This window comes from Lagenorhynchus albirostris, chromosome 18 (assembly GCF_949774975.1).
Source record: "Lagenorhynchus albirostris chromosome 18, mLagAlb1.1, whole genome shotgun sequence".
Classification (NCBI taxonomy): domain Eukaryota; kingdom Metazoa; phylum Chordata; class Mammalia; order Artiodactyla; family Delphinidae; genus Lagenorhynchus; species Lagenorhynchus albirostris.
In genome coordinates, this window is record NC_083112.1 from 18,273,058 (window position 1) to 18,561,415 (window position 288,358).

The 288,358-nt window shown below is 38.7% G+C and overlaps 2 protein-coding genes, 1 long non-coding RNA gene and 1 pseudogene across 6 annotated transcripts; 1 reads left to right on the plus strand and 3 right to left on the minus strand.

The window, feature by feature from the left end:
• Positions 1 to 9,807: 9,807 nt before the first annotated feature.
• Positions 9,808 to 12,152, minus strand: MLNR (motilin receptor). Its single transcript, XM_060129104.1, is given in 5 exon segments — positions 9,808 to 10,357; positions 10,359 to 10,470; positions 11,263 to 11,574; positions 11,577 to 11,957; positions 11,960 to 12,152. Coding segments are annotated over 5 exon segments (1,254 nt in total). The 3' UTR covers positions 9,808 to 10,101.
• A 7,419-nt stretch (positions 12,153 to 19,571) lies between these two features.
• On the plus strand, positions 19,572 to 81,675 carry LOC132508666 (uncharacterized). Its single transcript, XR_009536733.1, has 5 exons — positions 19,572 to 19,828; positions 68,303 to 68,335; positions 72,344 to 72,432; positions 75,089 to 75,137; positions 81,561 to 81,675. It is a non-coding gene; the product is annotated as an uncharacterized LOC132508666 (long non-coding RNA).
• Positions 29,180 to 192,052, minus strand: FNDC3A (fibronectin type III domain containing 3A). Of its 4 annotated transcripts, XM_060129008.1 has the most exons (26): positions 191,805 to 192,052; positions 168,106 to 168,243; positions 130,480 to 130,555; positions 93,396 to 93,472; positions 82,101 to 82,338; positions 78,216 to 78,485; positions 76,997 to 77,055; positions 72,310 to 72,467; positions 70,299 to 70,358; positions 69,062 to 69,200; positions 67,290 to 67,343; positions 65,104 to 65,228; positions 64,559 to 64,733; positions 62,652 to 62,738; positions 54,791 to 54,929; positions 54,188 to 54,256; positions 53,254 to 53,372; positions 51,546 to 51,651; positions 51,283 to 51,458; positions 49,699 to 49,812; positions 48,827 to 48,976; positions 48,440 to 48,723; positions 48,123 to 48,335; positions 45,593 to 45,759; positions 44,063 to 44,190; positions 29,180 to 31,678 (listed from the first exon to the last, which is right to left on the minus strand). In XM_060129008.1, exons 2-26 carry the CDS (start codon positions 168,202 to 168,204, stop codon positions 31,364 to 31,366), a joined length of 3,597 nt encoding a protein of 1,198 aa, XP_059984991.1. In that variant the 5' UTR covers positions 168,205 to 168,243; positions 191,805 to 192,052; the 3' UTR covers positions 29,180 to 31,363. The 4 variants fall into 4 exon arrangements, 3 of the variants coding, with proteins under 3 accessions (XP_059984991.1, XP_059984992.1, XP_059984993.1); XM_060129009.1 differs by lacking the exon at positions 168,106 to 168,243; XR_009536732.1 differs by lacking the exon at positions 45,593 to 45,759 and having other exon boundaries at positions 31,542 to 31,678.
• Positions 192,053 to 287,812: 95,760 nt separating this feature from the next.
• Positions 287,813 to 288,358, minus strand: part of LOC132508971 (calcium-responsive transactivator-like) — a 952-nt pseudogene continuing 406 nt past the window's right edge.

Below are 288,358 nucleotides of genomic sequence, written 5' to 3' on the forward strand. Positions count from 1 at the left end.
GGAAGAATCCACAGGACCTTAAGCAATACGGAAGCATTAGGAAAAATACATAAATATCAGGCAGCTGTAGAGCATCATAAATTGTGGACAGAAGCACTTTATCTTTTCCTCTTTTTCCACTTGAGCTTCTGGGAATGAATCTCCACAGAGTGTCAGGATTGGTAAGTCACTCTATACGTGTTGGCACAGTGCTTCTCTGACATGTTGAGCTGGAGATGATCCGTGTCTTAATGTGAGGGCTTTGAGGTGCTGATCTGGGAATCTTTCTCCAACTTGCTGAATAATGTCCTCCACTGTTGGAACATTGTTTATAATAACCTCAAAGGTTAGTTGAGATTCTAGGTTACCTTGGCAAGCCCTGCAGCACTTCCCACAAAGTTTCATTTGAATATCGTGTTTAGTGACCAAATCTGTGGCTTCCTCAAACCAGAAATCATAATAAAACTCCCTGTTTTCCATCACTTCATTTTTGAATGTGACACAGTAGTCGAGCAGCTGGCTGCCAAGAAGATGCCAGAAGTTTGTCGCTGGATTTTTTTTCCCCAACAGCTCTTGTTAAGATGGGACATTTTTAAGAAGGACAAATGAAACCAATGAAATAGAAATCTGTTAACATACTACAGAGCACAAATGCTTGACCAGCTATAAAGCTATTCCCTCCAGCCTGTGTCATTCTTTATACTGTCTTTATATAAAACAAAGGCTTACAAGAGCTCCACTTACATTTCAAAAGCACAATATCCTCCTGCCTATTGAAGAAGGCCCATTTCCTTCAGTTAGTATACCTTTTTCCACGCTCTAAAAATGGCAGCTATTACATTGTCAAATCCTATAAGCAGCTGCAGCGACTGTTGAAAAAGAGAACGGTCTTCCTCAGGTGTTCTCAATGCAATAACAATAACAAGCCCTGACTTTCCATGAAGAGCAGAGTGTATAGATACCCTGGGAATATTTCTGTAAAAGCTGAGTGGGCAGGACTTTCATTTTGGAAAGCAGTTCACTGGACACAATATATACCTGACCACATCACTACTCCACGATCAGGCTCCACTGTGTGTATGGAGGACATTCTGGACAGGGAGAAAGAGTGATTCTTTCTAACGAGGGAAAGTTAGTAGCATATGAACTGAGGACAATAATGCTAGCTCACACTGAGGATTACCACATGCTGAACGGTGTGCCAAGTACATTTTATTATTATAAATACATTGCAATAATTATGTAATTAAACATTCAATTATAATATTGCAATGCACTAACTTTTTAAGAAATCAGTCTTTCTCCCTGCTCAAAATGTGTAGTATCCTCTATACACATACAAGTACTTTTATTAAGTCCTTACTACGTGCTGGGCATGGTGCCAGATTCTATCTATACATACAGTTAAATATTACTTCATTATCTGTGGTCTCAATTGTCACACAGAGATACATTTTTCCAGAATGAGAATCCCCCCCTTCAACCTTGTGAATTAATCGGTCACTTAACAAAATTTTATTTTACTCCACACCTTTGCAGAAAGAAAAATAAATAAGGCCTTTCAAAGTTGCCAGGAATGGATTATATATAAATTAAATGCGTTCAGTTCAACACATTTTGATTACATACTCTGTTTCAGGTGGTTCTGAATCAGACACATTTCTTCAGTTTTGTGACTTAAGAACATCAGTGCGAGTTGCAAATACTCAGCACACAAGTGCCCCGTGCTCCCAGGAGCTTGGGCACAAGCCACAGCAAGAGAGACTGGCTCTTGGCCTGGGGTACAGTTAGGGCAGAACCAGCAGCAAAGCCCTTTACTCAGCTGCTGGGATCCCTTTTCATGGAAGCCCCAAGGCAGGACCACCTCAGCCCTGTTCCACAGCCATTTCCTCTGTAACTTAGCAGCTTCTGGCTCCTGCCCTCAACACTCCATTGAAAGGTTCTCCAAGTTCCTTCCTTTTGCCAAATCCTGGGGCCTTTCCATTACCCTTCCTTTAGGGATACCAGATTTAACAAATAAAAATACAATGTCCAGTTAAATTTGAATTTCAGATAAATAACGAATGATATTTTTAGTACAGATCTTCCCTGACTTGTGATGGGGTTACGTCCTGATAAACCCATCATAAATTTAAAACATCATAAGTCAAAAATGCATTTAACACACCTAACCTACTGAACATCATGGCCCGGCCTAGCCTACCTTAAATGTGCTCAGAACACTTATATTAGCCTATAGTTGGGCAAAATCATCTAACACAAAGCCAATCTTATAATAAGTTATTGAATATCTCGCGTAATTTATTGAATACTGTACTGAAAGGGAAAAACAATAGCTGTCTGGGTACAGAATTGTTGTAAGTGTACAGGTTGTTTACTGTCGTGATCATGGTCTGACTGAGAGCTATGGCTTGCTGTCCAGCATCACGAGAGAGGATCATACTGCACATAGGTAGCCCGGGAAAAGATCAAATTCAAAATTCAAAGTATGGTTTCTATACAACACGTACCACTTTCACACCATCATTAAGTCGAAAAATCATAAGTCGAGTCATGTAAATTGGGATTAAGTACATCATTTGTATACTTATTAAACTTATACTAAAAAAATCATTTGTTGTTCATCCAAATTGAACTAGTAATCTTGTATTTTATCTAATAACCCTACTTCATTCTCTTTGTATCCTCTGGGTACTTGATCCCTGAAACTCTCTTCCTTTGGGTAGTATCAGTTCATCACTTTCCCTTTTTCTGCTCCTCCTGCCTGGTTCAGTTGAGTTCTCCAGCCTGTGCTGTAACATCAGCATGTAACCCTAAGCCTCTTCTTTTCTCTCTCTCAGCTTTCTCCTTGGAGAGGTCATCTATTCCTGTCACTTACATCAGTGGCTCTCCAAGTGTGGTCCTGGGCTAGCAGCTGCAGTATCACCTGGAAACCAGACAGAAATGCACATTCTCAGGCCCGGACCCAGGCATACAGAATCAGGTCTTCTGGGGTGGGGCCCAGCAATCTGTGTTTTAAGAAGCCCCTCAGTTGTTCTGATGCACGCTAAAGTTTGAGAACCAATTGTTTAAATGATCACTTCTAAGCTGTTGACTCCCCAATCTTTATCATTAGCCCTGATTTTATACCCACACTTCCCTCTGGTATTTCAAACTGGAGTGTTTTGTGGAATGTTACAAAATGGGAGGAAAAAAAAACATAGCTCTATGGTCAAAAAGAATTTCCATGGGGGAATTCCCTGCCCTCCCCCCACCCCCCCCAAAAAAAAACCAGTTTCCATGGTATTGCAGCATTTCTTAAGATTTGACTATTGGGACCTATTTCCCAGTGGTTGTGGGAGGATGCAACAACAGGACGGCGTCACTGGAAAAGAGATGCATTGAAATGGAATTCAAACTAACAATATTGTAAATCAACTATACTTCAATTTAAAAAAAAAAAAGGAATTCATTATTGTCCCCTGCTAAACCACCTCTACAGCCTATTTCTTTTTAATTTTTTTAAGTTGAATATTTTATTATTAAACTTTCTTATTTTCCTGCAAGGCTGTAGCTTCACCGTATAAAAATAGCACCAGCAAACACAGTATGTTGCAAAATTAAGATAGTATTGTTCTTCATCTGACACTGTACAACTAACAAAAACTTTTCTCCACCTCCAGTTATTTCCAATGGGAAGATCAGTAAGTTTTGGGGGGTTTCTTTGGTTTTTTTTTTTGCAGTACGTGGGCCTCTCACCGCTGCGGCCTCTCCCGTTACGGAGCACAGGCTCCGGACGTGCAGGCTCAGCGGCCATGGCTCACGGGCCCAGCTGCTCCGCGGCATGTGGGATCTTCCGGAACCGGGTCACGAACCCGTGTGCCCTGCATCGGCAGGCGGACTTTCAACAACTGCGCCACCAGGGAAGCCCTCATCAAGAATTTTGACCCAATCCAGGGATGACTGTAAACTGTTATAAGGCTTAATATAACAATGTTATCTTTGAATTACATAATTTTTATAACCAGTTTTACTACAGATAATTTCAGGAATTCTGAGTATTGTAAACTGGAGCCTAGCCTAAAAATCATAGGGTGCTGTGGAAAAGATGCATAGTGTTTATCTGCAGTCATTAGGAAGTTAGGGGGTATTCTGGTAACATGTTGCAAGTAGTTTCCTTTGCTACAAGTTGCTTTTTAAAAAATCTATCCACAACTAATTTAAGACAACTATGCTAGATTGTTTCATACTAGTTTATTTAGGGATTCCATTTTCACTCAATAGATTTTATGTGTTTCTCATACGCTTCTTCACTCATTAGTTCATCTAGTTCTGAAGGGTTACTGAGTGTCACATTGATCCGCCAATCATCTTCATAACAAGATTTTTTGGACACGTCCTGGATTTTCTGCCAGAGCTTCATTAATTTCAGTTACTTCTGATGGAGGAAGAAGAGCAGACAAGCAGCTTTCAAACTTTCTAAAGCACCAAACTCCTCTTGTTTGTTCAATTTTGTCCCAACTTCAGGCAGATTACAGTATGCAACATCTCTCAAAGCTCCCTGTGCAAAATTGCTGATTCCCGCTGCTGCAACACCGTTTTCTGTTGTGATCTGTCCACGTCCGCCTGTGAATTGACGCGCGGAGAGCGGAGCTGGGACTAGGCGCGGCTCCCCGCAGGGCCAGCGCCCCCAAGGCCCGGGCCGCCGCAGAGATTGCGCGCGCAGGCGCAGACGGCAGACCTCGGCGCGCAGGCCCCGCGCCGCTAGTTGCGCCAAGCACCCGGGCTTCTGGCCTCCCTTTCCTTTCAAACAGACCTCAAATGTTGGAGTTCTGACTTCCTCTTCTCCCTATGCAGTCAGCCTCTGAGTTTTAGGGACTCAGTTACGATAACGTTGAAAGGTTGGAGACCTGACGTGACTTTGGAGCGTGAAGCAAAGCTCTTGTTGAGACTTCGCAGAGTCAAGGCCCGCTCCCTGGGACCCGCAGCCCGGCCCGTCCGCCCGGCTGACCTCAGTAACCAGCACCAGGCACAAGTCCTGGGGCTGCCCCCCAGGGCCACAGGTGACATGGGGTCTCACCTCCGAGAAGGCCCCAGGAAGAGCTGAGAAGGCCTTTTCTGGAGGAATGGAGGAAGAGCGCAAGGAGCCAGTCAGGACTTGAGGGAAAGGAAGAATAGAAGATGTCTAGAAGAGCAGGAAACGGGGTGGAGGCCTGGTGACAGAAGGGAGCAGTCGAGGAGGCGTGGGCGCAGCCTGGCCCGTGCGTGGAAGGACCTCGGCGTGGGCGGGAGACGTTAAGGGGACCGGGGGGGCTGAGGAGTCAGGGACCCATCGCCGGGCCACAGTCATTCCACAGTTTCTGCTGGAATATAAATGACTTTCCCATGGATCCACCGCCCAAAGCCACCTGCAGTATCTTTGTTTACTGGCTTCGTATCTTTTCCTTTATCCTGAGGTAAATACGGGGAAAGGGAGGAAAGGGGTGGGGCGGGGGAAGAGGGTGGAGCGAGAATGGAAGAGATTTCGATGAGGGAGAGCCTACTGATGGTTCGCAGTCTTGTCTGCACATTGGAATCGCCTGAGGAGCTGTAAAAACCACGTCTGGGTTCAACCCCCAGAGATTCTGATGCCGTCGGTCTAGCCTCTCGACTGGTGCTTCTCAAACTTTAATGTGCGTCGGAGGCGCCTGGGGCTCTTGTTAAAATTCAGGTTCTGACTCAGAAGGCTCCGGGGTGGGGCCTGAAAGTCTGCATGTTAACAAGACGCCAGGTAATGCGCATGCCACTGCTCTGTGGCTCACATTTTCTGTAGCAACCATCTACGTAGAGGCTCCCAGAAGGTGGTCCTCAGACCATCAGAATCAGCATCACCCGGGAACTTGAGAGAAAGGCACGTTCTCGGGTCCCAGCCCAGACCCGCGGAATCTGGAATTCTGGGGATGAGGCCCAGCAAGCTGTGTTTTAACTCTCCCTCCAGGTGATTCTCACGCGTGCCAAAGTTTGGGAGCCACTGCTGTAGAGAATTACAGAGGGGAATAAAAAGCCTGAGGGAAGGGCGCTAATAATCACTGTAATGACAAAGTAATGAATTATTGTGGAAGTAAGACAGAAAGAGAGATCACGTGGAGCCCTATGTATGTTCCAGTTATGAACAGATATAACCATTACAGTAAAATTAAGACACCACGACTTTGAAAACTGCAGGTTTTCAAAAAAAATTTTTTTTAAGTTTTTTTTAATCTCTGTATCATCATAAGTCATAGGAATTATTGGAACATTTTCGAGACTTGCACACTCACTGCAAAGATGAGGGAAAGGAGATGTCATTACTGGACCCGTCATGCTGTGGGCCTGCCTGAGCTGGGGTGGGGCGCAAAGGCACAGATGCAGGAAAATAAGGTGGGGATGCCTGGCACTGGGGATTGAGGATGGGGAAAGGGATGCTCCCTGTTCTGAGGCCACGAGGTTGCCGGCGTCTTGGTGATGGGAGGTGCTGAACCTGGTTGTGTTACTGATCCAGTGTCACCACTCTACCCCACGAGTGCCCTGTGCCTGGATTACAGTACCTAACTGGTCCCAGCTGGCCTCCCAGGCTCAGCCTTCCCAGACCCTGCTTCATTTGCTTTGGAGGCTCCAACTCCTGATTACACCAGTGCCCTTGCCTCTCTCCTCTCTTCCTCAGAGCCCTGTCCTCTCCTCCCTTCAGCACCCACGCCCCCTGTGTGCCATTTTCGCCCCTGTCCTGTGCTTTCCCTCTGGCTGACCGATGGCTCAGAATGGAGGTCCCAGTCATCTGCTTACTCAGCCTCCATCTCTGTCCACCCACTGGGGTGAAGATCCCTGTCCACTTGAGTTCAACACATATCTACCTGTGGGCAAGAGATGCCAAGGGGGATAAAGCACAGTCTGTCCTTAGGGAGCAAGTTACAAACTCTGGGAACCAGTCCCCAAGACGTGACGGACCAAGTGCCGTGAAAAAGATTCACGTAGAGCATTGCCTGACTGTCTGCCCACACTCAGCTCTCCTGGTCCGGATGGCACTTTTTGGCCCCTTATGACACAAGCGTCTGCTAATCTTTCGAAAGTGCGTGTGTTGTTTTCCTAAGAAGGTGGCCAGTAGAGTCTACCTCTGTCACCTCCTTGTGGCCAGTAGAGTCTACCTCTGTCACCTCCTTGTAGCTTACACAGAGTGAGGGACATGCTGAGTGACTGCCACAAAGCATGCCACCCACAGAGCACACGCCTCTCAATGACAAAGGTTCCTGTGCTCCTAGGAGCAGGGATGCTGATTTTGGATGGCTGCTCAGAGCTGACTAGGTTCTTTGTAATATTTAGAGTTCTGAATCTTTAGAAAGTTGGCTCACAATAGAAAATGGCCCCACAGTTTATGAAAAGCCTTTTATTAAAGCTCCACTTAAAACACTTGTACAATCACTAATACTTATATGTGAATGGTTCCACATATTAGCAAATGTTACTGTTACTTGGGTAGAAATTGTAGGAGAGGCCATGTTCAGACTTTCATACATCATCAACACATTGCTCTCATGTCCCCTGGACTCCTGGGTCCTCGGAGGTGCTGTGCAATTGCTTCAGAAGTGGGAAAGTCTCCTATAGAAAGGTGGAGGGAAGTCGTGTAGATGACACTAACCTGAAATTCTGCAGGTCCGTCCGATGTGAGTGCTTTTATTGGCCTGTGAGCTGAATCTGAGGTTAGTCTAGATGAACAATCACACATTTCAAGGCAAAAAAGACCATTAAAAATTTGATTGATTTCAACACCATGACATGTACTAATGTTTCTAGAGTATTTTGACATACACGTCTAGCACTTAGCAGTTGCTTGGTGAATATTTGTGGAGTGAATGAATGAAACACAAACCCTTCCCCAAGGTTGGTGCCTCACCTAAAAAAAGCGACTTGGCCTACAGAAAGAGCCCTGCAGGGACCCAGCACACATCTTCGTCCGAGGGCAGAGAGGTCCCAGACACAGCATCCAGGATACCATCCCCAGGGTGGAGGGAGGCCCACAGCCCAGCCATCCCTCTCCAGTGCTCCCTGACTTGGCCACCCCGAGTCTTCCCAGGATGCCCCTCCCCTTTATAGCCAGTTGTCAACACCAGAGGACACTTTCTTCTGTGGTAGAGAACAATTTTAGACCTTAGAACAGCTTTTCAAATATTTTTGACCATGACCCACAATGAGAATATATTTTATTTTACGAACCATGAAAGATACCAACCAATATATAATTGAAACAAAAGTTTCACAACACAACAGTTAGCCTTACTACACATGATGCACTGATTCTCTATTCTATTTGCAATCCAATAAAGAAACATGTGACACACTCCACTCATCTCACAATCCACTAATGGGTAAGGTCGGCATTTTGAAAACAGGTGCACAGCAATCCACAGGAGGAATGGAATTCAGATACTCCATCTCAGGGACCCAGTGGCAAGAAAGGATGATCCTTCTCTGCCCACACCTGGGAACACACCTAGGTCACAGGAAAGGGTGATGCAAATCCCTCTTTTCTAGAATTTGAACAAGAAAACTCAAAGGAGAGGTCTTTGCTTCTATATCTAAAATATTATACTACATATAACATATCAGTAAGTTTCTTAGCCATGATTTTCTACAGGGAAGAAGCCGCTTCTGACTGTCCCAGAGAGGAACTCCCGAGAGAAGAAAGACTGTGTGGTTGCATCTCCAGGACGTCCCCACTTAGTGCCACCAAGCAGGGGAGTGGCTGTGGCACAAGGCTGGCACCTGCACCGTGAGACCCTCCATCAGTGTCCCCAGCAACAACTTCTCAGAGCCTCTGATGGGATATTTTGTGTTGTGACTCTTGGGAAGGTGGGTACAGCATGCACTGTTCTTCTGCCATATTTGACCACAGAATCCTTTTTTCAAATACTCCCTGAAAATCTGCAGAACACAGTTTAGGGACCACTGCCCCAAGTTGGAAGAAACAGTGTAGACGGGGGACTTCTTCACTGCCACACCAGTTGAGGGCAGGGCCAGGGTGTTAGGACACTTCAAGGGGACTTGAAGGCATCACTGTACATAGTCAATCACATGAAAAAGCAAAGGACCTTGTCAGGTATGGAGCGGACCCTTGTTTATGGAGTCACCATTTGTAGTTTACAGCTGACCTAGTTGTATCCTGCCTACCTCCAGGGGGCGCCATTCATAAGACCCTGGGTTGACTGAGGCCCTTTGGAGTCCAGCGAGGCAGTAGGAGCCCTCCAAAAACAGGTTTATGTTTTAAACTGTAAAAACTAAAACAGAGTTACAGAGTTGTTGGCCAGAATGTCCAGCACAGTCTCTCTCACCCTTGAGTACATCCATTGACTCTCGTTTTTTCTGTTAGTGCAGCTTCTCGGGGTGGGAGTGGGTAAGGCTCTTAAGTTTTCAGACTCAGACCCCAGACTTGGTTCCATCATTGCTTATCCCACCAAGCTGAGGCGAATAAGGCGTATTAAAGCTCTTATCAATGTGATCAACAGTCGCTTTGTGGAAGCTACATCCTGCTGCAGCTCCCTGCCCTCAGACTTCGGTACCCAGGTTCTGAAAGAGGGTACTGTGCCTAAACTTAACGATTTGCTCTGAGCCTGAGAGAGGCGGGACACTGCACTCTACCCAGAATTCCTTTCACTTGTTTCTAAACATTTTTTGCTGTCATATATAAGCATTAAGTAATTTCTTGGAATAAAACTCTCATCATCCTGGATTCCTTGTAGATGCACCATCACATTTATATCCAAAACATAAAACAAAATACACCTCTGACCTCACAGGTGACAATTTTTACGGGAGCATCTCTCTGGATCACTTGTTAACTGGAAAATGAGTGGTCATATTTCCCCAGAGTAGAAGAATGAGGACTTACAAAACCTCCCCAGAGAACATTTTGTGATGTGGGATATCAGGAGGATAAAATGAACGTCCCCAGGGGGGTACATGAAAGGAAAACCAGAGAGACTGATACAGTTACATTTCATACCTTTGTTTAAAAAAAAAAAATCATGCTAAGTTGCTGACCAACTTGCAAAATGTCAACCACTCTTTCTAATTCTCCCTAACAGCTTCGGTTCCCCCCTCGCAGTTCTTTTCTTCCTGCAGACCTGTTTTCCCTTAAGTCCCAGAGCTGTGGGATGAGGCGCTGTGTTTGGCCATGCTGGTTGCTGGTGTCTGTACATTAGCGCTGGTCTCGGTGCAGCCAGCCATGTCTCCTCCAGGATCCCCTCCAGCCTCCCTGCTTCTGCAGAAACCTCTCTGTCTGGACCGCCTGGCTAGCAGCAGTTTCCAGGCCGCTGCTCTATACTTCTTTGAAATGAGGTTGTAGAGGATGGGGTTGATGGATGCGCTCAGATAGAAAAGTTGCAGGGCACAGTGTTAACGTACTATAGAAGTACATCATCCCGGAATCTTTGGTATTTATGTAAATGATTCTGCCAACGGGGAAAGGCTGCCAGCAAACTATAAACGCCAGAACCACCACCACTGCAAAAGAAGACATAGGCGCCAGAATTAGCCAAAGCATCCGAAAACAAATAAGCATCCCCAGGAAACCATCTGAAATAATAAGTAAAAGCAAAATAAATAAAACTCTTGCCTAGCCAAATCCCCACCCCAGAAAAACTACCAGGTTGCAGACAGCATCGATATTAGCTTTAAAGCTGAGTATTCGGCTCATACATTTACTATCAAGGCCTGACATAAACCAGAAGGAGTGATTTCTACTAACAAGCTGTTCTGGCAGGCTTTCTTCCACAAACCCACTTCGTTGACATGTTCTCTGTTTTCGGTTGAAAAGAACTCTGCAACAAGTCTGCACAATCTTTATTTTTTTGATATGGGCATGATTCACTTTAGTCTTCAGGATAACATAACATTAAGTAAAGAAACTTTATCTTAACGTGAGCTATCCCGTCTTCTCCAGGGTTCTGTAATTCCATAACTGCAGCATCAAACAGAGACAGGCAGTTGGCTTAAGAGCCTGCAATTATCCATCTTGGATCAGCCCAGCTCGCTGATCACAGAGGCTTTGGGAAATAACTGCTGTTTACAGGACCCGGATATCCCACTCTCAAGGGACGCCTGGGGTGACCCAGAGCCCTTGGAGGACGGGAGATAGTTTTCTCTGGAGACTAGAAGGAGAAGCAGGTGGAGGCTGGGGTAGAACGACAGAATGAAACGTGGCCAGAAGAGGCGCCGAGGGCTGGGAGACCAGGGGAAGGCGACACAGCCTGGACCGTGGGTTGGGGTGTTTGGAACAGAGGCGGCGCCACTTACGCAGGACGCGGACCGTCTGCTGGTGTCCCTTCTCCCGAGCGGAGGTGGCCGGGCCTCGCAGCGGCCCGCGACTCCTCCACAGCTCCCGCCCGATGAGCCCGTAGAGGACGCTGAGGCACAGGAAGGGCAGGAAGTAGGCGGTGGTGACCCACAGCATGACGCACAGCGCGCCCCGCTGCGCCGGGCTCGGCCGGCACTCCTGGCTGAACAGCGCCGCGGCCGCCGCCGCCTCGGGCCCCGACGGCTGGGACAGCGGTGGCGCCCGCGAGGACCCGAGGAGTGGCGGTGGCGGCTGGGCGAGGGGGTTAGCTAAGCGGTGCCGTTAAGGTCCTGGACCGCGTAGCGGCCGGGGTCCTGCTCGACGCCTACCAGAAAGAAGAAGGGCCCGGCGGAGAGCAGCGCCACGGCCCAGAGCGCGGGGATGACCGCGCGGACGCGGCGGCGGGTGACGAGGACGCGGGCCCGGAGCGGGCGACAGATGGCGAGGTAGCGCTCGAGGCTGAGCGCCGTCATGTGCAGCAGCGTGGCGTAGGTGCAGCCCTCGCCCACGTACAGCGAGAGGCGGCAGAGCAGCGTACCGAACACCCAGGGCCGGGAGCGCCAGAGGCGGTACAGGTCGAAGGGGAGCCCGAGCAGGATGAGCAGGTCAGACACGGCCATGCTGCCCAGGTACAAGCTGGTGGTGGTCCGCATTAGCGCCCGATCAGCAGCACCGTCATCACGTTGCCGCTCACCCCGACGGCGAACAGGCCCAGGCACACGGCGGTCACTGGCACCAGCGCCCCCAGGGGTAAGGGCGAGCAACGGCGCTCGTTGCAGGGCAGCACCTCTGCCCACGGCGGCTCCCTCGCGCCCTCCGAGCCGTCGCTGCGGTTCTCGGCGCTGCCCATGGGCGCGCCGCGCCCCCGGGCCGGGCCAGGAGCCTAGCGCCTGGTCCCAAGGCAAAAGCGTTTCCTTTGGCGGCCGGTGCGCGCTGGGCGCGCCAAACCCCTGCCGCTTGCACAGCCCGAGCCCAGCGGCACCGCGCGCGAGAACATGGCTCTGCAGGGTCCGCCTGGAGGGCTGCCAACCGGGCGAAGCGCAGTCCCCACCCCCAGTCATCGCCCGGCCTGCCTCGGCCCCGCTTCCGCTCCCAGGCCCGTGGTATTCCACGTATTCCAGGCGCTTCCCTCTCCACCAACTGAACGCGGGAGGCGGCCGTCGCGGACGAGCCCCGCCCAGACGCGGGAAGCGATTCCTGAACCCCAGCGAGGTTGGTTACTGGACCCAGCGAAGCGTGGGCTCTTTTGTAGGTTGGGTTCAGAGGGGAACCTTCTGAGGGACCTCGGCTGGTGGCTCCGTCTTGACGGTTCGGGAAGGTGCCGCAATACCAAAAATAGGAGAGGAGCCTAGACCAGAATCTAGAGCCCCTCCCGGGTTCTGGTCGCGGCTCAACAACCGAATCATCTCGGATCAGTCCCAGCCTTGCTTGCCCAGCCAGTTCTCCTCTTCTGTAAATTTTCAAGCGGTGATGGAGTTGACCGAGTAATTTCAACGATGTCTATGACTCTGAAATCGATGGATATGACCACGTCTATTCATTTTAAAGAACAAGGCTTAAGTATTTACGTTTACCTCTGCGTACTTAAACGTGTGCTATTATGTTCCTGTGTACAAAATATGCTATAAATGTAATAAAGCAGAGTATTGGCCAACACCAGAAAGAACTAAAATTCTGGGGAAAAGACTAAAAACTGGTTTATGAGTCAATTCATTGTGGTCCTAATGACAATAGCTGACACTGAGAGCTCAGGATGTATTTGGTGCTGTGCTTTCCATTTAATCTTCAAGTCCTTAGAACAGAGTTTTTTTTTTATCTCTTCATGGATAGACGCTCCTCTAGTGGTTTTTCCATCCATCCGACTGTGGTTTAAATCCTCAACTTCTTTTCCCAAGGTTCCCTTCCTCTTTCTGGAACTGAAACCAGGCTTTGCTCTAGTGCCTCGCATCCCTGCCCCGTTCCCCGTGGTCCTCTTTCACAAGCAGAGCCATGGGCTGCGAGGAGGGGTACCTGTCACCTTCCTCATCATTGCTCTTCCCAGCCATCCTAAAACCTACCTTTGAATCTAACTTCCTCACACTCTGCCCTCTGCAGCCCCCTCCCCCACCGCTCACCCTCATTCTTGAGAATTTGGGTGCCTTACCTTCACTCTCTCAAGCACTCCTCCTAAAATTCACACCCCTGCACAATTCCTCTGCCTCTCCTTTCTATCAATGGTCTTGTTCTCCCCCCCATCTCAGGCAGCGGTTCCTGTGTACATCCCTTACACCTTATCATTACCAGTACCTGGGAGCTCGCCTTCATCTCGATTTCAGCCCTCCCAGATTCTGACCTTCACCCTCTGTCTTTCTAGCTCACTTTCTCTAATACCTCAACTCCTACAATCCTTCAACCGCGCTGGGACCTCCATTCGGCTTCTCCTCCTACCTTTTCCTTGTCCCTCACCTGCCTCAAGTCCACGCTTCCCCACTTTAATGGATTTAAACTCTGAGAGCAATACTAATCGCCCCAAGGAAAACACCCTCAATTCCCGTGCTCTTTTCTCTGTTGTCATACTTGTCTCCTTACGAGAGCACAACCATAACCCTGGTTAAGTGGAACCCTCTGCTTACTCTGTGCAGTCTCCCAAGCACCTAGAGTTGTTTCACTTGAAATTCACAACCTCTAGCTGGATGCTTAGTTTTCTCCCACCATCCTCATACTTATTCTATTTAATTCGCTCTCTCGCCCTCCAAACCACTCTTTTGTACCTCCTCCTCTCTCCTTAATCCCCAAGACCTCGTCCCCATCCTCGCTCTCAGGTGATGATCTTGCATTCCAATTCCTGGAAAGAATAGAAACAGCTGGAAGAGGACTACATGCTCCCATCACCACCACCCCCCTCGTCCACCCCCTGGACAGATGAATGAGTGGATGGTACTTGTGCCTGAAGTGAACTCTGCCCCTCAGCACTTCATTCGCCTCCTCGAAATTCTAGAAATCACTTTAGAAAGTCTCTCTCTCTCTTGCATCATCAAGTTTTCTCCCTCTTCTGGATCATTTCCATGTTTTCAGCAAAACTCAAAAGAGTTTCTGCATTCACTCTCTCCACTTTATCTCCCTCCCTCCTTCCCTCCTCCTCCTAAGCAGCGGAAATGTAATTTCTCCATCTCTAGTTGATCTCAACTTGCCTTGGACTCTCACCTACTGGGTAGCAAGAAGCAATTATCCAGCCTGAGTAAAGCACTGTCCAGTTGGATGAATTAAACAGCTCCTCTGGGTAGTGTTCAGTCCTCTTGGATAATAACATCCTCTCCTCTCCAGTGGCTTCCTCCCCCTGCCCTGTCTTTCCCTAAGGGGGCCCAGGTGGATGGGGAGGGAAGGTCAGGTGGCTTAAAGGCCCTTAGGAAACTAGGAGGGAGAGGGGTACCTAGCTTTGTACCAGTTCCTGGGGGGACCAGGCTGGCATTTGCTAGACTCCAGTTCAGTGTCCCCTTCCCGCTTGGCCACCAGGTGCTTTGCTAACCCAAAGGCAGAGGTCTGTGGCCAATGAATTTGTGGTCTCTTTCTTTGACTCAAGTGATGCTCCTGGGAGCACCTGGTACCTTCCCATTGGGTCTCACAGGCTGCAGCCCCCTGAGTCTCTTTCCTTTTATCCATTCTGCTCCATGGCCTGGTGGCCTGCCCACCTCTGCTGAAGACTCCCTCACCCCTCTCCACCACCACAGCAGCTCTGAGAAAGGCTAACTGGGGCTCAGACAGTGTCTGCACCATCAGGCTCACGAATGCCAACTCTACCCTCTCTGACTGTTCTGTACTACACACCCTCCATTCAGACACTCCCCTGTTCTGCTGTTTTTTCTCTGTATAGCTTATTACCTACTATTGAATTTACGTAGCTCTTTGTTTGTTATCTGCCCCGCTCCATCTCCCGACATCACATGCTCCAGGAGGCAGGCTTTAATCTTTCCCTAGTGCCTGGTACTAAGTGAGAATTTAACAAATATTTGTTAACTCCGGGAATGAATAAGCTTCTGCAGAACCAGGTACCATTATTTTCTTTACAATTCCCAGCAGCTGAGAACAGTACTCTGATTATAGCGGGTGCTCAGCAAGTGTTCCTTGATAATCTGGTTGGAAATAGAATACTGATATGGAGAATTAGATTCATGGCTGGCTTTTTGTTATGTTTTGGCTCAAGCATGACTTGCCCCCTAGAGCAGATCTGAACCCTATTATAACGGCTTGGCCTTCCATGTTTTAGGAAAAAACGGGATCAGACATCTGAAGAATGACTAAAGCCTTTTGTACTTTGTATTTCTAAGTCATCCACCAGCTCATGACTTCATACTTCGTCTGAGGAAAGGAAGAGGAAGTTCTCAGTAGTCCAAGGTGTGTGGATACATTTCTCCTCTACCTCCACACTTGGTGATCGTGCGGGGCAAAACTGAGTCTAGGTCTGGCCTTGCTGTCCCCCTGTTAACCTGGAAGCAAAGGGTTGGTGTCCTCAATAGGCACTTGGCCCCTGGCTGGAGACCTCACAGGTTGGAATGTTCTGGAGAAAAATAAATCTAACACATGCTGTGCGCAAGGCACTGTTTCAAGTACCTGCATATGGTAACTTGTTGAGTCTTTAACAACAGCCTTTTGAGTGGGTGCTTGTAGTACGTCCATTTTATAGATGAGAAGACCAAGGCACAGAGAAGCTGCCTTAGGTCATGCAGCCAATAAATGGGAGTACTGTCTGCTTCATGAGGCCATGGGCACAGGACCTCTTGCTATGTAGACCATAGCACAACTAACCTCAGGAGTGGTTGGTGTGATCGGCTTCTGCTAGAAAAGTGTTTTTCAGCTCGGATTCCAGAAACCAGATTTTGTGGACAAATGGAAGAAAACGGAAGTTTGGTTTCTTTTTTTTAATTTGAAATATAGTTGATTTACCATGTTGTGTTAGTTTCAGGTGTATAGCAAAATGATTCAGTTATATATATATATATATATATATATATATATATATATTCTTTTTCAGATTCTTTTCCCTTATAGGTTATTAAAAAATATTCAGTATAGTTTCCTGTGCTATACAGTAGGTCCTTGTTGGTTATCTATTTTATATATAGTAGTGTGTATATGTTAATCCCAAACTCCTAATTTTTCCCTCCCCCTGCTTTCCCTCTGGTAACCATAAGTTTGTTTTCTATCTCTGCGGGTCTATTTCTGTTTTGTATATAAGTTCATCTGTATCATTATTTTTTAGATTCCACATATAAGCATATCATTTGTCTTTGTCTGGCTTACTTAATTTAGTATGATAATCTCTAGGTCCATCCATGTTGCTGCAAATGGCAACATTTCATTCTTTGTTTATGGCTGAGTAGTATTCCATTGTATATATGTACCACATCTTCTTTATCCATTCCTCTGTCGATGGACATTTAGGTTGCTTCCATGTCTTGGCTATTGTACATAGTGCTGCCATGAATACTGGGGTGCATGTATCTTTTTGAAGTATGGTTTTCTTCAGATATATGCCCAGGAGTGGAATGTGGAGAAAAAAAGGAACCCTCCTACACTGTTAGTGGGAATGTAAATTTGTGCAGCCACTATGGAAAACCGTATGGAGGTTCCTTAAAAAACTAAAAATACAGCTATCATATGATCCTGCAATCCCACTCCTGGGTATATATCCAGAGAAAACCATAATTTGAAATGATATGGAAGGTTTGAAGGGGCGTTAGGAATTGCATTACATCCATAAATTTCAGTGTACCTGTTGAAACTTGCAAAAACTCCATAGGTTTTATACTCTTTTCTCCATAGAAGAGCAGGATATGAGGCAGAGGTTGAAAAGTGAGTTTGTACAGTGGTTGACCCACATCTCATAACACTCTGAGCCAACCTCCTAGAGTCGGGAAACTTCATGTGGAGTTCCAGATTTCCAGCTTGTCTTGCAAAAGGGGAAGATCTGCTCTGGTCCCACACTGCCGACAGGCCATGGAATCCAGGCTGAGTAGCAGCTGCCCCCGTGGACAGGCCACCTTGTGCCTGCCCCCTGCAGCCCTCCTCGCTTGCACAGAGGTGGTGTGGGCTTCACGCCCAGCCCCTGCTTCCTTGGCATGACCTGCTGACACCCCTAGACTCCAGGTGCTAGCAAGCGGCATCTTATTTAATCCAGTGCTGAGATGGCAAAGCTGGCCTTGGTGGGGGAGCCTCTGACAGAGAAGACCAGGGGCCAGCTGTGGCCAGACCTCACCTCCAGGACCTGACGGATGCATGGAGCTGGGGCCTCAGGCTTTCCCAGGTTTCTCTTTGCACAGCAGGGACATGGCAGGGCAAATTCAAGGCAAGACTTTGGGGGCCTATTGCTCTGCAGCTGTTGCTTTAGCAGTTTCCTCTTGGTCTCCATTTCTCCTAAGAGGGAGACAGGCTCACCACGGCCACGATGATCAAGGTGGGTGGGAGAGAGGGAGCAAGTCCCTGTGAGGGGTGGATGGGAAGAGGGTATAGGACGTGCAAAGACCCAGTCTGTGGTCAAGAATGACCATCCTCCTCCCACAATACAGCAGCTCACCTGAGCCCAGCTTAGGCTCCCCTCACATGCCCTCTCTGCTGTGATGGAGTCAGTGGCATCTTCCACTGACTTCCACAGCCATCAGCCACGGGACACAGCTGTCTCACAGCTGTGGAGCCGCCACTGCTAGAAGTGTGGTGCTGCCCTCCAAATTAAGGAGACGGGGAGATGGAAGCCACAAGTCTCACTGCTCTGTAGTAGCAGAGATCCCAACATGTTCAGAAAGATGAAAATAAAAATAAGGAACACTCAAACCATTGTTTATGATGCAACTGACTTGAAGTGCACATCTGGAAACACCTCCAAGTACTCCCCCTGAGTCATCTGCTCCCACCTCCCTCCTTTCGAGTTTAAAAAAACACCATCTGCCCTTCAGACCTCAGTAGAGCCCCATCGGAGCACCACAGTGGCCGTGGACATACAGTAAGGAAGAGTTGCGTAAAGTAACAAGGAGAGTTTTCTGGGCAACCCTCACCCCAATATTCATCTCCTGGGTGGACAGAGTTTTTATCGTTGATTATTGTTTTACCTCCTAAGGGGGCCCCATAGGTGTAACTTTCTGTCTCAGGAACTAGGAATATGAGTGTTCTCACTGCATTTCTGGGGAATGGAATGGAGATTGAAGGAAGTTTGTCCTTGGGAAATCCCTGAATCTTCCGTGCAGGGGTCAATGTGGGGATTTTCCTCAGGGAACTCTGAACGGAGAGATGAAGAGTGTGGATGCCGAAGTGCTCCCAGGGGGCACGGTCTACCGCTTAGTATGTGAACTTGGGCAAGTTACTTAATGTCTCTACTCCTCATCTATAAATAGAGGTGCTAATACCAGGACCCACCTCACTGGATTGTACCAGCAAGAAAACATAAAGTCCTTAGCTCGGTGACCGGCACATAGTGAGCTCTCTATAACTATTAGTTCTTAGTAATCATAATAATAACAAAAGAATGAGGCTGTCCTTGGGTCCAAACTAGCCCCCATCTAGTTCTTTCTCTGGCCAAATCTTGTGCTTTCTGGTCCCTACGTCTTCACTCCCGCCTTTGCGCCATCTCTCTCTCTCAAGAGCCCATCCCGATTGCCCTTTAAGGGCACCGAAAATGTCACCCTTTCCAGGTCAAGTTTCCCCACCTCCTCATCTGGATGCAAGTGTCTTCTCTGATGCTCCTGGAGCCCTTGTTACCTCCTGACACCCCTGACATGTAGGGTTGAGGCATCACTGAGCAGACCCTTGCCGCTCACCTTCACCTCCCTAGGGAGTTGCCCCTAGGCTGCAGCCTCTTGCACCTGCACAGGTGCCTGGGGGCGGGCCACAGTACCACCTGGTCCTCAGGTGGAGTGCAGGATCAGCCTGGAGGAGAGGAGAGCTTCTTCGGCACAACTGTAATAGGGAAGAACCTTTGTATTCTATTACAAGGTAATCACTAAAGAGACCTTGCCTATAAGCTTATATTATACATAATGGCCCATCTCTGGGAGCCCTGCCTCCTAGGTAATGAGCATTGAGCTAAAACACCTTTGTTGAGCTCCCGGGAAACATCCTAACCAGGCCCACCTGTGAATGACTGCAGGGAGGAAGAAATGAACATGACCCCTCAGGAGGCTGACTCGGGACCCGGAAGTGTTTGACTTTACTCCCGCCCCTTTTAGTAAAAACGAAGCTTGAATTCTAACTCAGGCAAGACGGTTCACCATCTTGCTCTGCTGGGTTTCTGAGTAAGGTTGCTCAATCTATTGGCCTTTTGTGTGGCGAGCAGTACCAGCTTGGACTTGGTGACGAATTGTGGTGCAGCCGGCCGGGGGCCTTGCTGCTCGTGGCTCCCGGTCCGCTTTGGGGAATTTCCGGGTAAGGCCCTGGCAGCTGCCGGGACCACTTGTCCGGAGGGTCTTCCCTTCAGAATTCCGCAAAACGGCCGTGGCTGCCCCCCGTGCTTGGCAGCTGGAGCAAGGAATCGACGTTTGGGAGCTGATGGGCTACAGTAGGGTAAGTCGCTCCGGTGTGTAAAGCCGGGAACTTTATTTCCGCTCTGTTTGGGGCATTTTCTCCAGAATTAGCCAATTTGTTTTGTATTTGAGTGGGGTAACTGTAAGGAACGGCACCAAAGATGGAGGAGAGCTTAAACAAGCTTTATTTGGGAACGCTCCCGGGCGAGGTTCACTGGTCCGAGAGAAAGGGGCCAGAGAAGTCGCGCCCGGGTGTGGACGCGAACAAAATTTATAGGGGTGGACGCAGGGGAGGTGCTTGCTGTGTGAAGCAGTACTTTTTTGGTAATCTCTCGGGTGTTGTGTCAATGTCAGGTGTCGGTTGCATCAGCCCTCAGAGCCGTTGGTTCGGCCCCTCGGGGAGCGGGAAGACCAGGGCCGAGTGGTGTGGCAATGTCAGGTGTCGGTTGCATCAGCCTCAGAGCCGTTGGTTCCGCCCCTCGGGGAGCGGGAAGCCGGGGCCGAGTGGTGTGGCAATGTCAGGTGTCGGTTGCATCAGCCACTTTGGCGGGGGTTCCGTCTGGCTCCCTGGGCCCTTCCCCGGACCTGCTGGCCTTACAGTAACGTGCTGGAGAGAGGAAAGAGTTGTTGGACCTTTACCTGATTTGTGAACCGGTTCATTTGTTTCTTTGGATGCCATCATTTGTGTGTGCAGTTTGTTTTGTTTGTCTTGAATTTCTGTCTTCAAAAATGGGAAATGTTTCAACTATCGCAAAAGAAAGTCCTCTGAGGTGCATTTTGGATAAGGGATCTGATTACAGCTGTGAGCCCCTTGGTGAAAGGTAGATGATATTTTATTGAAACAATGTGTAGCCACAGTACCTGTTAGGATCTCCACAAGGGGTTTAGGTAGGGTTATCTTGGGGCCCTGTGCACCATGTACTGCGATCCTTGTTGTGTTAATTATGTAATTTAGGGTCTCCTGTGTCATTGGTATATGTAAAACCCCAAGACCAAACATGAGGGTTTGTTTAGGATTTTCTGTTTGTCCTTTGGGTTTTTTGTTTCATTTTGTTTGATACTCTTTCTCCATTTACAGGCAAATCAGTTTTGTGATATTTAAAACTTTTTTACTAATGTCAAATAGAGGAAAGGAACAGAAACAAAACAAAACCTGTCTGTTCTTGTCCAAGAGGGGGACGTTCCCAGGAAGAAGAGAAATATTCTACTTGGTTCCTGAAGTCACCAAAAGCTACGAATAGAAATAGAAGTGTCTTTTCCATAAATATTAGTAAAAAAGGGTTTAGCCATCTAGACAGATGACCTTGATTGGTCCCATCGGCCAGAAACCCAATTTGAATCGAACCTCTTTTGTAACTGAGGGGTTTTACCCGATCAGATCATTGTACCTGATTCATGGCTGAAATTTTGGAATGGGAACTCTGAGGTCCCTGTGTTTGTGTGTTTGTACATGTTAGAGATGTACGGCATTGTCAAAATGAATTTGTAAAAGAGGTGTATTTAATTGGCTTAAAGGAGATGAAGCATTTAAATAAATACTCAGATGTAAAAAACTGGCCAGAATGAATTTTGCGTTCACATGACCTGGGAAATATTCAGTATTGAATTAATATCTGGTATTAAAGTTGGCTTAAGCTTGTTGGTTTGATTAATATAGGCATGTTTTTAGAGTCATCAACATTAAGTATAATACTTTTATTGTACCTAGGTTTACTAGAAATCAAATGACGTTATTTCTATTACAAAGTTTGTCAGCAAGAAAAATAACCATATGACAGAGCTTTTAAGTAAATAAGATAGAGATAAATGAGGTAAGAGTTTTAGGTAAACTCGATAGGAATAATTGTATTTGGGGAATGTCTATCTAAAATAGTCTCTCCAGAGTTCTGTAACTTGAAACTAAACTAAGTTAAACGAAGAGAATTCATTGAATATCTGGGTCATTTCAAATAGGATAAAATATTAGAGCATTAATTGCTGAGCAGGTCTAAGTTTACCTACCTTTGCCTTCTTAGGAAAGGAAGACTAGAGTGTAAGTTTGTCAGTCAGGAAATGCTGTTATGACACACAGTTTACAATTCTTGTTTTTTTACTAGAGGTGAAGGTTTTAAGGTTAAGAATTATAAGGTAAAATTTCAATATACAAAGATGTAGGATGTGTGTTTTCAGCAAAGAAGGTATGAGGGATGAAAATGCATTTTATTAAAGGAAGAAGGTGGTTTTGTCCTAGAGCTGGTTGTTTATGAATGGAAAAGTGAGGGACAGATTAATATGGGTACAGAAAAATTGTGGAAGGATTGTGGAGGAGGAACAGCGAAAGAGTTTTGTGCATGGTCAGGATTGGCTAAGATACGATTGAACTTAATTAAGAAAATGAATTTTAAAGGTAAAGTGGTACTAAACCTGAATTTGGCTCTCTAAGAGGACAAAGGTTTCTTAAAATACCAGACTACTTTGGGTAATTGTGAGTTTCTTTAAGTGATCTGTACTTACCATTGAGATCTTTTATTACTGGTTAAAATTTTTTGATATTTTTGACAAAATTCCCAAAGATCAAATTCTAAATGAAGTTCATTTGACCTCTAGCTAGCTAACTTTGAGGTTTTCCAAAGGGTCCCTGGAACATCTCAAATTATTTTTTCCATCTCAGAGAGAGGAATATCAAACTAATTAGGCTTATTTAGTATGTTGAACTACATGGGAAGCACGGTCAAATAAGTGGTGATAAAACTTCTTAGATTGTATCATATGGGTAAACGTTATTAATATACACATTTTAGAAATTACATGAAATTCCTAAAATTCTGGTATATCCTGGTAAATGGTAATCAGTCATAATTTTAGTAATTACCTTAAATCGTTGTGTATCACAGCAGTAACCAAGTTTCTTTTCAACTGCATTGTGATCCCTGTTGGTTGATGCTGAAGTAAAAAGGCATCCTTTTAATGGTTAGAAATGATCAATTGCTATTTATTTTACGGTGGCTTTTGAATGACTTTATAGCTATTTTGTGAAGAAGCGGGGTTTCATCAGCTTCAAAGAGTTGTACATAAAAAAAGGATTGACTAGAGATTCTAAGGAATATTTGTTGCCTCTGTTCAGCAAGAAGTAGCCAGAGCCGTTTATATCCCTTTTCCCACAAGATTCTGGAATGGACATTGATAGTGGGGAATTGTAATAGGGAAGAAACTTTGTATTCAATTACAAGTTAATCACTAAAGGGATGTTGCCTGTAAGCTTAAATTATTCATAATGGCCCATCTCTGGGAGCCCTGACTCCCAGGTAGTGAGCATTAAACGTAAAGGCCTTTGTTTAGCTCACAGGAAACATCCAGACCTGGCCCACCTGTGAAGACTACCGGAAGGAAGAAATGAACACATCCTCTCCGGAGGCTGACTGGAACCAGGAAATGTTTCACTTTACTCCCCTTTTAGTATAAGATAAACCTTAATCCTAACACAGGCAAGATGGTTCTTTGGGGCCCAAGTCCACCATCTTTGTGGCCTGCTGGCTTTCCAGCTAAAGTCGCTCTTCCTTGTCCCAACAACTCTTGATTTATTGGCCTGTCGTGCAGCGAGCACTACAAGCTTGGACTCTGTAACAGAGCCAACAGCCTAACACGCCATGCATCTGTTTCTTGCTTCCCAAGAGTCTGCCTCGCATCTGGGGGACGGTCCAGAGCAGTCTTCTCTCTTTGATGGCTCACTGTTCCACCAGTTCAAAGGCTGCTTTGATCACACGGCCTCTCTGTAAAGAGCAGATGCTCCCATAATCTCTGAGGCAGGGGAAGAGATAAAATGGAAAGTAGAAGCTTTAAACTGCTGTCTCTGGGCTCCAAACTCTCCCTTCTTGGATTCTGCGAACCGCTTTTGCCCATCGTTGGGCTTGTCAGTGGGGCTGCTAGCGGGTAGGGGAGGGGAAAAGGCACTGGCTCCTTCCTGTCTGCTCATCCCACGACGGCCCCGTGCCCTCCCGGCAGCATGGGCTCCAGTCTGCAGCTTCTCTGGGCACAAACAGAAGCCCTACCATCAGCAGCAGGCAGCCGCCACTTTCAGGAGTCTCAGTCCTGGTGCCCGGGGCTCCTCCTCCAACTTGTTAAGCGTGAAACCCTTAACATCTTTCCTTTGCTCCCAACCCCCAAAGTGGCAGATTTTAAATACGGCTATTACCTCAGTGCCACCTGCTTGCTTTTTCAGTCTTCTAACACTTGTTAACCAAATGCCCAATGTTAAATGATCCGTGTTAAATACCTAGTGTGACATCTGTTTTCCTGATTGAACCCTAACAAGTACAGGGGTGAATGTCTTTTCTGCTCACACTTCACTGGCTGAAAGTCACCTGGCCAGTCCCAACTTCAGTGTTATGGGGGCGGGTGTGTGGGGAGTGCCCTGAAGGAGAATCAATATTTGGTCAAGAACCATGTGTTTTAGAATTTGAATTATGTGTTCCAGTAACTATTGCTGTGTAAAAAATTTTCCGACTCTTTGTGGCTTCAGACAACCATTTTATTGTGCCAGTTCTGCAGATCAGGAATTGAGGGATGGCTTGTCTCTACCCCATGATGACTGGGGCCTCAGCCGTAAAGCCCCAAAGGCTGGGAGACAGTTGGGGGCTGGCGTCATCTGAAAGCTCGTTCACTCGCTGGCCTGGGCCCAGGAGATGTGAGGACTAGGGCACCTGCCCCGGGAGGCTGCAGCCTTCTGCACTTTGTCATTTAATGATACATCTTGGCTTTCTTTCCAGATTGGTAAATAGAAGGCTACTGTAATCTTTTTGCTATAGCTGCATAGTATTCAGTTGTATTGGATGTACAGTTTATTTAACCAGTCTCCCATTTTTGCTCATTTAGGTCATTTCCAGTCTTTTGCTGTTACAAACACGTCTGCAATGAATAGTGGTGTCTAATGTGTCACATGTGGGTGTAGATGAATATTTGTCAGTGAATTCGCCTCCTCAGAGTATAAACAATATGTAATTTCCCTTCATAGGGACTGTACAGCTTAAGCTACACCGGCGATGTCTTGTTTTTCTATACTTACCAATATAGTGTGTAATTCAAGTTTTGCATTTTTGCCAATGAGAGTGAAAATGGTTTTTCTGTGTTTTTAGTTTGTGTTCCTTTTGTGTGTGAGATTGAGTTCTTTGTATTTCCTTTTATGTGAACTACCTGTTTTTATATTGGGTTATTAATCCTTTCATCTCCATATTTCAGAACTTACTACATTTTCCTATGTTAGAGAGACTAGATTAGCCCTTTTCTGGGATATGTGCGCAAGTATTTTTTCCTGGTTTGCTATTTGCTTTAACTTTTTTTTTTCATATGCAGAAGTCTTTATTTTTATGGCATTTAAATGATCAGCCTTTTTGTGACTTTTGTATCTTGAGGCACAAAAGGTCACCACCACTCCGGGATTATAAAGGAGTATTCCCACATCTTCTCATTTATTTGGTTTCATTGTTTACATTTAAATTCATTTGGCATTCATCCTGGTGTAAGGTGTGAGATACGGATCCAACTTTAATTTTTAGGTTGCTACCCAGTTGTACCAATATCATTTATTGACTTGATCATTTTTACTCCATTGACTTGAGGTGTCAGCTTTATCAAGTATTAAATTCTTCTATGTACTTGGGACTACGGGCTTTCTATTCTGTCCTTTAATTTTTTTGTACTGGTATTATCAGTTATGAAATCTTTATAATTTAGTGCAGCTAATCCCCTCTCATTGCTCTTTTTCAGGGTCTTTATATTTTTATTTTCCCCAATGAATGGCAGTATTATACTCATTTATTTACAGTGGATTTATAGTATCTTTTAAAATTTGGTGTCCTGTTAAAAAAAAAGTTAATGATATTGTTATAAACTGCGTGTGCTCTTTCTAGAATAATGTGTACTCTCTGGACCCTTTGTAGTTTTACACTCCTCACCCCTCTGAGGTCATTTTGAGCCAGATTTACAGTGAATAGATTCCAAGTTTTTCCTGGATACTAGACTTCATGCTGGTTTTAATGGTCTGAATCAAAATTTAGAGAATCACAAATTAATTCTGTTAGTATTACTACTTGAGCATTAATACATGAATTTTCCTCAAATGTTTTTTAGGTTGCTTTTCAGAATATAGGCTGTGAGGAAAAAGGTCTTATATTACTGTATATGAACATTTCTTACTACACAGCTGCTGTCGTTGGTAAACTGAAACTGTAAAACGTAATTTCCTCTCCAAGACCACCGGGTCATCCTAGAAACATTAAGAGTCAGAGAGGGGCTTCCCTGGTGGCGCAGTGGTTAGGAATCCACCTGCCAATGCAGGGGACACGGGTTCGATCCCTGGTCCAGGAAGATCCCACATGCCGCAGAGCAACTAAGCCCGTGCGCCCCAACTACTGAGCCTGTGCTCTAGAGCCCGTGAGCCACAACTGCTGAGCCCGCGTGTCGCAACTAATGAAGCCCACGCACCTAGAGCCCGTGCTCCGCAACAAGAGAAGCCACCACAATGAGAAGCCCGCGCACTGCAACCCCCGACTCACTGCAAGTAGAGAAACCCCATGCGCAGCAACAAAGACCCAGCGCAGCGGAAGATAATAAATAAATAAATAAATAAAATTAAAAAAAAAAAGTCAGAGAGAGCTGATAACTTAGGCTTGGGCAGGCCAAATCATTTAATAGCTATCAATGACATCCATAAAGATTCAGTTGTACCATGCACAACGCACCGACTCAAAGGAGTAGGAACGCCCAAGGAGGTCTGGGAAGTCTGAAAAGGAAGTGAGAAGTTGGTCTGTGTCCTTAGAAACATGGACTTAAGTGAATTTATTTTATTGACTCAATGTCCAGGAGTCTCTAGTCGTGTGCTTTCTGTATATCAGTCTTTAGGAATGTCTTATAATCCCTTCTAGAAACTGAGGTGAAAAATTCACAGAAAACCAGCCATCTTAAAGTGAGCATTTCAGTGGCTTTTAGTACATTCACAACGTTGTGCAACACCCACCTACGTCTGTCAAGTTCCAAAACATTTCCCAAATACAACTCCATACCCATTACGCAGTTTTTCCCCATTTCTCCCTCCTTCCAGCTCTTGGCAACTACTAACCTATCTTTATGGATTTACTTAGTCTTGATATTGCCTATGAATGCAGTCACACAATATGTGACTGGCTGTGTCTAGTTTTGTTCACTTAGCATGTTTTTGAACTTCATCCACATTGTAGCTATATTCCCTTTTTGGACAAGTTAGCTTCTCTCATTTGTGGATGAATGAGTATTTAAGAGAATGGGTTATTCCTACGGCAGGGTGGAGGCTCAAAATGGGAATCAGTGTAGCAAAGGATGAAATTCTAGAGAAAAGAAATTAGAGCTTCGTGTTTAATCTGTCTGATACGCCTGTACCAGTCTCCTAGTCTGTTTTCTTTCTGTTCAATACTTAGTGGGCTGTGGGCTGTTTTGGATGTGGGGAAGTGTTCAGCACAATGCCTGGCATACAGGAAGCTCTCAGTAAATGCTATCATAAATGCAATATTAAAGTCAACTATTATTTTGATTTCCTTCTTAGAATTCTGGGAGACAGTAGAGGGTAGTGGTCAAGTGTGGGAGCACTAGACCAATCACATGGATTCAAACCTCAATCTCAGCTCTGTCACCTATTAGCCATGTGATCTTTGGCAGATGCTTGTTGCTCCGTGTTTCAGTTTATACTTAATGGAGCAATTAAGAGGATTATGAAATAACTAAGGTAAAGCCCTGAACACAACACCTAGCACACACTGAGTGGCCAATAGACGCTATTAGGATTTGAATGGTCATGCGGCTTTAAAATCTATCCAGTTTTGAAACTTTTCTCTTGGCAAATTTCCCATAGCATCCTGTCACATAAGATGAAAAATAGTCCTTATAGCATCTAAACATTTGAAGGCACCACTCCATACACTGTAGGTTTGCTGACCCCAACTATTAAAATCTTAGTTGTTCTCTCAACTTCCCCTTTAAGAGTGTAAGGGAGAAAATAACAAATGAATAAAGGGATACTCTTGAGGGCATATAGATTATCCTAAAACTGTATATTTAAAAAGCGTTTAAAAAATACAAGGCACTATCATCACCTATGTTGATGGTAGGTGATTAGATTGTAGGAAGACTGGTGTTAGATTTTGGGGCCCATTTCCTCTTGCAGTCTGTTTGCCTAATTGAGCCACCATACACAAGGGATCCTCCTGCAGAGAATCTGTTCATGATGATGATGGTAAGGTACTTGCGTTGGAAACCAACCCACCAAATGCTCAAGTACAACGTGTAATACTCCTATTTCCAATCTACAGAAAAGAGGTGATAGGTAAGTCAGTATCATATTGTTCTCAAGGCTGGATTCCAACTCAGTTGCTTCCATGGAGTGATGCTCCTACATCCAAAGTTTATCTCCTCTTCCCCAGCCTAACACTGTAAACTTTACTGTGGTACCTGCAATTGTGGCAATTAGAGATCCACTTGGATTTTTTTTTGTTTAATTAATTTTATTTTCATTTTTGGCTGCTTTGGGTCTTCGTTGCTGCGTGTGGGCTTTCCCTAGTTGCGGCGAGTGGGGGCGACTCTTCGTTGTGGTGCATGGGCTTCTCTTGTTGCAGAGCATGGGCTCTAGAGCACAGGCTCAGTAGTTGTGGCTCATGGGCTCTAGAGCGCAGGCTCAGTAGTTGTGGTGCACGGGCTCAGTTGCTCCGTGGCATGTGGGATCTTCCCGGACCAGGGCTCGAACCTGTGTCCCCTGCATTGGCAGGCAGATTCTTAACCACTGTGCCACCAGGGAAGCCCCACTTGGATTTTAAAAAGCAGTGTATCCCTGGATGAGGTCTGTGGGATGGAAATTTTAAAGAGATTGAGGAGGAATGTTGAATGTCTTGGTGCATGTGAGAACTTTCTGGTGTGGTATTAAGTAGATGGGAACGTTGAACTTTCTGGTGGAGAGCAGACCTGGGGGCAGATTGCAGTGCCAGTAATAGGAAGGTTCTGGGCCCCTGTAGGTGGGAAAGAGAAGGTACTAAGAAGTAGGTAAAGAATGCAGGATAGGTGAGGCATGGTCCGATTTTCTTTCCAATGGGAACTTTACCTCAGACCCATCCTTATTCATTAGATATATTGTTTCCTTTATATATATATATATATATATATATATACACACACACACACACACACACATATATAAAAGAATACATATAATGTGCAACAGAATCAGGTCACTAGGATAAAACTTGACCTTCTTGAATATGGATCCTCTCATGTTGACGATTTAAATATTTTGAGAAAACTGTTGTAAGCCAACTGCAAGAGGGGAGACCTTAACATTTCATTTTCCAAAAGAGGCAGCAAATAATGTTTATGAATACAATAAACACATCTCAAAAAAGAATGATACAACTTTTATTTTCCATGGATTTAAAGATACTTTTGCTACATAGTTTATGTATTTTTATGAGATTATATTTTTTCATTTGTATGAAGTTCAACCTTATACAATTTCAAGGTGATACGTTTGGTAGTGTATCTATAATCTTTAAAAAGTTTTTAGAGTTTTTGGAATGTACAGTATATGAGGTAAAATCAAGATTACATTAAAAATTGTTTCTCCTCTGCACTAATTTTGCAGTGAGGCTCAAATGGCAAGTACACTATTAAATGACATTTACTATCAAAAATAGGAGTTCATTTGAGTTACTATGAAAAACATAAGCCACTGCAACTGCCACAGTGGCACATTTTACAATTTTAGACATTCAACTATATAGAAATCTCTGGGCTATTACACTCAAACTCATTTGTACTGCCAAATGTGGCACTTTTAAGAAGTTTCTAGAAAACAATCTCAATCACTGTTTTGGGGGAAGTTAGCCTACACGTAAGAGATTAAATTTAAATAAAATGTAAACATACAGTATTTTATAGTGACAGATCATTCTTACCACTTGGGAAGGCCAAGTTTATCCATTTCTTTTTTGAACAAAGGTTAATGTTTTTTCTACAGCACAGATCATTTGACATAAAACAATTACAATACATGCTCATTCTAATATAAGAAATTCTTCAGAGATCTTCAAAGCACAAAACATACGTCCTTTTTTTCAAAGACTGACAGAAGTGCTTAGTAATCACTAAACTGCTAACCTCAGCAACTAAAAATTAGTGACTCGCTATCCTAAAATTCAAATAATAAATTAAAAAGTCTAGTTACAAGTGTTTCACAGATAACAGATGTGATAAAACAAGAATTTTAGATAGTTTCATTACAAACTATTATTACTGGCAGTCATGGACATCTATGCAAGATGTACAATGTGATACTTGACAAAATTCAATCTGATCACCCAATAACTCACAAATGCAAGCTCACAAAACATTAACGAATTATGTAATTGCAAAGTGCTCTAATGCAACATTAACCACATGCAATCAACAACTGGAACAGTATCCAAACAGACATTACATTAAACATTAGTTTTTCAAGAAAGAAAGCAGCTTGAAGTTTACTGGTGCAAATTAATTTTGTCTTCGGATTTGGTGCCCCAAACAAAAGGTTAGGTTTGATTATGAATTCTGATGGTGATGGCAGTAGTTATGGGAGAAGCAGCAAAACTTATGGGAGTTCTTCAAAATTAGCCTGTACCAGATAGATGGAGTGAGAGTGAGTGAGTGTGTGTGTGTGTGTGTGTATATTTCTACACTTGGTATATATAAAGCCATATATGTACGTGCATGTCCTTATACACACACATATAGTTCAAAGGCTCACAAAACCAAATTAAATAGGTTTGAAGTTCAGAATTATGATTACTTTTAAAAAGTATGTAAAAGCCCTCTGTTCTTTTCCATGTTCTCAAGACCTGAAGATGGGTTTTTGAGTAAACATTAAAATACTTTTAGGCCAAGTAAACTGTATGTGCTTTCAAGTGACTTACCTGTGAATTCATGAATATATACTTATAATGAAGAACTCCACATTTATCAAACAAGAAGCTTCTTTTTCCCATGCATATTCTTTCATCCAGTTTTTGTCTGCTAAGCCCCTCCAGTTATTCATCATAATCCCACTTACCAAATTAAGACAAATGAGGAGGTAGAAATATAGCACTAGATTGCTTTCACAGCATCATACTTTAACATTTTTATGTAGCATGTTAGTGTAAATTTTAATCATTCTGAATTTTTCACTAGGTAATAATTAAAACAAACAGATCAGGTTGTCACTGTTACACTCATGCTGACTGGTCAAAGTATCAATTATATATTGTTGCCTCTCAGAAAGTTTGTTTCACAAGAAGGCATGTCAAAAAAAGAAAAAAAGAAAAAAAGAAAAGAAAAAGAAAAAGAGCCCCAACCGAACAAAAAACCGAAACGTGCTATTTCTGTGGCTTGCGTTCTAATAAGGTGCCAGCCTCTACCTAACAATATAAGCATTAAAAATGGCAAAAATGATGTACTATAGTCTCAATGCCAGTGCTAAATGTCACTGATTTTGTAAAAGCAATACAGAAATAATTTTAGTACATGACAAAATAAAATGTAATACAATATTAAAAATAAAGTTATATTTTCACTTGATTACAAAGTACTGAATGATAAAGGCAATCAAAATGGAAAAGAAAGCAAACAGCACAAGGATGACGGCTGCACACTGCTCGTCACTGAGTGCCCGCCGGGTCCTCGTGCTTTCCACAGTGTCTCTGTTGGTGCTGGCTGGTGGTTCAGTCCTCTGAGAGATGAAGAGCACTGTTGTGCTGTAGGGGCCTACGAGGTCCTGATGCCCCACAGGGTCTTGGCACTGGCGAATGGCACACACACGGAAACGATATTCACAGTTCAGCTGAAGGCTTGAATACCGGAATGAAGAGTCAGGCCCTTTGTAAATCTGATAGTAAGACATTAGAAAAAGAATTATATGGGAAGGCTGGGTAGAAAATCTATGTTAAAACTGGCTAGTTTTAGAATTATTTTTGACATGGAAGCTAGTGAGTGCCACTGCTTGTATCTTTTAAATGACATTTTAAAAATACCTATCCATTAAAGAACTCAACTGTTTGCTGTATAATGGCTGGAGAAATCTGATAAGTAAGGATGTGATATCTACCCTCACAGAGCTTACAGACCAGCTGAAGAGTGAAGATGTGTCCCCAGAACAGCTAGAGAACAAGCAAAATCAGCCCACGGGCATTTCTCTGGTTTCAGCAAATGTAAGAAGTCAGACTTCTGTGAAATCCTTCCATGAAAGGAGGAACAGTGTCTAACCTTGCTCTCCCATGATATCTTTGTATAACTGGTTTCTGTAAAGTTTCAAACAGATCTGCTAAATGAAACAATAAGTGAAAAAGGAGAGCTCTCTGTAGGTGTCTATGGCAAATCATTTTATAAACTTTAAACGGAGAGATCCCTTAGAATCAAAGAATGGGATTTTAAAACCCAGCTCCTCTGGCTCATCCCTTAGAAGGGAAATAACAAGAATGGAATTCCATAGATTTTTCAGGAGAGTGTGCTAGTGATTGAGAGGATATGTACTGGAACTGGGGTCCAAGCTCTGCTCTACCACTGCACACTCCTCCAGGGCATAATAGTAGTTATCTTGTACGGTAATTATGAGAATGAAACAGACTAATACTTGTTAAAGCACTTCTTAGCACAGTGCCCAGCATATAGTGAGTGCTCAATATATGGAAGCTATCACTTCCACTACTGCACCCCTTCACTCATTCTCTAAATGAAAAGACCAAGACTCAGTGATTTCCCAGTTGAGTTTCCCCAGCTAGTTGGTGGGTTATATTAAGAGATCAACCAAAACCTGTGGGCTAGCATTCCCTCAAGCAATTTTAGTAGCCTCAGTTGTATCTGTGTTGTAAATCTACATTTTTACATACTGGTTTGCTTCCAAAGGAGAAAGGTAAGATCTTTCCCTCATTTTTGTGTCGCCAGAATATAGCATATAATAGGTACTTAATGAAAGGCCACTAAATTAGTACTGTGTATACATCAAAATGTATATCAGAAGATACTGAGAAGATATATAAATGAACCTTTACTGAAAAACTAAGCTTTAAGACAAATCTTAAAAAAATGCGGAATATGAGTTAGTTCTGAAGATGCATATGAGCATTTCAGGAAGTGAGAATGTAGAAATGATTTATGTCTCAGCGACAGTAAAAGGATGAACTTAAGTATATCAGAAGACTGTATTAGAAAGCAGTGTGAAACAGTATACATACAATGAAGTCAATTTAGTAAAAATAAAAAATATGTATTTGTCTTATGGGTATAATGGGTGATACTTATTTTTGTCTTTAAAATTTTCTTTACTTTCCATTTGTCTCCAAATGAGTGTGGTAATGTGATCAGGAAAAAAAACTCAACAAATGGCATGAGGGTGATAGGTGAAGAGATTTGACATTGAAAGGAAGAATATGTTAATACACTAGTTGGAAATTTAAGTTTAATTCTACAGGGGCCACTGTAGTGTGTGATATTTAAACTGTTTAAGGAATCCTGATCATAAGGCTGAGAGGGATTGAGGGAGTTGGGCAGGACAAGGGCCCTTGCTGAATTATGAGGCCCTGGTATAATTTTCATGGATCACTTAAAAAGTGATTTTTTATTTTAATAAAAGTTGGCAGGCAAAAAAAAAAAAATCTTCCAAGAGTTTAAAGCTTGGGGACCAAAATGATGTTAGTGTTTATGATCCTGACGAATGAGGAAGAAGTTGGAGAGGAGAGACTGGGAAGGAAGACGATGAGATCAAATTTTCAATTTTGTTTTAGATGTTGGGAAGATATCTAAACAGGGAGACATCCTATAGGTAACTGTAGACTCAGGACTGAAGAAAACAGATACATCTGCTAGAGCTGATTTTAAAAGTTTTATAGATCTAAGTGAAGCTATTCAAAAAGAGTCTCAAGCTCAAGATAGCTGGGTTAGGCCTTAGAATGAGAAATAAGAATTAAAATGAGTAACACCATTTCCACCACCCCCTTTCATATTGACAAGATAAATTCTGTGACCCTAATAAACAAGAGGGCAAGTAAAAACTCTAATAAATTCATAATGTTTTGGTCCATAGCTATTGCTCACAGATAGTATTACATACAATTAAAACAGAAGAAAAACTAAAATATCCCCTTTATATTTGCTATCAATAACTATCCATTTACTTAGGCAGAATGTGGCAAATATAAATTAATGCAGATTTGTAGTTAAGAGGATGGCAGGTAAGACATTAATGTTTTCACTTTCTTTGCATTTTAACTGAGAAATGCAGACTAAAACTTAAGCTTGGAAAGTCTGTGCATATCTAGCTGGCCAAGAACTTTGAAACAGTACACCACCTGCAACAGAATTTACAGGAAACCTTTATAGAAAGCTTATCGAGTTTCAGAATTTACAGGAAACCTTTATAGAAAGCTTATCGAGTTTCATAAATTGGTATTTATCCTTACTTTAGCTTTGTGAATATATTTACAGCATGGAGAAAATAACAACTGTGGAATTGGGGCCAATAAGACTGAAATCACTATTTTACCTATTTATATCTACCTCTATATCTACATTCTAAAAATCTATTTGGTTGGTGAGATTAATTTACCAAGTACCCATACTAAAATTCAAGACAGTCCTTGTTGTTTACCTTTTAAGGACAAGTATACATGTTTACTACCAAAGACAACCACTTTTGAAGCGTCATTATAGAGGAACAAATTCTGTTTATTTCTACTTTCTGTGTACATTACATATCCACAGTCTTATCTTATAATGAGTCATAATACAGTCTGTATTATTTATAGAAATTAGTGTTAAGACAATGATTTCAGCAATACATTACTATTAGACTGAATGCAGACTTACTCAAAACTTCCCTAAGATTTATTATAGATTTGACTGCATTTAAAAGTAATTACAGTTGACCCTTGGACAACACGGGTTTGAACTGTAAGCGTCCACTTATACACAGATTTTTTTTCAATAAGTACAATCTACAGTACTACACAACCAGAGGCTGGCCAAATCCATGAATGTGGAACAGCGAACACGGAGGGCTGACCGTAAAGTTCTATGTGGTTTTTCCACTGCACTGGGGAAAAACCAGTGCTCCTAACCCTTGTGGTGTTCAAGGGTCAACTGTATTCATTAAGACAAATAATAAGGCATATGTTGTCATATAATTTGGCACATATGGTCACATAATGTGATCCTTCTGTAACTTATGAATGTATTATTGCAAATAATTATTTCCTAGTGATCAATAAATGAAGGGAACAGTAAAAACCCTCAAAAACAACTGAATATGGACAAATAACCACGTAATTCGTCTCTACCATTCTTCCCCTCTATTATTGTCCAGGGAGTTTGTAAGTGAACTTGGAGCTTTTAGAGCAATCTTTTTTTTGAATTTAATTTTTTTTATACAGTAGGTTCTTATTAGTCATCAATTTTATACACATCAGTGTATACATATCAATCCCAATCGCCCAATTCAGCACACCACCATCCCCACCCGCCACTGCTTTCCCCCCTTGGTGTCCATACGTTTGTTCTCTACATCTATGTCTCAACTTCTGCCCTGCAAACCGGTTCACCTGTACCATTTTTCTAGGTTCCACATATATGCGTTAATATACGATATTTGTTTTTCTCTTTCTGACTTACTTCATTCTGTATGACAGTCTCTAGATTCATCCACATCTCTACAAATGACCCAGTTTCGTTCCTTTTTATGGCTGAGTAATATTCCATTGCATATATGTACCAAATCTTTATCCATTCGTCTGTCGATGGGCATTTAGGTTGCTCCCATGACCTGGCTATTGTAAATAGTGCTGCAATGAACATTGGGGTGCATGTGTCTTTTTGAACTATGGTTTTCTCTGGGTATACGCCCAGTAGTGGGATTGCTGGGTCATATGGTAGTTCTGTTTTTAGTTTTTTAAGGAACCTCCATACTGTTCTCCATAGTGGCTGTATCAGTTTACATTCCCACCAACAGTGCAAGAGGGTTCCCTTTTCTCCACACCCTCTCCAGCATTTCTTGCTTTGTAGGTTTTCTGATGATGCCCATTCTAATCAGTGTGAGGTGATACCTCATTGTAGTTTTGATTTGCATTTCTCTAATAATTAGTGATGTTGAGCACCTTTTCATGTGCTTCTTGGCCATCTGTATGCCTTCTTTGGAGAGGCGTCCATTTAGGTCTTCTGCCCATATTAGGATTGGGTTGTTTTTTTAATATTGAGCTGCATGAGCTGTTTATATATTTTGGAGATTAATCCTTGGTCCTAAGATTCGTTTGCAAACATTTTCTCCCATTCTGAGGGTTGTCTTTTCGTCTTGTTTATGGTTTTCTTTGCTGTGCAAAAGCTTTGAAGTTTCATTAGGTCCCATTTGTTTATTTTTAAATTTCCATTACTCTAGGAGGTGTATCAAAAAATATCTTGCTATGATTTATGTCAAAGAGTGTTCTTCCTATGTTTTCCTCTAAGAGTTTTATAGTGTCCATTCTTACATTCAGGTCTCGAATCCATTTTGAGTTTACGTCTGTGTATGGTGTGAGGGAGTGCTCTAATTTCATTCTTTTACATGTAGCTGTCCAGTTTTCCCAGCACCACTTATTGAAGAGACTGTCTTTTCTCCATTGTATATCCTTGCCTCCATTGTATATCCTTGCCTCCTTAGTCATAGATTAGTTGACCATAGGTGTGTGGGGGGGTATCTCTGGGCTTTCTATCCTGTTCCATTGATCTATATTTCTGTTTTTGTGCCAGTACCAATACTGTCTTGATTACTGTAGCTTTGTAGTATAGTCTGAAGTCAGGGAGTCTGATTCCTCCAGCTCCATTTTTTTCCCTCAAGACTGCTTTGGCTATTCGGGGTCTTTTGTGTCTCCATACAAATTTTAAGATTTTTTGTTCTAGTTCTGTAAAAAGTGCCATTGGTAATTTGATAGGGATTGCATTGAATCTGTACATTGCTTTGGGTAATATAGTCTTTTTCACAATATTGATTCTTCCAATCCAAGAACATGGTATATCTCTCCATCTGTTGGTATCATCTTTAATTTCTTTCAACAGTGTCTTATAGTTTTCTGAATACAGGTCTTTTGTCTCCCTAGGTAGGTTTATTCCTAGGTATTTTATTCTTTTTGTTGCAGTGGTAAATGGGAGTGCTTCCTTAATTTCTCTTTCAGATTTTTCATCATTAGTGTATAGGAATGCAAGAGATTTCTTTGCATTAATTTTGTATCCTGCAACTTTACCAAATTCATTGATTAGCTCTAGTAGTTTTCTGGTGGCATTTTTAGAATTCTCTATGTATAATATCGTGTCATCTGCAAACAGTGACAGTTTTACTTTTTCTATTCCAATTTCTATTCCTTTTATTTCTTTTTCTTCTCTGGTTGCCGTGGCTAGGACTTCCAAAACTATGTTGAATAATAGTGGTGAGAATGGACATCCATGTCTCGTTCCTGATCTTAGGGGAAATGCTTTCAGTTTTTCACCATTGAGAATGATGTTTGCTGTGGGTTTGTCATATATGGCCTTTACTATGTTGAGATAGGTTCCCTCTTTGCCCACCTTCTGGAGAGTTTTTATCATGAATGGGTATTGAATTCTGTCAAAAGCTTTTTCTGCATCTATTGAGATGATCATATGGTTTTTATTCTTCAAATTAATATGGTGTATCACATTGATTGATTTGTGTATATTGAAGAATCCTTGCATCCCTGGGATAAATCCCACTTGATCATGCTGTATGATCCTTTTAATGTGTTGTTGGATTCTGTTTGCTAGCAGTTTGTTGAGGACTTTGCGTGTATATTCATGAGCGATATTGGTCTGTAATTTTCTTTTTTTGTAGTATCTTTGTCTGCTTTTGGTATCAGGGTGACGGTGGCCTCACAGAATGCATCTGGGAGTGTTCCCTCCTCTGCAATTTTTTGGAAGAGTTTGAGAAGGATGGGTGTTAGCCCTTCTCTGAATGTTTGATAGAATTCACCTGTGAAGCCATCTGGGCCTGGATTTTTGTTTGTTGGAAGATTTTAATCACAGTTTCAATTCATTACTTGTGACTGGTCTGTTCATTTTCTATTTCTTCCTGGTTCAGTCTTGGAAGGTTATACCTTTCTAAGAATTTGTCCATTTCTTCCAGGTTGTCCACTTTGTTGGCATAGAGTTGTTTGTAGTAGTCTCTCAGGATGCTTTGTATTTCTGCGGTGTTTGTTGTAACTTCTCATTTTCCATTTCTAACTTTATTGATTTGAGTCCTCTCCCTCTTTTTCTTGATGAGTCTGGCTAATGGTTTATCAATTCTGTTTATCTTCTCAAAGAAACAGCTTTTAATTTTATTGATCTTTGCTATTGTTTTCTTTGTTTCTATTTCATTTATTTTCTGCTCTGATGATTTCCTTCCTTCTGCTAACTTTGGGTTTTGTTTGTTTTTCTTTCTCTAGTTCCTTTAGATGTAAGGTTAGGTTGTTTATTTGAGATGTTTCTTGTTTCTTGAGGTAGGCTTGTATAGCTATAAATTTCCCTCTTCGAACTTCTTTTGCTGCATCCCATAGGTTTTGGATCATGTGTTTTGTCATTTGTCTCTAGGTATTTTTTGATTTTCTCTGTGATTTCTTCAGTGATCTCTTGGTCATTTAGTAACGTACTGTTTAGCCTCCATATGTGTGTGTGTGTTTTACGTTTTTTCCCCCTGTAATTGATTTCTAATCTCATAGTGTTGTGGTCAGAAAAGATGCTTGACATGATTTCAATTTTCTTAAATTTACTGAGGCTTGACCTGTGACCCAAGATGTGACCTATCCTGGAGAATGTTCCGTGCACACTTGAGAAGAAAGTGTAATCTGTTTTTGGATGGAATGTCCTATAAATATCAATTAAATCTATCTGGTCTGTTGTGTCATTTACAGCTTGTGTTTCCTTATTTATTTTCTGTTTGGATGATCTGTCCATTGGTATAAGTGAGGTGTTAAAGTCCCCCACTATTATTGTGTTACTGTCGATTTCCTCTTTTACGGCTGTTAGCAGTTGCCTTATGTATTCAGGTGATCCTATGTTGGGCGCATATATATTTATAATTGTTATATCTTCTCCTTGGATTGATCCCTTGATCATTATGTAGTGTCATTCTTTATTTTAAGGTCGATTTTGTCTGATATGAGTATTGCTACTCCAGCTTTCTTTTGATTTCCATTTGCATGGAATATCTTTTTCCATCCCCTCACTTTCAGTGTGAATATGTCCCTAGGTCTGAAGTGGGTCTCTTGTAGACAGCATATATATGGGTCTTGTTTTTATATCCATTCAGCAAGCCTGTGTCCTCTGGTTGGAGCATTTAATCCATTCACGTTTAAGGTGATTACTGATATGTATGTTCCTATTACCATTTTCTTAATTGTTTTGGGTTTGTTTTTGTAGGTCCTTTTCTTCTTTTGTGTTTCCCACTTAGAGAAGTTCCTTTAGCATTCGTTGTAGAGCTGGTTTGGTGGTGCTGAATTCTCTTAGCTTTTGCTTGTCTGTAAAGCTTTTGATTTCTCCATCGAATCTGAATGAGATCCTTGCCCGCTAGAGTAATCTTGGTTGTAGGTTCTTCCCTTTCTTTCATCACTTTAAGTATATCATGCCACTCCCTTCTGGCTTGTAGAGTTTCTGCTGAGAAATCAGCTGTTAACCTTATGGGAGTTCCCTTGTATGTTATTTGTCATTTTTCCCTTGCTGCTGCTTATCCTGTATGGGACTTGCTGCGCTTCCTGGACTTGGGTGGCTATTTCCTTTCCCATGTTAGGGAAGTTTTCGACTATAATGTCTTCAAATATTTTCTCTGGTCCTTTATCTCTCTCTTCTTCTTCTGGGACCCCTATAATGCGAATGTTGTTGTGTTTAATGTTGTCCCAGAGGTCTCTCAGGCTGTCTTTATTTCTTTTCATTCTTTTTTCTTTATTCTGTTCCATGGCAGTGAATCCACCATTTGGTCTTCCAGGTCACTTATCCGTTCTTCTGCCTCAGTTATTCTGCTATTGATTCCTTCTAGTGTAGTTTTCATTTCAGTTATTGTGTTGTTCACCTACCTCTTTGTTTGTTCTTTAATTCTTCTAGATCTGTGTTAAACATTTCTTGCATCTTCTCGACCTTTGCCTCCATTCTTTTTCTGAGGTCCTGGATCATCTTCACTATCATTATTCTGAATTCTTTTTCTGGAAGGTTGCCTCTCTCCACTTCATTTAGTTGTTTTACTGGGGTTTTATCATGTTCCTTCATGTGGTATGTACCACTCTGCCTTTTCATCTCATCTGTCTTTCTGTGAATGTGGTTTTTGTTCCATAGGCTCTTCAGTACTGTAGTTCTTCTTGTTTCTGCTGTCTGTCCTCTGGTGGATGAGGCTATCTCTAGAGCAATTCTGAAATTTACGGTGCTTAAGCACCACTTGGAACTTAAGAACAAAGAAACAAAACCAGCAAAAGAAAAACAGAATTGTGGGTTCCACTCCTAGACATTCAGATTTATTTGGTCTACAGGCCACTCTGAGGAACAACTGTTTTTGAGAATCTCAAGTTCAGAAGTTTAAGAATGGAAGAAATTGTATAGAATCCAACAGGCCACTGTCCCAGCAACCGTTCTCCTACATTGCCAACAATACCCTAATTTTGGATGGGGTATCCAAAGTACAGCCCCTGTACTAGGAGAAGCTGGCGAGGCTTAAGTCCAGAGGTGGGCCCTGGCTGGCTTAAGCCCTGGCACAGTCACTGCTTCAGGGATGACTTTGTAACCCAAGTGCTATCTTTTCCCTGAATGTGAATAAGGAAGTGTAAGTTCCCCATGGCAGGCACTGAACACTGAGAGAAACTATGTCCCTGATGACTTCATTAAGCTCCTCAATCAACCTACCTACCTACAGGCTTCTCCCTAAGAGGATTTATACTTTATAAGCCAATTTGAAATTTTTTTAAATTAATTTATTTTTTAAGTTATTTTTGGCTGCATTGGGTCTTTGTTGCTGCATGCAGGCTTTCTTTTTTCTAGTTGTGGCGAGTGGGGGCTACTCTTCCTTGCAGTGCGCAGGCCTCTCATTGTGGTGGCTTCTCTTGTTGCGGAGCATGGGCTCTAGGCGCATGGGCTTCATTAGTTGTGGCACGTGGGCTCAGTAGTTGTGGCTCACGGACTCTAGAGCACAGGCTCAGTAGTTGTGGCGCACAGGCTTAGTTGCTCTGCAGCATGTGGGATCTTCCCGGACCAGGGCTCGAACCTGTGTCCCGTGCATTGGCAGGCGGATTCTTAACTAGTGGCCACCAGGGAAGCCCCTATAAGCCAATTTGTATTAATTTTTCTGGTATTTGTAACATTAATGAGCTTGGACACAAGAACTCTCTTAGGTACAGACTCCCAGATGGTGCTTATCTGCTTTGACAGTGGTTCTACTGTCCCCCAATATTTTCACTTCACCCTGTTATACCACTTGAAATGCTGCTTTTGGTTTAAAAGCACTTGCTTTAAAAAATGTATACACTTCTGGGAAGATTAAAGAGCCAGCAGACACTCGACTTTTGACATGAATTTTCCCAAGGAAAGAGTCTTTTTCCTAATGGCAATAAGGTCAGTTATACTGTGTATATGAGAATTATGATGTATGTGAGAGAGGGAGGCAAGAGTCAGAGGAAGAGTGTAATTTTAGAGAACGGGGCCAAGCCTCGGGGAGGTGCTACAGAGCAGGGCACAGAGCAGCAAGAAGGCAGCAAGAGTTTGGTGAAAGCCACTGACTGATCAAAGAGGGATGAAGCAAGGGAAGAATGTAAAGAAATCAATATGTTTCTAAGTTTGGCCCAGGGTCATAAGTACTGGCTGCTGCTAGGCTAATTTGCTTCCAGGTCCCCAAACCCAGCAACACTGCAGGTTAAACAGTTTTTAAATAGGCTAGCCTAGAAACTCAACCACCAACTTATAAATAATAATCCTCTTCTTAAAAACATCAACAGTTCCTACTGCTGTAGAATGAAGACCCACTAAGACTTGGCCTCCTCCACTACACACTCCAATCTTTTTTTTTTTAGTTTTATTTTTTATTAGTAATCTATTTTATATATATTAGTGTATATATGTCAATCCCAATCTCCCAGTTCATCCCACAAGCATACCCCCTGCTTTCCCCCACTGTACACACTCCATTCTTGAGCCTTACTCAAGTCATACTTGAGAGTTCATGGTTCCTCCTAAGCTCATCAACTCCCCAAATAGACTCCCTTTAATGATAATCCTTTTGGAAAACATTCCAAAGTCCAGCTGGAAAAAAAAATCATTCCTTTTAACAAAGTATGTTTTATCTTTATCATGATCTTTTATTTGCTTACACAGAATGTCATGATTATAAAATTTCTGCTTGCTTGCTAACGTCTAATAAACAACTTTCTTGAAATCAGAACAGTAACTTATTAATAATGTAGCCCCCTCAAATTCTTCATATGTAGTATTTAATACATGTGTGTTGAATAGCAAGTCAATTTTAAGTAAAATATTAAAATCCCATGAATGAGATTGAACTCTTAAAAAATGACCTTTTAAACTTCTGGAATACAACTTGCCAATAAATCATAAAATTTTATAAACATTTAAGAGATTTAGATGAGCATATATATGATGAAGTTCTAAGGAAATCAGTATTTTAAGTTTTACAGTATGCTTACAATCTAAAGTAAAATTGATGATAGGGTTAATTTAGCTTTTAAGTTAAATTAGAATTAGCACTGCTGTTTCATGTAGTGATATGTTTATTAAAATTCATATACTACTCAAATGTGGGGTCCCTATTTCCTTTAAATATGTAATGAAATTACATTTTCTTTAATATTAATTTTGTTTCCTCCTTGGAAGGAAACCTACTTATCTATAAATCATATTCAAGTCTAATTATCATGTCAATTTGCAGATGGCTTAATAAAGAAAAACAATCACATGCCAAATTTAATCCAGCTCTTTGGGGCCTTTTGTAATTTTGGTTAAGAAATTATGCTTCCATATTTAGCAAAATTGAAAGGAAAAAATTATACCTTATTGAAAGGTAGTCTATTATTAATAGTTATAATAGCAGAAGAGTGAAATAAAACAGATGAATGATTTTTTAATAGTGAGAAAAGAAAATACAAAATAAGAAACTAAAATGAAAACAACCCAGCTTAAAAGCTCTCAAAATCAAGAAGAGTAACAGCAAAAAGGAAGAAGCAGATGAAATGCTTACAGAAATAAGGCTTTTGAGTTGCATAAAAACTTCTTTATAAAAGTCATAATGACACTGACAGCTGCCCACTTCATCGGCTATTCACTGTTTACCAGGAACCTATCTTTGAAATTTTACCAGGAAGGTGATACTTCCTCTAGGCTTCCATAATAACTGTGTCAATTGTCATATTTACAACACTGCATTATAACTATGACTATTACTAACATTGTAAAAGCCTCTTCAATGTTGTCTCTGCATCTGTCCTCATCCTACTCTGGTCACAATAATCTTGTGTCTGATCATGTGCCTACTCTGGTCAAAATCCTCCACTGGCTTCTCATTTTACATGGAGTAAAAGTCAGAGTATGACCTATAATGCCCTACACGATCTCCATGCCCGCTCACAGACCCCCTACCATTAAAGCCCTGACTTCATTTATTATTCCTCCCTTTGCTCATGCCGCCCCAGCCATAGTGGCCTTCGTCTTGTACAGTAAATTTAACAAGCATACTCCTGCCTCAGGGCCTTTGCACCTACTGTTTCTGCTTCTTGAAACACTCTTCTCCCCATATTCACTTCCTTGGGGTCTCTGTTCAAATGTCACCTGACGGCCCTATATAAAATAGCACTAGCTGTCCCTCGCCCTAGTACTCCCTAATCCTTTTATCCAGTTTTATTTTTTCTCTATTGTGCTTATTACTATCTAACATATGATATACTGATGTGTTTATCTGCTTTTAGAATCTCTTTTTCTACTAGAATGTAAGCTGCACGGAGGCAAGGACTTTTTGTTCACTTGTATCCTGAGTGCCTGGCACAGAGTTCAATAAATACCTGTCAAATGAACGAATACTCTGTTTAAGTGCAGTTCACACCCCAAAGATTTTGAATCCTGATATACTGTGTAGTTACTATTTTTTGGCACATAGTAAGCACTGAACAAATGTTTTTGAATTAGGAAGATAAAGGTAGTCAAATCCTGCATTGAAAATACATAAAAATGAAAAAGGTGAAAGTGTGTATCTATAGAATTATATTTTGGCACATACCTGTTTGAATTCTGAATCTTTTCCCACCATAACTTGAAGACTGTAAATAACTGGATCACCTTTCATTGGCTGTAAACACTCCCATGTAATTTCACAAACGTGATCATTTACCTTCTCTATTTTGGGGGCTGTAGAGAACAAATATAAATAAAATCTGCTCTACTTGATTTTTAACGTGGCACATCACACAGACACTTGTTTCAATCAAAATCAACAGACTTTAAAACATAGTTACAAACTTGAAATAAGTATTAGTGAATTTTTGAAATTTTCAGAGAAACGGTCAATGGCTAACTCTTATCATCTCCAGGCCATACAATCTACAAGCACTCCAATGGCCAGACTGATTAAAAGATCTGTAAAGATAAGTACTATTTTCCCTGAGCTAAAAAAAGCCAATGGCAGTTCTACAACATCTTTTATGGTACTTCAAAGAGCATAACTAGAACATGAAATTTTATAATTTAAGAAATCTTCTAAGAGAATGAGTTGAAAAATACACCTAGCTGCCTGACCACATATATGACTGCCTCACTCAATAGTGGGGTACAAAGGTGTTAAAATCAGCAATCTTCTTAAGGTAAAGAGACACTAAACCAGATGAGGGAACAGAAAAATAACTCAGTGAAATCCATCAGCATTATTAGAAAGACTATTCAAAGAACAGTCTTGCTAACTATGGATCTGCTTAACAAATGATACATTCAAGTATATGATCCAGGACACTGTACCAGAAATCTTTGTAATTTGTCCTCAGAGGGTGAGGAATTTTAGTATTTTTTACTTTCCAGGGTCATTTTAAAGTAAGAACCCTGCTGAAATTAATTTTAAATATATAATATATACACAAATGTGTGTATGTATGTAAATTTGATTTAAAAATTCAAGTTAACTAAGTATTTATTTATGTTTTGCTAAACAGATGACCTGGCTCTCTCCCTGAAATCCGAATGAAAACAGCAATGACTCAAAACAACCAGAATTGTGATTTTTTTTCTTTAAGTAACAATAGTGGAAACAGCAAACAACCCTATTAGAAAACGAGCCTACCTATTCAGTTTAGTACTTTTATGTTTATTAAAAAGATCAGTGACAAAAACCAGCACTTGTCTGATTATCAATATGCCAGATAAAATAGCTTTTATTATTAAGTGAAAGTCCCAGTAGGTAGGCTTGTCTAATTTCCTTTTTATAATTTAAATGTTGGACACATCCTGGATGATAATTTTCTTTTTTTTTTTTTTTTGCGGTACATAGGCCTCTCACTGTTGTGGCCTCTCCTGTTGTGGAGCACAGGCTCCACACACGCAGGCTCAGCAGCCATGGCTCACAGGCCCAGCCGCTCCGCGGCATGTGGGACCTTCCTGGACCGGGGCACGAACCTGTGTCCCCTGCATCAGCAGGTGGACTCTCAACCACTGCGCCACCAGGGAAGCCCCCTGGATGATAATTTTAATAGTACAAAAGTACTTTATGAAAAGTGCATTTAATTTATTATTAAAGAAAATAACTTGAGGATGTATAACTTACCTTTCAGGGCAGCTGGGACAGATTTTGGAGTAGTGAAAATATATTCTTGGGAAAGAGGACCTTCCCCTGCTTCATTACAAGCTTGAATACAGAATTTATAAGATGTTGACTCATTAAGTCTTTGTACTTTGTATGTATGGCATGGACCTCTGTACAGGGATATAAACCTAAAATGGAAATGACTCCTATGAAAAATAAACCTTGACTACCTTATGAAAAACGTTTAAAAACCACTAAAAAAAAAAATACAGTTCAGACATTATTTAGGAGTAATAAGTTACTCCTAGGAGTAATAAGTTACTCCTAGAATTTAATGCCAGGAATGGTTTGTCACACAATAAATCTGTGTTTTTTCGGCAGATGATGAAAATCACAGAATTAGTAAATTTCCCAATTTGACATGGTTTCCTGAAAATTTATTGCTAAATTTTTCTCTTCAGGCTTCTGGTATAAGCTTTGTTTCTGACTGCTGTTTTTTAATGTTTACATTTTAAAGGATACTCAGTACATCACAATTTTCAATATAAATTATTTCTAACTAGAGTCATAGGCATACAATTTGTCACATAAAAAAGAGAATTCCCTTTCCCAGGCATAATTTTAATTGATTTGGTGAGGTTTTCTTAAGATTTACATAACAGTATGAGATAATATATCCACTTGAACTGTTCAATGGAAAGTTTAACATCATATATGTTATCCGTATGCTGAATGTTCCCCAAATTTTTGATTGGCTATTTAAAAAATTTTTGGAAACTGAGGAATGAATAATGAATACTCATATAGTTCTAACAGTCTGAAAACTGTAGTTAGATTAAAAATGAAGAAATATTTAATAATCTTTAGTAAGAGTATTTCCAAGAAGCAGTAATTAGATAAGCCTTGCCTTTTGAATGTCCAATTTTTTTTTTTTTTTTTTTTTTAATGATAGGAAAACAACCAGTGGCAAAACCACTGTCGAAAAAAGGTGAACGATGATAAAACCTGTGGTCAGGGAACAGCTGAGGTAGCATTCTGACATGATCCCACAGCAAGTGTAAAGAGTTGTGAAAAGTCAAAAGAAAGTAACTAAAGAAAGATATTAAATTGATTTAGTGCATTAAGTTTATATGGTAAATTTACAGTATCATAAAACGTTTTAATTTATTTATTTTCCACAGCCAAAGACCATACCCCATACCCTACAACAATTCTCTAGATGCTAGCTAAATATTAATTACAGCTAAAATTCTAAAATAAGAATATAAACTAATATAATCTATACTTAATAGAATCTTTGTTCTATTATCTTTCAACCAAACACCAATTAAACCTGTTTCCAGTAAACCTTCTTGCACTACCCCAAATGTAAATGCTAGAAAGGGGATAAAAATAAAGAATTAACCTAACAGTAACAACATATATTAAAGATAAATGGCTATACCAAAAACCTGTGGCAAGGCAAAGAATTTCCTTCCAGAGATAAGGCTACAAACAGTACATAAAATTCTGCCAAGAACAAAGGCGAACATTCATAGAGGCACAGATTTCAGGAAATGATCAATACTATTTGCTCTGTGTAATGCTCTTACTGTTGATACAGTATGTTTAATTCTGTATGCTATTTTAAATGTGTAAGTACTTCTGATAGAGAGTACTTATATACAAGTACCTTGAATATTCCATTATTGAATACTTGGCTAAGATACAAACCCAACACAAAAAACAAAGTAATCTTGGGAAATACTGTCCCTGGTACTCTGAATCTATCAGACATACAAATTATTTCTAATAAACGGAGTGAAAAAGCAAACAAATAAAAAAGAAAAACCAACAAAAAAACCCACCAAATTCTTAAAAGATTAGAGTAACGGCTGTGAAAGATATATGGCATTGTTTATTTTGGATATAATATCAATAAATTACCCAGACTGGAATTTGAATAATTTACACCACACTTATTTTGAGTAACACTATAATTCAAATGCATGATTTAGTGGGGTAAAATATGGCATGGATGTAACGAGACTGTAAAGGATGGTAGCACAGAGAAGAACCTGAGTAGCCAGGGGACTGGACTATTTATTCAGAGAGTCTAAGATCTGATGGTGAGGAAGTAAACTACTGCATTCACTTAGTGTGCAGGCCCTGTGAGGGTGTGGAGGAGGGTGAGATATAATCCCTGCCTTCAAGGATCTCAAAGGCCTTAAGCCAATCAATGATTTACTGTAAAAACTGCCTCTTGCTGGAAATAAGCACTGAAGAGATTATTTTCCAGCACAGATTACGTTTCTTTTACTAGCTTGAAGAGAGGAAATGGGTTAGAGATGAGAGCCAACTAATAGTTCCCCTAATTTTTTCTCTCTTGCATCACCCTCCCAATTATAAACAGAAAATCTTCATTATGTCTTCTGATGTTTCAAAAATGGCATACTTAAAAATTATTTATGAGACTTCTAACTCTGTTTTTTAAAACTTATTTCTATTGTTAAAAAAATTTATGTACTTAAGACCTGAGAAACTATATAAAGAAGCAATTAGAAACACCTACCTTCCATTCTTATCCTCCATCTGAAGGTGGTACTGAACAGAATCTGTCGACAATGTCTTTGGGGTTCCTTCTCCCCACTTCAGTTTAAGGTTCTGGTGGCTGAAGGCAACACATTCCAGACGAGGTGGATCAGGAGGGAGGGGTTTAGTTTTTAATTTTATCATGTGGCTGAAAGGACCAGCTCCAAGGCTATTCAAGGCTTGAATTCGTATTCTAAGTGCCATATTAAAAAAAAAAGAAAAAGTTTAGTTTATGATTATTCTATTTAAAGTGTCCCTCTGGTCTAGGCAAAAATTAACATAGTTTTTACTGTGTACCTGTATGTTGTATCTGGTTGCAAATTGTCTAGAATGTAGCTTGTAACCTTTCCCACAGTCAAGGGCTGTTTATCTCCAAAGTCTATGCTGTAGGCAAGGATTTCTGAACCATGATCACAAGGCTTTTCCCAGCTTACTGCAAGGCATGTAGACGGTGAATAATTGGGATTTTCTATATCATCATCACTTACTTCTTGAAGACAAGTCACAATACCAGGAACTGATGGTGGAGTCACACAGGCTACTACTTCACTGAAAGGGCCTGCACCCACAATACTCAGAGCCTACAAATTAACAGAGCCCAAAAGGTAAAGACGCGATCATGAAAATGCTCACAAGACGCAAAACTCTGGATAGAGTAAGTGACAAGGCCCTGACCGCCTTTACCTGGACTCTGCAATAATAGGTAGTTGCTGGTGAAAGTCCTTTTAATTCATAACTGAGACCGGGCCCACAGTAACATATCTGCATACTTCCTTCAACTCCTCCCCACTCCAATCGATATTCAGTGACATCAGTTCCATTACTCAAAGGGACCTTTAAATTAAGAAGAGGATAAAGGTCTTAAGTCCTGACATGATTAAATAGCTTTTGGGCAAAAATGTTCTTTACCTGAGCATATAAAAAACTGAATTGTTTTTGGATTTTTAAAAAATGTTTAACAGAATTTAAACTGTTCAATATTACATTTTTATTCATTAAGGCCACCTGAATTTAAGATTTGTCAAAAGTATAACTTTGTTTTCAATTAGAAGTAGAAATATCACTGCAACACTTTAGAAATAGAACTTTAATGTAAATATACTTCAAAACAACTCTATTAAGTAATATAAATGTTAAATCGTACAAGGACATTTTCTTTGTTAAATTTCAAAGGAAAATGAAAATGTAATTATCATTATTGATTATTACTATATGCAATAAATATACTAGAGATAATAAACGTAAGAGAAATAGTATTATAGTAATTCCTATGAATGTTTGCTCTGAACATTAAGCTCACCGTGGCTAAATATCTCAGTACCGAGACAAAGCCTTTGATAAAATACAAAGCACATCACAAACAAGAATCTAAATACTTGTAATGTAAATATACCTTATTTAAATGCTTCAAAGAGAAAAAAGAATTCACTTTTTACCAAGTGAATTTAACTAGGACTTACTCTTTGTATAATTTATGGAGATGAATGCACAGTGTCTTTATTCTTTTATATAAACTGTTTCAATCACTTAAATATAAGTCAAGGAAATTACAATACCTCCCAATTCACTTGTGCACAAGTTGCAGATCTCCATGTAACTTGAGGGGGCTTGCACTGATCTGGTGGTCCAGGGGCTGTAGTAATATCACATTTTTCTGAAAATGGTCCAAACTAGAAAAACAAATATTGACTAGTGTTTTCATTTTTCACCTACCAACTGCACAGCTCTCCATAAATATTCACAAAAAATCAAATTCATCATCCCTTTCCTTTAAGACTAATTGGACATAAAATTCTAAAAGAAATCACAGAAAGTAAAGATTTAATTATGATCATGGAAGTAAATATGTGGGGTGTTTTAAAGTTTCATTTACTATAGTTTCTTCACTTGCCCCTATTACTTCATGAATTGGTTTTTGTAAAAAGGGCGGGGCATTCAGCAATTGGGTTGGTCAAATAAATAAGAAAAAATTCTGTGAAGGGTGAAGAAATGGATACCAATTAAAGGCATGAGAGGTGATGGGCATAAATTATATCTTAAAATTTAGAATAGCTTTAGTAGGGTGTAAAAATTAAATTCTCTGGAAATACAGAGAACAAATATTTACTTAAGATGATTTTGACAGGTTATCACAAACCTGAAAATATAGGTTAAAGACACTAGCACTAAAGATGTTAATCCCAGTGTACTGCAGCCTTGAGGGGCTGACAAGATCATGACTTCAGAAAGGAAGGAATGACGTACGTAAGGAATACCAACCAAGTGTATAAAACTGGCATGTAAGAAATTTAAAAGTAACTAAGTTTACAGATATAATGAACTCAGTTGGAGAATGAGACATAAAACAGCACAGTTTACTAAAATCTGAAATAATGGGGAGAGACTTGTCAGTTTAACTTTATGAAATTTTATACTGTAGTTTAAAGAAACACAGTGCTAACTCAGTTAAAGTAAGAAATCACTGCTTTGTCCTTAGAGAAGTTTTAATTCAGAGGGACGGTAGGTGTCACAGTTGGGTGGAAAGGGCGCTGGCTCTGGGGTCTGAGGAAGTGGCTGGCCTCCACCACTTCTTCGTCTGTGTGACTGCTGGGGCAGCTATTAGCTTTTCTGAGCCCCAGCTTCCTCAGCAGTAAAATGGAGACATCACCTGTTTTGTCCATTTTATGGAGTTGTACATACATAATATTTTTTTTAAAAAACCCACACATAACCAGAATGCTTAGAATGTAAGTTTTCTCCTTTAGGCAAAAAATGAATCACAACTAGTTGCAAACAAAGTAAATGCTGCATTTAACCAGCCTCAAAACACTTAATAACTCTAAGTATTTCATCTTATGATCATGTTTCTACTCTTTTCACAAAGTAAACCCTATTAGCACTGCCTGAAAGGCAAGCTTTAGCTTAGCTAAAGTCCAAAGTGTCACATAGTGTAAGTGGGGTTTGAAAATACTGAGTGAGATTCTATAACAATTAAGTTATGGTATACACTGACTTCTCTCTTATTTATCAACAGAGGCTTATTAAAAATTGTAAAATTTGGAGTTGCATGTTGAAAGCAAAATGGTCAAATAATGGGTACAATGACGTATGTTATATGAAATACCACTGTGATTATAATTCAGTCAGCTCCGTCTTCGTACCCCCATTTTGTTAGCTGCACGCAGTCTGAAGCTGTAAGTCTTTCCAGGAAGAAGGCTGCTCACTGTACATTCCACTTCAGAACCTTGGTAAACTTCTCTGGGTTCATCTCTTTCTACAGGAGACATTTCCACACCATAGCAAGAAATGGGTGATCCACCATTGACCAAAGGGGGTCCTAAAGGTGGAAAGATTCATGCAATTTAGCAAGAGGAATATATTTAATACTAACTTAATTATAATTTATTACCAAAGTGAAAATTACCCCATCGTAACTGTATTTCTTTTGCTTTGGGTCTACCCTGTAATCTGGGAGGGAGGCATGGGCCAGGAGGCACAGCTGGAGTCTGCACAAGTAAAGATTCAGATACCTGCCAAAACAAAAGCAAAAACAAAACGAAAATGCCCCAAGCCAAATAATCAGACTGCTTTTGTTAGAGGAAAATAAGACAAACACAAAGATTGCACCAATAATTTGAAACTGTACTTGACTATCAACAGAAAAGGAATAAAGTTCTGAATAAAATCAAACCCAATTAAATCATTAAAACTCAAATTTTATACAGGCAAATAAAATAGACATGTATTATGTGACTACTAGATACAAAGAAAGTTACCAGAACCCCCCTGCCCCAAAAAAACCCTCTCTTTTCTTCTTTCCATAATTAAAAAAACAACAAAAAAAACCCTCCATATAACCTAATGGACATTATTTTTGATCATGTCCAAATGGCTCTACAAATCTCTTCTAAAAAAGGATGTTTTAACATTCTGTAAATGCTGTCTGCTCTGTTTTCAGGAGGTTTAGACTATTTTGTCCACCTGACTGTATTTTTAACCTAAACATTAATTTATTTATTATTAAAAAAAAATCTTTCCTTCTTTCTTTCACCCTAAAAATAATTTAAAAATCAGGTAAGTTTTCCCAAGTATTTGGCATCTTTCCAGGTATTTGGTATTACTTTTAATTTCTATGCTATTAAAAAAATCTTTTAGTTTTATTTTAAAAAACTTTCTCTTAAAAACACTGACACAAACTCAGTGCCATATTCATTATCTGCACTGTATTAAGGTTTACACTTAAACTTATTCCAAACATAAATAAAATATTTGGTCATCACCTTATTCAGAAAGGCATTCATATAAGAATACTATAGATGCTATATTAGAAAGATAGGTGTTTTTTTGTTGGGGGGGAGGGGAGTGGGGGTTTGCATTTATTTTAAACCTAGGAAGATTTTCTTATTAAAGAAAATGAAGCAATTGGATCCAAAGCCTGCTGGGCAGGACTTGCAACTCAGTTTCACAGTACTCTCATTTTCAACAAAATGCTTATAATTCATTAAAAAACCCTACTTTCATTGCATTAAATCCCATTTGAAAAATAATAACAATTATGAATGCTCCAAGAAACATTCTTGGTTGAATTCATTAAAAAATCACTTCTATTAAAAAACATACTTCTCCAGAACATTACAAATGTCTCATATATAATCAATGGCACATATAAGTCCATTTTGGTTTTGGGGTCTCTAATAAGTGAAATAATGGTGAAACTTTTCTGAAATAAGTGGATATTTAGAATTTGTATTTAAACAGTAAATGGTATTTTATGGTTTGTCCTGATACACATAATTTACGGTACACTAAATAAGCCTACGATTATTTTGTTTCTATTTTTGTTAGGTAGGGTTATTATTGAGCATCATCTTAAAATTTATCTTTATAAAATTGTCTGCAATGTTTTCATATATTTATTCTCCCAAAGCTAAACAGCAACCAGACAATAGATATTCACTGAATTTTGACCTTGACCATAAGCTAAGTACTATATGTATTAGAATAGTGTGGTCACTATAAATTTAACCACCTACGTTATACATTTATGATTTATTTCAATAATTGAGGTGGCATCTGATGATCTCATCTCATTTGACCAAACTTGGAAAAAAAAATCTGCATGTAAGTATTACCGCACTCTGTCCTCCATCACTGATGCAGTAAACTCGAAAACGATAGAAACAGCCTGGATTCAGTCGATCGCAAAGATGTTCCCTAGTAGCTCCACTGTATATCATATCCCACTTGTTTCCTGTAAGGTGAAGAATTATGTTCAATCAGGTACCAGGTAATGTTTAACATTTTGGTATCATAGACACAGCAGGTATCCTAGCTTCATTCACTAGGTAAGTGTTTATGTAATTTGTCAGAAACAATTTAAGCCTGTTTTGAGTTTCCTGGAAATGATCTAATTTTCTTTATGTGTGCAGCTTCCTAGACAAATTTGTATGGCTTTGCTGAAGTGAAATATCTCTGTAACTCTGTACAGACTTTGGCTTAGATTGATAATTTACTTTTAATTAAACATTTTAAATGTGTTTACTGGGCCGGTAATAACATTATAACACACAAAGAATAGAAAGAACCAATACCATAGGAAGTTTAGTCTTAATTAAAAGACATCCTTATTTTTTGCAAGGAAATAGGCCATTTGATAGAAATAAAGATTGTTAAATGTGTGATTCAAGAATAAATTTTACTAGGCAAAGACTTTATTACTAAAACTAGTATAATGTAAGTTAAGTTTTAGAAGATGGTTTTTCTGATACATCTGGGTATAAATCTAACTGAGTAAGCTAACCTTCAGAAGACTTTAGGTATACTGGAACTGAGCAGTGCAAACAAAGGAGGGAAAAAAATAAAATAATATAGCTATACAGCAGCCTTGCATTTCAGTCACTGTATTTCTGGAGATTACAACTTAAAGTGGGTCATAATAGACAAAATCTTAAATGCTACAAACAAAGGAAAAAATCAAGAGGAAAAAAAAGAGATTATACAAAATTTAAAATCATGAAGAGTAAAGGTAGACTGGTATAAATATCAATTTTTAATAGATATTCTTACCATTAGAACCTTCTGCCATCTCTACTACATATTTATTGATGGCTGCGCCTCCATTGTCTTTTGGTGGGTCTATCCAAAGAAGCAAAAGTGTTATTAGGCAGAGTATACACAATTAAAAAAATCACATAAACTCATAATAGACAGAATACCAAACTCAGGATTGCTCTAAAAGAAAGAAGAATCACCTGCAATGATTTTTTAAAAAGTTAACTCCAGCATCTCATTTACTCTCATTTTTGCATAAGGTAGTACATAAGCAGGTGCTCAATTAATTTTTGTTTTAAATGAATAAGTGATTTTTTAATTTCTCGTGAAAACCAGGATGACAAGAAACTGTAGCTACAAGTTCAGTAATCTTTCATTTCACACATTGCTGCCCCTGCTCAAAGTTCTACAGTGGACCCCAAGTTCTTCCTCCATCAAATCTGAACTTAGTATGTGTGACTACAAAGCCATCCTCAAAACAGTAAATGAGTCTCACATTTCTTACTGAACTTACTTGAGCTAACAAATTTATTCAAGTATCTTAAAAATGATCTAAATATTCAAATCATTTTAATCAAATATAAAGGTAATGATATACAAGTATGCATAATATCTTACCCCAAGTTATTTTAAAACTATGTGAATGTATCTTTCCTTTAACTGAGGGCTTTACAGGTACTCCCGGTTTATCAGGGCATGTAGTAAATTCAACTACTTCACTTGGATTACTTTTACCTTCTGAGTTATAAGCAATAACCTATGATGAGAACACAAAGACATAAAATAATTAATGTTTGATACCTAATGATATTGGCTTAACGACCAAAAGTGATGAGAGACAACTAGGCTCAGTCAAATGATTTATGTGAGAATTGCTTGTCTTCAAAAGGGACTCAGCATTAAAAACAAAAAGGGATCCATCTACGTCTCTATATACACTAATATGTATAAAATAGATAACTAATGAGAACCTGCTGTATAGCACAGGGAACACCAATTTGCTGTACAGTAGAAACTAACACAATATTGTAAAACAACTATACCCCAATTTAAAAAATAAATAAAAACAAAAACAAAAAAAAGGGACTTAGCATATATGAAGAAAATTCAGGTATAAAATAATCCCCTTTTAGAATCAGTCTTGAAAATACAAGTATAAGTCTAACATTTTGATACTAAACAAGAGTCATCACTGGAACAAGCTATAATCTGGTGATACTTGATGGGCTTTAGGCTTGCTTTAACTTATTCTTTTATTATTCTTCAGGGGTTTAAAAAAATGCCCACAAATTCTCTGAATTTCCTCTCTTTAAAGATAAAGGTTAATTCCTCTTCCCTTGAACTGTACTTAATGACTTGCTTCTGACAAACAATGTAGAAGAAATGATGGTATGTGTAGCTTCCCTATGGAGAAGCCCATGTGGTGAGGAACTAAAACCTCTGACCAAGAGACAGCAAGGAGCTGAGGACTCCTGGCAAAAAGTTCACTTGAGTGAACTTGAAAGCACATCCTCCAGCCATAGTCAAGCCTTCAGAGGACTGTAGCCCCACATGACATCTTGACTGCAACCTCATACAAACCCTGCATCAGAACCATCCAGCCAGGCTTGTCCTGAATTCCTGACCCACAGAAACTGTGAGCTAAATAAATGTTCATTTTTTCAAGCTAAGTTGTGCAACAATAGATAAATATAATTCATATTTATAATAATTTATACTTATTCAATATAATTATATTTTTCACTTCAGAAATTTAATTACATATATATTTTAAAATTCTTATTTATTTTACTTATTTTTGATCGCATTGGGTCTTGGTTGCTGCGCATGGGCTTTCTCTAGTTGCGGCAAGCGGGGGCTACACTTCGTTGAGGTGTGCAGGCTTCTCATTGCGGTGTCTTCTCTAGTTGAAGAGCACGGGCTCAGAGCACACGGGGCTCAGTAGCTGTGGCTCACGGGCTCTAGAGCGCAAGCTCAGTAGTTGTGGCACATGGACTTAGCTTCTCCGCGGCATGTGGGATCTTCCCAGAGCAGGGCTCGAACCCATGTCCCCTGCATTGGCAGGCGGATTCTTAACCACTGAGCCACCAGGAAAGCCCTATGTTTATATTTTTACCTATCTCTTCTACTGAACTTAAAGTTCCTCAAGTCAGTATCAAACTTGATATGATTTTTTCTCCAAACCTGCTCCATCTCTGTTCTTCCCCATCAGTAATAAGCACTACTACCATTTACCTAGTTACTCAAGCCAAAAATCTAGAAGGATCTTTGATCCTTTCTCTAAACTTATTTGTCAAATCTATTAGTAAATCCTGTACTCTACCTCCACTTCTCTGTTTTCTATACCTACCACAACCTTAGTTAAAGCCTCCTTTATTTGATGTTTGCTGAATGACTGTAACATACTACTAATTAGTTTCTCAGCTTCCATTCCTTTCCTTAACCTCATCTATTCTCTACATGGCAGCCAGAGGGACTTTATCACTTCTCAGCTTCATGGCTTCTCATTTTACCAGAATAAAATCTAAATTCTTATCTACAAAGCCCTATGTGATTCCACCCCTGACTACCTCCACTCGAAAGGTTCGAGTCTTTTACGTTAGCAGTTATTTCCTTTGCCTGGAATGTTCTTTTTAATCTTGACATGCCACCTCCTTCTTGTTATTCAGATCTGTTTAAATGTCATTTCCAGAACTTCCTCGACTACCCAGTCATTCTGTCAACTCACCCTATTTTAGTTAACTTGCATAGCACTTATCACTATCTAATGTTTGTTTGCTTGTTTGTCGTCTATTCCTTCCACTAGGATATTAGCTGTTTTGATCACTGTTGAATTCTTACTGTTTAGAAGAGTGCTTATCATAGAGCAGATGCTCAATAATTACTGGCAGAATGAATGAGCCATAGGTGAGGACCACTATGACGTGACACTACAGACGAGGATCTAAATAAAATCTATTACCCCAAATAACTCATGCAACCCATGAGAACTCAGTAAAATTTAGTGCAGTTGTTCAGTTTTGCTCAGGCTTCCTCATCAGTCCTCCCACATATTCAGATAGAATTTCAGGATGTTTTCTCACTCTGCTGCTTTACAAATTAGACTTCAAAGGGGGTCAAAACACTTTCAACATAGTACAGTGTTTACTTAAACCTCACAACTAGAGGAAGATTTTTTTAAAAAACTGAAGTATAGTTGATGTATAAGTTACAGGGTGTACAGTATAGTGATACACAATTTTTTAAGGTTATACTCCATTTATAGTTATTATAAAATATTTTCTATATTCCCTGTATTGTACAATGTCTTTTTAAAAAAAGAAATTTATTTATTTATTTATGGCTGTGTTGGGTCCTTGTTGCTGCGCACGGGCTTTCTCTAGTTGTGGCGAATGGGGGCTACTCTTTCTTGCGGTGCACGGGCTTCTCATTGTGGTGGCTTTTCTTTGTTGCGGAGCACAGGCTCTAGGTGTGCAGGCTTCAGTAGTTGTGGCTCACGGCCTATAGAGCACAGGCTCAGTAGTTACGGCGCACGGGCTTAGTTGCTCTGCGGCATGTGGGATCTTCCTGGACCAGGGCTCGAATCCGTGTCCTCTGCATTGGCAGGTGGATTCTTAACCGCTGCACCACCAGGTAAGTCCCAATGTCTTTTTTTTAAAAACTTTTAATTTTATATTGGAGTTTAGCCAATTAACAATGTTATGATAGTTTCAGGTGCACAGCAAAGCGACTCAGCCATATATATATACATCCATGTATCCATTCTCCCCCAAACTCCCCTCCTATCCAGTCTGCCACATAACATTGAGCAGAGTTCCCTGTGCTATACAGTAGGTCCTTGTTGGTTATCCATTTTAAATATGGCAGCGTTGTACAGTATGTCTTTATACTTATTTTTTTATACCTAGTAGTTTGTACCTCTTAGTCCCCTACCCCTACAGTGCCCCCTCCAGAGGAAGCTCTTATTTTTAAATTATATACTTAATAAAATCTTTGGCTGCACCGTGCCGCATGCGGGCTCTTAGTTCCCCGACCAGGGATCAAACCCGCGCCCCCCAGCCGCCAGGGAAGTCTGAGGAAGCTTTTAAAGTAAAAGCAGACTCCATAAAAACCATAAGGTCCATTAATTATGTTTTTAAAGCTATATATGTCAGCACTGCCTTTTACTTCAGTTAGCCAGTAAGGTATAAAACCGTATTTTCCCCCAAATTTTACGAATAATCAAAGCATTCATTTATTGTCCACCACAGAGGGAGCACTGTAACTCTAGGTGTGGTGCACTTTTTACCTTCAGAGTTTAGAATCTTTGTGCAGATTCTATGCAGACAGGCAATATGCATATCAAAAGAATTAGGCAACAGAAGAAAGATTACTATGGCCTAAAATGGTCCAGAAAGGCTCTGAAAAAGCAAATGGAAGTGATAACTGGGTTTTCATAGACAACAGCAGTGAAAAGGGGAAGATTGGGTAAGAGAGAATAGAAAGATGTGAGTACAGGAGCAGAAGGGAATAATAAATAGTGAGCTCTGCTCAGGGAAGGATGAGTATTCAGTGTGGTGAGGGAGCCAGTTCAAGTAAGAAGTGAAAGGCAGTGCAGTTAAAAAACTGAATGGGTTGGAATATAAAGAACCTTATAGCAAATTAAGGAAATTATATTTTGGAGGCAAAGCTGTGTTTCAGACAGATTAGGTATAAAATATAACTTGGATTAGAAGGTGAGCAATTAGCTTGAAAGTGATACAGAACAGGTTTGGAGATTTAGTACTCTTTAGGACAGAAATGACAGCTCGCATAAGGCAAAGAGATGATATATCCAAGGCAGAAAGGGATATTCCAGGTAGAACTAAGGACTAAACTTGGGCCACACTTAGATAGGGCAGAGGAGAAAGGGAGACATCATAAAATGACAACAGACAAGATGAGAAAGAAGAGGGAACGTGACTCTGTACTGTCATAGATGCTGATGTATGAGCAAATTTCAAGGATGGAAGATAAGTGAAATTGATGGACCCAGATACTGTTTTGATTTCTCTTCACCTGTGAGAAGGCCTCAAAAACAAGTAACAAGCTGAAGTAAAGGTATCTAAGGGTTCTCAGCTCAAGGTACTCAGACCCTGACTTTTAGAAACCTTGCTACTTGAAAACATATTTTTTCAGGAACTTCAGGAAATAAGGCATTAGTTTTCTAGTGGCCCAGAGTCATAGGGACTGGCCACTAGTCTCTGATGGTTTTAACTCTTTCTTGAAAATCTGGACACTAGGTCCTAGCCCAGCTTCCAAGTGAACCACTGGATGGAATTAGCATTGTTCAGTTGTTTATCACTCTGAATTTGAAATGATTTTAAGAATTCTCATTGCTCTCTTATGCTTTAAAGTTTTATTTTCATTTTTCTTTTGTCCTTTAAATTTTTTTGTTCTAATTTTGTTATAGTATTTTGAGTGTCCTAGGATTGTCCTTACTGTACAACCTAGAACTCTGGCATTTGGTAAACTTGCTCAAATTAGAATTTTATGTTAATCGTATCCTATTGTTTCTTTACAAACAATAATATACTATTTAGTCACTACTTCCTGCATTATAATATTTTTATTGCTTTTGCTTAGTATTCTATGATTTCTTTTAGAGTGTTAAGATTTTATTTTGATATGTTTGCTTGAAAGAGGAGACTGCAAATGTCAAGCTAGAAAGGAAGAGTCAAACAATAGAAGTAGGATTTAATGATTCAACCCCACCTCAGCTGGCACCCAGTGCATGGCAGATTCAAAATAAATGTTTGAGCTTCTAGAAAACTTCATACAGTCACCATTTTCTATTTCCTAATATTTTTTTCCCTCCTCTAGATCAGTGGTTCTCAAATTTTCACAAGCATCAGAATCACTTGAAGAGCCTACTAAAATACAGATTGCTAGGCCTTACCCCCAGAATTTTTAAATAAATTTAGCAGATTATAAAGACATTAACAACTTCTCTTTTGAAGATCTGCTGGTATGATAATCATTACCTAAAGCAAAAATGCAATCCAACACCATAAGAGGAAAACTAGAATAAATGTACATAATACTAATTAGGTATTTTATAAATCTTGTCAATAATAAAAACTGTATTTGAAAATTAAAATGACCCAGTGTTATCAGAAGTTTTAAAAATGAAGCTAATATACAAAATAAACCATGACAAATATAATCATTATGCACTGCATAATCAAATTTCCCATTATCATTAAAATTTTCTTTCATAGGTTCTCAAGGAGTAATAAAAGTTATCTTTTGCTTTTTAATAGTGAAAACAATTTACGATGGCTTTTATCATTTATTTGAAATAAGTTGTTTAAACAAGCAATGGTAGGAAAATTCAAATGTTGAATTTATCAACTAATAAGCATCCTGTTACAGTCTGGGGAAAACCTCTGCATAAAAATGTAGGCTGGCTTATATTAACTGGTATATTAGCAATTCAAGCACTGTCTACCAAGAAATAGCAATGCATATCACCAACCAAGTCAGAGCTAAAATATATCCTAGAATGGATGAAATACTAGGAAAGATACAGAATTTTCAGGAGTCTCCATAGGAGAAGAATTTTCAAAGCTTGCTACTGCTTCAAGTGAGCAAGACGTAGAGTCTCCAGGCCTCAAGCAAGCAAGAATGACATGAGGTAGGTTGGGTGGAAGCAGCAGTGTCTGCCTAGTAGAAACTTGAGCACCCTGAATAGGACTCTAGGGAAGGATATAAAGGAAAGAGGAGGAGTTTCATCCAATAAGTAAATATTGTGAACATATGTGGGGCAAAGTTTCTCACTGATGATGACGGGAGTTAGAAATAAGGAAAGGGAGAAAATTAGAATTAACCCATGGCACTAGATTAAATGGAGGTTTTTGGTGCAAACTCATGATTTTTAAAAATAGATATTCTAGAAATAAGAATATAAATGTGTTTGTGCATGTAAATTGTGTGTGTGTGTGTGTGTGTATACACACACACACAAGACAAACACACATACATCTAGTTCTTAGCCTTGTCCACTGAGAGGATGCCCAGGAGTACCAATACCCTTATAGCATTAAGTATACTTACTACCCAGATCCTGACTTCTAAATACCATTGTCCACTTAAAGGACCCAGGTGCTTTGAGAAATGGCCAATATCAAGGTTGACGAAGAGAAAGTACAAGATGAGAATGAAATACCATGTTCCAGAAAGGGTGGGCTCAAAGAATGATGGGGTGGGGACATGTCAAAAAAATTCAGAAGTCAGCCTGACAAGGGCTCCCAAATCTAAGACAATTTGAACCTCATAACTTATAGCCATAGCAACAAAATATAACCCACTCAGTAAACAGGAATCCATGAGTTCATACTGATATAAATGAGAAAAGAAAGCTTTTCCTTATAGTATAATGCAAATTAATAAATGTAGAAGGAATGATAAAATTTAAAAAATCACCACTTGGCAACCATTAATCATGATTACTGAATAACTGATTCAGGCAAGAATTATCAATGGGTGTTAAAACTAGTGGGTGAAACTTTGATGAGGAACAAGATGTCTACAGAGTATTCACAAAATACTTATTACAAAGAGAAAAAGAACAACTTTACAATGAAGAAACATGGTAGATATCAACTTCATCAAGTAACTACTAGTGACTGGACAATTGAAACTGTGCACCACTAGATAGAGCATTAAAATATCATTACTTTTTTTCTGATATACCTGCCAAAAAAGCATATTCTGACTATGTTCAATGATATCCACATTTTTTTTTTGACATCCACATTTTAAAAGATGTTTTGTTCACGTTTTGCAAATAAGACTCCTGTAAAACATTGAGACTGTTTTGAATTTAAATAAAGTTTGAGAAGCATTATTATATAGTAAGAAAGTAAAACTTATTAAAGCTCATTTGAAAAGGCCAAAATATTTAAGATTTAAAACCACAGGGGGCTTCCCTGGTGGCGCAGTGGTTGGGAGTTCGCCTGCCGATGCAAGGGACGCAGGTTTGTGCCCCAGTCCAGGAGGATCCCACATGCCGCGGAGCGGCTGGGCCCGTGAGCCATGGCCGCTGAGCCTGCACGTCCGGAGCCTGTGCTCCATGGTGGGAGAGGCCACAACGGTGAGAGGCCCGCGTACCGCAATAAATAAATAAATAAATAAATAAATAAATAAATTAAAAAAACCACAGGAATGGGCTTCCCTGGTGGCGCAGTGGTTGAGAGTCCGCCTGCCAATGCAGGGGACACGGGTTCGTGCCCTGGTCCGGGAAGATCCCACATGCCGCGGAGCGGCTGGGCCTGTGAGCCATGGCCGCTGAGCCTGCGCGTCCGGGGCCTGTGCACCGCAACGGGAGAGGCCACGACAGTGAGAGGCCCACGTACCGCAAAAAAACCCAAAAAATCCCACAGGAGTGAGGCATGTACCTGCCTTTAAAACAGGAACAATAGAACAACAAGCAAATCTTTCAAGGGCTTTCAAAGCTTACCTTAAATTTATACTTTGTACTACGTCTGAGATTTTTCACTGTGTAAGCAAGGTCTTCTCCATCATATTTAGGCTTAAAACCATATCCCTGGAAAGGGAAAATAAGTCTTCATTAGAGGTCTAACAGCAGAAATATGGGGAATAAGGAATATGTGAAAAGACTCAGGTCCTCTTCATCTTCTGTTACGTGCAATGTGATTAATGCTTGGGTGAGGGTAATCTTCACCTTGATGCTTCTATCTTGAGTAGACAGATCCAGAAATGCTACTGAACATTTGTAGGAGGATGGGGAAGACCACTTATTCTCAGTAAATACAGTAGCCAAGAGAAGATCTTTGTGTTGAGGGAAAATGAGAGACAATGGTAACATCACCATCAGTAAGCTTATCCCTAGAACTAACAGGAATTTCCCAGACAGATGTTGCAAGAGCTAAACAAAACCATAACTATTTAACATATTTAACTTTCCCTGAACACATAACTGTGTTTAGGTGAATAGATGAATAGTTGGTTGTGCTGGCAGGTTGTGATGTCACTTATGTTTGGCATTATTTAGTTTGGCATTATTTATAGCCCCAGGGACAATGCTTATACTTTCCCAATGTTATTTTTAAAATTTAAAAAGACTGAGATATAATTCCCAAACCATAAAATTCCCATTTTTAAAGTATAAAGTTCAATGGTTTATAGTATAGTCACAAGCTTGTGAAACCATTGTTTAATTCCTAGTTCCAGAATAAAGCCTGTACTTTACTTTCTGGTTAGCAGTCACTTTCTCTCTTTTCTTATACACCAATATACTTTCTATCTCTATGGATTTGCCTATACCCATAGAAATGGAATCACACGATATGCAGTTTTCTGTGACTGGGTTCTTTATTTAGCATAATGTTTTCAAGGCTCATTCATGTTGTGGCATATGTCAGTACTCCATTCCCTTATGTGGCTGAATGGTATTCTACTGCACGGATATATTACACTTTGTTTATCCATTCATCAGTTGATGGGGACATTTCGGTTATTCCCACGTTTTGGCTATTATGATTAATGCTGCTGTGAACATTGGTGTACAAAGTTTTGTACAAACATGTATTTTCAATTCTTCTGGGTATACACCTAGAATGGACCAAGCTATTTTTTAAATTAATTTTTATTGGAGTATAGTTGCTGTACAACGTTGTGTTAGTTTCTGCTGTACAGCAAAATGAATCAGCTATACATATACATATATCCCCTTTTTTGGATTTCCTTCCCATTTAGGTCACCACAGTGCATTAAATGGAGTTCCCTGTGCTATACAGTATGTTCTCATTAGTTGTCTATGGACCAAGCCAGTTTTGACTCATATTGCTTCAAAGTAACTCTGAAAAGCTATGGAACTATATATAACTAGGAGAAGACAGCCTAACTCTTGTTTAGCTCAGGTCTAGCTTACAGGAGATGAGACACTGGTAACTAGATTCAGGCTGCACTATATAGTCTGTGAGGCTCTTCAAAGTTTCTGTGGCACTTGGAGAAGCAATGCATGAACACAGTTGGAGAAGGGAGACATTCTCTTTTCTTATCTTTTAGAGTTGCTTAGTCTAAGGCTGTGGTGATCCTTCCCTCTCTTTATTTTCCCCAAAACACATATACTTAAAGTCCCCAAAACACATATACTTAAAGTGTAGTCTGTGTTGTTCCCAGGCATAAAATGTATCCAAACACACATAAAAACCAAAACCCCCTCCAACACATCAAGAAAACAAAAGGCTGAGTTGTCCCTCACTTCCAGTCCCTCCCAAACAGTAACCAACCAAGGTTTCAAAGCATCTGGGAAACGATCTAACTATTGTGGCAATATCTACTGTATCAGGATTAATGTCACACTGAAATGTTTTAAATACCATATTTAAAATACATACTTACTGAAGTTTCTTCCTCCATCTCTAAAATATAAGAAATTCCTTCATCTGATGGTGTTCCTGAGGGTTTACTCCATTGTAAGGATAACCAAGTAACCCCAGCTTTAATTAATATAGGACTTGCTGGCATAGAAGGGGCACAGCCTGAGGTGTAATATAAGACTTCTTCACTAAAACCACTGTTGAAGCAAATGGTTTTTAAGAAGGAATGAAAAATAGTTATTTTTTATAGCCAAAGAACTCATTTTGATAAGTGACATTTTTGGGGCAAATGATAATTTTGATAACTAATTGTAATCCAGTAATATATCTTGGATTTGGTAATATCTTTATGGTAACCAGGTCAGATACCTAAAAGTGAATTAGTATTGTTTTAAAACTGCAGTTTATGTAATTAACAAATTCTCTCATAGCTTTGCTAGGTTAGTAACACATCTTAACTATAGCAACGAAGTGATAACTAAGGCAGAATTTTTAGTGGATAATTTGGACTGTGAATAATTTATACAAATGAATAGTCTAAAATATCTACATTAAAATGTATCTTACCTTGGACCATAGTCATTTTTGGCTGATAGTCTAAATTTACAACCCATTGCTGGTGACAGTTTAGTAATTTTAAATTGCTTCTGTAAGCCCGTGTAACACTGACAAAATTCTCCATTTCCTTTTCCCTAAAAGAAACAGTTATTATATATCATTGTACATTACTGTAAGAAGAAATCCACATTAATTCCTAATTGATAGTAACATATTAGCTAGTGTACATTAAAAATCATCTTTGTTACATGCATGTCATGAATCTCAAGAGAAGTCTAAGATAACACATCTTTTATATGATACTCACTGTTCATTAACGCAGAATTCAAAAACTGAAGAGCAGGCATCTCTGTATAGCTTCTTGAACTAAGCACCCTGTTTCATAGCTGATGCTTAACCTCTGGCTTTTAGTAAAAGAAACTCTTTCCAGGTATGGATCCCACAATCTCTATGGGGGGACTGGCGGCGGTGGAAATAGGTTGATCTTTGATATGCATAACTGGCAGCTTTCCTCAGCCTATGAAAAGTTCTATGCAAACAGTTTCAAGAAAAGGTCCCTACCCATCCCCAAACCACCTAGATAGCTGCTAAACTTCCTTTAAGATTTTGGCACTACTACTGCTTAGATTTAATACTGAAAGAGTATAAACAGAGAGAAAAATCCCATTACAGACATTAAGATGGGAGAGAGAAAAGTCTGCAGTTCAGGACAACTGAAGAGTTTTAGAAATTTAAGATGCTACATAAAATCAACACATTTTTTATTTTCTACCCATTTCTCGTTATTGTGTGGTAGAGGTAAAGGGCGGTTAGGGTGACCTCTGCTTCAAAGAATACCTTTAGTCTGAATCTGGTTGCTTTATTGAACTCTAATTTTAGTTTTAATCGTGTTTATAGTTGATTCTATCAAGTTATCTAAATAGAAAATCATGTCATCTCTAAAAAATGATAATCTTGCTCCCCCAGCCCAGCCACCATAGCTCTACCTCTTGTTTTGATTCCAAATCATACTGTATTAGCTGTAACTTCCTGAATAATGTCAAATAAAGGTGGGGAAAACTGGCAACTTTGACTTGTATTTGCTTTGACTAGAAGCGCTTTTATTGTTTAGTGATAGTACTGCACTTAATACAAAACTGTCAAATAAGGAATTACCTTTCTATTCCTAATTTGTTTTGAGTTTTAAATGAGATGGGTGATAAATTTTATCAAATATCTGTCATAATTTATTAAGATGATATGGTTTTTCTTCTCAGTTACTATGATACAGCAATAGACTTCCTAATTCTGAATTCTCTTAGACCTTCTGGAATAAAACTTACTTGGGTTGTGCCTCAATTTGAATTCCCAAATTATCAGTGGAATTTCTTCTACTCCCTCTGGCCCCTCCTCTTAGCTGCAGTGAAGCAGCAGCGCAAAAGAGAACATGATATATATAAATGACAGTAAAACAAAGTACTAAACAATAAAGCCCAGTATGTTTGCTGTGGTAGGCTGAATAACAGCCCCCGAAGTTACCCAGATCCTAATCCCAGGAACCTGTGAATGTTACCTCACATGGTAGCAGGAACTGTACAAATGTGGTTAAGGTAAGGCTCTTGAGATGTGGAGAGATTATCCTGGATTATCTGGGTGGGTCCTAAATGGAATTACAAGTGTCCTTTTTAAGAGGGAAGCAGAGAAGGACTTGAAGACAGAAGAGGAAGGCCATGTGATAATGGCAGCAGGGGGAGAAAAGGCAATCTGATGTGGCCATGAACCAAGTAATGAGCACAGCCTCCAGAGCTGGAAAAGGCAAGGAAATGCGTTCTGCTCTAGAGTCCCTGGAGTAAGCACAGCTGTGGTGACACCTTGATTTTGGCCCAGTGAAAGCTATTTTGGATTTCTGGTTTCGAGAATTATTAAGAGAATAAAAGTGTTGTTTTAAGCCACTCAGTTTGTGGTAATTTGTTAAAGCAGTCACAGTAAATGAACATGCTTGCCTTTAAGGCTGATGTGAAAGAAAATATTCCATCAAGTTAATTAACCAAGTGATAGCTTTGATGGTGGTTTAGTTGAAAACAATTAGAACACTGGGAAGTCTGGTCAGTAATGGTTTCTAAGAACACCATCAGCTGACTCATAAACAAAAAGGTATTTCTGCCTGAGGATATGCATACATTTTAGCCTAATTTAAAAAGTTTAAATGTACTTACCTCATCCCATTCTAAAATAAAACTTTGGATTTTAGAACCATTGTCACTAGGTGCCTAAAACAAACACCAAAAAACAAACAAAATGAGTACAAATTAGTACTTTTATAAAAGATATTGTGACGATCCAATCTAAGGCATCTATTGTGTGTTGCAGATGTTCTCTGGGATTTAGCCCTGGAAAAATGTGCACAGAGAATACAGAAATACATGCGTATCCTATAATCCTTTTAACTTCAAGAAAATAAAACAAATCAAGATGCTACTCAAATTTTTATGAACACTGAACAATCTCTTTTCTCAAGACCTCTTAACTTTTATAATTTTTAAAAAAAAATTTATCATTTTTGGCTGTGTTGGGTCTTTGTTGCTGTGTGGGCTTTCTCTAGCTGCGGCGAGCGGGGTCTACTCTTTGTTGCAGTGCACGGACTTCTCACTGCGGTGGCTTCTCTTGTTGCAGAGCACAGGCTCTAGGCGTGCAGGCTTCAGTAGTTGCGGCTTGTGAGCTCTAGAGCACAGGCTCAGTACTTGCGGCGCACGGGCTTAGTTGCTCCGCGGCATGTGGGATCTTCCCAGACCAGGGCTCGAACCCATGTCCCCTGCATTGGCAGGCAGATCCTTAACCACTGAGTCAGCAGGGAAGCCCTATAATCCTTTAAAAAAATAAATAAATAAACTGCCTTTTATCAGAAAGTTTTATCAGCTTTAAGCTCCTGGGATAGATCCTGTCATTTTCATTAAAACTCAACTTACAATCTGAAAGTGATATTGTGTAATACACTAAAAAGTGAAAGAACTAGTGTTCTGAAAGGAACTCCAAGAGGGCATACTGTCTGGATCTCTGCTTCTAGGCTCCACGTGTCAACCGCCTAAGACTGCTAATTCACCAATCTGTTAATTTTCAGTGGTGAAAATTTCAGCTTTTTTGGTCATTTTTTCCCCAGTATTTAATCACTCTAAAACTAAAGAATTTCACCTTCATTTCAGTACAAGGAAGAATTGTTCTTTTCCTCTAGGACTTCTGAATGTGCTTCTGGACATCCATACAGGTGAAATATCTGTTTATAATTATTACTGCCTAGACCCTAATTCCATTTTACAAGGTATTTGTGGTATAGTTTTAACAGTTACTGTATTCCCCCAAATGCAACTACTATGCAAGTTGGGAAAGCTTGTACTTAATTTTATTCAAAAATTTACCAAGACCTAGGTATCATTTCAGAAAATCATGTCACCAATGACAATGATGTCTGTGGTGTGTGAATAACCAATTCTATCTAGTGTCTTTCCATTTCATTACATCTTCTTGTGTAGCTGGGCACAAATATTTATATATCAAAAATATATTATTCTATTAAAAATAATTTTATTCCTCCTTTAAGACATATTAATATTTTAAAAACTATGAGTCTAGTTATTATGAATCTCATTTTAGGATAAAATTCAGGATATAAAGGTGTCATTACAGAGTATTATAGAAAGTAGTAATGAGCCTGAGAATTACACATTGCAGTGTCATCACAAATTCAGTATAAGGGCTGCTAATTATAAATCAATCTTTTCTGCTATACATCAGTAAGAAAAACTGATGAGTGTTAATAACACTAATAAGAGTGTTATTTTATAAGGAACAAATGCCTATTTAATACATGTGAAGAGCAAGAGCAATTTAGCTTAAACCTTTTTGTCTCCAAAAACAAATGAAGTTTAATACTACAGAAGAAAAAAAAGGAAAACAAATGTCCAGTTGGAAATACTCTAGAGAATATTCTTACCTTCCATTGCAAAGTGAGTGAATTTTTGGTCCGATTGGCTATCCTTGGTGGATTAGGTATGTCAGGTTCACAGCTCAAGGTGGTAAAGGTTTCAGCTTCGGAAGGAGTTCCCTTTATAGAATTGTATTCTGCCTGGACTCTAAGGTGATAGAATAAATTGTTTTAACCTGCAGATAGAATCACTGTATCCTCCCATTCTATAGCATCACCTTTAAGTACGGGCAAGTCAGTAAGATGCCCTCTAAATGTTCTATTGAGAAAATATGCATATCAGAAATAAAGGGTGACCCTTAAAAGAAAGAAAAATAGAATAGGCCAGGGGCTTTCATATTTTTCTGACTGCCGAAAGTAAGAATACATTTTAAACTGTGACTGTGTCTCTGAGATATGCATTTATACACACACACACACACACACAAACACGCATGCATGCACAAGTACCCTGAAACAATATCCTTAACTAGGGTAATATACTGATACTTTCTATTCCATTTGATATTTAACTTTAAAAATTCTGAATATAACCCACAAAATTAATTTTATGATTCAATAATGGTTGCAATCCACAGTTTGAAAAATATTAGGTTGGATGATACTTTGGGTTTATCCATAGGATGTATAATTGAAGACTTAATTTAATAGTTTAATAGGAATAATCCCAACTACAAGTGTTATTTTTAAAAAGAGGTGACTGACTAAATCGTTATACTGAGTCCCAGCTGGGGAGACCCTAGAGTCTATAAAATAATTTCGGTAAATTATAAAAGAAGAACGGTGCAGAACAAAACAGTAGTATCTAAGTTATCCTAATTAAATGTTATGAAATTCTCAGAGTTTTAATATCCCAAACTTGTACAAAATAGGACGGAGTAAAAATACGTAAGTAGCAAATATTATTTATGATTCTGTTTTGTAAAAGTTTCAAAAGCTGGGACAATTTTCCAGTGCTGAATTAGATATTACAGCTATATTATACATATTATCTGTATATTCATTCTAATCCCTAGGTCCTACAAACAGGGTGATTTACCACTTCATTATAACATTTGAGTTAAATGTTTTTGTTTTTTTTGGAAAGTGTTGATGATTATACCACAAGAAAAATCAAAGTCCACAAAACCCATGTTTTTAATCCAAAATTAATATTTAAATTATATTCTAGACTTTTAAGGAAATCATTAAAAACAAACAAACCCTATGCTATATCATATAAAAGCAACATATAGGAATTCCTTACTTTGCATGGTAATCTGTAGCTGGTTTGAGATCATTTAAAGTGACACTGGTTTCTTCTCCTCTGGGGAAAAAAAAGGCAACATTTCGTTGTATGATAAAGCATTCCAGAGGATATGTATTATGTACACTACAGTTTGTGGTACTTTATGAAATTATACTGCTTCTTACTTTTCCAACTGTAACCACATTCAGATTGCACTAATATGCAATTTGTGTAATTAAGATATATGCCGAACTTAAGCATGTACCTGAATACCACTTTAAAACAAAAAGGTATGCTAAGCAAATCAATTGTGTAAGCCAGACTTTTTTTTTCCCCCCCTGTGGAGTTAGGGAAGATACTTAGCTTACTGAAGAAACAGAACCATTTTCAATTATTTAAAAATCCACTGGTATATAATTAGAATGCTAAATAACACATGTACTACTGAAATCAAACCTACCAAATTTCTACAAGGAGTCTGCCACTACTGGATTTTATTTAAAATATAACATGGAACTTTATTTAAAATGTTACAGTTTAATGAGTAGATAAAAAAAAACAATCATAATTTAAGGTAAAGCATTTTTTATGGCCACTATTAAATTTTCAAATATAATGGCACATATTTTCTTAAATAATCATTTGATACAACTATTATTTGGGTATGTAGCCAACAAACTAGCCTGTTTTCTCTTCCTTTTCTTTTAAATCACTGTTCTCTGTTTCATTTCCTTCAGTTAAGTTTCTCTCCTTTCCACTTCATGGACTTCTTCCTCCAACCTCCCACCTCCCTCCCACTTTCCTTCCACAGCTATCCTGTTTCTCAAATCAAAGCCAGTGAATCGTATGAGAAAGGAAACATGTCTCACTGATAGAAGTACACCTTAATGAATCAAGCAGTTGTAGTAGCAGCCTCAGAAAGAGACCTTAATTGGTGCAGGGTAAAAAAGGTGACTAAGGTTGACTAATGTCCCTCTTGTGCTCTCTGGTCAGGCTGCAAATGGAGATAAATCCTTCCTCTTAGAAAGCAGCCATATCAAACTAGAACAGCCATTAACACAAAAAGAAACCTTTACGTTGATGCTCCTTTACCCTCTGTTTACCTCTTAGGTAGGTTTTGTCTCTTTTAAGAAAAAGAAATAGAATAAACACAAGGAAGTCTCAAAAGAGAGAAGGAGATAGGACATTTTTATAACCTTATGTTGCTAGATGACAGTCACTGGAGCAGTTTCTCTTTCCTTTCTTCCCCACACTAGCTATTTTTTTGAAAAAAGATACCAAGAAGGCTGATGTATCCAGTGTTGTGTGTTAATAATGATCATTCAAATGGCTAACCACATCCTTTACAATCTTCCTGGTGGTGAAATTTTAACTAGTAATCGACTTTACTCTTTTTCATCAGAATAAGCAATTTCTATATGAATAAGAAGAGAAAAATAATTTATTTTACAACCATCAATCATTAACGTCACAATTTTAGCCACTGATACTTCCTAAGGCTTCTTGGTATATAATATGCTTTAGAACCAAGAAAAGAGAACTATGATTTTTTCAAAGTATGATTATTAACATACCAACACACAAATGAGGAACAATGGCACTAAATTCATTTTACAATGGGATATGAGCTTGTACATATAAGAATTAAATCCAACTCCCTAGAGGAGCAATATCACATTGCATGAGTTCACAGTGTAAGAGTTCTCCATTTCAGGTCCTGGCTTCTACATACTACAATTTATATTTATGTCTCAGGAATACGTGAATAGTGAAATATCTATTAGTGAGCCTACTGAAAAATAAAAAAGCTGAATGTGGGCAATGAAAGTGATTATTCCAAGGGAGTGTAGACAGAAATGTGAACCAGCCAGCATTTGGACTATTTACATTGAAATTACTATTACTGGTCAACTTATAGAGTCAAAATAAAAGCATGAAGAGGGAAAATAGCACAGAATTAGTTTTAAGCTGTTTTTGATAAACCATTAACTTATATAATGGCAGGGAGTAAAACGTAACAAATACCTACGCATATACACTTTTATATTTCCCATCTTTTCCAGTACTTGAGACCAGAATTTCATAACCATAGAGCTCTGGTACAGTAGTCTCATCTGTTTCGCCATTAATGAGGCTGGAAGGAGGTGACCAGGTAAGTACTACTGTCCTTGCCTGGATGTCTGAGGCCTGCAAAAACATAATATTTGAAAGCTCTCTGAAACAACTGTAATGTGTACAACAAACAGTAAAAAAAATCTAATGGGGTTTCAAGCTTAAATAAAATATATCTACTTACATAAAATGGCTCACAAATAGAAACCTCTCCTTTTGTAGATGAGATACAATTTGCTGTGCAAGGGCAGATAGGTTCAACAAAGGTTTAAAGACCATTTGGGGCTGTCTAAAACTATTAGTGTAAACATCATATACAGTCAAAAGAAGGGCAGAAAAAACCCACTTGTAACATGCTTGAAAGGGTTCCATTTCCTCACTTTAGAAAGTGTCTAACAATAAGAAAAAGGCCAAAGCCTCAACAGAAAAATGAGCAAAGGACATGGACTGTCCAAAGAAATATAACTGAATAATATTTAAAATAAAAAGATATAAAATATATCTAACTACATTCATAATTAAATAAATGTAAATTAAAACAAGATACTACTTTTCATCCACTGGGTTAGGGAAGATTAAAATTAATTAATGGATGAAATACTGGATTAATATCTAGTGTGGTGAGGGTCTGGAGAAATGGGTGGTCTCTTAAATGAGGATAGGAGTATAGATTGGTACAATCCCTATGTAGAGCTACTTGGGAACCATTATAAAAATTTAAAGTGTGTTTACTTTTTGATTCAGGAATTCTACTTCCAGGAATTTTTTTTCATGATAATATTCCGTAAACTTACGTAAGTACATAAATATACACCCTTAAGAATACTCGTCGCAGCACTCTTAATAGTGGCAAGAAACTGGAAATTGGTATAGCTTCTTAACATATTACTATGCAGGTGTTCAAATAATGAGGTAGACATGTATGTGCTGACATTTAAAGAGATCCTCAATATACTGGTGCTATGTAATAGAGGAAAAACGGAAGCTGCAAAGCAATATATATGCTATGATTTCAGCTGTGTTAAAGAAATTAAAAAATGCATACAAATATCTGAAAATGTACTGTAAAAATGTACTAATCCTTACCTTTGGGGATTTTGTGAGTATGTGTGGTGGGATGAAGAGAGATATGAGAGAAAAACAGGAGGTCTTAATAGCATTTTTACATTTTGGATTACTTTTATAAAAAAAGTCTAATAAAGAGGAAAAAAAAGTCTAGGGATTTGATTTAAACTAAAGATTGGTAAGAAAGGTATCAGATTATATCAATACCCAGACATTAATGTAAAAGCTTGCTTTAAAATTATCTACATTTAATGACTATCTTAGTCAAAGACAATAAAACAAACAGAAACAAAACAAAACCACTAACTACTAGGATGAAGCCCCTATCTTGAATTAGGCAGAATAAACAGTCTATACACAAGCATAACTTTCTCTCCTTGTCAAAGTTCTCAAAGCTTGAATAAGTTTAGAAGACTGTTACTGTATTTATTTTGCTTCTGCTGAGTCACAGGAAATGTAATATTTACTGTCATGCTGTCTTTAAAAAGTCTCAGTACAGTACTATGTTGCATTTACAATGGGCTTAAAAGTTATTCCTTGTTTTAACCAGTGTCCATCTGGCTATTAATCTGTAACTGTGTAAGGTTTTCTTTCCTTTTTAAACAAACATACTGTTAACATACATATATCTGTACCCTTTAGAGTTTCTTGATTTTATGGGATGATCATAACTGTGTTAAAACTGTGAGAACAGGGAAGTGAACAGTATTCTGAAGGTAGGTAAGTTAATAGCATTAACTGGCATCTACATTATAAAGCTTATTAGGCTTTGTGGATACTGATTACATCATCAAAAGTATAGGCAATAGAGAAAAGACTAAGCAGGGAGACAGAAGACTTGTCACTAATTTGCTTGGTGATACTAAACTCTCAACCTTTTAGGTTCCAGGTGTCATCTATACAAATGAGTGAAATGATCTGTTTACCTTAATTAATCAAATACAGTATATTTAAAATGGCTTTTTTTGGGGAATAAATCTAGATTTACAGAAAAGTTGGGAAGATAGTATAGATACAGAGTTCTGTATACTTTCTACCCAGCTTCCTCTAATGTTAACATTTTATATAATGATGTATTTCTGTCAAAACTAAGAAATTAACACTGGTAGAATACTATCAATTAAAATTTAAACTAAATAGACTTTTCCAGGATACTATGTTGAATTTACCAAGTATAGCTTAAAAAAAAAAATTAGACACACTGCTAGACAATCTATTTTTACAGAATAACTCTTGGTCCCAACTCATTCTTTAAAAAAGGTATTTTATTACTTACATATAAATGTTAAGGCACAAAATATTACACTAGGGTTGCTGCGGAAAACTTCATGAGAAGTGAATTTTGAATAGAATTTTAAAGGATTTGGGATGGGATATAATTTCGGTAGAAAAGAAATGGGTAAGCTGCTGGAACATGTGTGAGTGTGTATTTTTAAAGGTTACCTAGTAATTTCATGTTCATGAAAACCATAGACTAAGGGGGAGAGAGAGAGAGAGAGATAGTGGGCCATTAAAAGGATGATAGGAGAACAAGGAAATGATCAGCAATGTCAGACACTGGAGAGAGATCAAGGAGAATGAATGTAGTCTGAAAAATGCCTAAAAATGCTGTTTTCTGGTGCTGGTTTCAGAAGGATGTAACCAGTTGTAAAGAACAAAGAGAAGTGGACTGCCATTAAGGTACTGTGAAATTCCTGTGTAAAGATGAGAGTGTGTGTGTGTGTGTCCAGGAAAAAGTAGATCCTAGAAATTTATAGCAAAAAAAAGGATAAAGCTTGCAATTCAGTTTGGCATGGGGAAAATTAAAGGTAAAGAAGAAATCTAAGATAATACTGATACTGTGAGCCAGAGAAATCTGGATGAGTAAGTGTTCATTGATGGAAATACTGAAATTAGAAAACTAAAGGGATCTAATCCAATTTTATTTTAGAGGAACAATGGAGAAGAGAAAATAGTTTAGGAAAAATGATGAAGAATTTGGTTTTCTAGATGAAGTTCTAGTTGTTGGCAAAACATACAAACTTGGGTATTCTTTAGGATGCTTCAGGAAATGTGGTTCTAGAGAAAGAGGTGAATAATGAGGGTTAAAAATACAGATACAGAAATCATCTGAAATATGTCTTCTATTTGTATGCTACTTTAGAAGTAAAATTTCCTTTTATATCCACCTCACTTGATCCTTATAATTATGCTCTAAAGCAGGCAAAACAGACATAACTATCTTCATTTCATAGATGAAACACATTCAGAAAGGTTAAGTGACTTGTCTGAGGTCACTCAACTAGTGACTAGGGCCTGAATAATTCAGTTCTTTTTTTGCTACACAATGCTTCCATTTTTTATTTTAAAAAATTTAAAAAAATTGTTTTATCTTTTGGCCATGCCACATGGCATGCAGGATTTTAGTTCCCCAACCAGGGATCGAACGCACACTCCCTGCAGTGCAAGTGTGGAGTCTTAACCACTGGACTGCCAGGGAAGTCCCCACAATCCTTCCATTCTGAATCCACTTCTAGACAGTAGCTGAAAATAGACATGACCGTGTAAAAATACGTGTGAGTACTGACAAAGACTAAATGGTAGTAGGCAAACATGAAAATAGAAGTGGTTGAATTATGTACAGTATATTTTAACTTTTGAGGAAGCTTGTGGTCTTTGTTGGGTAGTGATCAAAACCATTCTTGAAAAAAAGCTGTTCGAGCCCTGGTCCAGGAAGATCCCACATGCTGTGGAGCAACTAAGCCCTGTGCGCCACAACTACTGAGCCTGCACTCTAGAGCTCGTGCGCCATGACTACTGAGCCCACGAGCCACAACTACTGAAGCCCGCGCACCTAGAGCCTGTGCTCTGCAACAAGAGAAGCCACTGCAACGAGAAGCCTGCACGCCACAACAAAGAGTAGCCCCCACTCGCTGCACCTAGAGAAAGCCCTCGTGCAGCAACGAAGACCCAACGCCGCCAAAAATAAATAAATACATTAAAAAAAATTCCGCTTGTACAAGCACTTTAATCTTTTTTCTTATCTGATGGAAATATTTTTTCTATTAGAATGATAGCCTTTATTTAGGCTATTCTAAAAATATGCAGATGTAGCCAGTTTTGCTGTCATACCTTTTTCTGATTTTCTGATTTCTTCTATTACATCTACACAAAAAAAGGACTGGGGAATATTAACTTTCTTCTGTGGTTTGATTTTAACTCTTTTTGTATATGGAGTTAATTGGATATATTTAATTTGGAAATAATATAAATGGGTTTTTAAAAAAATGATAATCAGTTGTACCTACACTCCTTATTAGATCTTTGCTTGGTCCAGTCATTTCCATTGTCATTGAGCGTATATTAAAACCTTGTTTAAAAATTCTTGGTTGAGTATTCTGCTGCACTGATTAACCTATCTCACCTTATGTCAGATCTGTACTGATCCACTACTGACGCATTCCTTACATATAGTTAAGTTTTAAACAAGGCCTGAATATACCAAAATCCTATATGAATATACTAAATATAAATGTCAAGAAAATACGTAAGATACTTACCACTGGTTTGACAATGTTGGAAAGAAGTGCTTCAAAAGCTTTAGTTTCTTCATCTTTTTCTTAAAAACAAAACAAAACAAAACAAAAAATGAACCTAAATGCAATCATCCTACTCCCTTCCCAATATGTCTTCTAAAACATATACCAAGTGGTTGGTATTTGAGTTTTATTGTCTGGTTTTTACCTCTTAGTTCATATTCAGCAGCTTGTGGCTCTTTAGAGTTCTTCTGCCTCAGTTTCTATGTCTGCTTTAACCATGATTACTAATTATAATACCACTATATACATCTGAACTAGTCAATAAGTTTTACGGAAAGTATATTTTTATACTTTACTTAAAAAAAAAAAGTAAAGAATATTCTCTCTCTGGAAAGTCCTTATTTGCCAATCTCATACCTCTTAATGACAAGTTAACTAAGTATTTGTTTCATGACATGCCTTAACTGTGGTTCCCAAAATAGGACTATAATTGACTTGACCATAACTTATAGCCACCACTGATGTATCTGAAACTTTAGCTTAACTCTTCTGAAACATCAGTGCTGAAAAGAATGATCAGAAGGTCTCAAAAATATGGGAGAACATTTTGATAAACGTTAATAGGCAAGCCAAGAGGCTGTTAAAGCATTAAATTTGTTGATGGGGAATGGAAATTTTAAAGAAAAGGAAGTAATGCTCAGAGTTCATATGGTGAAAGTCACAGGTTGAAGGAAGGATCCAAGGGAAACATGGGGATTTTGAAACAAAAGAACTTTTGAAGAAAGAAACGGACAATACTCTATCCTAACTACAGAGTATATAAATAGATTGGTGAATGACAGAACTAGTTGCTATCAAGGACTTGTGTATAAAGAAGCTGGGAGGATTAAAGAGTTTTGATAAAAATCAGCATAGCCTTATCTAGGTCCAGAAAGAAAGAAAGAAGAAGGAAAGGAATCTGGATGAACTTTGAGTTTTCCTATCAAAGAGAAATTTCTCTTGGTTAGTAAAGTTTAGATATAGGTGAAATTATTAATTGAGCTTTCCCAAAATGTAAAAAGAAATACCCTAGTAACAATTTAGGTTCTAAAACTTTCCCGTCACATTTAAGAAGTGTTAGGCTATTAATCGACAGTTTATGTGAAGCATGATGAAATGACTGAAAGGTTAGAATATACTTTTAGTAGGTTAAATGATGATAAAAAGTACAATTAGAATATATTGTATTTTAAATAGTTACCTTCTATTTCTGTATCAATTTGTGCACCACCTTTCCCCCTTCCTGACTTGTTCTTTGCTGATCCTATGTTTACACCACTAGCATTCTGCCCTTTCATAAGCCCATTATGTTCATTTATGGGAGAAGGGCATTTCTGGGGTGATGATGGTGGACTGTTCATTTTATCCTTCTGTGTTCCTTGGCGATCCTTTAATTTCTTCTGCAAACGTTCATATGTCTTACTAGATCTTTCATCTCTAAAGTTGGACCTTCCATGTGTAGAGTGGGCATCTGAGAAGAAATAAAAAATAAGACATTTAAAAAGGTCACTGTCTCCAAACCCATTTATGGCATGAGAAAAGAACAGGAAATAAATCTATCTATATTATATAAAACTTATGTATTATAAAATATTTCAAAGAATAATCTTGCATAAGAAAGCTATTTCTGTATCTCCACCAACTGAGAGAACCAAGCTTTGTGACTTGATTATAACTGTAATCTTATAGACACTTCTTTCCTTCCTCCTTTCTCAACTATTAATCTCCATAGAAACAGCTTGCTGGTATGCTGTGACTATTACAGGTGAGGAATAAGAGCTGAACTGAGCTGTGTACAGTTCTTCTTTTACTCTTTTGTAGCCATTACTTTTAGCATCTCTTTCAACTTCAAACATATCAACTAGGAAACAGAAAATCTCCACCTACCTAAATTCCCTTATGACTCAAAAAAAGCAAATCATCACTAAAAAAATAAGGTTTTAAGAGTCAGCAAAAAGAAGTGAGTGGGACTGTTAACTAATAACAGAATCTAGGTACAGAGTATTACATTTTCAGATTCTGTAAACTCAGGGCTGAGACTTAGAATGTATTCATTCTAATAAGTCATAGAGCAACATAATATAAATCAATACCCTCATGAATATTGTTAAATCAGTTGTCCTCAGAGTTCATTTTCGTTGTAAATTTAAAATCTGTAGTGAGGAAAATATTTTTCAAAGGAAAAGTCTCAAAAATCTCAGTAAAGTTTTAATTTATCAGTGATTTAAGAAAATTAGTATAATATTCTTGAATACTGTAAGGATATGCACAATATTACAATAAAACCCCAGGAATTTGGATATATACAAGTAAAAGAGTAAGTTTAGAGCCTTACTTCATATTATACACAAAAATTAACTCAAAATGAATCAAAGACCTAAATGTAGGAGCTAAAACTATAAAACTTATGGAAGGAAACAAGCACATATCTGCACAACTTTGGATTTGATAATAATTTCTTAGATATGACACCAAAAATACAAAGCAATCAAAGAGAAAATAAGGTGGACTTCATTAAAAACTTTTCTGCATCAAAGGATACCATCAAAAAAGTAAAGAGACAACATGGGAGAAAATATCTGCAAATCATATATCTGATAAGAGACTTGTATCCAAAATACATAAAAACATTTACAACTCAACAAAAAGATAAATAACCCAATTAAAAAGAGGTGAAGGGGCTTCCCTGGTGGCGCAGTGGTTGAAAGTCCGCCTGCCAATGCGGGGGACACGGGTTCGTGCCCCGGTCCGGGAAGATCAGACGTGCCGCGGAGCGGCTGGGCCCGTGAGCCTTGGCCGCTGAGCCTGTGCATCCGGAGCCTGTGCTCCGCAATGGGAGAGGCCACAACAGTGAGAGGCCCGCGTACCGCAAAAAAAAAATAAATAAATAAAATAAAATTAAGTTCATTGGACCACTGCATGAGCCTCACCTGGAAATTTGTTAGAAGTGCAGAAAACCAAACCACACTCAGACCTATGGAATTAATATGCATTACTTGGGCAACAGAAATAAGTTTGAAAAAAATGTAATATATTACATAATATATATAATACATCTACTACTTACAGGTTGTGCTACACAATTTAAATTTTGTATTTAGAGTTATTTCTTCTACAGATTTACTAAGCATAAATGACAGGTACTGATTAAATGCAAGGAAAACAGTGATGAATAAAACAGATTCAGTTCTTAGGTGGTTTACAGTTAAATAAGGGAGAAAGACATCCAAGAAAAGAACAAAAAAATCAAATTGTGTTAAGTTCTGTGAAAGAAACAAAAGGTTTCAGTGCTGGAGACTGATAAGGATAGGTTAGGGAAGATCTCTCTGAAAGCTGAAATCTAAAGAAAAAAAAAAAAGAAGCCTTGCATGGAAAAGGGGGAAGAGCACTTCTGGTAGAGAGAACACCATTTGCAGAAGCATTGAGGCAAGACAGAGCTTGGTTCTGAAAAACTGGAGGTGGGGCACATGCATGGGAAAAAGTGGGACAAGGCAGGATCTTGTCCAGGGCAGCCATTTGCAACCAGCGTCAATCCTGGCCCCCAGGAGTCATCTGGAAAGTCTGGAGATATTTTTAGTTGTCACAATCGAGTCAGGGTGAGGGCTGGAGGTGTGTGCTACTGGCATCTAGTGGGTAGAGGGCAGGGATTCTTCTAAATATCCTATAATGCACAGTTCTGTCCTCCACAATAAAGACATCCTTCCTCAAAGGTCTAGAGTGCCGAGGTTGAGAAATCCTGGTCCAGGAGAAGGGTTTAGGATTTTACTCTAAGTGCAATGGAAAGTCACTGAAATCCATTAAACAGAAGAATGGTCTGATTTATATTTTAAAATGATTACTCTGGCTGAGCCTGGATGGTTGGGGGCGGCAAGAATGACAGCAGAAAACCAACTGGAAGGCTGTTGTTGCAGCTGTCCTGACAAGAGCTGATGGTGGACTAGAACTGAGGAGCAGTGGAGAAAAAGTAGATTCATTTGGGAAACTTCTGAAAGTAGATGCCAGTTGAAGTGGGGGTTGAAAGAGGAGGAATCAAATGTGGCCACATCTTGTTTTCCCTTGAGCAAACTGAGTGGACAGTGGTACCATCTATCGGGATGAAGATGGCAGAGAAAAGCAGGTTCCATCATTGAGATTTATGTTTTAAAATGCTATAACTGAGATGTATGAGACAATTTAAGTGGAGTTATCAAGAAGGCATTTACGGGAGTTCCCTAGTGGCCTAGTGGTTAGGATTCCAGGCTTTCGCTGCTGTGGCCCAGGGTTCAATCCCTGGTTGGGGAACTGAGATCTCATAAGCCACATAGCATGGTCAAAAAAAAAAAAAAAAAAAAAAAAAAAAGGCAGTTAGAAATAAAAGTCTGTGACTCAGAGGAGAGGTTTTGACTGAAGATACAAATTTAAGAACTGTCAGTATATAGACGGTATTTAAAGCCATAGGAAAGAATAAGATTATTATTTTGTGTGTGTGTGGTTGTCTGTCCTTCCCAAAATTTAAACTCCCTGAGGGCAGATGTTATGTCTTACTGTTTTTTTCAGTATCTTACAGAACCTAGCAACTTTGGTTAGTGGCATCAGAGGCTTCAGGTTTTAACAGCAGCATGATTATTCCTGGCTAAAAAATTTCCTCAGAGCCTAGAGAGCAGCAGGACAAAGAAGACCTCGTTTGAATGTGTCCCCAAATAAATACTGCTGCATGACAGAAGTTACTTCCCCTCTTTGATTTTCTGTTTACTCATCTGCCTTGAAAGGTGATTATGAGGATGAAACATTAACATAGTGTTTTTTTGTTTTGTTTTTAAATTAATTTTTACTGGAGTAGAGCTGATTTACAATGTTGTGTTAGTTTCAGGTGTACAGCAAAGTGAATCAGTTATACATATACATGTATCCACTCTTTTTTAGAATCTTTTCCCATATAGGTCATTACAGAGTATTGAATAGAGTTCCCGTAACATAGTGTTTGAATAACAGAAAATGATTGTGATATTGTTACCATTTTTTGTTTCTTTTATATAGTAATAGTACCTATTATATCCAAGCAAAAAATAGCCAACTCCATAAAACAGGAATATTTTTAGATCCTTACCTACATCTCCATATACTTGTGAAGACTGATACTGTGTCATATACTGTGTTGCCATGTCTCCAGCTCCAGTTACTGGTGAGTACATGTGGCGTGGTGGAGGGGGCATCATGGTTGGTACAGGAATGAAACCAGGCAGAGGAGGATGTGGAGAACGATGGATGACTGTGTGACCACCAGGATGAAACTCTGGTGCCTGAGGAACCACAACAACTCTTCGAACGCCATTGTCTTCAATAACCTACAAAATGAACAACAGATTAAAAGTTTCTTCCATAGGATGTTAAGCAATCTTTTTCAAATATGTTAGAGTAAGAATTTTTACACCATTAGGAGTTAATTAAGAAATTTTACAGAACCAACATGAAAAGATTACATTACATACATATGAATTAGCACTGAACAACATGAAGTAGTTTTTGTTATACAATGCAGTATAAATCTTAAAACACTGAGAAGACAAGCTAAATAATAATTTAAACAATGAGTTATGACATCTGGTATTTATCTTACGTGATACATGCATTTAGTGATACAGTAAAAATGAAGGGAGTCTCAAGGGACCTTTTGGTTTGAACATAATATGGGAAAAAAGCTGGATCCAGACTCCTAAGATCAACCATATATTGAATTTAGGTATAAAACTCTTAGGACCATGACCAGAACACTTTTAATAACTGAAGATCATTTCAAGGGAGGCAAACACCTAATATATTAACTCCCAGTTAAGAAAAATATCTGTGGCTCTGAGTTGTAGAAATTACATGTTTTTAAATAGGGGTCACACTGTAGCAAAGGATTTTTTAAAACGCCAGATTTATTCCTTTTGAACCTCACTGGGCAACAAGGACATACAGGAAGGCCTAAAAAGATACAAGATTTAACCTCAAAATTAGAAATCCTTCTACTAAAACAGGGTCCTTAATCTTTTAGACTTAAATGATTACTACTGTAGTACAACAGATGGCTAACAACAGAAAATGATTAAAATGTAAAGTGCTAACTTAAAGGCAAATCCTGATATTTTCAGGAAGTACACGTTTTACTATGCTTAAACAAATTGCAACTTTTGTTTATAAACATATGTGCTTGGGAGGAATATTAGAAAACACACTTATTTGGGTAAAGGTAAGCCTAGATTACAAATAAATTACTGCTTTAGAAAGAATATAGTTGCTACTAAATAGCCTATTAAACTAACCTTACCTGTTGGAGTGTGAGATGACTTGTCTGTAATATGGGACCAGAAGAGCAAATGAATCAGTTTTTATACACTAGCTGTAGAACTACAATGCCTGGCTTCTAGCACAATGGATGCTTCATATCCCACCTCTCTCCCTATTTAACTCAGTTCTGGATTCAAGCCTCAGACAAGTGCCTATGACTGACTGGTGGAAACTAAATCATACCTGGAAGCCTTGCTGAAGATAATCTGTAAACTGTTGTTTTTTCAGCCTCTAACCTATAGGAACGGACATTAGACGAAGTCTGAAATGGATTCTGAGTGACCCAAACCATGGTGTCTGTCATTAACATACTACTTTCATCTTTCTCACCTCTCTGACTCACAAATCTTAAGTGATCCCGCCATTTCTGATAGGATTGTACTGTACATACTCTTAAACCTACCATCCCATCTGGTTCCCACCTATCTTTATTGCTGTATCTTCTTCCACACCAAATCCTGAACCCTTAATTCCAGCCAGGCTGGTATACTAAAAAAAACTATCTTCATACCTAACCTACATATTTCTTTATCTTGTACTTTGGTTTATGCCATCTACCCTCTTCACTTTGCTTCCCCTTAATCCATAACCATGCAAATCCCATCTCTCCTTCCAAATCTAGCAATACCCTCCTCCATTCATTAAAAAAACAAAAGATTTGTTTTTGAACAAAAAGAAATTGTTAATTTAGGAGAGAAAATACAGAGTGATGTGTTTATGCGGGCACATACACTAACAGGGGCAGACAAACATGACATCAAAAGTAAATTACTGAGCATGCTGCATGGTGATAAATACTACGGAAAAAAAAAAAACCCCAAACAGAACAGGTAAGGAGGATTAGAAGGATTGTGGGAGGGGAGCAGGTTGTAGTATAAAAGAGTGATCAGGACACGCCTTATTGGCAAAATGAAATTTGAGCAGAGACTTGAAGGAACTGAAGGAATTAGCCACACAAAAATCTGAAAGAGTGTTCTGGGTAGAGGGAACAGTTAGAACAGAGCCTCTAAGGTAGAAGTGGCTAGAAGGAAGCCAGTGTGACTGGATCAGCATAAAGGAGGAGAAAGACAGAAACAGATGAGATCAAAGAGATACACGGGCTTCCCTGGTGGCGCAGTGGTTGAGAGTCCGCCTGCCGATGCAGGGGACACGGGTTCGTGCCCCGGTCCGGGAGGATCCCACATGCCGCGGAGCGGCTGGACCCGTGAGCCATGGCCGCTGAGCATGTGTGTCCGGAGCCTGTGCTCTGCAACGGGAGAGGCCACAGCAGTGAGAGGCCCACGTACCGCGAAAAAACAACAACAAAAAGAGATACAAAATGGTAGGGGATGGACTTCCCTGGCATCCCAGTGGTTAAGACTCTGTGCTTCCAATGCAGGGGGTGTGGGTTCCATCCCTGGTGGGGGAACTAAGATCCCACATGCCGTGCGTGGCCAAAAAAAAAAAAAAGGGGGGGGAGGTGGCCAAGTCACGTAGGGCTGTATAGGCTTATTAACGACTTGTATTTACTCAGTGAAACAGGGAAGCATCACAGAGTTCTGGGCAGAAGAGGGATACAAACAAGTGATTCTCATCCAGGGGTGATTCTGTGGTAACACGTGGAGTCACTTCTGATTGTCACACCTGGAGCTGGCAGCACTACTTCGCATCCAGCGAGCTGAGGTCAGGGATGCTGCCTCAATGCCCTGCAACACACAGGGCAACCCCACAACAAAAGATCACCACGCCTAAATGTCTACAGTGCTGAGGGTGAGAAGCTCCTGACATACTCTTTACAGAATTATTCTGGCTCCTGAGTTGAGAACAGATTGTAGGGCAAGGGCAAAAAAGGTGAAATCATTCAGGAAGCTACTGCAGAAATCTAGGCAAGAGATGGTGGAGGCTTGGACCACGGTGGTAGCAGTGGAGGTGGTAAGAAGTGGTCCACATTCTGCGTATCTTTAAAGGTAGAACAACAAGATTAGCTGATAATTCCAACGGAGAAGTGTGAAAAAGAAGTTTTGGAAGGATGGTATTTCACCAACAGTGAAAGGGAAGGCTGCAGTTAGAACAAGTCATTTGGGGGGTGGGGGCCAGGGAAGATTTGGAGTTTCAGGTTTTGCGCATGTCAGTTTGGTAAGTCTGTAAGACATTTAAGTGTAAATGTTGAGTAGGCAGTTAGATAATAGTAGTCTGCAGCTGCAGAAAGATTGGGAAAGGACAACCAGGTAAGGCAGGAAGAAAACTTAAGAATGTGGAGTCTGGAAGTTTCATTAAGTGTGTCAGAGAGGAAAGATCAGTTCTGTCAAATGCTGCTGACAGGTTCAATAAGATGAAGACTAAGGACTGACCACTGGATATAGCAATATGTAAGTCATAGTGACCTCGATGAGAGCAGTTTTAGTATGATCATAGGGGCAAAGCCTGACTGGAGTGGGTTTAAGAGAGAAAGTGGGGAGGAGAACTAGAGAGGTAACAGCACAATTCTGGAAAGTTTTCCTGCAGAGAGGAATATGGGAATAGGGTGGTGACTGACAGTAGTAGAGTCAAGCAGCTTAAAAAATTTGTTGTTTTTAGTGAGAGCAATTACAACATACTGATATACTAATCAGCACAATCCATCAGAGAGTAAGAAACTGATGACGTAGGAGAGAGAATGCTAGAGTAATGTCCTTGAGCAGGCAAAAGGAGATGAGATTCAGGGCTCCAGCTGGGGCACAGGATCTAGACAGGAGCAGAAAAGTGCATCTTTGTTCTAGATGAAAAAGAAGTATGGACTGATGAGATGAGAAGGTAGAGCATATAACTCCAGATATTGGTAAAGATGTGGGGTTAGGAGCCGGTAGATAGTTTCTTTTGATTATTCTCTGTGACCCTTTCCTAGACACCACAATCTCAGTGATCTCTGCTTCCTAACAATTCCATTGCATTTATTCTCTATCACTTGTTTGGTATCCGTAACACTGTAGTATTTGTTAATTTTCCAAATCCATATGTCTTACTCTATAATTTAACTGTAAGTTTCTCAAGGGACATGTATTAACTATTTAATCCTCAACACAATGCTACAAATAGGTAGTATTATTATCTCCATTTTTTAGATGGGGAAACTGAGGCACAGAGATGTCAAATAACTTGCAAGGTCACACAGGTAGTAAGTGGAGGAGCTAGTAACTGAACTCAGGTAATCTGGCTTCAATTCTATGTTCTTATTCATTTTGTGGGCATAGAATCCACAAACACCTGCCTTCTACTGCCTTTAAAAATTTCACAAACACAAGTGAGATCTCATCGGTTAAAAAAGAAATGGCTAAATTACTTTTGAAATTAAAACTTTTCTTTTGAAAAGAAACATTTCAAAAGAAATGTTTTTATTTTCTTCTGAAAAAGAACATTTCAAATATAAAGATAAACTGAGGGAGGAGAGATTGGGGAGTTATTAACAGGTTGTGAAAATGAATAAAAGAAAACCTCATTTAAAAAAAGAGTTGGGAAGCCCTGAAGGCTTCTCACTTACTACTGCTTGCTGCCCCTTGGAGACACTAGCAAGAAGCATACCTTGCATTCCCCATCCAGAAGAAGCTTACTTTACATACCCCAGCTGGAGGAAGGAAGATTTTTCTCCTCGCCCAGCAACAGCCCAGCCAATGAGAAGCCACCACAACTAGCCTAATGAGAAGCAGCCATAACCCTGAACTCTCTTTCCTCCAATGGATTTTGCTCAAAAAACCACCCCTTCCCAACCCCCCTCTTTTCTTTATAAAAGAATAGGCCTCTTCTTTGTTTTGGGGACTTGCTTGTGGTTTGCTATAGTTTGCATGCCCTGAACTGCAATTCCTCTGCTATTCCTGAATAACCTCATTTCGCTGCTATAACAACTATGTGTTTTATTTTTAAGATTGATAAGGTACAGAGTTCAGCTTTGCAAGGTGAAGAGTTCTTGTGGATGTATGGTAGTACAACAGTGTGAATGTACTTAATACCACTGAACTGTACATTTAAAATAGTTATGATGGTAAGTTTTTAGTGTGTATTTTACCACAATTTAAAAAAAAAAAAAAGCTAAGATGCAGAGATTAAAAAAAAAAAAGAGCCAGAGCAGGACCAAGAGTGTGTGGAGAACTCCACCACTTCCAATAACCACCTGAGCAGCCAGTAACTTCAGGGTAAGGCCAGAGACCTCAAAACTATCTGCTAAGTCTCCAGCTGCCAAGAAATAGCCAGGACATTGAATTTTATATCAACAGGGTACACTGACGGTGATGATTAAAATAAAATCAAGTCATGAAAAGGAAAAAAAAGGTAAAATATCCAAATTAGTCTATGTTAAAAAAAATTAAAGGCAATGAGATAAAATTAAATGGAACTATCAGCATAGTCTGACCACCTAACCACATATGCCATGCAATTTCTAATTAGACAAAGCCCTGTTTTCTTTTCTTTATTGAACACAGACGTAATTGAGAGGGACTGCAGAGGAAGGAGGTTGTGTTTACTGTCTGACATTTTATATTGTGCACCAGAATATACATTCCATGACAGATCTGTTCTGTATACTGTTTTCTTCCCAATATCTGGTATAATACACCTAGCATGTGACAGATGCTCAAAAATTTTTTTGTTTAATGAATGATATGACCAGAAATAAATTCTATTAGTTCTACTCGAATGCTCCCCTGCTCCCCCCTTAACAACACCAAACTACTAGGGTTTTGTGACTTCTTCGATGCCTACAGTCTCTGCTTCCTCACTACTTTTAGCAACCTACTTCTGTTGCCTCACCCTGAACCCTGAACTACTCCAACTTTAAGCTATTAAACAATAATAAAGATATTTCTGGCCATTCATCCAACAGATATTTATTTTATATATCTAATCAATGTCACTAAGTGACTACAGCCTTTCTCTTCAGCTCTTACTGTGACTCTTCGTCCTCATCTAATCCTCCATCTAATCCTCTAAGTCCCCTTCCAGTCTCTTACACTGCTGCCCATCTTTTTTTGGCTGTTCTCTCCACGAGAGACAGGGAAGACCGAGATCAGACTGGTTTGTAGAATCTTTGAAAAATTTACTGACCTCATTGCGTGCTGACATAAAGGCACAGTGAAATACCAAGTCCAGCTCAAAGGAGTAATCTGAAACTTTTCATGAAGCTGACATAGGCCCTTTCCCCACATTATGAGATCTACAATCCCCTCCCTGTTAGGTGCCCTCTCATCACCATAACAACCCACATTCTATAAAAAACAGGGGAGCCATTCATTACAAGAAAGGCAGAAGGAGAGAACTTTTGCTATTACCTTTCAGGAGTTCCATTCAGGTAAATCTATAATATTTTCTTGATAATTCATTAACTTCCTTAAAATACCAAGTGTTCTGAGCTGCAATGCCCTTAGCGACTATAAGTTATTATTATTTGCCAGGAAATTAAGTTCCTTCTACACTTGTCACCTTTTGCTTTCCGTGTCATCATTTGCTTTGTTTTTTGAGTTTTACTGTTGCTGTTTGTTTCTCCATTTGATGTCTCAGTTCAGTTGGCACATATTTCTGCCTCTATGCAGTGTGTCAAGTCTCTCGTAAACCTCCCTTTCTTACTTGTTAAACTATAATAAGAGAGTTCGGGAAGGTTATGTCTCCAGGTTATAATAACACTCGATGCAATTTTTTTCCCTACCCTTTTACATGTTTTCTAAGTTTTCTACGTAATAATGATCAGAAAAATATACAACTATATTTGTTCTTTATCACTAAATATATTTCCCATTGGCTTGTTTGCAAAATTAATATTCCTTTATACTTAAGCTTCCGGTGAACTACATTTTGAACTATATTTAAGCTTCCGGTGAATTACATTTTGCTTTATGCATATCATTTTAATTAACTTTAGGTTTCCCTATCATATTGGATGGTATCTTACACAGTGTCATGGTTAATAAAAATTTTTTGTAAAAAAGATCCATTTTTTCTGATCCAACAGTAAAAGTTATGTAACTGAAAAATTAAGTCTGACTATTCCCACTACTGCTGAGTAGAATGCTAAAGTATCAGAGCAATAAGGTACAAATATTATAAAATAAACAATATTGTGGAGCTCTTGAATAGATATGCAAAGGAACTATAACACAACTGGCAATTTTAATGGCGAGTTTGGGTTTTGCAAATTACAAATGAGAAAAACAGAGCCAGTTAATCCCCAAATTACCCAGTGTATAATACCCTGTCTGTTATTCTCAAAAATTAAGTTAACATATATGAGTTAATGATGAGTTCACACCTGAAGTGCTTCTAAACTTAATGGGGACATGCCACTGGTAAAACATCAAAAATTTGAAGGTTGATTTATCCTGGCTAAATCATGATTTCTTCTTGTTTCTACTAATAAGTATTTTTGTTAAATCTCAATCTTCATCTTAAATTAAGATCTATCTTTTGAACGTTTCATTATTCAGCCTCAATATGCTCCTAGATATGTAGCATCATTACTTCCTCAGTGGTAGAGCTAAACGGTCCCAACACTGGATTTTAATTTTTGCAGTCCTTGCTTGCCTGACCAAACGTTTTAGGATACATACATTTGCTGAATCCTATTAGTATGTATTGAATTACATGATGATATAGCAAAAACATTACTTGACCCTCCTTGGATCACTGGCCTTCAATAAGAGATACACCTAAGGCCGGGAAGGAGGTGATTAAACCTGCTGCCCTGAGGGGAGAACAGTGTACGAAAGTCTAAAAGGAGACTATAGATGATAGCTATTCATGGATTTAGTGTGTGTGCTACTTGGCTTCTGCTGAGCCAAATATAGCTTGTACTTAACAACAGCCATCTCTGTGTCTTAACATTTGGTTCAACTCCCAGCTTGTATATTTGCTAATATAATTGTTTGCTTATGTGCCAAGTTTTGGACAATTATCAAGCTCTTAGTTGTGCCTAAAACTTGGCTCTTTATAAGTATTTTCTAACATCAGAAATTGCGTATGTCAAGCAATGGGGGATGTACTTCAACAGTGATGTTAAAATGTTAGAATCCATAGTGGGTACTTAAATTATTTCAATGATGAAACTAGATTTTTGTCCTTGGATTACCACTGTGTGCTTAAAATGATACATTTCCTAGAGATAATCTTAAACTAAGGTTGATTAATTGTTAATTAATAATTAGCCTCACATAATCCTTCCAGTAAGGTTATTGTTAAAGTTCATTCACTTATTTGACAAATATTTATGAAACACCTACTATATTTGAGTTACCACAGAACAAAAATAATAATTAAAAGGTACCTCCCTATGCTCAAGAAACTTAAAATCCCATATAAGAAGAATATATATATATACACAGTTATAATACCAGGTGGTATATAACATATAACCAAAGAATGGTACAAATAACTCGATCTAGGTTCTCAAGGATGGGTAGAATTTCAAAAGGCAGAAATGAGGGAATGAATAACATTCCCCAAATAACAGCATTAACAAAAGCATGGAGAAAGAAAAACATCAAGTGAGCATGTGAATAGTCATGTTTGGCTGCAAAAACAGATTATGTGATTAGATGTATCAAGAGAAGGGTACGAAGACAAACTAGAAGAGAACTGTGTTAAGGCCTTATATATCAAGAAATCCAGACTTCATTGCGTGGGCAAACCAAATAATAAGCACAGAAGTGAAAAAAATCAAATAAGTAATATAGGAAGATTATTTCAGTCGCTCTTGGCCTAAAGATATAGAACCTCGGGACTTCCCTGGCAGTCCAGTGGTTAAGACTTCACCTTTCAATGCAGGGGGTGCAGGTTCGATCCCTGGTTGGGGAGCTAAGTTCCCACATGCCTCGGGGCCAAAAAACCAAAGCATAAAATAGAAGCAATATTGTAACAAATTCAATAAAGACTTTGAAAACGGTCCATATCAAAAAAAAATCTTTAAAAAAAAAAGATATAGAACCTCAACTTGGATGATTATTTGATTGATTTACTAATATTTATTGAGCCCTTAATATAGGACAGGCATTGTACTCAGCATCGAGGAAATAACAATGAATATGAATCCTATATGATCTAGTCCCATTATCTCTCTGACCTCATTGCTTACTATTATTCTGCCTTAAGGGACTCAGTCCAGCCACGATGGCCTCCTTGTTCAGGCATGTTCTCATCTTAGGCCATTTGCATTGGCTGTTTCTGTTCCCAGAATCCTCTTTCCACGAACAGATGCATTGCTAACTCCCAACTGTCCTTCAAGACCTGGTTCAAAGTCACCTTTCCAATGATACCTAGTCTGATCACCCTATTTTAAAATGTAACTAGCTCTATTTTCTTTCTAGTACTCACCACCTAATATATAATTTATCCATTTATTATGCTTATTGTTTCCTTTTCCCCACAAGAATGTAAACTACAGAAGTATGGAGGTCCTTGCCTCTTTTTATTCAAGCACCTAAAAGAGCACCTGACATATATGAGCACTCAATACATATCTGTTGAACACTGTTGAATACAGGAACTGTACAAATTCATAATCTTCTCAGGAAAGAGAATTTATTAACTCAACAGTGTGAAAAATTCATTAAAAGAAGGATATACATAATGTGCCATGAGAACCCCAAAGGAGAGGCACCTGAAAAGGTTCAAGGAAAGCTAATTCTAGAAGGTTATGATTGAGTGAAAGGAGAGGGGTAGAAATTTGCCGTAAAAATAAAAGGTACTGTTAGCTGAGAGAAGAGGATGTGCTATAATTGCCTTCAAAGAATGTCTTAATCATCTTTATGTCACTGGCACCCAATGTAGAGCTTGACACGTGGTACCATTCAACACATTTGTTAAAGTGAACTGTGCTAGAGAGAAAAGACCGGGTATCCTCTTTAGGTGGAGAAAGGTCTGAGAAGGAACAACCAGAGAAGTAGGAAGAATCAGGATAGCATTACTTCAAGGAAATCGGGGATAATCTGGGATAAATCATATGAATAGGGTCAAATGTTTAGAGGTCAAAGAGGATCAGGCTGGAAAAAGGCCTTTGGTTTGGTATATACCAGGGAATAGATTTAGTAGGGTAATAAAGGCAGAATGCAGGCTAAGGAGTCAGTGTGCTAAACAAAAGTAGAAAGTGAGCAGATTACTCAAGCTTACGAAGCATTTTCTAATATGTTATCATCTCATCTTACAGTGAGGACACTGAGGCTCAAGTAAATTGATTTGTCCCAGGCCACGCAGCTAGTGAGGGTTTTAAGAATGACATGGATCCAGCTTTTTGACTCTAATTCTCATACTGCTTCCATTCTCCCCAGCATCGTGGTCCTCTTTTGCTCTCATTCATATAGCGGTAGGCTTCACAGAGAGGGCAGTGAGTCCACCACAATATCCCACCAATATTCTGGCATAATCAGAGAGGAAGTAAGAGAGGGTCTGAAGAAAATTTCAAGTATAAATTCAGTGCCAGGTAAGAAACTGGCTATTTCCAAAAAGGTTTTGAAGCAATGAGTGCCGACTACATAGAATCTCAGTAGCAGATATTGAACACCTACAGATACTACAGTTTAATTAAGTTTGCCTGTGCAAATAAGTTAGCTATCATTTTTTTCTTTAAGTCAGAGCTTTCCAACTGGTATGTAGGAAAGGGCTACAGGTGTGTGGTGATATTGATCCCCTTAGCCCTTATGGCTGCAGGTCTATAGGTCTAAATTCTCGTCTATTGACCACAGTGTGCCATACAATTATTATGGGTGTCTGTGAATGACTGTAAGAATAAAATTGAAAGTACCGTCTTGGATTACTTTTAAGCAAATGATTAATTTTAAAAAGTTAGTTTAGGTACCTTTAAATCTTAAGATATTACTTACATACCCAAGGAGATAAAACTCTAAAATTAATTCTGTATTATAATTCAACACCCAAAGACAAATGATGAGTGCTGCTAACTTAATTTTTCCTCCTTTACAAGTATACTAAATGTACTAAAATATTTGAAATAGATTTACCAAAGATATACTGTACTGGGTAAGCTTCAGCACTTAAATGGTACTTTTTGTCTGAATTAAACAGTAACATTACGATCACTATTATATAGGTATAAAAAGGAAAATTACATAAAACATACCTGTGGGGCATATCCAGGAGGCACATAAATAGGAGGCACAGAACCATTTGGGGACATCATTGGAACCTGAGCAGGACCTGCATGGGTCACAGAAATGATGTATTAATCCAGGATTACTTAGCAAGCTAAAACTGAAAACAATCTGAATTACGTTTTGAATTCTTCATCTAAACACTCAAACTAATAGTGACTGTATTACTATGAAAAGAAATTTAGATGTTAAAAAACAGAAAAGTTTAACTTATAAAGTGCACTGATTGCTCTTTACCTATAGTTGTTTCTCAGACTTGCCTAGTGATCATAACAGTCACCTGGGGGGCTTTTTAAAACACACAGGGACTTCCCTGGCAGTCCAGTGGTTAGGACTCACGCTTCCACTGCAGGGGCGTGGGTCTGATCCCTGATCAGGGAGCTAGGTTCCCACTTGTGTGCGGCATGGCCAAAAACCCCCGAAAAAACAAAAAACAAAAAAACCCCCCACAGATTTCCAGGTTCTCCTACAGATCGCTGTTTAGTATGCTTACAGTAAATGGGGGTCTTGAATCAGCATATTTACTTTACAAATATCCAAGGTGATTCTTATAATTGTGCAAGTTAAGAAACACTGACCTAGAGGAAACTCAAACTAAACTTTGCATATAAAATCAATGAAAAATACAAAAGGCAAAAATCAAAAGTCAAGAGGGAAAAGCAGTAAGAGGAAGAATAGTTAGAAATTTGGGATTTGCTTTGTTAGGGTTAAAAACCTCTTGTGAACGTTTAAGTCATGTCTGTGGGGGCTTGAGAACAAAGTTAGAGAAATGCTATACATGCATATTTACCCAAAGAAAATTTTTTCGTTTCTTACACTGAAAAGTTCTTTAAAAAAAAACTCAGCTTGTCTTATTCTTCATTTCCTTTCGTTTTTATAGTGATATCCTTTCCAAACAACTTTCAAAAATATTATCTCATTTCCCTTCTCTAACCAGGCACTCTTGGAAGGTGTGTTTTATTCTTTCTAGGAACTAAAATCTTACTTGCTTTACATGACTTTAAAAAAGAATATCTTACCCTCAGATCCTTTTTTTCCCCTGTAACTTTAGACTGCACTGTCCCCTCACCCACTAGTTTTTAATAAGTTGAAATGAAACCTTCTCAGAGAGCTTTACTCATTTCTAGGGAAATAAAGGTACCCAAGAGTCTGATGAAGAATGTAATGAAGGAAGAGTTCCTTTTATATGTAGATTTCAACCTGCAGAGTACATATAATGGATCCCACTCATAAAAGAAACCAAGGAGGAAAAGCTAAATCACAGGACAGAAAAGAAACAAATTTCACTGGTAGCATTATACATATTTCAGAAAAACAGAATGAAGAGCATGGAGGTTACAGCAAATCAGATTACAGCCACTCTCCTCTTTCTACGGAAGGGGGAGGGGTGAGGACCAAACAACAAAGTAGTGGTGAAGGCTGGTGAAGGTAGAGGAAGGAAGGTGAGAGGTGGGGGAAGGAAAGAAAAAAGAGAATGTAGGAAAAAGGAGGATGCAGGTGGGTAAGTACTAAATAGTGGTAAGGAAAGGGTGAAGAGAGAAGAGGGAGAAGGGAGGGAGGAGGGGGAGAGGATAAAGGCAGGAGGGGAGGGAGGACGAGGCAAAGGAGGAGAGGTAATAGGAAGATAAGAGAGAAGACAGGAGGAAAGTGAAAAGGGCTGGAAGGGAGGGAGTGAAGGGGAGGGGAAGGAAAGGGGTGGAAGAATGTGGGAGGAGGAAAGGAAAGAAAGAAGAGGCAGGTAGTAGAAGGAAGAAAGTAGGGAAAAGACTCAAGTCGTTAAGAGGAAGTAAGGAGTGATGTGTATTGTGAGCAGACTACCAAGTTATACTATATATGACTATAAAATAACTTTTCAACAATACTTTTCCGATCTAAAACAAGCCCACCAAATACATGAAGTTGTTCAGAATATCATCTTAAAATACCTAATACTAACTTACTATGTGCCAGGCCTTTTATGTATTTTTTTCTCCTCATAATCATTCTATTAGGTAAATATTATTACTCCCATTTCCAGATGCAGAAATTGAAGCAGAAAGGTTAATACAGCCCTAGTGGTAGAACTAGGATTCAAAACCAAGGAGTTTCATTTCTGAGGATATCTCTCTACTATGTATTTAGTAAACACTAAAATATGCAATTTGGCAACTGATACAATTTGAGCCTTAAGAACTATGCTCTGATGCTTCTAAGGAAAATTAAGGCCTTCTTTATCATCATATCCTTGAAAAACAGGACAGAAGGAAGAACAAAATTTTTCTACATATAAGCAACATTACCTATAAATTCACTAAATAAAACTTGTGAGGTGCTCTATATCTCTAGGCAAGAAAGGCTTCATCCGAAACTCACCTTTTAATTTCTATACACTGGACTCAAGAGAAAATGACAGCAGTTTTAAAGTAACGCTCGTTTACTTCTATTAGCTAATTTATATAAAACTAGCTTTCTGAGAGCTGGCTTAGATATTATTCAGAACATGTGAAATTTAGCTGAGGACCAGAAAGAGAATTCACTGAAAATCACATCTATAATCTTAATAAAGGAAATTATTCTGTTGAGCTTCTACTATATATGCCAGAGACTGTGGTTCCTTGCGTATGTGGTCAAATTTAATCCCTACTTCAAGTCACCAGAACAAGCTTTTGTTTGATTTTTAGCCTTCAGGGTAAAAAATAAGTTATTACTGATTACATTTAAAGTTGTAAGACTACAGAACTGCTTTGGGTTGCTCTTCTTTTACTAAAAATATGAATACATAAATACTAAGTAGTTATAATTCAAACCATTTTATACTTTGAAAGCTGCTAAAATCTTTTATAACTTAGTAGTATAAAATTCTACTTTATTCTTTAATTATATTTAAGTGTGATACTGAAAAGAGAACAAAACAAACCCAATCTAAAATAGACCAGCAGTAAATCCATTACTAGTTGCAGTCCAGGAATAATGATTAACTCATATCCCTATGAAGTAATCATTTCACTTTAGCAAGTGAATTTTCTTACCCTGAGACAGAAATGGTACAAGGTTAGATTAAAAAAAAAAAAGACAATTCATGTATATCATTATTTAATATCTAAAATACTGGTGTGAAGTAACATGCAACACTGAACACATAAAACTCCCATTGTATAAACATAATAAATATAAGTATTCATGTTTAGAACTACAATATTTACAGCACCACTTCTGTTGCTCTTCCTGTATATAGTAGCAAAACTCTAAAATCTTGCTTACTTAATGATGCAAAAGTTTGATTACCTCCTTAGTTCCAACAATACTTTTTAATTTAGTAACTCCTAAACCCCGATTAAGGTCAGTGAGGGAGATTTTGTCCCAATGAAGAAGCTACATCTGTTACTGATTGTACCATTAAATGCACATCTGGCAGGAGAGTGGCTATATCTGTATAACTGTAGATACACCTAGTAACTCCTTAATTATATAATTGGAGCAAAATCTACCCCAAATCACACAGCTATTGATTTTTAAGGGCATATTTCCTTTTCCAAAATCGTGCATAAGAGTAAACAACTCTATTCACCAATTATCAAGAAATTTGAGAAGCCTCAATTTCTTAAAAAGTGGCATCAATGATTTAATAAGGACGATATTTCACCTAGTATAATTTAAACTTTTTTATTTTTTCTTTATTAGTATACATTAACATTTAAAAAAAACGAAACTAGAAATTTGTCTGGGTTTAAATTCTTAAAATGCAACGGGCTGCTGACGTGCCACACATTCCCTTTTTAAGCAAGCTTTCACAATGGCTTCCAAATAATCTGATGCCAATTTACAGATTTTAGTTGTAAAAAGAAAAGCCTAGTAAAGAAAAGCCTCTGGAATATAAAATATATTCTGTGGAATATAAAATCAGCTCAACTCTAAGTAAAGTCTAATCTTTTTATAACTACATGGCCACAATTTAAAATATTTTTACAGCGGTAGATCTGGCATCTATTGAAAAAACACATGGCATGACTTCAGATTAATACAATACTTTCTACATTTTAAAATAAAAGCAGAATGTTTAAAATCAGTCAGCAAATCTTACCACTCATTTTGTTTTTACAGTAGCAGCAGAGAAGAAAATCCAACAAGGAAACAGCGTAGTACACGTTAACAGCTTTAATTGGAGAACGACCGCGGCTTCTTTCTGTTTTTTTTTTTTTTTTTTTTGCGAAGCTGTGAGAGGAAAAGATCCTTTGACCGAGTCACGTGATGCGTATCACGTGACCCGCAGTGACCCGCGGAAAGGGGGAAAAAAACAACCAAGCGTTCCTGCGGCAGTGTTTGGGATACAGTAAATGATTAAATGATTTCTACTGATTCTGCCTTCGATTTGACCATTTTAGGACTCCCTTATGAACCAACTCAAAAGCTCATCAAAATATACATGGAGAAATAGATATCTGATGTAAAACAAGTCTCTTTGTTCTTACCTTCCTCTGATAACATAATGAGCACTATCTACTAATTCGTTTTATTACCCAGGTGGCTGCTTTTCATTTATAAATTTTAGAATACATATAACACTTAACTAATTTACAAGATTCGCTCTGAAATGTCCTTGTGTAAATTGACCCACTCTCCATACTCAACCCATAAGGAATGCCCACCGTATACAAAAGAATTGTCTGTAAAACACAGGCTTGATCAACGTGTTCCTCAAACATGGGGTTTTTATTTCAGGCTGGCATTTAACCTCTCAAGCTAATAAAGGCTACCACTTTTATTGCTGGTTTTACTTCCTTTTTTTCTGATTTTTTGTTGTTATTAAAGATTAACCCAGACATTAATACAGATACTTGGTGGATGGCATTCTCACTCATATCCATGAAATCTGAAAAGACAGGTCATGACTGGGGCTTAGAGCACTGTATTCAAGCATGTGTGGAGACCAGGAAAGAGACTACAGATGTTCAGTTACAAAAGAGGGGAATAAGACTGTGAGAACTTTTGGGGGTCTTTTCATTACTTTATGGTGCTATGCAGTTAAGGAAATTTATTAACAGCTAATACGCATATACAGGTAATGATAATGATTGTGATTTGTAACAAGTTGCACAGTGGAAAGAAAATGGATTTTGGTATCAAAAGATGTAAGTTTTAATAACAGCTTCAATATTTATTAGCAAGGCAATTTACTGCTCTTCTGTGAGTCTGTTTCCTTCTGTAAAAAGGTTAAAATAATCAACCTCATAGCACTGTTGAGAGAATCAAATTAGACAAATTTAAAGTACCAAATATGATTGGCAGCACTCAATAGTTATTATTATAAGTATGATCACTATATGTTTTAAAAAATAATAATGATATAGTGCAGAGTATATACAGGGCACTATCCAGTGTTTTACAAGTGTTAACTCACTTAATCCTCACAATAATTGAAGTAGGCATCATTTATAGGTTAAGGAAATTGAAGCAGAATGCAACTGAGTAACTTGACGAGGGCACACAATGAGGCAAAGCCAGGATACTCTAACAATAAGGCAATATTTTAAAAATATGTAAACGATGTTGAAAGACTCAGTCTTCCAAAAAGGTAGAAAAGAACTGGCAAGGGATAACCTGGAGCAATAGATTTCAATAAATACTGGGTTGGCCAAAATGTGCCTTCGGTTTTTAAGTAAAAATAAAAGATACATTTTTCATTTTCACCACGAACTTTATTGAACAACATATTCACCCTTTTGTTCCACTACCTTCTGCCACTTTCAGGCAACTTCATAATTCCATCTTCCCAAAACTTTTTATCTTTTTGAGCAAAGAACTGTTCCAGGTGCCTTTCACAGTCTTCCAGGGAATTGAAATTTTTTCCATTAAGAGAATTTTGTAAAGACCGAAATAAATGGAAATCCGAAGGTGCAATGTCTGGTGAATACGGTGGACGAATCAGAACTTCCCAGCCAAGCTGTAACGGTTTTTGCCTGGTTGTCAAAGAAACATGCAGCCTTGGTTATCCTGATGGAAGATGATGTGTTTTCTGTTGGCTAATTCTGGAGGCTTTTCGTCAAGTGTCGCTTTCAGTTGGTCTAACTGGGAGCAGTACTTCTTGGAATTAATCGTTTGATTTTCTGGAAGAAACTCAGAGGACTCCCTTCCAATACCGCCACGTACACATAACCTTCTCTGGATGAAGACCAGCCTCTGGTGTGGTTGGAGGTAGTTCATTTCACTTGCCCCACGATCTCTTCCATTCCACATTATTGTACAGTATCCACTTTTCATCACCCGTTACAATTTGTTTTAAAAACAGAACGTTTTCATTATGTTTAAATAGAGAATTGCATGCGGAAATATCATCAAGAAGGTTTTTTTCCGCTTAACTTACATGGAACCTAAACATCAAGGCGATTAACATAACCAAGTTGGTGCAAATGATTTTCAACGCTTGATTTGGATATTTTGAATATGACTGCTATCTCCTGCGTGGTATAATGCTGACTGTTCTCAATGAATGTCTCGATTTGATCGCTATCAACTTCAACTGGTCTACCCGACCATGGAGCATCATCCAGCGAGAAATCTCCAGCACGAAACTTCTCAGACTACTTTTGACACGTTTGATCAGTTACAGCACCTTCTCCATACACCGCACAAATCTTTTTCTTGCGTTGCAGTTGCGTTTTTACCCCTCTTGAAATAATAAAGCATAATATACCAAAAATGTTGCTTTTTTTCTTCCATCTTCAATATTGAAATGGGTACACAAAAATTCACCAGTTTTGACAGGCTTTTTTTTTTTTTTTTGTGGCTGCGTTGGGTCTTCGTTGCTGCATGCTGGCTTTCTCTAGTTGTGGCGAGTGGGGGCTACTCTTCGTTGTGGTGCGCGGGCTTCTCACTGCGGTGGCTTCTCTTGTTGCGGAACATAGGCTCTAGGCACGTGGGCGTCAGTAGTTGTGGCACGTGGGCTCAGTAGTTGTGGCTCGTGGGCTCTAGAGCACAGGCTCAGCAGTTGTGGCACACGGGCTTAGTTGCTTCAAGACATGTGGGATCTTCCCGGACCAGGGCTCGAACCCGTGTCCCCTGCATTGGCAGGTGGATTCTTAACCACTGCTCCACCAGGGAAGTCCCTTGATAAGCCTTTTTTAAAATGCATGCCGATATAACAGCTGTCACATACAATCTAACAAACTTGTTTTGAATGAAATTAAAGACAACTAAGTGCTACTACAGTCATCCTAACGGAAAAAAACTGAATGAACTTTTGGCCAACCCAATACATGCCAGACACTCCAGAGGAGATAAGACACTAAGGCAGCGGTCCCCAACCTTTTTGGCACCAGGGACTGGTTTCGTGGAAGACAGTTCTTCCTCGGACAGGGCGGAGGGTGGGGAGGGGATGGTTCAGGCGGTAATGTGAGCAATGGGGAGTGATGGGGAGCGGCAGATGAAGCTTTGCTCTTGCCAGCCACTCGCCTCCTGCTGTGCAGCCCAGCGGGGGGTGGGGCTGGGGCTGGGGTCCCCTGCACTAAAGGATCATTCTCACCAGTGGGGAAGGGAAATTGTTACCTTCTAAGTTCCTACTAAAAGGCAAGGCTACCCTGAAGAGCATGACTTAATAGCGAAGAGTCTCCTGGTCTCAACAGTATCTCCTCATAAATGATGGATTCAGGGCTCCCAGTAAATCCAATCATGCCTGATCTTCAGGCCCTAAACAAAAACCAAGCCCCGGCAGCCCACTTCCTCATTTTGGCTCATGTTCTCACACAGCTGTGTTTCCATTTCTTGACTCTTTCTTTAACTGATGATCTCCGTTCCGTCTCAATTCTTTCCACTGTGCTCACTAGAACCTTTTCTCTAGTATAAATTCCCCTATATCCTCAACCTTTTCACAGCACACCTGTTCATGTGCTTTCTTTAAATGAAACCTGGTCTTCCTCAGGACAGTTTTTCTAGCAGCCACTGGGAGCAGAGGCTTCCCATTCTCCCCTGCGGCAGTCTCCAGACCCCACAAGGCTGCTTCCATTACCACTGTCCTTCCTGTTTCTTCTTTCTTGAGATCATGCCATAGGAACATACCACCCTCTACCCCTTCTCACTGCTGTCATGCTCAGTCCTCATTTCTTGAGAACTTCGGCATCATGTTCACAGTGTTTTTCCCAGCTCTTGCCCATCAGCACAATGACTTTCATGTTCAAGAAAACCTAACTTCAACTTTTCCTGAACTCTCCTCTTCCATTCTGTTTTTAGTAACCCATGTTCAAAGACATATCTTGGAACTTATCACTTAGAATTCCACTATTTCATCTTTGAAATCTTAAACTTTCATGTTTCCGTCTCTGGCCACTATATCTATCTTTCATCTCTCCAGTTCTCTTTCTTCTACAACATCTGGTCTTCCTCATAATGATTTCCCGTTTCTCCTGATCCACCACTGTCTTCATGGCCTGATCTTTTTTCCCATTCATATCTTCCTTTTACTTCCCCTGCACTAAAATTCCCCAATTTTAATCAATCAAATAAGTATCTTCTCATAGACCTGAACTATAGAAATCAAATGGTACTCAGACTGGCATGTTTATAAATTTAGTTATATCCAACCTTAACTCAGCCATCAGCATTGCTCAGGAATCCTTTCAGGAAGTTATCCCTGGTTAAGAACCTATATCCTGTTTTCTACAGTGATTATCAGAGATCTTCACCACTTTCTAAGGACCTTCCCCAACCCGACCTCAACTATGTATCTCAGCACGAAACTGAACTCTTTCAATGTTATTTACAAACTTTTCTCACCTCTTCTATTTTCAGAAGAATCACTGTCCCTTCACATTAGGTCAAAGCTATCTCTCCACTTCTACTCTTGATCTGATCTCCATTTCTTACTGGGGTCTTTACTTTATTGGTCTGTCGTCAGTACCCTCTTAACAAGACTTAGCTCTATACCCTTACTATCCTCAACTATCCCCACAGTTGCCACAGAGTTCTATTGCCCAGGATTAGCAACAGGGTCCATACTTTCAAGGACCTTTCAGTTATATAGCAAAAATATAAGTTAAATGTATTTTATATTTCCTAAAGACCTTGTTAATTCAAGAATGTGCATCAAACACTTTTCCCATAGAAATAAAGTGAGAGGATGCACTGAGAATATCACAATTACAGGAAAACATTATGCAGTGATGAGCATTCATTTTCCCTTTCTACCTGATTATATGACAATTTTAACAAACTTAAAATGCTCCTGCTTTTTATTTCCTCAACACTGTCTCAAATATTTTGCAGAAGGCTCTCTTAAATTAAGAGCATGACATGTCAGCAATTGTATGGACTTCTTGATAATATTTTAATGCATTAACTATTACCATTCCTGAAATAATGATTTTCAGGTAGGCTTGTCAGTGTAGCACTATACTTGGGTGACGCTGTTTATAAGCACTTACTGGGTACCAGGCACTGGTCTAAGTGCTTTACAGACATTAACTCATCTAATCTGCATAATATCCCTGTGAAGTAGTATGACTATTATTTCCATATTATAGGTGAGGAAACTAAGATACAAAGAGGTTAAGTAACTTGCAAAGTCTCACAGCTAGTAAGCCAGCAATAGAATTAGGTGGTCTAGTTCTGTAACCCATGCTTTTCAACATGACATTACTCTGCTTCGGTTGTTTAGGATATAACAAATATTAAAAATTATAAAATGAATGAGAAAAATTGCAGAATACCAAAATTCACTTAAAGATAAACCACAAACAGAAAAGCAATGAACATTTGGATAGAAGATCCCACACGATACACCCCAAATATCTGTTAGTTACATATAATGGTAACAAAGCAAAATGTACCTAAATGTATCTCACTGAAATTGAGAAGAAATTGAGAAGAAAGATCCTAAATATTTCTACTAAGTGAGGGATATCATATGGAAAATAGTCAGTGAATTACTTAATAACGAAACCTGTTCCAAAAGATAATTTAAGGGAATTTAAGAGACAAACACAGCATCAAAAACAAAAGCTAAAAAACCCCCTAAAAAACCAACTGACCAAACAAACAAACAAAAAGACCTCAAAACAAAACAGATGACAAACTGAAGAAAAGGGAAAATTAACATAGGGAAAATTAAGATAGAAAAAATAATATAAATAAGGAGTGAGGCTGGTATTACGTATGCCCTTTCTAGAGTTGGGCCATAAAACCTTTCTGGTTTGTATTAGCTGAAATGTGATTGAGATATCAAGGACCACACTGTCAAGCTCGTCCTCATTTTCTGCAGATCAAGTACATCTCAAACTGCATGGCCCCAGTGATTTGGCTTGAAAAAAACGAGAGCAGGTATAAAGTAATGCTGACTTTGGTCATAAATGAAATTTAGTAAAGCATCAATAAATGTAAAACTTTTAAGCAATGTATCCTCAAAAATAACTACTAGTTGCAAAATGAATAGCTAAATAGCAAGCCAGCTATATCAGCTGACTTGTAGAAAGGGATTATTATCTGTGAAGCAAATGAGAAGCTGGAAGAGTTGACTATGATTTTATAAAATTCCTTCTGGCAATAAATAAGATTAGTTGTTTATTAAGGCTGCTCTTAGACTAATAGTAAGTCTGGGTCATTTGCATGTCAGAAAATTTAAGAGGCAGACTCATTCACCTTAGCAAAAAGTGGTTTCAAATCATATAAAATGTAAATTTAAAAGAGTGGGGGGACTTCCCTGGTGGCACAGTGGTTAAGAATCCGACTGCCAATGCAGGGGACACGGGTTCGAGCCCTGGTCCAGGAAGATCCCACATGCCATGGAGCAACTAAGCCCATGTGCCACAACTACTGAGCCTGCGTTCTAGAGCCTGTGAGCCACAACTACTGAGCCCGCATACCTCGAGCTGGTGCTCCACAACAAGAGAAGCCACCGCAATGAGAAGCCTGCGCACCGCAAAGAAGAGTAGCCCCTGCTCACCGCGACTAGAGAGAGCCCGTGCACAGCAACAAAGACCCAACGCAGCAAAAAATAAATAAATAAATTTATTAAAAAAAAAAAAGTGGGGATGTGAAGTATGTCCCTCTTCTACTCCTCTACAAATACATATCTAATCCTCCAAAAGACTGACTCTGACGATGACAGTGGCGCTGATTCTTGTGGCAGTATTAAGGTACAGGTTCTGAAAAAGCATCTAAACAACATGTGTTAAGCTTATGCAGCTTAGACCATAACTGATGCATGTCCATAGTGTCAAGGGACCAAGAAAAGGTTAATGAAGTCTGCAACTAATCAAGTGGTCTATGGGAGGGAGTATATTACAGGGGAGTGGCTGACAGCGGTATAGGCAAATAACCTCAGGAAGATAAGGGGAGCAAAGGATTGGAATCTATAACGTTATCTTGGACACAGATCAAACCTTGTTTATATTAAGTCTATTTGCTTGCCCCGTGTTTTTCCTCTTTCGCCTTTCAGGAGCCTTAGTCACCTTGCAGATTGAGCCACACAACAGCATTTTCTTTCTCTAAAATTTCCCTCTTTACTTGTATTAAACTAAAGTATCAATCAACTTGACAAAAGTTTTATTCTATATTATGCATGCCAATAGGAAGCAGATGTGAGGATCATCCTAAGACCAGATATGGTTTGAAATGACTGGGGTGTGAAGGTGGCCGGAGGTTAGAAACCTAGATACTAGCCAGGGTATGGTCAATTCAGACGTCTGTGTTCTAATGTAGTATTTCCCAAGTATTTGTATTTATATGCCAATAAAATTTCAGAACAAATTCTGGGGACTCATTAAGGTAACCAACTTTTTATGAGACCAAGTAATGACATTAAAAGGAAAAAAGGTGGAAAGGAAGGACAGAAGGAAGGAAGTCTATCCTATATTATCACATAATTTCATTAAGATGCTCAAAACAGTAGAAGGGATTTAACTTCAGAATTTAAAAAAGTCTTTAAGTTAAATAAATTCAGCTTAATGACTACTACATTATCCTTATTTCTGCATTTCCTAGACTGATGAAACTTCCCCAGATCTATGAACAAGAATATGGGAATAACTCTCAGTAGTAAGAAAGGTAAGAACTTGTCCTCAAGGCTGACTAGCTTTGGTGATGGAAGAGGGAGGAAACAGAGCAGAGGTAGGGTAATCATATTATCATCATCCAATCTAGGACACTTCTGAAAGTGAAAGAGGTAGCTTAAAAAAATCATTAAAATTATATAATTTGGAATTATTCTTTATTGATTGACAAATTGCTTTTATTATATTGAGGAACATGAAAAAGAGTTCTATAAAAAATATTAAAAAATAAAATGCTTTATTAAAACACATATGCAAGTACACTAAAGAGCATTTTACAGGTTTCTTTAAATTGAACATCTGAATATTAAAGAGCAGTATAAGAAGAACAATTATTCTTAGTACATATCTAAATATTTTAATCAATTTGTTAGCTATATCTGTCTCTAATTCCATATCACTGGTATTTAACTGAAAATTTTCCTTTTTTCAATGTAGTTTTAATTTTTTCATAAAACTGCCTGCAACTGTTGTATTTTATGGTTAATAAATTTGAAGCTATTGATACCTTCAATTGACTCTTTTCTATAATATTTAAGACTATAATGTTTATATTAAGAAAATACTATGATTCTGAGGGTGATGTTTGGTAAGCTGGGAACAAATTCTGCTAAATGGAGGTTATTCTCAGTTCTGTTTTTTTTTCTTATTGAACTCTGTAAATATTTCAGTCCAAATATTTTCACTGGTACTACAATACCTTCAAATATTTTTACAAACAAAATTCACTGAGTTCTCTTTATTTATGATTCTTTTGAATGTTTCACCAAATTTAGGGGGTTTTTTTTAGCTTATTTTTGCTGAAAGGGTTTATTGCAAAATAAAAAAGCACTGCCAATAATAAATAGTCACAGGTTTATATAATAAATGACAAAACTATTCAGACTATGTTTTATATATTCTGAGGCAGGGATATTTAGATTTTATTTCCTACATATTATTTGTCATTCATCTAACCTATATGCATCCCACTGATCCCTCCAAGTGGTGGCCTGGTGACACCAAGTGGCCATCAGGGGCATTAGCATTACATACTTCTGCAGCCGCCACCACCGAGACTGCAAGGAGTTAGCTGTCCCTAGCTCTCCTTTATCTACAAGTACTTTGCTCTACTGCTAAGTACCTTAACTGTTATCCTTGACTTGCTTCTGCCAGGGGTCAGGGAAAGAGAAATCGTTTATTCCAGTTGTCTTTAAGTTTAATCACAGGTTAAAGTAAAAACAAGAGATGGACAAACTGCTTGTTTAGATGAGATCATGGCAGAAGCTGGAAATACAAAATGATGGCTGATCATATACATTAGAGCTTATTTTAATGGAACTACTAATTATACTGTTAAAAAATGAAACGTCTGAAACAAATGTTAAACCGGTTAGATACCAAGATGACAGGCATAAACTGGGACTGTCCTAGACAAAATGGGACATAAGGTCACCCTGTTAATAGGGGATGCTTATTTGTTAAGGCTACAAAACACCTGGCAACATTTATTCACATGAGGCTGGCAATTAGCACAGGCCTTGAGTCTAGGTATTTAACGAGCTGGTGATCATAATTTGGGAATAGAATGAGGCAGGAAGTTACAGAAGAAAGAGAAAAGATCAAGGTAATTATTATTCACTGCTTTAGGGGCCTATCTTTTCCCTGAAAACTTATTATTCATTTTTAAGGCTGGATAAAGTAGACTTTAAATCAGGGGCCTAAGTATGATTCAGAATTATGGGTAACTTCATTTATCTGTGTACAGGTAATTGAAAATTTTTATAATTAGATTTGTAAGCATTTAGATATATCAGTGATAAGCACACTAAGTAGAAAAAGGGTGAAGAATGACTATCACATTATGGTTAGAATCTACCTCTAGCACTAAATCAAACTGTATATTGATAGAAAACTTAAAGTAGGAGATGTGTTTACCAAGCACCTGCTTGTAAACAAGAGTTATTTTTAGTGTACTTGTTTAGAAAGCTACAAAGGCTATGATATTAATGTGCATGGATGCAGCAGGTTGTGAACATTACTATTTTTAGTATCAGTCTAATGTGAACAATGATGAATCATTCTTTGTTATTCTAGTAGGAAACAGTGCTTAGGATTTACTGCAGCACATTAACTATGTCTCAGTAACTGTACACTCACACACTGACATCACACAGGCAGTGATATGGATCAATGATGCAAATCCTGTCAGGATCAAACATTCAGGCCACAGCAGTTGAAAAAAAGACTGCCTGCATGACAGGGCAGACCAGTCATCCAACATGTACAGACTGCATTAAATCAGTAGTGCTGATGTTGAAAAGGGTTGTGTTAGGTCCTTTTTATGTAATAGCTAAACTTTTAAATTACAGATTTCCCACATACAGACTCTATCTTTAAGCTTCCTCACAGCTTCTGTGGTTTAAGGTCTGGACCTTTTAAAACATGTCTTAAGGCTCCACCAGCCACATAAGTTATCTTGGAAAACAGCCTCTGTAGCCAGGCTATCTATCTATCTAATCTATCTAATCTATCTATCTATCTATCTACCTGTCTATCTATCTACCTACCTATGTGTCTACCTACCTATGTATCTATGTATCTATCTATGTATCTATCGATCTATCTATCTATCTATTTAGGCTGCATTGGGCCTTCGTTGCTGCACGCCGGCTTTCTCTAGTGGCGGCGAGCGGGAGCTACTCTTTGTTGCGGTGCGCGGGCTTCTCATTGCGGTGGCTTCTCTTGTTGCAGAGCATGGGCTCTAGGCATGCGGGCTTCAGTAGTTGTGGCACGCGGGCTCAGCAGTTGTGGCCCGTGGGCTCTAGAGCGCAGGCTCAGTAGTTGTGGCGCATGGGATTAGTTGCTCTACGGCATGTGGGATCTTCCTGGACCAGGGCACAAACCCGTGTCCCCTGCACTGGCAGGCAGATTTTTAACCACTGCGCCACCAGGGAATTCCCTGTAGCCAGGTTCTTATAGACAAATCTTTTGAAGAACATGCCTTCAAAATCTTTTGAAGCATTTTATATAACATGTTGTGCTTGACAAATAACATTCAGATTTAGATATGGAGCACTACACTGTGGCCTCACAATTAATTCACTGCTACCTCAGAGTCTTCTTCCCACTGTCACCTTCTTCTTTGAGCTTTCACTGTTTTTAGTTTTACTGGCATCAAAATATTAATTTTTTATCATTACAGATATATTGGAAAAGATGGCTTATTATGAGTAACCATGTATAATGTTTCAAAATATCTTCTCCTAGAATTACATGTACCCACTGGAATTAGAGATTTCCTTTCCCGTAACAGGAGGCTTGCCACAGAACATTCACATCCTGTTGCAGTTTCTTCTGAAAAGAAACTGGGTCTCTACACTTAAAGCATCACCCTTCCTTCTAGTTTCTTATGTTCTCCTCAACGACTATCACTTCCCAGGAGAAATGGAAAGCTGAAAGGAGATGAGAGCTGGAGGTGTTTCATTCTATCACTGATGTTCTGACATAATCAGGCTAACATGAAAACATGCCTTTCCCATCCTCTCAGGCACCTGCTTTCATGTTGTTTCCTCAACTAGTGGTGTTTCTTATGAGAGCTTGAAAAAAAAAGAAGGAAAGGTAAGGGTTCTCCCTCATCCTAAGGTTGGTTAGTTTTTTTTAACTGTTAATCATCTGAAAGAAATACTTTGAAAACATAAAAATTACTGAGACAGTTGTCTTCATAGTTCTTTTTGAGGGGTAATCTTTAAATCTAGATTTTCCATAGTAGAAACCAAATGCTATTTCACAGTTGAAAATATTTCTGTACTTCCCACTGCACATCAACTGTCTTCATGAGAAGACTGAACTGTAAGGTCTTATTTTTCTCTATCATGATTTATATATTTTGATCATCTGCTATTAGCTTCTATTTTACTCTAATCATTTCATTTCAGTCTTCTCAGGGCAAGTCTGTATCAGCTAACACAGTCTTAAATGGAAAAGAGAAGATTAAAAACTCACTGTGCTGATCGCATGCTAAAGACTTCAAAGAGTTAGGAAAAAACTCCACAAAAGACAGGAACAGAGACCCTGTCTCCCTTTCTCTTCAAAGGTTCAAACATTACCAGACTGGGAAGAAGAATCTTATTTTTTTAAATTTATTTATTTTTATTTTTGGCTGCATTGGGTCTTTGTTGCTGTGCGCAGCCTTTCTCTAGTTGCGGCGAGCAGGGGCTACTCTTCGTTGCAGTGCGTGGGCTTCTCATTGCGGTGGCTTCTCTGCCACTGGCCTTTGGATTTTAACGCAATTACACCAACTTTCTGAGTTCTCCAGCTTGTAGTCAACAAATTGTGGGACTTCCTGGAGAACCCTAATACACATTCCAAGCCTTTCTTATGAGAAAGAGCTATAAAACCAAAAAGCATTTTGAACCTAATGTGCTCAGAAATAAATTAATCATTTCCATCCTTCTACCCAAACCAATTCTTTTTTTTCTTCTTCTATATTTTGAGGAAAAGAGAAAGAAACTGTCATTTATCTTTATGTTCAACTGACTTGTGAAATCTGTAAATCATTCTTAGTCTCCTCTTACCCACTGAATTGAGCCCCCAGGTCTTATCCTTACTACTTTTCTGGGGGGTTTATTTTCCTGTTTAAAATCAATACTTCAGTGGCTCCCTGTTCCTTTCAGGATAACACCTGAACTCTTTAGCATGCAATATAAAGTATTTGTAACACAGCCTATGTTTCCATTTTTAGTCTCATTTTCTGATACTCCTCAATGTATTCTGTTCTCCAGTCTATTTCTTTAATCATACCTTTTCAGTCTCCTCTAACTTCTCTGTGTACATGCTATTCCTTCTGCTTCTAAGATATTTTCTCAATTATTTTTCCTCTTAGTTAACTTCTATTTCTTTAAGCATCACCTTTTCCTGCACAGTTCAACAACTATTCCAAGCTGGGTAAGGTATGTCTCCTCTGGCCTCCCACATATATCTGGGCATACCTAATTCCATCATAGCACCTATTACCCTCTTCTTTTTTAACTGTGGTTTACTTGCCTGTCTCCCTGACTGTGCTGTGAGGCAGGGTCTAAGTCTTTTAAATGGCTGTCAAGAATGAGCTGTCCTTCAGAATAGAAGAGATTTGGGCAAATTCTCTTTCCAGGAAAAGAGCATGCATGCACTTAGTTACTGTGTTTTCTGTGCTCTGGCAAGCCCCTGAGCATGGGAGATTGAGTACAAGAAGGTGAGAAATTCCACCATATTAAGGCTAAAAATAATGTTAAAATATTGAAATATGATCTTTCATTGTAATGATAAAGGGATTTTCCAAAAACGTTGAGGGATTATATAATAAAATGAAGCAGAAGAGTATATCAAAGACAAGAGAACTTTGCTGATCCATACAAAATGGAAACAGGATTCGATTAAAGTTTACCCTCTAAAAGTGAATCAACATCCTCAAATAATGTTATTGCACAGATTTTGAGATCAGAATCCTATGTTAAAATTGACTCTGGCAGAGAGTAACTTAACTTTTGGAGCCTTAGAGAAATTAGTATATACTTGCAAGGAAATCTTCTACCACCACCCTTATTATGTTGTTGCCTGACTCTTAAGGTTAACGGCAGCATGTTTGGATGTGCCTTAATATAATACCATAACCACCGTCAGGGGCAAAGTCATACTTTTATAAATATAAGGAGGGTCTTTATTAGATATGAAATTATGCCTAGTGTTAGTTGCTGTGACACAGGAAAATGAGAATTGTGAAAGAATGATTTTTCCATCCCTTTATATCTAGATAGGTACTAAAAATCACATTTAACATGTTGCCATATAAAGAAAGGAACCAGAAAAGATCTTTTCTTTTCCTGGGACAATCTCTGCAGATAGGTACAAGCGTATGTAAATCAGATTATGTAATTAATTCATGGTAGTCTCTTTATGACTTTATATAAATGCTCACTGAAGAGCCTAGCCTTGCCTTATCCCAGCTATGCTTCTGTGAAAAAACCAGAAAGGTTAATGCCTAGGTTAGACTGCTTAATTAGCACTTCCCTGAGTCTAAAATTGTGGCTGCAGTTATTACAAGGCTAAAATAAGGTAAATCTCTGTATCAGTAATTCAGATGCTCTTCTCACTAGGAGATCCTTCTAGTGAAGCTAACTTTAGAGAGTGTGGTTTTTGTTTTTAATAAGGAAAGTGATGTTTCTATATACTCTTACATACAGTTAAGAAAATGAATGCAAAGCACAAAACAGGTTTGTAGTAAATACTGGTTCCTTTCCTAGCATCCCTTCACAGAATGATTCGGTTAAATAGAGAGGATCCAAACAAACACATCTTCTTTCAAAAATACAGCCTCGCTTATACTGGTACTTTTTTGGGGTCGACAAAATCCTCAACATCTAAGGTTTATTGCCCTGGGTTCTACCTGTCCTCTTGAATGTCAGAATTCTTTAAGCCATTTCTAAATTATGGTATCAAATTTACAAATTTCTTTTTTTCCACCCCCTTGATTTAAAAAATTGTCAGACTATTATAAGCTTGGTATGTCCCTTTTTTTTAAAAAGTTTTTACTAGTTAAAAAATCCACTTATCTGCACTAAAATACATCGTATGGTCCACCATTTTCCTTAATAAGCTCAGGGTCTCAGCTTTTAAAAAACAAAACTATAAATTTTATAAAATAAAATTGGGACTAAATTTAGAAGGAATTAAAACATTTATATGGTTATTTAAGCAATTAATATTTGTCAAAATTATCAAATTATACAGAAAATATAAAGAAGAAAAAAGACTACTGTAATCCTACCAAATAGGGGCAGGCACTTGAAGGAAATGTGCTCAAATTATTTTTGATGCATATATATTCATTAATAATATTTTTCCTTATTACAAAAGAACTAATTCTGTTGATATCCTTAGTAATGTATAATCACATAAACAGCCTTCAAGATTCAAGTCCTGATTAAATAAAACTACTAATTAATAATCTTTTTAATCTTCCATTTTGGGGAGGTAAAAAGTAAAAAATAGAGCTTATCCTTTGAGTATCCTCTAGGAAGTATCTCCTAGTCCCTGGACTGGTTTGGATGTTCGTGCTAGAGCTTCTATAGCACCCTTCCTGTTCTCTTCAATCACAGCCCTTTTCTCACTTTACTAAATACTTTTGACTGTCTTCCCTATGAGATTGTAAACTTCGTGGAGGGCAGGGATAGGGTCTACCTTACTCATCACTAAATCTCCACAGAGTTTTGGAATAGCGACTGCACACATCAAGTTCATAATAATTTGCTAAATAAAAGAATGGGTTTTAAAAGAAACCTAATATTCTAATCTAGACTCAGCAATTTATTCAACTCAATCTTCTAAATAATCTACACTCTAGTACCATACAATCAGTATTAATGCTTATAATGATTTAGGGCACTGGCAGATTCTGAATTATTTTCAGTACATTCTGTTTACTAAGGCTAAATATAAGTGTTTATTTTGTAAACATTTTCAGTAATATGATTTGGAAAAAGCTTTTCTGGTTTTCAGTTAATCAGAAAGGTATTTTAACAAAAACACACTGCCCCAGGTCAATGTTTAAAGCATACACCTTATGCCATAGTTATTAACTCTAATAATATCATCTTTGGCAAAAATATCTTAAAGCCAACTGATGAAGGTTTCTTCCCCAAAAGATGAGAAGGCAGAATCAAAAGATACTAACCCTCCCCCATCTTTTTAGGGTAATAAAAATTAAGATCTTTCTCAAGTATAAATGGGGAAAGAACCTTTTCAAATTCTAATACTTAGTGTTTTTAATATAAAATCTGGTATTGTTTACTCCTTAAAATTCTTATGGTGGACTCTCTCTTCAAAGAAGAGGATTAGTAAATTAAACATGCTTTGAGATGTGCTCTGAGGAAAAATGACGTTTTGCGATTAAAAGCAAAAGAGACTTTTTTTTTTTTGCCCTAGCATCATGTAGTACAACGTATATATGGCTAAGTGGTACTTTTTTTGGGTATATTTCTTTTTTATTTATTTATTTTTAATTGGCGTATAATTGTTTTACAATGGTGTGTTAGTTTCTGCTTTATAACAAAGTGAATCAGTTATACATATACATATGTTCCTATTAAGTGGTACTTTTTGATAGCGTTGGTCTTAGGGTTCAGAGATGAATTTATGAGTAAAGTTCTTGGTCTACAGTAATTTGGTTTCAGATCTTTAGAAATAAGACACTCCCATTTCTAGAATACAATTTTGAATGACTTGCAGTAAGTATATGAAAATATTTCAGAAAAAAGTATGTGGTTGAGAGGAACGAACTATTGTTAAGCTATGAGTAGCGTGCCATCTTAGGTACTTTATGTTTGAGAAGTAGCTATGAAGTGTGGACTCTGCAACCAGACTACCAGAGCTCAGATCCCAGCTCAGCCACTCAGTAACTGGTAACTCCAGGCAAGTTATTAACCTATGTCTCAGTTTCCTTGTCCATAAAATGAAGATAGTAATAGCTATCTCACAGCATTGATGGGAGAATCAAATAGATTAATTACATGTAGAATGTTTACAGAAGTTAACTGGTGCAGTAATTATTCAATAACCATTAGACAGTATCATACATGCCAATTAAATTAGAGTCACTTTCTACCCCTTTTCCCATTACCTGAGGATCTATAACGCATTGGTATTGCAATTAGAAATGAGTAAGTGCTGAAATAAAGACAATTCGATTGCTTATTCCTAAAATAAGTCAATAAACATTTAGAGTTTCTATAAATGCAAGGGGAAGGTCCAGGTGCTATAGGGAGGGAAAGGAGATCTAGCACAGAAGAATATAATATGGTTTTGTATTATCATCACTTGAGAAAGGTTGATGTGGGTCCAGACACCTGCATGTTTCAACTTCCCAGTTGATTCTGAAATCCCTTGGTGTAGTGATAAAAATTATCTTTACAGTCAGAAAGACCTTCATTTGAGTCCCAGATCTTCCAATAGCTAGCTTTGAGACTTTTATGAAACTTAGGTTTCTCACTCTTTTAAGGTTTAAATAAGATTAACTGCACACAGCATGATCCTGGCAGATAATGAACACTCAATTACATTATTAGTGGTGGACTCTAAAACAGAAAAAAAAGACAAAAACCAAAAAATAACATATGCCAAGTTAGAGATATAGGCCAGACGAGTGCAAAAGGAAATTGAGGAACACTTTTTAACCCTGGGGTGGTCAGAAAGAGAATCTCAAGAGGTGGAACTAATTAGTACTGGGTTTTGAAGAACTGCAAAAATTTAGAAAGCTCTCTCAGGTGTGTGCACGTGTGCATGCACATGTGTGTGCACACTCTTGTGTGATTCTTCAGTGAAGGAGCAATGTGAACAAAGATATGAGAGGGGTCTCTGTAAGAAATATTTAGAGACTAGAGTATCTACTAATCCTGGAATATTTGGAGTGGAAGTTTCCTGAAATTAAAACTAGAAAGAAAGATTAGAATGAGGTGATGGAGTGCCTAGAAAATTAGGCTAAGAGTTATATGCTATATGAAATGAAAGAAGGCAAGGCTTTTCGGTTAGTTTTTAGCATGACTTCCTAAAAAGTCATGTTTTAGGAAGGCCAATCTTGTAGTTACAGAAATAAATATGGAAAAGTGACAGACTTCTGTAAAGAAATTTGAATCCCAGTCAATGTGGGACTAATGTGCTTAAAAGGCCATAAAACTACTCAATTAGGTGTAATACATGCTCACACGGACTTCTGTGACAAGTTTTAATCAAATCTAGTTAGAAAGTATAGCTCTCTAATGTGGAAACCTCCCCAATTTATATAGCTAGTTAGAGTGATTTGATAAATTACAGTATCGTTAGCTTTGATTTCCTCACTTAAGAAGAAGTTGCTTCATATAGACAGTTCTCAATATCCTAGAAAGTGAATTGGCAAGATGGATATTTAGAACCCAGAATGTATTACCTGACTCTCAACTTTATAAATGATAGTAAGGCTCTGCTATAAATAAAAACTCACAAAATAAATACTGACATGGTCTAAAACAGCGGTCCCCAACCTTTTTGGCACCAGGGACCGGTTTCGTGAAGGACAATTTTTCCACAGATGGGGGGTGGGGGGATGGTGCAGGCGGTAATGCGAGCGATGCGGAGTGGCAGATGAAGCTTCACTCGCTCGCTCGCCTGCTGCTCACCTCCTGCTGTGCGGCCCAGCTCCTAACAGGCTGCGGACCGGTACCAGTCTGCAGCCCGGGGGTTGGGGACCCCTGGTCTAAAAAGTAGTTAAAATATTGTGCATATGCAATGACAACAAAAGTGGAAGGACCTTTTTCTATTAATTACTGTGAAATACCAGAATGTATCAAACACTTAAGGATACCTAATATACTTATAATCCATTATATATATATATATGTATGGATATATGTATACATATTTGACATGGCCTCTTTTGGGCTGAGCTCACTGACTAAACTCCAAATGACAAAAATCTCAAGAGGGACAAAGAGGAGGAATGAAGAAATACTAATCCCAAAGGAACAGGTGAATGTGTCTGAGGGAAGGCAGACAAGTATCTTTTGGGTAAAAAGAAAGGGGGGAGGTGGAAGTTTCTTATATACAGCCCTTATTTATTTAAAATGGTTTTTTTTTTTTTTTTTTTTTGACTGCACAGCGTGGCTTGTGGGATCTTAGTTTCCAGACCAGGGTTCAAACCCGTGCCCCCTGCAGTGGAGCACGGAGTCCTAACCACTGGACCGGCAGGGAATTCCCTAAAACGTTATTTTTAATAGGAAGTACATTTACAAGATTCAAAAATGAAAAAAATATAAAAAGGTAGAGAGGAAAAAGTTTCAATCCATCCCTGTTCCCCATGTGATGTACCACCACCCCATAAGTAAACACTATAATTACTTTTGGAGGGTCTTTCAAGATTTTCAGTTATTATTATTGTTTTTAAAAATAGTCTGTGGCATCTATTAGTTAGCTTCTAGTATTTGTTCTTCCCTTTTTCCACAGTAACAATCCCCTGAATGTTAGCTGGAATCCATGGTCAGCCCAACCAAAGGCAATTTTTAGTTCTCTTATCTAGCTAGAAGTGGTCAACTAAGCTATGGTCAATGAGAATGTGAGAAGTGATCTTTACAATCTCCAGAGTTTGTCCTAAAAGAAACAAGGCATGTCTTATATCTTTGTCTCTTCCTCTTTTCCATTCTGTCTGGGACACGGACATGGTGGTGAGCCATCTTGGATCATGCACATGAGTATGATGTGCAGATCCTAGGGATGGCAGATCAAGACAGAAGTAACCTGGGTCCCTTTACTGCCTATGGGGCAAAGAACTCCACACAAGTACTAATTGACCTTTAAACATAATGCATGAGAGAAAAAAAGTTCATATTATAATTGTCTTAGTTTTCTACTGCTGTGTAACATTAGCACAAACTTAGTGGTTTTAAAAAAACACCCATTTATTAGCTCACAGTTCTGTAGTTCATAAGTCCAGTCATAGTATGGACTGCGTTCTCTACTCAGTCTCACAAAGTGAAAATCAAAATATTGGCTAGGATGTGTTCTCATTTGGAGGCTGGAGTCCTCTTCCATCCAACCTCATGTGGTTTTGGCGGAATCAGCTTCTTGTGGCTGTAGGACTAAGATCCTCATTTCCTTGCTGGCTATTTTACACAATTATATTTCTGGGTCTCACTTTCCCTTTGCCATCACCACTCACTAAAATTTTTTTAAATTGAGATTTTTATCACTTATTTTAACAGAACTCACTAAACTGGTTTAGATTTCCTATTTCCAAGAGAACTTTAACAGTGATATTTTATTCATTAGGAACATAAAGAATTGAAGATAATTTGCCTATATTTTCCTTTTTAGCATAAACATTGCAATTTTCTCTTAACTAAGTCATATATAAAATAGTTTCTCTTGAAAAGTAACATTTAATAGCATTTAGGGACAACCTGGGACTATTACACAATGTACTCAGGATGAGTCATAGTCATTCACTTAACCTAAAATGGGCTGAATTTATGAATGGATGATTATATTATGGTTCATTTTCACAAACAAGACTCATTAATGTTTCAAAACAAGTATTTTGAGTCTCTCTACTGGAACTGATGTTTTCATCTTAGAAGGAGAAAATGTAAAGGGCAAACTTTTTAATATAATAATGTGATTTCCACCAGCATGAAAAATTGTTACCTATGCTTTTAGAGCATTTTCTAAGGGTAGTTAAGATTTTCTAAGTAATGTATAAAGGATATAACTTCTCCATGGTTTAGTTTGTTAAATTATGAAAAAAATAAATAATGGCTAATCATATGGGAATGAGAATCTACTACATATGATTTGGACTTGAGTTACTTATAATTTCCGTAGACTGAAAAGAACTTCATTAAGTTCAGTCAGGTCTGTAGTAAAGAAGTCATTAATCCAAAGATAATCAATGGTCTTATAAAAAATTCTTGGAATACTGATATACTTATTATTAAAATAAATTTAAGATATGGCATAAGATATTAGCATAGTTATGAATACCTAAAAACTTGAGAGCTCGTAGAAAATTGTTGAATCTAATTCACACTAGCCCATCCTCATTTATGTGCAAAATAATGGCCAGAATTTAAGTAATATACCTAAGGATATAGAATCATAACATTTTAGACTCGTGAAGAACCTTATTAAAAGGCATCAACTCCAACCATCCATGATCTATTTTGAAATTAAACCTCCTAATGGCACCATCAAGTGAAGAGTCAGTATACGCATTAACACCTACAAAGGTGGATGGGAAACTGATTGCTCCTGAGTCTCTTTGACAGCTCTGTTTATTACAAAGTTGTTCCTCATACTGAGCTCAAGCTGTTTTCCTTTAACTCCCACACACTGATCCTAAAACCCAGGCTGACCTACTCCCAGACTTGTACCTTTAAAAATGCACCATTAATTAATTCACATATTTTGTTATGTCTTTAAAGTTTTAGTGTTGTGAATTTAGGAAGAAAAGTTATATTTCATACTGCTATTTATAGTAACTATAGCAAAAAGTGTAGTGACCATGATATATAAAACAATAGACATTTAACCTCTAATAAGTTTCAGAGGTATTTTTAATATCAAAGGTCTGACATATCTAACAAGATTCATGGGGCCTGAGGCATAGTTTGTATACATGTCTCAGGTATTCCAGGGTATCAGAGAAGGTCACTAGGAGTCCTACTTGCATGAAAACTCCATCTTCCTTTCCCATCCCCAACAAAGACAACCTGGGAGAAAAGGCTTTTTAATTTTTTTTACACAAACATTTGCAACCATTTTATTTATGTTAACCAAAATCTGGAAACACCTCAAATGCCCCTCAACAAGTGAGCAAATAAACAAGATAGGGGTATCCATGCAATGTAACATAACTCAGCAATAAAAATGAGCAAACTATTGATACATGCACAACATGGACAGATCTCAAACTTGTACTAAGTGAAAGAAACCAGAAATAAAATTCTACATGTTGTATGATTTAATTTATGAGCTATTACTAGCAAAGGTAAAACTATAAAGACAAAAGGGATCTGATTATATCTGATGAGCATAAGGATTCAGACTAGAACACAGAGATAGGCAAGGCCAGGAGCTCCAACTTTTGGAGCGCAGAGAATTCACTCTGAGGTAACAGAGTTGGGGTAAATGGGATACAGAGCTTGTAAGTATTTAACAAAATATTGTTTTATTAAGGACCTCAAAGGTCATCTGGCTCAGTTTAGGAGGAGACTTGCTAATAAAATGCTCTGCAAAGGAGATGGCAAATATGAAAGAGCAGACCAATTGCCGGAGGGAGGCTAGACGTGTGTTTATACGCACCATGATCCCAAAACACACAGAGAAGGACACAGTGGTACTTACTAGTGGGGACAAACCTTCCCTTAACTTCAAAAACCCCTATAATGGCATGAAGAGTCTGGATCAGGTATATGAAGAGATAAGGTGAGAGCGGAAAAGCAGTAATAAAGAGCAGCAGCAGCAAAGAGAAGAAAAATAGGAACAGAGGTGCTGACAATAACTGCCCCAGGAGCAACAGTGCTGGTCACGCTTTGCATGAGGTGACAGTAGAAGCAACAAGGGCCCAATAACCTCCCACTGGCAGACTGAAAGTGACACCAACAGTGGTGAAATAAGCATGAGTAATTACTCAGAAGCTGGTCAGAGCCATCTGGAAGCAAAAAGGCAGGCAGGAAGATTTAGAGGTAGTATTGATGGCATACTAACTCTAGTGGGTGAAGGGCCTCAGAATCAACACACTCTGGAATTGTCAGTTAGGTTCCTGACTTCCCTAAGTAAGGTGAGCTATGAGAAAACAAAGGTTAATAGCTTTCAACAAACCTGAATTCACTTTGACAACTTTTCTACATGTGAGAGTCAAATCATAAGAAAATAGGCAGAAATCCAGGATTTGGCTAAATGATTAATATCTGGGCATTATCTATGGCTCACTACATTTATATTTTTACATTTTTAAATTAAAATTTCCATATTACCCTCCAATCTTAATTGGTGTTCATATTGAAGACTCTAAGGCACTAAAATACCCCTAAGTATAAAAGTATATTTTCAGTATATAGTAGTTACCAAGGCGAACAAGTACACCAATATATTTAAAGATATTTTAGCAGTTAATTTTAATAAATATCGACAGCACGCCTACTAAGCAAAAGGCATTATTTTAGCACAGAGAATCAAAGAAAAAAAGGACAATTTTTGTTGTTAAGGAAACAAAATAGAAGGAAGCTAATATTCCTTGACCATTTTCGACAAGTAAGGTTTTATGTACCAAGCTAAAGACAGCATCACTGTTTCTGTCCCTATAAGATTTGAAGTTTAGTGGAAGCTTCTCTCACAAGTGTTTATTTCATTAGGAATTCGGACTAGTAAATTAGCTAGTTGGCATGCTATTTATAGGTCTTTTAGGAGCAATAACTATTCACTAGTTCGATTACTCTATGAAGGGTGCCAGTGCACAGATATACTTGTTAAATTTAAGACTCTCATTCAGAGTACTCACCTCCAAAAATAAGGAGATCTCAGTTTAATTAAAAGATTATTTTGGAATCAAAGAATCTTTAGATAGAATGAATGCTGGAACTTGCACAACCAAAATTCTTTTACTATGCAAGAATTACTTTTTATAATATCATCTAACCAGTACATAAGCATACATAATGATGAGAGTCTGGTATAATCAAGCAATGACTCCATTTTTATACAGCCATAATTGTTGGACAGTTTTTCCCTGTGAGTCAAAATTTGTTTCCCTGTAACTCTCTCACCTGTTTCAAACATGTTAAAAGGATATCATCTAACCACAGTACTACACCATCTGTTTTGAACATACATTTCTATTTTTGCAGTTCAAGATTTTGTTTTTACTTTTGTGAGATTCAATAAGTGACTCACATTTAGCTCTAGTTCTACTAAAATAAGCAAGTTCTAGTCATAAAGTTAAGTTCTCCTCTTCTGCACTATAGTGGACACTGTCATTCGTTTTGATGCATACGATCTAAAGTCCTTTTGTGTGTTGGAGGAGTCACCTTGGTGTGAGGTGAAGAACATTTCTCCTATAGGTGCTGATAACGTAGGAAGCAGTGGTGGGTGCTACAAGATTCCTGTTCCAGAAGTGGTATCTGTGCTGGAAGCAAGTGACCTTGAATTCTTAGTGGAGAAAGGGCATGGGTACAATCATGACATTCATGATGGTTTCCTAATCAAACTAGTACTGTAGCATGGTTTTAGGGCATTGTTCCTTAAGCTTAGCCTTGGGTATGGTTCTCTAATACTCCCAAAGATTCTATAAGATATCCAATATCATTTTCTTAAAGTAATATTTTTTTAAAAATTCGAAATAATCACAAATTTACAAAAAAAGCTGCATGTCCAGCTGGCACCAAGAACTTTCTTCCCTAAACCATTTGAAAGTAAGATGCTGACATGATGACTCATCACCCATGGAATACTTTAGTGTGCATTTAGTATGTATTCTCCGATATAACCACACAACCATCAAAACCAGGAAATTAAGATTGATACCTTGTTACTACCTGTTATGGGTAAAATTGTGTCCCCCCCAAAAAAGATATGTTTAAGAACCAGTACTTCAGAGTGTGACTTTATTTGGGAATAGGGTCACTGCAGATATAATTAGTTAAGATGAGGCCATGCTGGAGTAGAGTGTGGTACTAATCCAATATGGAATCCTTTTAAGAAGAGAGCCATGTGAAGGCACAGAGACATAGGGTATTCACATGTGAAGATGGAGGCAGAGACTGGAGTGATGCATCTACAACCAAGAAACCCCAAGGATTGCTGGCCATCACTAGCAGCTAGGAAAAAGACATAAAGTCTCCCTCAGAAGGAACCAATCCTACTGACATGTTGATCTTGGACTTCCAGCCTCCAGAACGTGAGAGATTAAATTTCTGTTGTTTTAAGCCACCCAGTTTGTGGTGCTTTGTTATGGAAGCCCTAAGGAACTAATAAACCACCTAATTTCAAACCCCACCCAAGATTCACCAATTGTCCTAATAATGTGCTTTCCAGACAAAGGGTCTAGTTCAGAATCACATATTGCAACTAGTTAGGATGTCTCTTTAGTCTATCATTCTGAACAGTTCCTCGGTCTTTCCTTGACTTTTGAAGATTAAAGGCTAGTTATTTTGTAGAATGTCTCTAGATTTGAGTTTGTCTACTATTTCCTTGAGTTTAGATTCAGATCATGCATTTTTGGCAGAAATATCACAGAAGTGACACCATATTCCTCTTAATGCATCATATTAAGTAGCACACAATTTTGATTTCTGACATTACTGATGACATACAATTTGATCACCCGATCAAGATGGTGTCTGCCAGGTTTCTCCACTGTAAAGTTACTTTTTTTTTTTTTCCCTTTAATCAGTAAGTATTTTGTGGGGACATAGTTTGAAACTATGTAAACAGTCCATTTTTCATCAACTTGCAATTTATTCATTTATATTTGTGTGAACTCACTGTTTCCTATTGTATTCAGTGGGTTTTAATCCATATCTATCATTATTTTGATGCTCAAACTGTGCCTGATTTTGCTAATGGAAGTTCCTTCAAGCTGTCTACTACATCCTTTTGACATGTCTCCATCCGTTTCTCAGCACTTCTTTCTTTCTGGGATAAGACTTATACAGCAGAAAAGGAGTTACAGATGTGGAAAGGGAGGAAACTAGAATAAATCCTGTGGCAATTGAACCAGAAAAATCATACATTTTGATTCTAGGTCTGGGGCAAGGAAAGTTCACGATGTTATCACAGAAAGAAGGGATATTCAATATTGTCATCCCAGAAAGTCACTCAGGCTCTGACTTCCCATGTTGAGCTTCCTGCCCCCTAACCCCCACTCCCACGTGAATGTTCTTTCCTTGGCTCCGTGTGGTCACGCACAAGCTCTAAGGCCCTGTGCTGGGCTACCCACTCCAGTTTTGTGTATATTCTCTTCTCACCACATCTGGGCTCTGACTTCCCACACCAGGCCATTCTACCCCTCACCCCACCATGTGGACTACCTCCTTACTCTGCTTGGGCTCCGATCCACACCAGGCCACCCCTTCTTGAGGACACCCTTCTCAGCCGGTTTAGGCTCTGAGTCCATACAGCAGGCCACCTTGCTGTGTGAATTTCCTCCTTACTCTGTTTGGGCTCTGACTCTCTACACTAGGCTGTTGTCCTATGTGATGAACTCCTCCCGCTCTGACATCCTACTCTGGGGCACTGCAGCTCACCTCCCCAACTCCCACCAGTGCAGTGCTGCCATAGATTGAATGTCTGTGTCTCCCACAAAATTCCTTTATTGAAACCCTAACCCCAGTGTGATGGTATTAAGAGGTGGGGTTTTTGGGAGGTGATGAGGACATGAGGGTGGAGCCCTCATGAATGGGACTAGTGCTCTTATAAAAGAGAACACAGAGAGCTCCTCTGTCCCTTCTATCATGTAAGATTACAGTCAAAGTCAGCAGTCTGCAACTGGGAAGAGGGCTCTCACCAGAACCTGACCATGCTGGCACCCTGATCTTGGACTGCCAGCCTCCAGAACTGTGAGAAATGTATTTCTGTTGTTTATAAGCCACCCAGTCTATGGTATTCTGTTATGGCAGCCCTAATGGACTAAGACAAGTGTCTACATAGTTCTGCCCCATCTAATGACTTTAGGACTTAAGTGCTAGGAAGGAAAGGGAAGAAAGGAGAGGATCTCAGTATCACAGTAATAAACTCCTTTTGTGCTTAATTGACAAGAGTCAGTTTCAGAAAGGAACTCTGATACACATCATCTATATGGTACCAGTGCAATTAATTTTTTAAATCAAAATGTATAACTTTGTATTATTCCTGTTAAATTTTATCCTATTGGTTTTGACCTATCATTTCAATATATTGTGATCTTCTTGAGCTTGGCTTTTACTTAATGTTATTAGTTGTCCTTGGTAACTGTCTGATACCTGGTAACTTTATAAATGTGTCATTTATTTTTGTCAAAGCTATTGATTAAAAGTGCACAGAAAGAGAGCCCTAAAGAACAAAGTCCTCTTTCTGACTTACTTCACTGTGTATGACAGACTCTAGGTCCATTCACCTCACTACAAATAACTCAATTTCATTTCTTTTTATGGCTGAGTAATATTCCATTGTATATATGTGTCACATCTTCTTTATCCATTCATCCGATGATGGACATTTAGGTTGGTCCCATGTCCTGGCTATTGTAAATAATGCTGCAATGAACATTGTGGTACAGGACTCCTTTTGAATTATGGTTTTCTTAGGGTATATGCCCAGTAGTGGGATTGCTGGGTCGTATGGTAGTTCTATTTTTAGTTTTTTAAGGAACCTCCATACTGTTTTCCCTAGTGGCTGTATCAATTCACATTTCCACCAACAGGGCAGGAGGGTTCCATTTTCACCACACCCTTTCCAGCATTTATTGTTTCTAGATTTTTTGATAATGTCCATTCTGACAGGCGTGAGGTAATACCTCACTGTACTTTTGATTTGCATTTCTCTAATGATTAGTGATATGGAATCTAAAAAAAAAATGGTACTGATGAACGTAGTTGCAGGGCAGGAATAAAGATGTAGACACAGAGAATGGACTTGAGAACACGGGGAGGGGGAACCGTAAGCTGGGTGAAGTGAGAGAGTGGCATGGACATATATACACTACCAAATGTAAAATAGATAGCTAGTGGGATGCAGCCGCACAGCACAGGGAGATCAGCTCAGTGCTTTGCAATGACCTAGAGCGGTGGGATAGGGAGGATGGGAGGGGAGGGGATATGGGGACATATGTACGCATATGGCTGATTCACTTTAGTGTACAACAGAAACTAACATAGTATTTTGAAGCAATTATACTCCAATAAAGATCTATTTAAAAAAAAAAGAATAAAGTCCTGGATAATATAACATAAGACAAAGCTTTAGACTGGCAGTGGGCCAGGGACGAAATTCTGTTTTATCTTCCCATAAAGATATATAAGAAAATCTGTCAAATAATCTTGAGGAAATAAGGAGTGTTTGCTTATTCAACTTTTGTCTCTTACTGAATACTGAATGAATGGATGAAGAATATGAGGTCCTCATTTGTGCTGAAATGTAACTGTGGAAGCAACGTTGCAAAACAAATCATCAAAATGTAGATCTGGTTAATCCATGATCAACATAATTAGGGTTTATATATCTGATGTAGCTTTTTGGCTTTTATGATTCCACAGATATAAACAATATGTCAAAAAGATATGGTGTAATAATAATCTCTATGACTAATTATATTCCAAATCCTCTGATGGATAGACTCTTTCACACACACACTCTCTCTCTTTACACAAACAAGCATAAGACAGGATGTAAAAATAATCACTAAATTGCTTAATGTAATCTGACTGATGTAATAGTAAGCAGCAGAGCTGAAACTCAACCCAGGTAGCATTTGCTTAACTACTGCCTTATTAGATTAACAAAATTGAACATTCATCAATATCTTTCTCTCCTAAAGTATATCATTCGAAGGGACCAGGGCATATAAAAACTATTCAATCATAGCTGGTTTATATATTCTTTTTTTTTTTAAAGATAACTTTGTATCTTGCACGGACAGCATGGAATCATACCACAGTAGAAGTCCCATAACAATGCAAAACCACTAGATATTTAATTAATAAATTCTTATTATTTAGTCCTATTTATTCATTTTGAGATGTCATGGAAGAAGGGGAAAAAAAGAAAGCCATACCTGCCTCTCAATAAGCAGGATTTTTAGATAAAATTTTTTGTGTATATAGACTCCATTTGCTTGGCACATGGAAATGCTCAAGAAAGGTTAGTTTTTTCTCTTTCTCATTCAACTTAATTAAACATTTACTGAGCATTCTCTATGTGCTGGGCGCTATGCAAGACAGGAGATTAACAAACACGTCAAACAATTTCTGCCCTCAATGATTTCTGTATGTGTATCGGGGGTAGAAGAGGCGAGAAACTGAAGAAAGATCTTGTCTGCAAACACTTCACAGAACAGATAATGTCTGAAGGATGGGTACCAATTTACTGCCAGGAAAGCCAGCTCTACAACAGGGATCTTAAGAGTTCACCACATACTGTCTACAAAATGTGCTTCTAGGACATCACCAGTAAGCCAAATTCAGAAACTTCGGTTAATTCTCTATTCTGTGTACCTCCCCACAAAACAAAACTAAGAAGGGCAGTCTTTAGCACTTGTTACAAAGATCTATTAATACTAAACCTTAAGATTTATTCACATAATAAATTTTTACATTCCTATGCACAATTACCAAGCAAAAATGAATTTCCATAATATCATTATAAAAAAAACAATTTGTTGACATGCTATCAATCCAATCACTAAAAAAATCCAAAAAACATCAAGTTGTTAGATGTTTCAAAATAACTTTTAATAGAAAAAAAAAAAGAGATTCAAGGTAGTACTTCAATTTCAAAAGTAATGAGGTATTTGTGCTAAAACCCATTAACAGTGACTTAAGATGGCAAAAATGAGGTATAGGTTAGAATCAGATAGTATAAATAAATCTAACCAATGAGCAGAATGGCAAACTGAAAGGTAGTAAAAGGCAGGGAGCTACACTTTTATATATTTAAGAGTTGTGCATTGTCTAAAAGGACATGAAATAAGGCAAAAGGTAAGTTAAGATAGACATCAGATCCTGTATTAGAATCAGAAAGAATGATATGGAACAATAAAAAATGATCACATTAAATAAACAAAGTATATTATTTTCATCATAAATATGAAACATATTTTAAAAAACAAATATTGAAAAGTCCTTGTTTCTGGCCCATAACAATTTCTTTTCTTTTCTTTTTTTTTCTTTCTTCTTTTTTCGGGGTGAAGGCAAGAGAGAGAAGCTATGCAATGCATTTAAAAGAATACTTGTTACATTTTATTGAACATTTCTAGGTGTTTGAAGTAGGGAGATTTTCAGATTAACAGGTGAGCACATGGTAACAGAAAACGAAGACTTCACTGATCCTTCCAAACTGTAAACTGGATATTAACTCTATTGTATAATCTCCTTCAATGGCTCTTCCTCACCTTTATAATAAAGTTCTTAGTATGGTAGTCAAGCCATTTCAAGAGGTGACTATATTTTCAGATTCATCTCTGTCCATATCCCCTTTATACAACTTTTTGTTTTGTTTTGTTTTTAGCTATTCCAATCTCTTTGCAGTTATTCAAATAAATCAAGTTGCTCTTTCCTTCTGTTGCTTTTGTACGCTATTCTCTCTGCCTAAAACACTTTCTTGAGACCCTTTTGTCCATTTGGCCAACTGGTATTTTCCTGAAAGACAAGGACGTGTCACTTTTTCTTTGAAGGGTTTTTTCCCTGACATAATCACTCTGTGATTAGTCCTCCTATGCTCCCACAATACCCTATGCATGTTTCTAATGATTCTTTTTATATTGTACAATTGTTAATTTTCCCCCCTTTCCCCTACTACACTGTGTTCCTGAATGGCAGGAACTGTGTCATAGTCTTCTCTGAATCCCTTGCAGCTGGTACAGTATACCTCAGCAGAGACTTTGTAAATTCATGAAAAAAGTATTAGCAGTTTTATCTATCTAAGCAGTATGCTATACAGTAGGAAAAAGGTAGTATATTGAGCTCTGCCCATAACTAGCTGTATCTCACAAATTCTGAACCTCCAATAAAATAGGGGAATTATTTAGATCTCTAATATTCCCTGTGATTCTTTAACTTAGTTTTGGTTTCTATAAATTCTTGATAGGTAATAAAACTGCTTTAAAAAGCACAGCCTTTAATTCAAATGCTTATTAATTTACACTGGATTTATCTCAATTCTTTAGGTTTTACTACAGAGGTTTTCTTAGTATAGTGGCTGTGAAAAGAAAAGCTTTCCTAACTTGATGGCCTTAGGCACCCTATTTTTCTGTCAGTTTCATTGGCACATGATTTTCCTCCCTTAACACTTTCTCTTTTTCATATATTGCAGCCACTTCTACCTATACTCTTACTTTTTACCTAGCTCAAGAACTAGGTCAAGAAGATGACTGCCATGTGATAGAAATAGTGATGGCAAAGAGCAAAAAAAGGGAGGAGAGGATGAGCCCCAGCAGTCCTTAGCCTTTTCTTGTCCTGTCTTCTCTTGCTTGGACTGAGGGCATGCTGGTCTTCACAAAGACTTCAACCCAGTCTCTTGTTCACTACTACCTTTCATCTATATCCCATCTTTTAATTTTGGACAAACAAAAACATAAAGAGAGGAGAGCCTTTTACTTTCTGTATGGTTCCCGCTAAAGTTTCCTGTGTTTTTAAAACTCTGCCCAGTAGTAATTTTAAAACAAAGTCTCCACTCTTATAATCTGATGTATAGAGAGAAGAGTCTCCGTTTTCTCCTGAAGCAAAGAAATGTGTCCCTGCATAAAAATCCTTCACATGATAGTCAATTCTTATTATTAGGATACTGTTAGCACTACAGGCACATTATAAACTAGATACGCTTTTTTGGTTCTGATTGAAGGGATAAGTGCCACATAAAAAATCAATTAAATTGATTTTATGAGGGAAGGGGTTTACAAATTACACTTACAAATTGACTTTTAAAATATAAGATATTTAAAATTCAACGTCTGGTTATCCAATTGCAATGATCAGTTTTTGCATTTTAAGTCACACTAAAACAGTAATGAGTATCCTCATTTGCAGATGTGTTTGAAAAGACCAATGTTATATTAGTTAAAATGCTTCCATCATAAACAATATTTATTGAAAACAATATGAAAAGAGATGTACAAATAAAGCTAAGGTGTGTGCTCTACTAAAAACTTACATTCTAAGAGGTACCCAGTATAAAAATGAAGTTATTTTTATGAAAACCTAATTGACAAGTAAAGATAGGCAAAGTTTATTATACTGTTTATGAATTCTACTACCTGGTTTCTTTTAAGCTCATAATATGCGGACCATTCCTATTTGTGAAGTTACCAAATAACTGCCGCTCAAAGGATTTAAATTAACTTAGAGAAAGTGCTAACTCTAAGACATGTAAGGTTTAAATGGCAGGTTAAAAGTTTTAATTGTAATTATTGAGCTAACTGCTTCTCTAGAAAGAGTTAGATCTATTTCTTCTTTGCTTGCATTGACTTGACAGCCCAGGTTAAATGGGGGGGAGGTATCATGAGTCCTGGTTTGCCTGGGACAATCTTGGCTGACACTAATTGTTGTGGAGTAATTGCTAGGGTCCACTTTCACTCTTAAAGTATCCTGGTTTGGATGATAAAGCATACGGTCTCCCCACTTCTAACGTGCTCTTTTCAAATGAAAGTAGTAACTATTAGATAGGTACCCAATATGTGGAAGGCCAAGAACTGAAGGGAATACAAAGGAATGTAAGAAATGCTATCTGCCCATAAAGTCCTTATTAAAACTTAGCCGGAGAGACTGAATACACATTCCAAGTTAAACACACAAATTTAAATGGCTTTTCAAAATACTAACTGGAAGAAATGTTACAAAAAAGTACATTCTTGCTAAATGAATGGCACAATAATTGGTGTTTTGGGCTTTCACAGGAGATGGGGTCACTTTCTATTAAACACCGCTACAGTACCCACCATCACCACTTACTCAGTGCCTTATATGTGCCAGGTCTGGTTTAGAGTGCTTTATAAACATATTAGTCAACCCTCACAATTATCCTATGAGGTGTGTTATTATGCACAGGGATAGGAATTTTACTGAGAAACGTACCTGATAGAGGTTAAATAACATGCAAAAGTTCATACAGCCAGTTAAGTGGCAGAGTTGGGGTTTAAAACCAGGTTCTCTAATTCCAAAGCTAGTGACCTTTTTATTGCTCTCATCTTCACACAGAGTGGTGGTTCTCAGCTAGGGGTGATTTTGCCTCCCAGGGAACATTTGGTGATATCTGGAGACATTTTTGTTTGGCACAAATGTGTGTGTGTGTGTGTGTGGGGGGGTGTTGGCTAGTAAGTAGTGTGGAAGGGATGCTTACTAAAGACTTTATAAAAAACCTTTTAAAGATAAGATCTGAGCTCAGTCTGGAAACATCTGGATAGGCTGGGGGTAGTGGTGATATGGGTAAATTCTAGATAAGAAGAAGAATACAGTAAGTACAAGAAAGGTTCAGAGACAGTGAATAAACCAACTTAGCAAGATTGAAGGGAAACAGTATTGAAAGGAAAGTGGGAAGCAAGCAAAAGATGAAATGATCTTTCAAAAAGACTAAGGAACCTGAACTAGATTCACTGAAGATTTCTGAGCAGGGGAGTGACATTAGAGTAGGATTAATCAAGAAACCAGGGCAAAGAGACTAATTAAGATGCTACTGTAATAGTTAAGCCATAAAGTATTCAGAGTTTGTGCCTTGTGGTGGTAGTGAGAAAGAAAGGAAGAAACTGCAAGCACATATACTTTTATGTATCATAAATTTTAGTCTTGTCTCAAATGACAATAACCATTCTTACCTGTAATGCACTGAAACTGTCCATCTTCTCTTCTTATTGTAAACGCTTCCCCTGGGTTAACTTGTACCAGGATAACCTTAAAATGAGGGGAAGAAGTATTAATCAAAGGGGCAACAGAGTAAATCAGTATATCAAGATATTAAATGTTGCTAGTAAGAGAGTAGATGTGAGCTATTTAATCATATGGAACTGGGAAGGAAAATGGGGATTACACATTTGTTGAAAGTATTAATTACTTCATTTTTCTGGAGGTCAGACTCAAGCCAAAAGTAAGGGAATAAAAAAAGACAGTGGCACAATTTTATTGGAAAGTCAATAAATTTCACTCTGAAACAAAGATGGAGTTAAACTACTGAATATTTGGATCATCTATGCCTACTTCACCAATTGTAAAGTATTGTGTTTTTCTAAAAATAAAGTATAAATTGATAGGTAGAGAATAAGATGGCACCCCTGAATTAGTATGACATCTCAAATTAGCAATATATTTAAAAATATGTTAAATTAATCCCATAATTTTGAGTAGTTTTATTTTTATTTTATAGGTAATACACACTAATCTTATGACATCTGAAAAACAGAAAAACAAAAAACTGGAAAAAAACTGAAGTCCCTCCATCCTAATAAACATTGTTAGCATTCTCATAAATTTTTTAGTCTTGTTCTCTATGTATAGGCTTAATTTCCCCCCTTAAATATAAGGGGGAAAAATAAGACCTCCAATTCTGTGTCTTTTTTTGGTTTAATATTAAAAAAAGACTTTTCCAATGTTATTATTCAAAGTCTGTCATCGAATGTTTATACCATAAACTACTTAACCATTCTCTTAATTAAAGAATTTAGGTAGTGAGCATTTTGGTATGTAGTTTTCCCATCTCTATAATTAGTATTGTTTCCTTATGATATACTCCCAGAAATAGAATTCCCTTATCTGTTGCTAAACTATTTTTTAAAAGGGTTTTACAAATTCACATTCCTCCTCAGTCTATGAGAACACCATTTAACCACATTCTCTGCACCCCTAAAAATTATAGTTTTAAAATCTTTGCTACCTTGATAGATGAAAACAGTATATTACTATCGTTTAATTTGCACTTTTTTGATTATTAACGAGGTTAAATTCTATCTTTACATTTGCTACTGGCTCTTTTGTAAACTGGTTGTTGTCATCTTTCTTTATTTTTGGGGGTCTTAAATGTTCTTAGCAATTCATATGAATTCTCTGAATAATAATGGTAGTAATAATAATAATATACTATATTATGCTGCAAATATTTTCCCATTTTGTCTACTCAAATTTTTTAATTGTTTATTTTCCTGTAGCCAATGTTACCTATTTTTTCCTTTGTGACACCTTCTATTGCTTCTAAATTTAACTTGTGGCTGGCTATCAAGCACTTGAAATGTGGCTTGTCTTTGTCTGTATGGAGATGTGCCATAGGTGTAAAATACACACTGGATTTCAAAGATTTAGTACAAAAGAACCCAACCATGTAAAATATCTTGTTGTTAATTTTTATATTGATTACATATTGAAATAATATTCTGGACATACTGGGTTAATAAAAATTATTACAATTAATTTTTCCTGTTTTTACTTTTTAATATGGCTACTAAAATTTTTTAAATTACTTATGTGATTGGCATTATATTTCCATTGGACAACGCTGACCTATAGGTTTGATTAAAAATGCTAGTTTTTCTTTTCTTCTAGTTTTATATAATTGCTTATATTTAGTTCTTTAATGCACCTCAAATTTATCTGGAGAAGATCCAAAAGTATTTTTTTTCCTTAGAGAGCTAACCAATACAATCTGCTAAATTTAAGATAGCTCCTTTAGCACACAATATACTCTTCTGGCCTGTCTCATCCATAACACTGTCTACTTTGGCAAAAGTAGCTTAGGAAATATGTTTTTATTTTAATCATTTTAAACACTGTAACCTTAGAAATATGTTTTCTGATGGTGTACCTCGATTACTGCTCTTCTTCAAACATTTCTTTGACATTGACTGGTGATAAGTGCTACGATAGGAGAAGTTAAGCACTATCAGAGCACACAGGACCAAGTACTTAGTCTGTTACCTGAGCATGTGTGTGTATACATGTATATGCACGTGTGTGTGTGTTTGTGTATTTAATGGCTTTCTAGAGAATGTAAAAGTTAAGCTGAGTCCTGAAGACTGAGAAGGAACTAGCTAGGCAAGAAGAGTGGGAAGGCCTTTAAAGTATAGAGAAGAGCAAATGCAAAGCTCCAGGAAAGGAAACGTCATCAATAGTTTATCAAATTCAATGAACCAAAAGAAGTTCTGTAGTTCTATATGGTTGGAGAATGGGGCAGGCGGAGATAAGGGTTGGGGAAATGATGGAGGAAAAAGGTTAGAAATATGGCGAAAGGTAGACAGGAGTTGGGTTAAGAAGGGTCTTGTGAGCCATTCTAAGGGCAAGGAAGAGTTACGTAAGCAGGTAATACTATGGTGGATCGCCCTGGCTGCAGTGTAGCAACCAGATATAGGAAGAACTCTTCATCAGGAGGTTACAACAGTCATCTAAGTAGGCTTCTTTTAATACATTAATTTCTATTTTCAACTTTTATTATTTCCTTTCTTCTGTTTTCCTTAGGCTTACCATGTTGTTTTTCTAACTTTTTCAGTTGAATACTCTATTTTATTCTTTCTTTAGTAATATATGCACTTAAAACCATGAATTTTACTCAGTTTAACCATAGAGAATATTTTCACTATTGTTTTTTAGATTTTCTGCCATTTACTTCTTCATTCCCTCTGTGATCCAACAGTTGTTTTAAAGAAAACTTACAATTTTGAAAGTGGGCTGGAGGATTTTCAGTTTGTTTTTATTTCCAATACATTTTTTTATCAATCTCAAACAAATCCATGGTTCTTTAAAAATTTTTTTAACCCACTATGTTTCTTTCACTCCTTTCCTTATTAGTGTTAGAACTTAGTAGAGGTAGTGAATTACTAAAGGATGATACCTGAGGCCAGCACTGGGTTAAAGCACAGGAGGTCTTAACCTGGGGGCCATAGATATCTATTCAAAGGGTTTGTGAACCACACAGAATTATATATGAAATTCTCTGTAGGTATTACAATTTTCTACGGAAGGGTTCACTATTTTCATTAGATTTCACTAAATTCTTAATGCGGTTCAAGACCCAAAGTAGTGCTTACTGTGTCACACTATGCTGTCTGCTTTACATGTATGTTACCTCTTTTAATTATGATCCTTTATCAGTACTGGTTGTACTATGGAATTCTATAAAATACTAATAATTCCTGTGATGAATTCATTCACTACAAAGTTGGGAAAAAGAAATAAAACTAAGAAAACCAAACATGGTACACATACAACTGATATATCCTGATATTAAGTAAAAAAGGATAAACTCTTTTAAATTATAATAAGACGTTCAGGAAAATGGTAGGAGGTTAAATTTATTCATTTATCTAAAAATCATTTATTAAACACCCACTGTGTGGCACCTACTCTTATATGCGCTATGGACATCAAGAATAAAAATAAATCACAGTCCAAGGACTCAAGGAATACACAGTCTTGTGAGGGAAACAGGCAAGTACTCAGTCAATTAACTGTACAGTGTAATAAGAGGTGTAACAGAGATATGAACAATGTACTATAGGTTCCACTCAGCCCACAATGATGAGGGAAGATTCCTGGAGGAGATGATAGCTACATAATGTTCAGAGGGACAACCAAGAATTAACAAGCTAAAGATGGGGAGAGAACATTCCAGAAGAGAGCACACATAGCATGTATGAAGTCATGGGGGTGAAAGAGATCACGGATATATATATATTTTAAACATCTTTATTGGAGTATAATTGCTTCACAATGGTGTGTTAGTTTCTGCTTTATAACAACGTGAATCAGTTATACATATGTCCCCATATCTCTTCCCCCTTGCGTCTCCCTCCCTCCCACCCTCCCTATCCCACCCCTCTCGGTGGTCACAAAGCACCAAGCTGATCTCCCTGTGCTATGCGGCTGCTTCCCACTAGCTATCTACCTTACGTTTGGTAGTGTATATATGTCCATGCCACTCTCCCACTTTGTCCCAGCTTACCCTTCCCCCTCCCCGTATCCTCAAGTCCATTCTCTAGAAGGTCTGTAAATTGATCACGGACAATTTGAAAATGGGAAGAAGTATGGCATAGCTAAAGTCTAAACTAGTTTGAGAAATGCAATGGAAAGAGATAAAATTGGGAGGATAAGCAGGGGCTAGATCATGAAGATCCTTAAATATAAAGCTAAGGAGTTAAACCTTTAGGCAAGGCTATTAAACAGGGAAGGGTCATATTCAAATTTCATCTTTACCCCAACTTTTATTCTGTAATATTTCAAATGTACAGAAAAACTGCAGGACTGATTCAATGAATGCCCATATACCCCTCACCTAGATTCACCAATTGTTAATGGGTTGCCATATTTGCTCACTCTCACACTCACTCTTTTTTTGATATACCATTTTAGAATACCTGAGTGGTGTTAAGTTTGATCACTTGGTTTTAGGTGATTATCTCTTAGATGTCTCTATTATAAAGATACCATTTCCCTTTGAAAGTAATAAACAATCAATATGGTTGGTGATACTTTGAGACTCTCTGAATATTCTATTCCCTAACAGTCTTTCACCCAATGGTTTCAACAATTACTACCAAACATTATTGTGGTAGCTGTAAAATGGCAATTAAAAAAACCCCATTCTTTCTGTAGTTACTAGTTAGCATTCTTCTATTAAGAAGAGACTTCTTTTCTGAATTCTTCCCCTTATCCTACACCCCAGCTTTACATGTTTCTTAGTATGAGTATGGGCTCATGGATTCTTTTAAAAATCAATGTTATTATAATCCATTAGTGTCACTATTAATATTTTCAGTGAGGTGAAATTCACATATTAATTATAAATCAATATTAAAGTGTACAATTCTAGGCATTTAGTACATTCACAATGTTGTGCAACCACCACCTCTTCTAGTTCCAAAACATTTTACTACACCACTTCCATTAAGGAATCACTCTACTTTTTCCCTCTTTAAGACCCTGATAACAACCAATTTGCCTTCTGTCTCTATGGATTTACCCATTTCTATGTATCATATAAATAGAATCATACAATATGTGATTTTTTATGACTGGTTTCTTTCACTTAGCATAACGTTTTTAAGGTTCATCCAGGCTGTAGCATGTATCAGTACTTCATTTTATGGTTAAATAACATTCTACTGTATGGATATACTACAATTTATGTATCCATTCAGACCCTGATAAACAACTGGACTGTTTTCAACCTTCTGGTTATTGAGAATCGTGCTATGGTAAACATTTATGTACAAATATTTGAGTTCCTCTTTTCAATTTTGGGGGTATGTACCCAGGAGTAGAACTGCTGGGTAATATAGTAACGCTACATTTAACTGTTTGAGGAACCACCACATGCTCCTTATGCAGCTGCATCATTTCACACGCCCAGTAACAATATACAAGGATTCCAATTTCTCTAGACTCTTGCCAATGCTTGTTATTTTGATTATAGATATCCAGTGGATATAAAGTAATATCTCATTGTGATTCTGATTTGCATTTCCCTAACATCCCTGACAAATGATGTCGAGCATTGTATCATGTGTTTCTTGGCTATCTGTATATCTTCTTGGAAGAAATGTGTATTCAAGTCATTTGCCCAGTTTAAATTGTGTTGTCTGTTTTTGTTGAGTTGTAAAAGCTCTTCATATACTGTGGATACTAGACCCTTATCAGATACAAGATTTGAAAATATTTTATCCCATTCTGGAAGTTGTCTTTTCACTTCCTTCATAATGTTCTTTTCTTTTCTTTTTTTTTTTTTGGGGGGGGGTACGTGGGCCTCTCACCATTGTGGCCTCTCCCATTGCGGAGCACAGGCTCCGGATGTGCAGGCTCAGTGGCCATGGCTCACGGGCCCAGCCGCTCCGCGGCATGTGGGATCTTCCCATACCAGGGCACAAACCTGTGTCCCCTGCATCAGCAGGCGGATTCTCAACCACTAAGCCACCAGGGAAGCCCCATAATGTTCTTTTATGTACAAACATTTTTAATTTTGATGAAGTACAATCTATCTAATTTCATTTTGCTCTTGTTGTTGCTTGTAAGTTTGGTGTCATATCTAAGACTCCACTTAGAGTCCAAGGTCATGAAGATGAACTCTTCCTTTCTTCTAAGAGTTTTATAGTTTTAGCTTATTTAGGTTGTTGATTCATTTCAGTTCCCTTTTCTATATGGTGTGAAGTAGTGGTGTAATTTCATTCTTTTGCGTGTAGATATCCAGTTGTCTCAGCACCATTTTGTGAAGAGACTATTCTTTCCCCACTGAACAGTTTTGGCACCCTTGTCTGAAACAAACTGGCCACAGAGATACGGGTTTATTTGTGGACTCTCAATTCTATTCCATTGGCCTATATATATCTATTCTTATGCCAGTACCATACTATTTTGACTACTGTAGCTTTATAGTAGGTTTAAAATCAAGAAGTGTTAGTTGTTGAACAACAACTTTGTTATTCTTTTTCAAGACTGTTTTGGCTATTGGGGCCCCTTGCAATTCCATATGAATTTAAGGATCAGCTTCTTCATTTCTGCAAAAAAGGCTGCTGGAATTTTAATAAAGATTGTATTGACTCCGTACCTTCCTTTGGTCAGTGTTACCATCTTTACAATATTAAGTTTTCCAGTCCATGAACATGGGATGTCTTTTTAATTAGTTAAGTCATCTTTAATTTCTTTCAGCACATTTCTGTAGCTTTCCACATACAAGTCTTTCACCAACTTGGGAATATTTATTTCTATGTATTTTATTCTCTTGGATGCTACTGTAAATGGAATTATTTTCTTAACTTCGTTTTCAGATTCTTCACTGCTGATGTGTAGAAACAGAGCTGCATTTTTTTTGTTGATCCTATACCCTGCAACTTTGCTGAATGTGTTTATTAGCTCTAGTCATTTTTGTAAGGATTCTTTGGGATTTTCTTTTCAAAAAAATTTTTTTTCTTTTTTGAGGTGGACCATTTTTAAAGTCTTTATTGAATTTGTTACAATACTGCTTCTGTTTTGTTTTTTTTGGCAACAAGGCATGTGGGATCTTAGCTCCCTGACCAGGGATCGAAACTGCACCCCCTGCATTGGAAGGTGAAGTTTCAACCACTGGACCACCAGGGAAGTCCCCTGGGATTTTCTACATAAAGGATCATGCCATCTGCAAACAGACAGACCTTTGGTTAGACTAAGCAAGGAAAAGATAGGACCCAAATCAAAATTATAAATGAAAGAAGAAACATTACAACTCAACTGATACCACAGAATTACAAAGGATCATAAGAGGCTATGAACAACTATATGCCAACAAACTGGACAACTAAGAAGAAACAGAAAAATTCCTAGAAACATACACCTTACCAAGACTGAGTCAGGAAGAAACAGAAAATCTGAGCAGACCAGTTACCAGTAAGGAGATTAAATCATTAATCAAAAATCTCTCAATGAAGAAAAGCCCAGGAGCAGATGGCTTCACTGGTGAATTTTACCAAACATTTTAAGAAGAACTAATGGCAATCCTTTTCAACCCCTTCCAAAACACTGAAGAGGAGGGAATACTCCTAAACTCATTTTATGAGACCAGCTTTACCCTGATACCAAAGCCAGAAAAGGATACTACAAGAAAAGCACACTACAGGCCATTATTCCTGATGAATATAGATGTAAAAATTCGCCACAAGATACTAGCAAACCAAATTCAGCAGCACATTGGAAAATTCATTTGCGAGACGAAAGCTGAGCTAAAGGCAATGAATAGCAGAATGAATAATGCAGAAAAACGAATAAGTGATCTGGAAGATAGAATAATGGAAATCATCCAATCAGAACAGCAGACAGAAAGCCAAATTAGAAAAAAAATAAAAGCAATATAAGAGACCTACGGGATAATATAAAGCATGCCAATCTATGCATTAATAGGAATTCCAGAAGGAGAAGACAGAGAAAAGGATATTGAAAATATATTTGAAGAAATTATGGCTGAAAACTTCCCAAACTTAAAGAAACAAATATTCAGACACAGGAAGCACAGAGGGTCCCAAACAAGATGAACCCAAACAGACCTATACCAAGACATATAATCAAAATGGCAAAAGTTAAAAAAAAAGAGGATTCTAAAGGCAACAAGAGAAAAACAAAGAGTTAATTAAAAGGGAACCCCCCATAAGGCTATCAGGTGATTCCTCTACAGAAATGCTGCAGGCCAGAAGGGAGTGGTGAAATATATTCAAAGTCTTGAAAGGGAAAAATCTGCAACCTATAATACTCAACCCAGCAGAATTATCATTTAGAATAGAAGGAGAGAGAAAGAATTTCTCAGACAAGCAAAAACTAAAAGAATACAGTAATACTAAACCTACCCTAAAATAAATATTGAAAGGTCTTCTCTAAGTATAAAAGAAGCAAGAAGATACAGAAAAGAGGAAATCACAATTGGAAAGTAAATCACTTAAATAAGCCAGTATACAAATCAAAAAAAATCTATTTGTGAAAGTAATGATAAACACAAGGAACAGCAAAAGGATAAACGTGAAGATGTAAACGAGGACATCAAAATCATAAAATATAGAGGAGGAGAGTAAGAAAATGTAGATTCTTCTTTTTAAGAATGCGTTTGAGACTATATGATTATCAGTCTAAAGCAAGCAGATGGAGGAAGGGGTTAACATACTTGAAAAACAGGGTAACCACAAATCAAAGTCAGCAGTACATTAAAAGGACTATTCATCATGATCCTGGGCACAAGGATGGTTCACCATACACAAATCAACACACATGATACATCGCCTTGACAGAATGAAATTAAAAAGATCATCTCAATAGATGAGGAAAAAGCATTTAACAGAATTCAACATCTGTTCATCATAAAAGCTCTGAACAAATTAGGTATAGAAGGAAAGTATCTCAACATAATAAAAGCCATATATGACAAGCCCATGCAATCAATGGTGAAAAGTTGAAAGCTTTTTCTCTAAAATAAGGAACAAAACAAGGGTGCCCACGTTTACCACTCCTTTTCAACACAGTACTAGAAGTCCAAGCCAGAGCAATCAGGAAAGAAAAGGTAATAAAAGGCATCAAAATTGGAAAGGAAGAAGTAAAACTGTCTCTTTTGGCAGATGACATAATTTTATACACAGAAAATCTTAAAAGACTCCACCAAAAAAACTGTTAGGTCTAATCAACAAACTCACTGAAGTTGCAGGATACAAAATTCTCATGCAAAAACAGTATCATTTCTATACAGTAACAGTGAACTATCTGAAAAAATTTAAAAAACTATCCCATTTACGATAGCATCAAAAACAATAAAATACTTAGGAATAAACTTAACCAGGGAGGTGAAGGATCTCTACGTTGAAAACTACAAAACATTTATGAAAGAAATCAAAGAAGACACAAATAAATGTAAAGGTAACCTGTGTTCATGGATTAGAAGAATATTGTTAAAATGCACACGCTACCCAAAGCTATCAATAGATTCACTGTAATCCCCATGAAGATTCCGATAGCATTTTTTTTATAGTAGAAGAAAATAATCCTAAGATTTATATGGAACCACAAAAGACCCCAAATAGCCAAAGCAATTCTGAGAAAGAGGAATGAAGTGGGATCCATCACACTTCCTGATTTCAAGCTGTAGTGTAAAGATATAGTAACAAACAGTATGGTACTGGCATAAAAACAGAAACACAGACCAATGGAACAGAATCAAGAGTCCAGAAACAAACCCATGCATATATGGACAACTAACATTTGACAAGGGAGCCACATATACCCAATGTAGAACCCACAGTCTCTTCAATGAGTGGTGCTAGGAAAATTGGATAGTCACATGTAAAAGAATGAAACTAAGACCTCTATCTTACACCACTCACAAAAATTAACTCGAAATGGATTAAGTACTTAAATGTAACACCTGAAACCATAAAAATCCTAGATGAATACATAGGAAAAAAGCTCCTTGACATGGGTCTTAGCAATGAGTTTTTGGATATGACATCTAAAGCACAAACAATAAAATCAAAAATAAACAAGTGGGGCTTCCCTGGTGGCGCAGTGGTTGAGAATCCGCCTGCCGATGCAAGGGGACACAGGTTTGTGCCCCGGTCCGGGAAGATCCCACATGCCGCGGAGCGGTTGGGCCCGTGAGCCACGGCCGCTGAGCCTGTGCGTCCGGAGCCTGTGCTCCGCAACAGGAGAGGCCACAACAGTGAGAGGCCCACGTACCGCAAAAAAACCAAAAAAACCAAAAAAACCAAAAAACAACTAGTGGGAGTACATCAAACTACAAAGCTTCTACATGGCAACAGAAATGATCCACAAAATTAAAAGACACCCGATAGAATGAAAAAAAATATTTGCAAATCATATAACTGATAAGGGGTTAATATCCAAAATATATAAATAACTCCTACAGCTCAATAGCAAAAAACCAAATAATGGGACTTCCCTGGTGGCGCAGTGGTTAAGAACTCGCCTGCCAATGCAGGGAACACGGGTTCGAGCCCTGGTCCGGGAAGATCCCACATGCCACAGAGCAACTATGCCCGTGCACTACAACTACTGAGCCTGCACTATAGAGCCTGCGAGCCACAACTACTGAGCCCGCGTGCCACAACTATTGAAGCCCGCGCGCCTAGAGCCCGAGCTCTGCAACAAGAGAAGCCACAGCAATGAGAAGGCTGTACACCGCAACGAAGGGTAGTCCCCACTCACTGCAACTAAAGAATGCCCATGTGCAGCAATGAAGACCCAATGCAGCCAAAAGTAAATAAATTTATTAAAAAAAGACAAAAAACAAATAATGCAATTAAAAATGAGCCAAGGACCAGAATAGACGTTTTCCCAAAGATATACAAATGGTCAACAGGTACATGAAAAGGTGCTCAACATCATTTATCATTAGGGAAATGCAAATCAAAACCATAATGATATTATCTCATACCTGTCAACATGGCCATCATTGAAAAGACAAGAGACAACAAATGCAGGGAAGGATGTAGAGAACCCCTGTGCACTATAGATGGAAATATAAATTAGTGCAGCCACTATGGGAAACAGTATGGAAATTCCTCAAAAAATTAAATAGAACTACCATATAATCCAGTAATTCCACTTGGGGGTATATATCCGAAGGAAATGAAAACACTATGTCAAAGAGAAATCTGCATATTTTCACTGCAGCATTATGTACAATAGCCAAGACATGGAAACAGCCTAAGTGTCCACTGACGAATAAGAATGGATAAAGAAGTTGTGTTATACATACACAAATACACACACACACACACACACACAGATCCTACACGCGGCAATGAAGATCCCGCATGCTGTAACTAAGACCCATCGTGGACAAAATAAATAAATAAATATTCAAAAAAAAAGGAAAAAGAATTCCATTCATTGTTAAGAAAAATCCTTGAATTAAAGTTTACTTTCTGGTACTTCCCTGGTGGCACAGTGGTTAAGAATCCGCCTGCCAATGCAGGGGACATGGGTTCCATCCCTGCTCCAGGAAGATCCAACATGCTGTGGAGCCACTAAGCCCATGCACCACAAAGCCCATGCCTGCGCTTGACAGCCTGTGAGCCACAACTACTGAAGGCCGCGCACCTAGAGCCCATGCTCTGCAACAAGAGAAGTCACCACAATGAGAAGACTGCGCACAACAAAGAGTAGTTCCTGTTCACCGCAACTAGAAAAAGCCTGTGCGCAGCAACGAAAACTCAATGCAGCCAAAAATAAATACATAAATTAATTTTAAAAAATTTACCTTCTGACTTCAGTAGAACCAGTACTTATTTTTTCTTTTTATAGGAAATGTATCATAAAGTGCTATGTTTCTACTTAAATATAATCTGAAATATTTGTTTGGTATAAATTTCAAGGTAAAATATAATGGCATCACTTTCATTAGGGACTTTCATTAAAATTATCATATGGGTTTCTGGAAGGTGTGGAGGAAAGCAGTTATAAATTCAAATTAATGTATACTGATAGAAATGGGTATTTTAAATTCTGCATTGGTAGTCTTTAACCTTCACCAGAGTAATTTTCACTAACCAGACATTTAAATAAAAATTAATATCTCAAAAAAATCAAAGAAAAACTTAGAAAAGATTGAAAATTAATATATTAACTGTCCTACTGAGTGAGAAAAGGTAGAGCTAATTCAAAGAAAATAAAAGGAAGGAAAGAGCAGAAACAATGAAAACAAAGAAATGCTGGAGGATGAGAAAACAGCTCTAACAGGAATCAGAGTGAACCAAGACAAAAATTGCAAGAGGAAAAAATAGTCACCTTTTCCACCTTGGGGATGTTTTTTCCCCCAAGGAGATTCTCAAACCTTGGGAGATTTTATGCAAGTAGATGACTATAAAATGCATTTTTAAATTCTAGGAACTTACCTCTCTACACAGGTTTTATTTAAGGGAATAGTAAAATTATGGCTCTTCTCCCAAGATCTTTCCAAGGCTGGCTCATTATTACTCAGGTACCTCAAATGTCATCTCCTCAGAGATCTTCCTTGCCCACCAAATTCTAGGGTATATATACCCTCACACATTTTCTAACAAATCAATCTGTTTTATTTTTTAAGTGCTAGCACTTATCACTATCTGAAATTATTTTGTGCAGTTATTTGGTTAGTTGTTTACTGAGCCATTTCCACTCCACTAGAACAAAAGCTCCCTGAAAGCAAATACCTTGACTTTTCTTATAAACATATGCTAAAGCCTGGCTCATAATAGGTTTTCAAGAAACTTTTATTCAATGAATAAACAGCTGAACAGTGAGGACTGGGAAGTATGTGAAATTCATTCAACAAACATTTCTTGAGGTCTTATTACAGTGTAAGGCTCTGTTCTAGGTAATGGAGCTACAGTAGTAAACAAAACAGAACAAAAATATCTGCCTTCATGTTACGGCAGAAAAAGAAAGTCTATAGGATTCAAGTTATGCCACTGAGTAATACCAACTGAGATAATTATTTTTAAAGGTCTAAAGAAAATGTAGACCGATTAGAAGAAATTAAACATACATATGTATGTATGTGTGTATGTATGTATGTATGTGTGTATGTATGTATGTGTGGTTAAGAATCACTTAATTGTTGCCAACATCACAGATCAAACTGGGGCTACTTTGTAATAAAGGCGCCTGACTGAATTCTAAGCCTACTCATAGGTTTCTGGCAAATAATCAACAGAGATTTTTGTCTAGCTTCAAAATGCAGAATTCACATACCTTCAAATTATCTGGATTCCTATGCCATTTTACATTCATCTGCATAAATGCAGTAGAATTTTCCATATCTCATCATAAACAATAGTACAATGCGATAAGGAGAAAGACAACAACCACATATGATAGTTATTTTACCTGAGATAAAATATGCCCCCAAACTGTTTCCAGCACTGCCATAAATGAATTAGTGCAGCTTCTTGACATATATAATCTAATTTGGTGAACACAGAAATCTTGTAAACACAGTAACTCTCAGAATTGTGACAGGTGAGGAACCCTGGCAAATTATCCATCATTTTGTGTTTCTTATCATTGATGTCTCTATTAGCATAGGGAAATATTACACAGCACATTCCACAAATACAGTATCATAAAATGATTATGAAGTACTTGATTGGACTTTTGAAAATGAGATTCTTCAACATCTTCAAATTTCACAAAAACAAATGATCATACTTGTATGTATCTCAAATGCACTGCTGATCTTCCATTTCCTAACCCCTTTAAAAATTCAGAGTTCAGACCTGACAGTTTCATTACACTCCATAAAATCACTAAATATGTTCTCTTCTCCACTCAGTTTCTTTCATTTCTTACATCCCCATATCCACGGTGCCATGCTCAAGACCTCACTCAGCTTGCAGGATAGATTAGCCAGGCAGTTTTCTTTTGTCATTCTTTAGTGAAAACGCTTTTAATGCCTGGTTTCAATTAACAGTGTCACCAGGGGGTGAGTAGACAATTGATAAAAGCAATTGCCTGAATATGTGCCAATTGTTCAACTTCTAGCATTCTGAACAGAGATACGTAGAGCTATTGAACATTTTAAGTGTATTCTGAACTTAAATATTCAGTACTACTAATATTTACATTACTTCTTGAATAACAGAGAAACATATGCTTGAAACATATGTTTTGGATAAGATGGCTACCACTGCGCCACCAGGGAAGCCCTGGATAAGCTGGCTACCACCAAACGGCAGATTAAAGTTGACAATGACTGTAAATAATGCCATACCATGTAGATTTTTAAATTATTCTTACAAGTAGGCTATGATGATACGTGGAAATATTTATACAAAATGTTACATTAAACAGTAACACAGAAAAGTACTATAATGAAAATGTCACTGATTAAAGCTATAACCATGCCTAGTATATACATTAATGAAGACTAGAAAAATCTAGAAAAACGTAATTAAAATTTAATGCTCCCTGTATTCCCTAATAAATAATTAAAAATATACAGTGGCTTGGAGAAGTTATGGAAGAAGACAGACAACATTTAAGAGGCTCAAATATAAAATTATTTCCTTAGAGAAAGAAAGAATTTTCAAAAAAAGCAAGATAGCAGAAAAAGACGTCTCTGGAGTAAGGAAAGAAAGAGAAGGACCAAGGTGCATAGACAGATATCAGAAATCAGCAAGCCTGACATAAACACCTCTAAACAAACAGGGCATACAGCCTGGGAAAAGTTAGAGCTAAGGAAACCTGAGCTATCATTTAGTCCAATGTAGATTTATTTTTTTAAAAGTAAAATAAGAGATTATTGGTGTTATTGAAAAAGTTACTTCATTTTACAAAACCATTCAAACAACTGTTCTCTTATGGAAAACTCCCAGTGTAGTGGACTTAAAACTTAATTTATATCAGCTAACCACTTAAATGAGGCAAATTCAAATGAGCATTTACAATTAAAAAATATAGGACTTAGGTACCACCTTAGAATCTGTACTACATAGAAGTGCCAAAATTAATTTATTTATACTTTGTTATACAAAAAATTGACTTTATTCAAATGTCAGGGCATAATCGTTTATTAATAATATTTGCATATATTATAAAGGAAACACAATGAGTGAACAATTTTTAAAAAACATAAACACCTAGGTATAAATTGTACCTTGTCATTTAATTTTCAATCGCTACTAATCATTGCTAAATATAACTTTGAAAATATTCTTTTGCATTTCAAAAATACAAAATTCCTTGGCCATGTACTTCAATTTTACTGAATTGTTGTTAAAGTTCTTTACATGTAAAACGAGAATAGGAAAAAGAGCAATCTTTCATATGACCCATGGCACCAATAAAGTGTATTAGATGAGAAAATGTGCACTAGATGAAAAGGAATACTTCTTAGAATCACTCTGAAATTTTCAAAACAATATGTACATATTTAGGTCTATTTCCAGGGGGTAAGGAGTCCGGTGTTTTTCCCCTAACCTGAATCCCATGGAAATAATCAGTTTTCTAATGTAATTACTCATAAATTCCTAAGATGGCCATCAGAAAAACCATGTTATTATTTATTGTTCCAGAAAGTACCACTACTTTAAATCCTAAAGGATTTAATAAAAGATATAAGGTTAGTGTTAATATTCTATATATAATCTCTAAAGGAAACAACAGAAAAAAAAAGCCAAATTATTATAAGTAATTTGTTCTGTGGAGGTAACAAAAATTTAACTTTTGAATTTAGGAAATCATTTTAAAGTTTGTTTCTACTGTTAAACTCTAACAGTTTAAATTGTTTATTCTGAGGGATATATACCTATGAAACATTAAGGATGTATTAATTTCTAAAAATGTTCACCTGTATTTTTATAAAAATAACCTACAAAACCAAATATAATCATTGAAAAAAATAAAGAGGAAAATGTTTACGGACAGCATCAATTTGTGTATATAATTTAATTTTTTCCTCTGTACGTCAAAGGACACACAACTTGCATTCCTCACTGTACATTAAGACTGACACTAAGTTAGGTCTGAGGAGAACAAAGCAAGTACCTCACAGCTCTATTTCTGAAACTCAGTAGAGGGTTTGGCAGACAGAACAAGAAATCAACCCAGAAATCAAAAACATATATACATGCTTTCCAGTATTTACAGATGTATTATCTTGGCTATCGTATTAGTTTGCTAGGGCTGCCATAACACAGTACCAAGTCTGGGGAACTTGAACAAAAATTTGTTTTCTCATAGTTCTGGAGGTTAAAAGTTCAAAATTGCTTCCTCCTGAGGCCCCTCTCCCGTGTAAATGGCTGTATTTTTCCTGTGTTTTCACATGGTCCTTCCCTCTATGTGTGTCTGTGTCCTAAAATCCTCTTATTATAAGAACACCTGAACAAAACTGTCTGGAATGTCTAATCCTTTTCCCTCTTCCTTATCCAACTGCTTCTTCATGCTTTTGGTCTAGGGTACCAACTTAAAGAGGTTTAGAGTAATAATAAAAGGAAAAATCCTATGGGCCTGGTACCCTTAAATAATAGTTAACATACCTTTAGCAATGTAGTTTCCCAATCTGTGGTTGAAAGCCTTCAAATTAACTCAATACTCATGGGGTTGCTGTGATGACTAAATGAGTTAACATATGTCAAGTGCTTAGGACAGCAACTGGCATGTTGTAAGCACTATTTATGTATATTAGCTGTTGTTACTGTAAGCACTGTATGTGTAGCTCTTAGTATTACTATTTTTATCAGTGCAGATCTGCTGCTGTAAGAATTTGCCCTCTAGCTTAGAAGAAATGGACTAATTTACACAAAACAGAGAGAACACACACAGGACACAATATTTATGAAATTTCTCCTGAACTGGTGCTGGACATCTGCCTGCCTCTTACTTCCCATATTTTCCTGTACTGCCCACCCTATAGCTTTCCAGCTATCCATCTGCTTTATTCCTTTCAATCTAGTGTTGCATAGTCAATACTTTCATCTTCATTTCCTGGTCTGTGATTTATTTCCTATTCTCTAGCACGATATTTGATTCACACTTGACTTTGCTGACATTTTCCTATGAGGAACAATTTCCTTCTTCAAGAAATACTACCCATCCTTCAAGATGCTGACACCCTAAAGCAGAGTTAGATTATTCCTGTATTAGAGCCCACAGCACTTTGTACATCGTTCTGTAATAACATTTAGCACATGATTGTGTTCACTTGTTTGCATGTTGTCAGCTCCACTACATGAGCCCTTCTTGACTTCAGTCTATTTATTTTAATACGCAGTTACAGAGACTATAGAAGTTAAACAAATGTTTGCTGAATTAACTACTGTCCAGTCTCTGAATAGCTCCTAAATCTTTTCCTCTGGCTCTGAGAACAGGGCTAGCTGACAGAACTTTCTGTGATGATGGAAGTGTTCTATCTTGGTGCTGGTAAGAGCCTCTAGCTATATTTGGCTATATATGGTCTGTATATGTACACAAGTGCTACTGAGCATTTGGAATGTGACTAGTAAGAATGAAGAACTAATCTTCTTTGATCTTATTTAATTAGTTTAAATAGCCACATGTAGTTAATGGCTACCATATTAGGGTATATCTCTAGATTCCCGAAGCTCCAAAATTATATTTCCAACTAATTTCTGAATTTATTTACCTTGATAAACTGCAGGCGCCCAACCTTATTATGTCTAAATTTGAACTCATTATCTGATTTTCCTAAGAAATTAAGCTGGGAAATTCATTTCATAAACAAGTCTGAATTATTTAAACATCAACGGGATATTAAACTGACTTCACTATAAGAATTTTCAATCATGCTTCGTACTTCACTAGATCCTGTTAATCTGTAGATGAGCTGGCTGATGTAATATATTTCAGCTGAAGTCTAAATAGAGATTAATAATTGTAAATAAAAGGACAACTATCAAACTAATGAATTTGAGTTTAGTTTTTAGTCCTATGAAAGAAAATCACTTTCAAACTCAGCTAAGAATACATGCTTGATACCAGCATACAAACAATTGAGATCTGTCAACCATCTACTCATTTATTTATTTGACAAATAATTAATAAGCAAATACTATATGTTAGGTACTTTTTGCAGAGTTGAGGACATAAGGATGAATCAGTAAGGGAGATAGTTACAGCCAATTACAATGCTAAGCTAGAATACAAGGTATAATTTGTGATAACTAGAAAATACTTAAAAAATTTTTTTTTCTTTTAGGCTCATTTGCCTTCACAATTTCTTTTTAGAAATAAAAGTACTATAACAGAAAAAATATGAATTTGTAATCAGGCAATTCTATATTGAAACTCTACTCTATTGCTTAATAAATGTGTGATTTTTAGACAAATTTACCTCCATGAGCTTTAGTGTCTTTTCTAAAATACAGTGTTTTTGAAGGATTAAGGGAAACACTATATATAAAATGCCAGCACAGTGCCTAACATACAGTAGACCCTCAAAAATAATATTTCCTTTAAATCCAGTAAAAAGGGAATCCTAATTAATAATGTATTCTGTGGAATACTTCATTTACTGACAATGGTAGAAAAGTGATGTAATATCCCCCCCCCACCAAAAATATATATAGACAATGGACGTACACATGTGACATTCAGTTGTTTGTGTGCACATCACGCCATGCCTTTGTGTGTACATATGTGACTAAGGATTTGCATCTTCACCTACTTCGGAATGGCTTATGAAAAGATCTGTCCTTCATTCTCTTACTAATCCTACTAAAAAGGGTTATACCTGCACAAGTGCGCCCTGTATTCCATTGAAGATTTATGTGAGGGTTGGCAACAATTAAATCTTTAGTTTCTAAAGCCAGTCCTGCTAAAAGGTCATATTTACATTTTTCTGTTTTAAATAAAATGAAATTATGTTTAAAGAAAATTATATAGACTTCGCAATAATTAACATATCACTGTCACTTCAAATTTCTATTCTTTTGGGTTTGCATGTCCATATATTTTTAATCATTCCATTGTTCTTTAAAAACTGACATTCAAAATAAATTCAGTGTGTCAAGGGGATGATTACAACATCACCAGCTAAAAGCTGTGTTTTTTACTTTACTGTTAACAAAGCATTTGCACACTTATTTATTTTGTTGATCTTAGGATTGAGTTAAAAATGTGAATTCACTGTTCATATAGATTATACTCAAATGATATCATATACCACCTGAACATGAACACTCCCAGTATGAAAATGAACTAATTTATCTTTTTAATAAAAATTACTGCTTTATGTTTTTTGTTGTTGTTGTTGTTTTTTGCGGTACCGGGCCTCTCACTGTTGTGGCCTCTCCCGTTGCGGAGCACAGGCTCCGGACCCGCAGGCTCAGCGGCCATGGCTCACGGGCCTAGCCGCTCCGCGGCATGTGGGATCCTCCGGACCGGGGCACAAACCCGCGTCCCCTACATCGGCAGGAGGACTCTCAACCACTGCGCCACCAGGGAAGCCACACTGCTTTACGTTTCAAAAGCAAAACAAAAAGTTTATATGCCGACAGTCTCCTCACAGAAAAGTTTTCTTACATAAACTGCATCAGTATTTTGAAATCAATTCATTATGCTCATTAAAACTCAAACACACAAGTTTTTATATTGAGATTTAGAATTAAAGTAATGAGAAATACTCAGACTAAATGTCTTACAACCTGAGAGGATCAAGTAAAAAAGAGTTGCTTAAATAATTCTAAGTTTCAAAAGTATTATGACGAAAAAGTCATACGGATGACAAATACTATTAGGTTATTTTAAACTTTGCAATAAATTATTCTAATAATAAGTGTTTATGTATGAAATAGTATCATTTCAAATATATTAACAAATTAACTAAAATGTATACTGAGAACACTGTTTAAAAATGAATGCTAGGGCCTTCCCCTGTGTGCAGTGGTTAAGAATCCTCCTGCCAACGCAGAGGACACAGGTTCAAGCCCTGGTCTGGGAAGGTCCCACATGCCACAGAGCAACTGAGCCCACGTGCCCCAACTACTGAAGCCCGCGCGCCTAGAGACCATGCTCTGCAACTAGAGAAGCCACCGCAATGAGAAGCCCGCACACCGCAATGAAGAGTAGCCCCCCACCTCCGCCACAACTAGAGAAAGCCCAAGTGCAGCAACAAAGATCCAATGCAGCCAAAAATAAATAATAATTTTTTAAAAAAAAGAAAAGAATGCTAATTAGTGCCTGAAAAGACTTATTTTCTTTCCAGTGTCTTACAATAGCCTGTCATAGCTTTCCTTTTTCCTAATGTACCTTCTAAAATTTCCACATTTATATTTACTGACAATGGTAGAAAGGACTGATCATTCTTAAATAATCTCTGAAATTCTACAGTCAAATTATAAAGACTTTAGACTAGTAAAAAAAAGAAGTTATACAATCTCCATAATTAGCCAGACTCATCAAGAAAAAAAGGGAGAAGACGCAAATCAACAAAATTAGAAATGAAAAAGGAGAAGTAACAACGGACACTGCAGAAATACAAAGGATCATAAGAGATTACTACAAGCAACTACTATGCCAATAAAACGGATAACCTGGAAGAAATGGACAAATTCTTAGAAAAGCACAACCTTCCTAGACTGAACCAGGAAGAAATGGAAAATATAAACAGACCAATCACAAGCACTGAAATTCAGACTGTGATTAAAAATCTTCCAACAAACAAAAGCCCAGGACCAGATGGCCACACGGGCGAATTTTATCAAACATTTAGAGAGGAGCTAATGCCTATCCTTCTCAAACTCTTCCAAAATATAGCAGAGGGAGGAACACTCCCAAACTCATTCTACGAGGCCACCATCACCCTGATACCAAGACCAGACAAAGATGTCACAAAGAAAACTACAGGCCAATATCACTGATGAACATAGATGCAAAAATCCTCAACAAAATACTAGCAAACAGAATCCAACAGCACATTAAAAGGATCATACACCATGATCAAGTGGGGTTTATTCCAGGGATGCAAGGATTCTTCAAAATACGCACATCAATCAGTGTGATACACCATATTAACAAATTGAAGGAGAAAAACCATATGATCATCTCAACAGACACAGAAAAAGCTTTTGACAAAATTCAACACCGATTTATGATAAAAACCCTGCAGAAAGTAGGCAAAGAGGGAACTTACCTCAACATAATAATGGCCATATATCACAAACCCACAGCCAACATTGTCCTCAACGGTGAAAAACTGAAACCATTTCCACTAAGATCAGGAACAAGACTAGGTTGCCCACTCTCATCATTATCATTCAACATTGTTTTGGAAGTTTTAGCCACAGCAATCAGAGAAGAAAAAGAAATAAAAAGAATAAAAATCGGAAAAGAAGAAGTAAAGCTGTCACTGTTTGCAGATAACATGATAATTTACATAGAGAATCCTAAAGATGCTACCAGAAAACTACTAGACCTAATCAATGAATTCGGTAAAGTAGCAGGATACAAAATTAGTGCACAGAAATCTCTTGCATTCCTATACACTAATGATGAAAAACCTGAAAGAGAAATTACGGAAACACTTCCATTTTCCATTGCAACAAAAACAATAAAATACCTAAGAATAAACCTACTTAAGGAGACAAAAGACCTGAATGCAGAAAACTATAAGACACTGATGAAAGAAATTAAAGATGATACAAACAGATGGAGAGATATACCATGCGCTTGGACTGGAAGAATCAACACTGTGAAAATGACTATACTACCCAAAGCAATCTACAGATTCAATGCAATCCCTATCAAACTACCAATGGCATTTTTCACAGAACTAGAACAAAAAATTTCACAATATGTATGGAAACACAAAAGACCCCGAATAGCCAAAGCAATCTTGAGAACGAAAAACAGAGATGGAGGAATCAGGCTCCCTGACTTCAGACTATACTACAAAGCTACAGTAATCAAGATAGTATGGTACTGGCACAAAAGGAGAAATATAGATCAATAGAACAGGATAGAAAGCCCAGAGATAAACCCACGCACATATGGTCACCTTATTTTTGATAAAGGAGGCAAGAATATACAATGTAGAAAAGACAGCCTCTTCAATAAGTGGTGCTGGGAAAACTGGACAGCTACATGTAAAAGAATGAAATTAGAACACTCCCTAAAACCATACATAAAAATAAACTTAAAATGGATTAAAGACCTAAATATAAGGCCAGACACTGTAAAACTTTTAGAGGAAAACATAGGCAGAACACTCTATGATATAAATCACAGCAAGATCCTTTTTGACTCACGTCCTAGAGAAATGGAAATAAAAACAAAAATAAACAAATGGGACCTAATGAAACTTCAAAGCTTTTGCACAGCAAAGGAAACCATAAACAAGACGAAAAGACAACCCTCAGAATGGGAGAAAATATTTGCAGATGAAGCAACTGGCACAGGATTAATCTCCAAAATTTACAAGCAGCTCATGCAGCTCAATATCAAAAAAACAAACAACCCAATCCAAAAATGGGCAGAAGACCTAAATAGACATTTCTCCAAAAAAGATATACAGATTGCCAACAAACACATGAAAGAATGCTCAACATCATTAATCATTAGAGAAATGCAGATCAAAACTACAATGAGGTATCACACCAGTCAGAATGGCCATCATCAAAAAATCTAGAAATAAATGCTGGAGAGGGTGTGGAGAAAAGGGAACACTCTTGCACTGTTGGTGGGAACATAAATTGATACAGCCACTATGGAGAACAGTATGGAGGTTCCTTAAAAAACTAAAAACAGAACTACCATATGACCCAGCAATCCCACTACTGGGTATATACCCTGAGAAAACCATAATTCAAAAAGAGTCGTGTACCGCAATGTTCACTGCAGCTCTATTTACAATAGCCAGGACATGGAAACAACCTAAGTGTCCATCAACAGGTGAATGGATAAAGAAGATGTGGCACATGTATACAATGGAATATTACTCAGCCATAAAAAGAAATAAAATTGAGTTATTTTTAGTGAGGTGGATGGAGCTAGTGTCTGTCATACAGAGTGAAATAAGTCAGAAAGAGAAAAACAAATACAGTATGCTAACACATATATACGGAATCTAAAAAAAAAAAAAAAAAAGAAGGTCATGAAGAACCTAGGGGCAGGACAGGAATAAAGACGCAGACCTACTAGAGAATGGACTTGAGGACACGGTGGGGGGAAGGCTAAACTGGGACAAAGTGAGAGAGTGGCATGGACATATATACACTACCAAATGTAAAATCGAAAGCTAGTGGGAAGCAGCCACATAGCACAGGGAGATCAGCTCAGTGGTTTGTGACCACCTAGAGGGGTGGGATAGGGAGGGTGGGAGGGAGGGAGACGCAAGACGCAAGAGATATGGGGATATATATATATCTATAGCTGCTTCACTTTGTTATAAAGCAGAAACTAACACACCATTGTAAAGCAATTATACTCCAATAAAGATGTTACAAAAATAAATAAATAAAAATAAAATAGTAAAATAAATAAATAAAAATTAAAAAATAACTCCATAAATTTTAACTTCCTGGTAAAAAGTTAAAATACACATCTTAGCAATAAATGTAAGCAATAAGCTAAAATAGCTTCATTTATATATAATTTACCCATTTAAAATATTGATGTTCTAATAGTTTTTTTGTTTTTTTAATTTTATTGAAGTATAGTTGATTTACAATGTTGTGTTAATTTCTGCTGTATAGCAAAATGACTCAGTTATACATATATATTTTTCCATATTCTTTTCCATTATGGTTTATCATAAGATATTAAATATAGTTCCCTGTGCTATACTATAGGACCTTGTTGTTTTTCCATCCTATACATACTAGTTTGCGTCAGCTAATCCCAATCCTTCCCTCCCCCACTCCTTTTCCCCCTTGGCAACCACAAGTCTGTTCTCTGTATCTGTAAGTCTGTTTCTGTTTTGTAGATATGTTCGTTTGTGTTGTATTTTAGATTCCACATATAAGTGATATGTTCAGTCATAAACATGCTTATCAGTAAAGCCACTTCCAAACTCTTAGCACTTATTCTTTCTCGAAACCTCTTTAATTTCCTCATTCAATTACTGCTACTACAGCTACCAAAGACTGCTGTAAGAGTCAACAGTTTCTTCTCCAAGTATTCCAATGTGTTGCATTCACCAAATACTGAGGGAATCTTTATTGTCAAACTGGCCCTCAGACTGTCCTTCGCTTAATAAGTCAACCTTTAAAACTCCATTCAAAGTAGAATCTTAGAGCGTTTTATAGCTATCTTGGGTGAAAACACAGATAGAGGTGGGACGTTAAAGGTACTATCGATTATCAGTATATTCATCAATACCTACCTCAAACCTTGTTTCCAATCAAATCAGCCAATGTATAATAATAAGCTTCCTGTTGAAAGGAATTTATCAGGTCACTGTAACAACTAAATCAACAAAGAGCTGTGGTAGCAACTGCTTCTGGATCATACAATGTCAGTCAACAAGTTGGAATTTTAATAGTATGCTGCTTCCAAATACATTTCATTTTAAAGCCACAGTTTTAGTAATTTTATTTATTTTAGCTCTCTGATCTTGGAGTATGTCAGTATATTTATAGCTTATAAATACTATATGCAGATAAATATGCAAGGAAGTAGACAGTGTCACTATGCAAACAATTTATCATCATATATTTAGAAATGTTTTAATTCTGAAATTGATTCTATAAATTTAGCCAATTTATCAAAGACTGACAAGTCTTATAACAATAATTTATTTCTAGATTACCAGCAATCACATTTATAATATATAAACACATCTAAAATATGGAGATGGGTTTTAAGATATTTTTTAATGAGATAATCCATACACTATAAAATTTACCCTTTAAACAGTACAATTCAGTGGTTTCTAGTATACACACAGATTTGTACAACCATCACCAAAGTAAATTTTGATCCAAAGTAAAGATGATCCAAAATCTTGGAAACAGAATGGAGAAATACAAGAAACGTTTCACAAGGACCTAGAAGAACTAAAGAGCAAACAAGCAATGATGAACACCACAATAAATGAAATCAAAAATTCTCTGGAAGGATTCAACAGCACAATAACTGAGGCAGAAGAACGGATAAGAGACCTGGAAGATAAAATAGTGGAAATAACTACCACAGAGCAGAATAAAGAAAGAAGAATGAAAAGAATTGAGGACAGTCTCAGAGACCTCTGGGACAACATAAAACACACCAACATTCGAATTATAGGGGGTCCCAGAAGAAGAGAAAAAGAAAGGGACTGAGAAAATATTTGAAGAGATTATAGTTGAAAAGTTCTCTAATATGGGAAAGGAAATAGTTAATCAAGTCCAGCAGGTGCAGAGAGTCCCATACAGGATAAATCCAAGGAGAAACACGCCAAGACCCATATTAATAAAACTATCAACAATTAAATACAAAGAAAAAATATTAAAAGCAGCAAGAGAAAAACAACAAATAACATACAAAGGAATCCCCATAAGGTTAACAGCTGATCTTTCAGCAGAAACTTTGCAAGCCAGAAGGGAGTGGCAGGACATATTTAAAGTGATGAAAGGGCAAAACCTAAAACCAAGATTACTTTACACAGCAAGGATCTCATTCAGATTTGACGAAGAAATTAAAACCTTTATACACAAGCAAAAGTTAAGAGAATTCAGCACCACCAAACCAGCTTTACAACAAATGCTAAAGTGACAGAGTGGCATGGACTTATATATACTACCAAATGTAAAATAGCTAGTGGGAAGCAGCCGCGTAGCACAGGGAGATCAGCTCGGTGCTTTGTGACCACCTAGAGGGGTGGCATAGGGAGGGTGGGAGGGAGATGCAAGAGGGAGGAGCTATGGGGATATATGTATATGTATAGCTGACTCATTTTGTTATAAAGCAGAAACTAACACACCATTGTAAAGCAATTATACTACAATAAAGATGTTAAAAAAAAAAGCACTTACTAATGTGCCAGTTAAGTTTACCAACTGTTTTAGTTTTAAAATGCCAATTTCTATATTACATAGGTATACAGACCATTAGGTGGTCAATTATGTTTACAGACACATATAAGACACTGGAATTGATGTTTACTAATTAAATAATAGGCATTTTATTCAGATATTCCCCAAGAGGAAAGTATATTTATTTTTGTTCACACAGGAGGTATGTGGATATTACCTCTAAAATTCAACTAGTATACATACCTATCATGATAATAGATAAAATGAAACAGACAATTCCAAATGATTTGACTGTAGAGCAACTGCCAACAATATACTGCCTGTGGAAGTGTAAACTGGTACAGCCTCTTTGGAAACCTTTTTCTTTGCCATCAGTGGGGTGGGAAAAAATAATCTTACCCTAGAGGGAGGCAGCAGTTATTTGGGGAAAATAATAGCCCTCCACAATAAGACAGAAGTAGTAGTAAAAGTTTGGTGTTTGAGGGAATAGGAGGAGAGTTCAATTGTATTTGAGGTATTCTGAGATGTATAAGTAGAGATAAACAACAACAAAAAGTAATAGTTACTATTTGAACATATATATTCCCTATGATCCATGCACTCCACTATTAGGTATATACCCAAAAGAAAAGCATGCACATGTATAAAAGTAGTGTGCAAGAATGTTTTGAAGAACTACTTGTGATAATCAAAAACTGGAAACAACCCAAGTTTCCATCAATAGTAAACTGAACCTACCTAAGGAGACAAAAGACCTGTATGCAGAAAATTATAAGACACTGATGAAAGAAATTAAAGATGATACAAATAGATGGAGAGATATACCATGTTCTTGGATTGGAAGAATCAACATTGTGAAAATGACTCTACACCCAAAGTAATCTACAGATTCAATGCAATCCCTATCAAACTACCACTGGCATTTTTCACAGAACTAAAACAAAAAAATCACAATTTGTATGGAAACACAAAAGACCCCGAATAGCCAAAGCAATCTTGAGAACGAAAAACGGAGCTGGAGGAATCAGGCTCCCTGACTTCAGACTATACTACAAAGCTACAGTAATCAAGACAGTATGGTACTGGCACAAAAACAAAGATAGATCAATGGAACAGGATAGAAAGCCCAGAGATAAACCCACGCACATATGGTCACCTTATCTTTGATAAAGGAGGCAGGAATGTACAGTGGAGAAAGGACAGCCTCTTCAATAAGTGGTGCTGGGAAAACTGGACAGGTACATGTAAAAGTATGAGATTAGATCACTCCCTAACACCATACACAAAAATAAGCTCAAAATGGATTAAAGACCTAAATGTAAGGCCAGAAACTATCAAACTCTTAGAGGAAAACATAGGCAGAACACTCTATGATATAAATCACAGCAAGATCCTTTTTGACCCACCTCCTAGAGAAATGGAAATAAAAACAAAAATAAACAAATGGGACCTAATGAAACTTCAAAGCTTTTGCACAGCAAAGGAAACCATAAACAAGACCAAAGGACAACCCTCAGAATGGGAGAAAATATTTGCAAATGAAGCAACTGACAAAGGATTAATTTCCAAACTTTACAAGCAGCTCATGCAGCTCAATAACAAAAAAACAAACAACCCAATCCAAAAATGGGCAGAAGACCTAAATAGACATTTCTCCAAAGAAGACATACAGACTGCCAACAAACACATGAAAGAATGCTCAACATCATTAATCATTAGAGAAATGCAAATCAAAACTACAATGAGGTATCATCTCACACCAGTCAGAATGGCCATCATCAAAATATCTAGAAACAACAAATGCTGGAGAAAAGGGAACACTCTTGCACTGCTGGTGGGAATGTGAATTGGTACAGCCACTATGGAGAACAGTATGGAGGTTCCTTAAAAACCTACAAATAGAACTACCATATGACCCAGCAATCCCACTACTGGGCATATACCCTGCGAAAACCATAATTCAAAAAGAGTCATGTACCAAAATGTTCATTGCAGCTCTATTTACAATAGTCTGGAGATGGAAACAACCTAAGTGCCCATCATCGGATGAATGGATAAAGAAGATGTGGCACATATATACAATGGAATATTACTCAGCCATAAAAAGAAACGAAATTGAGCTCTTTGTAATGAGGTGGATAGACCTAGAGTCTGTCATACAGAGTGAAGTAAGTCAGAAAGAGAAAGACAAATACTGTATGCTAACACATATATATGGAATTTAAGAAAAAAAATGTCATGAAGAACCTAGGGGTAAGACAGGAATAAAGACACAGACCTACTAGAGAACGGACTTGAGGATATGGGGAGGGGGAAGGGTGAGCTGTGACAAAGCGAGAGAGAGGCATGGACATATATACACTACCAAACGTAAGGTAGATAGCTAGTGGGAAGCAGCCGCATAGCACAGGGAGATCAGCTCGGTGCTTTGTGACCACCTGGAGGGGTGGGATAGGGAGGGTGGGAGGGAGGAAGACGCAAGAGGGAAGAGATATGGGAACATATGTATATGTATAACTGATTCACTTTGTTATAAAGCAGAAACTAACACACCATTGTAAAGCAATTATACCCCAATAAAGATGTTAAAAAAAAAAAGTAAATTGAAGCGATTAAGGTATATTCATAGAATGGAATATTATGCAGCAAATACTATGTTACAGGTGGTAACATGGATAAATCTCATGCATATAATATTGAGCAAAATAATACATACAGTATAATTCTATTTATGTAAAATTCAAATCAGGCAAAACTTATCCTTGGTTTGGGGAGGAAAAAAGGGATACTGTTTGGGAGAGAGGGGTTACTTCTTGGGAAGGGTTGCAAGGCTAATCCTTCCCAAGAAGTGCCTTGGAGGTGCTGGTAAAGTTCTATTTCTTGACCTGAGGGTGGTTACAGGGGCTATGTTCACTTTATTTTTTTAATTGGGCTGCACAGAAATGATTTGCACACTTTTCTGACATATGTTCATTTAAATAAAGACATTCTAAAATCTTAAAACAGTTTGGATAAAGCAAAATTTCCACCTCTTGCCAACAAATCTCTCTTTCCTGAAAAGAAGAACCACTGTTAATAAATGCGTATGTATGTGTCCAGAGCTTTTCTTCCTGTGATATATGTGTATATGTACACTTGGAACTGCATGTTTTTTTTTCTTTTTTCAACTGTTAGTTTTTAAATTGAAAAAGTAATAAATCCACAAGATTAAAAAATATTCATACGGTACAAAAGGTTGTATAGTAAAATGTAAACTTTTTCTGGGGTCAGTCCCTGCTTATAATTTCTTGTATAACTTTCTGTCATGTGTTTACATGTATGTGCATATTTGTCTGATTTTCAAAATGTTCTTTTCTGAAAAATCACACAAATGCATTTCAGGACTTTGAATCCTGGGCATTCTATCTGGTGGTAAGAAGATATATAACAGTACTTTGAATATATAATGACCATGGTTTATTACTGAAAGGGAAATGTTACGAAAGCTGAAAAAGCAGAATTCAACTTCTATTTCTATAAACATCTGCATAATTTTTGGAAAAAAAAATCTTGCTTTGTATTAAGCTAATGTAAGAACATAGAAAAGATCATGGGAAAAATCATTTTTGTAAGAAGCCTCCTTTTCATTTAGTATCTCCTATTACAGAAGTTTATAATCAGATTCACTTTAAAGAATTTTCAGTATTCCATGGATAATTTTCAGTTGAATGCATTTCCTTATTTATTCAGTGCTGCTTAGAAGTTATTCTTTATTTCCTCCTCACTTCAGCCCAAATTACATTTCTCATAAGTCAACAATTTCTACAGGATTCTGGGGCACAGGATTTGACAAACTACAAAGTCACTTAACTAGAGAATTAGGAATTATTCTAACTGTAGAATATCTAGAAGTTAATTTAATAGAAAATCAATTATTTTTAGACCAGGATCCATCAAAATTCCATGACCATTATGTTTCATTTCCTTAAGATGTTGTTCCCTTTACAGTCTGGTGATTCTGTCTTTCACAACAGGTTTAAGTGTGTGTGTATATATATACACTTATATGTATTTCATTAAAATACTGTAAAATATTTAATGTTTTAAGTTATAGAAACAGCTAGGTGGCAATACCTTGCAAGGCTGCAGAAAGGTTTTCCAGGAGGTGGCATATGCCCTAAATTGGTATCCAGTATATGGTGCTGTTTCTCTCATAGCCAGGACTCGCGAGTCCAGGTCGAAGAATCAAGGGGTGGAAATGGGAGGGGGTACCACTCTCTAGTAATAGAAATATAAGAGATTATTATCCTGCAAGGTTGCTAGATATTAAAGCAATATAAACTGTGTTTCTATTTACCAACAACAGGACATGAAATTTCACACACACGCACATAATTTCTAATAGCTTAGATATACCAACTTCAAGGACTGAAAGACTCAATATTATAAAGATGTCAATTCTCTCCTAACTTGATCTATAGATGCAAAGTACTCCAAATCCAAATCTCAGCAGGCTGTGTATGTGTATATTGATAAGCTAATTCTAAAATTTATATGTAAATGCAAAGGCCAAGAATATCAATACACTCTCAAAGAACAACAAAGTGAGATGGTTTGCCCTACTAGATACCAAGACTCCATTTAAAGTATTGGTGTATTCCTGGCACAGGAATAATCAAACAGATCAATGGAATAGAATTAATAATCCAGAAACAATTCCACAAATATATGGTCACTTAACTTATGGCATAAAGATCACTGTAAAGTGATAGGAAAATGATAGTCACTTCAATAAATGGTGTGAGATAATTCAATATACGTATGGAAAAATAATCAAATTGAACCCATGCTTGACACAATTCACAGAAATCAACTCCAGTGGATTTCTGAATAAAATGTTCAAAGCAAAACTATACTGTTTAGAAGATAATATAGGAAAATATTTTCATTGCCTCAGTGTAGGAAAGAATTAAACAAAAAACAATACACTAACTCTAGATAAAAGGAACTGATAAATTTGACCACATTACAATTAAGAATTGTTCATCAAAAGACACTAAAGAGTGTGGTTACAAGGATAAGAGAAAGCATTCACCACATTGGTGACTAACAAAAGGTTTATATCCAGAATATATATCAAGAGTTTTGACAAATCAAAAAGAAAAAACAGTATCAAACTAGAAACTGTCCAAATGTCCACCAAGAATAGAAAAGATAAATGAATATACTGTTGTATATCCATACATGGAATCCTATACAACAATGAAAAGAACAAATTTCAGCAACATCCAATAAGAATGAATCTTAAAAACAATGTTGTACAAACCCAGCAAGACACAAAAGAACAGTTACAGTAAAGATTACTTTAGTTAAAGATCAAGAATAGGCAAATCTAAACAATTATTGCTTAGTGATGTATGCATAGATAAAACTATAAAGAAAAGTCTGGAAGTAATCCCCATAGAAGTAAGGATGGTGGTAACCTCCAACTAGAGAGGGTATTGTGATGTAGAAGGAACACACAGGAGATTTCTAGGGTGTTGGCAGTATTCTACCTCTTAGTCTGGCTGGCAGTTATAAGATTTATGCTCTTTAATCATGTGCGATATTATATATTTGTTTTATGTACTTTTCTATATATACAGGTTATAGCTTACAATTTAAACAGGTTTTGAAAACAGTAAGCTGAGGAGATGTTCCATGTTTTCTTACATTCTGTATTTGTCTATTTGGCATCTTTTCAACACAGGGGCAATTATTTTAACCATATTTTCTTATTTTCTGTGTTCTTGATGCTTTGGCATTGATGGCTGAGCTGGCTGGGGAAGAGACTGCCTGTCCCAGGGCTAACCAATTCTTAGAGGTAGTAAAGAGCTCAGCCAGGAGCACACCTCTCATATGCAAACCAACCAATTTCAAGTCTACAGCTCCAACTAACCCCCTTACTGAACTCTTACACACCAAGCCAATATTTCCGCTGCCCTAAACCATCCCACGGCCAAGTAACAGGAAACTGAAGACCACCTGTATAGCCCCAAATCTGCCAGAATTATTTTTTTTTATTTTCTTAAAATTGAGATATAATTGGGCTTCCCTGGTGGCACAGTGGTTGAGAATCTGCCTGCTAATGCAGGGAACACGGGTTCGAGCCCTGGTCTGGGAAGATCCCACATGCCACGGAGCAGCTAGGCCCGTGAGCCACAACTACTGAGCCTGTGCTCTGCAACAAGAGGCTGCAATAGTGAAGAGGCCCGCGCACCACGATGAAGAGTGGCCCCCCCTTGCCGCAACTAGAGAAAGCCCTCGCACAGAAATGAAGACCCAACACAGCCAAAAATAAATATAAAAATAAATAAATAAATAAAAAGATTACTATTAAAATTGAGATATAACTGATAGAACATTATATTAGTTTTACGTGTACAACGTAATGATTTGATATATGAATATATCACAAAATAATTACCACAGTAAGTTTAGTCAACACCTACCACCACACATAGTTACAAGTTTTTTCTTGTGATGACAACTTTTAAGATCCACTCTCTCAGCAACTTTCAAATACAATACAGTGTTGTTAACTATAGTCACCTTGCTGTGTATTACATTCCTAGGACTTATTTATCTTATAACTGGATGTTTGTACCTTTTGGCCATCTTCACCCATTTTGCCCACCCCCCCATAACCACCCACCTCTGGCAACTACCAATTTGTTCTCTGTATCTATAAGTTCATTTTAAAAAATATTCCATACATAAATGAGACCATACAGTAATTGTCTTTCTCTGTCTGACATTTCACTCAGCATAATGCCCTCAAGGTACATCCACGTTATGGCAAATGGTAAGATTTTCTTCTTTTTCATGACTGAATAATATTCCATCGTGTGTATGCATACACATATACACATACATATACATATACACACACACCACAACTTCTTTATCTTTTCATCCACTGACGGATACATAGGTTGTTTCCATGTCTTCACTGCTGTAAATAATGCTGCAACAAACACAACACAATAATGCTGCAACACAAAAATGTAGATACATTTTTTCCAGACAGTGATTTCACTTCCTTCAGATAAATACCAAGAAATAAAATTGCAGGATCGTATAGTAGTTCTATTTTTAATTTTTTGAGGAATCTCCATACTGTTTTCCATAGTGCCTGCACCAATTTATCCATACCTTCCTACCAACAGTATACAAGGGTTCCCTTTTCTCCATATCCTAGTCAATACTTGTTATTTCTTGCCTGCCACAATTATTAAATAGCCAATCCTAAGCTACTTACTCTACACTGTTGTGCCTTTCCTGAGAAAACACCAATTTAATGGCTTTGGCCTAGGCTTTCCTCTTGTTCCTGCTTCTGCCTCCTGACCAAAACCTGATGTTTCCCTTGTGGCCCAGCATGGCATGGTGTGCTCCCTTCTTTCAGGAAATGTAAGTAATTTGCCTTCAATGGCATTAGTCTCTCTATGTCATTACTTTTGCCTTCAATGGCATTAGTCTATGTCATTACTCAGTCACCTCCATAAATCAAAATCAAGCAGGTACAAGTGAGAAAATAATTATAGAGTTACAAAATAATAATTAAAAAATTAATGAAATGGAGAAGATTCTGATAAAGAAGCTAGATAGGCACTGAGTTTTGAAAGATCCTAGCCAAAAGTTTAAATGCATTCAATATTTTTGGAAGGTAAATGAGTAAAAATTAGAGAAGGTAAAGTTAAATTAGGAAAGTACTGAACTACACAAGAAACCAAAATACCTGAACTTTTCTTTTGATGGTAGCAATAGTGAATACAGCTGGGAGCATTCCACTTGTGCTTAAAGTTCAAATTCCCTAAAGCGTATCTGGGGGTTCTAACAGGGCAGCACAAGCACTCATAAACGCTTTACCTGCTCTATCAGGAAAGGATACAATCTCAAAACGAGGACATGCTTGAGAATGCGAAATGGTATAGCCACTCTGGAAAACAGTTTGTTAGTTTCTTATAAAGCTAAACAGAGTCTTACCAAACAATCTAGCACTGATGTTCCTAGATATTTCTCCAATTGAGTTGAAAACTTACGTCTATCCAAAAACCTACACATAAATGTTTAGAGCAGCTTTATTTATAATCACCAAAAACTAGAAACAATCAAGCTGTCCTTTAACAGGTGAATGAATAAACCAGGACATTCAAACAATAAGTATTATACAATAGCCAAAAGGAGCTACTGAAATAGCCACAAGAAGAAATTTTCCAGACCATATTGCTAAGTGAAAGAAGTTGGTCTAAAAAAGCTACATACTGTAAGAATCAGATTATAAGATATTCTGGAAAAAGACAAAAATTATAGGGACAGTAAAAATATCAGTGGTTGCCAAAGTTTCAGGGGTGGGGACTGAGGGAGGGATAATAGAGCACAGTGGAGTTTTAAGGCAGTTAAACTGTTCTGTATAATACTGTAATAGTGATATACAGCATTACACATTTGTCAAAACCCATAGAACTGTACAATACCAAGAATGAACCCTGATGTAAACCATGGAACTTAATAATAATGTATCAATAATGGTTTATTAATTGTAACAAATGTACCTATTAAGATGTTAGTAATAGGGGAAGCTGTGTGGAAGAGGCATATGAGAAAAACACTCTGCTCAATTTTTCTGTAAACCTAAAACGCTCTAAAAATAAAGTTTATTAATAGGAAAAAGGGGAATGAAATTCTTCAAACACAAAAAATAGTTCAGGTGCTGCCAATCAAAATGAATGATAGGGCTTCCCTGGTGGCGCAGTGGTTGAGAGTCTGCCTGCCAATGCAGGGGACACGGGTTCGAGCCCGGTCTGGGAAGATCCCACATGCCGCGGAGCAATTAGGCCCGTGAGCCACAACTACTGAGCCTGTGCGTCTGGAGCCTGTGCTCCGCAACAAGAGAGGCCGCGATAATGAGACGCCCGCGCACCGCGATGAAGAGTGGCCCCCGCTTGCCACAACAGGAGAAAGCCCTCGCACAGAAATGAAGACCCAACATAGCCATAAATAAATAAATTAAAAAAAAAATGAATGATAAATGTCTATTATAGCTTCGCTAAAAGCAACACTAGCAGTAATGATATCAGGAGAGATTCCCTCTAGTATAATTCATAAGCCAAAAGACCTGCTATGTATAATGTGACATTGTATAAAATGTTTGCTATAAAAAATTAGAAAATATTAATGAGGAGATAGATAATCTGGATGGCCAACCATAAGAAAATTAATCTGATATCAAGGGATGGAACAGAAATCTCATATTCCCAAGAAATAGAATAATATTTCCAAGAGAGTAAAGACAAGGGACAACCTATCTGTTTTCCTAAATTTTTAACATCATGCATGTACCCGAGAGTTCCTCCTGTCAGGAACTGTCTTTAGCTTGCTTCTTTACTCTGGGCACCAACCAGGTAGTGTCATATCACCAGAGGCAAGCTCTAACTTGGCCATGCTTGGCATACCAGTTAAGTTCCTGAGTTAAGACAAAGAGATGCATGTTGTCAGTTGTTATCTACTTTTCTTCAGTTCCTTACATTCTACCATAGCTATTGGTCCACTCTCTTACACTTATACTTTAGTTTGGATCCATCATAATTATCTATTATCTTACTATAACTATCTCTGTTGACTTAAGTCCTGACTGACACACCTATATAGTTTCTTCAGTCTTTTAAACATTTATTAAGTGCTTCAATTCAAATTTAGCAAATATTTAATGAGCTCCTTCAAGCTCATTTCATGCTCAAAGCTACAGCTACTCTAAGCAGCTATTACTACCTCTATCTTATAGAGAAGCAAACATACACAGAGAAGTTAAATACTTTGTCTTAAGTCACCCAAATCAAATCTAAGTCTATCAACCAAATCCTATGCTCTTTCCACTCATTTTTCTCTCTCCCTATCAAACTACAAGGCACTGTCTTTGCTAGTTAGAATTTAAGGCTTTATTCCACCTCTTGACACCTGATTTTTCAAACCCTAACTAAAAAATATTAGGTCCTCTAGACCTAGTGACTCTGCCTGATCCTTCAAATCTTGCTCTAGTGTGCTCTTCTATTCCCAGTTCCTTTCTCTATATCCATCTACACAACTACTACTATATGCTAGCCATGGTGCCCTCAAGATTTCAAGAAAAATTCTGCCAATAGAATCTCCTTTTGGGGGAAAAGAGAGAAATAAGTCTTGAGAGGGCACTGTGGTCTTGTTTCAGCCTACTGTCTTCCCTTTAACAGACTATACACTGTAGCAACTATATCAATGTACTGTAATTGGCTGCTTAATAGATTCTTTCTTGTATTACACTATAAACAACTTGAAGCCAGTGATCTGCCTGAAGCAACAATGATAACTGAAAGCACTCCCAGAGCCTCGAAGTAAATGAATATCCGCCACATCTATTATTTTTAAGGGAGAAAAAAATCTTAACGGACTTAAATTTGACTATAAAAAGCAACTTTAGTGAAAAGAGGTTGCTGCTAAAAGCTATCAGAGCACATGTGAAAATCAAAACCAATATATACTTTAGAACACAAGCTAATCACTTGATTTTTCAATAGCCAAGTTAACAAAGTAGCCCCTTATCTTGTAAGCAAATAATAATTGTCCACTATAGACACGAAGTTTGTAAAGTAACAAAATAAGACTGCATTATTTTAGTGTCCCAAGGAAGCAGTATGAGTAATGGAGCAAAAAAGCTTTGTGTGATCTTGAGCCTTTCTGAAACTCATTTTGTTTCATCTGCAATAGGGACAGGACTGCTGAAAGAATTAAATAAGATCATAAAGTTCTTAGCACATGTTTTTTATATAGTGAGAACTCAAATTGTTCTTTCTTCTTATTATTATTTATTATGTCCTTAATCTTTGTTTCTTCACTTACAATATTAAAATCACTACCATACAGGGTAGTTGTGAGAATTAAGTACATTGCTTGGCACATAACAGGTACTTATGAAAGTCCCTCATTCCCATCCCTTTAGGATTATTGGGGGAATGAGGCAAAATTCAACAAAATAAGATAACTTTATTTATAAAGCCCTGGGTTGGGAGAAAAACACACCACGAATTGTGTGTTTGCTTTTGGGAGGGGGGATTCCGGTGAGGAGAAAAGAAGAAAAAGAGATAACATTTTATTATAATATAATGCAGGCCGTCATTTAATCACATAATGAAGTCATGATTTCATAATGATTTGAAATAATGATTTATAATAATCATTAAGGTACAAGGTTAAACTTAGTTAAAAAAACACTCAGGGACTAGTACATTGTCTAAAGTAAAACAAAAAAAATTTCAGTGGGAACTAAATATAAACACAAGAAATTTAATCATTAATTAGTGAGACATTTTAGAAGCAACTTCACAAACAGTCTCATTATTTCGTCGTCCTATAAAACCAAAACAACATTTTGAACTGGAGTTTAAAATATGAATTAACAGGAACCTACTGTTGTGATGCCTCATTCTGTTCTAAATTTTGCATTCTTCTGAAAGAAATACATGTGTACTAGACATAAGAAAATAAACATTTCAGTTTCCTTACCTGTTGTGTTCCATCTGCACTTACAATAGGGGCAGATAGGAGAGAAATATCACTACTTAAAATCTGAGTGGTATCCAGTAGTGGTGGATGTTCTGCCATTATCAATAAGACATTAATATACCGGATAACCCTCCAACTCTGAAAAACAAAAATACATAGCCATTTGTGTGTACATCGTTAAAAATATATTAAAATATAATACATTCAAGATAAAGATATATTCTTGTCAAAGGAAATTTTACAATACTCTATTGACAGCTTTTTTCTGTCAATGGATCATTTAAGGAAATATATTTCTTATTTACCAGCTGTCTGTCAATGTAGACAGCAAACCAAGATACACATCAGGAGCTTCTATTTAAATTCCATGTCTGGGGACTTCCCTGGTGGCAAGTGGTTAAGAATCCGCCTGCCAATGCAGGGGACACAGGTTCAAGCCGTGGTCCAGGAAGATCCCACGTGCTGCAGAGCAATTGAGCCCATGCACCACAACTACTGAGCCTGAGCTCTAGAGCTCGAGCCACAACTACTGAAGCCCACATACCTAGAGCCTGTGCTCCGCAACAAGAGAAGCCACCGCAATGAGAAGCCCGCCCACCACAACGAAGAGTAGCCCCTGCTCGCCACAACTAGAGAAAGCCTGTACGCAGCCACGAAGACCCAACACAGCCAAAAATAAAAATAAATAAATTCCATGTCTGTCTGTCTCTCTATCCCTTCCACCTCTATATAACATTTATTTAATTTAACCACCACTACTTTAGCTAAACAGTGGGATAGGAACTAAAATGCAATGATTGAATGAGGCAACTCTATCACTGATGTTTTAATCTGAGCTGAGAAGGTGTTTGTGAAGGCCCAGTTTCCCCTCATCACCCTATCAATCTCTAGGAACTCACAAGAATTATAATTTTTCACTGATTCCTCAAACAGCAAAATTTGAAAAATCTGCTCAGGATAAGAAAAAGAATCTTCAAGTTTTAAGCGTTAAGCTCTGGCTTTGGTCTTCTGTCATTCTGGTTTTATTATTTTTTTCTAAATACTTTACAATAAGCCAAATCATTTCAGTGATACAAGCACATACACTTAGAACTCTTTAACTGTATATACATTATCACTTATATAAAAAGTAAAAGATTTGATATAAGCAATATTAGTCTACCATATATAACATCAACCATTAAAACATCAGTAAATTACAAGTCAAAATGAGTACAACTGAGCTCAATCATAAATTTTATCAACTCTATACTGAAAGACAAAATAACAAACATTTTTGGATGCTTGCCGCATTCTACAATTCAGCAGTGTCAAAATGTTTAACTTTTATAAGACATTAAATTCATGCTATTTATTTAAAAATCTTGAATCTTTGAAGAAAACTTTCATATAAGTTGATTTAACCTAAAAACAGTTTTCTATTTAGATATATAAACACTGGGGTTTTTTTTTTGTTTTTTGGTTTTTTTTGCGGTACGCGGGCCTCTCACTGTTGTGGCCTCTTCTGTTGCGGAGCACAGGCTCCGGACCTGCAGGCTCAGTGGCCATGGCTCACGGGCCCAGCCGCTCCGCGGCATGTGGGATGTTCCCGGACTGGGGCAAGAACCCGTGTCCCCTGCATCAGCAGGTGGACTCTCAACCACTGCGCCACCAGGGAAGCCCAACACTGTTTTAAGATTAAAACAAATATTCAATACAGGTATCTACTTCAAGATTTTATATTTAAAACTATAGTATGGAACATTTTATATTATTTAGCTATCTCATAAAAATGCATGCCATTTAAACATAACATATATATAAATATATAATAAATACATATGATATAAACACATGTATGTTCTATATATACAGTATATAAACATTTTTATAGACATATATAAATGAAGGAGTAAATCTAAATTCTGGCTTAATCTGTATTGCTATATTTCTTAAAGTCCAACAAAATCACTGAGTACCTTAAATCATGTCAAATAATTTCACTCTGTGGAACACACAAAGAATTATATATAAGATGGGAAAGAGTCAATGTATTTTCCCTCTTGCATGTCATAAGATTTAGTTCAAGAAGAAACATTTTAGGAAGCTAACTCAGGATTAACCAGAGAAAGTTTATAAGTAATTTACCTTTTAAAATTAATAAATTAAAAAAATAACAACCACTGAGAATTTTTCTTTTGTCATTGTATCCTAATATTTTATTTAATATACTTAGTTAAAACTGCAAGCCACCATTATTACAAAAATTTTAGAATGTAATGCTGAAGATACAACCATAATTTGGTTTCAAGAGGTGGACTGGAAGCTTTACAAATAAAAATAGAAATTTCTTCTGAATCTCCCGTTAATTCCAGTGGTATTATACAATGAATCTGAAGCCATATGCTGTGTTTTAATATTATCATTCCATTTAAGGTGTTATCTCTGATTTTACTCTCTTCAAAGCTGTAACATCATTTCATTTATGAACTGCCTTCTTTTATGGCCATATTCATCACACTACGTGCAAAGTAGCTGGTTTTATTTCAGCTTGCAAATTGGAAACTTCAGTCATGCAACTAAAATGTTGCATTTAGAAACCTAAAAATTCCTTTCATTCCTGCATAGAGAACACTGTCAGCTTCTTCTTTCAATCAATTTCTTCTAATTTTGTTACTACTAAGTTCCTATGTTCTCATCTTATCTTGTGACCACAAATACCCACTTGTTTTAAGTTATGCATCTATTTTTGCTTGTTTTTAATAATATAATATTTGATATGTGCAAAAAAGGGGAGAAGTGATTTGTTCCATCTGCTAATTTCCATGGAATACATATTCCTCCATGCCCCATTTCAAGCCATCATGGTTTAAAAATCGACCTGAAGGGCTTCCCTGGTGGCGCAGTGGTTGAGAGTCCGCCTGCCGATTCAGGGGACGCGGGTTCGTGCCCCGGTGCGGGAGGATCCCACATGCCGCGGAGCGGCTGGGCCCGTGAGCCATGGCCGCTGAGCCTGCGCGTCCGGAGCCTGTGCTCCGCAACGGGAGAGGCCACAACAGTGAGAGGCCCGCGTACCGCAAAACAAAACAAAACAAAACCAAAAAAACCAAAAATCGACCTGAAGATGCCTGAATTTTTAGCAATCAACTTTTGTATACAAGTACAAGATGGCTCCAGCATATCTGTTTATACCTATATCTATATATCAATATTTGACCATCTATGTGGTAATAATACAATAAAATATTAACATTTGGGGAGTCCATGTGAAGAACAGCTGGATATCTTTGTACTATTCTTGCAAATTTTCTATTAGTCAGAATTCTAACTAATGTCAAATTAAACAATGTTAAAAAAATTATGCCAAGTAGACTGTATGCATATCTGAATGCAAAAAGTAAGACAAAAAAGCTTCTAGAGATAACACAAAAGAATATCTTCATAACTGACACAGAGCAAGATTTTTTACACAGGGTATAAATGTTTCTTAAATCATAAAGGAAAAGAATGACATATTGAACTTCATGAAAATTAAAAACTACGATTCATTTAAAAAATTTTAAGAGAATGAAAATGCAAGCCACAGACTGAAAAATATTTACAACACATATAACTGGAAAAGAGGACATATTTCGTATATATACAGGCCTCCTACAAATTGAGTTTTTAAAAAATAGAAAAATGAGATGAGACTTGAATGTGCTCTTCACAAAAGCAGAAATTCAAGAGACCAATAAACATATGAGAAGATTCTCAAGTTCATTATTTATTAGGAAAAAGCTAATTAAAATCATAATGAAATACCACCATATACTAGGATAGTAAAAATGGAAAAGACTGACAATATCAAGTATTAGTGAGGCTACAGAGCAACTAGCACACTCATATGGAATGTGAATGAAAACTCATAAAATCACTTTGGAAACCAGTTTGATACTACCTACCAAAATTGAACATATAAATATTCTATGACCCCATTATGATCCAGCTATTAGACTCCTGGTATATACCAAAAAGAAATGCATGCACATGCACACCAAAAGATAAGTACAAGAAGGGATATATAGCAGCATTATTATAATGTATAGCAGCATTATTCTTTAATAGCCCCCAACTGTAAATAAGCTAAATGTCCCTCAACAGTAAATGGTAAACTGTATCTGATTCACCCAATGGACTACTATACAGCAATGAAAATTAATGAAGTAGTAATATAGAGGACAATACAAATAAATTTCACAAATACAATGTGAGTGAAAAACACAAAGAGTACAAACTGCACAATTTTATTTATAGAAAGTTTAAAAACCAATAAAACTTGTCTGTGGTATTAAAAATCATGTAGTGATTGCCTTTGGAAAGGAAGAAAGGATGGGGACTGGGAGGGGCATGAAGGTAATTTTTTGGGTGCTGGCACTGTTCTACGTCTTGACCTGGGAGGCTGTTGTATGGTAACTACTAGTGTATTATAAACTGAACTGTACACTAAGTATGTACTTCTCTGCATATACTTCAATAAAATTTTTTAAAGGTAAAAATGAACACACGATCATCCCAACTGATGCAGAAAAAGCATCTGACAAGATTCAACATCCTTTCATGATAAAAACACTTAACAAACTAGAAATAGAAGGATACTACTTCAACATAATAAATGCCACATATGAAAAGCCCACAGCTAACACCATACTCAATGGTGAAAGACTGAAGGCTTTTCCTCTAATCGCGAACAAGGCTAGAATGCCCACTCTCACCACATCTATTCACAGTACTAGACATAGTAATAGACACAATATTAGACATTAGACATAGGCAGAGCAATTAAGCATGAAAAAGAAATAAAAGGCATACAAACTGGGAATAAATAAGTAAAACTATCTTTGTTCACAGATGACAGGATCTTACATGTAGAAAATCCTGAAGGTTTTTAAAAAACTATTAGAACTAATAAACAAATTCACTAAAAATGCACGATACAAAATCAATGCACAAAAATCAGTTGCATTTCTATACCCCAACTGAAACGATCTGAAATCTGTTCCATTCACAATAGCATTAAAAAGAATAAAATACTTAGGAATAAATCTAACCAAAGAAAACAAAGATTTGTATACTGAAATCCATGAAATATTGCTAAAAGAAATTAAAGAGGACACAAATAAATGGAAAGACATCCTGTGTTCATAGTTGGAAGACTTAATATTGTTATGATTCTATGATACCCAAAGCAATCTACAGATTGAATACAATCCCTATCAAAATCTCAATGGCATTTTTTTTAGAAATAGAAAAATTCATTCTAAAATTCATATAGAATCTGGGACTTCCCTGGTGGTCCAGTGGTAAAGAATCTGCCTTCCAATGCAGGGGACATGGATGTGGGTAACTAAGATCCCACATGCCGCGGGGCAATTAAGCCTGCGTGCCACAACTACTGAGCTCTCACGCCTCAACGAGAGACCCCGAGTGCCGCAAACTACAGAGCCCACGTGCTCTGGACCCCGCGAGCCACAACTAGAGAGAAGCCTGGCACCACAACAAAGACCCTGAGTGCTGCAATGAAGACCCCACACAGCCAAAAAAAATTTAAAAAATAAACAAAATAAATATTTAAAATAAAATGAAATAGGACTTCCCTGGTGGCGCAGTGGTTAAGAATCTGTCTGCCAACGCAGGGGTCACAGGTTCGAGACCTGATCCAGGAAGATCCCACATGCCACAGAGCAACTAAGTCTGCTTGCCGCAACTACTGAGCCTGTGCTCTAGAGCCCGTGAGCCACAACTACTGAGTCCATGTGCCACAACTACTGAAGCCCTCACACTTAGAGCCCCTGCTCCACAACAAGAGAAGCTACCACGAGAAGCCCGCGCACAACGAAGAGTAGCCCCCACTCACAACTAGAGAAAGCCCACGCACAGCAACAAAGACCCAATGCAGTCAAAAATAAATAAATAAATTTTAAAAAAATAAAATAAAAATGCATTTCAAAGTTGCAGACATCAGTATACTTTACCCCTAAACACCTCAGGCATGTTTCAGTAACTACTATTCAGTATTTAACTCTTTTTTGAAGACAAAATTTACATATGGTGAAATACACAAATCTTAAGTATGCCTGTGAGATTTCTTGAAATGAATTCTACTACTATCAGTACCTAAGTATCTGAAGTCCCACTGCTGCTCTAAGACCATAGCTTTCAAACTTTGGTATGTATCAGAATCACCTGCAGGGTTTATTAAAACAGACTGTTGGGCTCTACACCTAGTCTGTTTCAATAGGTGCGGGATAGGGCCCAACAATTCACGTTTCTAATAAGTTCCCAGGTTAAGCTGATGCTGCTAGTCCCATGACCATACAGATTACAGATGTAAAACTAATTTTCACTAAGTATTAACTGATAATGAAGGAGTCAGGGTGATAACAATGTAAAGAATACTTCATCCTTGAAGGGCCCAACCCAGATGTGAATACATTCTTGTTCTTCAACTAGAAATAGATAAAAATAGTTTCCTTAAGGAGAAGAAAGTATTTGTAAGTAATCAAGTTTAATGAGGCCTTTGAAGTTGCCTTTGGATATTTCAGCCAAATCAATAGCCTATGAGCCAAATCAATTTTTCTCTCAGACTAAAACTGCTATTTCCTACAGGTTAAAACACACACACACACACACACACACACACACACACACACACACACACACATATTCAAATGTTCCTAGGAAATGGCATCAAGCACATATAATGTGCTAACTACTATAGATTTAAAAAATAGCTTTATTTTGGTATAACTGACACTTTTTTTTTTTTCTTTTTTCTGTATGCGGACCTCTCACTGTTGTGGCCTCTCCCGTTGCAGAGCACAGCCTCTGGACACGCAGGCTCAGCGGCCATGGCTCACGAGCCTAGCCGCTCCGCAGCATGTGGGATCTTCCCAGACCGGGGCACGAACCCATGTCCCCTGCATCGGCAGGCGGACTCTCAACCACTGCGCCACCAGGGAAGCCCAACTGACACATATTAAATAACACATTTAAAGTATACAACGTGATGAATTCTGACACATGAATACACTGATGAAACCACTACTATGATCAAGATAATTAACCTACCCATCACCTCCCAAATTTTCCTACTATCTATTTAAAATCCCAGGCTTTGCATTTCCATAATGACTAATGATGTTCAACACATTTTCATGTGCTTATTTGCCCTCTGTATAGCTTTTTGGTTAAGCATCTGGTCAATACTTTTGCTCATTTTGTTACTGCATTGTTTTTTCTTATTACTCAGTTTTGATAGCCCTTTAATATACTTGGGTTACTAGTCCTTTATCAAGTTAAGTGATTGGCAAATATTTTCTCCCAGTCTATGGCTTGTCTCTGCATTCTCCTACCAATGTCTTTTGAGGAGTTTTAATTATGACAAATCCAAGAGATTAATTTGTTATTTTATGGATGGTGCTTTTGGAGTTCTATCTGTGAGATCCTTGTCGAATCAAAGGTCACAAAGATTTTCTCCTAAGTTTTCTTCAAGAAATTTTAAAGCTTTAGGTTTTACATTCTATCTGCTCTATCAATTGTTGAGAGAGGGGTATTAGAACCTCTGCTAAATTTCTTATTTGTATATTTCTCTTTGCAGTTTTATCATGTATAAAAATTTAGGATTGCGTCTTCTTCATGAATTAATCCCTTTATTATTACAAAATGACCCATCTGTCCCTGGTAATCTTTGCTCTGAAATCTAACTTCTGAACTAATACAGTCATTCCAGCTTTCTTTTGGATAGTGTTAGCATGGTATATGTTCCAACCTTTTATTTTTAACTTATGTGTGTCTTTATATTTAAAGTGGGTTTCTTGTGGGTGTCATATACTTGGGTATTGACTTTTAAAAATTGAATCCAATGATCTCTGTCTTTTAATTATAGTGTTTAGATCGTTTATGAGTATTGATATAGTTGGGTTTAAATCTACCATCTTGCTATTTGTTTTCTATTTGTCCCATGTGTTCTTCATTCCCCTTTTCCTCTTTATCTGCTTTGTCTTCGATTATTTATTATATCGTTTTATATCCCCATTGGCTTTATAGACTATAATCCTTTATTACTTTAGTGGTTGCTTTAGGGTTTATAATATGCACTTTAACTTATCACAGTCTAATGTTTCACAGTCTAACTTATCACAGTTTAACTTACTACTTCAGGTATAAGTATCAGAATCTTAACAACAATATATCTGCCCTTTCTCCCCTTCCTTGTGCTATTATTATCATATATTTTACTTTTACATATGTTATAAACTCCACAGTCATTATCATTATCATGTTAAACAGTCAACTGTCCTTTGAAATTACCTAAATAATAAGTTTTAAAATCTTATACATTTACCCATGTAGTTATCATTTCCTCAGGCCCAGGTATCCATATGGTTTAATTTTCCTCTGCTTGAAGGACTCCATTTAACATGTCATTTAGTACAGGACTGAAGGTAAAACTATTTCAGCTGTTGCATGTTTGAAAAGTCATTACTTTGCTTTTGAAAGATATTTTTGTTGGGTAAAGAATCCTACGTTGACACGTTTTTCTTTTAGTGTTTTAAAGATATTGCTACATTACCTTCTAATTTACATTGCTCCTGACGAGCAATCTATTACTTTTATCTTTGTCCTGTATTAATGTTGGCTGCTTTAGATTTTTTCCTCTTTATCATTGTTTTAAGTGATTTAATTATAATGTTCCTTGGAGACATTTATCTTTCTTGTGCTTATCATGCTTCTTAGTTTATAGTCTTTATCAAATTCAGAAAAATTTTGGCCACTATTTCTTCAAATATTTTTTCAGTTCACCTTTTTAAACAATTCTCTTTTCTCTGTATGTATCATTTTCGACAGTTTCTATTGCTGTCTTCACATCCAAAAATCTTTTCTTTGGCAATGTCTAACATGCCATTAATCCCATCCAATGTATCTTGTCTCTGACACTGTAATTATAATCTAGAAGATACTTCTACATAACATGTTCAATCTTTCCTCTAGCTTCTCCAACATACTGAATACAAACGTAACTGTTTTAATGTTCCTGACTATTAATTCATCATCAATGTCATTTTGCGGCCAGTTTCAAGTGGCTGATTTTTCTCCTCGTTGTGGTTTGTATTATTCTGCTTCTTTGCAAGCTTACTAGTTTTGACTGAATGTCAGTCACTGTAAATTTTCCCTCCTTGGCTGCTGGATATTTCTGTATTCCTATAACTATTCTTGAGCTTTGCTATGAGATGTGGCTAAGTGACTTGGAAACAGTTTGATCCTTTGGGGTCTTGCTTTAGGCAAGAACAAAGTTATATTCTTGAGTTAGGCAGGAACACAGCTACATTTAGTCTAGGGTTAATTTTTCCCCACCACTGAGCCAAGACCCTCCAGAGTACTCTACCAAATGCCCTGAGAATTATGAGGCTTTCTACTCTGGCTGGTGGGAACAGGCACTATTTCTGGCCTTGTATAAGCTTGGACACTGTTTTATTTAATATATAATCCTTTTAGGTGACTCTTTCTCTAGCCCCGGGTAGTTTCCTCACAGGTATGCCCTTATCAGTACTGTGCTAAATACTCAAGGGGGACTTTCTTCAGATCATTGAGGTCCTTTTTATGTTTAGTGCTCTCTTCTCTGGTACTTGGATCTGTACACTCTATTATTCTCTTTGGACTGCCAGCTTCATCTCAACTCAGGGAGATGGGACCTACTTGGGACACCCCTCCCTGTGCCCTGGGAACTTCCTCCAGGCAATAAGCAGAGCCAATCTTAGGGCTCATGTTTTCCCTCTTCCGCTGCATGACATCTAACATCTTGAGTGCTACTGTTTCATGTGTTTTTTTTTTTCTAGGTTTTTTTTTAGTTGTTTCAGACAGAAGAGTAAGTTTAGTCCCTTTTACTCCATCTTGACAGGGAACTGAATTCACTACTCTTAATTTTTAATGTACGCAATGGGCAGTAGAAAGGTAAATGAATTTATCACAAGTAGAACACAAATGGCAATGCTTTAAAAGCAAGATTTTTTAAAAAAGTATGGTCTGGGTTCACCAATGGAAGCCAACGTGCTCTTGATATACCCTTAATTGAAAGAAAAATCAGTATTCTCTTTACAGATATTTTGGGAAAATGACACGCACTTTCTTAGATTTCTGCATAAGACTAAGTATTACTTACCAGCAACTTACAGAGTGAGTTCTTATTTACTAAAAAAAATGTTATCTATAAACTAAAATTAATATGTTTCTGGAGATTAGTTGGGCCTCTGATTCAGGATTCTACTAAGACATTTGGCTGCCATGCAACAGACAGAATTACCACAATTTAGGGGAAGGATACTTTGTTATCTGTTTATCTATTATCAGTGCTCTCTTCAATTAGTTCTGGCTTTTGCAGTGTCTTCAACTGGTCATGGTTTTAAATCTAATAGCTTTTATTTAGCAATTACTACATGTTTATCTTATCATTCTCATATTTAATTTAGTTTTCGGAGATGGCTGATTGATTAACCCTATAGTCCAATGGTGCATATGTTAACAATATTTTTGGCTTATCACTTTATCCTTGTTGCTAAAGTAGGTACATTCATAAACTTGCCAATTTGGCTTATATGGTGACATTTCATAAGCAATGTGCTGCTTATGAATTTATATTAAATAACTTACAAAATATTTTCTCTTTTTTTTTTTTTTGCTGTACGCGGGCCTCTCACTGTTGTGGCCTCTCCCTTTGCGGTGCATAGGCTCCGGACGCGCAGGCTCAGCGGCCATGGCTCACGGGCCCAGCCGCTCCGCGGCATGTGGGATCTTCCCGGACTGGGGCACGAACATGTGTCCCCTGCATCGGCAGGCGGACTCTCAACCACTGCGCCACCAGGGAAGCCACAACATATTTTCTAAGTGCAACAATATATTTTTATATAGAGAGCAGTGATTATAGGGCATGGTTCTGTAATATAATAGGTTGAACCACATGAAATTGCCACTTAAGGTCAGAAACATTAAAATAACAATTTCATATGGTTTAATCTAATAAAATCAAATATATATACTCATTTTCTTAAACTGTAAATGGCAATTTATATAGATTGTCAGCAACGTATTCACTATAACTTATTTATCTTACTCTTCTCCAATTCCTTGTTCACTGGAAAGGAAAGGTGAAAGTGGGTAGGATGGGTGGGCCTCAGTCTTTTAACCCTCTTAATTGAACAGAGGTGTAAAATAAGGGTTGGGAGTTTGAGGGCCATTGCCATTATTCTCCTTAGTCAGATATAATAAATATAACTTAATTTAATAAGCAGTCAGAAGATACAGCTCCAGCCCCCCCACTAAGAAATCACACCTTAATACTAACATGGAAACCTGATTAAAATAAGACTTCAAACACAATCTTGATGAAAAAGACATCACAAAGATAATTCCACTCAGGAAACTATGAGAAAAGAGAGCAGGAATTCTTCCAAGAAATCAACCCCAATCTGTTAAAAGACAGATAATGTGCACATAAATAAGACCAATAGATTTTTTTTTTTAAGTACAGTCAGCCCTCCGTATCTGTAGGTGCGGATCGTGCAGATATTCGACTCTATTGTACTACATCATTTAATATAAGAGACCTGACCATCTGCGGGGGTCCTGGAACCAATCCTCTGCAGATGCTGAGTGACAACTGTACTTCTTAAATCCCATCTTACAGCTCCTAGCTGTCTAGTGCTATTTTCAGAGCACTTGGGTTACCTTTAGAGCACAACGTAATTACATCTGGGACAATTCTTTTTTCATCTACAAATATTTATTGCCCTTTTGTAAAATACTAGCTTATATATTTAGATTATTCACTTTGCTTTTTCAGAGTTTCAGATTCTTGGTTATGTCTATCAGAATCACTTTGGGTTTAAGACCAAAAAACAGCAGCCTCTGAATATTTTCTGAACAAAGTAACACCTTAGCATCTAGGTTTACAACCAAAAGGTTTGAATTCCTCTGTAAAAGCTGTATTACTGACTTCACCATATTTAACATGTTTCCTTCATTAGTTTCTCCCCAATAGAGAATTTTATCATAAGATGTAATAAGAAAATCAAGAAATATTTCTGTATTTTCCATGAGAAGTAAGATCTGTCTGTAGAACCCAGTATTTTAATGTTGTCCTTTCTGAGATAACCATATTCTTTGTTTATAAATCTACAACTATGGCTGAGCTAAAAATTATTGCCTAAATATGCTAATCTTTCCTCATATTATCTTTAAAAAATCTTCCTTTTCTTTACTTTGTCTTCAGTTTAAGCTAACATCTCTCCTGAAATTTACTACCAACTTTCCTAAAATATTAGGTTCTAATATTAAAAGGGGAGATCAAAATATCCAGGCATATGAGACTGGAAAACAACTATAATCAAAATTACAATTTTATATTTGGAAAAGAAAATTGCTTTTATAATAGAAATTCATAAAATAAAGTATACTAAAATTGTCCTGGTTGGCAGATATGGTTATATAAAGGTTGAGAATCACTAGCCTACAATTCTCACTTCTTTAACATGCTGTAACACAGCTTCAGACCCAACACTAAACTGAAATTGCTCTCTTTAAAAGCACCAATGATTTCAGACACTAACTGGGAAGGTTTTGAGTGAAAGGATATGCTGTTAAAAATCACACAGGGAAACAGACATAAATCAAGGCCGGCCAACTAGAAGGTATGGTTCTAACAAGGACTAGTCACAATCACCAAATCCAAACCATCTTTTCTTTTATTGTTTGTTACATCACGAAAGTTGCATGTTTTACACTTAAAAACATATGTACAGACATTATTTTTAACTCCTGCCCCATTCCAACTCCCATTTCCAGAGCAACCACTGTGGAATGTACCCTTTCAGACATTTGCTCTGCACTTATGTACGTATGAGGTTTAGGGGAGTGGTTTAAATAAAATTGCGTGTACTGGTCAGTGTCTTGTTTTTTCATGTAAAATATCTTAAGAGTTTCCTAAAGAAGTACATCTGTAGCTACTTCATTCTTTTTCATGGCTGTCTAATATTCTACTATGAGGGCATACTATAATTTATTCTAATGATGAACACAAAATGCTTTCATTTTTCTTCATATATTTCTCCCTCCACAAGGAACAATCATGTAATATTCTCTATGACCCTATGATAGTATTTCTGTATTATAGATACACAGAAATGAAACTTCTGGCTTAGAAGTATGCATTTTCAAAATTGACAGAAACAGGGACTTCTCTGGTAGCACAGTGGTTAAGAATCCGCCTGCCAATGCAGGGGACATGGGTTCGATCCCTGGTCCAGGAAGATCCCACATGCCACAGAGCAACTAAGGACATGTGCCACAACTACTGAGCCTGTGCTCTAGAGCCCGCGAGCCACAGCTACTGAAGCCCACGCGCCTAGAGGTGCTCTGCAACAAGAGAAGCCACCGCAATGAGAAGCCCACGCACTGCAACCAAGAGTAGCCCCCGCTCTCAGCAACTAGAGAAAGCCTGTGCGCAGCCGCAAAGACCCAACGCAGCCAAAAATAAATTAATTAATTAAAAAAATTTTTGACAGATACAGCTAAACTTTTACCCTAAAAAGATGAAGCTGTTTATACTCCGTTCAATAGTTTATGAGTGCCTACTTTCCAATTTGACACCTACTAAGGTTTTCCAATTTTTGCCAATTTTATTAGCAAAGATTAAAAAAAAAATCGTATCTTGATGTTTTCAATCTCTTACTACTGGTGTGTTTGAGCATCTCTTCAAAACTTTACAGGCTATATTTCTACTTCTATGAATTTCTGTACATTCTTTCTCATTTTCTACCAGGTTGACTTGGTTAATTTGTAGGCACACCTTATATACTCTGAATATTAACTTTGTCTACTATATGTCAAATATTTTATCCCAATCTATTGCTTGCCTTTTTAAATGGCATCTAAGTTTGACGTCTTATTTGAAAAGGCTATCACTACACTGACACTTTTTTTACATTCACTTCTTCCAAAATTTTTGCCATTTTATTGTTTTACTTATATTTAGTCCAACTGGAACTTAGTTTTGAGAGTGCCACAAAGTGAGTACCTAATTATCCTTACCTCAACTGGACAGCCAATTGTCCCCCATCACTTATAGACTAGCTCTTCCATTACTCACTTGTTAATCATACAATAAATTCTTCTGTAACCATGGTGCTCCTCCTGAATTCCTTATTCTGTTCCTTTGATCAACATGCTCATTCCTACTCCAAATTCTTATTAGTTTAATAATTATAATTGTACAGTATGTTTTAATCTTTGATGGGTAAGTTCCCCTTTGTTATGCTTCTTTTTGAAATTTATCTGGCCATTCTTGTGCATTTTTCCTTCTCAAAACTTGAAACATCAGTTTGTCAAATTTCATTTTAAAAATCCTGTTGGATTTCTAATTAGGATTACACTGACTGTATTAATTTGGTGAGAACTGCCAATTTTATAGTATTAAGTTCTCACATTCAGGAATATACTATTCCTCCATTCATTCAGATTTCTTATAGTTTTCTTCAGATGGTGCTGCATATTTTTAAAATTTCTCAGGTATTTTATAATTTAGGCTTCTACTTTTCTTACTGTTTTTCATAGTTGGTTATTGCTAGTGTATAAGAAAGCTAATGAATCTTCTAAATTTATCTCATAGCCAGTGGGTTTACTGAAATCTCTTTTTGACTCAAATCATTTTCTGTTGCCTGTCTTGTCTAAGTAGATAATCATATCAACTGCAACTAGTAACAGTGATATATTCCACCTCACTCCCAATCCCCATTATTTCGAGGTTAATTATTTTTCTTGTTTCTTAACACACTGGCTAAGACTTTGACCAACGTTCCTATCTTCTAATGAAAGTACTTCTAACATTTCATTATGACATTTAATACAGGTTTCTGGTAGAGACCCTTTATAAGATTATTTCTTGTTGATGAATAGTTGTCAGGGATAACTGAATTTTAGAAAATGATTTTTGTTTTTAGCACCAAAGAGATATAAACATACAGTTTTCCCCCTTTAACCTATTAGTATAGTGAATTACATTAATATGCTTCCTAATGCTGAATCAATATTATACTCCTGGAATTCAACGTATCAGAACTGGTATGATTTAATAATTCAAAGCCAGGCTCTGGAGTCAGAAAGCCTAGGTTCAAATCACAAATCTTTCACTAACTAGTTGTATGATTTTAGGTGTGTTATTTAACTTCTCTGTGCTCCAGTTTCCTAATCTTTAAAATGATGACAATAATAGCTACCTCAGAGAGTTGTTTTAAGGATTAAGTAAACTCATACATGAAAAGTTGTTTAGAATAGTACACAGAACATAGAAATCATTTAATATATGTTAATTATTATCATTTACTGAGTGCCTCATATCTGCCAGCCGTAAGGTATGCGGCATTGCAGGAGTCAGCAAACTAAGACCCGTGCACTGAATCTGGCCTCCTGCCTGCTTTTATAAATAAAGTTTTATGGGAACACAGTTATACCCAATGTTTATAATTATCTATGGTTATTTTTATGCTCCTACACCACAGTTAAGTAGTTGCAACAGAGTCCATATGGCCACAAAGCTTAAAATATTTGCTATCTGCTCCTTTACAGAAAAAAAAAAGACAAAAAAAAACCAAAAAAAAACCCCTGCCGACCCGAGAAGTATTGCTCAAAATCGAGGAGTTCACAGTCTAATAGATGAGACAGGCAAGTAAAAACATATATATGCTACAGTATGTTATATACACAGTCATATTATGAGCATATTATGGAAACCTATGGCAGTTCAGTACTAAACTATAGGAAGGATTCACACAAGGGATGAAAGACAAGAGGTATTTTATTTACTTTTAATTATTTTAAAATATGTATTTGTTTACATGTCTTTATCTCTCATCGTACTGTGTGAATTGCTAGAGGAAAAGGAATATGACATTCATTTTTGTGACATTCATATTCTAAGTATCTACGACATTTAAGGTTTTTAACAAATGATAGATGAATAAATAAATGAATGGTGAAAGGAAGAATTTAGATACCTGGGTAACAATGATTAGAAATGTCTTTCAAAGTTCTACATATTAATATCCTATGGCAAGTATTTTACTTGCCATGTTAAATGGGCTCTTTCTTTTAATCCCTATAGCAGCTAATTCTAGGAAATAGATCCTATATTACCCCTCTTTAAAGTGAAGAAAGTAAGGCTCCTTGAGGTAAAAGCAATGTGCTCAAGTTTATATACAGCCAGTAAGGGAAGAAGCCAACAAACAAAACCTTTATCTGCCTCATGTAAAACATGCTCTTTGTACGACAAAATTGGGAAGTGGTGGGAAATAGATATAGTCACAGGATACCAACAGAGTATAAACTCTAAATAGAGATAGAAGATATTATAATTGATGCAGCAGGAACTGTAGTGTGGTTTTAACTTCTAAAACTGAGCGATGATTTGAATAAATTCATATTTTTAAAATATTAGTCTGGAGGCAGCCTGAAGATGAACTAGAGGAACAGTTGCCTGTACATTTTATCCAAAGTCTCCTCTATCACACACATTAGACCAGTTTTGGTCAGGTTCAAGCAATCGACAAAAAAATAAAATTGCTAGCATACTACGGCATTTGAGGAATAATGATTTATCTACTAATCTGAAGTATTGGAAATAGCTAGTCCTAACATGGAAGAAACAAAAGTATATTTCATTAACTAAAATGTAAGGAAAAAGTATATACTGCAAATGAAAATACTACATAGAAAAAAAATCAAGTCTTAAGAATGAAACTGTAACTGAGAATGGCTGTCAGGAAAAAGACTCACAGTCTTAGAGAATGAACTTAGGGTTACCACGGGGGGAAGGGCGGGGGGAGGGATAGACTGGGAGTTTGGGATTGACATGTATACACTGCTGTATTTAAAATAGATAACCAACAAGGACCAATGTATAGCACAGGGAATTCTGCTCAATACTTTGTAATAACCCAAATGGGAAAAGAATTTGAAAAAGAGTAGATACATGTATATGTATAACTGAATCACTCTGCTGTACACCTGAAATTAATACAACATTGTTAATCAACTATACTCCAATATAAAATAAAAGTTAAAAAAAAAAATAAAACGTCTTTGGAAAACAAAAAAGAATGGCTGTTACAAGCAAACCAAAAGAATCTAGAAAATGTAAACATAATGAAATCAGAAATTATAAACTATGTTTTCACTTTTATTTTTATTTAAGCCAATCTTAAGATAAACTGATTTTGAAGTAAATGAAATGACTACTCCTTCAAGCTAGATCTCAACATAAGTACATAGTTGTTGTATATGACATCTATTTCTGCAAAAGAAAGCATATAATTACTTTTTAAAGAAAAGTCTTAACTGTGCTTTAAAATGTACTTAAACATCTGTTTAGAACCCCCAGAGAAGTAGGAAGATTTTTTTTCTCCTTACTGGGGAATTGGATTTCACTAAGAAATCACTTAAATTGTTTAAATTATTGTTCAAAAATATATTAAAATGTGGATTCTGAAGAAGGAAAACAGAAAACAGTAACTTTCAGACACTTCTGATAGAGGCTGATTAACACAACCTAATTTATCAAATTTAGATAACCTTTACACTAAGGTTTATGTCAAAGTACACATCATACTTACTCTGTCTTTCTAACAATTAGCACATAAGCAATCTCAAGAAGTGAGGGAGGAAGAGAGATGGAAGTCAATCAGAAGTAATAGTTTCATCTGTAAAATGAGAGTACCACCACATATCTGGCGAGTCTATATGGCATTTAAAAAAAAACAATCAAGTTTCCAATGAGAGTTCAAGTGGATCTTATTACTATAGATAAACAGTCTTCTACTTGAAAAAAAGAAAACTATAAGGAATTCACTTCTGCATATTTTTATCCCACTGTGGAAAGACTAGCTGAATTTCCTTGGAATGAAGATCAGTATTCTCTTGCAAAGAAGAACAGAGGCACTGGATACCGACCACACTGAAAGATTAGTAAGAATGGAAAGAAAGCTTTTAAAATGTGCATTCTCTTTGCCAAGAAGGCAGTTAAAACTTTAGAGTAAACTAAATGTTTTTTGGAATACTATATTTACAGAAGTTTGGAGGATAAAACTTGAACTCATGATTTCTGGTCTTACTAAAAAAAGGCTGCACTGCTTCCAATGTAGTAGCATTAATGTAAACACATATGGTACTTTAATATTGTCATGGTTTCCAACATCTCTTTGGTTGCTCACAATATTTCTGTGGGGAAATCAGGATAGACATTATTCTCCATTTTAAGAATTGGGAACCTAAGATTGAAAGAAACGAATCTGAGATCATACGGCTAACAAGGGTGAAGTTGGAACTAAGATCCAAGGTACTTTATCTCCTATCTAGGAAACGGAAACAGCTGGAATAATGAAGCTGTTTCAAGTACTGACAAAAGGGGGGGTGGGAGAGTGAATTGTTAATTTCTTCTTAAAGCAAAATTTAAAAAGCCAAACTTTTATTGGGTAGCAATCCATGAAGGCTAAAATTTAGTTCAAAAGGTCTGTACTGCCTTAAAACTTAAGACAGTACATACATTTAAAAAGTATGGAAAATGCTAGTATAGGCAAAAGGACAACAGTTAACTTAAGTTTTGGGGTTTTGTTGGTTTGTTTGCTTTTCATGTTTTTAAGAGGAAAAAAAGAAACACCATTGATTTTATCCAGACAGTTCTCCGTCATATACATCTTTACTTTTCCCAGCACCTAATACTATCTCTGATACACAGAATGTATTTACTAATGCCTGTTGAATCAAAGAATGCTCTTATGCTATATTCTTACTTTCTTGATAATACAAAATATAGAGTAACCCGGGCTTCCCTGGTGGCGCAGTGGTTGAGAGTCTGCCTGCCAATGCAGGGGACACGGGTTCGAGCCCTGGTCTGGGAAGATCCCACATGCCGCGGAGCGGCTGGCCCCATGAGCCACAATTACTGAGCCTGCGCGTCTGGAGCCTGTGCTCCGCAACAAGAGAGGCCGCGATAGTGAGAGGCCCACGCACCGCGATGAGGAGTGGCCCCCACTTGCCGCAACTAGAGAAAGCCCTCGCACAGAAACGAGGACCCAACACAGTCAAAAATAAATTTAAAAAAAATATATAGAGAGTAACCCTAGCGAATTTATTCATGCAACCATAACCTGAGGCACCACTATTTACCTGGTAATGGTACATGAAACACAATGTGAAGGAAATAGAATTGCTTTAGAAATACACACCTATAAATTTAGCAACTTCAAAGAGATATTTCATGTAAATGAATTTTCAAAATAACTGATACTTATCCTTTAAATCACTGTAACTTATCTTTAAATAATCATAATGAAAATATTTTCAAAGAGATTTCTAGGTCTTTTTTCTCTGCCTTAATCTAAACATGATACAATCTTTTCTTGATGACTCAAACTCATCAATGTAAATCTCAATTATTAGACTATTCTATAACACAGTGACTCTTGGAGTTATTGAGGGATGTCCAACTGTTTGTCTCTTCACTAACTCAACCTAGACTACTTTTAAAAACAAGGTTTCCTACTGCCTGCTCCCCAGTTGTCACTTATAGGCCACCAGCATCCTAGCCAAGGCTTCTAAAATGCCAGTTGAAGTTTAAAATACGTACAACCTGAATAGGCAATTGATATACTTAACCTTATACAAGATTATAAATTCCATGGTGTAGCTATTTTCACTGCTCTAAGGCCTAGCTCAAAGGCTTTTCTTCTTTTATGTCCGAGTTCTGAGACTCAGTCTAGGCAGTTGCTAGAAGTCTGGCCACAAAAGAACAATTACAATACTAATTTCTGCATGTTCTCTTAATTCTTACTATAATATAGGGAAAAAAACATAAATGATAGTCATAACAAAACACAAAACAACCATGTAAACAAATGATGTAAGGCAGCTCACATTATGTGCTATATGGACAATTACCTAGCCAATTATTAGCCAAGAGTCAGCAAACCAGGCTCGCTGGCCAAATCCTGCGATTGTAAAAAAACAAACAAAAAATGATATTCAACAGAGACACTAAGTGGCCCACAAGGCCTAAAATATTATCTGGCACTCTAAAGAAAAAGTCTGCTGATCCCTGATCTAAACTATAATAAACACACACATATAAAACATATAAGCTATTCCTCATACATAAAGCTTAAGTTATTAATATAAATAATTTAGTAGATGTAGCATTCTTTCAGTGATGGGTTCATTATGATACAGCCAAACTTGTCCAGCCCTGCCTATTACTCTCTTGACCATGCTGTAGGGCTTAGCCAAAATCTTGACTTTAACCTTCTTTCCTTCTTCCTCCTGATACTTATCCTTATACACTCTCAGACTGGTCTCCTTGCTATTACTTCCAGCTCTGGCTGTCAATCTTTTTTGGAAAGTCTTTCCTTTTGCTAGATATCTAAATCCTTCCTAAGCTTCAAGTCTGACTTCCTTTAAATGCCTTCCAGGATCATTCTAGCCCTCAATGGCCTCACTTTCCTTCAAATTACAGTCCTTGCCACACAATTTAATAATGCCATCTCATATTTTTGCTAATGATTTCTTGTGTGTTAGTCTAGTATCCCCAACTAGTCTGTAAACTACTTGAAGGAAAGAAACACATCCTATTGCTTTTGTATCCCCGCTCTAATAGTAGCTCATCGTCCTCTGAGCACGTGTCATCTCCCAAGCACATCTCTCTACCTTGGAGAAAAAACAGCCTGAGGAATGGTAATTGGTGATAAGTGATTGGCAATATCAAAGGAAGACACCTACAAAGGAACTTGATGGAAGACCATAGGCTACAACGCAAACTTAGAAAGTATATGTGAAAGATAAGCAAAACTACAATAGTGGGAGGATAGAGATAAAGATCAAGGGTTAAAGAGACCACAGCATAACACTCTGAAATAAAATGAGACCAAAATATTAAGAAAATTATAAAAGCTCCCAATACAGGTAAAAAAAAAAAGTTGCCTTTCAACACTACTGGTCATTAATTTCTTTTTAGCAAGCAGCTCGACACTGATATCCATATGGGCCATTTTTCTTTTTCTTTTTGCAATGTGATAAAAAGAAGCACTAAAAGACTCAATGGAATTGCATGCACAGTATTCTAAACCTTTGGATTTACAATACTGTGAATTAATTTGAAGTCTGCTAGAGACTGCTAGGGGAAAAAACCAATTATTTATCTTTTGATTACCTGGCTAATAAAATTAGAAATCACATGCATATCGCTACATCATGCTCAAAGATATCACCTAGACTCATTTTCATAGAAAAATGTACCAAGAACAAGAGAAAGAAAACAAAACCTTTAGGTTACTTCATCAAATTGTATCTTAAAAATATAGGCAAAATAGAAGATGCACAAGCCTTGGATGTATGCACATTAAAAAAATACAAATATTTTTCAACAGGCATAATTATTACTCATAAGTCTAAAACAAATTGTAAATTAAATGCTCTTTACCTAAGTAAAGCTACAAAAGACGATGAAAATTATTAATCATGCATCGCTTCTCTTTTTTCTGGGTTTTATAACCTCTCAATCCTGACCTCTGCCTGGCTGGTCAGAGAAGAGGGAGAAATTTTTTCATAATTAGTAATAAAACATGCTCAAAATTACACTGTAGAACTTTAAAAATTAAAACGTAATCACTAAATGCATGATAAATCAGCTTTCAGTTACTCATACAAAGGGGGAAAGTGATGACATAGATGACACCAAATCTGTTTTTTTGAATCATATGATTAATTTGGGAGAAGCAAATTACCCTTATAATTATGTTTGATTGAAGCCAATGTTAACCAGAAGTTTATTTTTCCTGAACAGTCAATGAGTTTTGAGGGTTCAGACAAAACGGAAAGAGGGGGAGTTCATTCAGAAGCATACAGGTGGTTAAAAGCAGCCAGCTTGAGATAAAAAATTTTCAGTTAACCTACACAAGAAAACTGAGAGGTGTTCTATGAAGGGAAAGAAGAAAATTTCATAAAATTTGTGATAGTGCTAAAATTCTTAAACATAAAACTATTTATAGAAATCTTAACAAAATCTTTTTCCTGTCAAGTCATCATCCCTTCTTCCCAATAACTGGTATAAGTGGTGATAGCAACAATTATCAGCGGGCTAAGAAGCTAAAAGCAAAATTTTAGGTTCTATGTTATCAAAGATGTGTAAAATCCTTTTTATCACTGTTTTAAGTCTACCATCTGTCTCAGTGGGCACTTTATCTCATTACTTGAGAAAAGTCAAACCAACCAAGAAAATATCAAACAGGCAGGGGACTCATTTCTCTGGACTATTTTTAGGTGATTTAAAAACTTACACGATGGCAAGAACTACAGATTTAGCAAATACACAAAAACTAAATATTTACCCAAATACAAGATCATAGCCACAAAACTCAATTAGTTTCTGCCTAACATATGGCTCCAACTCCCGGGTGGCATATGTTTAGCACTGGTGCTGGTACTATCATTGTGATAAAACATTATAGTAACAGTTCAACTTTTGTTATTTCATTCTTGTAATACAGAAAAACACACACCAATTTTGCTTCCAAGAGCTAAAAACACAGACCACGGGAAAAAGCAAAATAATTATGCCGCTCAGTTTTAAGAGCCTACAGTCTACACATACATGAGGATTATACAGTTAAAAAAAAAATCTTGTCAGGCTGGTATTCTTTGTTAATAGATGGTCAGACACGAAGGTGTCCAAAGGAACTTACATGAAATTTCACAAAAGAAAATCCCGTATTTATGATTCCTAGCACCTCACTATCCATTACCCCCCTTCCCCCGAGAGAAAACTATCCCAAGGCTTTTAACGTTAACAGTTTAATAAAAGAACGACTACATTCATTAAAGCCGCCGCCGTCCTGTCCCCGATTTTATGGCTAAATTACGTGTTCATTTTCTTTACCTAACGCATGACGTTCTTTCACAGCCGTGTCAGAAGTTCAAAGATCCAGGCTGTTAAACAGGGCGAGGACTGCAGCCCGGAGTCCACCCCCCGACTGAACAGGTGGTTAACTCCGCCGGCTGGAGGAACGGCCAGGTACTGGCACCAGCCAAACAGGATCAAATACACAAGGGCGGGTTTTCGAGGTTTTAACCCCAACAGGAGCGGGGGAACTCTCTTCAGAGGAGCATTCAAGTTTGGCGGCTGCCCGGCGGCCAACACCGAAGGCGCCGCGGCCGCTCGGCGATCCGCTCCGGAGGGCTCCGCAACCCACCCCCCAGCGCCGCCGTTAGCGGCGCGGCTCACCGCGGGCCGCGGGCCAGGGGGGCGGAGGGAGGGCCGCCCGCGCCGCCGCGCCGCCTCCGCGGGCTGGTGGCGGGGTCGCGGCCGCGCCCCTCCGAGCGCCTCCCGGCGAGACTAGGGCCCAGCAGGTGCCCCGTGAGTGGACGGGTCCCGCCCGCGGCCCACTCCCCTCCGCCCAGCGCGCGCTCACAAGACCGGGTGGGCCAGGCCCCTCGACGGGCCCGAACCCCGCTTAGCGCCCCGGCCCCTCACACCCAGCCTAACGGTTTCCCCGGCGCCTGCCCCGGGGCGGGGGCTGGAGGGTGGAACGGGACCCGGACGCCTCGGTCTCCCCCACCTTTCCTGAAGGGAGCGTCCGCGCTCTCACCTCCGAGTCACGCCGCTCTGAGGCGGAGGAAGGCGGCTACCCCAGCGCCTCTTCTTCGGGTTCCTGATCGTTCTCGCGCCACTTCAGCGGCAGAGCCAGCTCTCGGGGCCGCAGCGGCCGCCGGCGCACTGACTGTTGGGGTGGTTTCCCGGCAGTGACGGTGCCGCCTCAGCCCCGCTCTTCGCTCCCTCTCCGCGTAGCTCCCGCTTTCTGTTTCACCCGAGGGACCACGAACGCCGCCGCCGCCATGCTTACTACGGAGCCGGGAGGAGGAGCCGGGAGTCGGCGCGCCGAGTGCGGCTGCGCGAGCCCAGCCGACGGCGCCCCCGGCCGGCCCGGACCCCGCGTCCCCGCCCCGCGCCCTGGCCGGCTGCCCCGCTGGTCTTTACCGGGAGCGCGAGGCGCCCGCGGAGCCGCCGGTGCGGGGCGTCAGAATCCCCGTCGCCGCTCCCGGGGCGCCCACCGCCCTCCCGGGGCTCCGGGCTCTCTCCTGAGGCCCGGCTACGCCTGGGTCGTCGCAGCCGCCGCCGCGGCCAGGCTGCTAGCGATACTAGGGAAATGAGGAGCCAGGTGACGTTCCTGGGGCCACTCACACACTTCTCAGTCCAGATTGTAAAAGGCTCCCTCTGAGGCGCACCGGGTCGGCCTTTTTCAGGAAGCACAAAACTTAATGCCGGCAGGTGCTTTTAAAGACACTCCCCCAAGGAATAGGGAGCCAACCGAAGTGGGCTTGGATGGTTTCAACCCCAAACGCTTACACCCCAGGAGCTCTTAAGCAAACAAAAATATTTAGATATTTACTTTAGTTGGAAACGTGAGAGTTAGCTTCTTGGTCTCTTCCCCAGTCAAAACGCGTGGAAACCCATTACCTTAATTAGTGCAACAGCCCGAAGACTTAACAAGGGAACGCGGCCGAGATTTCCTTGAACCTCCAGCAACTGGGGGCGCTGCAATAATGCCTGAGGGCCGGTCAGGGCTGCTTCCTTTTGCGGTTTCCACGGGAGGACTTGGGATGGGGGTTGTCCTTGGGACGGGGAGTCTAACCCCAGGAACTGTGCCCTCAGAAACAATGACGACGTACCCAGCCTCCTTGTTCTGGCTTTATTTCAGCTTATGAATTGTGCTGCCTTAAAAAAATAGCAGTGCTTTTTTCCCCACCTTTTTACAGAAATCCTTTTAAAATGTACTTATTCCCTACATGCTTAAGGAATACAATGGTTAATGAAATCCTTTGTTGATGACTAGCCATCAAACGCCATACTTGGCCATATGCTAGTCCCAGGGGATTGCTGAGGTATATAGGATCTCTACTTAGGTGATCTCTTTTTTTCTCTTTGGAATGTTCTCATCACCTTTTCTAATATCTGTCACTGCTTCTCATCTCCTCATCTGCCTCTTGATCCGCTCAGATCCTTCCTCTCATCCTTTCTACTTTACTGGTTATTTTTTACTCTTTTCTTTCTTGACTGCTTTTCTCTGTGGCTCCAGGTGATGATTGATCAGATGTTTATATCCACAGTCAGCCAATGAGAGATTTCTTTTCTTCCTCTTCTTCCCATCAGTAAATAGGACAGTGACTGTATGTCAAGTGGTATCCTGAGATATTTTCATTGTTGTTCACTCTCAAAAACTTCTTCTTCTGCCAGAGGGGTTTCCTTTTCTTAACTTGCAGATTTGGCCCTCTTCCAGACAAAATTACTGGAAAGCTGGTCTCTGGATAACTGAGGCACAACTGTATTTCGTTTTTAAATATGAGAATTTGGGGCTTCCCTGGTGGCGCAGTGGTTGAGAGTCCGCCTGCCGATGCAGGGGACACGGGTTCGTGCCCTGGTCCGGGAAGATCCCACATGCCGCGGAGCGGCTGGGCCCGTGAGCCATGGCCGCTGAGCCTGCGCGTCCGGAGCCTGTGCTCCGCAATGGGAGAGGCCAAAACAGTGAGAGGCCCGCATACCGCAAAAAAAAAAAAAGAGGATTTATTAGAGCGTGGGTGAGTTGGGTGGCTTTTCTGTATTGCTGCCCTAGCTCTGTTTGGTCTGAGACTAAGGGAGTGGTTTCCAAACCTGACTCTACGCTAGTAATTTCCAAAGCTTCCTACTTGGAAACTTTTTTTTTTTAAAGAAGATGTTGGGGGTAGGAGTTTATTAATTAATTAATTTTTGCTGTGTTGGGTCTTTGTTTCTGTGCGAGGGCTTTCTCTAGTTGTGGCAAGCGGGGGCCACTCTTCATCATGGTGCGCGGGCCTCTCACTATCACGGCTTCTCTTGTTGCGGAGCACAGGCTCCAAGACGTGCGCAGGCTCAGTAGTTGTGGCTCACGGGCCTAATTGCTCCGCGGCATGTGGGATCCTCCTAGACCAGGGTTCGAACCCGTGTTCTCTGCATTAGCAGGCAGATTCTCAACCACTGCGCCACCAGGGAAGCCCCCTACTTGGAAACTTTTTAAAAAGACAGAATCTTGTAATCCATCCCTCAAAATTTTGATTCCTTTGGGGTTGGGTGTGGAGGTGGGAGAAATGGAATTTTTAAAAAATTATATTTTGGGCATCCCTACCTGTATAGGCACAACAAGAAAGAACAGCTATTTTGAAGGAGACTAAGACAATTCAAGAATGTCACTGAAGTAGACATAGATTAGTCAACAGTGTACAATGCTGTAAGATTGAGTCAAGCGAGGACTAGGGAATTTATGTTCTGTGGAGAGAATGAATCACACACATAAATAATCCTAGCATGGGCACCAGTATGAATTCTCTGGGAATCCAGAGAGGGACAAGCGTTTACATTGACTTTGAACAAGTCACTTCTCAGTGCTTCATTTTTCTTATCAATAAAATAAGGGTTATTTAAAATCCTCATCTTTTTCGAGCTCTGAATAATACCCAACACTTTGACCACTTATTTCCTTGAACAGTTCTTCCTCTGGCACTATACTCTCTTGGCTTTTTCCCTACATTTCTGGGTACCACTTCTCTAATTCCCTTGCAGATTCCTTCTCCTCTCCCTAGCTATTAAATATAGGAGTACCTCACAATTCAGTCTAGGTTCTTTTCTGTTTTCATTATAATCTCTTGGCCTAAACCTCATCATCCACCCCAATGGCTTTAGTTATCATCTATATGCTGATGATTTCCATGTATGTGTCTCTAGTGTCCCAGTCCCTTACCCTAAATTCCAAATCTGATACCAACTGCTTCCCTGACATGTTCACTTAAAGTCTCAAAGTTACAAAGTTTAGTCCGACTTAGTTCACAAACTCTTGTTTTCCTTTCCCCTCATCTATCCAGTTGTTCAAATCAAACAAGCAGTAGTCTCCCCTGACATCTCCCTCCCTCTCATTCACCATATTTGTTGCAGCACCAAGTCCTAGCAATTTCACCTCCAAAATCTTAAAATTGGCCTACTTCTTTCCGATTGCCACCAATCTAATCTGGTCTCACTGCATACAATCTGAGCCTTTATTCTCCACTTTGCAGCCAAAACAGTTTTTCTAAAAGCAAATAAGATTATGCCACTTTTCATATAAAACCCTTAAACAGGGTCTCATTGCTCTAAGATAAGACTAGCATTCTTAAGGTGGCTTACCAGAACATGTGAGGTCTTGCCTTTTCTAGTCTGATCTGACACCACTCTCCCCGGACTTCCTGTGTGGAAGGCTTCCTGGCTGCCTTTTATTTTCTCAAACGTCCTGTAATCCCAACAGCCATAGGCTCTCTGCACGTGACCTTCTTTTCCCTTTTAACTTGAGTAAGGAAAAACATTTCTGACTTCCCAGACAAGTTCAAGACCATTTGTTGATGTCAGCCCTCCTACCACCATGTACCTTTCCCTCTATGACTTATCACAGCTTGTAACATTTGGTATGTGTAAATACTAGGTATGTGTCTATTGCTCCCCTTCATGAGGAGGACTGAGCCTATTTTTGCTTACACAGTGCCTAGCATTTAGTAGCTGCCCAATAAATATTTCTTAAATGATTGACTGTTGTTCTTTGAGGTCCCTTTCAGCATTCTAGAAAGTTGTTGAATCATACAATTAGGAGATTACTGATCACTTTTGAGAGAGGAATCTTTTGTATGGTTAATGGGAGGAAATATAGGAATACATTGGGAGACAATTCTTCACGGAGCTGACATATTTCAGTACATATAGTAAGCAGAGGCACCAGCAGCTTTTGCTCTAGACTCTTTTCCAAATGTTTGTATAGCAGGCAGAATACAGAGATAGTGTTTCCTATTGGAGTAGAAGGAACACTTGTTTACCATGCATTATGATAACGTCTCCTTCTGTAGCGAAGGTTAAGCAGGTTTGCTTATAGCCCATTGTGAAAGATTGGAGGTTTCCTAAGCTTGGGGTTCCTCAGCTCTGATGCAAACCCACAGCAACACCTGGGTTACTACATGTTGCCCTGGGTGAGATCGTGAGGCAAAGGAACTGCTGTGAGCAGGAAGCTGGTGCTGCTTGCTGTGCCATGTGTAATACAGTCCTTTGACCCAGAAAACTCAGGTCTCCTTTTTTTTTTTTTGGAGGAAAGTTCCTCTTTTTTAAAAAAAAATAATAAATTTATTTATTTTTGGCTGCGTTGGGTCTTCGTTGCTGCACTTTCTCTAGTTGCCGTGAGCGGGGGCTGCTCTTCGTTGCGGTGCATGGGCTTCTCATTGTGGTGGCTTCTCTTGTTGCAGAGCATGGACTCCAGGTGCGCGACCTTCAGTAATTGTGGCACACGGGCTCAGTAGTTGTGGTGCACGGGCTTAGCTGCTCCGTGGTATGTGGGATCTTCCTGGACCAGGACTAGAGCCCGTGTCCCCCGCATTGTCAGGCGGATTCTTAACCATTGCACCACCACGGAAGTTCAGACTCAGGTCTTCTGCTAGCATCCAAGAAACTGTAGCAGGCTAAGTTATTAGCTTGCAAGGAGCATAAAATCTCAGACCCTTCACATCTCTTAACAAGATACGATGGGTTGAAGAGAAAGAAAGAGATGAAAAAGTCAAAGGGCAATGGAGACTTGTCTTTTAGGAAGTTTGGGGGAAAAGTCTGGTGAGGAAGAGAGCTGGGACAGAAGATTGAGGTGGGAGGGCTGTGCTGGCCGAATCCTCTGAGCAACCCTGGGGGGTCGTAACTCAGAACCAGAGAGAACACTAACTGCCATTGCTCGTCTCTTTGGATGGGGAACTGGTGCAAGTCTGGAAGAGGAGAGGAGGTGAAAGCAGTTGATCTGGAGGTACACCGGTTAAAGCAGCCAGAAGCTTTTTGTTTGTCTCTGAGGGGTGTGGTATAATGTGGGGGAGGAGAGAAAGGCTTTGGAGTCAGGTAAGTCTGGGCTCCAATCTCAGCTCTACTACTGACTGATTGATTGATCTTGGGCATGTTATCCTCCTGAGCCTCAATTCCTAAAGATAAAATACCTACTTTGCAGGATTAAATGGCGTAATGCTTGAAAATGCCTGGTACATGCCTGATGCTCAGTAAATAAATAATAACTATATAATTAGGATGTCCTGGATAATGTGACCCGGTGAGGTTGGGAAAGTTCAGAACCTTCCTCAATATTTCCAAAGATACTCAGTAGGGGACTTGGCCAGAGTTAACTTTTGCTCCAAATTCTTTATCCTGTTGCAATCTCCATCCCTCATCATGCTTTCCCAGCCATGCTTTGCTCCATGGATGAAACAGCTGCTTCCCTAAAAGCAAACAAGGAATAAAATAAAAAGCAACTTGGGGCTTCCCTGGTGGCGCAGTGGTTGAGAGTCTGCCTGCCGGTGCAGGGGACGCGGGTTCGTGCCCCGGTCCGGGAGGATCCCACATGCCGCGGAGCGGCTGGGCCAGTGAGCCATGGCCGCTGAGCCTGCGCGTCCGGAGCCTGTGCTCCGCAACGGGAGAGGCCACAACAGTGAGAGGCCTGCGTACCGCAAAAAAAAAAAAAAAAAGTAACTTGACATTGAACGTTGGCCATTCCCACCACAGGAAATTTGTCACTGGCCATCATTCTCCTCAGACCCCACCCTGCCACTATGTTGCTTTGGACCCTCACTCTACTAAGAACCTTCCCCACATTTTTCTAAATTTCTGGGACCCCCCCCCAAAATCTGTCTTGGAACAATTCCCAAATTCTTGTTAATTTATTACTCAGAACAATTCTGCTTTTTGTTTTCTGCCCTCATTTTTATCCAGAATAGCCTTGGAAGCCTTATTTTCTTTTCAAAAATCAAGGAGATCCATTCAGTGATTCAGTGATTTTTGATAAAGAGTTAATTCTGTCCTAGAAAAGTAGTTCTTAAACTTCAGCATGAATAAAAATCTTAACACCTGGAGTGCTTGTTTAAGATATAGTGGTTCTACCATGTGTCCTCCGCACCAAGGTTTGGATTCAGGAATCTGCATTTTATAAGCACTCCAAGAGTTTCTGATGAAGGTAGTCCATAGGCCATACTTTGAACATCTTAGAACAGCTCAAACAGTGGTCAACTTTCACAAATAAGATAGTTTTTCTCTCTGTGACATGGAGTTAAACTAGGATTGACTCAATTGTTCAAGAAAACTGCTCATCCATGGTTCAAGTCTTTTATGTTGTTTCTTCTTTATAGAGAAACCAATTAGGAAAGACTAAGGAATTCCTTAATCACAAAATGATATCCTAATAGCCCAAATTTGTCAGTGTTAATGATACGGTTTAAAAGCAGTGCTACTGGAGACAGTCTTACTTCCAAAGAGGGGAAAGTCTTATCTGGTTACTGGCCAGGACTTATTAAATAGGTTCCTGACCTGAAGGGGCTATACAATAATAGACAGATTACAAGGATTTTCTCTAGGTTGAAAAAATAAGGTTTCTATATCTGTCTTTTAGACTGTCAACAGCTCTTTGATGTTTTGCACAGCTTTAGGAGGCACTGATAGCAGCCCTGGGGTTGAACAAACCACGATCATTATCCAGCATAACCAGATGACATATGAGTCCATTTTAAAGACAGAAGAAGGAGATAGGCATCTATAATGACAATGAGGCCAAAGATGACTTGGGATTTGAAAAAACTATCTCCAAACTACCTGCCTTTTTTTTTTCCAAAAAATCAAACTTCAAAACCAGAGCAATACTTTATCAAGATAACAATGGGATTTTAATCTAGAAAAAATAAAAACAAAATTTAAATGAGTTAGGAAATGAAAATTCAGAGAATCTAAATGCAATTGTCACCAAACTTAAAGTTCTTCCACAAATTTCAGAAGTAAATATTTAAACCAAACTGCATTTTAAAACTACCAGGCAAATCGACTATTCATGGCAAGTAGAGCAAATATCTTCATACAATAAGTTGCCTTTAATTTTTCCACATCCAAAGAAACAGGCATCTTTTAAATAAGGACAATGAGGTATAGTAATGAGAAAAACTAGGGAAATTGTTTATAAATTGAATACTTTTTTTTTTTTTTTTTGCGGTATGTGGGCCCTTCACTGTTGTGGCCTCTCCCGTTGCGGAGCACAGGCTCTGGACGCGCAGGCTCAGCGGCCATGGCTCACAGGCCCAGCCGCTCCGCAGCTTGTGGGATCTTCCCGGACCGGGGCATGAACCCGTGTCCCCTGCATCGGCAGGCGGACTCTCAACCACTGTGCCACCAGGGAAGCCCTAAATTGAATACTTTCAATGAGGTAAATAAAATACTAATTTTATTTCTAATTTCCAATATTTATGTATAAAATTTTTAAAAATCAAGGCACAACTGAACTTTGATCTTATTTTCCCTTTACACTGTACTTATAAGATAGAAACCCAGTACCATCCTATTGAAAAGACAAAAGCTAAAATTAATTAGTAGTAGTAATTACCATTACTAAAATAGAGACTCATTTTAAAAATAATGAAAGATGACTTTACCAAATAAATACTCAACTTAAAATTAGAGAAACTACTGACTTAAAACATTGGAATTCAAATGTAGCCCATTTTCCCAAGTTACACCAGACTAAGAGTAAAAATAGGGTTGTGGCAGAACTCACAGAGTAGTCTCACACTCTTCCCCCATCCACACTCAAATTCTTTCAGATGATTCTAAGAATCCCCAGGGATTTGCACAGGTACACTCCAAGAATTAGTCCTCTGAGAAACTCGATGACATTTACCATCTTCCTCCTCCCCTCCCCTGGTGTACTGAGGTATTTTCTCCTGTTGTTTCCAAAGCCAACAAAACTCTCCCTCTGCACTTCTATCTGTGCCAAAACTACCAACGCCTAACTTGAAGGGCACTCATGTCTGTACCAAGATACAGTTTTCCATGGGCACCATCTCCTGCTGCTCTCATCTTCAGCTCCAAAACCCCCATGTACATCGTAGCAAAGCATATAATTATATAATTTATTTGTAGCTCTAGGACTCAGGCATGAGTGCATGGAATAGACAACATGTTCTACTAAGCCTTTTCCTTAACACTGGGCAATTGACCTTGAAGTGAACTTTTCGTACTTCTCTTCAGTTAGGATGAGGTTTTTTTCCCCTTCTTCCGTAAATAGACTGCTCTACTGTTCTGTAAATGTGCCCAAACATGCTCAAATCCTAGACCAAACAACAGTTTAACTCAAGCTGTGACCCCAGCTACAAAAACAATTAAGTACTTCTGATGAGAGACTTTGATGTTAATGAAATGATTTACTATATTAGTTTTCTTAAAAACAGTCTCTATTGAACATTGATATCACACTAGGCATCTTACTCAACATTAAATAAGAGCAACTCCTTTCTTGTAAGAATCTAATTTAAATTGATAATCCAAATATGCTTCAGAGAGAGGTCCATCATAAAGGAGAGAACCAATCAAGAAGAATATCTTTTAGCAACTAAGACCTGGTACAACCAAATAAATAAATAAATAAATATTCGAAAAAAAAAAAAAAGAAGAATACCTTTTATATTGAAGGTTCTGTACAAAGAACAAATGCCTTGACCTTAACAAATTTACTTTTTGTACTGATTATATTTTGTTCTCATCTCCAAGCCCACCCTTTTATGTCCTGCTCTGGGATGCTGGGGCTAGGTCTGGAAACTACATTTCCCAGACTCATTTACTAGGTGCCTTCCTCTTAGGATCGGCCAATGGAGGCTGTGGTAATTAAAGAGAAATTGGAAGGCTGGCAAAGGAGAGACTGGACTTGCTTTCTATTTGCAATTCCTGTCAAAAGATAACAACTCCAAAATAGCTTCAATGTCTTTTGGCATATTTAGCACCAGCTGTGCCACATCCCTCCAGTGCTACCAGGACTAGTCAATGGGTACTCCCTTATTAGCATAAAAACCAGCCATACAACACCTCCCTCAGAGATCTAGGCATTAATTATATGAGGACTCTTCCTCTAAGCAATGAAGTTTTATCATTTAGTTCTCTGCCCTGCCCCAGCCCAGCCCAGCAGGTGTTAGCTATTTCCTTCAGCATCCCTGTTGCCTTTTCAGTTTTTCAATATCCAGGTGACTAATTCCTTGAATTCAATCCCTCTGTCTGAAATACCCAGCATGGTTTCTGATTTCCTGCCTGGACTTTGACTGGTAGATTTCAACCAGGTAGACTTAAAATATCTGGTTAAGGAGATAGTACTTACTCATGCAGAAAAAATTCAGAAATATAACATTTGAAATGAACAGCTCTGATAAAATTTGCTCCTGGGGTTCAAAAAGGCAACCAATCACTTACTATGGGTTGATCAAACACAGGCATCGTGTTTTTAAATTAAATTTTTGGATTTAATCTTCAACATCGTGATCAAAGTACTATTAGTTCTCATTCTATAGATGAGAAACATTGGTTCCGAGAAGCTAAACATATGTTCACATACATACAGCTAAGAAGGTAGCAGAGCTGGAATTCATACGTAGGTCTGTGTAACTCTAATGCATCCTTTCCATTATTCCATGTTAGCTCAGAAGGGGTGAAATTTGAAGTGAATCTTGAAGAATAGGCTTCAAATAGAATGGTCAGAAGAAGAGACTTTAATGGGACTGATAGCTAACAAAAGCATGAGATTGGAAAAATCCAAGTGTGCCTGGGGGTAAAAAATAAACCTGTGTAAAAGTTTGTGATGGAAGCTATCACACTGAGCAGAGAAAGTAGGTTGGGGCCAGATTAAGAAGGACCTTGGGTGGCACATGAGGAATTTAGAAACCACATATTTTTAATCAGGGGTCAGAGACGTGAAATGGCAAAAGTGAAAAGCTATGTGGTATTGTTGATTAATGGACTTCATCACTGATATCTGTCAAGCCACTGTTGTTATCAAAGGCTTTTAAAATAACCAACAAATAAAAACAAAACAAGAGAAAAACCTTTATGGATTAACCATCAAAACAAGTGATTAGAAAAGGAATTTTAACTTTGCATGAATTTCAGGGTTAGCAGAAAACAAACATCAAGCAAAAAAAAAAAAGCTTTTAGAGAAAGAAACCACGGTTTTTATCAGAGGGAAAATAAAAGAGTATTGATACTTATTTATCCTTTGCTGTAAGATAAATCAAAGTCCTAAATTAATCTACATGGCTATGAGAAATGTTAAGTACTTTTTATAGAAAGGTATTATTATTTGACTAATACATTTTTAGAGGATAAAATGAAAAAATATTAAAATGACAGGTCAACAACCCTAAATTGAGAGATACCAATAAAGTGGGCCACCTATCAGCCTGTCAGTGGACTATTATGTTCTGTTACAAACCTCTTCTTGAAGCAATTGGATTCAGACACATTATAGGTTAGATAGAGTTTTGTGGGCTAGCCTGCAAATTCAACTGTCATTTATAACTTGGTTTCCATGGCAAAATGCCTTTGCAAGTTCTAAACAGCAGACTTTCAAATTAACTTTTGGAATAAAACTCACTTGCAACTTAGGGACTGCCTGTGCTTTGAATGTAGATTGTCTATTATAACAGGGCTTTAACTCTATGGAATATCAGAGGATTTCAAATTAGTATCTTTCTTTCAAAATCCAGTACCTTATTTGGGATAAGGGGATTTAAAAAAGCAACCCACCTGGTGTGAAGAAAGGCAAATCCAATGACTTTTTTCCATTAATGGCCTGATTATATGGAAGCAAACATTTTGTCTATAAGAAGAGTAAAGAATTTTAAAAAAACCCTGAGTATTTATATAATGGAAGACAGTATTTGTTATCTTTTTTCATACAGTTTGTCTCTACAATGCAAAGGTAACTCAAAGAAAAGAACTGCTTCCATTAACCTTTAAATGCCTGCTTAAACTATTCTTAATGATGACCTTTGTATGCTGTAGGTGAAAATTTTTTAGACTAGATTTGTAAGGATTATTGCAGTAATTTTCCGTCGAACAGTACGCAAAAAGATGTAGTCAAAAACCTATAAATGAAACTTGGTGTTAAAAATTGTTTCTTTTCAAGAGGATGAAATATTTGTTGTTCATATATAAAACATTTGATTGGATTTCCAGTTAATTTTACTCTTTCAAGTAATTTCTTTTTTCCTCTTTAGAAAGAGAATAGTTGAAATAGATACAGCAAAGTAAGAAATATTTCTCTATCAACTTGTGCTTTATTGAAGACTTGTTTAAGCTTATTAAATTCATAGCTGATAGGTTTGGGACTCTATATATGACAAAAAGTTCTGGTTTTCCATCAGTTAGGTAAGCTAGTGAATGCTGGCATTCTTAATGATGGCTCACTTGTTATTTTACCCTTGGAATTTTTGTTTGTTTGCTTCTTTTATAAACCAGACTTCTTCCTAGTCTATTTATCACATAGGTGGTAGGGATCATACCATTTATAGTGAGATCCTAGAAACATTTTTTTCTATTAGATACCCTAGTATCTTTAGAAGTCTTAGCCTGACAGTTTGAAAATTGTTATCTTTATTTAGAGTTTACCTGGTCCTTTATTTTTACCTATTGTTTTTCAAATACTTCATTTTGTATTTTTCATAATGACACCTGAAAGCCAGCAGCCTGGGAGTCAAAAACTTTGGATGCTAGTTTACTCTTTCAACAAGTACTTCCTGAGGAATTTTTGTGTATTGCATTCATAGCCATTCAGTTCTAAAAGTGTTTTAATTTCTATTATGATTTTCTATATGATCCACAGAGTTATTCAGGAGTACTTTTTAGTTCTTTCCAAACATTTTGTTCTGGAATTCTAATCTTTTTTATCCTGGGCAGAGAACATGTTTTATACATTAGCTGTTCTTTGAAGCTGTTGAACTCTCTTTGGTGATGTAATATGTGGTCATTAAAAAAAAAAAGTGCATTTGAAAAGAATGTATATTTTCTATTTGATGCAAAAGTCTATTCATATCAACTGGCTCAAACTTGTTAGTTTCGTTGTTCAACTCTTGAATATTCTTATTAGTCATTTTGAGTTTCAGCTCTCAGTTAAAAATCTCCCATGGAGATTGTCAGTTTGTCCATGTCTCCTAGTAATTTAGTAAGATATTGCTTTATATATTTTGGAGCTATGCTTTTACAGACATATATGTTGAAGATTGCTATATTTTCTTGGTGGATCATTCTTTCTTCTTCTTATTCAATATCTCTCTTTATATTATTAATACCTTTTGCCTTAAATTCTATTTTGGCTCATTTTATTTTTGCTATCAAATGTTTTTCTATTTCTCTGATTTAGCATATATCATTTTTCTGTCCCTTTATCTTTCTGTGAAGTTATATTTCACATGTGTCTCGTATAAGAATCCAGAGGCTGTATCTTCTATACATTCTGATTATCTCTACCATTTTATAGGTGAGTATAATCTATTTATATTTATTGTGATTACTTATCTATTTAGACATATTTCTACACTCTTAGTTGTATTTTCTTTTTATCATATTTTTCTTTGCTTTCTCCCTCCTTTCTGCTCTCTAATGGGTTAAACAAAGTTTTCCATGTGCCCCATAATTTGCTCTGCTGGCTTGGAAATTACAGATTATTTTTCTGTTCTTTTAATGGGCTTATTTACTTATTTCTATTTCTATCCTCTTGCTGAGCACAATTCCAATTTTGGCATACTTTACTCTTTAGTATATACAACTCCCCTGCTTTCTCAATGCTCCCATTTTGTTACTGTTTTTGTTACTTCTGAAGTTTTAATATATTTCTTAATTGAACATAAAAATATATTTATATATTAATTTATACTCAGTTATTCATATTTACTAACATATTTTTAGCTATTTCTATTCTCCTTGTTGTTTCTCTTATCCTACACTTTCCCTCTAGGTTCACTTTTCTTCATGTGGAATGAAGCATGTACTTTAATAGCTCTTTTAGTGAAGGTCTGTGAAAATTTTGGACTGGATCAAGTGGTTCCTAACCATATCAGAACCAGATACATCTTTTTGTAATTCGTATTTTGTAATGCCTTCTTTACTTCATGAAATAAAATATATAGATAATATAACAACAATACATACAATTTTTAAGCAATCAGTACATCATAACTGCTAATATAATGCATTAGTAAAAGAAAAGTGAGTTATCAAAAATAATGTACTTTTTGACATGTAAATAAATGTTTGAATATGACCACACTAGAAAACATGATGGAAAGGGCAGACAGCAGAAGCAAGAAGAACTACAATCCTGCAGCCTGTAGAACAAAAACCACATTCACAGAAAGATAGACAAGATGAAAAGGCAGAGGGCTATGTACCAGATGAAGGAACAAAATAAAACCCCAGAAAAACAACTATATGAAGTGAAGATAGGCAACCTCCCAGAAAAAGAATTCAGAATAATGATAGTGAAGATGATCCAGGACCTCGGAGAAAGAATAGAGGCAAAGATCGAGAAGATGCAAGAAATGTTTAACAAAGACCTAGAAGAATTAAAGAACAAACAAACAGAGATGAAAAATACAATAACTGAAAGGAAAACTACACTAGAATGAATCAACAGCAGAATAACTGAGGCAGAAGAACTGATAAGTGACCTGGAAGAATGGTGGAATTCAGTGCTGTGGAACAAAATAAAGAAAAAAGAATGAAAAGAAATGAAGACAGCCGAAGAGACCTCTGGGACAACATTAAACGCAACAACATTTGCATTATAGGGGTCCCAGAAGGAGAAGAGAGAAAGAAAGAACACGAGAAAATATTTGAAGAGATTAAGGTTGAAAACTTCCCTAACATGGGAAAGGAAATAGACACCCAAGTCCAGGAAGCGCAGTGAGTCCCATACAGGATACACCCAAGGAGAAACACGCTGAGACACATAGTAATCAAATTGGCAAAAATTAAAGGCAAAGAAAAAATATTGAAAGCAGCAAGGGAAAAATGACAAATAACATACAAGGGAACTCCCATAAGGTTAACAGCTGATTTCTCAGCAGAAACTCTACAAGCCAGAAGGGAGTGGCATGATATACTTAAAGTGACGAAAGGGAAGAACCTACAACCAAGATTACTCTAGCCGGCAAGGGTCTCATTCAGATTTGATGGAGAAATCAAAAGCTTTACAGACAAGCAAAAGCTAAGAGAATTCAGCACCACCAAACTACCTCTACAACAAATGGTGAAGGAACTTCTCTAAGTGGGAAACACAAGAGGAGAAAAGGGCCTACAAAACCAAACCCAAAACAATTAAGAAAATGGTCATAGGAACATACATATCGATAATTACCTTAAACGTGAATGGATTAAATGCTCCAACCGAAAGACACAGGCTTGCTGAATGGATACAAAAACAAGACCCATCTATATGCTGTCTACAAGAGACCCACTTCAGACCTAGGGACACATACTGACTGAAAGTGAGGGGATGGAAAAAGATATTCCATGCAAATGGAAATCAAAAGAAAGCTGGAGTAGCAATACTCATATCAGACAAAATCGACCTTAAAATAAAGAATGTTACAAGAGACAAGGAAGGACACTACATAATGATCAAGGGATCAATCCAAGAAGAAGATATAACAATTAAAAATATATATGCACCCAACATAGGAGCACCTCAATACATAAGGCAACTGCTAACAGCTATAAAAGAGGATATCGACAGTAACACAATAATAGTGGGGGACTTTAACACCTCACTTACACCAATGGACAGATCATCCAAAATAAAAATAAATAGGGAAACAGAAGCTTTAAATGACACAATAGACCAGATAGATTTAATTGATATTTATAGGACATTCCAACCAGAAACTGCAGGTTACACTTTCTTCTCAAGTGTGCACGGAACATTCTCCAAGATAGATCACATCTTGTGTCACAAATCAAGCCTCAGTAAAATTAAGAAAATTGAAATCATATCAAGCATCTTTTCTGAACCACAATGCTATGAGATTAGAAATGAATTACAGGGAAAACAACGTAAAAAACACAAACACATGGAGGCTAAACAATACATTACTAAATAACCAAGAGATCACTGAAGAAATCAAAGAGGAAATCAAAAAACCCCTAGAGGGCTTCCCTGGTGGCACAGTTGTTGAGAGTCCGCGTGCCGATACAGGGGACACGGGTTCGTGCCCTGGTCCAGGAGGATCCCACATGCCGTGGAGCAGCTGGGCCCATGAGCCATGACCACTGAGCCTGCGCGTCCAGAGCCTGTGCTCTGCAATGGGAGAGGCCACAAGAGTGAGAGGCCTGCATACCGCAAAAAAAACAAAACAAAACAAAAACCACCTAGAGACAAATGACAATGAAAACACGACAATCCAAAACCTATGGGATGCAGCAAAAGCTGTTCTAAGAGGGACGTTTATAGCTATACAAGCCTACCTCAAGAAACAAGAAAAATATCAAATAAACAATCTAACCTTACACCTAAAGGAACTAGAGAAAGAAGAACAAACAAAACCAAAAGTTAGCAGAAGGAAAGAAATCATAAAGATCAGAGCAGAAATAAATGAAATAGAAACAAAGAAAACAATAGCAAAGATCAATAAAACTAAAAGCTGGTTCTTTGACAAGATAAAGAAAATTGATAAACCATTAGCCAGACTCATCAAGAAAAAGAGGGAGAGGACTCAAATCAATAAAATTAGAAATGGAAAAAGAGAAGTTACAACAGACACTGCAGAAATACAAAGCATCCTAAGAGACTACTACAAGCAACTCTATGCCAATAAAATTGACAACCTGGAACAAATGGACAAATCATTAGAAAGGTATAACCTTCAAAGACTGAACCAGGAAGAAACAGAAAATATGAACAGACCAATCACAAGTAATGAAATTGAAACTGTGATTAAAAATCTTCCAACATGGGGCTTCCCTGGTGGCACAGTGGTTGAGAGTCCCAGCTGACATGGGTTCATGCTCCAGTCTGGGAAGATCCCACATGCTGTGGAGCGGCTGGGCCTGTGAGCCATAGCCACTGAGCCTGTGCATCCGGAGCCTGTGCTCTGCAATGGGAGAGGCCACAGCGGTGAGAGGCCCGTGTACCGCAAAAAAAAAAAAAAAAAAAAAATCTTCCATCAAACAAAAGTCTAGGACCAGATGGCTTCACAGGTGAATTCTATCAAACAGTTAGAGAAGAGCTAACACCCACCCTTCTCAAACTCTTCCAAAAAATTGCAGAGAAGGGAACACTCCAAACTCATTCTATGAGGCCACCATTACCCTGATACCAAAACCAGACAAAGATACTACAAAAAAAGAAAATTACAGAGCAATATCACTGATGAATATAGATGCAAAAATCCTCAACAAAATGCTAGCAAATAGAATTCAACAACACATTAAAAGGATCATACACCATGATCAAGTGGCATTTATCCCAGGGATGCAAGGATACTTTAATATATGCAAATCAATCAATGTGATATACCATATTAACAAATTGAAGAATAAAAACCACATGATCATCTCAATAGATGCAGAAAAAGGTTTTGACAAAATACAACACACATTTATGATAAAAACTCTCCAGAAAGTGAGCATAGAGGGAACCTACCTCAACATAATAAAGGCCATATATGACAAACCCACAGCAAACATCATTCTCAATGGTGAAAAACTGAAAGCATTTCCTCTAAGATCAGGAACAAGACAAGGATATCCACTTTCACCACTACTTTTCAACATAGTTTTGGAGGTCCTAGCCTCAGCAATCAGAGAAAAAAAAAGAAATAAAAGGAAAACAAATTGGAACAGAAGAAGTAAAACTGTCACTGTTTGCAAATGACATGATATTATACATAGAGAATCCTAAAAATGCCACCAGAAAACTATTAGAGCTAATCAATGAATTTGGTAAAGTTGCAGGATACAAAATTAATGCACAGAAATCTCTTGCATTCCTATACACTAATGATGAAAAATCTGAAAGATAAATTAAGGCAACGCTCCCATTTACCACTGCAATAAAAAGAATAAAATACCTAGGAATAAACCTATCTAGGGAGACAAAAGACCTGTATGCAGAAAACTATAAGACACTGATGAAAGAAATTAAAGATGATACCAGATGTAGAGATATACCATGTGCTTGGATTGGAAGAATCAATATTGTGAAAATGACTATACTACCCAAAGCAATCTACAGATTCAATGCAATCCTTATCAAATTACCAATGGCATTTTTTACTGAACTAGAACAAAAAATCTTAAAATTTGTATGGAGACACAAAAGACCCCGAATAGCCAAAGCAATCTTGAGGGAAAAAAAACGGAGCTGGAGGAATCAGACTCCCTGACTTCAGACTATAGTACAAAACTACAGTAATCAAGACAATATGGTACTGGTACAAAAACAGAAACATAGATCAATGCAACAAGATAGAAAGCCCAGAGGTAAACCCATGCACCTATGGTCAACTAGTCTATGACAAAGGAGCCCAGGATATACAATAGAGAAAAGACCGTCTCTTCAATAAGTTGTGCTGAGAAAACTGGACAGCTACATGTAAAAGAATGAAATTAGAACACTCCCTAACACCATACACAAAAATTAACTCAATATGGATTTGAGACCTAAATGTAAGACCAGACACTATAAAACTCTTAGAGGAAAACATAGGAAGAACACTCTTTGACATAAATCACAGCAAGATCTTTTTTGATTCACCTCCTAGAGTAATGGAAATAAAAACAAAAATAAACAAGTGGTACCTAATGAAACTTCAAAGCTTTTGCACAGCAAAGGAAACCATAAACAAGACTAAAAGACAACCCTCAGAATGGGAGAAAATATTTGCAAACGAATCAACGGACAAAGGATTAATCTCCAAAATATATAAACAGCTCATGTAGCTCAATACTAAAGAAACAAACAACCCAATCCAAAAATGGGCAGAAGGCCTAAATAGACATTTTTCCAAAGAAGAAGCACATGAAAAGCTGCCAAGGAGCACATGAAAAGCTGTGCAACATCACCAATTATTAGAGAAGTGCAAATCAAAAGTACAGTGAGGTATCACCTCACACCAGTTAGAATGGGCATCATCAGAAAATCTACAAACAACAAATGCTGGAGAGGGTGTGGAGAAAAGGGAACCTTCTTGCACTCTTGTTGGGAATGTAAATTGATACAGCCACTATGGAGAACAGAATGGAGGTTCCTTAAAAAACTAAAAATAGAATTACCATATGACCCAGCAATCCCACTACTGGGCATATACCCAGAGAAAACCATAATTCAAAAAGACACATGCACCCCAATGTTCATTGCAGCACTATTTACAATAGCCATGTCATGGAAGCAACCTAAATGCCCATCGACAGATGAATGGATAAAGAAGTTGAGGTACATATGTTCAATGGAATATAACTCAGCCATAAAAAGGAACGAAATTGAGTCATTTGTTGAGACATGGATGGATCTAGAGACTGTCATACAGAGTGAAGTAAGTCAGAAAGAGAAAAACAAATATCATATATTAAAGCATGTACGTGGAACCTAGAAAAATGGTACAGATGAACCAGTTTGCAGGGCAGAAGTTGAGACACAGATGTAGAGAACAAACATATGGACGCCAAGGGGAGAAAGCCACGGTGGGGTGGGGATGGTGGTGTGCTGAATTGGGCGATTGGGATTGACATGTATACACTGATGTGTGTAAAATTTATGACTAATAAGAACCTGCTGTATAAAAAAATTAATAAAATAAAATTCAAAATTTAAATTAAAAAAAAAAACTTCTAGGGCCAGAGCAGCCCCCTTGTCTGGACACTGCTGGAGACACACCAACTGTTACTCATCCTCTGACTCTCCTTTTCCTACCCTCCATGCAAAGATAATGTCCTTGAGAGACACTTGAGAAACACCCTTGCTCAAAAAAAAAAAAAGAAAACACTGTGGAGTAGTCATATGCTTACATATACTTATAGTGTTTAAGTTTGGATTTAAGAGAAGGAAAGCAATATTTAACTCAATATTATCAGTATTTTAATTTTACATTTTATCATTTATCTTATTTACTGCCTATTTTATATTTTACTTTATATTTGACTTTAAATAAAGAGGCTAAATATACATACACACCCACACATGCACATCCATGCATAGGATCATATGATTATAATAGCTACAAGGTATAGATGTATTGTTATTGAGACTCAGATTCCTTCAATGGCCTTGCTATTGGTGACATAATTTTCCAAAATGGTGAAACATCCTTAGAAAAGTTTTAAACAAAACAAATTACAATTGTCTCTCTCTCAATTTGCATCATAGTTGTTTTCCTGGACAATATGGCATGCATTATTTTTGTGTTCCTATGTAAAATGGAGATAAATTTTAGGTTCAGACGATTATAGAGAGGATTTTCACCTACATGTATATATGGTAGGACATTAAAGAGTCATTAAGGACAGCACAGCGTTTTGTTATATGGGACTTTCTCAGCACACTGCTGGCCATCTAGCACCCCTGGCCCTCCTGCCCTCTAATGGCCAATAGCATCCCCCCAATTATTGTGATAACTCAAATTGCCCCCTCACATTTCTCACATGCACCATAGGGGGCATTACTGCCCCATTTGAGGCCAACTCAACTAGATAATCTCCTAGATAGGGGTACTTTTTTTTTTTTTTTAACATCTTTATTGGAGTATAATTGCTTTACAATGGTGTGTTAGTTTCTGCTTTATAACAAAGTGAATCAGCTATACATATACATATATCCCCATATCTCTTCTGTCTTGCGTCTCCCTCCCACCCTTCCTATCCCACCCCTCTAGGTGGTCACAAAGCACCGAGCTGATCTCCCTGTGCTATGTGGCTGCTTCCCACCAGCTATCTATTTTACATTTGGTAATGTATATATGTCCATGCCACTATCTCAGAGACCCATGTGATTTCGGGAGATCCATGAACGTGGAAGGAAAAAAAAATGCTTTCATGCTTGATATGACATATATGTTGCTTTGTCAAAGACTACCGTTAATGCTCTATTCAAGGCGAGCAACAATAACCTTCACATTGGTATTTCTCTCTTTATATAATTTATATACATTTGCTTGTTATATAGTGCATTAAGAAAAACACATAATAGTAGTGCAAATTTACTTCCTTTTTTCAATATGTTGATAAATATATTTCAACATAATTGGTTTACTTTATGTGTTTAATTTTATGTATTTAAAGACATTATTTTTAGAAGTGAGGGCCATAACTTCATTAGATTACCAAAGGGGTCTTTCACACAAAAAGTGGATAAAATCAGACTCAGGGCTTCAACATCTTTGTATTGTTTTGCCTACGTTGGCTCCATGGCATCGGTTCAGAGCTAAGATCTCAGTGAGGGAGTGTCCAAGAGGAGTGTCCGAGAAGGAGTCAAAAATCAACATAACTCAGAAATGTAGTTAGACTGTACAAGACAGGAATACAAGAAGGTATTGATAGGGTGATAGTCTCTTTGACCCAGTTTCTCTTCCATCAAGCTAAACCTGGGGTTCTCAAACTTTGTTGTGCCTAAGAATTCTGGAGAGTACATTCAAAAACACTGATTTAGTTGAATCAGAATCACTGGGGTTGGAGTATCATACTTGTGAGGCATGTGATGCATAGACCAAACTATGAGCGACCTGGGCCCTTGTACAATATTTTAAAGGGGGCTAGTCGGCATCTGATATACATTGCATTTCACCACTCCATTGCCCTGAAAAGTCCTTCCCTTTTTTCATCCCCCTGGTATACTTTTACTTAGCTGTTAAGTGTAGAGTGCAGGTAGACTCTACCTTTATTCCTTTCCAAAGCTCTCCCACAGCTCCTATATGCCTTTATGTATTTCTCAGGGCAATAGGGATTTTTTATATTAAATTATTTATTTAAACATCCATGTCACTGGGCTAAAATCCTTGAGGGCAGGAAAATATTTCTGTCCATCATGGGTTTTTTCCCCCTCGCATCTTAGATATTTAACTTGAATTGAAAAATGAAGAAATTCTCTTTTCATTGAGAATTCTCATACAAGTTTATTCTAAAATCAATCTCATATATTTGGACTTCTCTATCTATATAAAAGTTTTATTCATTTTATCTTTTTCTCTCTTAGATCAAGTTTCCTGGGAATATGTCCATATACATCCACCTACGTACGTTAAAAATACCACATATTAGTTATTGTGGCAGGGATAGTTGCCTTCCTAATGTGAGAATTCCTCTTCTTACACGTAAGCCATCAAAACAAAACAAAAACTCATATTTCCCAGTCTTCCTTGCAGAAAAGGGCAATCATCTTTTCAATTCTGAGATGGGAATAGAAATTATTGAGTAGGACCTCCAGGAAAACCCTTAAAAGGAGGACAGATTTAGCTGTTTTGAACATTTTTGCCCTTTTCCCTTCAATCTTCACTTTCTTCCCGCAGGAACATGGACACACAGTTGGGAGGTTAAGTGGCTATCTTGGAACCCAAAGTGATGAGCAGAGTAGGATGGCTGAATGGAAGGATATAGGAGCTTGGATACCGATTGCATCACGGAGCTGCGGACCAGCCCTCAATTTTCTACTTCTAGATTTCTTGCAGGTAGAGAAACGCCTAATTTATTCAATCTACTCTTCCCTTTCTCTCTTTTTTTCCTCCCTCCCTTCCTTCCTTCCCTCCTTCCTTCCTTCCTTCCTTCCTCCCTTCTTCTCTCCTCCCTTCCTTCTTTCCTTCTTCCCTCCACCCCTCCCTCCCTTCCTTCCTTCTTTACTTTCCCCACCCTCTCTCTCTTGGGTTTCTGCAGTAGAATGCAAACATTTGACTGATGATTACCTAGCCTCATCAATGAGTAAGGTTACATTCCTATTAACCTATGGTAGTGCAGCAGAAAACTAACTAAAAAAACCTGTTATTGCTTGGTTGTTTATTTGACCACTATAGAGATCAAACATATATTCTATCTGCCCTCTCCATGACTAAGTTATAAAGTGGCATTTATAAAATCAATGTTGTGTTTATAAAAGTCATATATGTCTGTGTATATATAAAAAATATATATACTGATACATACACACAGCTACTTATAAACATGTTTACCATGGCCCCCAATAATTGATAGTGGTGGAATTTTAGATTATTTTTACTTAATTTCTTATAATTTTTTTTTTTTTTTTTTTTTTTTTTTTTTTTTGCGGTACGTGGGCCTCTCACTGTTGTGGCCTCTCCCGTTGCAGAGCACAGGCTCCGGACGCGCAGGCTCAGCGGCCATGGCTCACGGGCCTAGCCTCTCCACAGCATGTGGGATCTTCCCGGACCGGGGCATGAACCCGTGTCCCCTGCATCGGCAGGCGGACTCTCAACCACTGCGCCACCAGGGAAGCCCTCTTATAATTTTATATTTAAAATCTTACATGACTGTGAATGTGTGATCTTTATAATACCAAAAACAATAACACAACTTTAAAAAAAAAAGTGAAGTATAATAGTAACAACATTCTTATTATTAAAAAGAAAACATTTTTCCTAAGAATATTATTTAATTAAACAACAATTTTGGAGGGGGGTGAAGCAAAGGACAAGCTTTTAAGTCAACAGAAAGGATTTGGGCTCTTGTACTCTCTGGGAGCCCTGAGCTGCCACTTAAAGTCTGACTGGACCACTATGATGGAAAGGCCACTTACAGGTGCATGTCCTACTTGAGCCCAGCCTTCCAGCCATTGCCACGAAGGCACCAGGCAGTAATTGCAGCCATCTTGGACCCTGTCAACTCCACATGGAACAGAAGAATCACCCAGCTTATCTCTGGCCTACAACATCATGATATATAACAAAATGATTTTTGTTAGACAAAAAAGATCTTGAATCTCTTTCTCCTTTCTTTGGATAGTGGTCCTACCTACCCTGGTATCCACTTTTTTTTTTTTTAATTAATTAATTTTTATTTTTGGCTGTGCTGGGTCTTCGTTGCTGCTCACTGGCTTTCTCTCGCTGCAGTGAGCGGGGGCTACTCTTTGTTGCGGTGTGCAGGCTTTCTCATGGTTGCAGGGCATGGGCTCTAGGCGTGCGGGCTTCAGTACTTGTGGCACATAGACTCAGAAGTTGTGGCACATAGACTCAGTAGTTGTGGCTTGTGGGCTCTAGAGCAAGGCTCAGTAGTTGTGGTGCACAGGCTTAGTTGCTCCGCAGCATGTGGGATCTTCCTGGATCAGGGATTGAACCCATGTCCGCAGTATTGGCGGACAGATTCTTAACCACTGTGCCGCCAGGGAAGTCCCATGGTATCCACTTCTAAGGCTAGAGCCTTACTGTCTAAGGGTGGCTCTCCTACATGGCATCTGGGGCCTGCTTGGGACTGAGGGGATTGTGCCAGGGTTACTCTTTGTCCTGTCCCACCTATTTTACAAGCAGCCATCTTAAAAGCTTTCTATTGGTAAACACAGGAAGCTACAAAATGATCAGTATGTTTGAGAAGAAGAATGGGGACATTGACTAAAGTAGACAGGATTTAGAGTAGTTCTAAAGAGAACATGTGCTAAAATATACAGTCAACACCGTGAAAATCACCAGGGCTACTGCATTGCAGCTTCTTAGGATTTTATGTTAACAGAACCCCCTGCAGTTGCACAGCAGCAGTGGTTTGGGAGGCACTCTGGGAAAATATAATGAAACGTAAGGGATACAGCCGTGTTAGGCAGGGTTCTCCAGAGAAACAGAACCGACAGGATATATGTGGATGTGTAGATACAGGAGGAGATTTATTATAGGAATTGGCTCCCATGGTCAAGGAGGTCCAGAAGTCCCATGATCTGTGTCTGCAAGCTGGAGAACCAGGAAAGCCTGCGTGTAATTCAGGTCTAGTCTGAAGGCCTGAGAACCCGGAGAACTGAGGGCGCAAGTCTTTGTCTGAATCAGAAGGCTTCTGAACAAGGAGCACCAGATGTGTGATGGCAGGAGAAAATAGGTGTGTCAGCTCTTGCAAAGAGAGAACAAATTTGCCCTTCCTCTCCCTTTTTGTTCTTTTCAGGCCCTCCATGGATTGGATGATGCCTACCCACATGGGAGAGTGATCTTCTTTACTCGGTCTGCTGAATCAAATGATAATCTCTTCCAGAAACACCTTCACAGACACACCCAGAAACAATTTTTTAGTTTTGTAACATTAGGCGTCACAACAACCTTCCCTCAAAGCATTTATAACCTAGCTGAAGAGGGCAAATATATTCAGACAGCAAGCTAGCCAATAAGATTTCTGTCTTATATGCATGTCTTACATACAACATATGTATAATAAGTGCCATAGGATTTCAGGGATGGGAGACCAGCACTGTAGGCCAGCATGACCTAGAAAGCGCCTGGAAAGGGTGCTATCCTGTTGGCCCTTGAAGGTAGGCAGGAAGTCTTACAGGCACACTATAGGGGAAAAAAATGCCTTCCCTGTTCCAAAGCAGTTCATTGAACTAGAAATTCTTTACTTAATAAAACTTAAGTAAAAATTTTTTACCCTTAAAATTTTTTTCCTACACCATAATTTATATTGTGTTTCTCTTAGCAGTGAAATTCACATTATATGAAGTATTATATATGAAGTACTGTAGTTAGCTTCTCAATGGAGAAAGCCGGTCTATGTAGTTTAGATAAGGCTTAAGTATATAGTATGAAAAATAAATCCTTAAATTCACTTGATCTAGAATCTGTTGTAAAATATCATATTTATAAACAAAAAAAGAGAAATCTGAGACCTTTAAAGGTTTTTATTTTCTAAGTACTTACTCAAATCTTTCTTTCATATATTAGTATTATTTATTATACTTAAAATGTTAAAAATTAGATGAGTCCAACTCAGGGAACAAGAAGCCAGCTTCTCAGGCTTTTCGTGGCTTAAATACCTTCTTCAGCTCCTAGCCCAAAGCTGTTTACATGAGTACATCATATTCTCAGTACTTAATTGCTGAATGAATAACTACATGAATAAAGAACAAGGAAGATTCAGAGGGGAAAAAATTAGCAAAACCTGGTTAACACATTCTAGTAAATATTTTGGCTGCTGAAATTGAAACCAAACCATCTTGTTTAAGAATAGATGACTCAGGGGCTTCCCTGGTGGCGCAGTGGTTGAGAGTCCACCTGCTGGTGCAGGGGACACGGGTTTGTGCCCCGGTCCGGGAGGATCCCACATGCCACGGAGCGGCTGCGCCCGTGAGCCATGGCCGCCGGGCCTGCGCGTCTGGAGCCTTTGCTCCGCAGCGGGAGAAGCCACAACAGTGAGAGGCCCGCATACCTCAAAAAAAAAAAAAAAGAATAGATGACTCAAAATTACACACAAAAATATCAAGTTGCTAGATTTAAATGTACATTGCTCTTTCTCATTATAGATTCATTGTATTCTCTAGTTATGCTAGAACCACTTTCAGGCTTAAACTTCCAATATTTCATTGTGACTCACTGCATTCTTTAAAAACAAAGAAATGACAAAGGTCCTGAGACCACCCATCACAACATATAAAGTGAATTAGCAATTCACTGAGCTGTTTTTTTTCCTTGCTCGCATTGTCTAAGTGTTTTTTGCAATAAGCATAGGTTCCTTTTGTAATAAGGAAAAAAGAATACTAAACTTCATTGAAAAATATAGTAGGTTTGAAAGGATATAAAAGGGTTCAGGATTTTAACCAGTCACTATGATTTTATGGTATGGGGTGATTGTAGATCAATTATTTTCTTCGTATTTTCCACTCTCACAGCACTTTAACATGTGTCATTCAGCAGTTTAGCTAGGTTGGAGGTAAGAGGCTCTCTTGGCCTGCTTGGAACAGATTCCAGCAGGTAGTTCCTGTATTTAAAACTCTTTGAAGAAGAAAGGTATTATTTGAGTATTAAGCATTATTATGAACATCCTGCCTTTTAAAAGCTCAAAGGGAAAGACAAAAGGACCTGTCCTTATTAGTATTTCCAATTAAACTGGGAAGGATAAATTATTTCCAAACCATCTAATCTTTCCTACATGTCCCCACCACCTCTGCCTCTACATTTCAGTCAAATCTACAGATGGGGAGAGACATGAATCCAACCTTTAATTTTCCTCTTAGCTCTAATAAACACATTTATTATAGGGTTTCCCTGCATGTTTGTTTGTACGCACAATCTTAGAGGAGCCCGTTTGCTTCTGCTAATGAGGTTTAACAACACTCTCATGAGCAGTACTACTTGCTCCCCCCTTCCCCCGCCCCAGTCGAGTGGGTAATACAGGAACATGTGGCTGTTTAGTCTGGGGTCTCATAACGCATTCTGCCAAGTCCTTTAACAGTGATATGGAGGTGTACATTTGTCTGGGTATAATAATCATTCCTAAAGCGCCATCAAATATACTTCTAGAGATTAGTTACTGGGAAGTTTTTACCCTTTTTCAGGGAATGAACAATAGTCTTAATACAATTGCCAGTTAAATTAATTGAATGCTCAGACCCTTTGCATGAAGTCAATTTTTTTGACTTGTATGCTTGATGCTTACCCAGCCATCCCTCATAGCTGTCAACCTCCTGAGTTATAACTCCAAAGTCAGCCAGCTTTAAACTGGCCAAAGAGCTCAGGATTTGATATAAATGATATTTTGAGGGGTCCAAATTGAATTTCAAAATGATGTTAAGGAATCCCAAATAACAACTTGCATATCTGTCACAAGTACAATGATTCAAAAAAGGGTATGTCTAAACAGATTAGAGACTCAATAGAGAACATCATAAATTTAGACCAGATAATTAGAGGATATAATTTTTAGCCCACTGGGATGTGTTTTGAATTCAACACCAGTTATTTTTGGTAGAAGGTTGAGTCTGAATATTTCAAATGAAAGGGCATCATGTTAAATTACCTGTTCTAAAATGAGGACCTTTTGTTCTCTTCATGAGATTCCCTTTTAGAAGTACAGTGTGATAAATTAAAATTTAGACTGTGTACCAAACTGAAAGTATGAAATCCCATCTTTAATTATTTGAGAAATCAAGGTTTGCAAAATCATCGTTCCTCAGAGGGCTGTTTTGCTTCCATGTGTGTAAATGTATCGACTCCATAAAGACCAAACTTCTTGCCCCATCACAAGGGTAAATAGTTTCAGTTTAAAAATATAATTTCTCTCTGAATGTATGAATTTAAAAGCCTAAACTCATTGTATGCTAGTAGTCTGGCAGCTGTAATAGCAGCCTCAAATGAAGAGTTCACTGCATCCCTCAAGAAGGACCATCAAGAACCTGATGGCATCATTTAGGTTATCTAGGGGGTCCCTTGCACCATGTTACTGTCACCAGGGAGCTCTCCACCTGGAGACAGTCATCATGAGTCACAGACTATAAATGTATAAGGAAATAGTATCAGCATCCACTCTGTTAGTGTGGGAAGCCTAGTTTTAAAAATAACTTGGGAGTTAAGGGTAACCTAATATATACTAACAGATACTCCCTCAGTCTTGCCCTCATACTTTGGTCCTCCCTCCGATTCTCTTTTCAGGAATAACATTCCCATCCCCCAGTTGCTGGGCATATTGGGTGCTGTCAGCCCACACTGTTTCTCACTGGAACTGCCACAGGGAGTTTACCAAGGAAGTTTACCAACTGCCTTTACCAAGGAACTACTCCCATTAAGTGGCAGCTTGTGGCCAGTGACTGGATGATATGGGGATAAAAGGACCAGCTCCCATGCCTCAATATGGGACAACACGTGGCCCCAAAGCCCCTTAAAGGATTGACTGAGGCCTCAACTGCAATAACTTTGCAGGTCAGCTCCTCTGCTTTCAACTTCGGTCTTCACTCCCTTATAGGTATATCTCCTGAGAGCGCTCTCCAAGTGAAGTTTTTGCAATCAACACCTCATCTATCCCTCTTTTCAGGGAAGCCAATTTAACACACAGATCATCAACATGGGCTGACCAGTTGTGTTGGCAGAACATGTGGCTACTTAGATTGACCTTCTGGTCAAAAATATTACTACGACCAAGCTGTTCAGTCTGGTGTTCAATATTACCATGGTCAAACCATTTCTGTGAATTAGTCCTGAAAGCATACGATGTGTAGGAAAGTTTCGTAGCAGAAAACAAGACCCTAAGTGGAAGACAGTCTAATGTACAGGTAAGATTGGATGAGCTACAGGAAAAGGAGAGGTAGAAAAGATCTTATGCAGTCTGCTTGGGAGAAGAAGTTCATAATGGGGTTCTCTGTGTCAGCTGGTGCTGTATTTGTGACTGAGGGAGGAATGAGGAACATCACAGGAGGACAGTGGATACCTGGAGTCAGAGGCCCTGAAAGGAAAGCAGTGGAAGGGAGCAACTTCATAATTCTGGCTTTAAGATGACTCTAAAATGAAGCTACTCTAGACCACTACTGCCCACACCTCCTTTTCCCACTCATTTTAGTGCTAAATCTTTTGTCTTATGTCACTTAAATATTTAATGGGAGTATGCATTTCCTCATACTTTTTTTCTTTTTTTGTTTTCGGCCGTGCCACACGGCATGTGAAACTTCCCCTCTGGGAACCCATGCCTTCTGCATTGGAAACTGGGAGTCTTAACCACTGGACCACCTGGGAAGTCCTCCTCAAACTTGTTTCGAACACCTTATGGTACCAACACAGAATTAGGCACATAATAGGGGTTTAATAAGTACCTGTTGAATAAATGAATGACTAGATAAATGTAAGATGGAAAGATTATCAAGTTAGAAACAAAGACTTGTGATCCAAAGGTCCTAAATCTATGGTTTCAGAAACTTTTAAAATGTGGGATTTAACACAATGATTTTTGATAGGAAGCAATGGATAGACATAGTTTTATGCTGACTGAATCCAAACAATATTTTTAAGTTGGCAATTTTAATCGCATATTGCTAATAATATAAATATCTTGTCATAGGAGATAATAGATTCCTGCAATTTCAGTACATGCCACAGCTCAGTGAGAGCAAAGAGATCTACTGAAAGGTTACATGCTTTATGTAAACTCTGAGCCGTAAATGACTTCCTTTTGTTCAGGTAGTTCCAGACGCCCCCTCCTCCCAATGAACACAAGGTTCTGCCTTACAAGAGAACAAAGGTGTGGACTGCAGAGCACTTCTGTATCTGGAGTCTGACCTGGCTGTAAAATGACTCCATTTCCAGACAACATGACTAGGCTCCTATTTCTCTTGGACAAAGTCTTGATACATTCCTTTCTTCCCCTTAATCCCACTGACCAAAATATTCAGGTGAAAACATTTCTAGGAATAGTTTGAAATGAGGATAATGACCACTTCCTTTTACCACACTCCACTTTTCCAGGAAAGATAATTTCTTTAATTGATGCTTATTAAGAACACTCCACAGTTACTTCTCCCTCCAGATCAAATATCGAACTAAAAATATTAAAATCAGTTTGCATGTATTCATAAAGTAAAAACCTGTGGCCTAATCCCTCTAGCATAGAATTATTTAAAACAGATAGAAATGTGAATGAGTGTAAAAGTGAACCAAATAATGGTCTCTTTAAAAGGTTAAAGCATTTATGTTTGAAGTGACTCCTTGAGTTTGTAGTCACAACCCTTCAGGTGGTCTGCAAGGACATTATTCATTTGAAATGGGACAAGCTATTTTTAAAAGGCATATTTAAAATCACATTCAATACATGGAATCTATGTTGAAAAATTATGAATCATTTATAACAGTAAGAGCTTAATTATCTAGAAACATCAGTTAACCTGAAATGCATTTGTTACACTCTGTAGTTGGGTGAGACAGACAACTTACAGAAAACGCTGGTGACAATAGTGACTTAATATCAAAAGCAACTTCCAGAGAAAATGTTTTTCTTCAGGAAAGAGTGAGCCCTCTTTGGCCCATGAAAAATATATGATTGAATTCCCCAAAGTTTTAACCCATTGAGCATGACAAATAATTTTGGCCAAGAAAAATCTCAATAAGCCTCCCATGAAATATTTCTTTTTTAAAACAAAATAGCTTTCTGATGAACTCACCATGTAATTCAAGTCACTACATGGATTAATGTTTTGCCTGGAATTAGGAAATATGAGTCAATTACCCTTTGGAGGACATATTTTAAAGACAGTTTTAGTTTCAAGGACTTATACGAAGTCTTTTTTTTTTTTCTTCTGAAGATAATCAGGCACCAGAAACGTTTAAGTAAAATAAACAAGTAAACAAGTAGAATGAAGTAAAACAAAATGAAAATATCATTAGCGTTACTGGAGGAGAGTGGAGACAATGCATTCAAATAATTGAACTATAAGTTGAATTATTCTGTCTAAACTGCAAGGGCATTTTCCATTTGACCAGAAATATTAAAATTCAGGCCGTATATGAGGCTCAATAACAGAAATTGTGCTCATGTTACATTGTCCGTAACCAGCTCTATTTCTCAAACCAACACAAAGTGAACGTAACAAAAGGTTTATAGATTTATGTGATTCTTGACAGATTTCTCCACAAGGTAAGTAATATGACAATAACCAGTAAATGTCTAATTGTACCTGAATTCTTTTGCTCCTTGAACAAGAAATTGAACAAAATATTGAACTGAGAAACCCAGATCTGTAGTTTGAGAAGGGAAGCTGGTCTAAGTTTTTGACAGAATGTTCAACAAACTGATCCATTTGAATTTGGGGGAGAATAGAGAATTTCCCCTTTGAGGAACAGAAAGACCACATTTGCATCCTTCTATATGAATCATACCTGTGAAGGTAACTGAGGTAAACAGGTAAGTAAGTACTACAGTTCATTAATTAGAACAGGCTTTGAATGGTTCTGAGAGACAAAAGTCTTTAGCTATGTGTACCATGTAATTTTAAAATTTTAATCAAATAAGCAATTAAATGGCTCTATTCTAAAATCAAACTCATTATTTGCCAAAAAAATCTCAATTCTTACTTATGTGATTGCTCAGAGTGTATGTTATTTTAATGACAAGTAGATGAAGTTACTTCCCTTCATTATGATCTATAAAATGCCTTCCACTACTTATGAGTCATTACCTGGGAATAATTTTCTTCTCTGTGTGGCTCTCTACCTTTTCTATCTTTAATCTAATTGTGCTGGCCAGCTGCTGTGATCTGTTGCGTCGTGGGGATGGAAAGAATAATTGAGGTCTGAACTGAAACCAGTTTTTCCATTAGGCAGAAACAAGGGTGCCACAATGACTTCTGGGTCAGATTATTAAACACAGTGGTGGTTACCCAAGGACGTTTATGCTTAAACTCTTCCATGGCCAGTGTCACTCACAGGGTCGGTGTGTTATGAATCTTTCTTTTTGAAGCCATCCTCTGAATAACAGTATCTCCAAATCTGTGTCATTAATTGCTTCTAATGGCCAGAACCAGGACCTCCCACACTGACTTATTACAGATCTTAGCAGACGATAATGAGATTCAAACCTCATTAGCATGGTCCATGGGCTGTATCCTGTACTGGAAGCTGGGAGCTTCAATTGTCTCTTTCAATTCCCATTTTCCCATTTTGTATGCACCTTTGCTATCTTGACTTCCAACAGGCATTATAAATGAAGAAATAGGTCTGCAAGGCTTATGTTTGAGGACAAAGAGGGAAGCATCTCTCTCAAGGCAAGCAAAAGGAAACTTCAAAACAAGAGCCACTGAAATCATATACTTACAAATTTCTGATGGAACCGGAGAGCTCTTCATTTCAAGACAATGTGTGTACGGTACTGCAAAACCAACAATGAAGGATTCAATTACATTTCCTGTATTCTGTTTACTCAGGAAGAAAATCACACATACCTAAAATCCCAAGTTTTATCTTCTCCCAAACCTGCTCTTTTTCCCATAATCCTAACTCAGATAATGACACCAGCATTCCATAGTACCCAAGTCATCGCCTCTAGTATTGGTCCCCGAGTTGTGTTGATTCTACCATCAAAGCATCTTTTGAATCCATTCGCTGTTTTCTACCCTCACTGCCATTGAGAAGGTTTGAGCCTTCATCCTCTCTGTCCTGGACCGCTGCACAGACTCAAGATTTCCTAACTGGCCCCATTTACCTCCAATGCATTCCTCTTCAGTCCATCTGTCCTCTACTCAGATTTGTCTTTTCAAGATGCAAATATGATTGTGTCCCTTCCCTCTTTTAGAACGTTCGTTGGCTCCTCATTGATGATGTAGCCCTTCATTTGATCTTCTATCTCCATTTCCCACCTCTTCCCATACCATGCCCTTTGTACTTCTCTGCCATTCCACGTACCCCTCTATCTGTCTGCCACGCCTTTCACCTTGTTTGCCCTGTTTTGTTTTAAGACGCTCTTCCAATATGACATCCTCTAGTTCTTTTGCTGTTTTCTCTAAGCAGAGCAGGTTGTACTTTTCTCTGTGCTTGCAGGTTACTTTGTATGTATTTCTAATTTAACTAATCATTTTACCTTCCAATTATTTGATTATGTTTTGTTTTTCTCTTCTGCGTACTAAGCTACTAAAGAGTAGGGGCTATCTTATTTATTGCTGTGTCTCCAGGCTTACTTAGCACATTGACTGATCTAGAGGTGCCACTCAATGTATGTTTGATGAATGAAGAAACAAGAGTTGATACGTCCCTGCCATTTATTTATTAGGTTTGTATGGTATATGGGACCATCAGCAATGTGCTGATCATGCATGATATTGATAGCAATAACATAACCAGAATTTTATTATTATACTTTGTTTGTTTGTTTTTGGTTTGTTTGTTTGTTTTCTTGCGGTACGCGGGCCTCTCACTGTTGTGGCCTCTCCCTTTGCGGAGCGTAGGCTCCGGACGCACAGGCTCAGTGGCCATGGCTCACGGGCCCAGCCGCTCTGCGGCATGTGGGATCTTCCCGGACCGGGGCACGAACCCGCGTCCCCTGCATCGGCAGGCGGACTCCCAACCACTGCGCCACCAGGGAAGCCCTATTACTATACTTTGTACTCCACAGAGGAAAGCCACGGATATGCATCTAATTTGCTTGAATTCTGGAGATGAAGTAGCATAATACCCCAAAATATTGGATAAGAAAATTATACACGGCTCAGGAGAACAACGTATTCTTTGACATTAGCCATGAAAGCTTTCAAAACAAAAATATAAATTATCCTCGCCTCTGAGCTGTTTCCCCTGGTCTCTTTCCTACAAGAGATCACATTTTTCTTTCTGTACACACAGTATTTTTAGAGCACTCTGCTGTTATGAAGCATTCTGCAACCCCTAGTTAACCTATTTAGATCTCAGTGTTCTTATCTGTATAATGAGGCTAATGGTGCTACGCTGTTCTCCCAGGGATGTTTGATTAAATATGTTTCTTGACATTGCACAGACCCTGCATACATCAGCAAGGATTTTCAAAATAAAATGTTCTGTATGCACAGAAAATTGTTTCATTTGGCATTGTCTTAAAAGCAAGCACATTTCCAAGAGGAATGTTTGCACCATCAGCAAACATTTCAAAATGGATCTAAGGTAAAAATTGTTATGACTGCAGTGAATGTTTTATTTGGGGTTGATAAGATAGGCAAGTATTTCAAAACATCTCCACCCATAATTTTTAGTGGGAAAAGCAATGCTTGGTGGAATGTGAGATAATTTTAACAGCCAGTATACTGGCTGTTATAGGGGATTTTCTAATATTTTTTACTTCAAGACAGGCCTGTGTTGGATTGAGTCTTTGTACAGTGTGTTGACACTTCAAGTAGGAATGGGGACCAGAATTCCTGATGGCAGGCCCTGCCCTGGTGATTTTCCTGTCATTTCATGGGGCAAGAAGGCCTGCGTTGACCTCTCACATGTGCAGAGCCAGACTGGCTTAGGTAGATGGGGTCTCCTTTTCTACAACTCACTTTTCTGTCCATCTGGCCTCTCCTTTACTTCTACTACTTTTTGTGACAACTGCCAGTCTTTCTCCTAGTGAGAAGTAGGCCACACAGACAGAGAGGAGAAGCCAGTAGAGAAAGGAGAAAATGAATGGAAATCAATAAAAATATAAACAAACATACCCTAGAGTGCTTCTGAGAGGCTGAAAAGTGGTAGCCTGAATTCAGATTTTCCAAAAAAATTACAGGAGAATATTCCAACTCACATTCTCCTATCATCTGTCTCAAACCTAAACTCAGTTGTCAACAGGTGAATAAATGAGTGCTCGCTTCCTTCAGTAAAACTGGTATGAAAAATAATGGCAGTCTAGCCAGGAGAAAGAGGACAGACAAAGGTTCTGACTCTAGGAACTGGTTATAGTCAAGCTCTGGTTAAGCCTCTTTTCTGTGCTTCCACAGCTTGACATGTAACAGAATCATCTGGAAATATTTCTAAAGAGAAACGCTTTTTATTGAAGCATAATATACATTTTAAATGCATATATTGTAAGTATAAATGATGAATTTTCACAAACTGAACACACTCATTACCCAGCATCATTTGGAGAATTTTTGGGTTTTTGTTCTTTTTAAATTAATTCATTAATTAATTTTGGCTTCAACAGGACTTAGTTGTGGCACGCGGGATCTTTTAGCTGTAGCATGCGAACTCTTAGTTGCGTGGCCTGCAAACTCTTAGTTGTGGCATGCATGTGGTATCTAGTTCCCCGATCAGGGATTGAACCCAGGCCCCCTGCATTGGAAGCACGGAGTCTTAGCCACTGGACCACAAGGGAAGTCCCGATTTTGTTTTTAAGGTGTAGATTTCAGGAACTTTTTCCAGACCCACTGAATCAGAATCTCAAATATTAAGGCCCAAGAATCTGCACTTTAAATAAATTCCTGAAGAGATTCTTTTGAAGGCAGCTGGGCACTGGGTCACATTTGTGAACCACTGTCTAGATTCCTAGGTGCATGAATTGCAGAGAGAGATATTAGGGTAGGACATGGAGCCCTGGAGAAAGGAAGAGTAAGGAATCCCCCTGCCTTGGGAAGAGTTCCAACAGTTCTTTGAGGAAGGAACTATGGCAAAAAAAAAAACCCTCCATTTGATTCTCAGTATTCATTTATCTTTTATTATTTAGTAACAGAATCCTAATAGAGAGGCATATAGTTACCTGGAATAAAGACTAAATCTTGGCCTCTCTTACAGTTAGATGTGGTCATGTAGCTAAAATTTGGCCAATGGCATTTAAGCGGAAGTGTCATATGTGACGCCTGGGAAATCTTCAGAGGGTTGAGGTGTTCTCTTCATGACCCTTTCCTTCTAGCTAGTGGCTGGAATATGGAAGCGTTGGCTGGAGCTCAAGTAGCCATTTTGATCCAGGTGGATAAAGGCCATATGTTATGGACGGTAGAGCAGAAAGCTGGAAGGAACTTAGGTTCCTTAGAACTTTATGGATTTCATACCAACTCTGTACTATAAATTCAGAACTTTTAATAGAATAAAATACTTTATGTTTTGGCTACTATTAATTTGAGTTTTCTAACACTACAGCTGAACTTAATCCTAACTGACTCAGAGGATTTTCCTGCTCTATACGTATATGTCTGAAGGATCCCAAGAAGAGGTGGTGATCTCTCAAGAGCATGGTGTTCTATTATTTGCCAAGAAACAATGGAGAGCAAGTTTGGGTTTTGATAATCAATTCTTAAATAAGATAAATGTGTTCAATTTTGTACAGTAGGAGCTTTCTTTCTAGGAGATATGTTTGTGATTGGTCTCTTTCCATAGGCTTCATGGGGACCAGGTCTTATCTGGCATCTGGAGCTCTTTGGTGGAATTCTCCAAAGAGTGGTTTGTTCTTTGCAGGTCAGTGTTAGCCTTATCGTATTATAGTTTTAGGGGAATTCTATGGTTTAGAGCAAGTCTCCAGCAGCAGCTAAGGGTACTGGGTCCAATTCCCAAAGAGATGAAGCTGGCACAGGTTTGGCATATTGTCAGGCCTTAAGCCAAGATAAGCGGGAGCGGGTTCTCACTGTAGCTCCAGTGCCAGTGGGAGAACTGAGATGTGAACCAGTTATTGGGACGGAGCTGAGGCAGAGGCAGGGAAGAACGGCAGATCCCAGGGTATCAGAATGCCCAGGAATAGCTGACTCTGGTCTGCAGCAAGACCAACTCCAAGGCCCTACTAGGTAGCGCCTGGGGTTCCTAATGCATATATACTCTCTACCTTTGTCAGAAACCAGACAGGGCTGAGGTTACTGGTAAAAGATAGCACTGCCTGAGTCTAAAATGGGTGAGAATGATCATTGTCCGACTTGTTGCAACTTACTTACCTCTTCTTAGCTTCAATTCCCTATTCTGTAAAATTCGAACCAATAATACCTGGCCCAGAGGTATTCAATCATGAATTAAAGGAAAAAAAATTATGTGCAAGGCATTTGCAAATTGTGACGAGGTATACAAATGTAAATTATTATTACTATCTAGGGAGAACGATGCCAGCAATTTAACTGTGCAGAGCAAATCTCCATAGCATTTAAGATGAGATGAATATAATTCGTTCATCTGAAATGAAAGGGGGTAGATTCAGAGACTCAGGATATAATTACTAGATTTGTAATCTGGTCAGGAAACTTATGTCAGAGAAATACTGTATTCTTATTTGAGAAAAATGCAAGGCTTTTTAAGACATCATGTGACAGACTTGTTTACTTTTTAATCATTTCATAGGCAATATGGTTTATCTTAGGGAAGCCACGATTCATAAAAGTCCAGTTTATGATCCATGAGAATCAAGAACGGCCACGTTGAGAGTAATTAAATGTTGTGTGTTGTTCAAGACAACCATTAAGCACCAAATGCAAGAGTCAAGGGCTTCCCTGATGGCGCAGTGGTTGAGAGTCCGCCTGCTGATGCAGGGGACACGGGTTCGTGCCCCGGTCTGGGAAGATCCCACATGCCGCGGAGCGGCTGAGCCCGTGAGCCATGGCCGCTGAGCCTGCGCGTCCGGAGCCTGTGCTCCGCAAAGGGAGAGGCCACAACAGTGAGAGGCCCGCGTACCGCAAAAAAAATAATGCAAGAGTCAAGAGTGCTTGCTTTTCGCCATAATAGCAGCATTGGGGCATATAGGTTTACAGCTGTATTTGTTGTAATAAACCACATTTTATAGGCAACAGGTGTAGCTGACTTATATCCTAAATTGCGTGAGGCTGTGCTGTCAGGCTGGCTCTAAAGGGATTTGGAAAGATTTATGAGATTGAATGACAACCAAGGTGATTCTTGAAATTGACTTTTTAAGGTGTCATTTTGGTGAATGACAGGTTATAGTTACTAAAAAAAAAAAACCCTCATAATAATACAGTTTGTCTTTAAATGGCAGTAAGGCTGTTTAGTGAAAAAAAGCTCATTTTTAACTAGAGATTGCTACATTTTGGACATTTGACAAATCTAATTGGCTCTGAGTATGTGGCCTGACTTCCTCAGCCATTCAGAATCACTTCTTCCTCCAGCCAAAGGCCACATGTGCCTTCAAACAGGGTTGTAATCTACTCATACTGCTTAAACAGAATTTGCTCTTAATTAGGGTCTTTTCTAACTACTGCAATTAATTTTAAGACAAAGAAATCAGCTATGCATCAAAGGAAGAGAAAGAGGAAAAAAAAGAAGGAAAAATGTATTCCCTGCTCTTGTCAGATGAGCTGCTCTTTCCTTCTCTCTCCTTTACCAGTCATCCTGCTTAGGGGCCCCCATGCTTGCTCCTCTCACTGAGATAAATCATTTAATCTCCACCCTCCTCTCATGTTTCAGACCAGTCAGCTAGTCTCACAAAGCCTGTCAGCATTTGAACTTAGCATTTTTCAGGTTGAATAAGAAGCAATTTTTCTTTCATTTTTTAATTGGTTGTTAAATATGATATCTTAACTGTAAAGAAAATTTTAGAGGAAAAAAAGGCCTGTAATTTTCCTTAGCATAATTGTTTCCTTTGTGTTTGTCATTAATTCATTTGTTTATATGACAAGTAATTATTGAGAGGCTTCACTAGCCTAAGCTCCATTTTAGGCACTGGGGATATAGCAGGGAACAAACCACCCTGCCCTCCTGGGGTTTTCATCTGAATTTGGGGAGAGAGAAAATAAACAAACAAATATCATGTCAGATGGTGTTGAGGTCTAAGGAGACAAATAAAACAGGGGAAGGGTTGGGAACATGGGGTTGGGTGGGGAAGTTATTATTTCCTTTCTATTTTCTTCCAGCCACACACGTAACTCTTACTCTGTACTCTGTAAGACCATGTATTCTTCCCCCGAAAAATGCCAACTCCCTCCACCCCTCTCCCCCCAAAAAACTCAACTCATAAATATATATTTAGCGATAGAGTCTGAACTTAATTTTTTCATAGCATTCATATGACATTTAATACAACTAACACAAATAAGAGGCTTGATGTAAACTCTTAAATGGAGAAAACTGGAGGAAATAGACATAGAAAGATAAAGCATCAAATAAAAGAGGAAACTGGCTTGAAAAAGAAGAGATGAAATTCTAGTCATTAAAAATTTGCACTCATGTATCAAACTCTGAGAATTTGGGGCAAGGCCAGATTATAGGGTAGAGAAATCCTGAGATAAAGTTAGAAACAAATCAAGTAAGATTAAAAGCAGTTTAGGTCAGAGTTAACAGTCTTATCCAACCTGTGTACTGACTGTTTCTGTTTTGCATAAAGTTCCTGAGTTCCCTCTTTTACTCTCTTGTCCTAGAAAACAGTCGAAGCATTAAAAATAGGAAGTCCTGCTTACCTAGAGATGTCAGGACTATTAGCAATGTGAGATGACTAATTTTCATGAAAATAATGGTTAGAATCATTACGTGTAAAATTCAAGAGCCCCATTTACTCTGGGAACCCGTGTGGACCAGCAGAATGAGCTCAGCATTTGCAGTAGGCAGATGTGGATTTGAATTCTGGCTTTTCCAGGTACTCATTGACCTTAGGCAACTCAATTAATCAATCACGCTGGGCCTATTTCCTAGCTGGTGGGAACGTTTCTGGTGTTGGAAATGATATACATTCAAGGGGCTAGTCTTGACTTAGATGGAACCATATGAAATTGCCACTTTGTACCTCACAGGCAGTCAAAGGCAGCAGTTTTATGTGGTACAGCTTGGTGTATAGTGGGTACTCAGTTAAAAGTAGCCATTTTTATTGCCATGCTCTTTCAGTATTTTAAAGATTTATTTACTTGAAAATATTAGAACACATATATTGATGAAGGCCTTTAGGTGTCCAAAGGACAATCATATAAAGTACTTTATTCTTTTTTTTAACAATATCTTTATTGAGATGTAATTAGTGTTTCATAAAATTGATCCTTTTAAAGTATACAATTCAGTAGTTCTTAGCATATACACAGAATTATGCCACTCTCACCACTATCTAATTTTAGACATTTTTATCAGCCCCGAAGAAACCCCGTAACTCCCAGAAGCCACTCCCTGTTCTCCCTCCCCTTAGCTCTTGGCAGCTAACCTACTTTCTGTGTCTGTGGACTGGCCTATTCTGGACACTTCATATAAATAGAATCAGACAATATGTGGCCTTTTGTGATTAATTTCTTTCACTCAGCATAATTTTTTCAAGGCTTATACGTGTTATTGCATGTATCGGTATTTCATTCCTTTTTATGCCTGAATACTATTCCATTGCATAGGTATACCACATTTGGTCTAACCATTCATCAGCTGATGGACATTTGGATTGTTCCTGCTTTGGGGCTATTGTGAATAATGCTGCTGTGAACATTTTTTTTTAATTTTTATAAATTTATTTATTTTATTTTTGGCTGTGCTGGGTCTTCGTTGCTGCACGCGGGCTTTCTCTAGTTGTGGAAAGCAGGGGCTACTCTGCGTTGTGGTGTGCGGGATTCTCATTGCAGTGGCTTCTGGTTGCAGAGCATGGGCTCTAGGCATGCAGGCTTCAGTAGTTGTGGCATGTGGGCTCAGCAGTTGTGGCCCAGGGGCTTAGTTGCTCCACAGCATATGGGATCTTCCTGGACCAGGGCTCGAACCCGTGTCCCCTGCATTGGCAGGCGGATTCTTAACCACTGTGCCACCAGAGAAGTCCTACTGCTATGAATGTTTGTGTACAAGTTTTTACGTAGACATATGTTTCCATTCTCTTATGAAGGAAATTTCTGGGTCGTATGATAGCTGTACGTTTAATGCTTTAAGCTACTGCCAAACTGTTTTCTTTATTCTAAATAGCTAAGAAGTGGGTGATTCTAGCAGAGAAAATACAAGATGAGCTTGGACCATCTGTAGTGCGAGAAAGCAAGGACGTGCTAAAAATATAAAAGATGAGGGCATATCAAAGGGACCCAGGAGCCAACCTAAAGGAGCTACCAACAACAAAACCTGGAACAATGTGAACAGCAAGGGAAAGAGTATGGTATTAGATCACAATCCAAATATAAAATAAATATGTATTAGCCCACACTGATATAAAATAAATGATTGAATAAACAAATAAATAGAAGAGACAAGTTTTCCTCAGTGAAGAATTCCAAATAATATAAGTAGATATTCCCCACTCCAGGAGGTGAAGCTTGAGTGTGGACTGGACTTAGTAACTCACTGCCAAAGAATAAAGTATGGAAAGGAAAAAAATAGTAACTTTATAGAGAAATCTGGCAAGCCTACCTTAACTAAATGATCCAGGTTAACATCGCCAGCAATAAGTCCTGTTGAGATCGTGTGTCTGGTGATATGATGTGATGAGAAGGGCACTTCACCCATGAGGTGTTCTTCTCCAAGATCCGTAACTCTAAATTTAATCATGAGAAAACATCATATAAATGCAAACGGAGGAACATTCTGCAAAATGCCTGATCAATACTCTACAAAACTGTCAAGGTTATGAAAGATAAGGAAAGACTGGAAAACTGTCCCAGAGCAGAAAAAACTAAGGAGACATAACAACTGAATGCAACATGGTATCCTGCTTGGGATTCTGGAACAGGTAAAGGACATGAGTGGGGAAACTGGTGACATCCAAATAAAGTCCGGAATGTAGTAATGTACCAGAGTTGGCTTCTTAGTTTTGGCAAATGTACTGCTGTAATGTCACATGTTAACATCAGGGCAAAACTGAGTGAGGGTTATATAGGAACCATATACCACCTTTGTAACTTTGCTGTAAACGTAAAATCACTCCAAAATAAAAAGTTTACTTGAAAAATAAATCCATTACATGTAAACATAAATAATACATTTTAAATGAAATATAACTACTATATGTGCCAAAACACAAAAATTATTTAATGAGAAAATCTAGTGAGTATAGGAATGATTAGCTAGGAAATTCAGATAAAAGAATTTGTCACTGAGAATGAATATTGAGATTGATCTAAACTGGTGGTTTGCATGGGTTAAATTTACCAGGGACTTGCTTATCTTTCTATCAAACTATCTAAAGTTACAAGGTTGGCTGGCTAAAGCAACAGCAGCTACTGCAGCAACAAAGATTTTTAGCATTTGATCCCCAGCACTGAGCACTTAGGGCACAGTTCTGTTGTCTTCTTCTGTGGATTAACTTCTCTCTTTTCTTAAGCAGTATCAGCATTTACCAAATTAGTGAGTTAGGGTTACACCGAAGAAGATATTCATTTCCCTTGGTCTCCTTTACCTGCAGTTGCTAAAATACACTTTCCACGTGCCTGCCAGTCGATCCCATTCTTGTTCAGGACTCAAGTCTCATGTAAACATGATGACTCCCAAATCTGTATCCTCACACTTTTCCCTTGAGTTTCAGTCTTGAATATCTGACTCTTTTTCTGGACATAAACTGGCTGTCTCACAGGTACACACAACTGAAAAGATTGCAAAGTCAAACATATTCTCTTGCTACCTTTCATTCCTGTTAAAATTGTTCCTCCACTTATAGCCCCTTCCTCAAAAACAGACATAGACAATGCATAAATAAATGAATGTGGCTATGTTTCAATGATACGTTATAAGAACAGGCAGTGGGTCAGATTTGGCCTGGGAGCTATAGTTTCCTAATGCCTTATTTAAACCATAGCATTGGAAGAGACTGCCTATGACAGTGGGCTAAGGCCAGAGGCTCTGGAAAGAATCCAGAGGAACATCAGTGTTAAGTACTTGGCTTGGGAAAGGAATTCAGTGAAGGAGAATGAGGAAGAGTAGTCAAAGAGGCAGGGAGAAAATTAGGATACAGGTGTCTCTTAGAAGTCAAAGTATTAATAATAGCGTACCTGCATCACTAACAAATGCTTCCAGAGAGATGAAGTAGGATGTGTTGAATCTGGGTGAACTTAGGCATAGGCCATCCTGAGACCACAGCACTTTGTGACAAAAGTGAACAGAAATCCGGAACTGGGATAACGCAGGCTGAAGTCCAACACTGGGACCCAGACCGTTCAAGGAAGATTGGGGTTAGAAGGAGAAATAAGTGAACTTCTCAGGGTATCTAAGATCCAGGGCTTGTTCAGGATGCACGAAATATCAGTTCTGGATAGCAAATCTGAGCTTCGGAGTGGTGGAATTGTGAACTACGCGGCTTTACTTTTTAATCCCCAAATGTGGATACATGTCCTGAGAAAACATAGACATTGACTTTTAGGTTATCACTGTAAGACCTCACTTCTCAGTAAGATAACACTGTCTACTTCCTGGTGGGGAAACTGGAAGTAGAAAGTTTCTGGAAAGCTTGACACCATGGATAAAAGCAAGCAAGCAAGCAACCCCTGAACCCCTAATTGCACCCCTCAATTTCCTTCCCCAGCCCTGCTTTTGTGGGGGTGAGGAGGGCAGTCAGACAATCTGAGAAGAATTTTATTCCATGAAATATATCTAAAAAATCCTTTTCTGTTGTCACCATCTAAGAACATGATTGCACTTGACATATCATAATTAGAAAGACAGATTACGATAACATATATCCACTGAATTTACTTTTAAATGTTTTTGCTTTTTTGACCATGGAAATACACCATTCATCCTCAATGTACAAAGACTGACATAACCTCACATGATTAATGGTTCTGAATATGTCTTTCTTTTCATAAATTTTAGAAATCATTTCAAAAAGAAAGAGCTGATAGCATTCACTGGAAATCTCATCTCAAACATTTTATTCATCATTCACATGACCACATTTTTCAATTAAAAAAATACTTCGGATGGAATTCTTGTTTTTCCTTTCTCTTCCTCTTCCATGCCCGTATACTTTTGGGACGTAGACATGAAAGATTAAGCACCTCAGAGGCATCCTGGGGCTCAAATCACAGTAAATGACCACGAAAATCCCATGACGCTGCTACCTTTTTGTTCTAGGAATTCTGCTTTCTAGTTCTTGGAAAATATGAGAAGTGGATTAGTGTTACAGTCCAAGGTTTACTTGAGAGTTGAAAACAGAGATGCTAAGAGAGGCTCACTTTGCCTTTTGATCAGTGGGAATAAAGCTTGGTACTGACCATTTTACCTCATTAGTGGGGCTCACTGACCACACCTCTCTCTTTAATTCTGTCCTGAGTGAATTTGTAATTTGCCTTTGGTTTCTGCTTTTAAAAGAACAGATTGTGAAGGATCAAAGAGGAACTGGATAATGACAAGGAGGAAATGGCAAGTTAGTGACATCTTTGTAGAAGGAATAGTAACTATACACAGTGTGATTATTCAGAATCAGTCTTCAGAGAAGTGACTAGAGGATAAGTTCCAGTACAACAAACTCTAAGTATCTTATTTATTCTTTAATTCTTGTTCAGCCATTAAGCTTTTATTGAGCATCTACTATATGCAAGACTTGGTAAAAATAGAAGTATAAAATAATGGATAAGAGATGGAGATCTTAAAATCAAACAGAACTGTATATAAGTCACTGGTTCTACTGTTTACTACTTGTAGGGGGTTGAATCATTGTCCCAAAACAGATGTCAACCAAAAACTTCAGAAAGTGACCTTATTTGGAATAAATCTTTACAGATGTAAGTAAAGTGAGTCTCTTAAGATGAGATCATCCTGGATTAGGGTGGGCCCTAAATCTAATGAGGAGTGTCCTTATAAGAGACAGAAAAGGAGAAGACACAGAGCTACATAAGAAGGCTACATGAAGACGGAGGCAGAGACTGGAGTTCTGCATCCCCAAAAGGCAAAGAACATCAAGGGCTTCAGAGAAGCTAGGACAGAGGCATGGAAGGGATTCCCCCTCAGAGCCTCCAGAGGGAACTGCCTCTGCCAACATCTTTTTATTTTCTGCCAACATCTTGATTTTTGGACTTCTGGCCTCCAGAACTGTAAAAGAATAAATTGTGTTGTCTTGAGCCACCAAGTTTGTGATAATTTTTTATGAAAGCTCTGAGAAACCAATATACTGGCTGTGTGAATTTAGGGTTAACTAACCCTCTATATTTTCGTTTCTGCCTCTATAAAATGAAGAGGATAATATTACCTACTCCTAGAGTTATTGTGTTACATTTATTCCTAAGTTTCTAGCTTGCTTCTATTTCTAAATTATGTTTTCTGATTTGCTGAGAAGTATTTTGTTGTTGTTGTTGTTTTTTACTGATTGGGTAATGGATTTTATCACATGCTTTTACTGCATCTATTAAAGTCATCATATGTGTGTTTTCTGATCAGTTAATGTGGTGAAATACATTTACGTATTTATCATTGTTAAACAACCCTTGTGTTCCTGGGATACACATATTTTGGTGATTCAGTAATTCAAAAATAATATTGATGCCCATTTATGTTCCATATGGTGTTAAGGTGTTGGGATACAGTAATGGGGAAAAAAGAACTAGAAATTGCTACCTTCATGGAACTTACATACTAGTGTTTTATACACAGCTGGATTGACTTGGCTAAACTTTGTTTATAATTTCTGCATCTATGCTCTTGAATGAAACTGACCTGTAATTGCACTTTCTTGTATTTGTCTTGTCCACGTATTTGAAAACTATTCTACAGGCTGGGTCATAAAGCCCAACTGGAAGGTCAGCCCGGGTTTGATTTAGGTTCTGCATTCAAAACTGACAGTCTTACATGTATTTTGTAAATGAATTGAAGTAGCACACTCAAAAGTGATATAAACTGCCTCTAAAATCCAAAATAAAGGCCCTACAAGTGTTGTGCCACTTTTTTTTAGCAGTCGGTGGTGGAAGACGCAGCAACTTGTTTTTCTCCTCAGAGGGGACGGATATCTCAGCTTGTTCTGGACCACAGGAATCCGGACACTTTACGGAGGTGATGGGTTCCTGAATTTTCATGGAGTTTACCTCTTACCTTCTGGTTTGCGTTCTCACACATTTTCTCCAGGCCTACGTCAGCACAATTAGCAACCCTTGCACTTCTTTAAGCCGCTGTCTCCCAAAGCAGACTATGTACTTTCCCCCTTTGAACATGACGAGATATGATCTTGTATGAACCTGGTGACAACAAGGAACATTCAGGCTAATTCTTCAGGAGAATGAGTGCCACCTTGTAAGGCAACTGCTTCAGATGAGGTTATTACGGAGTATTCAAGCAAGGAATAGATAGTCTCCTTACACATGCAGGGCAGGCTCCTTCTACTGGCAAGAGAATCTCCGAATGACTCAGTGGTGGCGATAGGGGTGGGATGCCGGTTAAGATTCTCAGTGTCTTCTGAACCCAAGCAGATGTCTCCACTCTGATTCTTTTTTTTTTTTTAATAAGCACAAGCCTCTTGTCAGTTAACAACATCCTGTATTTATTTATTTTTAAAATTTTTATTCACTTATTTATTATTTTTGGCTGTGTTGAGTCTTCGTTTCTGTGCGAGGACTTTCTCTAGTTGCGGCGAGCGGGGGCCACTCTTCATCGCGGTGTGCGGGCCTCGCACTGTCGCGGCCTCTCGTTGCGGATCACAGGCTCCAGACGCGCAAGCTCAGTAGTTGTGGCTCACGGGTCCAGTGGCTCCACGGCATGTGGGATCCTCCCAGACCAGGGCTCGAACCCGTGTCCCCTGCATTGGCAGGCAGATTCTCAACCACTGCGCCACCAGGGAAGCCCCTCCATTCCAATTCTTAAGTCTCACTCTTACCCGATCAATGCCTTCACTTTTTTTTTCCTTTTTTCGTCACTTCTTTATTGTGGTAAAATACACGTAACATAAAACTTACCATATTAACCATTTTAAGTGTACAGATTAGTGGCATTAAATACATTCACAACCATCGCTACCATCTATGTCCATAACTCTTTTCATCTTGTAAAACTGAAACTCTCACCCATTAAACAAAAACTCCCATTTCCGGCTTCCCTAACCCCGGCCAACCACCTTCTACTTTCTGTATTTATGATGTTGACTACCCTAAGTACCCCATATAGTGGAATGATACAGTATTTGTCTTTTTGTGACTGGCTTCTTTCACTTAGCATAATGTCCTCAAGCTTCATCTATGTTGCAGCCTATGTCAGAACTTCCTCCCTTTCTAAGAATGAATAATATTTCGTTGTATGGATACACCACATGTTACTTATCCATTCAACACTTTAGTGAATAATGCTTCTACAAACATGGATCTACAAATATCTCTTTGAGATCTTGCTTTTGAGTATACACCCAGAAGCAGAATAGCTTCATCATATGGTAATTTCATTCTTAAGTGTTTGAGGAACTGCTATATTGTTTTCCAGAGCATCTGTACCATTTTACATTACCACCAGTCGTGCATAAGGATTCCAATTGCTACACATTCTGGCCAACACTGTTATATTCTGGGTGTTTTTTTCTTTTTTTTTTTTGGTAGGTGCCTTCCTAATGAGTGTGAGGTATCTAATTGTAGTGGGGTTTTTTTTAACATCTTTTTTTTTTTTTTTTTTTTGCAGTACGCGGGTCTCTAACTGTTGCGGCCTCTCCTGATGCGGACCACAGGCTCCGGACGCACAGGCTCAGCGGCCATGGCTCACGGGCCCAGCCGCTCCACGGCATGTGGGATCCTCCCAGACCGGGGTACAAACCCGCGCCCCCTGCATCGGCAGGCGGACCCTCAACCACTGCGCCACCAGAGAAGCCCCAACATCTTTATTGGAGTATAATTGCTTTACAATGTTGTATTAGTTTCAGCTCTATAACAAAGTGAATCAGCTATATGTATACATGTATCCCCATATCCCCTCCCTCTTGTGTCTGCTTCCCACCCTCCCTATCCCACCCCTCTAGGTGGTCACAAAGCACTGAACTGATCTCCCTGTGCTATGCGGCTGCTTCCCACTAGCTATCTATTTTACATTTGGTAGTGTATATATGTCAATGTCACTCTCTCACTTTGTCCCAGCTTACCCTTCCCCCTCCACGTGTCTTCAAGTCCATTCTCTATGTCTGAGTCTTTGTTCCTGTCCTGCCCCCAAGTTCATCAGAAGCATTTGATTTTAGATACCATATATATGTGTTAGAATATGGTATTTGTTTTTCTCTTTCTGACTTCCTTCACTCTGTATGACAGACTCTAGGTCCATCCACCTCATACAAATAACTCAATTTCATTTCCTTTACGGCTGAGTAATATTCCATTGTATGTACGTGTCACATCTTCTTTATCCATTCATCTGTCGATGGACACTTAGGTTGCTTCCATGTCCTGGCTATTGTAAATAGTGCTTCAATGAACATTGTGGTACATGACTCTTTGAATTATGGTTTTCTCAGGGTATATGCCCAGTAGTGGGATTGCTGGGTCACATGGTAGTTCTATTTTTAGTTTTTTAAGGAACCTTCGTACTGTTCTCCATAGTGGCTGTATCAATTTACATTCCCACCAACAGTGCAAAAGGGTTCCCTTTTCTCCACACCCTCTCCAGCATTTATTGTTTGTAGATCTTTTGATGATGGCCATTCTCACTGGTGTGAGGTGATACCTCATGGTAGTTTTGATTTGCATTTCTCTAATGATTAGTGATGTTGACCATCCTCTCATGTGTTTGTTGGCAATCTGTGTATCTTCTTTGCAGAAATGTCTATTTAGGTCTTCTGCCCATTTTTGGATGGGGTTGTTCGTTTTTTTAATATTGAGCTGCATGAGCTGCTTGTATATATTTAGAGATTAATCCTTTGTCAGTTGTTTCATTTGCAAATATTTTCTCCCATTCTGAGGGTTGTCTTTTCGTCTTATTTATGGTTTCCTTTGCTGTGCTTTTAAGTTTCATTAGGTCCCATTTGTTTATTTTTGTTTTTATTTCCTTTTCTCTAGGAGGTGGGTCAAAAAGGATCTTGCTGTGATTTATGTCATAGAGTATTCTGCCTATGTTTTCCTCTTAGAGTTTTATAGTGTCTGGCCTTACACTTAGGTCTTTAATCCATTTTGAATTTATTTTTGTGTATGGTGTGAGGGAGTGTTCTAATTTCATTCTTTTACATGTACCTATCCAGTTTTCCCAGCACCACTTATTGAAAAGGCTGTCTTTTCTCCATTGTATATTCTTGCCTCCTTTATCAAAGTATAGGTGACCATATGTGCGTGGGTTTATCTCTGGGCTTTCTATCCTGTTCCATTGATCTATATTTGTTTTTGTGCCAGTACCATATTGTCTTGATTACTGTAGCTTTGTAGTATAGTCTGAAGTCTGGGAGCCTGATTCCTCCAGCTCCGTTTTTTTCCCTCAAGACTGCTTTGGGTATTCAGGGGCTTTTGTGTCTCCATACAAATTTTAAGATTTTTTGTTCAAGTTCTGTAAAAAGTGCCATTGGTAGTTTGATAGGGATTGCATTGAATCTGTAGATTGCTTTGGGTAGTATAGTCATTTTCACAATGTTGATTCTTCCAATCCAAGAACATGATATATCTTTCCATCTGTTTGTATCATCTTTAATTTCTTCCATCAGTGTCTTATAGTTTTCTGCATAAAGGTCTTTTGTCTCCTTTGGTAGGTTTATTCCTAGGTATTTTATTCTTTTTGTTGCAGTGGTAAATGGGAGTGTTTCCTTAATTTCTCTTTCAGATTTTTCATCATCAGTGTATAGGAATGCAAGAGATCTCTGTGCATTAATTTTGTATCCTGCTACTCTACAAAATTCACTGATTAGCTCTAGTCGCTTTCTGGTAGCATCTTTAGGATACTCTATGTATAGTATTGTGTCATCTGCAAACAGTGACAGTTTTACTTCTTCTTTTCCAATTTGGATTCCTTTTCTTTCTTTTTCTTCTCTGGTTGTTGTGGCTAAAACTTCCAAAACTATGTTGAATAATAGTGGTGAGAGTGGACATCCTTGTCTTGTTCCTGATCTTAGAGGAAATGGTTTGTTTTCCACCATTGAGAACGATGTTGGCTGTGGATCTGTCATATATGGCCTTAATTATGTTGAGGTAGGTTCCCTCTGTGCCCCCTTTCTGGAGAGTTTTTATCATAAACGGGTGTTGAATTTTGTCAAAAGCTTTTTCTGCATCTATTGAGATGATCATATGGTTTTTATCCTTCAATTTGTTAATATGGTGTATCACATTGATTGATGTGCGTATATTGAAGAATCCTTGCATTCCTGGATAAACCCCACTTGATCATGGTGTATGATCCTTTTAATGTGCTGTTGGATTCTGTTTGCTAGTATTTTGTTGAGGATTTTTGCATCTATGTTCAGCAGTGATATTGGCCTGCAATTTTCTTTTTTTGTGGCATCTTTGGTTTTGGTTATCAGGGTGATGGTAGCCTTGTAGAATGAGTTTGGGAGTGTTCCTCCCTCTGCTATATTTTGGAAGAGTTTGAGAAGGGTAGGTGTTAGCTCTCCTTTAAATGTTTGATAGAATCCGCCTGTGAAGCCATCTGGTCCTCGGCTTTTGTTTGTTGGAAGATTTTTTTTTTTTTTTTTTTTACATCTTTATTGGGGTATAATTGCTTTACAATGGTGTGTTAGTTTCTGCTTTATAACAAAGTGAATCAGTCATACATAAACATATGTTCCCATATGTCTTCCCTGTTGCGTCTCCCTCCCTCCCACCCTCCCCATCCCACCCCTCCAGGCTGTCACAAAGCACCGAGCCAATATCCCTGTGCCATGCGGCTGCTTTGTTGGAAGATTTTTAATCACAGTTTCAATTTCAGTGTTTGTTATTGGTCTGTTTACATTTTCTACTTCTTCCTGGTTCAGTCTCGGAAGGTTGTGCTTTTCTAAGAAATTGTCCCTTTCTTCCAGGTTGTCCATTTTATTGGCATATGGTTACTTGTAGTAATCTCTCATGATCCTTTGTATTTCTGTAGTGTCAGTTGTTACTTCTTTTTCATTTCCAATTCTTTTGATTTGAGTCTTCTCCCTTTTTTTCTTAAAGAGTCTGGCTAATGGTTTATCAATTTTGTTTATCTTCTTAAGGAACCAGCTTTCAGTTTTATTGATCTTTGCTATTGTTTCCTTCATTTCTTTTTCATTTATTTCTGATATAATCTTTATAATTTCTTCCCTTCTGCTAACTTTGGGGGTTTTTTGTTCTTCTTTCTCTAATTGGTTTAGGTGTAAGGTTAGGTTGTTTATTTGAGATGTTTCTTGTTTCTTGAGGTAGGATTGTATTGCTATAAACTTCCCACTTAGAACAGGTTTTGCTGCATCCCATAGGTTTTGGGTCGTCATGTTTTCATTGTCATTTGCTTCTAGGTATTCTTTGAATTCCTCTTTGATTTCTTCAGTGATCTCTTGGTTATTTAGTAGCGTATTGCTTAGCCTCCATGTGTTTGCATTTTTTAACAGTTTTTTTTTCCTGTAATTTATATCTAGTCTCATAGTGTCGTGGTAGGAAAAGATACTTGATACAATTTCAGTTTTCTTAAATTTACCAAGGCTTGATTTGTGACCCAAGGTACGGTCTATCCTAGAGAATGTTCCATGAGCACTTGAGAAGAAAGTGTATTCTGTTGTTTTTGGATGAAATGCCCTATAAATATCAATTAAGTCCATCTTGTTTAATGTGTCATTTAAAGCTTGTGTTTCCTTATTTATTTTCATTTTGGATGATCTGTCCATTGGTGAAACTGGGGTGTTAAAGTCCCCTACTATGATTGTGTTACTGTCGATTTCCCCTTTTATGGCTGTTAGCATTTGCCTTATGTATTGAAGTGCACCTATGTTGGGTGCATAAATATTTACAATTGTTATATTTTCTTCTTGTATTGATCCCTTGATCATATGTAGTGTCCTTCTTTGTCTCTTCTAATAGTCTTTATTTTAAGTCTATTTTATCTGATATGAGAATTGCTACTCCAGCTTTCTTTTGATTTCCATTTGCATGGAATATCTTTTTCCATTCCCTCACTTTCAGTCTGTATGTGTCCCTAGGTCTGAAGTGGGTCTCTTGTAGACAGCATATATACGGGTCTTGTTTTTGTATCCATTCAGCCATTCTATGTCTTTTGGTTGGAACATTTAATCCATTTACATTTAAGGTAATGTTCGATATGTATGTCCCTATTACCATTTTCTTAATTGTTTTGGGTTTGTTTTTGTAGGTCTTTTCCTTTTGTGTTTCCTGTCTAGAGAAGTTGCTTTAGCATTTGTTGTAAAGCTGGTTTGGTGGTGCTGAATTCTCTTAACTTTTGCTTGTCTGTAAAGGTTTTAATTTCTCCAACGAATCTGAATGAGATCCTTGCTGGGTAGAGTAATCTTGGTTGTAGGTTTTTCCCTTTCATCACTTTAAATATGTCCTGTCACTCCCTTCTGGCTTGCAGAGTTTCTGCTGAAAGATCACCTGTTAACCATATGGGGATTCCATATGTTATTTGTTGTTTTTCCCTTGCTTTTAATATTTTTTCTTTGCATTTAATTGTTGATAGTTTGATTAATATGCATCTTGGCCTGTTTCTCTTTGGATTTTTCCTGTATTGGACTCTCTGTGCTTCCTAGACTTGACTATTTCCTTTCCCATGTTAGGGAAGTTTTCAACTATAATCTCTTCAAATATTTTCTCAGACCCTTTCTTTTTCTCTTCTTCTTCTGGGACCCCTATAATTTGAATGTTGGTGTGTTTAATGGTGTCCCAGAGGTCTCAGACTGTCCTCAATTCTTTTTATTCTTTTTTCTTTATTCTGCTCTGCGATAGTTATTTCCACTATTGTACCTTCTAGGTCACTTATCCGTTCTTCTGCCTCAGTTATTCTTCTACTGATTCCTTCTAGAAAACTTTAAATTTAATTTATTGTGTTGTTCATCATTCTTTGTTTGCTCTTTAGTTCTCCTAGGTCTTTGTTAAACGTTTCTTGTATTTTCTCCATTTTATTTCCAAGATTGTTGGCCTGGTTTTTACCTTGCTCCTTCATCTGCTGTGTGTTTCTCTGTCTTCTCATTTTGCTTAACTTACTGTGTTTGGGGGTCTCTTTTTCACAGGCTGCGGGTTCGTAGTTCCAGTTGTTTTTGGTGTCAGCCCCCAGTGGGTAAGGTTGGTTCAGTGGCTTTTGTAGGCTTTCTGGTGGAGGGGTCTGGTGCCTGTGTTCTTGTGGGTGGGGCTGGATCTTGTCTTTCTGGTGGGCAGGACCATGTCCGGTGGTGTGTTTTGGGGTGTCTATGAACTTAGTATGATTTTAGGCCACCTCTCTGCTAATCGGTGGGGTTATGTTCCTGTTTTGCTAGTTGTTTGGCATAGGGTGTCCAGCACTGGAGTTTGCTGGCCATTGGGTGAAGCTGGGTCTTAGGGTTGAGACGGAGATCTCTGGGAGAGCTCTCACCAATTGATATTACATGGGGCTGGGAGGTCTCCGGTGGGCCAATGTCCTGATCTCGGCTCTCCCACCTCACAGGCTCAGGCCGGACACCAGGCCAGAGCACCATGACCCTGTGAGCTGCACGGCTCAGAAGAAAGGGGAGAAGAAAAGAAAGGGAAAAAAAAATTTTAATAATAAATTAAAAAAACTAAAAAGATTATTAAAAAAAAATAAAAGAGAGAGCAACCAAACCAATAAACAAATCAACCAATGATAACAAGTGCTAAACACTAAACTAAGATAAACATAAAAATCAGAAACAAATCTTGCAGACAGCAAACCCCAAGTCTACAGCTGCTCCCAAAGTCCACAGCCTCAATTTTTGGACGATTAGTTGTCTATTCAGGTATTCCACAGATGCAGGGCACCTCAAGTTGATTGTGGGGATTTAATCCACTGCTACTGAGGCTAGACAGAGGAATTTCCCTTTCTCTTCTTTGTTCGCACAGCTCCTGTGGTTCAGCTTTGGTTTTGGCCCCGCCTCTGTGTGTAGGTTGCCCTCAGGCACCTGTTCCCCACCCAGACAGGAGGGGGTTAAAGCAGCAGCTGATTAGGGGCCTCTTGCTCATTCAGGCCACGGGGAGGGAGGGGTACGGTAGTTATAATTGTAATGCGGGGTGAGCCTGCGGTGGCAGAGGCCAGTGTGTCGTTGTAACAGCCTGGGGTGCGCCATATGTTCTCCTGGGGAAGTTGTCCCTGGATCATGGGACCCTGGCAGTGGCGGGCTGCACAGGCTCCCGGGAGGGGAGGTGTGGATGGTGGCCTGTGCTTGCACACAGGCTTCTTGGTGGCGGCAGCAGCAGCGTTAGCGTTTCATGCCCGTCTCTGGGGTCTGAGCTGTTAGCTGCAGCTCACGCCCGTCTCTGGAGCTCGTTTAGGCGGTGCTCTGAATCTCCTCTCCTCGTGCACCCCGAAACAATAGTCTCTTGTTTCTTAGGCAGGTCCAGACTTTTCCCCGGACTCCCTCCCGGCTAGCTGTGGCGCACTAGCCCCCTTCAGGCTGTGTTCGCCGCCAACCCCAGTCCTCTCCCTGCAATCCGACTGAAGCCCGAGCCTCAGCTCCCAGCCCCTGCCCGCCCCAGCGGGTGAGCAGACAAGGCTCTCGGGCTGGTGAGTGCCGGTCGGCACTGATCCTCTGTGCGGGAATCTCTCCGCTTTGCCCTCCGCACCCCTGTTGCTGCGCTCTCCTCCGTGGCTCCGAAGCTTCCCCCGCTACCCATCCCCGTCTCTGCCAGTGAAGGGGCTTCCTAGTGTCTGGAAACTTTTCCTCCTTCACAGCTCCCTCCCAGTGGGGCAGGTCCTGTCCCTATTCTTTTGTCTCTGTTTTTCCTTTTTTTTTTTTGCCCTACCCAGCTACGTGGGTATTTTCTTGACTTTCGGGAAGTCTGAGGTCTTCTGCCAGCGTTCAGTAGGTGTTCTGTAGGAGTTGTTCCACATGTAGTTGTAGTTTTGATGTATTTGTGGGGAGGAAGGTGATCTCCACGTCTTACTCCTCCGCCATCTTGATGGTCAGTGCCTTCACTTTTACATGAGTGACTTAGGGAGGCTACGAATTCAATTCACATTGTAATTCTGCAACCTGTATTGTTAAATTTTGTGTTTAGTTTTCAACAATATTTGCCCTGTGGCTACCAGAAATAAGAGATTCTTTTAGGCATAGGATAGAAATTCTCTGATAATCTGTGACTTAAGTTCAGTGTGTAAAGACCTGGGCTCGTAATTTTCTCTCTGCAAATGCTCCATTGCTCTAGAAGAATTCATTCAGTGCCACATTCCTTGTAGTCAACATTACTTCACTAACAATCAAGTGAAACAATCACTTGTTTCTCCAAAGTACTTAATCCATTAAGAACTTCATCATAACCAACCACAGGTATAATTTGATTAATTGTTAATACCAACACATGAATCACCAGTATCCCATATTCCATTATCGAGGCACTACATTCAAGCCCAAGGACACAACCAAATCAATACTCTAGATGATATTTTTCAACATTTCCCTTAGAAATTTCTGGTATTAATTCACGTGTAGTTGGTGTCTCAGGAGACAGAAATTATACAAGTTATTTTAACATAGATAGTTCAATATAAAGAATTATTAACTAGGTATTAAATTGATAATTAGGTAAGGAAGAGGCAGAAAGAGAACACTAATACATCATGAAGATAGCAACTATGGGAACAGCTACCATCTTTATGGCTGGGCAGTCAAAGGGAAGAAGTTGGCATTATTAAAACTTAAAAATTTGGAGGAGACTCCTCCCCCCAACCCCTCGCCCTGAGCTGGAACTCAGACCTCTGGGAAGGGGCACAGCTTGACCGTCTCTGACATCTCTGAACTTGAAGGAGAAGCACTGCGGAGGTGGGGCCCAGACCCTGGAGGTGGGGACACTAGCCAGTTGGTGCTAGTGTCTCTGAGGGAGTGCAATGAGGTTCATCCTGCAAGTGTTGGAAGAATTGCAAATTCATCCAACTACTGATACAGGAAGGGACTGTAGTTGCCAAGGTATAGGGTGATATTCACAGGAACCAGAAGCAGACAAGAAGCAAAGAGGAAGCAAACAGGAAGTGCAAGTCTGTCCTTTATCCTCTAGCCTTGCAGTCTCCCTCTAGTGCAGCCCTATGGCAAAGTCGAACAGGGAGCAAGCTGGCAAAGTAGAAATGTGGTTTGCAGGCTCCTGGCGTGGACACCACAAAGCAGAGACTGGAAGGGGGTTTTGGAGTTATGGGACAACTGTACAGACCCCTGTTTGACTCTCTTTCTTCCAATTTTCTTATTATTCTGAGTGTATGAGAAAGCAAAGCAATGAGAGAATTAAAGAAACATTTATTTACAAACCATTAGAAATAATTATTACTTTGGTAAAGGTAGCTATTTGCTCAGAAATCCAATATTAAAAAAACAAAAGCCTTTAAAGTATGGAGACGCAGAGGCAGAGAACAGATGTGTGGACACGGAGGGGGAGGGGAGGGTGGGATGAACTGGGAGATTGGGATTGACATACATACATTACCATGTGTAAAATAGCTAGTGGGAACCTCCTGTATAGCACAGGGAGCTCAGCTTGGCTCTGTGATGACCTAGATGGGTAGGATGGGGGTGGGGTGGGAGGGAAGTCCAAGAGGGAAGGGATATATGTATACATATTGCTGATTCACTTTGTTGTAGAGCAGAAACTAACACAACATTGTAAAGCAATTATATTCCGATATAAAAAGAGAAAGGACTGTGCCTATTGCTTATAAGAATTGGAATTTATATCCCAATGACAGAAGTACTGAAAGCTGGAAAAAGGTAGGATTGAATGGTTTATTTAGAAGAGAAAATAGTAAAGAAAAATGCAACTTGGAATTTAAACACAGATTTATTTGTGTCCTTATTCGGTACTTCGCAGACATTTGACATTCTACTGATTCCTTATAAAATCTTGACCCTTATTGTGAGAAAACTCTTTTAAAAGGCAAAATTAAAATTTGATACCACACTAATAAAAAGAGGCTCTCATTCTTTTTAACTTAAGATACATTTGTTCCAATTCAGTGATTCATAATAGACTCATGGCTGCTGAAGTTGGCCTTAAAAATAAGGAAACATTTTAGTCAGGGATAAGTTTCCTACGGGGCCTAATTGCAAGGATTCTCTGTAATTAAACTGTTCTGAATGTTGGCTTAAGTTTTAATAAGCTGATGTCTAACTTTCCCATGATTGTCTGTATTCAAAACAAATCAGAGTTAAGAAAAATATTTTTTCCTCTGAAACTGCAATGCATTTCAAAGGCAGATATACTTAAAATGCATTCAAATCATAAAATGCAGTACCAAATGCGGCATTTAGCCCTTAATGTGTTTAGTATTTCCAAAGCAGTCTAACAGCCTTTTTTTTTAGCATTGTCATAAATCATAACACAGATGGTGTTTCTTGATATCTTTCAGTCATATTTCAGTCCTGTGCCACAGCAGCCTCCTCTGTCAATATGGCTCCTTGGAACTCTCATATATTGCTGGTGGGAATGCAAAGTGATACAGCTACTTTGGAAATCACTTTAGCAGCTTCTTAAAAGGTTAAACATAGAGTTACTATATGATCCTAGGTACATACCCAAGAGAACTGAAAATAAATGTACACACAAAAACCTGTGCATGAATGTTTATAGCAGTGGTATTTACAAGAGCCCAAAAGTAGAGACAACTGAAATGTTTATTAATGGATGAATGGATAAAGAAAATGTAGAGGCATACAATGGAACATTATTCAGCAATAAAGAGGGAAGAAGCGCTGATATATGCTACAGCATGGATGAACCCTGAAAACAATATGCAAAGTGAGAGAAGCCAGACACATTGTCTGATTCCATTTATATGAAATGTCCAGATTGGCAAATCCATGGAGACAGAAAATAGACCAGTGGTTGCCAGGGATTTGGGGGGTGGGTGGGTGAAAGAAGAGTGACTGCTGATGGGTATGAGGTTCCTTTTGGGGGTAATGAAAATGTTCTGGAGTTAATGGTAGTAGAGGCACAACTCTGTGAATATAGTAAGAATTAAAGTTCACAGTTTAAGGGGATGAACTTCATGGTAGTGAATTATTATCTTCATAAGCTATTATTTAAAAGAAAAATATAAGGGGGCATTCCTTTCAGGTGTGAACCCCACACTTGCATGAGCCTAAGAGTAAATGCCTCATTAAATTTGACCCCTGGGTACCTTGCTTGCCTCACCCTAGTCCAGGCCCTGCAGATACACCATGGAACTCCGCCACTGGCCTGGTCTTATACTTCATTGGAGTCTTACACTTCATTTACTTCTGCTGATTCATTTTCGTAACCCCAATTCTCCCATTGCTATCTACTGATTGGCCCTCCCTAAAAGCCTATGACCTCCCTTGCCAATCCTGATTGAAGCAGAAAGGTGAGATCTGAGTCTGTCTTGTTCCGAGACGGCCAGAGTGCCTGGTGTGTAGTAGGTGCTCCGATACCTGTTGAATAGAAGCCATTTTTTGTAGAAAATGTCATCCAGTGACTTCCTATTGCTTTCAGGTTAAAATCCAAACTTCTTCCTGGGATGGCATGTAAGGCCCTTTGGGACTGTGCCCTTCCTGGGCTGTTCAGTCTCATCCTGCCTTGCTGTTTGGAGCTCCCTGCATAATATTCCTGTTATACTGAACCTTTTGCAGGTCACAGATTGCTTCACGAACTCTCTCCTTTCTGGCTTTGTATTTGTTCCTCCTCTTCATAGAACATTCTCCCCCAGTAGTAGCTTGGATCCTACCCAATCCTTCTTCCTTTCCGCTGTCCTTCACGGATGTCAGATCTGCCTCTGAGTCTGAGGTTCTTTCTACTGATACTTTCTCTGACTTCTGCCTCTTTCTCTTTCACAGATGTTTTCCCCAACAAACCTCTTGCATTTCTAATCCTGTTATGGCATCTGCTTCTCAGCGAGCTTGAAGTAACACAATAGCTTGACAGTCACACCTTCCTTTTTATTCTTGCAGTTGTTTTTTACTCCAGAAATCACACCATGAACCCTAAATTACATAATTCTAAATTTAATAGCTTTACTTTCTTTCCAAATAATACAAAGACTTTAGATTCTTAAACTGCATTTGTTCACGCTCCTCACCAATACGATATAAATGTTAAATATTTTCACTCTTGCTTTGTTTTAAACATTATGTGACAATATTGCTATTGTTTTATATGATCTTAATTTACATTTATTATGCACATATATACCATTTTCAATGCACTTCATTTCTTCCATTTTCAATCACTTTCTTTTGGCCTGAAGTACATCCTTTAGAATTTCCTTCCATGAGGTCTGGCTGGTGGCAGACTCTCTCTGTTTTTGTTTGTATGATGTCTTCACTTTGACTTCATTATTGATAGATAATTTCACTGGATGTAGAATTCTAGGACAGTAGTTATTTTTCAGTGACTTAAGGATGGTGAGAACTCGAAAATGTGCATGAGTAAATATTCTCCAAGCTCATTTGTCACCTTCTTGAACCCCTAGTTTACTTAACAGACAAAGGTGCCCTCAGATGGATTAAAGATGTGAAAGATAAACTTAATAGGAGATCATGATTGAAGCAGGAAGGTGAGGGAATACTTTTGTGACTCAAACACACCTAAACTATGAGGCAAAATTCTGATAGATATGACAATGTAAAAAGTAAAGATTTCTATTTAACACAGGACACTTTGATAGATTTAACACACAGACACCAAACCAAGAGAAGCCAACTGCAATGTCAAAAATCATCATTGTATTATTATTTGCTAATCAATAAGAAAGACAACTGAAAAATGGACAAAAGATATGAACAAAAGTGGAAATGTAAATAAATGACAAGTACACAAAGATGGGCTTAATCTCATTCATAACCACAAAAAGGCAAGTGGAAACAACAATGAAATACCACTTTTCACTTAATATTTGGGCAAAAATTTAAAACATGGATAATAGCAAGTGTTGAGAGAGAAGTGGAGAAAGGGGACCATTAAGCATTATTGGTGAGGTGAACTGCTGCAGCTGTTCTGCAGAGTAGCTTGACAGCTTTTAGTGAAATTAAGTGTGCATTTATCTTATGACACTGCAGTTCACTTCTTGGTATAAAGTCCAGAGGAATCTGTGCAGGAGTTGATGAAAGACAGATTTGGGGCTATTTATGGCACTGTTGTTGTTTGAGGTCGTGAGGATCTGGAAGCAACCTCAGTGTCCTATAGGGAAATGACAGGTAAATGACTGAATACTATGCAACAATTAGAAGCAATGAACTAGATGTCTTGTACAGAATTACTGATGGGTCTTAAAAACAGAGTTGAGAGAAGAAAAGAACAAAACAGAAATAGATTGACAGCATAATACCATTTGTGTAAGTTAGAAAATGTATAAACACAAAGTAACACTGCAGATTTAACAAGGATGCATATATATTGGAGGACAAATGTCGAACACCACGAAGTGAAAGCTTGCGAGAGAGAGGAATATGGGAGTAATGAATGGGGATAAAGGGGAAAGAGCAAAACAGGGGAGGAGTCATAAACTGAAGGGAATAAACTGAATCAATTAGTCTCCTTGTCCCTGAGGTCCAATACTCAGCCCTACCCACTCCCCACCCCCAAACACCAAATGTAATCTCCTCTGTCAGGTCTTGCTTGAGTCCTCTGTGAAGATGGAATTCATCACTGCTTCCTCTGGTCTGTTCCATGTTCCTCCCATCATACTGTGCTCTAAGATCTATGTTAATACACACCCCACTCTATCATAATTCTTGTTTTACTGCTTTCCTTCCTTAACTAGGTAGTGGGAATCTTGAAGGTGGTCCCTGTATCCTTAGGAACCAGCTCAATGCCTGACACACTGTGTTTGTTGAGTGAATAAATTAGTGAAGCAAGGGAATTGTGATACAGAAAAATGTATTGAAATCAAGGAAAATCAGCAATGTCAGTTAGGTAGAAAATAGGGGGAAAGTAGGTTACATGTCTGAGTTGCTGTGGGCAGACAGGAAAAAAACCGCTTGGGTGTGGGTGGGTGAAGGAAGAGAATCAAAGAATTTCAGTAAGAGATGTCTATCTTTAGAGTGGGAAGATAAAAGCCCAGCTGGAAATCCTATCTAGGTCAACCTACTACCTGCACACAGGTCTCATCGTCTCCATCCTACTCAGGGATATTTCTTCAGAAATCTCCCTGCTTCTCTCATGTATCATCAACTTTCTCCTCACCACTGGATCATTCTCATCAACATGCAGAGAAGTTGTAGTGTCTTCCATCAAAGTAATCCCCCCATAACTTCCCCATCCCCCTCCAACTACCACTACATTTCTTTGTTCTCATTTCAGCAAAGCTGTTTGGCAGAATTGTCTCCACTCACTGTTTCTACTTTCCTCTCTTCCCATTCTCTTTTGAATTCATCTCAGTCAGGCTTTTGCCCCATTACTCCACTGGAACAGTTCTCGTAAATGCCACTAGTGACCCACAAATTGCCAAATATGAAGGTCAATTCTCAGTCCGTATTTTACTTACTCTCTCAGTAACATTTGAAAACAATACTCTGTCCTCCTTGAAACAATGCCTTCCAACAGACCACTTTCTAGGTTCCTCTATTCAACACCTCCCCTTGAATGACTAATGGGTGTTTCAAACTTGATGTGTACGATACTTAACTTCTGATTTTCACCTTCAAACTTGATCTTTCTCCATCCTTTCAGTTGCTCAAGTCCCCAACATAAAGTCATCTTTGAGTCTTTCTTCACCTCATATCTCACATCAAAGCCACTAGCCAAATCCAATTGGTACCATCTTCCAAACAAATTCAGAATTTGACCACTGCATCACCTCAGCTGAGGTCGCCCTGATTCCAGCCACCACGATCTCTTTCCTGGGTTATTGCAAGTGTCCCCTAACTGATCTTCCTGATACTAGTCTTGCCACCTCCTCCCAGCCCCTTGTCTCAGTCTATTCTCAACACAGCAGCCTTTAAGACCTGAAGATTCTTCTAAATTCTTTGAAAAAATGTCTCTTCTCTTTTCAACATCCTCCACTGGCTTCCCATCTACTCCCAAATAAAAGCCTCTGCCTCCTGGCTCCCATTGCCTCTTTGATCCTACCTCCTACAAATTATCTCTGGTCCCTCTGATCATACTGGTCCCCTGATTGTTCTTTGACCATACCAAACCCACTTTTGTCTCAGGGCCTTTGCATCTGCTGTTCTCTGCCAGGAATGCTTTTTGCCCTCCAATAGCCTTACAGCTTACTCTCTCACTCCTTCAGCCCTCTGCTCAAATGTCACATTGTCAAAGAAGTTTTGCTTCTTAACCCTTTCTAAAATAGCACCTCCTCCCTTCACTCTCTTTCACTGCTCCATTCTTGTTCGTAACATCACCACGTTATATTTGTACATTATCTGACTCCCCCTTCTACTGTGACTTTGTCTTTCTTGTTCACTGCTATATCTCCAAAGCCTAGAATAGTTTGAGGTACATATTGGATGCTTTAAAAGTATTTGTTGAATGAACAAATGATTCCCTTCAGAGAGGAAAACAACATTGCAAAGCACCCCCGCTTTTATTTTTTAAAACTTAATTAACTTTTGGCTGCATTAGGTCTTCGTTGCTGCACGCGGCCTTTCTCTAGTTGCAGCGAGCAGGGGCTACTCTTCGTTGTAGTGTGCGGGCTTCTCACTGTGGTGGCTTCTCTTGTTGTGAAGCACGGGCTCAAGGCATGCGGACTTCAGTTGTTGTGGCACATGGGCTCAGTAGTTGTGGCCCACGGGCTTAGTTTCTCTGTGGCATGTGGGATCTTCCCGGACCAGGGCTTGAACCCGTGTCCCCTGCATTGGCAGGCGGATTCTTAACTACTGTGCCACCAGGAAGTCCCGCAAAGACCCCTGAAGTCCTTCTAGATGCAGTATCCAGGGCAACATCCATGGTGTAAAGTTTTCCAGCCATGCCCAAGGACTTGGAATCCAGCAAAATGAACTAACAGCATGAGCCCCCAAAGAGGTGGGCTGGCCAAGTGTTAGTAAAATAGCTAAAACTAAACTAGCCCAGTGGAAATCTGATGAGCTCATGCCAGCTTGTTTCCTGTGTGTGTTGAGTGTGACTTCTGAGATTCCTCCCTGCAGAAACAGTGTTGCTCCTGCTGTGACCTAGGGACGTTTGATTGCCAGTACCATTTTGTGTAGGACTTGGGACATGGGCATGGTGGGATGGAGTTGAGCTGGTCCCAAATATAGGCTCTTCCATGTTCCTATAGTGATGAGATAAAGGAACCAGCAAGGAGAGTGAAAAAAGGTAGTTCCTTATGTATTTTTAAAAATATTTATTTATTTGGCTGTGCTGGGTCTTAGTTGCAGCGTGTGGGATCCTAGTTGCGGCACATGGAATCTTCAGCTGTGGCATGTGGGATCTAGTTGCCTGATCAGGGATTGAACCCGGGCCCCCTGCATTGGGAGCGTGGAATCTTAGCAACTGGACCACCAGGGAAGTTCCTGCAGTTCCTTCTTATCAAATAAATATGCTGATCCCTCTGTCTCTGTTTTACACATTTCAGCACTGTATCTGGGTGCCTTTTAAAATGATGAAATGCTATTGGAATTTGATAGTTTAAGACAATTAATATTTATTGAGCAATTAGCTTTCAACTGGATATTATGGCAGTAGGAATTGAATCAATCAAAATCAATAAACATCATCTTGAACAAGGCAACATGGTAAGTGTTTTAAAAGACAGAAATAGGGGCTTCCCTGGTGGCGCAGTGGTTGAGAGTCCGCCTGCCGATACAGGCGATGCGGGTTACTGCCCCGGTCTGGGAAGATCCCACATGCCGCAGAGCAGCTGGGCCCGTGAGCCATGGCCGCTGAGCCTGCGCGTCCGGAGCCTGTGCTCCGCAACGGTAGAGGCCACAACAGTGAGAGGCCCGCCTACTGCAAAAAAAAAAAAAAGACAGAAATAGGACCTGGATCATTGATTCATGCAGTCATCGGGTTTCCACTGTGGAGACCTCTGTGAGACCGTCTGCTGACTTTTTGCATTCCTCATGCACAGAGTCTTGAATACAATAGAATTATTTGTGAAATTGTTTTCCAGTCCCCCAGACACTGAAGCAAATCTCGACAGTGGAGAATGGTTGTCTCTCTGGAATTTTATAATCTTGAGCAAGTAAACCATTACTCAAAGTTTTCTTCTGTTTCCCTGTAATTCTTTTAGAGAGCTACCAACATATCTTTTTGATCTACTGATAACCATTTAATGTATTTTTCAGGGATATCAATAAGGTTTCCAGAGAGTCTATCAAGTTCTTTCCTGAGGATGTTGATAAATAAAGTAACAACATAAACAAATCACATCTCTAGCTCATTCCACTGTATGAGCAGTAGTTCCACTAGGGAACTACAGAATAGACAAAATCTGGTCTGGTGAGGCCAAGAAAAAACTATAAGCACGGGGCTTCCCTGGTGGCGCAGTGGTTGAGAGTCCGCCTGCCGATGCAGGGGACACAGGTTCGTGCCCCGGTCCGGGAAGATCCCACATGCCACGGAGTGGCTGGGCCCGTGAGCCATGGCCGCTGAGCCTGCGCGTCCGGAGCCTGTGCTCCGCCAACAGGAGAGGCCACAACAGTGAGAGGCCCGTGTACCGCAAAAAAAAAAAAAAAAAAAAAAAACTATAAGCACGGCAGTTGCTCTCACCTGAATTCAAAAAATGTGTGCCCTCTGGGTGAGAATTAGAAACCAGGTGCTCTTCCTCCAAGGCTGACAGAGCTGTGCCTCGAGCACACAGCTTGCTGAGTGGAGTCAGACCTGTATTTTGCAACCCTTCTACCCTTTCTGGCCTCCCTTGAGATCCCCTTGGCTGGGTGCAGTCACATGGTGCTGTTACTAAACTGAACTTGAGTCTGCTTGCTCGAGTGGCAAAGCCAATTTACTGACACTGGGTTGTGGTGAAGGAAAGTACAGTGTTTACTGCGGGGCCAAGAAAGGAGTATGGGCAGCTCAGGCTCAAAAGATCTGAACTCCACGATGGTTTTTGGGGAAGAGTTTTTCAAGGCAAAATTTGGGGTGAGGGCTACAGGGTGTGTGACTTTCTTCTGATTGGTTGGTGGTGAGATAATGGGATGGTGTTCCAGGAGTCTTGTGCTCAGCCTGAAGTTACCATCCTCCAACTGGGTGGGGCCCTTAGTTCCTGTAGAAAAACTCGAAGTTATATTTTTATGTGTATCCCTTGAGGAGGAACTAGGACTCTGCTTTATTGCTGCACTATTGTTTGACTGCTTTTCCTTTGTTTCTGCATCCCCTCATTTCCCTATTGGTAACTGCCCTATTGAATCTGCCCTTTGGAACTCAGGGAAGGTCTAGGAGGCTGAAGCCTTTTTCCTACAGACAGGAAATGGGGGACACAGAAAAGCTTTTTTAGTGGGAGCCCCCCCCCACCAGGGTCCTGCTTGATTTCAGTGCTGGAAAAGTTTGAGTGGAACTAGAGAAATCCTCGAATGGGGAGCAGATAGCTGCAAGTTGAAGTGCCTTTGCTGCATTTCTCTCTGAGAGAAAACTGAAGTGGGGAGACTTCAAGTTTCAGAGGCTTAGTGTGTCCAATACATGGTACAGTGAGGGAGTAAGATGAGTGCTTTGTTCTCAACACTGTGTTTAAAGTAGGATGTCAGCTACTATCTCCTCTTGATCTTTCCTGCCGAATCTTCCCATTAAACTCCTCCATGTAAAAAAAAAAAAAAAAATCTCCTCCATGTGATGCCCCATCACATTGGTTCAGTCTTATAGCTTGTGCTTTTTTCCAGTTTCCCTGTAGATCTCAATGGACAAGCTCATGGCTTAACAATGACTGTATACCTCCTGAGTGTACAATCCACAGGAACAGGCACCTGTTCCCTTGAGCCTCTTTTCAGAAGATTAAGAAGTGTTTGACCTAAGAGCCACGGTTCTTGATGAGACGAACCTGAGTTCAAGTCCCAGGTTTGCCCCTTACTAACTGTGTGATCCTGGGAAGTTGCTAACTACTGGAGTCTTATTTTCTTCAATATGGGGATTAAATAAGAATGCATGCCAGTGCTTCATTAAGCCCAGGGCCTGAGGCACAGCAGGCATTCAAACTTTAGAATCTGTCACTGGCATCACAGTTAATACTAAAAGTACGTTGCCCATGGCAGATCTTGCTAATCAATCATAGTGTGCACTGCAGCTTAGCTTCAGAATACTTTGCAAAAGTGAATTTTAAGTAGTCACTACTAAGTGGTTGGCCTGGCCATCCTTGGCTTGGAAAGTTATCAAAGTTATTTACAAAGTTATATTTACAAAGTTGTGTAAATATAAGGTATCCTATTGTGGGGACAGTGGGGTAGGATGGGCCAAGCCAGGAGGGGTTGGGGCTAGGAGCTCACTCAGGGGCAAGAAGGTCTGTTGGAACAAGAGGGAGGAGATGGACTCAGTACTATGAATCAAGAGTGTGAAGCCACATCCTTAAAAAACTAAAAAACAGAGATACCATGTGCTCCAGCAATCCCACCCCTGGGCATATATTCAGAAAAGATGAAAACTCTAATTCAAAAAGATACATGTATCCCAATGTTCATAGCAGTGCTATTTACAACAGCCAAGACATGGAAACAACACAAATGCCCATCAACAGATGACTGGTTTAAGAAGATGTGGTATATATATATGTAAATATACATATATATGTATGTAAATAATGGAATACTACTCAGCCATAAAAAATGAAATAATGCCATTTGCAGCAACATGGATAGACCTAGAGAATACTAAGTGAAGTAAGTCAGACAGAGAAAGACAAATATTATATGATATAATTTTATGTGGAATTTAAAAAATAATATAAATGAATCTATTTATAAAACAGAAACAGAATCACAGACATAGAAAACAAACTTAGGGTTACCAAAGGAGAAGTGGGGGTGATAGAAAACAAACTTAGGGTTACCAAAGGAGAAGTGGGGGAGAGGATTAATTAGGAGTATGAGAGTAACAGGTACAAGCTACTACACATAAAATAGATAAACAAGGATTTACTGTATAACACAGGGAACTATATTCAATATCTTGTAGTAACCTATAATGGAAAATAATCTGAAAAATATATATATAACTGAATCACTTTGCTGTACACCTGAAACTAAAACAATACTGTAAATCAATATACTTCAATTAAAAAAAAAAAGAGTACTAAGCCATGATCAGGGGACAAACCAGAGGGAGCAAATTAAAAAAGGAATCTGTGAAGGAGAGCCAAAAAGAAGTTCAAAACTTCCTATGGCGACCAGGAGTCTGGAGATTCAGAGTTGAACCCAGGCCCAAGGGAAAAGGAGGAGAGTGAAATCCAGATAAAGAAATCCAAGAATGGTGACCTGCAGTTGCTGACACAAAAGTGGATTCTCCCAACAGTGCCCCAAGCTATAACTTGACTTAAAGACAGGTGTTGCTAGTCCTCTCCCCTTGTTTTTGAGTAGCCTCCTAAGGACTACGCATTACCCTACAAAGGCAGGGCTATTCACATGACTGGGTTACTGTTAACCCATTTTCTGGTACATAGATGAAGATAGTATTTGTTTAAGGTAGATGTTCCCTTATCTGCCTGGATCCTCTGTTCTGAAAGGAATCCATACACCTGATAAAACAATCCCACTTCGAATTTCATAGGGGATAGAAATGTGTTTTGGTATTTTGAGCTGGACTGCAACGCACTTTCCTATAGACACATGTTCCACTTAGAAGTTGGGAGCAAATGTAATATTAGTGGAAGGATCTTAAATTTAAAAATTTCAAGAACGGTATAACTCAAATATTTTGTCCCATTATCCTTGAGAATTCGAATATTTTGAATATCCCAGATGATTTTAAATCCTGAAGAGGCATGAAATTCCTTTGAAAGACCTGGTGTAGTAACTCAGTGGTTACTACAATTATAGTTTAAAAGGATACCTGAAAATGTTTATTTGGCAAATTAACCATTGCATAATGTTGTTTCTTTGGAAGAATGATCATGAAGTCATGAGCAACTGACTTTCAAAGAAGCACTGTCAAGACAATCTGTTCATTTGGAGAAGATAAACTGTAGAAGTTCTTAGAGGCTACGTAACTCCATCTGAAGCCAGTTTATTGAAAATGCAGCTACCTCACATGGGAAAGAAACCTCTAACCTGCATGTCCTTGTCTGTCTACAGGACAATCTCTTTCCTTATAAGCTAGTTAGAAGGTTCTTGGGAGCTGGCCAGGTCACACAGCTTGAGTGTGTCCTAGACTAGGTTGCCCTGCCCTTTCTCTGTCCTGCTCTGTATCGCAGGGGCTGACCCCTGGAGGCTGCGTCTCCCAGGCTTTCTTGTCAGTTGGTGTCTGGATGGATTTGGCCAACGGGAGGCAGCGGTGGGAGATAGAAGAGCAGGTGGAAGGAGGAGCAAGGCTGTCTCTCCCTTCTTCATCTTGACAGTGTCTTCTTTCTCCTCTCCTTTCACAGGTATCTCCCAGCCTCCTCCTGCTCTCTTGTCCCTTAATTCCTTATAAGCATCTCCTCCAATAAATATTTGCAACCCTAATTCCATCTCAACCTCTGCTTCCCAGAAAACCCAAACTGACACTGATATCTTCAGAGACCAGCAAAATGTCAGGGCTGACATTTTTGCTGGAAAAACCAAAACTTTAATCTCACCATTTTGTTAAAAGAAAGGCTTATGGTTTCATTTATTTTGGTGGTTAGACCAAAAATACCTGGATAAGGTGTCCCACTCTTTTATTTTTGGTTTATCTCAGGTCCTAAAGTGTTTAATTTTTCCTCTGACGGTGGTCTGTGCTGTGCACACTTATGCACGAAGACATGAGGGCACAGCGCAGCGTCTGTGAGTTCTGCTTTCACTCAAATTGCCAAAGGTGTTATGAGCAGAAACATCAGAGTAGAAAGATGGCCGGGTCAGTGCTATGTGTCCTGAAGTTCTCTGCGGTAGGCAGAAGAAACAGACCCTCAAAGATGTCCACATCCTAATCCCTGACACCTGTGAATGTTACCTACACGGTAAAAGGAACTTTGCAGATGTGATTAAATCAGGGAACCTGAGATGAGATTATCCTGGACTATCCAGGTGGGCCAATGAAATCACCAGGGTTGTATTAGAGAGAGACAGGAGGGCCAATCAGAGAGAGATGTGAAGGTGTTATGCTGCTGGTTTTGAAGATGGAGGAAGGGTCCACAACCAAGGATGCAGGTGGCCTCTAGAAGTGGGAAAAAAGGTGAGAAAGTGACTCCTCCTCTAGAGCCTCCAGAAGGAATGCAGCCCTGTCAATACCTTGATTTCAGCTTAGTGAGGGTGCTTCTTGACCTCTGACCTCCAGAACTTTAAGATAATAAATTTGTGTTGTTTTGAGCCACTACTTTTGTGGTGATGTGTTATAACAGCAATGGGAAACTAACGCAGTCTTATTCAGGCTTATGATTTTATCTTCTCTGGCACTTTCTGACATTTTGCATTTACTCATGGGCTCTGAAATTTTTCACACCAAAGATATTGCCTGGGTCCATCTCTATGTCATCATTTCATTCATTAACTCAAAAATATCAGCATAGTTGATTAAGAGTCAGACTCAAGAACCAGGTTTGAACCTTTATGCTGCCATTTATCAGCTCTGTGATATTGGGCAAGTTACTTAACCACCTGGGTTTCAATTTTCCCATCTTCAAAATAGGAAAGGGATCAGAAAATTATGGCCTTTGGGCGAAACCCATCCTCCTGTCTGTTTTTACAAATACAGTTTAACTGGAACACAGCCATGCAACTTGTTTACATACTGTCTACAGCTGCTTTCACACCATAACAGTAGAGTTGAGTAGTTACGACAGAGACCATATGGTTCACAGCACCTAAAATATTTACTATCTCACCTGTTATAGAAGAAGTTTGCAGACCCCTGAAATAGAACAGTAACATTATCTACGTCATGGCATTTTTATGAGATAAAGCTAGCAAAGAACACAAGAAGAGTTCTTGACACACAGTCCTTAATAAACACTAGCTGTTGTTGTTTTTAATATCATCATTATGTAATTTATTATTGCCATCATTATTATTGGTCAGTTCAGCACCAACTCCACAGCAGGCATTGCCCCCACTACCCCTGCTGTCACTGCCAGGAGACCCCCGACTTCTCCTTGAGCCTGAACTACAGGGCTTCTCCTGGAGCTCTCTCTGTCCACACCAATGCCCACTTCCAGGTTTTGGGCTGCCTTGAGTCTAGGCCAGGGGAAATAGTAGGAGGAGAATACGATAAACTCACTGTGGGTTTGATGGTACTTTGAAATCTATTTTCTTCCCTAATCTGCCTACTACTATATACTTTACAGACTCCTCAAATAGCTGCCCCATGCATTCTGTAGCTGTATTCAGCAGGAGAGACAGGTGGAGTATGCTTACTCCATCTTACCTAAAACTGGAGCCTCTCAATACAGTTTAGTATTGTTAATTTTTAGGCAAGATGCTAAGTATTTATGGAGTTATTAAAAAGTAGTATGACTTGGTCCCTGCCTTGAAAAAGCTTGGTGGAAAGTAAGAGGTCAGGGTAATCCCCACATGTCAGAGTTTGGTCTTTTCTTTGCTGTGAAGAATATGTGTTGGGGGAGGGCCAACAGTGAATTGAGATCTCAGCCAAATGGAGCTGGTGGGAAGCAGGCTGAAGCAAGGACAGGAAAGGATGGGGCAAGTGAAGTGACAGGAGGTTTCCTTGATGAGGGGAGCACCTGGGTGGTCCAGGTACATTGAGGAAGGTTTGGGGGATTTGGTCCCAGGTCTAGAGGCAGTGTCCTGGAATATCGAGTGATGAGTATGTGTCAGCACAGGAGAAATTCATGAAATGCTTGAAGCCAGGAAGACTGTGTGCTATGATTCTGGAAGACTTGTTTCTAGGCTCTAATATGCCAGGCAGGGAGTAGGATCTGGTCCTCAAAAGCCTTGGGGTTCCATGTCATGCCCCCTTCCTGGAATGGGGTGGAGCAGGACGCAGGGCAAGAAGGCGTGCTTTGGAGGGGAGGAGTTTGGTTAGGAAGTCTAGTTTTTTTAGATAAACTTATACTGGTGGTAGGGAATACTACAAGATGAGAAGCCACATAATGAACATGGACTATTCCAGACTAGTTATCAAGAAGAAAGACAGACTGTAGAGACCTGAGGTGCTCTGCAGCCCCAACTGGACCACCCCTTCTTGAGAAGATGGTTTAAATTTAAGCCCTACCAACAGAACTCGATTCTCAATGTTAATATGCATAGGAGACCTCTGCTTTAAAAAATGTAGATTTTTGGAACCTTACCGTCCTGGTAAGTCCATTTGAGGTGAGGCCCAGAAATCTGCACTTTTACCAGATGATTCTGATGTGGCTGAACCACAGATCACACAATGAGGTTTCCTTCTCTGTTAGGATTGGCTGGTGCATCTGAACCGCAGGTTAAGGCTTGTCAGGGGGATCATCTGTGATGAGCAAGTGACTGTGGAGGGAAGAGAAATGGGGCAGCACAGGGGGGACCACCGGTCTATTCTAGGATGTTGGGATTTGGAGCTTGATTTTTCTCACTCATCACACTTCTTCTCCAGGAGCGTGCATTTCCCAGGCAATTGATCAAAGAAAGACGAAGTACTGCTTATTAACAGAGGGTAAACACCCAATACGCTGCAAAGCAGGGTTCTCCAGTCAAAAGCTGTATTTTCAAATGTGGCTTAGGCTGGGAGGCTCCAACAAGGGTTTTGATTCATTTCTGCTTGAAAATAGAAAGGCAGAGTGTCTCTGTCCATTTGGAATAGAAAAGAATGGGGCTGAGAGAGGCCTCGGCTGGGCAAACCTTGCAGGCTAGCTTACCTCACAGGTTCAGCAAGGGAAAATGCAGGGCATGACTATATGTCTTTTATAACTCACAGTGAGCTGGCCCAGTAGTAAAACACAGCCCAATTAGCATTTAGTCTCTAATCAGATTGGCAATCCTCCTTCCCTTTGGGGAGGAGCCTGTAATAGACTGGAGAGAAGAATAAGAAATGTCATTGGACATTCCTTTATCTATAGGAGAATTTGACTTCCCAAAAGGGATGAAAGTGATTTTGTATGTTTGAACAGAGAAACTCCAAAGGATATTAACACATGTTAATACTTCCTGGATTTATGGCAGTGAACATAAATGAACGTCTGCCCCCCAGACAACTTTGAACAGAGTCCAAAAACTTCATCTCTAATACCTATGCTTGCTACAGAATTTTTTTCAATGAATAAGAGAATGACAAACACATCTCTTGATCAGTTTTCTCAAAAGCCCTCAAGTAGACTTAGATCTCCCCTGTAGGTCTCCTCAGAGGTAACTGAAACCCTTAAGCCTTTCTGGAGCTTCTCATGGCCAAATTGGGGACAATATGAGCAACAAAATAAATAATGATAGTAACTGACTGTAATCACAAAATAAAACAGATATCCAAGGGTCCATATTGATGTAAATAAACAACTGAATAAATAATGAGAGAGAAAGAACTGTTCTTCCTTACAGACTACCAATTAAGGAATGTAGAAGGAATGACTGAAATAGAAAAACCACTCTTTTGCAAACACCACTGTAATAGTTGTTTCAGGAACCATCAATGGATGGTAAAATCACTGGGTGAAGACATCATGAGAAACAGGTATTTGTACAGTTTCAACATATATCTCTCTCAAGATATTCTTAATGTAAAGGGAAAATAGTAACTTTTAAAAGTAGAAACCCGGCAGACATCCCTTTAACCAAGTGATCAAAGTTAACATCACCATAATAAGACATACAGATATGTACCTCCTGGCCTGACGCACTAAGACGGTGGAACTTCTGTACTCTTGCCAAAAATGCATAAACGCAACTAATCATGAGAAAAGATGAGACAAATTCAAACTGAGAGACATTCTACAAAGTAACTGACCTACACTCTTGACAAAAGTCTGAGTAACTGTTCCAAATTGAGGAGACCAGGAGACATGACAACTAACTGTAACATGGGACCCTGGATTGGCTCCTGGACCAGAAAAAGGACATAAGTAGAACAACTGGTGAAATTCAGATAAGATCCATAGATTAGTTAGTTTTATTGTATTAATGTTCTGGTTTTAACAATCTTACTATGGTTATGTAAAATGATAAAATTAAGGAAAATTGAGTGAAGGGGATATGGAACTCCATGTACTATTTTTGCAATTTTCTTGTAAATCTAAAATCATTTTAAAATAAAAAGTTAGAAAAGAAAGAGCCTTTCTGAATTCTATGAAGGTATTCCTTCACCTTTAGATTTATGCAATGAAGTAGGGCAGAAATTATGCAGAAGATAAAAATTTGGTATATGACATTAAATATTTTGTAGCATACATCAGGTATATAATTCATAATTAGCTGAACATAGTGTTTAGTTTCTTTTTAATAAAAAGTTGGATACTGAACATTTAATTAGGAATTTAATGCCCTAATATGACTTTAAGTCTGTGGAAAAATAGTTTTCAACTTACATAATTTTGACTTATGGCACCATTTCTAGAAAAGCAATCGTCTGCAAAACTGGGAATGGTCCGCAAACTAACCGCGCTTATCAGAGACTAAGTAGACTGATAGAATCTGACTTTCAGGGAGGTATTCTTACCATCTTGATTTCTTTTTTTTTTTTTTTCTGATTACAAATCATTATTGATTTCAATGGATAAATTAAATTGCAGCTAAAATGTGGCCATCATACTGAAGGGCTCTGTGGCATGTATCGTTATTCAAGAATGCATTGATTAAAAGTAATAGAAAAGAAAGACAAGGCCTAATTCAGTTCTGGCTTCTGAGAATAATTTTTCATCTGAAAGTCTCAGAATCAACAGGGACATTCTCTGGGCAGATTCATTACCTGAAAGAACACTTTTGTTCATTCAGAAGCCTGTATTACAAGAACCAAGGAAGATGTATGAGATCATGCGTGACTCTCCAGAAGGAAATGAAATTGGGTGCAGATGTGATTCCTGTCTGATTTGGGTGATGAATGTATTCCCACCTCTATGCTGTAGAATACCAATCAATTGATTTTGATTTATTGCACAGAGGCCTTAGTACTGGGGAATAGGAACGGAAATGGTGTGACAGTTCGTGTAGTAGTCAGTGTGTGTGGAGGTGTAAGTCACCTGCAAAGACTCAGGTGAATTTGTGGATTTTGTAAAAATACCAGTTAATTTTCTTTGGCAACACTAACAATGAATAGAAGCTAACCTTTATACAGTGCTTGCTATCTGCTAGGCTCTGTGCCAGACACTTCCCGCGTTAACTCATGTAATCATCACAACAACCCTACAGGATACTGATGGTAGGCTCCATTTTACAGATGAGGAAACTGAGGCACGGCAATAACTTACCTTGCCAAGTGGGCAAGTCTGGGCAGTCTGGCTCTAGAGTTATGCTTTTAACCACTACACTATATTTGGTGTAGTTTAGGGTTTTGCTTCCTTGGTATATTGTGTTCACTCCTCTCTTCTGGCCATATGCTATCAATTTTCTGTTGGTTCTGGATATATAGTAAGTACAGTCAACATTTTATAAGCACTTTATAAAAATTACATCATTTAATTCCCATAACTGGTGTGTGAATTTCAATGTCTTCATTTTGCAAACTGAGGTTAAGTAAAAGTCTTCGGTCCCTAGCAATTAATTAGCGAAGGTATTAGAGAGCTACTGAGGTGGGGCTCCTATTCTTAAACACTGCTCTGTGCTAACTTTGGAGGATGTGGCAGGTTGCTCTTCTCCACCCTCCAATCTGTTCTCCCCTTCTTCCATACCGTGGAGTTTTGGGTGAATACAAGGCCACGTTGCATGGACTCTGTTGACCAGATGTCCTTGAAGCTAGATTTGGCCATGCACCTAGGTTCTAACCAATGGAATGTAAGCAGAGGAAAGTCTGCAATTTCTATGAAAAAACTGCTTAACCTGGACTTCTCTTTTTCCTGTGGGGGAAAGCAGAGCTGCCAAGCCGGCCTGGACCTGCTGGACTGTGATACCAAATTTCTTCTGATTGAGGATAAGTCACAGCCTTTAAACGGCTACTCTCTCCCACCCCATCTGAAGTATTTGAATGACAAATGTTTCCTGCATTCTGACAGAGACTTTTTTTTTCTTTTTTGGCTGCGTTGGGTCTTTCTTGCTGTGTGAGGGCTTCTCTTGTTGTGGAGTACAGGCTCTAGGTGCGCAGGCTTCAGTAGTTGTGGCACATGGGCTCAGTAGTTGTGGCTCACGGGCTCAGTAGTTGTGGTGCCTGGGCTTAGTCACGGCATGTGGGATCTTCCCAGACCAGGGATCGAACCCGTGTTCCCTGCTGTGGCCTCTCCCGTTGCGGACCACAGGCTCCGGACGTGCAGGCTCAGCGGCCATGTCTCACGGGCCTAGCCGCTCCGCGGCATGTGGGATCTTCCTGGACCGGGGCACGAACCCGTGTCCCCTGCATCGGCAGGCGGACTCTGAACCACTGCACCACTAGGGAAGCCCGGCAGGTGGATTCTTAACCACTGAGCCATTAGGGAAGTCCTGACAAAGATTTGTTTCGTCTTGTTTTCTTATAGGAACTCAACTTCTACATAACATCAAATGGTTCAATAGTCATGTACCAGAACCAAATATAATATTCCAAGTAGTCACCTATGAATTCAGGATCTAAACATTCTGAGAACTGCTGCCTCGCGACATTCTAGATTCATTAGTTTGTGAACAGAAATATTGCTATTCATTTGACTGTGATTTCCCGATGACCTGTGTATCTTTTATCATGCATCCATTGAAAATTATAAGGCAGAATACTATTTAATGACACAAAAGGGAAAATGTTCATGATATTTTTTAAGTGAAAAAAGTGCCTTCCAAAATGGTAGGTAAAGTGTGACCCCTGTTTTATAATAGTAGGTCTCATTATGTTGAGTAACTGCATATTTTTATTTCTTCTTTTTTGACTTATCTGTATTACAGTATTTTTTCTTCAATAAGATTGTATTATTTTTTACTAAAAAATTTTAAAGAAATAAAGGTGAAATATATATTATATATATATATGTAATATATGTGAAATATAGGTGCTCTAACAAATAAAACTCCAAAATGCGGTGGCTTAGAGAACCAGAGGTTCAGTTCTTGCTCATGTAATGGAGCAGAGTGCAGGTTCCAAGTTGGCTGCGGTGGCTCTACTCCTTGCAGTCATTCAGGGGCTCAGGCTGACAGAGGCTCCGCCATGTTGAACAAATGGCTTCCAAGTCACAATAGCCATCTTCATTCCCACCAGCAGGGATGAAGAAAGAGCATGGAGAAATGTGCATGGCAGGTTTCTTAGGGCCAGGCACCCATTCTACTCACTTTCCACTGTCAAGAACTCAGTCTTGCCACATCCAACTGCATGCCATTGTCATTAGCCTATGAGGTAATATCATTGTTCCCAGCTATCCATTCAGGTTCAACAAATGATTGAACAGTGTGACTTTTGATTCTTAGATTATTTTTTGGTTCAAATTTAGTGCTACTAAAAGATAATTTATCAATTTTCCTGTCAAATTCTTTTTTTCATAAAGAGCAGGGAATAAAAATTTTCTCTCCGCAAAGATTCAGGACTTGGCCTGTTACTTTTGAGCTTTGTAACACTCACGTTGATTCACTTCGGTGTTGTGCTCTAACTCAGTTTCATTTCGAAGCAAGTGGCACCTACTATTTATAGGTCAGGAAAATAGTTGACATTCAGTCTTGTCTCTGGGGTGAAGCTAATGAATTGCAAGATTGGTTCATGGTGAATCAATTAGTTTTGAAACCATGGAATTCAGAAGTTCGATATTTCCTTTTTTTAAAGCCCAGATTTCTCTCTGTGACTCCCTGCTGTTTGTCTTTTGATTTTATAGATCGTATGAGATAAGCTCTTTGCATCCTCATCTCCACCCTCTTCCTTTCTATCCTCTCCTCAGGAAAAGGGGTAGCTTGTTAAATACTGAATATAGTCCAGAGAATCGAGTGAGACTTATTTCCTTGAGTGATGGTCACAATACATTTCTTCTGATCAAGGATAACTCATGAGTCCTTAAACAATTTCTTCCTCTCACCCCATGTGAAATATTCTGATGACAAAAATGGTTTCTGCATTCTCATCCTGTTACTCTGATATTAAAACAGAGGAAGCAGTTAAGAGACATGAAATTCTGAGTCGGGAGAGTAGGAGTGATGGATGAATAGCCTTGAAGCTTTAAGAGTTAAGGTTAGGAAAAATGAAAGACTATAAACAATGTTTTGAAAGCTAATTCACATCTCAGAGGACAGTTAAGAAAGGAACCAGAATCTGAAACGTATGGCTTAAACAAATAGAAAACCGGTAAGAGTGGGTAATCCAACACTCAAGAACCTATCAAATCTTGTCCTCCTCCTTCTCAACATGTCCCTTTCCATCATTCACAAATCCTCTTTCTCTTTCTCTCTCTCCTCCTCCATTCCCTGACGTTCTTGCCTGTTCCTCTTTCACACCTGTTTACTCTGGTACCATCCTCAACTCTTTATACCTCTTTCTCACACCTTAAGGTGGCCACAAAATGGAATGGAATAATCTAAAATACATGCATTTATTCTAAATGTCAGCACCTGTATTAGGTCCTGGAATCCAAATGTGAACAAGATGCACTTCCTGACCTCAGATAGCTCACTGTCTATTTGGTCAGATACTTCCACTCTTTGGGAGTATGAAGGGCAGAAGAGATAGTTTTACCAGGCAGAATCTTCCCTGATTCTCCCTGGTAAAGAAGGGGACACTTGAGCTTGGGTCTTAAAAGATAATTAAGATTTTGCCAGGTAGAGAAGAAGGGAAGACCCTTTCAGGCAGAGGGAACAGCATATAAACTTTTTTTTTTTCTTAAAAAGAGATTTCCCAGCACTAAATGAATATCATCAATAATTAATGAAAAGAAAGTATTTCCTTCCTTATCTATTCTGAGATATGTTACCCTGACTAACGATGTCAAAGTAAGCTTTTCCTATCCAGAACCCAGTTACCTAGAATCCCTATCACTTGAGAACACAGCTGAACACCAAGTATTAAGTGAACAAAGGTCTCTGAGTAGCCAAGAGTTTCGTAGCAAAGTGTCTCTGCTTATGGAAGAACCACTCAGTCAGAGCCTCTTTCTGGATATTATGAACATCGCTCTAACAGAGCAAATCAGAGGCGGTCACACGCGATGGAAGTAGGGAAAGGTTTGAGATTTAAAGGGCTATTTCTGGCAGGCTTACTAGGAGTAGTAAGAAGTAACGGCTAGAATCCTGAGAGTTAGCTGCAGTTAGCTGGCAGGGTCAGGGAAAGATACAAGCACCTCAGCCTTGTTGCTGCCCCCTGGAGCCACCTCCAAGCCTGGGGCCGTGGTGGGCACGGAGATGAGCTGGAGCATGCCGCCTAGGAGCGGGGTAACGTTCTAGGGGAAGGATCACATTAAACCAGATAGTTCTACATTTAATTCCAAATGAAAAGTTAAGGCATTTTCAAAGCCCTGTTTACACTTAACTACCATTTGTCTATAGAAAAGAATCACTGGTAAGCAGCATCTTAAATTAGAATGAATCACTGAAGCTTTGGCATGGCCACTTCTGAACATGTTGCCAAAGACCAGAGCCTCCTTTACCACCTCTTTCTGGATTGTTCTTCATTGCTCAGTCTTTTGCCTTGACTTACTTAGGGCCATGCAACCCATATTTATTTAGTACTCTACGGGAGAAACAGGCAAGGAAATTGGGGTCAGAGCAGAGATGAAAGAGGCATTTTTCTTGCTCCTCCAAGAGTTTGGTGGGGAGAAGAGAATGTTCACAGAGAATTTAGGTCAAGGTATAGTGTGAAGGGTATGATAAAAGCTACAAACAAAATGCTATTGCAAGCATTGGTGGAGTGAGATTATTTTCAGCCAGGCAGTCAGTGGCTTAGGGGTTGAGTCAGGGAAAATTTTGTGAAGAATGCATATTGAAGCTTGATTTTATGATTTAAACAGGGAAAGATGACAAGGAAGGCTTCTCTGGGTGACAGAGGGGACAGTGCATATGAAAGCATGGGGTTAAGGAAGTACAGGGCAGGCTTCAAGAAGCCGGTTTTGAAGTTCATAAGGATGGAGAGGGATGTTGTTGGCAAGAACAGTGGACAAGTAGGCTGGGGCCAGGCCCTGAGGCTCTTCACTGCTGTGTTTAGGGCTTTGCATGTGGGCAGTGAGGTGTGGGGGAGGAAGTCTGTTGCTCCTGAACTTTATCCAGTGTTGCAGCCCAAAGTGGAAAAGCATCTGCTCCTTCCACATAATTGGAGAAAGGGGGAGCTGGGAGCTAGAGGCTCTGAGCAAGAAGCTCTCTCAAGCCTCCCTTCCTCCGCTCGAGGTCACAGTGACAGGGGCCCGAGGCTGAAGCTCCAGTGGTCTGGGTGAGCCAGCATGGCCTTATGCTCAGCTGGTATGAAGCCCCTGCTCCGCGATGATGTCTCCTCCCATAACACAGTCAACTTCATTCTTCATTCTCCTTCATTCAAGGAGCCCCAGTGACACTGGCCTCCTTGACCACTCCTTTAGGGTCTTTTGCTTCATGAATGAACTGTTTTCAGCCCCCTGAACTAAAAATTTCTGGAAGGCACGAGTCACTTCTTATGCTTCTTTTGTTTACCCCTATTCAATGACAGATGCAGCAGGCTTGCAAGGAAAAGGCCTCATTAAGTATATACCAGCCCACTTTATTCCCCACAAAATGGCTGAATAAAGAGTATCAATACAGCAAACTACTTAATCCTTTAAAGATTCCTAAGAAGAAAGCTCTCAGTAGTCAAATAACTTGGATGTTTTCTTTAAATTAGCAAATTGATTACGTGAGTAGTTTTACATTTCTGTTCAAGGTACAAAAGTCTCCAGAGTGTCAGCGGCTGCTTACACCCACTCCTTGGCCAATATTTTACCAGGCCCTGAGACATAGCTCTGAAATCAATTCTGCCCTTTACCGCAAACATTACAGGGCCAAGAAAAATGATCCTTGCTGTTTAATCAGCGGGGGTGCTGGAAAATCAGGAGACGTTGATACTGTACCGTGAGATAAGGGTCTGAATGAAGTATGCCAACCAGAGACGTGGAGGATGTGATCACATTCACTCTCAAGCCTGGCTCTGAAATGAACTCAAAGGAAAGGGTGTTCTGATGCACTCTCTGTAATTCACAGAATCACAAAATTTTTGCATGTTCAATTTCTCAGTCTTTTAAATCGTTCTTCCTCAAATAAAAAGAACATTCTAAAGGTGAAGCGTGTGATAATAAGAAACTGAAATGTCAATCTATTACCAGTTTTTTTCTTTTTGGTGTGCTGTCCTCCTTACTTTAAAAAATAAAGTCCGACTTCAAGAAAACAATGAGAGACCAGAGAGAAAACATTCACCATGCAATCAGAAAAGGCGAAGAACTGAGGAGATCCCAGTAGGAAGACGTCGTTGTTAGTGCTGTATCATACTTGCCAAAGACTGTAAGACTAAGGCACCAGAAAGAAGGGAATTCAAGAGCTGTGGGGTGGAAATGGGTCCTTTTTTCATCTTTTCCTGGAGATCCTGACAGTGGTGCCTTTAGTGGAGGCCCTAACCGAGGGCTTGGTCACCAGTTTCCAAGCTCAGTACATCGGAGCCAGGATGGAAGGGCCACAAGCCTGATGGTTTAAATAAGGACCTTCTTCTGGCCTCTTTATTTGGGGGTGGTTTGGGGGCTGGTAGAGTCAGAGCCTCTGTGCCCATGGTCAGACTATGACTCCTTCCCGTTCATGGGATTTCCTGCTGTTTTCATTGTGAATTACTGACACCAGAGCCTCCTTTATCAACCACCGCTTTCTGGATTGTTCCCATTGCCCAGTCTCTTGCCTTGACTAACTTAGGGCCATGCAGCCAATGTTCATTTAGCATGCTATGGGACACACGTACTAGGACCTAGGGGGAAGCAAAGACGAATAAGGCTTTTTTTTGCCCCTCAGTAGATTTGGGGTTGGGGGAGGTGAAGGGTGATCACAGAGAATTCAGTACAAGTACTAAGCCTCTTAGACTATGTATGCTCTCTCTTTTTTTAGTATTTATTTATTTTCTTTATTTTTCTGCCTGCGTTGGGTCTTTGTTGTAGTGCGTGGGCTTGTCTCTAGTTGCGGCGTGCGGGTTTTCTGTCTCTAGTTGTGGCGCACGGGCTTAGCTGCCCCGTGGCATGTGGGATCTTAGTTCCCTGACCAGGGATCGAACCCATGTCCCCCGCATTGGAAGGTGGATTCTTTACCACTGGACCACCAGGGAAGTCCCTATGTATGCTCTTACTGGCGCAATGGGGATACTCTCTTGGAGAATCTTGGCTGTGGAGCACATGAAGAGAGAGGCACAGTTAGGGTGACCTTGTTCATTTCCCCTACTGGACTATGAGAGCCTAGTCTTGCTTATCTTTATTGGTCTAGCTCTGTGGGCAGTGACTTCAAATAGTGGTCTCTCAGCAATTATTAGCAGTTGCTAATAATAACCATTTAATGAAAATTCACTATGTGCCCAGAACTTTTCATGCATTATTTTCAGCAAATCATTATGACAACTCCTCTGAGGTAGACAGTATTATTTTCACTTTTCAGATGAGTCTCTGAGAGACCAGGCACCAAACAGAGTACCTGAATAGTATGTCCTTTCATCACAGACAAACCAAGGGTATGCTTTGGATAATTAAAAAAAAGCATTGCTTTCTACGTTCTTTCATCTATTTATTTATTTAGCAAACTCTCACTGAGCACCTACTATGTGCTAGGAGGCCCCAAGACAGGAGACAGAGACAGAAAAGTGTGTTTTAAGACATAGTTCCTTGTTTTGAGAAATTCCTTTTCATGCAAAGGAAATAGACACATGAACCAACAATTTTATTTCAAAGCCCTTAACAGGATTATTGAGAAGGACTATCTGCCTAATTAAGAAGTTATGAAACCACAGTTTTCTAAAACATTTGTGATGCTAATTATGAGACTATTTACAAAAGTACCTGAAAATGGTTTCAGATGTAAGGAGATAAGTCTCTATTTTAACAACAAATTTTTTGTGTGATGTCATTTTCTAAGATGATACAGTAGTACCACTGTTAATGTTTAGTTCCTCACAGTGTTTTTGGCTTATAAAAGGTACTTAATGGAAACCCAATTGTTCTATCGCAACACTTACTATTTAAATTTTCTTTTTGTTGTTCTTCCAAATACTTTCTCTCAGCACATTTACTCTTTCAGATATTTTACGGTAAGCATTTTAGAGACAGCTTCCTTTTTAATTTGGATCTTGGCACCTTAAAAATAGCACTTGATCAAGGAAAGAACTGCAGTTCCTTCCCCAATCTTGAACTGCCAAGGACTGCCCTCTTAATAATACTTCACATTTATCTTAGCACTTAAGAGTTTTCAAAGTGCTTTCCTATACATTATCTTAATTTAACCCTCATAATTACTTGATGGGATAGGCTGGAAAGTATTCTTACTGCCATTTTTATTAGTGCTACAAAAACAATACATGTAGAGGACAGAAAACCCCCCAACAATACAGACAGTTACAAAATTAAAAAGAAAATTACTGCTTCTTTATCTCTTTTCAGACCACTCCTCAGATGTAACCATTTTCAACTGTTTCTCTTTTCACTTCTTCTCACATTTCTCTCCACAACTCCAAATCATAGTACCTGGTCATTTCTTGGTTTATCGGCCTTAGGTAGAATCTAAGAATCTAAATTGATTCCTTTCGTGAAAGTAAGAAATTTAGCTTATTCATATTACCTTCCTCTTTCATTCAAATTTTTGCTAATTATATATTTATTTTTAGTTCTTTCATTACGTATCTTTATAATATTAAATAACATAGTGCTTAAATCTGGATTTCTTCATATCTCAACTTTAGAAAAAATATATATTAACTCCATTTATGGCAGATGAAGAATTTTTACTCTATACTTCCCTTCACCTCATCTCTCTCCCTTTTATTCCTAACTTCTATCAGCATTACCATTACTTTTATACTGTTAAGGTTTTAAATTTTAACCTTGTGTCCTGTAACTATGATTCAGTCTTACATGCTTTGTTTACAGCTTGATTAAAAAAATTAAAACATGATACTTATGTTAATATGATTATGAAAATACTGTACACTACAGGTCTAATTAGTGATTAGTTCCACAAGAGAGAAAATGTAGTCTTGTAACTAAACCTATGGAATTCAAAGGAGAATGTTTCAAGCGTCAGAATCAAATGAGACTTAGGTAATAGTGATTGTCCAAAATTAGACTACAATGCTGCAATTTGCATCACATTTGGATCTATGGTCTTTTAATTCAGCTTTTGTTTTTCCTGGAATTTTAAATTACTTAACTTTTCCCCTATGCTGTTGGTTCACTTTACAGCCATGCCTCAGTTGCAATTGGTGTTGGCTTCTAATAGCTCATAGCTGCCCACTTTTCCAGAGAACTGCCCTGGGCCTAATGGAAACTGCCTTTTCAGGGAAGTTACCCCTTCTCACACAAGCCTGCAGCTGGCTTACTGCCTGAATGACTGACACAGGGGCAATAGACCAGCTTGCTTCAAGATGGGACCCATTCTCTGGTGCAGTTTGTGATCCCTATTTCCCTGTGGAGTCACTGTACAGCTCATATTCAGCAGAGCCACGTTCTTGCTTAGCTTTTTTCTTGCCCTTTATTATTTCCCTCATTCCCCTTCTCCAAAGAGCATGTCCTCAATAAATCACTTGTAAAAGAATCCTCAACTTAGGCTTTGCTAGCAGTATCAGCTAAATGTTTTTCCTCCCCAAATTTTATATTTTGAAGTCCTAATCCCCATTGTGATGGTATTAGGAAGTGGGGCCTTTGGGAGGTAATTAAGTTCAGATGAGGTCATGAGGTTGGAGCCCTCATAATGGGATTAGTGTCCTTTTAAGAAGAGGAAAAGAGACCAGAGCCCTTCCTCTCCCTCCATGCAAACACACCAAGAAAAGGCCACAGGAGCACACAGCAAGAAGTCTTCTGTCTGCAAGCCAGGAAGACGGCTCTCACCAGACACCAAATCTACCGGCACCTCAATCTTAAACTTCCCAGACTCCAGAACTCTGAGGAATAAATGTCTGTTGCTAAAGTCACCCAGTCTATGATACTTTGTGATAGCAGCCCGAGCTGATGAAGACAGCTAGGAAACCCAACCTAAAACAATTGTTGATAGAAGATCATAAGTCTTCACCAAATCACTACGGATTATACAGTTTTTTTACCTTACTTTTTTTTTTTTTTTTTACAGAATCGTCTTTCTTCTTGAATATATTTTTCTTAGAATCCTCTGACTTCCTGATAAAGTTTGGATCAGTTGCTCTCTAAGTATACTATGCATCTAAAATATTGAAATTTCTTTGATTACCTCACTTCTGGGTTAGATCCCCTAATATTTGTATCATATATCTTTCTCTTTCTTGGTTTCTCTTCTGTGTTAAAAACATGCAATAAAATTTAAAGCAATTGTCACAAAAGTTGGACAGGGGGTTAATTTTGTGAGTCACAACAAGTCTGAAAATCTGTTTTCACTAACTTTATGATTGACAGTTTGGCCGAACATATAATTCTGGTTTCAAAATAATTTCCCTTCATCCTTTTAAAGGCAATTCTGCATTGTATTCTAGTTTCTAAGGTGGCTGATGAAAAAGCCAATGTCGGTCTGATTCTTTGGGGGGTGGGGGGTATGCGGGCGGTGGGTAGGAAATCTATTATTTGTCCCTGAAGTTTTTAGCATATTTTTTTCCTTTGGGTTTTCTGAAATTTCATCTATTTGGACACTCAATGGGCTTTTACAATCTGACAACTCCAGTCTTTCTTCAGCTCTAGGAAATTTCCCTGAATTATTTTTTTAATTGTTAAAGCTCCTTTGTTTTTTCTACTCTCTTTCTGGAATTCCTCTTAGATGCACAATGGCTTTATTTGTGGATTTATCGTGGACTTATTGTCTGTATTTCTCTTAGTCCCCCTCTCCCCCATTTTTAAAATTATGCTCTACTGTCTGGGAGGTTTCTACAATTTTACCTTCATCTTGGTTCCTCATTTTGGGGCTTTTTTTTTTTTTTTTCCAGTTATGAGGAATCCTTGGCTTTCCATCTATATTTATGAATAAAGTACTAGATTATTATTGTGAAGATCTAGTATGACTTTCCTCTGGGTGTGTGGGGTTCATGGAGAGGGACAAAATTAGTCGGTTTCTTTTCTTTTTTTTTTTTTTTTTTAATAAACTTATGTATTTATTTTTGGCAGCATTGGGTCTTCATTGCTGTGTGCTGGCTTTCTCTAGTTGCAGCGACCGGGGGCTATTTAGTCTGTTTCAACAGTGCATGTTTAGTGAATCATGCTTATTGTCATCCGCAGCTCACTTTTGCTCTCATACCTGCTAACTCTGGGCTTAGAGCCTCTCCTGGTCTTATAGGCAGAAACAACTTCAACTGCTGTCTCTGCTGCAGTCTCCTGCATGGGTCCTGGGCTGTGACTTCCTCTCTCAACATGAATCATTTCAAAGGCTTCAGTTCTCAGTACTGTTATGGATGTGTCCCCTCTCATACATCTTTATTGTTGATCTAAGGAATGGCTGGGAGGAGAGTGAGGTCAGCTCATGTGTGTCGCCTGCCCTCCCGAACCAGAGCTTGGTCACTGCCATTTTCTAGTTCCCGAAACTTGGGCACACAGGAATTATATGCTTTGTCAAATGACTAGTAAGCTGTGGAGGTGAAAACTAGAATCCCGGTTTTCTGTCGCCTAGTCTAATGTTCTTTCCATTTCTCTGTACCTCTTCACCATGCCTTGTCCTCTCAGTCCTTATCAGTGGAATTCAAGACAGCTCAGCAGGAATGTTTACAAGCAGATTTTTGAGCACGTGTCTCATTAAAGCCAGATGTGAGGACAGATAATGCATTTGTATTTGCTTTGAATATTTTTCCTGAGTCAATGTCACTGTCACTCTCATCTTGGGCTTACACAGAAAAATCAGAGATAAAAAGAGTTGGAAAGTTTTTAGTTTTAAAACCAGTGTAAGTCACTTGCAATAAAAGCTTTAAAATAAATTAGTTGACTAGGGGGGAAAAGCACTTTCAAAAATGCTCACTATGACCTGTGAACATCACATTTATTAGGGCCTACTCCGATTCGTTTCTGAAAGCTGGTGGTGTGTGGGCGGAAGAAGAGACATATCAATTACTTTTGTCTACTGTGTAGCCAAAACAAGCACCTCCCTTAACCTCAATCAGACCCACCTGTATTTTCCCTCTCGTTGCCAGTTTTTGAACCCATTAATCATTGAAAAACGGAAGCTGGAACACGGAATTATGGCCGTTATTACACACACAGGGCCTGTTAAACCAAGCGGATTAAAATTTCTCACCTTCATTTTCAGAAAACCATAGTTAATATTAACTGAGAGGAATAGGTATAAAGTAGGGATTCCCTTTTAATTAGGAAATCTGAGAGCAGAGAGTAACAATTCGCTCATTCAGTGAACAAACTTCTATCAAGTACCTCCTACTATATGCAGGCATTGTTAGAAATTTGGAATAAAAACAGATAAAATGGTGAGCATCTAGTGGAGGAGGGAGGCACGAACTAAATAACAAAAATACATGGTAAAATTATGAACTGGGAAACACCATGAAGGTAAAGTCCACACACAGTACCATTGATAACCAGGGGAAGGCAGGCAGGGAAGGCTTTTCTACAGGAGGAACTTCTTTTTTTTTAATTGGAGTATAGTTGCTTTACAATGTTGTGTTGGTTTCTGCTGTACAGCAAAGTGAATCAGCCACGTATACATATATCCCCTGTGCCTTGGATTTTGAAGGAGGAACGTGTGAGGTGAGTTATATTTGTGAGGGAGCAGGGTCAAAAAGGAAGAGAATTTTAGGCAGAGGGAACAGAAGGTGGAAGGGCCCCAGAACACGAGAGGGCATGGTACAGACTGAAAAGAGCCAGAGCAGCTGCATACACAGGCAAAATCCAGAGCCCAAGGGCCTGCAGGCTTGGGCACCATGGGAAGGCACTGAAGGAGGGGAGGGCGTCTGACTGCATTTGTATCCAGAAAAACCATCCTGCATGTACCATGAGGCACAAGCTGGAGACAGGCAACAGAGGGTCTAGGAGGTCAGCCAGAAGACCACATTGGTAGCCCAAGTGAAAAATGGTGCTGACTTGGACAAAGGTTTTGTAGTGGAGTTAAAGAAAATTGGGTGGATACAAGAGATATTGAGAGAGTAGACCTTCTAGGGTTGGTGGTGGATTAAACATGGAGAGTGAGAGAGAAGGCATCTGGACGTCAAGGACAACTGGTCTCTCACAGGTGGGTGCATGCTGGAGGAAACACCATATTCTAGACAGCAGGCTCAGGAGATTAAGAAGATTAAAGTGAATGGAGCCATGGTTCCACATTTTCAAGCCTGGGTGGGTAGGAGGCTGGTGTCCTATTATCAAGAAGAGAGAAACCAACAAAAATACATGAGTTAGAGTGGCTGAGAGGACTCCCTAGGAGAAGTATTTACCAGGCGTTTGAAAATACATGACTTGAAGTTCAGGATTGGAGATGTGGATTTGGAAGTCACCTCCAAACAGTTAAAGCTGGGATGGGGAAAGGGGAAAGTTGATGAGATCACCAAGGACTTAAGAGTAAGGATTTCAGAAGATAGACCCAAAGTGAGAAACTTAGGAAATGTATTACTTGAAGTTCCATAAAGAAGAAGGGTTGTCAATGACAGGGGCAGAGAAGAAGCCATCAGAGAGGCAGGAAATGAGTGGGAGGAGTGTGACATCAGGGAAAGCAGGTGATCAGCTTTGTAGGAGGGGGATCAGAATTGCAGGAGGAACAGGGTTAATAGTGTTAAACTGCTTACGCTTCAAGCCATAAGTTAATATTGAGAGATCTGGGGAAAAGCTCATTAGGCTTGAGGCAGAGAAACAGAAAAGACAGGACTAAAAAAAACTGTAGGGAAGGACAGGCTGGCTCAGGAAATGCTTGTTGAACAAAAGAAGGTTGAATGGGACTTCTCTGGTGGTGCAGTGGTTAGGAATCTGCCTGCCAATGCAGGGGACACGGGTTCGAGCCCTGGTCCGGGAAGATCCCACATGCTGTGGAGCAAATAAGCCCATGCGCCACAGCTACTGAGCCTGCGCTCTAGAGCCCGCAAGCCACAACTGCTGAGCCTGAGTGCCACAACTACTGAAGCCCATGCGCCTAGAGCCTGTGCTCCGCAACAAGAGAAGCCACCGTAATGAGAAGCCCGTGCACCGCAACAAAGAGTAGCCCCTGTTTGCCACAACTAGAGAAAGCCCGCATGCAGCAACGAAGACCCAACACAGCCAATAAATAAATAAATAAATAATTTTACAAAATAAAAGAAGGCTGAAAAGTGAGCTGACCTCCCCGTTCCAGGGAAAGCTCTTGGTGGTACCTCTAGAGTTTTAATTTACAGTTGTGCAAATTCCATTGTTTTCCATTGTGTTCTGAAGAACATAAAATAATGCAGCCGGAATGATTATTCACCCCTAGGTCTTTTCTGGTCATTGTTTGATATTAAATGTAAAGTTACTTTAAAAGTTATATTTAATCAACTTGCTCAGCGACCTCAGAAGTTGCAGCTTCCATTTTATGGCTGCACAAATGACTGGTGGGGGACCCAGTCTTGATGTAATTGACATAATGATGTCTGCTGCTTCCTCCCACACAGGATCCTTGGGTAGCGCAGGAAAGAGTCAGGGGGCCTAAGGTACCCGTAAAAGGAGGGCACATCTGACAGCTTGCACTCTTTGGGGTAGATTACAGAGCAAGGAAGGGAACTTTCAGATGTTACTAGATTTCTCCCAGTTTAACAGAGATTTCTTATTGGAAATGCATCCAAAGGACACGGGTGGGTAGCTGGTTGCTTGTCAGTAGGCAATTTGGTGGCTGTGCAAGCTGCAGAACCTATACAGCCACACAACAAGGCATATTTACATTTCTCTATATCGTCTAGAAATGGAAATACGCAATGGAAATGAATGGTTCTGCTGCAACATCCTCCTGCCACTCCTGATCAAAAGCAAATCATTACAGCTGTGAGTCTCCAAGGAAAGGGCAAAGACATGGGATTTGGGAAGACTGCGGTTTAAATCTCTGCTCTGTACCTACTGGTATGACCCTGGGCAGGTTACTTCACATTTCTGTGTCTCAGGTTCACCATCTAAAAGCAAGAAGTAATATGGTGCTGACTCCCAAATCTACACTTCCGCCCAGATCTCTCTCCTAAGCTCCCCACCCTTATGTTCAACTGCCTCTTGGACACTATGTAGGTGTTTCATGGGCAACTCAAATTCATTTGTCCAAAACCAAACTCATCTCTACCCCCATCCCCGATAAAACAAAACACTGCTCTTCCTGCAGGTTTCCTAGGTTTCCAACCAGTTCCACAGGCTGGAAACTTGGGCGGCATCCCTGACTTCATCTTCTGCCTTACTTCATTTCCAGTTCGTCACCATGTCCTATCAATGTTATCCTCTAACTATTTCTCCAACCCTACTTTCACCATAATAGTGATTTTTTTTTTCCTGTCTGGACCCCTCATCTCCTGCCACTTGCCCTCCTGTATCTTATACCGCAACCACACTGAGCTGCTTTTAGTCCTTGAGACGTGCCACGGACTTACTTTCCACCTGGCCTTTGAAATGGTGGTTCTCTTTGCTTGTAATGCCCTGGTCATATCGCATCCTTTTCTGTCTTCTGCTTAAATGCCATTTCTTTTGGGAGCCTCCCCTCATTCCCACCCTCTGGACCAGGCTAGGTACCCCTGCTCAGCAGTTCCATAATACCTGTTACCGCCCCTTACTAGAGTACTTATCAAAGTGTATTTTGAAGACTCATCTGTTTATTTTCTTCCTAAACCCTTAGCTCCTTAAAACAGGAATTGTATCCATCTTGTTTACTAATATATCCTCAGCCCTCAATACATACGTGTGGAAAGAAGGAAGGAACGAAGATAGGAGAGAAATTAGCAAGAGAAGAACTGATTAAAAATGATATAAGAAAGCTTGCTTGGTAAAAGGCATCTATCACTATTGCTATTCCAGGGAAAAGAAGTTTCAGAAGGCAATTCTTGTATATTAAGGCACCTCACCTGCTTGGAAGGGGATCTGGGGGTAAAGCATTCCCTGAATTCAGAATGGAGACGTCCTTACTCACCCTATGAAGCTGAGGATATATGGGAAGTAAAGTTTCCCCCTCCCCATACCTCCATTGGTGTGTGAGGGGGCTACCTACAGCCATTGACAATGTACTTTCAGGAAGCTGCTTAATTTCTTTGAGCTTTGGTTTGCTTACATATAACATGAGGGGACTGGACGAGATCACCTCGAGGGTCTATTCCAACTCCAACGTGGTTTAATGTTAACTTGTAACCCATTCCTTTCTTCCTTAAGGCTTTTGGATCCCATTTATTTATTTTTCCTTCTTTCCCCCTTCTCACCTAGGTTTATTAGTGGTAAAAAATAAAGGTTGAAAGATTTGGGGGAAAGTAGACAAGAGTATATATGTTACCCGTTCTACACTTTGGTCTTTGTTTGACTGTCTTCTGTTTGCATAGGCTTTATCTGATCTTCCAGGTAGTCTAGGATGTTTTCAGAGTGGCTCAGATTCAGACCAAATTTTTAACTTGGAGACATTAGTTTCAGCCACACCATCTACTGGCATTTCCATCGATTTTTTTTTTTTTTTTTTTGCCAGAAAGGTTGGCTCTGGTCAGCAATTTAGGCCAAATGTCCTTTCACAGATGAATAGTCAAAGACATACAGGTCTATCCTGGGTATCTTTCAAACCACACTTCAAAGACTTTAATGAATAGTGAGACTTCCCTTGGAATGAGGCTGCCTGATGGCTCAGTCTTCCCAAGGTGCCATGTTAGTTCATGTCTACGAACTCCTCTCTCAGTTCTCGATATGGCTCGTTCCTTCTCACTGTTCATGTCTCAGCTCAAATATCATCTCCTCGTAGAAAATTCCCTTGACTACCTTGGTTACATCAGCCCTCCCACTCCGCAGTTACTTTACCACATTGCTGTTTCATTATCACCACAGCATTTATCACGGCCTGAAATTATAGTGCTTATTTATTTGCTTATTCCATGTTTTCTCATTCACTAAAATGTAGGTTTTATGGAAGATGGGACTCTATCCATCTTGTTCAGTGCTGTATACCCAGCAGTGAGGACAGTGCAGTCACAAAATAGATGCTTGAATAAATACCATGGTGAATGGATGAACCTTTGGGATGTGGTGGGGTTTACTCAGTCCATTCACCTAGCAGCCAATAAATGTCAGCACCTCCATGGAATTACTGTGGAAAATGAGTGGATTAAAAATTTTAAGGTTTTTAACATCAGACTAGGTGGTCTCTTATGGACTTTTCAATCTGATATTCTTTGCTTTCTAGTCACATTATATATCTTTTAGCTAGGTAATGCTATCTATATGCAAATTATATCCATATATCTATCATATATTTATATATTTATATATCCTATATATATAGATATCAATACCTATTTGTCTACCCTAAAATTTCTAATATTTTAAATAATGACTTAGAGCAGTGGTTTACTTTTTTTAAGCTGAGAAATCCTTTCTTCAAGTGAAAATCTTGTAGGGAAGCCTAATATATATGAGATACAATGAAGTCCCCTGGAAGAAGAAAGACTGTGGGGGAGGGGCTTCCCTGGTGGCGCAGTGGTTGAGAGTCCGCCTACCGATGCAGGGGACACGGGTTTGTGCCCTGGTCCGGGAAGATCCCACATGCCGCGGAGTGGCTGGGCCCGTGAGCCACGGCCGCTGAGCCTGCGCGTCCGGAGCCTGTGCTCCGCTATGGGAGAGGCCACAGCAGTGAGAGGCCCGCGTACCACAAAGAAATAAAAATTAAAAAAAAAAAAAGAACGGTGGGGAGGAAGAAGAGAGTTTATAGCTCTGCCTGCTTCCCAGAATAACATCTTCTTCCTCATGATAGCCCCTGGGATATTTTGACTATTTATGGATTATAATAATACTAAGCAATATTTTCTGAATACTTACTACATACTAAGTACTTTACATGTATCATCTCATCTAATTCTTATAACAATCCTATGAAATGGATATATTATTATTGTCTGTATTAGGCAAATAAGAGAACAAGGTTTAAAGAACTAAAAATAAAAACCTTGTCCAAGGCCTTCACGGTAGTCATTTTCCAAGATAGCTGCCAATGCTCCTACCTCCCGGTGCTAGTACCCTTGTGAAGTCCCCTCTTACACTGAATCAGGGCTGACCAGTGTGACCAGTAGAAAGGGGCAGAGGTGATGATGGTATGTAATTTCCAAGGCAAGATCATAAAGGCACTGTGCCCTCTGCCTTGCTCCCTTGGATCACTCACTCTGGGGTGAGCCAGTTGCCATGTCATCAGAACACTCAAGCGGCCTGTGGAGCCCATATGGAATAAAACTGATCTCCCTGCCAACAGCCTGCAGCATCTTGCCACATGAGTGAGCTACCTCAGCAGCAGATTTCCCAACCCCAGAGAAGTCTTCAGCTGACTGCAACCCCATGGGAGACCTTGTGCCAGAATCACTTGGCCAAACCGCTCCCAAATTTCTGAACTACAGAAACTGTGGAAGATGAAAAATGGTTATTACTGTTGTAAGCCAGACAGTTTGGGGATGATTTGTTACACAGCCGTAGGTAACTGGTGTAGTCTTGTAGACAGTTCAATGGCAGAACCAGGATTTTATCCCAAGTCTGACTCCAGAGACTATGCTCTTAACCATGAATCCTCTATTTTCTTACACACTCATTTTTAACACAAATGAAAAACAAAAAAGTTATGCAAGTATCTTACAAACTCCATGTCACAGAGGAAAAAACTGAGGCTCACAGAGATTTAAAAATTAATTGGCAATCCAAGATTTGACATCAGGCGGTCTAATCTCAAGACCTGCGCTCTTCATTATCATGCTAAGCTAACATCATAATCACAAGCATCTTTCAGTAAAATTAATCTGAAGTCAGAATGCTAGATGGAATGGAAAGGAAAGAGCATGGAAGTGTGGTCCTTGACTGGGAGGCTACTGTGCTTATTGAACAGAATAGTTATTTGAGGGAAATCAAGACCTCTGTCATGGAGAGTAACTTCTAAACTATTTCTCAAAGTATCTTTGATTACTATTATTGGCAATTGAAGATTTGAATGGGCAGGTCATTGGTCTTTAACAATAAATTATTTCTCATATTGCAATAATTTCTACTCATTGGTCAATATTCCAGAAAGAAATTAACCATGGTCATTGTCCAACATGACCTCCCAAATGGTGGGAGTTGGGCCGGCTGAAGACTGTTCTCAGCATTCACTATAATGTTTAGTCTCTGTTTTCCTGTAGCACTTCAATATTTACTTTTATATCATAACATGTACCACTGTTTTTAAAAGAGGAAGGAGAATGGACCAAGATTTTCTCCCTTGAGGTAAGCTAACAGATCAGTGATAATTGAAATGAGAAATCCTGGCGCAGGAAGAGAGAAGTGATTGTGCTCTATCCTTGGTAGACGTTTGAGTCATTCAGGCAGTATAGTGTATGGAGATCTCTAGTGAGTCATGCATTGCTAACTATGGAAGAAAAATGTATTTTCTAAAGCTGTCTCTTATTACTCATGTCTTTCAGTGAGCATCAGCAGATGCTGGTACCCTATTGACTGGTGATCTAATAGGAAGTTTCTCAGAGACAGACAGATCTGACACAATCTCCCTCTAACTCTGATAAATTTGGCACAAGTCCTTTTATTTGGCTTGCAAGATGTTTGCATTAACATTGTGACTTATTTTTGGCTTGGTGTTAAAAGGATTGTTTAGTAACAAAAATGGAGCATTTGGATTGGGTGGCAGCCGGGAGGAATGCTTTTATTTTATAATGAAACAACCTAACAAATGTTTTTTACAGTGATTCATTACTCATGTGGGAAAAATTTCTTTTTATATATATTCTCTCTCTATTTGATGCATGAAGCTGTTCTACCTTCAATATTTAGGCAGAATTTCTAGCAAGCAATTTGGGAACAATATCTGCAAATTATAAAGATAGGTTCCTCTGCAAAATAAGCAGTATTGAAACTATAGGATTGAATGTTAGGAACCACTTGGGTTCTATTTCTAACTGGGTCAGAGCTGGTGTATAACCTTGAGCTATTCACTTAATCTTTTTTAAACTTAGGTTTTCTGTCTAAAATAGACAGAAATTGCTTACCTATTTAGCCAAGGCAGAAACAATTTCCTGATAGGAAGATGACTCAGCCGCGTAGGGAGGTGATGTAGCCTCTTGTCCTGGAAGTCTTCAGGGAGACGGAGGCAGCCAGACGCCTGGGACCACACAAGTGAAGCCTGACCTTTAGGGACAGTAAAGAGATGCAGTCATTGAGGGCATGCTATTTGCCAGTCACTGAGCTAGATCCTGGGAGATAATGGTGAACCAGACGTACTCAAAGTTTCTGCCCTTATGAAGTTTACTGTTGAGGATGCTGTGTGCATGTTTGAGATGATTCAGAGAGAGGTTCTATTATTTTATTATCTGGGTCTGAGAGTTTTTTATTTTTTATTTTTATGGGATCATGTAGGATCACTCTCAAGAAATACAATTGTGGGAGACTTATGGGAGAGGAGTCTGATGTTGTATGGGGTATTGTTAAAACAGGCCTTGTTAAAACAGGGCTTGACCGCCCCAGCTCAGATGGAAGCAACGGAATCACATGGGCATTGCTTGTTACCTGAGATGAGAGTGTGGAGTTTTAACATATCTTGCATGGATTTTGGGGTCAAAGTTAGTGGCTCCTCCTCTCCACTGCCCCCAGAAGGGCTTTTTACCAATCTGCTGATGTCCCACTTGGATGATGGGGCTGAAGCAATTGAACAATGGATTCTGACTACACAAGCTGCTCCTGTTCTTCTGTGGTCAAGGGCACAACCAGTAGTGGTGTATAAGCAGTGTAGTGGCATCACTGGTCTTGCACCAAGATTTTGTTTATAGATCACCTCTTACAAAGCAGTGGTTCTTCCTACTGTAGGAAATTTGAAATGCTCCTTCTCTTGCCATTGTGCGTGTTGCTCATGCAGGGAAAAAGCTGCCACAGGTGCTGAGATTAGGGAGGTGGAGAGACAGCTGCAGCATCACACAGTGGGTCCTTTGAGCAAATGTCAACTGTCTGGGGTATCCCAAGTCTTTCAGTGTTATTGGCTAATTTGTTCCATTATAATTTTTAATTTTTAATTGCAACATTCACTTTATTATGGTCTGGAACTGAACCCGCAATGTCTCAGAGGTCTGTCTGCCTATACCTAAAAGAATTGAAAGCGGGGTCTCGAAGAGATATTTTTAAACCCATGTTCACAGAAGCACTATTCACAATAGCTAAAAGGTGGAGGCAACCCAAGTGTCCACTGACAGATAAATGGACAAGCAAAATGTGGTGTAAACATACAATGGCATTATCACTCAGCCCTAAATAGGAAGGCAATTCTGACACCTGCTACAACATGGATGAACCTTGAGGACATTATGCTGAGTGAAATAAGCCAGTCACAAAAAGACAACTATTGTATCATTCCACTTAGATGAGGTACCCAGAGTAGCCAAAATCAGAGACACAAAGTGGCTGCCAAAGGCTGGGGTGGGGGATAGGGAGTTAGGAGATAGGGGACAGAGTTTCAGTTCGGAATGTTGAGAGGTTCTGGAGATGGTGGTGATGGTGGTGGCAGCCCGACAACTTGAATGTACTTAATGCCACTGAACTGTGCACTTAAAATGGTTAAAATGGTAAATTTTGTTGTGTTTTTACAATTTAAGAAACAGTCACCCCAAAAGTCACATCGTCAAGTCACCCGTTCCGTATGTACCGTTTGTCTTTTCCTCCCTGGGGCCTGGCAGCCCTTACATTTTCCCCACTGCCTGACATCCAAACAAGAGAGCCTGGACCACGTCACCCTGTGGGGCTTATCGTTTCCTCTCCTCTCCGGGCTTCCGGGGGTCGGTGGGAAGTCCCTTCACCCGACAGGCCCAGGGCCAGCTGGCACCCGCTAGAGAACAGAATGTGCCCGCTTCTTCCCAAATCCGTATTTGGTGATGTCACCTTGGCAGTTTTAAGTCATTGGGAGTGGGAGTGTTCACACCAGGGAAATGGGCGAGCGCCACAGACCAGGGCTTTCTGTCCGGGGAGCTGCTTCCAGCGCGTCGCCGCCTCACCCTCGGTCTGACAGGTCCCTCTGCCAGAGGTGCGCCTTATTTGCCAGCAGGAAGGAATGCCCAGGCCATGCCCAACACACCCCACGTGTGCCGCCCGCCTGGCTCAGGAGGGAGACGGGGTGCCCAGGTCCCCGCCGCTCGCCCTCCCGCCTTTGGAACAAAGGACAGTCTTGACTGAGGAGGCTCCGAGAGCAGCTCACAGGCCCCAAGATGGTCAGCTGGGCCACATGGTGGGTCTACCCCGAGAGACCCTTCTCTCGCTTCATTAACACACAGGCAAGTGGGGACACAGGGCCCGGCCTCCACTGCCATAAAGCCCGTACACATCAGGCCCTGCAGCACGCGGCCCGGCCGGCCTTACCGCCGTTGTGGTAGTGCTGCGCGGACTCCTCAAACGACCGGTAGTAGCTCTGCTGGGCGTAGGATGCCAGCTGGTCGGTGTAATCGCCGTGTGGTCCGGGGGGTCTGTCCGGCTCATGGGCTCCGAGGTGGCCTGGCGGTGGCCGTACAGCTCGCCACAGTTGTTCTCCCCCCGGCACAGGTACTCTGGGAGGAGCCTTGCCGGGAGGACCGGTAGCGCCCTGTGGGCTGCTGCCCCACCGCGCTGCTCCCCTGCCCGCTCCGGCCATCATGGCCATGGACTGGCCTGCGTAGTGCGGGCTCCCGCCCCGCACCCAGCTGTAGCGGGCCGAAGCCGCCTGGGTTGGGCTGCATGTTGATGTTGGCCCAAGACACGTCGTTGCTAATGGCGCCTTGGCCCTGCAGGCGGTACGCTCTGCGAGGCCGGTCCCGAGTGGCTGTAGCCGGGCCCCGAGCCCTGGCTGCTGCCTGACGCGCTTGTCGAGGCGCTGGGCAGCGCGCTCTGCGCCGTC

What these genes read in the sequence shown, in the direction of transcription:
- FNDC3A (XM_060129008.1), bottom strand. Translation starts at nt 168,204, where the DNA reads ATGGCAGAACATCCACCACTACTGGATACCACTCAGATTTTAAGTAGT. An exon ending in ACAGTTTCAGTGCATTACAG is followed by an intron (nt 93,473 to 130,479) that starts GTAAGAATGGTT and finishes TGACCCATGCAG; the next exon opens with GTCCTGCTCAGGTTCCAATG. An exon ending in GTGATGGAGGACAGAGTGCG is followed by an intron (nt 51,652 to 53,253) that starts GTAATACTTACA and finishes TTGTTTTGGCAG; the next exon opens with GTATCTGAATCTTTACTTGT.